General features: G+C 37.0%; 4 protein-coding genes across 10 annotated transcripts; 3 read left to right on the forward strand and 1 right to left on the reverse strand.

The window, feature by feature from the left end:
- Positions 1 to 1,449: 1,449 nt before the first annotated feature.
- Positions 1,450 to 15,719, forward strand: LOC127445471 (endothelin-1 receptor-like). 3 transcript variants are annotated; one of them, XM_051705581.1, is made up of 9 exons: positions 1,450 to 1,679; positions 2,709 to 3,210; positions 6,127 to 6,254; positions 9,269 to 9,467; positions 10,895 to 11,047; positions 11,298 to 11,431; positions 11,609 to 11,717; positions 13,691 to 13,831; positions 14,043 to 15,719. In XM_051705581.1, the coding sequence occupies exons 2-8, from the start codon at positions 2,779 to 2,781 to the stop codon at positions 13,826 to 13,828; spliced, it is 1,293 nt and encodes a 430-aa protein (XP_051561541.1). In that variant the 5' UTR covers positions 1,450 to 1,679; positions 2,709 to 2,778; the 3' UTR covers positions 13,829 to 13,831; positions 14,043 to 15,719. The 3 variants fall into 3 exon arrangements, with proteins under 3 accessions (XP_051561541.1, XP_051561540.1, XP_051561539.1); XM_051705580.1 differs by having other exon boundaries at positions 1,450 to 1,683; positions 13,691 to 15,719; XM_051705579.1 differs by having other exon boundaries at positions 13,691 to 15,719.
- Positions 15,720 to 24,516: 8,797 nt separating this feature from the next.
- LOC127445470 (transmembrane protein 184C-like) lies at positions 24,517 to 37,216 on the forward strand. Of its 2 annotated transcripts, XR_007897992.1 has the most exons (12): positions 24,517 to 25,100; positions 25,223 to 25,353; positions 25,491 to 25,527; positions 25,860 to 26,065; positions 29,462 to 29,536; positions 29,908 to 30,001; positions 30,349 to 30,461; positions 31,953 to 32,016; positions 32,456 to 32,599; positions 35,180 to 35,279; positions 35,674 to 35,845; positions 35,995 to 36,143. XR_007897992.1 is itself a non-coding variant. In XM_051705577.1 (10 exons), the coding sequence occupies exons 1-10, from the start codon at positions 24,984 to 24,986 to the stop codon at positions 36,261 to 36,263; spliced, it is 1,314 nt and encodes a 437-aa protein (XP_051561537.1). In that variant the 5' UTR covers positions 24,517 to 24,983; the 3' UTR covers positions 36,264 to 37,216. The 2 variants fall into 2 exon arrangements, 1 of the variants encoding a protein (XP_051561537.1); XM_051705577.1 differs by lacking the exons at positions 31,953 to 32,016; positions 32,456 to 32,599 and having other exon boundaries at positions 35,995 to 37,216.
- A 1,518-nt stretch (positions 37,217 to 38,734) lies between these two features.
- Positions 38,735 to 60,944, reverse strand: LOC127445463 (protein arginine N-methyltransferase 9-like). 3 transcript variants are annotated; one of them, XM_051705559.1, is made up of 14 exons: positions 60,858 to 60,940; positions 60,527 to 60,599; positions 52,718 to 52,920; positions 52,420 to 52,568; positions 50,198 to 50,434; positions 49,413 to 49,580; positions 48,853 to 48,955; positions 47,428 to 47,537; positions 46,783 to 46,975; positions 45,646 to 45,829; positions 43,779 to 44,457; positions 43,542 to 43,695; positions 40,254 to 40,376; positions 38,735 to 39,597 (listed from the first exon to the last, which is right to left on the reverse strand). In XM_051705559.1, the coding sequence occupies exons 3-14, from the start codon at positions 52,913 to 52,915 to the stop codon at positions 39,358 to 39,360; spliced, it is 2,538 nt and encodes an 845-aa protein (XP_051561519.1). In that variant the 5' UTR covers positions 52,916 to 52,920; positions 60,527 to 60,599; positions 60,858 to 60,940; the 3' UTR covers positions 38,735 to 39,357. The 3 variants fall into 3 exon arrangements, with proteins under 3 accessions (XP_051561519.1, XP_051561520.1, XP_051561518.1); XM_051705560.1 differs by lacking the exon at positions 60,527 to 60,599 and having other exon boundaries at positions 60,858 to 60,944; XM_051705558.1 differs by lacking the exon at positions 60,858 to 60,940 and having other exon boundaries at positions 60,527 to 60,705.
- A 62-nt stretch (positions 60,945 to 61,006) lies between these two features.
- Positions 61,007 to 205,786, forward strand: LOC127445465 (rho GTPase-activating protein 10-like). 2 transcript variants are annotated; one of them, XM_051705569.1, is made up of 23 exons: positions 61,007 to 61,570; positions 129,855 to 129,950; positions 130,129 to 130,190; positions 138,900 to 138,971; positions 139,180 to 139,281; positions 144,504 to 144,614; positions 145,479 to 145,583; positions 152,410 to 152,539; positions 152,677 to 152,783; positions 152,977 to 153,071; positions 154,530 to 154,611; positions 155,538 to 155,577; positions 155,770 to 155,838; positions 156,399 to 156,473; positions 161,310 to 161,394; positions 162,377 to 162,435; positions 165,149 to 165,254; positions 168,225 to 168,384; positions 171,057 to 171,195; positions 177,158 to 177,317; positions 188,439 to 188,543; positions 198,865 to 198,956; positions 204,652 to 205,786. In XM_051705569.1, the coding sequence occupies exons 1-23, from the start codon at positions 61,417 to 61,419 to the stop codon at positions 204,738 to 204,740; spliced, it is 2,295 nt and encodes a 764-aa protein (XP_051561529.1). In that variant the 5' UTR covers positions 61,007 to 61,416; the 3' UTR covers positions 204,741 to 205,786. The 2 variants fall into 2 exon arrangements, with proteins under 2 accessions (XP_051561529.1, XP_051561530.1); XM_051705570.1 differs by lacking the exon at positions 198,865 to 198,956.
- The last annotated feature ends 20,406 nt before the right edge of the window (positions 205,787 to 226,192 follow it).

A 226,192-nucleotide genomic window follows, 5' to 3' on the forward strand; every position in this document is an offset into this window, starting at 1 on the left:
TGTAAGGTGCGTGAGAAGTGCCCGACAAGACAGCCACATCTATGGCAAATGCTACAGGAAGCATGGGGTGAAATGTCACCTGAGTATCTGGACAAACTGACAGCTTGAATGCCAAGGATCTGCAAAGCTCTCATTGCAGCACGTGAAGGATTTTTTGATGAGAACTCTTTGAAGTAGTTTGAAGTACAATTTTTTTTCAAATTGTAATAGTAATTTTTCACGTTATTAATGTCCTGACTATACATTGTGATCAGATATATGCATATATCAGTATATATATATTAAAACAAAGACATCGGATAATATATGTGGGAAGCACCACTATATTTGCATATTTTACACTCCAGTACAGAACTTCTAAGTTATTAAAAAGTTATTCTTCTTTGGTCATTCCTTATCTCGCCTCAGATACAAAGTGAGTTAGAACTGCCCCTGGTGCCCTGTCAAACAAACAAATAGACAGACAAAAAATCTAACAAAAAAACGGGTGTTTGACGTCCCTGTAAAGAGCAATTAAATGTCTCTCTTTTTTCAAGATTGCTATCTTCTTTATGAATACCAAGCAATGAAAGTGAGCTGTGACAACTCAGCTGCTCAGTGTTTTATTTGAAAACAGTACAGATGCTGTATCAGCTCATTGGCAACACTTTTAGGCGCCTGTTGACCAAACTTCCTGCACTTAAACCCCATATTGATAATGGTCCATTTTACTAAGTATAGACGTTTAAGACGGACTGCATAATGGACGGTGATATAGTCATCTAGGCACTTTGCTTTGTATGAGCGTGTTGTTCAAATCGACTTTTTTGAAGTCAGCGTGTCATGATGCCAGGGCGCATTAAAAAAAAAGAGTCTTTCAGCTCGGATCTAAAATACCTCCAATTTATATAAGGCTGTTAAGGCAGACTTGAACCGAAGGCTTATGTGGGCTTTTATGTTCCCACGATGGAGAATGGCAGAGTAATCAAAATTTCCTCTGAGTCTGACCACCCACATTAGGATATGTTTGGGCATAGAAAGTTCAAGGGATATTTTCCTCTCGACCCCCACCTTCATCCACCACCCAACCTCTCCTGCTTATCTGTCAGTACCACATCTAAAGGATAGGACTTCTTGGTGAGTTTGTCATATGCAAATATTGCCGCTGATAATTTGGAATAAGGTTATGACATGGTGGCAGGGGTTCTGTCAAGGTGAGAGAAAGACAATGAGAAGGAGAGAAGGAGAGAAAGAATAACACAGAGAGAGAGAGAGAGAAATCCTCAGAAGAGGATTTGCAATTCCTCATGATGCTCTGAGCTTCAGCTGATTGTCGACGGCCAGGCAGACTGTGCCTCACAGAGCACTGGTGTTTCCTTTGGGGCCCCCCTCCCAGCCGAGGGGGGAGGTGGAGAATTACAATCCCACCCCGTCAAAGTGCTCTCTCTTAATCACTCACGTACACACACACACATACGGCAACTCTCCACAGGAAAAGCTGGAGACAGAATGTGCAGCCCCTTCACAGCAGCTTTGGTGCGTTGTGCAGACCAAATGGGATCCTGCTATACTTTGATAGTTGGTTAATTACTCATATGATACCACACAGATGTCTGGGGGCTCTAGCTGAATTCTCATCTCCCTAACTCACTGAGTGACTGACTGACGGGATCCTGGGGAAGGCAGACATTTAAGGAGCGGTAGGTAAAAAAACAGGAGGAATTTATAATTCATAAGCGTAGCAGTTTACGTGCTGTTAGGATCCTTTTAGTGCAGAGCTGACATTAAACTGAGATGCTTCTTGAAGGGCTGTCTACTAAATAGTTTCTTGTGAACCAGGTGGTGGCAGGGACTTTAAGCAAGAAACGTGTCTTGTCTCAGAAGTGTTCCTTTGCTGTCAAGATAATGAAAGGGGGTTGAAAATTATTCCAAACAAGATAAGAGTTGATTAACTTTTCTTACTTGTGATTCTCATGTAAGGTTTATATTTGTTTTTATTGATAAAATAATGTAACTTACTTGAAAGAGAATTGTAAGGAATAACTTTTAATAAATTAATAGACATACTGAGTATAAATAAAGTATGTTGGGATCAAATAAGTTGAAATCTTCTCTTTTTGCAAGCACAGTAAAATATGGAAAATGAAGCTCAGAGTTTATTGAAGCATTATTTGAATTGTCTTCAGTCCATGCAAGTGCTCTCCCATTCCCATTGTTTAAGCAAGAAGCAGTCCAAAATCCTTTTCATGTTAAAGTGATCATTTGTTTAGGAAACGGTCCGTCTGAATGCTCAATCAAAACCAGAGGGTGAATGCATGTTGCGGAAACCAAAGTGATGAAAGCCATGCAATGCGCACATTGTTAAAATAACAAATGAAAATAAAAGCGTAGTGCTGTGCCACCAGCACCATGCCAACACTGATGGGTACTTGACGGGAAAGGCAACGACTTGCCCCATAGCGTGACTGTAAATCGTACTGGCACTCTCCATCTGTGCTCTTCCACTAAATCCCTTTTGAAGTTGCGTTGAAGTTTTGTAGATCTAGTGTGATACTTTTAAGCAATTCTCTTTGATTTTGTTTTATAGTGAGGCCTGTGTTGTAACATGTAAGTTTATTTATTTGGGTATGTGTATACTGTGAGAATGTGAGACCATTGAAATGTTTGTAAGCTGAACTAAGACTTGCTTTAACTTAACATAATCTGTCCTCTTGTTTCTTGTCCTGCAGCTCTGGTAAAGAGTACTAACCCAACGCTTATCAACACATCTGGAAATCAAAGCGAGAAGTGTGTTCAGCAATGGGCTCTACAACACTACATGTGTTTTTGCTAATGGCCATCATGGTCACTGGAGGAATATGTCAGTTAAACAGCACAGAGGAGCTTCAGGACACTTTCCTTCAAGGCTCCACAACCTCCAAAACCAACATCCATATGGGTCTCCAGCCTTCCCCTCAGCCCACCTCCAGAAAAGCCCTGATGGGTAACAACACCAGACCTAGGGGCCCTCCAGCCTGCAAGGCTCCCACCTCCATCAAGCTCTATTTCAAGTATATTAACACAATAATTTCCTGTGCTGTGTTTGTGGTGGGAATGGTGGGTAACGCCACATTGCTGAGGATTATATACCAAAACAAGTGTATGAGAAATGGGCCCAATGCCCTCATTGCCAGTCTGGCTCTTGGAGATCTTATCTACATCATCGTAGATATCCCTATCAACGTCTACAAGGTAGGAATACACTTCTTCGCTTTGCACAGGATGTGTTATTGCATTCTGTCTATGCTGTTTTTGAATTGTCTATGTACAAATTGGCAATGTCAGACAGATGTATTTGGCTGCTGCCCTACGCCTCCCTGTTTATTCAGTGTCTCACGCCACAAACGCCATGTTTTAAAGGAATAGCTCACCCCAAAATATATATATATTTTTTTTAAAGTTCTCACCCTCATGTCATTCCCAACCCAGTCAAGGCAAGCCATAATAATAGTAACGAAATGGTGAAATCGTTGGAGTTGGCTTGTGAAAAACAACTAAACCTAACCATAATTCTAATAGGAAAATTACTGTTGTGTACCACAGAAGGAAGAAAACTATGGGGTTTGCAAACAAGATGAGGGAAGAGTATTACAGGTTATTGACATACATCAGTTATTTGTATTGCATAAATAACTAAGGAATGACTTACACAACTTGTTCATAGTTGTTACCTTTCTTAAAATAAATATTAGATTGCATGCTAGCTAAAATGTGATGCCTGTATTGTATTGATTTGAAAATTCAGTTTATTAATAGGTTGGTCTCAATGGGAATAATGGTCATACCACTTCGTATTCATACGATATCTTACAATTTCGTCATTTCATATGAGTTGTCATGAGACCATGTTGGTCGTTCCAAACCTGTTTGAGTTTCTTTCTTATGTGGAAAGCCAAAATAGATGTTTTAATGAATATCTTGGACCATCTTTTCAATAAAATGGAAGTGGATAGTGCCTCACTTTAAGAGTAGAAAAAGACCAAAAAGTGCCATAAAAGTAGTCTACACAACTCCTGCGTCATATTCCAAGTCTTCTACAGGCAATCAGTAGGTTTGGTGAAAAATAGCTCGCAATTTAATTCATTTTTAGGGAGAATCTTGACGTCTATTACGCATTCTTGAGCTCATGAGAGAAGCTCATTCATAGTGGCATGTATGTTCACATGACAATCTGTGTTGTGTTTAGAACAATGCAAGATCTCACCTGAACACAAGCCTAAAATTTTTATTTTTGGGGAAACTATTCCTTTAAGTTTTTGTCTCACATTAAAGTAGTTCAGCTTTGAAAAAACACACAATGAGACACCTGTGGTTTGCTCCGTTCCACTGCACTCATTCTAACTGTTTTGAAAGCAAGAATAGCTTTCTAGACGACCTTCTCTGTGAAAAAACCCTTAGATTGCTTTCTTCATTATTCTCTTTTGATAGGAAATATGACATCATATTGTTCTCAAAGGGTGTTTAACAAACCAGGCAGAAAGACCAGCCTATACAATACAAAAAGAATACTTGAGAGCAGGAAGGGAGAGTGAGATGGCAGAGGAAGTTGGGAGGGAAGTTAGAAACACAGGGCAGGGTGCACAGTTATGTGGTCTCCAGAGTTTATCTCCAGGGCCGCACTATTACGGTTACAGAGGCCTTTGTGATGAGAGCAGCAGGGATATGACTGGCCAAAATAAACACAAGGATTGAAGTGCCATCACCAAGATGAGTGGTCCTGTTTTGACTAGTGCTTCATCACCAGCCAAAAACACCTTGTCCTATTCTCTGCTCATCAGTGAATACAGCACTCAACAGTGCACAGAGGCCCCTGCTAACTACAGCAGCTCCAATCTGACATAGGATTACCAAATTTACTCTTCTAAAGTACTCTTTAAAAAAAAAAAAATCCACCTACTAAAATGAAAATTCAGGGGATAGTTCATCCCAAAATGAAAACTCTGTCATCATCATGTTGATCCAAACCTGTAAGAATTTCTTTCTTCCATTGAACACAAAAGGAGATGTTAGGCAGAATGTTGGCCTTAGTTACCATTAACTTTCTTAGCAGCTTTTTTTCCATACAAAATGGAAAAATGTATATGAAAGTGTATGGTGAATGGTTACTAAGGCCAATATTCAAGCTTAATTGCCTTAAACTTTTCAATAAAGGTAAAGTGGTGCCAAAGTTAAAACCTTCAGTTGTAAGTTCAATGCACTTTTTCAACCACTTTGAATTTAATTACTGATTAAGAAAATCAAGTTGAAATTCTGAAAACACATCAAATCAAACAGAAATTGCAGAAATTATTGTGAAAGGTTAATAGAAACAAAGATGTTGTTCAAACATAATGATGATGATGAATATTTTTTTTTTTATGTTGACTCTAGAACATTAATTTCCAATATACATCAGACACACACACACACACACACACACACACACTCTTCTCCGGCTGTGCCACTCCCCTCGCTGATTAAACGTGGACTCCTCATACATCAGGGCCAGGATACACCCGTGAGGAGTTTCCTTTCTAAACTTGAGTATAATCCACATACTTTTCCTGTTTAACAAAAGTGAGGGTCCTTTCACAGAACCTTGTCAAGGCCCCTTGAAGGATTAGATTTTGTAAGGGTCCAAAGCAACAAAAAAGCTTCAGTCCTTTGAGAACTGAAGCAAGAGGTCATTAAAAAAAAAAAAAAAAAAAAAAAAAAAAAACAAAAGGAGACAAAAGAGGTTTTCCAAGGTGTCTTTCAAGGTGAAGACTAGGAAAAGTACACACTGACCAAAGAAGTGTCTGGACTGATATAAAATCAGCCACTGAAACTGCTTTGAATCAGTTTCATGAAGTCAAGATGTGTGCCCTCGAGGCCTAAGACAGGAACTGAGAAGCAAAACAAAAATCTGTTTCTTGTTTAACTTAAACTGATTTACAAACAAGCAATTCCAGAAATCAAGAATGCTGAAATTATTTCTGACAAATAGCGTCATTTTAAATAAATACATTCAATTTGCTCAATTCAACACAAATTAATTAATCTAAATGCAATGTATTCTGCTTCATTATTCTAAGTGGTTTATGCGGAAAAGGAGTCTCATGATCATGAATGATTCTATTTTTTGTGCAGTTACTTCTAACAAAATGGCCATTTGATGACAGCTCCTTTGGACTTTTCCTGTGTAAGTTGGTGCCCTTCCTTCAGAAAACATCTGTGGGAATTACAGTACTCAATTTGTGTGCCTTGAGCGTGGACAGGTAATTTACAACTTAACCATTTTGATATCTAAGAATACACGTGTGATAATGTTGTCATGCGAAACACTCTGCTTCTTGTGCCCTGCTGTTCTAAATCTCATTACAACATACAAAATATGTTTTTAGCTATTAGAAATCAGCCTTTTCTGTTTTAAAACTGCACCAGAGTAAAATATGACACTTTTTAAACTTTTAAACTGATGGACATTTTAAAAAGTGAAACTCTATATAAACCATCTGATAAAATAAAGCTTTTTTTGTTCTAACCCCTCTTGCCCATAAACCTCCACTTCATTTGACCTTTAAACTTCAGGCCACAGTGAAGTTAAGGGTTCGAATTTCACTGCTGAGGTCTTAGGGTCACAGGGATAGACAAAGGTCAGAAGATGGAGTTAAGGTTTTTACCATGGCATACTCTTTCAGTTGGCAACCTACAGGATACAACTGTTGTTACATATGTTACATATATAAGTGAAAAAGTAAAAAAATTAAAAAATAAAACATTATAGTAGGACAGTTGTTTTTAAAGATTTAGTACCATACCAGAAATCCTTAATATTTCAAAAATGTTTTAAAATATTTCTTTCTTGCTAAATTATTTGTTGCGTAATTGAGCTCAAATTATGTAGAGGTCATAAAAAAAAAAATCATTTTCTTTCTTTCCAATGTACTTGGTTTTTTTTTAGCTCAGAAGAGACAGAGCATAGATCTGTTTGTTTATATATATATTGTGTATGAAAAAGGAAAAGCTGTATTTCCTGTATCATCTCGATCAGGGTGGTGCCCATGAACAGCTTCTCTGGCAACATTAATGGATTTGCTCATGTGGTTTAGGGGAAAAGGCGGGACGTGAGTTTGTCAAGTCCTTGTCTGAATCAGGGCATTTCCTCCAGTTTATAAGGTCAGATCTAATGGGCACCTCTAATTAGAAAGTCTTTTTCTCATCAGGAGCCTGAAGCCACCTGCCCATCTCTGTTTAATCACTACCATAAAAAAAGAAGAAAGCAGAGAGCATGAATGCTGTTATTTTGTTGTAAGATTAGGCACTAAAACTTAAATTGCAGTTTTTTTCTTTTTGCCTATTTGTTCAGCTTCAGTCTTGACCATAGACAAGTTTAGTGTTATAAAATAGTGTCAGTTCTAACTATGAAATGATCAAGATTTATTCAATTTTTTACTGGGTTTGATTTTATTTATTTTTTTATTAAATATTTGTATTTTATTTATATTATTTTCCCAGTAAAATAGAGTAAGACTTGTCAGTCTGCTTTTTAACTTTCTTTTTACAGGATGTTTATAACATCAGGCACTATAAACTGTAATAATAATAATAATAATAATAATAATAATAATAATAGCATTTGTTCCATTAAAGAGCTATTTCTGTCTGATCTTACTCATAAAAAATACTTTTGTGGGTGTAAACTAATGTATTCAGGTTGATTCAGCCATATTAAATAATATATCTGGCTAAAATAAAACCTGTTAATTTAGATTTAGTTATGTAAAAGCCACAAATATGTAGCGGTCTGTTGCCATTTTAAAAGAATGAACCACTTGAATCAAAAGACTGGTTTTAATTTCACAACAGCACAGCTGCTTTTAATTAGTTCCTGAATCATGCTGAGGAAATGTTCAGCACATCTCATCCGATTTGTATTCCCCATGTTGCGTGAGCTTTAATATCATGTCTTTCTCTATTTCTGAGTGTCTGCATAGTGGATACATCACTACTATTTAAAATATAAACGCCCCATTGTTGTTAAACAGGAATATTCAAATGGTTCATGAAAAAAATATATAGTTACATATAAAATCTTGATGCACCATTTCATAGAAACATCCGCAAGAGAAAAGATATTAATGAAACAAACAAGCAAATATAAATTTGAGCAAAGGGAAACAATCAGCCACGCAAACCAGTGACTTTATCCAAACAAACACCTGAAGTATATGGCTGTGAGCATTTTGGTAATATAAATATTAAAATGCAAAGCAGTCTTTTCATTAAACTTCAGATCAACCTTTTCTGCTATCGTAGGCTTACTATAGCTCTAAACCAGTAGCTGAGTGTTGCCACAGCTGTACTGCAATACTTTGACAGGAGCATTCCCACAGGATACATATCTGATTCCATTAAGGATTGAACATTCTTCTGTGTGGTCAGTTACAGAGGTGTTACAGTACAACAAGTGGGATTGCTGTTACTGACTTAGCTTCTCCTAGGTGTCTCTGTATATCTCTTGTGCTTGTGTATTTTGAAATGATAAAACCATGACCAACCATCTTAGAACAACATGAAAATCAGGAAAATGGTGTGAACCTATTTTTCCACCAAAATGTATACTTCATGTGCTGAATTCCGAACAAATGCCACCCTGCTGCAAATGTTTGGTTTCAGTGCTGTTAGGGTTAGGTTTAGGGGTTTGGTTAGGATTAGGAGTATGTCAATCCAATAACTACTCAAATGTTTTAGAACAGGGGTTTTCAAAGTCAAAGATAGTGGGCCTTCCTTGTGACACAACGTCCACAGAGAGGCGCCAAAAGTGAGTTTATTTTTAGTTAAACAGGAATGCATATTTTGTTAAAACTTCTTGCTAATCCAAAACCCAACCCTAAACCTAACTGTCAGTGGAGTAAAAAGTGGATGTAATTTTTGTGCAAAACTGCAACTTCCGAATGACGCTCACCATTGTTTATGTGAACGCAATTACTTCCTGGTTTCCACGGGACTCAAACCTGTGTCTCAGAGATAGCTTGCACAACGCATTATCAAAAGTGCCATAGGGAAAGGTGAACACATTTGAATTGATGCAAAAATGTCTGATGAGGGGTGGCGCTCAGTAATTCGCCAGAATGGGGCCAATTTTAGAGTACATGTAAATTCTGAAGCAGCATATTGATTTCCTGTGTGATCAGGTTGTTTTATATGACAAAAAAGATTAATATGCTTAAGGCAATGAATTCTCTTAGAGATTTGTTAATGGTTTGTAATTTGTCCTTCTGTGGTTCAGGTACAGGGCTGTAGCCTCCTGGAGTAGAGTGCAGGGAGTTGGCATTCCCCTTTTTACTGCCTTTGAGATCGTCTCCATTTGGGTCCTGTCCATCATCCTGGCTGTGCCAGAGGCAGTGGTCTTCAACATGGTCACCTTCACTTACAACAACCAAACAATCCACACGTGCATGCTCAAGCCTCAATCCAGTTTCATGATGGTACACTTTAACCAGATGAATATCAACCTTTTCTTTTTCCTCTGTTCCACATAAAGACCTGTTTGCAATAAACAGTGCATCCTGTCCTATAGACCTCAAGCAGGATGCTATAAAGGTTTTTTCTGTGATCTTGTAAAAACTCACCAAACTTTGATCCTTTGAAAAACATTTTCTGTAAATCACTGACAAAATTGAGTTTTCTTTAGTTGCCCCATGCAGACGTTATCTGGAGATTTCTTTCGCTTTGTTCTGCCCAAAGAGGCAAATTGATAGCAGACCATGAGCGCAATTACACACTGATGTATCTCCCTCAAGCAGAGCCATGTGTGGATGAGAAACACAGTTCATTTTCTCACATGAGCTCATCTGCTATTAATCTCAGAAACAAATAAAGAATTCAGACACAAGACAATCCAATACAACACAAAAGTACTTAAATGATCATCAAATTGAATTCTAGTGGTTCTCAACTGGTTTTCCCTCAGGACCCCAATTTTATATTGGACATCAAGTGGCGACCCAATGCCATTGTTTATCGAATGACAAATCAATTATTGTGCAAAAGAAACAAAAATATCCTTAACACCAAACATCAAATTTATTATCATTACCATAAACTGCATAGCCCCAAGAAAGTAATTAAAAAGTGATTAACAAATTAGCAAAATTGACAAAAAAACACTGTGGTTGGCACAGACCATGTTTATTCCAACTGCAAGACAATCTCTTTTTAATGTAGTTTGGGTTGATTTAAATATATATATATATATATATAGCATATGTATTTTCATGGTTTTCATGGTTTTTGGATTTGCCTAATTTGGCTAGCATCTACCAAGAGACAGATGAATTAGTGCCAAAATAACTGAGAATTTTATTGTACGCAGCTTTTGATATCAGCAACAAAAGTTGTAGAAAGGATTTTTCCTCTCTTTTAAAAGCTGACAAGCCTATTTATTTTGATATCCTATGTATGCACTTTTGAATTGTTAGTTGTATTTTATTATTTATAATTAGCATTGTTTTTCCCTGATGTCCCCAACCCTATCAGAACAGACCTGCCACCCATTTTGGGCCCAGACCTACCAGTTGAGAATGACTATTGTATTTAACAACTTGGAGTACTGTTTTATATGTGTAACAGTAAGTTATATGGGAGTAACTGGTGCTCAGATAATGATTAGGGGATCACACTTCAGACCTATCACTGAGCAACCATTCACATCATGATATGTGCTCACCATGAAAATAAAGAAAAAATAAAAACTTTTACAGTAAAACAAGAAAGTTTGCAATTAATTGTTGTAAAGGTTCACCTCTTAAGTTACCTCTTACTGACTGCAAATAGTGTATGGCACAGTAACTCTCCATTTGTATTAAGTGCATATTGTAAACATAATAGGTTAATGTGTTTCATCTGCTCTCAGTCCTATGTAGATTGGAAAGACTGGTGGCTATTTGGCTTTTACTTCTGCGTGCCGCTGGCCTGCACAGCCATTTTCTACACCCTCATGACATGTGAAATGCTCAACCACAGAAATGGAAGCCTTCGGATTGCCCTCAGTGAACACCTCAAACAGGTGTGGGGGGAAGAGTTTAATACATAAAATATGGGCGGGAGTTTAATACATATAAACTAAATACAAATGATTTCAGCTCTTTATCATAAAAAACATAATGATGCTCTGCTTTGCTTTCTTAATGAACAATTACAAGATTCTATAATATTCTTGTTAACCTGTTTTTTATGTTTGTTATGTTGGGTAAAGTCTGTGAAATGTATAAATGATTTTTAATGTCTTGACTGCTGTTTTTGTTTATTTTCTGCAGCGACGTGAGGTGGCTAAGGCAGTCTTCTGTCTAGTGCTGATCTTTGCTCTTTGCTGGTTCCCCCTGCATCTCAGCAGACTCCTGAAGAAAATGGTTTATGTTCCTAATGATGAAAGACGTTGTGACCTACTCAAGTGAGTGAACACAATCTTTTTCTTTGTGGAGAGTTCTGATTTAAGTTATGCCTCGCTTACTTACTGCTTGAGCATCGAGTATGTTAGGAAAAAATAATATTTTGTGATGTAAATGTGTTTGTACTCTAAATGTTTATATACAATCCAAAAAAATGAAATGAATGTCAAACATTTCAGCTTCCTGTTAATCATGGATTATTTCGGCATAAACTTGGCCACTGTCAACTCTTGCATCAATCCCATCATCCTCTACTTTGTCAGCAAGAAGTTCAAGAATTGCTTTAAGGTGAGCTTAAATGTAATTGTTTCCCTCATTATTATAATACAAATAGACAAAAAGTGGCAGATACTATTTGCACTCCTCATTAAATACTAACATGCACTATACGGGCATCACTGCAGCATGTTTATTGTGTTTATTTAGAGTGCAACAGACACCCTACATCAGCCCCTAAACCTAACATTTCCTAACAAATTTAACCATGGTTTTACTACAATAGCCATAGTATCACCATGGTATTTGTAGTAAAATCATCGTAACCACAAAATTAAAACATGGTTACTATATTAACACCATTATTCCATGAAAAAAAAAAAAAAACATGTTTACTACAATATTACTAATAGTAAAAACCATAGTTAATTTTACCCATATCAAACCTCTCTCTCTCAACTCCCGGACTGTCACTGTGACCAAATCACTGCAAGACAATCCACTTTAATATACATTTGTATTAATTATTATAAGTAGGATTAAAGAAAATATTAAGAGTGGAGACAGAAAACAGGATGGGGAAAAGTGGGACAAAATGGGGAATCAAACCTGGGTCTGTCCACTCGAAAACAAAACACATCCACTCCATCTTTACACACAACGCCATGCAGCAACACTTAAGGGTGCAATTTGTATTTAATTTGTTTATTTCTACCATACTATTGGAGTACAAATAGCTGCGCTGTGTGGCAGGTGCTGTTTACATCTAGTGCAACTTTTTTTACTGAGTGAATCCTCACTATGGGTTCTCAAAACCTGACAATGGCTCCCACAAAGCAAAATTGGGACTTGTGCTTGATTTATGAAGACAACATTTAGAGTGCTTTGAGTCATTCTGCCAGCTCAGAGAGAGATAAGCCATGCCTGGCCCTGGTTGTCTTCATTGTGAGTGAGCATAGTTTGCAGACTCTGATGTCAGACCCTAAAGTGGGCCCCTTCCAGTAATAAGTTGAGGATGATCCTAAAGTTATAACGCAGCTGAAGTCTCTGTTAGACAAAGCTAAAAAATACAGCAGGGTCCAACAGTCTAAGTCCACACTAAAAATCTGGTATTTAAAATGTAACTTATATCTGGAAATAAACATAAAGTTTGGGAGTTTTGGGGGAAAAAGGTCAAATGAATTAGATATTTGTAAAATTCTTATTTTTGCCACTTGTAAAATTAGCACATTAGTACACTCTTTGGAACATTCTGGAAAAAAAAAAAAACAATGAAAAAAAAAGAAAAATCAACAACTTTTTACTTAAATTGTCATGCAGATAATAGTTTCTAATGGAAAAAAACTGTATTAAATGAATAAATTATATATATATATATATATATATATATATATAAATATTTTACAATAAGGTTCCATTCATTAAAATTAATCAATGCATTAGGTGTCATGAACTAACAATGAACATGATATTCTTTACAGCATTTATTCATCTCTGTTAATGTTAGTTAATAAAAATGAAATTGTTCATTGTTAGTTTATATTAGTTCATAGTGATTATTAACTAATGTGAACAAATGCAGCTTTACATTTTTAAAATGTATTAGTCTATTTTGAAATTAACATTAAGATGAATAAATGCTGTAAAAGTATCATTGTTAGTTCAAGTTAACTAATGTTGTTAACTAATAGTAACAAATGGAAACTTGTAAACTGTTACCAAAAATATGCAAATAGAAGCATTTTCTATAAGTTCACTCAGACTTTTAAACACCACTGTACAAGCAAAAATGGACTACACCCTGAAATTTCACTGGCCTGAGATGATTTGTGTGTGAGGTTATGTGCGGGTCCAAAAGAAATATTCAAAGTTGATTTACTATGGTCCAAACATGTTGCTGCAGAAACGTAAAAAAAATAGTGCTGCAAAGACGACATTTTGGTTCATTTAAACTCATTCACCTCTAATACAATATACGTAAAACTTAAAAATCAATACATTTTCCTTTGTTCCTTTGTTTTCTCTTTATTGTATTACTGTACCAGTCCTGCCTGTGCTGCTGGTGTTACACCAAGAACCAGGTGTCAAGCTCTGGCCCCATGAATGGCACCAGCATTCAGTGTAAAAACCATGAGCCCTGCAACCTCAATACTGACAGAAGCCTTCGTAAAAACAGCGACTGATAGGTGAGCATGGAGGACTCGCTACAGCCACAGTCTACAATCATGCTTAAAACACATTATCAAAAACAGACAGTGTGCAACTCTGAGGTGTCTAACATTATAACCTTTTGTACGATGGAAACTAGAGGCCATTCGTGCTTGGCACAGTATGAGACTGGTTTTATATATATATAGCTGCAGACAATGAACCTGATATATTTAAAGTCTTCCGTAGACCCGGAGCAGCTGTTCCCATAGACTCTCAGTGTTGTTTTGTTGAATGAGAAGAGGAAGGAGTGAAGAGCAACAGGATGCAGCTGAACCTAACAGCTATAAACTAATCTTCATCAGGAGCTCGACGTGTTTTCCCTACGTAAACACTGCCCCATGAACGTGCTTTGGATCGTCACTGTCCGACGTGAAAGGAAGTTGGAGAAAGGAAGAGTGAAGTGGGGTGTGTCAATATGTTTTTGTGTGTGTGTGTGAGTGTGTGTGTATGAGCTTTGCCAAAGAAATTCCCAGCATGACACTGAGGATGCAGCCTTTATCCTTCAAATTCAGTGTCCAGTTTAATGTCCATTTGTTATTGTTAGTGTGGACACAGTCATAGCTCTACTATTATAAAGAGAAACAGAAACATGCAAGTACAGTTCAGGTCACCACCTGCCTCAAACTTATTTAGATATTGTACGCTGGACGTCACCTCTGTATATTTAGTGAGGTAGGAAGATAATGAAGATATATATATATATATTTTTTTTTTTTTTTTTTTTTTTTTAACCGGCCATTGTGTTTGAAAACGGAATTGCTATGTTTCATACATATATATGCTTGGGAGGTGGCCTTATCTCTATTGCCTAACCTTGTCTAAGGTGTCTAAGATGAATCTGTAATATCAAAATGAAATTAAAAATGCGCTTCACTGTACTGTACTGTATCAATCAACATGCTACTGCAAATCTCACATTTTCCAGCTCTATTCATTAGCCATCAATTCCAGCAATAAGGAGGCAAATTGGATCTTGACCTCTGTGGAATTTAAGAGTAATTTCTAGGAAGGCATCCAATTGCAAGAAATGTTGGGTCATAGTGTGTTATACACACAAAGAGATAAAAAAGGAAGAAAAATAATTTCTGTATTCTGAGCAAAAGGGCACAGGGAAGGGGTCTTTCTGTAATCAAAACCAAAAGAGATATACAGTACAAACATATCCTTGCTTTATTTTGACACTGTGAATTTTAAGAAAACTCATAAATGTTGGTAAGCTTGTATACATTGCTTTAATATTCCTAATATTTAATGGCCTTGGTATTTGTAAACATTTGCATTTGCATCTGTAAGTTGAAATATTTGTTTTCTTAAAGTAATATTCCGGGTTCAATACAAGTTAAGCTCAATCGACAGCATTTGTGGCATAATATCGATTACCACAAAAACTAATTTTGACTCATCCGTCCTATACTTAAAAAGCAAAAATTAAAGTTGCAGTAATGATCTTACAATGGAAGTGAATGGGGCCAATTTTTGAGGGTTTAAAGGCAGAAATGTGAAGCTTATAATTTACACATATTAATTCTTCTGTTAAAACTCATGTATTATTTGAGCTGTAAAGTTGTTTAAATTGTCATTTTTACAGTCGTTTTAGGGTTTTGGGGTTTGTTGACATTACATCGTCATGGCAACAAAGATGTAAAATTGGCTATAACTTTACACAGAAAAGGTTAGTAAGTGTATTCATCACACAGAAATCATTTTAACATGACTATTGTTCATGTCTTGAGGCTATACTTTTTAAAATAGTGAGTATTTAAATGTTTTTGGATTGGCCCCCATTTACTTCCATTGTAAGTGCCTCACTGTAACCCAGATTTTTTTTTTTTTTTTTTTTTTTGATTTTTTTTTTATTAACAATCATACTTTTTGGACAGAGATGTATAGGGGTCCTGTTAAATAAAGTGTTGTGTAGATGAATACGCTTGTGTCTGTGAAAGAAAAAGGTCACATTTGTTGTGCATGTGAATATGATATCACACACAGTAGAATTAATCTTAATTACCACAACTGAGTGAGGAATATTGCACATTTATAAACAAATATTTAGATTTAAACTTATTATAGCACTATAGCAACCAAATAGCTCTGTTTACTCTATGCATTACTGTGATTTACTGTACATTATTTTACATATCATGATTGACAGTGGTTATAATACAACATTTCATAGACTAGACTGTCATAGCATCAGTCCAATTTTCTAGATAAGCTGCTAGTTATTTTTAAGCGCACTGGACCAGACTATAGATCCTACCACTTAAAGCAATGCTGTTTTATCTCAAAATGTAATGAGTTTCCAATGTTGAAATATAAGTGCCTTGTGATAACTGTCTGTTTCTGGCTTGGGAAGACACTCCAGTATAGGAGTGATTTAAGATGCACTTTGACCCATTAGGCAACACGGCCCCTCTGGGTCATCTGTGTCAAGCCAGAGGATGTGAATGGCGTATACATAGGAGATTTGATGTAAACTGTGGCGTTTACGCCAAATCTGTTTGCAATGCCTGTTCAGCAATTGTTTGTTTGGACAAAAGTCTTCCATCAGTCTGATACTGGTTTGGACAAATAAAATGTTTATTTTTTAAATATATATATATATATATATATATATATATATATATATATATATATATATATATATATATATAAAATTAAAGAAGTATATAATGGAAAATATTGCTTACACATTTATTATAATAGACCATAAATGCTTGGTTGTCTGTTTTAATATTTACTGGGAATCTGTGGTGAAAAAAAAAAAAAAAAAAATATATATATATATATATATATATATATATATATATATATATTTGGTTAATATTGTATTATTTGGTTATGCTTTTCAAATTATAAAGTCATTCCAATGCAGCATTCAGAGCTAAATGTAAACCTACCATATCCACCAGCCAAAACAAGCATATACTTAATCATTTACAGTACAAATGTATTTTCTCTTTGTCTGTTTTCAGCCATTATTAATACATTTAGAAATTAAATTTGACAGGACAGGGACAAGTCTGTTTTGACAGTTTTGTCAGACATTTGAAACAATTTGCAATCTAAAATGTTTTCATGAAAATATGTGGATTTTCATCAGTGGTTTCACATGTTCTTTCTTATGCATAAGAAACTTTTTAAAAAGTTTTATGCCTTCAGGGAGAAGGAGAAATGGTTTTAGGTCTGAAGAATTTGGTGGGAACCTCAGAGCTTTCCAGGGAGGAAGCAGATAAAGCAAACAGCAGAGATGCACAAAGTAAAAGAGGCAGCTCTTTATATAAACCATCTGTTTGTGTCTGTCTGTGTCTGTCCATCCATCCATCCGTCCATCCATCCATCTGTTAATGGGAAACATGACAATATTTGTACTAGATTGTCCTTTCGAAAGGCAAATTATGTTGGAGTTTTTATAATAAACTAAGAGCATTTACATAATGAAAATAAGGAAACACTTTGCACTAATGTTCCCTTTGTTGGGTTGTAAAGGGTTTAATTAATGGTGACTAAGATTACAAATGCATTATATTTCATTGGTATGGGGTTATAACAGCATTCATAAAAAAGGTGACTTTCATGCAATGCCTGCCAAATAGTGAGCCATTTTACTTCAATGTTATAAATAATTAATAACACATATTTAATATTAGTAACATATGAAAATGCACCTTAAAGTGGACATCTGTGAAGCATTTATTAAGGAGGTGCCAACATTAGAAACATGTGCATAAAAGTACATTATGGTTGAATGGTTATTAGGCTATATTATCTGGCATATGCTGTGAATGACAAAAACATTTTGCAGAGGACTTTAGGTAACTAGGACTTGAAAAGTTGGGATACCACTCTTAGTAGTAGTACCCTTTTTTCTTTTTTTTTTACATTAATGTGACAAGAAAAGTGACAACACAAGCGAGTCAAGACAGTAATTAATATAAACACAATGTGGACTGTAGCAAAATGACAATATCCCTCCTTTTATTCTCACTATAATAGTCTATTTTTGCTACATTTTGATATAGATGACTTAGGGATTTTATGATTTAGATTTTATTATTTATTAAGCATTTATAACATGTAAGTTAAAATGATCACTGTTTTGCGAGTATTGGATGAAAGTTGCTCTTTTTGTACATGTTCCTATAACTGCATATCAATTATTTATAATACATTTGTAAATGACTTATTAAGGGGACATAAATGTAGTGTTACCGAAAATAAATAACTTGAGGGTTATAACTCAACGCGAAGCTGATCACCCAGTGAGGGTTTATATTGTAATAATGCTTCCTGTAACCTTTCTGCTTAAATACATAAATATATGGACATATTGATTTGGAAATACAGAAATATTCAAATAAAAAAAATATGGCATGGCAATACTGAATTGAGTTCAAATTATTTTATTAGCTTACTTGAAGAAACCGTGCAGAGACAGAACACAACACACAGCTTTGTAGAATGCCCAGATGAGCGGTCAGTTACACAGTGTTGACATGTACATTATTTTGAAATATTTCACTGCTGAATTCCCTGACTGGCCAATCAGAATCAGATATTCCAGAGAGCTGTGTAATAAGAACACATAACATAATACACACAACACAACTCTGTACATAAGGAATTCATTGCTCATCTGCTACAATCACTTTTCTAGCCAGACCATTTCACAAGAATTACTTTCATTCAGGCTTCAGTTCAGGTTTTTAAGCACAGCACATATGTTTTGAAGAAACAGCACATTTGCTGTGCAGACTCCAACGCCAAGCTCTCCCAATAACATTGAACATAGATAAGCTCTAACTGTACGTTTCTCCAGAAGTCTGCATTCTAACATGGATTATATTAATAACATATTTCTGATATTACACACCACCACTGAAATTCTACATAAAAAGACACACAAAAAAAAGAGAAGGAATTGGGATCAAACCTGTGGATAAATTGGTCTTGACCGTGAAATACTGCACATTCAAATCTCTGTCCAGAAGAACACACTATTTTTGAACATGAGGTAACCATATTTGTCATACAATAAAAATAAAATGTAAAAAAATCATACAGACCATGAGCATCCAGAAATATCTGCAATGAGTTCCAAGAACACTGATGCAAACCAGGAAGAAATACGTTATTCTGAGGTGTTTCAGCAAAACACCTTACAATGATTGTATTTTCTTTTTCTTTTCTTTTTTAAAAGAGTGCATATTGTTGCACAATGCACATGTTATTATTGTCTTGGAGTACCACTGATGAGTAGATTAGATAGAATCATTTGTGCACTCAATCATTGTTTTTTTCACAACTCTCTGGCCAGATGTTTGAGATGAATAAATAATCACATTTATTTAGATTTTTTGTCCTGAAGGTATCCATCTGGCATGACACCAGTTCATGAAGATCATAATTCAGACAGGTACAAAGACATAAAGCCATGAACCTTGATACTTTCTTCATTGTGCCCAATGTGTATTGATGTCTAAATTAAATACAAACTCTAATGCTGGGGGTCACATGAGCTGTTAACTTTGGATGTCACTCAGCGTTTAAAGTTTAAATGTGTATCCAATTTTCTCAAACACACCGCCTGTTTGTCTTCCCTGCCCCGACATGACAATTCCCGCATGCCATTTTGCAGAGCTATCTCTCCAAGTCATCCAGCAAGGCACTCGCATGAGTGTGGCAAGAGCGATTTCTAATTTATAAAAGCCAAAAGGATCGATTCAATTTTCATGCACAATCTGTCCCACCACAATGAGACATTTCTGTAACTGGGGGGCAGAATGATGACAGTGCAGCGACATAAAGGAAAAGTTCTGCCTCCTCGCATTCAGGACTGAGATGTTTCAATCTTCAACTTCAGTCCACATCTTCCTCTGTTGTCATATACTGCATCAATCCCCTTTTATGGATATAGGTATTTTCGTGACACAGGACAACAGCAGAGGAACAAAATACTGGCAGGCAATGCCAGTTGTAGTTTGTTTCTTCTCAGATAACATACTTTTTTTTTTTATTGGTCAAACTCCTGCCTCTGCTTTCATCATGGAAAAGTTCAGCTGTAGCTGATTTTCCATGTTAAAGACCATTAAACTCTTCCTCCACATTTGGTGGGTAATTGAAACAGGCTAGTAAAGCTGGACTGTTATGTCTTCTGTGGGCCTGCTGGATCTGACAAGGGGTCTTTTAAAGATAAAATAGTCCTACAATAATATCAACTCAAATTAGAACTGTTCATCACTTACTGTTACAATGTCGATTCTAAACGACTGGTTTTAAAAGATTGCTTTGGTAGAGCTCTTCAACTTCATAATGTAAACAACCATTTTCTAAAAAAAAATAAAAATAAATGTAAACCTAAAAAAATGTGCTTCATGTGGTTATATCGAAATTAGCTGGTAAAAAAAAATAAAAATAAAAATAAAAATATGATCTAACATGTCTGAATCAACTTGTCTACTTTAGGTTACACCAGCAAAACTAATTTTAAGGGTTAGCTCAGGTAAAAATAGATCTTTAAGGTAACAATGGCAGGTTACCACTTTTTACAGTGTAAAATGTGTTTTGGATGCAGGCTATAGATGCTGTGCATAGTACTCCCAGTTCAGGGACAGCTATGGCCCCATTTACACCTTGCATCAACGTGTTTTTTATAGTGACTGGATATAAGAGGTATCTACAACTGTATACTGAAGAAAACACTTAACATTAGAATTACGGATGCACCAATGAACTGGGGCTATTAGGCTACTCTTGTCATTAGAAACTTTGGCGTTGTTTGCCATTCCCTTGGTTTATTTTCCACAATTTTCCAAGCGTACACAAAATCGGGTCAATAAGCTTTTATTTATCCATTTATTTCTACATTTTAGTTGTAGTTCTGATTAATACATTTGCTAATACTAATATATTAGTTATAAGAATGTTTTATGTTATTTTATTTGCTATTTTTAATAGGTCATTTAGTACTAAAACTCGTTGTTGTATCTGACCCTACTCACTTCAGTTCAGTGCAGTTTTACTCTTCAAAACAGGGTTCAAACACAATGTGCGTTCTTGCTGAAACGGCATTAAATGTACTTAGGTTAGCAAATAAACAAATAAACATCCAAGGAATCTTAATTAGAAACAGTAATTTGACGACTGTTCTCTTGTTCAGGAAAATAAACATGAACATATGGCGCAATATGGACCCCTTTAAAAAGTGGCTTGTTTTGATTGGAAACAATCATACTTTATATGGAACTGGCAAAGTAATTAATGGGTTAATCCTACACTGTAATTGTTGCCACACCCTGCCATCTAGTGATGGTAGATTGATATGTTCTTTACCATTGTATGCACAGCCAGTTTTACTTTCTCTGAAGTATTCGGGCTGAAATGTAATTTTGTTTAATATAGATTCCTTTCTAATTAGCTATTTCAAATAAGCTATTTCTTTCTGAACCCAGTTTTGTGTCCCTGTGCGCTTGATTTACAATAGCTTCTCACTATATGACTTCAGATTTGAGTCGTAGAACATCATACACTATTAGATTTCTTCTAAAATGTCAAACCTGTTTAATATTCTTCGACTAAATAGAATAATTTAATTATCTGTCCAATTTGATGACATATTTTTTACTCCTGGGGTATTAAATCATCTGCGTCATAAGGTCCAAAGCAGACAAGTTTGAGTAATTAAAACTTGTCAAATGCACAGATCAGGAACAGATCACCCACAATGAAAATTCTGTCATCATTTATTCACCTCCATGTCATTTCAAACTAGTGTTGACACTAGTCGCTTTCACACATACAGCCTTTTCCTGAAAATGAACTGCAATTTTCAGTTAAGAGTTCATCTGTGAACATGACCTGTTTGAGAATACCGGTAAATCAGCTCTGGCAATATCCCTGAATGAGAAGTTGTAGTATTACTTAAAAGTTCAGTTTTTATGCTGACTAGAGCCATAGATGAAAGGTTCTGTAAGCGATTTTATCCATTCAGGAATTTCCTTGGATTAGTCATGCCCCCTCTTTCCAAAACCACAATAAAGCAGTTGTCAAAAAAACAGCAGCAAAATAGCGCCATTATCTGACATCTGTAATGAACAACATGGCTTAAAAATTTAATTAAAGGAATAGTTCACCCAAAAATGAAACTTCTCTCATTATTTACCCACCCTCATGTCATACACATCCCAGGTGTGTATGACTTTCTTTCTTCACCAGAACATATTTGAAAAAAAAAAAGAAAAATATTTTTCAGTAGGTCCTTAAAATGCAAGTGGATGGCGATTTCTCTATTGAAACTCCAGAAATCACAGACACTCAGCATAAACGTCATCGATACGACACCAGCTGTTAAATGAATGTCTTCTAAAGTAACATGATCGCTTTTGGTGCGAAAAATATATTATTTAAGTACTTTTTTAACTCTAAATCGTGCTTCTGTTCTGCAGCGGTACACGTGTGTGACGTAATCGCGTTGGCATTTGAAACGCGAGAACTGAGGCACGCGAGTCACAGCTGGCAGAGCAGTGCTGTTTACAAGTGAGAAAGAGGAAGCATAGTTGGTTTTGGTTTAGATCTGTATTTATCTGTTTCTTTACTCACAGTGGTGCATTAGTGTGCTTATCGTGGATGTCACAACCGAGTGGAGAATGTGAAATTACGTCTGTATCATGGCAATGCGAATACCTCACACGAGAGACCACATGATCTCCACCCTCTCGTGAAGCTTACCGGAAGTGATGGTTTATAGTTAAAAAGTACTAAATATTGATCTTTTTTTTTGCACCAAAAGCAATCGTATCACTTTAGAAGACATTAATTTAACCGCTGGAATTGTATCAATGACTGTCTGTGATTTTTGGAGCTTCAAAAGAGAAATCACCATTCACTTGTATTTTAAGGACCTACTGAGCTAAGAAGGACCTACTGAGCTATTTTTCTTCAAATGTGTTCTGGTGAAGAAAGAAAGTCTTACACACCTGGATATCATGAGGGTGAGTAAATAATGAGAGAATTTTCATTTTTGGGTGAACTATACCTTTAAGCGTCAATAATTCGCTGCAACTACAATATTATCAGAACGAGCAAATGATTGACAGGCAGAAAGCATCAGAGACCGCGGTCTCCGGACACATTTATGTTTGCTTTTTACAGAGTCTAATGCTGTCACAGAGACCAGTGCAGTGGTGTAACTTGGATCTTACGGGCCAAGTGCAATGAACCTGTCGGAGTCATTTTTATGGTTCCTTTTCATCGACTGTTGCGGGCCCCCTCTCACCCCAGGCCCTAGGTTGGCTGCCCACCCTGTAGTTATGCCCCTGGACTGGTGAGATATCTCACAACACTTATTTTATTAATATCATTCAGATAGAAGCAAGTTTTTTTTTTGCATACCTTTCCATGAAAAAATTGCTTACAGCACCTTTCACAGTTTAAGCATGTATGTCAGGATGCCTAACATAAGAAGTCTGCTTTGGACCTTCTGGCGCAGATGATTCAGTACCCAGGAGTCAAAAATATGTCATCAGATTGGACAGATAGTGAAATTATTCCATTTAGTCAAAGAATATTAAACGTTTGATTTTTTAGAGGAAATCTAATAGTGTATGATGTTCCATGACTCAAATCTGAAGTCATATAGTGAGAAGCTATTGGAAATCAAGCGCACAGGGATACAAAACTGGACCACAAAGAAATGGAGATGGCGAACAAACACTCAAAGTGGAGTTTAACTTTTAACGCCACTCACCTCAAACCTTCGTCACATTCTTTTCCCACCCAAAAACGCACCCAAATGTGATTGCCACATTTCCTCCGCGAGATTCACGTCTTGGAACAGAGTACTAGCATCAACAATGACAGCTGTACATCCATGTTTGTTTACATCTGTCATGCATCTCCTGGAATGGGGCGTTTCTGTGTAAGTTTGTGTCGTTTAGTGTGATGCCCAGTTTTTGTCTGTAGTCCTTTACACACGCTATTAAGTGTGTGATAGCTGGTATTTTTTAATTTTAGAAGTTGTGTGGTGTAATCCAGCCTTAAAAGCTTCCCCTCTTGTCGATTGATAAACTTACTAACTACATCTCAGAGTCTAATAGCATTTTGGTGCTGATAAGTGAACGGAAGCAAAACAGAAACAAAGACAGAAAGACGTTGCATGTGTGAATAGCAGATGTGGTACATTTACCAGTAAAGGCAATCCAACAATTGAACTGCAATTTACCAGGTTTCATACAGTATGTGAAAGTGGCTACTGTTTCACACTCTTTTCCACTCAATTTAAGCATACTGTGACCAGCAATAGCACAACAAAAGTTGTCCATAAAACCTTGGCAAAAAAAGGTACAATGAATAGCAGGTGCATGAAGCTAAATTGATGGTGAAAAGAAACTCAGCATAAATGTGTTTATTTATTTAGTGTATAGTTTTTGAATGTGTTGACCAGTTACCACATTCACATAGAACGAGTTCACTGGATTAAATCTTGTGAAATTAACCAAAGCGTGGTTACTATAACTGTGTTTGTTGTTGCTTTTTTGAGATCCTTTGTCTTCTTCAGTCTAGAGGCGTTTGCCTGCGTTGTACTTCGCGGTGCCGCTGCTGCACCGATTCAAGTGGTGGCGCTGACTACACAGTTTTCGTTTTGGGCGTTTGATGAAAACAGGAGAAGAACCCAAATAGTGACGACAAGATCAAGAGGAAGTTCAATTAGCTTTGTTTATTAACTTAACTTCTAGTACGTCTCACATTTGACTCCGCATAGTTGTGTGCGTTTGACTTTATGACTTAAATGCATGACTGCATCGTGACGTTCGATGCGTTCGCGAGCCGCTCTTGAATGCAGTGAATGTATTTGGCAGCGAAAAGCATGAGGAGGTCACTGTGTGTGTACAGTGAATCAGCTGAGTGTTTACCGCCTCAGCTCCACTCATGATTCATCTACATCTTGATAATGTTTGTACAGATCTTATGTATCTAAATGAAACCACAGGAGTGGAACGAACAAGAACTTAACTTGGCATCGACAAGCTTATCTTTTATCCAGCGAGGAAACTCTGCTTTTTTTTTTTTTTTTTTTTTTTTACGAAATCCTATTTGACTGTAAGGTAAAAGTACAGTATCAACGGTAAAATGCCGTGCACATGTGGGAACTGGAGGAGGTGGATACGGCCTCTGGTGGTGCTTCTTTACATTCTGCTGCTTTTGGCTGTGCTTCCACTTTGTATATGGGAACTTCAAAAATCAGTGGTCAGATGTCTTGTTTTTGTCTACACACACACACACACACACACACAAACCATTTAACTGCTGAACGTCAGATATGTCCTTAAATGCTTTTAATGACTAGTAGTCCTCTTTTTACCCCATAGGTTGGTATACATAATAAGGCTTGGTTCATTGCTGGGATATTTGTATTCATGACTATACCCATCTCACTGTGGGGGATACTGCAGCATCTAGTACACTACACACAACCTGAGCTACAAAAGCCTATTATCAGGTAAACATAGACGTCTAAATAACAATACTTTACAATGAGTTTCATTTTATGCAAGATTGTAAGAACATATTCTCCTTTGGAATTGTTAAAGCCTTTTTATTTTACCTCACACCCCCACCCTAATTTCTTTCCCTTAGAATATTATGGATGGTTCCAATATACAGCCTGGATAGTGTGAGTATCATGCGATCACCTTATTGTTGTTGAAATATTGGCATTTGAATGACAAATGACATCTTTCCTCTTTATAATCCAATTTACCTTCATTGTTTTGAGGCCTTTTTCTATTTGACCGTCAGTTAATGAGAGATCTGATGTTGCAAAAGCACATGACTTGGATTAGCTTCAGAGTTTGGCTTGAGGAAGTCACTCTTTTGAACAAACTCATGCGCCTCTAATCTGATTTGTGACCTCTTTGTACTGTATGTGGATGACTGTGGTTAAATTTAGGATTCACTTACGGCTCATTTAGCCTAGTATCAAAATATGTTCTTCTGTTTTCACAGTGGATTGCATTGAAGTATCCCAGCATTGCTATTTATGTAGACACATGTAGAGAGTGCTATGAAGCCTATGTCGTCTACAACTTCATGATCTTCCTGCTCAACTATCTGGGGAACCAGTATCCTAGTCTGGTGCGGATGCTGGAGGTGCAGGAGCAGCAAAAGCACCTTCCCCCTCTCTGCTGCTGCCCACCGTGGCCCATGGGAGAGTGAGTTCAGCAAATCATTGTTTAGACAAAGTATGAAAGTGAGATGGGCTTGACTATTGTGATGCATTTGTTTCAAACCTGGTGTTTTTGCATAGGCAGGATGTGGTATTTAACGCCTTCTTCATTTTTACAGTAAAAGTATGGCTGTTGCTAACATTACTGAAGTGTAAAGTTAAGGCATTACGTTTGAGGCTTTTTGTCTTGTGTTGTGAGAATGGATCACCTGTTTACCATATTCTCCTTTGGAGCCAACTCCAAAGTGCTGGATGGAAATGGAAAGTTCTCATTTAGAAACCACAGAAGTAGATTTTTTTCAGAAATTGCTTGCTACAATTAAGGCAATGTGTGATGCGTTTGTTGATCTAAACCAGAAGTGGAATAATATATGTATGCTTGAAACAAAACTGCTTTCTGCTTAGAGAACAGTGAAAGTCTATGTGCTCATTCACTTAACCCTCGGATGCCATTTTGAACCTTTCATGGTGTGATGCTACATCTAAATCACCGTGGGTTATTAGTTTAGACCTTTACGCAAACTGTATGTCTCTTTATAATTCTAATTAATGAATAATTAAATGCAACGTAAAATTAACATGGCATCTAAAAGTGGGGATCAACAAATAGATAAGAAATATTTCCCACTATCTTCTGTTGTAATGGATGGATGTGTAACTTTCTCACAACACACCATTTTGATAAAAAAAAAAAAAAAGAAAAGTTAACTGATTTAAAGGAATAGTTCACCCAGAAATGAAAATTTGCTGATAATTTACTCACCCTCAGGCCATCCAAGATGTATCTGAGTTTCTTTCTTCATCAAAACAGAATTTAAAACTTTTAGGATTTCATTTCAGGCCGCCTCCTCTAAACAATGCAAGTTAATGTACTCCATTTTTTGACGGTCCAAAATGCATATTTAGGGTGCATCAAAATAATCCACACGACTCCAGTCGACAAATAAAGTTTTTCTGAACCCAAACTATTGATTATTTTGAGAAACAAAACAACACTTATATACTTTTTAACTACAAATGTTCGCTTCCGTACATCTCTGCGATGTGCGCTAATCAGAGGGATGACGTAAGCTCGTTGGTAAGGTCACGCGTCACGTGGAGGAGTCAGGAAGCGCATCATTGTTTACATTGCTTTTTTTTATTATTATTATTTGGAAATGTTTTTATTTTATATTGTTTTGAAATTATTTTGGACTGTTTTGGTTTGTGAACAGCATAAGTTTCTCTTGTAAACAATGACGCAGTTCCTGACTCCTCCACGTGACACGTGACCTTACCAACAAGCTTACGTCATCCCTCTTATGAGCGCACGTCACAGAGATGAACGGAAGCGAACATTTGTAGTTAAAAAGTATATAAGTATTGTTTTGTTTCTCAAAATAATCAATCGTTTGGGTTCAGAAGAACTTTATTTGTCGACTGGAGTAGTGTGGATTATTGTGATGCACCCTAAATATGCATTTTAGACCGTCAAAAAATGGAGGACATTAACTTGCATTGTTTAGAGGAGGAGGCCTGAAATGAAATCCTAAAAGTCTTAAATTCTGTTTTGATGAAGAAAGAAACTCAGATACTTCTTGGATGGCCTGAGGGTGAGTAAATTATCAGCAAATTTTCATTTTTGGGTGAACTACTCCTTTTATTTATTAGCGGTGACAGTTTGATTTGTGTTAGATATTTTGCCCTTTCGCATATTTCTATGAGGGCTGTCGATTTAAAGGTGCACTCAGGAAATTTTTTTGAAGTATGTCGAAGTGACTTACATTGGCTTACACTGACACCTAGTGGTCTGGAAGCTGTATCATTCAAACACAGTAGTTTTCAGTTACCAGTGCCATTGTAGATATTCACCATGCACAGTAAGCCAGGATTAATTTATTCCATGAATGAAAGTGTCCAATAACAGGGCAGTTACTGAGATTAAGCAAGTAGTAATCAGCTGGTCATGTGATCCTAACATGGCTGCCCCCATGAGGGTGCCCCCGCCCCATGTAGAATAAAAAAGCTTTTATAATTTTACTGATATGACTGAACTCTTCATCTCACATGAATGGTCATGATTTCCTACATTTGTTTCAATATTACTATTCATTTCTTTAGAAGTAAAACTTTTTAAATCAGGAAAAAAAATTAGTGAGTGCACCTTTAATGTGTTAATTTATTGCGATTTATTTGATAAAAAATGAAGCGTTAGAAAAATTAACACAATTAATCATGCCCCCTGACACGTATGCAATTCTGTAATAAAAGTACAGTTTTTCCTACCATACAAGCAATTCAAGATTTAGGTAGCCTACGTCTGTTTTTACGAGCCACATCAGTAAGTGGCAGCGCGCCTCAAGTATCACAAGCAGCGCAGTCACTGAATGAGAACCACTCACTGGGGAAGCACAACAGAGTACAGGAATATTGAGACACGATTTCCACTACTTTTAACTTGACACAGCATCCTAAAATGCAGCGTTTGTGATGCTGAATACAAGTGAGATGCCCCAGACGTGTCTGTTTGAGGCACACATATGTATATAGAACGACAATTAAAAATAGCGCAGTCGGAACACAAGAACGCGTACTGTGAGAACTGGACACATTGACGAACTCAATGCAAAACAGATTGCTGTCAGCTGGAGGCTTGTTCAATGATATGAGAATAAAACAAACAATTAAGTTCTTAAAGGGATAGTTCACCCAAAAATGAAAATATTTTTTTACTCACCATCATGATATAGCAGGTGTGTATGACTTTCTTCACCAGAACATAATATTATTATAAAACCGTAGCATATTTATGTGCTAATTTTATGTACTAATGCACACGTGCATGCGGTGTAGCTATGCGGTCCAGTTAAACCCTTCAGCCTTTATTTTGGCGGAACATTAAAGGAAGACGTTTGTTTGTTGCCGAGTTGACAATGGCCTTTTACTAAAAAATGCTTTCATCCACTCTTCTGTCTACAAAACTGGGTGTTATGGGATTACTTTAGATTTGGATAGTAACTTTTAGCGGCCAAGCATATTTGGAACTACGAAAATATGCTATTAGGGAATCAAGAGCGCTGGAAACATAGTGTGCTCACCGCTCAGCTCATTAGCCTCACGAGTGCTTTGCGTATGTGTAATACACTACAGAGAACAGCGCTGCACACATACAGTAATCTCAGTGAGCAACACCTGCAGACTGTTTATTTATTTAATTAAATTGCAGCCCTTGTGATTTGATAATCGCACTACGTAGTACGTCATATCACGATTTAAATTTTTATTTTGATTATTTGTTCAGCCCTATTGAGAGCGGTTAAAACACACCAAAACACATACTTGTCAGTTGTTAAAATGTATCAAATATCTTGCTGTATTTAATTAATGCATACTCTCCTAACAGAGTGCTGTTGCTCAGATGTAAACTGGGAGTTCTGCAGTACACAGTTGTGAGGCCTGTCACCACAGTCATTGCTTTGTGAGTTTCTTGGAAGTTAATCAATGTCAGCTTTGTCTTTTTTTATGTATTTTAACACCATTAAAATATTAAATCTATAATTGCTGTTTGTAGAGGTGTAGTAAAAGTAGAGGCAGTTGACAACCCTTTGAACAACACTAGCACTTCCAAATGTTTCTCTAAATACTTAAAATCTTTTAAACACAAGAAGACTATATTTAGTTTCAGAGATAATTCCTAATGCTAAAGTTACATCAATAGATTATATTTTTAAATATGATGTTCATTTTAGCATGTATGATATAACCATTCAGATTAAAGCTTTGTGTGTTGGTCAGTAATTTATAAAAAAAACATGTCATTTTGACATTGTTTTTCATTGTATGAAATAGGATTTGTCAGCTTTGTAGGGTCTATGATGAAGGCAACTTCAGCTTTAAGAACGCCTGGACATACCTGGTTATCATCAATAATCTCTCTCAGCTCGTAAGTACCTCTTTTTTTTTCTGAATGTTATGTAAGGCTGTCCTATGACCTTTTATCATGAGAGCTCTGCGAGTCTTCAGTCCTTGCCAGTAATTAAACCGTAAAAGAAAAACAAAATGTATCCGAGAGCTTTTGAAAAATTTTAATAGTATACAGCTGTAACAAACATTTATCTTGCAATCAGACAGCTACCAGAACTTCTTTTGTTTTAATCATAAAACATGAAAGCTTATGGAATATGAAGCAACAACAGTCAAAGGATTAGTTATTGACTATTGACATTCAAGTTAAAAGATAACCAAACTACATGGCTATGGTCTAATAGTGCACATGTTTTCTCTCTTCAGTTTGCCATGTACTGTCTTGTGCTGTTCTACAAAGCACTACGAGAAGAGCTGAGCCCCATCAAACCAGTGGGCAAATTCCTCTGTGTCAAGCTGGTGGTCTTTGTGTCATTTTGGTAAAGTTATGGGGTCTCTACTAAAAGTATAGACTTCTGATCTACTTAAAATTATAAATGTTATAACCATGTTTAATAGCATCAGGGCTGATGCTAATCGCCATGGTTATCACAAACAGATGCTGGCAGAATTATAATAACCATGTATGGGTGAATTTAGCAAAGCCTGTCAAGAGTATGCCCTGTCAAGTCATTTTCATTCCCTTAAAATCATAAGAAAAGCACACACACACACATATATGCTGTAAAATATATATACTGTATGTATATTAAAGGTAGACCGATATATCGGTTTTACTGATTAATCGGTACTGATAGTTGCTTTTTGAAAATATCGGAAAAAATATATGCCGTTAGTTGCCGATATTTTTTTTAATTCCTTATCAGTTAACCTCATCTGGTGAAATATATACATATAAAATTCTTTATCTGGTCAATCCATAGCCTATAAAAAGCTTTATTTGGTACACTTACGTATAGAGCATTGTAAAGGAGCCAAATCTCTGTAATTTCTAAATAAGAGTCCCTGGTGTATTTCGGGTATGTTTAAAGTCCCTCGTTATGCACCAAATCTTAATTTCCCTTGTGATTATTGGGATTTTGGTTGCACAATAAACTGCTTTTGGGATTTTATTCATTCTGCAGTCTGTGCCCTTCATAGTAAGGAAAAATTATGATATTGTTTTTATTATTCTGTAGATTGATTTTTCAAGGCCGTTTCCACACCTTATAGTTATCGACAAAATCCACTAATGGTTGACCTCATATATACTGTGTGTGTAATGTAATTTATATATATATATATATATATATATATATATATATATATATATATACACACACACACACACACACACAGTTGAAGTCAGAATTTTACATACACCATAGCAAAATACATTTAAACTCAGTTTTTCACAATTCGTGACATTTAATCATAGAAAACATTCCCTGTCTTAGGTCAGTTAGGATCACTAATTTATTTTAAGAATGTGAAATGTCAGAATAATAGTAGAGAGAATGATTTATTTCGGCTTTTATTTCTTTCATTACATTCCCAGTGGGTCAGAGGTTTACATACACTTTGTTAGTATTTGGTAGCATTGTCTTTAAATTGTTTAACTTGGGTCAAACATTTTGGGTAGCCTTCAACAAGATTTTCGCAATAAGTTGCTGGAATTTTGGCCCATTCCTCCATACATCACTGGTGTATGGAGGAATGTGTCAGGTTTGTGGGCCTCCTTGCTTGCACACGCACTTTCAGTTGTGCCCACAAATTTGAATTGAGGTCAAGGCTTTGTGATGTCCACTCCAATACCTTGACTTTGTTGTCCTTAAGCCATTTTGCCAAACTTTGTAGGTATGCTTGTGGTCATTGTTTATTTGTAAGACCCATTTGCGACCAAGCTTTAACTTCCTGGCTGATGTCTTGAGATGTTGTTTTAATATATCCACATAATTTTCTTTCCTCATGATGCCATCTATTTTGTGAAGTGCACCAGTCCCTCCTGCAGCAAACCACCCCCACAACATGACGCTACCACCCTCATGCTTCACGGTTGGTATGGTGTTTTTCGGCTCGCAAGCCTCATCCTTTTTCCTTCAAACATAACGATGGTCATTATGACCAAACAGTTCAATTATTGTTTCATCAGACCACAGGACATTTCTCCAAAAAGTAAGATCTTCGTCCTCATGTGCACTTGCAAACTGTAGTCTGGCTTTTTTATGGCAGCTTTGTAGAAGTGGCTTCTTTCTTGCTGAGCAGCCTTTCAGGTTATGTCGATATATGACTCGTTTTACTGTGGATATAGATACTTGTCTACCTGTTTCCTCCAGCATCTTCACAAAGTCCTTTGCTGTTGTTCTGGGATTGATTTGCACTTTTCACACCAAACTATGTGCATCTTTAGGAGACAGAATGTGTCTCCTTCCTGAGCAGTATGATGGCTGTGTGGCCCCATGGTGTTTATACTTGCATACTATTGTTTGTACAGATGAACGTGGTACCTTCAGGCGTTTGGAAATTGCTCCCAAGGATGAACCAGACTTGTGGAGGTCCACACTGTTTTTTTCTGAGGTCTTGGCTGATTTCTTTTGATTTTACCATGATGTCAAGCAAAGAGGCACTGAGTTTGAAGGTAGGCCTTAAAATACACCCAATCAGAAGCTAATTGCCTAAAGGCTTGACATCATTTTTTGGACTTTTCCAAGCTGCTTAAAGGCACAGTTAACTTAGTGTATGTAAACTTCTGACCCACTGGAATTGTGATGTAGTTAATTAAAAGTGAAACAATCTGTCTGTAAACAGTTGTTGGAAAAATTACTCGTGTCATGCACAAAGATGATGTTCTAAATGACTTGCCAAAAATATAGTTTGCTAATATGAAATCTGTGGAGTGGTCAAAAAATGAGTTTTAATGACTTCAACCTAAGTGTATGTAAACTTCTGACTTCAACTTCATTACGCCATTTAAAAAAGACACACACACACACACACACGTGTGTCTTTTTTTAAATGGCATAATTTAAAGGCAGCACAACAAGGGACATACTGTATAAATACTTAACAATTTTAATATACACTGATCAGCCACAACATTAAAACCACTGACAATTGAAGTGAATAACATTGATTATATCATTACAATGGCACCTATCAAGGGGTGGGATATATTAGGCAGCAAGTGAACAGTCAATTCTTGAATTTCATATGTTGGAAGCAGTAAAAATGGGCAAGCGTAAGGATCTGAGCGACTTTGACAAGGGCCAAATTGTGATGGCTAGACCACTGGGTCAGAGTATTTCCAAAACGGCAGGTCTTGTGGGGTGTTGCCGGTATGCAGTGGAGAGTACCTACCAAAAGTGGTCCAAGGAAAGACAACCGTTGACGCGGCAACAGGGTCATGGGCGCCCAAGGCTCACTGATGCGTGTGGGGAGCGAAGGCAAGCCCGTCTGGTCCGATCCCACAGAAGAGCTACTGTAGCACAAATTGCTGAAAAACTTAATGCTGGCCATGATAGAAAGGTGTCAGAACACACAGTGCATCGCAGCTTGCTGCATATGGGGCTGCGTAGCCGCAGACCGGTCAGAGTGCCCATGCTGATCCCTGTCCACTGCTGAAAGCGCCTACAATGGGCACGTGAGCATCAGAACTGGACCATGGAGCAATGGAAGAAGGTGGCCTGGTCTGATGAATCATGTTTTCTTTCAGATCATGTGGTTGGCCGGGTGCGTTTGCATCGTTTACCTGGGGAAGAGATGGCTGCAGGATGCACTATGGAAAGAAGGCAGGCCAGTAGAGGCAGTTTGATGCTCTGGGCAATGTTCTGCTGGGAAACCTTGGGTCCTGGCATTCATGTGGATGTTACTTTGACACATACCACCTACCTAAAGATTGTTACAGACCACGTACACCCTGTCATGGCAGCGGTATTCCCTGATGGCAGTGGCCTCTTTCAGCAGGATAATGCACCCTGCCACACTGCAAAAATTGTTCAGGAATGGTTTGAGGAACATGACAAAGAGTTCAAGGTGTTGACTTGGCTTCCAAATTCCCTAAAATCTATGGGATGTGCTGGACCAACAAGTTCAATCCATGGAGACCCCACCTGGCAACTTACAGGACTTGAAGGATCTGCTGCTAAAGTCTTGGTGCCAGATACCACAGGACACCATCAGAGGTCTTGTGGAGTCCATGCCTCGATGGGTCAGAGCTTTTTTTGGCGGCATGAGGGGGACCTACACGATATTAGGCAGGTGGTTTTAATGTTGTGGCTGATAGGTGTATTTATTTTTTCCAATTTCTAAAACTAATGTTCGAATGAAAAATATTTATAAAAACTCAATTAAAACATCTCAGCGTGCTGTATTAATGTAACATTGTGTAAAAGCTGTCTTTCATCTAAATTTCGAGTTTTCGTTTTGAGCAACATAACGTTTTGTCTGTCACTTGGTTTCTAGCCCCGCCCACAGTGAAATCTCATTGGTCCAAAATTCTGCTCCACATAATTCTATATTAGCATTAAATATATTTAATTGGCTGTTATTGAGCCACGTCGCACAACATTGGGTGCATCTCAATGAGCTCCATATGTCGTCAGTATATCGTGAACACAAAGTTGAGCACTGACAAGGGTGTTCATTCACTAACCATTAGCACACTTATGACTAAATCACCTGCAATATGATTATGAGCTGTGCATTAAAACACAGCTGGAATTAATCAACAACATTGCTGTATGAATGACACTGTTGTACATTTTCGTTTCAATATTCAAACTTAGTGTTATTATGAAAGATAATTTACATAAAGAAACAAATAAAAATTTATTGAAGTATATTATTAAACTTCTAACAACTCTGATATGTAAAAGATTGTTTCCCTTTCATGGTCACCTCTTTTAAATAGAAAATAAGGCTTTGACTTCATAGTTTTACACGGAAGTCCCTGGTTTTTACGGTGCATTCTGCGAATGTTTTTAGTGCACTGGAATGATTTTGCGATTGAGACAGCCCTAGGAATGGCTGACACACTGATCAGTACTCTGACTACTGAACTTGGGGGCTGACTGATACACACCCATTGTCACTTTCCGAGTGGGCAGACAAATTACTTGAATATTGAATATGGAAATGTTTTTTTTTATTATTTATTTTTTTTACTTTTATTCTTATGGTGAGGAATGTTTTCAATATTTCTTTATTTTATTTGTCTTAGGCAAGCTGTGCTCATTGCACTCTTAGTGAAGGTGGGTGTGATCTCAGAATCTCACACCTGGGACTGGAAGAGTGTAGAGGCTGTAGCCACTGGATTACAGGTGCATACTTTATTTTGGTCTGAGCACTACCATATTTAATAGGTTTATTTATCTTTGAAATGTATATGTTTAATGAAAATTAAAGTGCTGACCATCAGAAACATTTTATCCTGTCTTGCATAGGCAGCATAGACCTCTATTTACTTTACATTTTAATTATCTTGGTGGTCAGGAACTGGCAAAATCCAAGCACTGACTTCGGTTGCACACTGTAGCTGTAGGAAAACAGTTGCTGTAAATTTCCTGTACAAGCTGGGTTAAACTAACATTTCAACAATTAATGTTTTTTAAAGTTTAGTGTAAAAAAATAGGCCTTTGTGGCAACTACATTGGTATGTTTGCTTTTAAGGGGTTTGCAGCATTAATGGAAAATGGTCATTTTATGTTCTCACAGGACTTTATCATTTGTGTGGAGATGTTTTTGGCAGCCATTGCCCACCACTTCAGCTTCACTTACAAGCCCTACATCCAGGAAGCAGAGGAAGGTTCATGCTTTGATTCCTTCTTGGCCATGTGGGATATCTCTGATATACGGGCTGACATCTCGGAGCAAGTGCGCAATGTTGGTGAGTCTTACTGAGAGTGGTGTCTTATTGTTGAATGTTTATAGAGTCTTAGATCTCTGTTGCTGTAATCATAGAACATGCTTATTTAAAACATAAAAAGCTATTCATGATTTTGTGTAAAATTTGTTTGTTTACTTTTTACCCTAAAGGGAGAACGGTCATGGGTCGGCCAAGGAAAACATATTTCGGTGAAGAGGTTTGCCAGGATGAGAACACTGGACTTCTGTCAGCTGGTTCGCAGGACCCTGTTGCTGAAGCCTCCTCCACACCTGCATCCCCCAAGGGCCGTTACCAAGGCATGGGCCAAACTGTAACCCCCCACTACATGTCTGCTCCTGCCAACCTCAGCTGTGCACCTTGGGAGGGAGATGTTGATGACATTACTCCTACGGTGCTATCCAGCGATCATAAAGACTAACATGGCTCACATTACGCTGCTATCACTTAGCATGCTATGAGCTGCAGCTACCAAAGCTATTACAGTGTAAGCACATTGGTATCATGTGCATAAGCTACCATGTTGAATATGTAAGAACTGTTAATGGGTACTAATATGGATTAGGTACCTGTGGTTAATATGTGTTCAGAAAGGCTTGGTGAAGGGTAGCAAGAAAATATTTAAAGGACATGGGCAGGTAACACTATTTTGCTGAAAAACATTACCAAATTCAAAACTGACCTTAGAGCCAAGCACACAGTAATTTATCAATATATGAATACCAGTTTTAATTGTTCGCATAACCAGATGACCGTTCCTTAAAGACAGCTTTACTCGAATTAAAGAATGTTTACTCGAAGTGAGAAAAACTATACATTGATGAAGCTACTTCAGAATTTCATCGATGGACTTCATTGATCTACTGGACTTTGTCATTTTAATATTTTTTTCTTACATTGATTTTACTTTTAAACCCATATTAAGTAACATTTGTGGAAAAACACCTTGACCATAGACAATAATATATTTCCAGAATGCCACAGAGATTTGCAACATTTTGTCTCTACTAAAAGCATGTTGTAGAGCAACTACAATAGGCTCTAAATCACATGATGCTTAAGCACCCATAGCTCTGCGCTTCAAAGGATAGCAACTGCTCCTGGACAGCTTGCCTTCGTTACAGCCTCATATACCTGCATCAAAACACGAAGCTGTCATACACAGTTGCTGTTAATTTTCTTCCGTTCCTTTAAAAATTATTTTTTTATAATTTTTGGTTGTTTTATTAACTACAAAAAATTTTGCAATATCAAAATGTCAGCCAAAGATGTCTTTTTTTTTCTGTTAAGATAAAATTGTCTTTACCTTTTTCAATTTGTGAACTTTGTGTTGTCATTATATTTATACAGGTGCATCTCAATAAATTAGAATATCGTGGAAAAGTTCATTTATTTCAGTAATTCAACTCAAATTGTGAAACTCGTGTATTAAATAAATTCAATGCACACAGACTGAAGTAGTTTAAGTCTTTGGTTCTTTTAATTGTGATGATTTTGTCTCACATTTAACAAAAACCCACCAATTCACTATCTCAAAAAATTAGAATACATCATAAGACCAATAAAAAAAACATTTTTGGTGAATTGTTGGCCTTCTGGAAAGTATGTTCATTTACTGTATATGTACTCAATACTTGGTAGGGGCTCCTTTTGTTTTAATTACTGCCTCAAGTCGGCGTGGCATGGAGGTGATCAGTTTGTGGCACTGCTGAGGTGGTATGGAAGCCCAGGTTTCTTTGACAGTGGCCTTCAGCTCATCTGCATTTTTTGGTCTCTTGTTTCTCATTTTCCTCTTGACAATACCCCATAGATTCTCTATGGGGTTCAGGTCTGGTGAGTTTGCTGGCCAGTCAGGCACACCAACACCATGGTCATTTAACCAACTTTTGGTGCTTTTGGCAGTGTGGGCAGGTGCCAAATCCTGCTGGAAAATGAAATCAGCATCTTTAAAAAGCTGGTCAGCAGAAGGAAGCATGAAGTGCTCCAAAATTTTTTGGTAAACGGGTGCAGTGACTTTGGTTTTCAAAAAACACAATGGACCAACACCAGCAGATGACATTGCACCCCAAATCATCACAGACTGTGGAAACTTAACACTGGACTTCAAGCAACTTGGGCTATGAGCTTCTCCACCCTTCCTCCAGACTCTAGGACCTTGGTTTCCAAATGAGAGCAAGTTTTGTATTTCATCTGAAAAGAGGACTTTGGAACACTGGGAAACAGTCCAGTTCTTCTTCTCCTTAGCCCAGGTAAGACGCCTTTGACGTTGTCTGTGGTTCAGGAGTGGCTTAACAAGAGGAATACGACAACTGTAGCCAAATTCCTTGACACGTCTGTGTGTGGTGGCTCTTGATGCCTTGACCCCAGCCTCAGTCCATTCCTTGTGAAGTTCACCCAAATTCTTGAATCGATTTTGTTTGACAATCATAAGGCTGCGGTTCTCTCAGTTGGTTGTGCATCTTTTTCTTCCACACTTTTTCCTTCCACTCAACTTTCTGTTAACATGCTTGGATACAGCACTCTGTGAACAGCCAGCTTCTTTGGCAATGAATGTTTGTGGCTTACCCTCCTTGTGAAGGGTGTCAATGATTGTCTTCTGGACAACTGTCAGATCAGCAGTCTTCCCCATGATTGTGTAGCCTAGTGAACCAAACTGAGAGACCATTTTGAAGGCTCAGGAAACCTTTGCAGGTGTTTTGAGTTGATTAGCTGATTGGCATGTCACCATATTCTAATTTTTTGAGATAGTGAATTGGTGGGTTTTTGTTAAATGTGAGCTAAAATCATCACAATTAAAAGAACCAAAGACTTAAACTACTTCAGTCTGTGTGCATTGAATTTATTTAATACACGAGTTTCACAATTTGAGTTGAATTACTGAAATAAATGAACTTTTCCACGACATTCTAATTTATTGAGATGCACCTGTATATATATATATATATATATATATATATCAGTTGAGCACAAGCTGTAAATGGCATATAATATATATATATTTTAGCATACAGCCAGGGCAGATACTTTTATGTTTGTAGATGTGGACCTGCGGGAAAAAAAAACCCATTTATATTTTGTTTTTATGAACTGTCATGCACATATCTGCTACATTAAGAGATGTAAGAGATCTTCTGCAATGGGTTGTACAGCTGTTGCATTTCCTTATCTAACAATGGTTGTCACAAATCATTAAACATCATTTAGAAATGTATATTCATTGCCTTTAATCCCTGCTTATATTTCAATAAGTGTACCTAATCTATGTATCAAGCCACACAATTTAGTAGTGAAATTTTATTTATTTTTTATGTAAAATGTGTTTTTTAAAAAATATTTACATTGTACAATACATCAATTATACAATTGCCCATTAGCAGCGATTCGTCCATTTTGAAGTGTACTTTACTGTATTTCAAGCTTAACATAATCATAACTCCTCCCCTTCATGAGCTATTGCTTAGAAGCTCCCTTTCTGTAATGGTTTCCATGTCTACAAGCCCCTCCCCCTGATGATGTCATTCATCAGCTCCAAGCCCTTCATCTTTAACAGCTGTTATGGAGATGCTGCTCTTGTGGAGCCGGATGCTGAGCTGGACCCATTCTCCTCTGCTCACTGCAAGGGGCTGCTGGAGGACCACCGCCGCCTGCTTCCAGTGAGAGTCCGCACTGAAGGTGCTGACGCTCAGCTCAGAGTCCAGATGGATCTGATACCAGAAGGGAATGGCAGTCACTTTGCCAGAAGTACTGACTTGAATCTGGCAAAAGTAAATAATGAATGAAATTAAGGTTGTTAGATTACTAATTCAGACCTAAACTGTTTTAATAGGAAGTCATCATTTCAAGTGTATTTTAGTCCAAAGCAATGATTTATTTGGGTACGGAACCTGACACTTTATGCTTTAATTACAACCATGTAATTTACACAGGAAAACCAAAAAATATCAAGGAATTTTAAAATATTGTTTTCCTGGTCTGTAAAAATCATGAACATTTATAAAATCTTAAAAGTCATTGAAATTTCTGTAGTGAATATACTTTTTTTCCCCCTGTTTTAAAATATTTAATGAGCTAGATGTTGCTCTGTGATTAGTCAGTAAATCATTCTTTTGAGTCGGTCTTTTTCAATGTGAAACGGTTCACAAATTGGTCTACTTCATTAGCAAATTGGTCGCAAATTGGTCCGAATCAAAATGATTTTTAAAAATCTATAACCAGTGATCACAAATGCCAGAAAAGATCATGGAAAAGTTATAGAAATTCATTGGTCAAAAAGTTTGGCCTATACAGACTTTGTGCATGTTTTAAAGAATTTGTTCCCAGGTTAAGTTCACAAACAAAACAAACATTACATTTGTATTCATCTTACAGATAGAGGTCAAAAAGATCAGAACCAAAAACTATTTGGACTCACTTTGACATCCTTGTTAGTGTAATTGGCAGTGCTGTTCATGAGGTCCAGTGTGAAGAGTTCTACTGGTTCACTAAGATGTGTACACTCTAGGGTGGATAGGTCCAAAAACATATGAACAGGTACCTGAGAAAGTAATAAATTACAGGAGACACTTTTACACATGGTGTCTAATTTAGAGAAAGTTTAGATTTTACACTTCAGAAGAGCATAGAATCCATTTTAAATTGTTTGCAGATTGTATAAAATTTCCCCAAGTGCAGAATTATTAGAATACCCATATATTGGGACCTGGGTAGCTCAGCGAGTACTGACGCTGACTACCACCCCTGGAGTCGTGAGTTTGAATCCAGGGTGTGCTGAGTAACTCCAGCCAGGTCTCCTAAGCAACCAAATTGGCCTGGTTGCTAGTCACATGGGATAACCTCCTCGTGTTCGCGATTAGTGGTTCTCGCTCTCAATGGAGTGCGTGTTAAGTTGTGCGTGGATCGCGGAGAATAGCATGAGCCTCTACATGCTGGGAGTCTTCGCGGTGTCATGCACAGTGAGCCACGTGACAAGATGCATGGATTGACTGTCTCAGAAGCTGAGGCAGCTGAGACTTGTCCTCCACCACCCAGATTGAGGTGAGTAACCGCACCACCATGAGGACCTAGTAAGCAGTGGGAATTGGGCATGCCAAATTGGGGAGATAAGGGGATAAAAAAAAATTAATGCCCATTTATTTATTATTTGAATAAGCTGGGATATGACACAGGATATTTGATTCTCAGTAAGCACCTGAACTCTGCAAGTTTTGATGTATGTAAGCCCAGAGTGTAAGCAGATTATCCTTTGAATCCCTTTTATTGTGTGGCATATACTTGTATTCTTTGGAAGAATGCAAGTTTTGGTTTGTCAAAAAAAAACTGATGTTGACTGGCGGATGGACGGATGAGTGATGGTAAATAGAAAATAAAGAGTGATGGATAGATACATAGAAAATAAACAGTGATGGATAGATAGAAAATAAACAGTGATAGATAGATAGACAGACAGACAGACAAGTAAGAGTGACAGACAAATAAGAAAGAGTGACAGATAGACAGATAGAAAAGACTGACAGACAGACAGATAGATAAGAAAGAGTGACAGACACAAACAGATGAGTGAAAGACAGGCAGACAGAATGACAGACAGACATATAAGAAAGAGAGACAGACATAAGAGAGATGGACAGATAGACAGATTGATTCACAAACAAACCATATGGTAGTTTTTCAAAGATAATACAGAAACTGTCTTAATACCGTGGCCTTAATGTGTCTGGTATCAAATGTACAGTGCATCCGGAAAGTATTCACAGCGCTTCACTTTTTCCACATTTTGTTATGTTACAGCCTTATTCCAAAATGGATTAAATTCATTATTTTCCTCAAAATTCTACAAACAATACCCCATAATGACAATGTGAAAGAAGTTTGTTTGAAATCTTTGCAAATTTATAAAAAATAAAAAACGAAAAAAAAAAAAAAAAAAAAAAAAATCACATGTACATAAGTATTCACAGCCTTTGCCATGACACTCAAAATTGAGCTCAGGTGCATCTTGTTTCCACTGATCATCCTTGAGATGTTTCTACAACTTGATTGGAGTTCACCTGTGGTAAATTCAGTTGATTGGACATGATTTGGAAAGGCACACACCTGTCTATATAAGGTCCCACAGTTAACAGTGCATGTCAGAGCACAAACCAAGCCATGAAGACCAAGAAATTGTTTGTAGACCTTCGAGACAGGATTGTATCGAGGGACAGATCTGGGGAAGGGTACAGAAAAATTTCTGCAGCATTGAAGGTCCCAATGAGCACAGTGGCCTCCATCATCTGTAAATGGAAGAAGTTTGGAACCACTAGGACTCTTCCTAGAGCTGGCCGCCCGGCCAAACTGAGCGATCGGGGGAGAAGGGCCTTAGTCAGGGAGGTGACCAAGAACCCGATGGTCACTCTGACAGAGCTCCAGCATTTCCCTGTGGAGAGAGGAGAACCTTCCAGAAGAACAACCATCTCTGCAGCACTCCACCAATCAGGCCTGTATGGTAGAGTGGCCAGACGGAAGCCACTCCTTAGTAAAAGGCACATGACAGCCCGCCTGGAGGACTCTCAGACCATGAGAAACAAAATTCTCTGGTCTGATGAAACAAAGATTTAACTCTTTGGCCTGAATGGCAAGCATTATGTCTGGAGGAAACCAGGCACCGCTCATCACCTTGCCAATACCATCCCTACAGTGAAGCATGGTGGTGGTGGCAGCATCATGCTGTGGGGATGTTTTTCAGCGGCAGGAACTAGGAGACTAGTCAGGATCGAGGGAAAGATGAATGCAGCAATGTACAGAGACATCCTTGATGAAAACCTGCTCCAGAGCGCTCTGGACCTCAGACTGGGGTGAAGATTCATCTTCCAACAGGACAATGACCCTAAGCACACAGCCAAGGTAACAAAGGAGAGGCTACGGGACAACTCTGTGAATGTCCTTGAGTGGCCCAGCCAGAGCCCAGACTTGAACCCGATTGAACATCTCTGGAGAGATCTGAAAATGGCTGTGCACCGACGCTCCCCATCCAACCTGGTGGAGCTTGAGAGGTCCTGCAAAGAAGAATGGGAGAAACTGCCAAAAAATAGGTGTGCCAAGCTTGTAGCATCATACTCAAAAAGACTTGAGGCTGTAATTGGTGCCAAAGGTGCTTCAACAAAGTACTGAGCAAAGGCTGTGAATACTTATGTACATGTGATTTATTTATTTATTTTTATAAATTTGCAAAGATTTCAAACAAACTTCTTTCACGTTGTCATTATGGGGTATTGTTTGTAGAATTTTGAGGAAAATAATGAATTTAATCCATTTTGGAATAAGGCTGTAACATAACAAAATGTGGAAAAAGTGAAGCGCTGTGAATACTTTCCGGATGCACTGTATACCAAATGTATGCATGTCGCATTTTGGCATTTGGCAGAGAACGTGCCCTTGATTTTGCAGTTCAAAATCGAGCCTTGTAAAAGCAAACTCATCCCTTGGGTGACTGAATGCAAACATTACACAATAAATACAAAACGAATACACCACTCTTAACAGCAGCAGTGCAGAAAGACATTCCAACTGAAGATAAACTGATAAAGCAAGAACATTCATTACATTCAAATGCTCACTGGTTCTTAGAAATAATGGTAATAAATAAAATAAAAATACAGGGCCTCATCCAGAGAGAAAAGAGGTGAAGTGCAAGTAGTTGCAGAGAGGTTGAAGGACATACTGTGAATTGATTGATGAATGGAGCAATGTTGAACCCAAGAGTCGGTTCTGTTCCCTGAACAGCGCTTTCCTGAAGCAGTGTATCTGACTCTACGAGCATACCGTGGATCACAATACGCTCTGGGAAAATCTGTCCACCGTCCTCCAACAAACACCTAAAATGGCAGTTGAGAAGATAAATGTCTGTCCAGAAAACTAAATAACAAGGTTTTTTAGACACAACCCAAGATGACATTACCTTGCGAACACTGCTTTCTCCAACAGTTTCTGTCTGATAAGGCCGCAGGTTTCTATGCAGTCCATGATGATTGCACTCCAGAGCTTCTCAGTGGCTGGCCGCTGCAGAACAGCAGAATCGTCCTCCATACGTCTCAACCAGAACTCCAGAGTGCTTTCAGGCACACCGTTTCCTTTAGCCAGCAGTCTCAGCATCGCCTGGTGATGTTCCTTCTCCACCGAGCTGTAGGCTTGAACCAACCCTGTGCTGAGTTTTTTGTCTTCATCTGAATCTAAACCTAGCTGGGCTGCCATCAAGGAAAGCACGGAGAAGCCCTCTGAAACATCGAGTACATAGACCGGATCTGAGTCCTGTGAGCTCCTAGTTGACTTTAGAGATGTTAGTAGTTTGCTCATGGCCTTTTGGAAGCTGTTATGATATGTTGTGTTATTGAGGAGGGCGATCTCTGAACACTCTAACAAAAAAGTGTGAGATGGTTTCTCCAGGTTGGTTTGAAGGCCAGCCAGAGCACTACACAGGTCTGCCTCAGGGTTTGTGGTGGGGACCTTGGAAGGTCCTTTATTTAGATCGTCTAGATGGAATGTTTGTCCGTCTCTTACAAAAGCAACACAGCACAGTCTCAGATAAGTGTCCTTAGAAGAAACTTCCACCAGCAGTTCATCACCACATTTCACGGTGTCTGAGGGATGACATGAATGATTGAAGTCAATTAATCATCACTCAGAATGTCAATAAAGCATTAGTTATCTTTACTAAAATAAGACCAAATATCATTATATACTGCGTACATCAGTGTTTCCTACAGACTTTTTTTGCAGTGTCAGATTCCCTGATTCTTTTGACTGCTTCATTACACATTTTGCACTGTATGTGTATTTTTGTGTGCAGCCAGCGAAGACAACACAAAGGAAAGACCAACTGTCTTTTTATTCTCGCTGTATTATTTTTAGAATATTTCTCTCATATCATTGAACATACATTATTGTACCCAGAGTTAAAAATGATTGATTTTGCCATGTCGCTGTAGATTCAGTAGTGTCCCAGAATAGTGGTGCAAGAAATACTGACATAGATTATATGTGAATGGACAGCTACATACAAAAACATTTTCAGCTACACATTTTCCCTAATGTGAAATAAATGACATAATTTACAGTGAAATTTAATGGTGCACTCAGTAAATTATTCCCCAATAAAAAAGTTTTACTCCTAAAGTAATGAATGGTAATTTTAAAACATATGTACAAAATCATGACCACTCTCATGAGATGACGACTCTAGTCATATCAGTAACCTTATAAAAGCCATTTTATTTTACATAGGGCAAGGACGCACTCATGGGGGCTGCCATTTTTGAATCACATGATCATCTGAATTCTACTCGCTTAATCTCAGTAACTGTCTTGTCACTCTTGGATTAAATTAACCATGGCTGATTGTGAAAAGTGAATTTCTACAATGGCATCTGTAACTGAAAACTATTGATTTTGAATGATGCTGCCACACCACTAAGTGCCACTGTAAGTCCAAGATGACATGAACAAAAAAAGTTACTGAGTGCACCTTTAATTGTAATGTAACTGATAAAAGTGGGAGGAGTCATACTTCTCTAGCCACTGCTTCTGACATTAATGCATTTAGACGTTTTTTCACAGTGCAGGTGAAATCTGATTTTATCTTAAGTTCGATTTCTTAGAAGTTAAATGTGGTTAGATCTCTTTTTTTTCCTGTGGAGTCTGCAGTCTCTTTGGCTGCCAAAAGATGGCCTGGTCTTCCTTGTGCCCCCCAGAATCTTCAGAGAACATAGTTCTAGAATAAAGATCATCTTTACTCTCGACTGTACTATGTGTATAAAAGTAGCTCTTACTGAATGAACTCTGTACAGGATAGACAGCCTGCTCCCAGCATGTGTTCTCCTGTGGGCCAGTGGACAGGTGGTTGTCCTGGTCCAGGTGCAGCTGAAACCACACAGCCAGACCATCAAGAACTCCATCCTGAGTCACACGTAGTCGTAGTAGTGTCACCTCTCTGGAGCAAAGACCCTCCAGCTCCTGCAATTTGTTTGCAATTCTTAAGACCCCTTATAACAATTCTTGAGTTTTTCTGCAAAGTTTATGCCACTTTGTTTTAGTCACATTAAAGGGATAGTTCACCCAAAAATGAAAATTCTCTCATCATTTACTCACCCTCATGCCATCCCAGATGTGTATGACTTTCTTTTATCTGCTGAACACAAATGAAAATTTTTAGAAGAAAATCTCAGATCTGTAGGTCCATACAATGCAAGTGAATGGTGGCCAGAATTTTGAATCTCCGAAAAAAAATCACATAAAGCCAGCATAAAATTAATCCATATGGCTCTGGTGGTTAAATCCATATCTTCTGAAGTGATATGACAGGTGTGGGTGAGAAACACATTTTTTTTTTAACTAAAAATGTCCACCTTTGACCAGCCACGACCAGTGGGTGGTGATATGCACAAAGAATGTGAATCGCCACAAAACAAAAGAAGAATGTGGAAGTGAAAGTGGAGATTTATAGTAAAAAAGGACTAAATATTGATCTGTTTCTCACCCACACCTATAATATTGCTTCAGAAGATATGGATTTAACCACCAGAGTCATATGGATTAATTTTATGCTGGCTTTGTGATTTTTGGAGATTCAAGTTCTGGCCACCATTCACTTGCATTGTATAGACCTGTCCTGCAGAGCTGAGATTTTCTTCTAAAATCTTCGTTTGTGCTCTGTAGAACAAAGAAAGTCATTTACATCTGGAATGACATGAGGATTAATAAATAATGAAATAATATACATTTTTGAAAATAATATGAATTTTTCCCAAGTTCCCAGTATGCATGTATTTTGCACTGTTTAGTATAACATCAAAAACACTGTGATCTGTTCGGCTGTCCATGTCAGGTTCTTACAGACCAATCAAGTTCAACTGATAAGTGTAGCTCACTTGCTCGTCAGAACTGATTAAATACAGTGATCTCTATACCTGCACATTATTGAAGTCTATGTCCAGTGCTGTGAAAGGCTGTGTGAGTAGAATGTATCCTCCACGCAGACGGCTCAGTCTCTCAGTAGTATAGGGCTCTGTGCTATCCTCAGAATCAGCTGAACAGCTCACAGGACTGTAGATCTGTCCTACTGCAGATAGGTCTAACCCTCCCACTGTAGACGCACATAGCCTGAAGATGGTAGAAAATGACCGCTGGTTAAGACGGTTAAGAAGTGCATTGTAATTACTAATAGTTTGTGTGCCTTTAGTAGTTCAGTTACTTAAAGTCCTCTGTAATTTTTCTAAGAACTTACTCAAGAGCTTGCTTCTTTGAGAAATAGTTATTTAATACAGTAAAGACTAATAATGTAGTCTCTCTTTCAGTAAAACAGACCAAATATATTGATGACCTTGCAATCAAAACTATTGTCTAATAAAATGCCCTCTCGAATAAGAATGTCCCTCCCCTAATGCCATCCAGGACAACCCCTTCGATCCCAACTTCAAAAAAAAATACATCAACACAGGAAATAAAACTGTGCTTATCATATAAATGTGACAAAATAAAATTATATAATAGAGTAATATAAGTGTTATCCTATAGAACGTGTCAATAATGCATAAGAAGCTATGATCTCTCACCTGTGGTGTCTACGGATCTCGTAGCACTGTACAGCCACTCCAAACACAGTTGCACCAGCAGGTATTACCCGGCCTGTTTGCGATGGACTGGACAGTGGTTCCTGGGTGTTCTATTGACATTTTTTAATGCTCAAATGTGTTGTTTGATATATCATGATAATGATTTTAAAACAGACAACAAGTGTTTGTGCCTCATTTAGCCGCTAGGTGGCCCTGTTAATTAAATTTGAAATGCCACATTTAAAGGGATAGATCACACAAAAATGTAAATTCCATCCCAGATATGTGACTTTCTTTCTTCTGTAGAACAAAAATTAAGATTTTTAGAAAGAATATTTCAGCTCTGTAGGTCCACACAATGCAACTGAATGGTGACCAAAACTTTGAAGCTGCAAAAAAGCACATAAATGCAGCATACATGTAATCCATGAGACTTCAGTCATTTAATATGTGACTTCTGGAGTGATCTAAGCCGTTTTTGGTAAGAAGAGACCAAAATGTAACTCCTTTCTGCAATCTCTAGGCACGATCGTGATTTCAAGCTTGATTACACTTCATAGTGCTGGACGCATGTGCAGATCGCTAGATGTGCTTAAGTGTTCTGAAAATAATGTCACAGTGAAAAAAAACAAAAAACAAACAATCTTTATGGTCCTTAATGTAGGCTTAATTTTCTTTATGCAAAATGTCATATTTTTGTCTATTGATTTGGGTTTAAATATTACCAGGACATTTTCTTGACAGGTTTCATGAGAATCTGAAAATTATGATCGCCAAGGAGACTGCTGATGTAATGATTTATAGTGAAAAAAAGAAAAAGAAAAAGTTACATTTTGGTCTGTTCTCACCCAAAAACGATTGGATCGCTTCATAAGACAGGATTAAACTGCTGAAGTATTATGGATTACTTTTATGCTGCATTAATGTACTTTTTGGAGCTTTAAAGTCCTGGCCACTATTCACTTGCATTGTATGAACCTACAGAGCTTAAATATTCTTCTAAAAATCTTTGTTTGTGTTCTGCTGAAGAAAGAAAGTCACACACCTGGGATGGCATGAGGGTGTGTTAATAATAAGATAATTTTCATTTTTGAGTGACCTATCCCTTTAAAAGCTACTCTCTGATACTGACTTGGGAAGAGGCTTGCCATATTGAATTCAAATCCAGAGTAAGGATTTGGAAGAAAAGATCTGGCCCTAGGGCAGCAAGCATGGAATCTTTTGCCAAGATATTCATTAACATGTTAGTGCAAGGTAGCTTAACTTTTTCAGCGTGGAAATCCCTGGTCATGGCCGGACAAACATCGGATCAGAATAAAGTCATTTGTATAAAAGGATTACACTATATTCACAGTTTTGTTTGTGCCATCTTGTGAACAGGCAATACAGCATATACATACTGAAACTGTTTAGAAAGTGACTTACAGGTGGCGGTAACAGAAGGTGCTTCCATGCATGAATCAGACTGTCAACGATGCCCTCACCAAACAGCCCTGCATCTACAGTTTCTGTTACAACCAGTGACACCCTAAAAAAAGGGATACAATACACAAACAATGCGGGTCAACAAACAACTAATATCTAGCTACTCCTCATAGGGTAAAGCAGTAAATTATTTGCCAGTGTTTTCCAGATAGAAGTTCATATACAAACCGAAAACACAATGCACAATGCTACTGTCCCCTGCATAACTAACACATATTTAGCACAAAGTAAGACTTACAAGAACAAACATTTGCACTTTAAATTCACTATAGAAGTAAAAAAAAAAAAAAAAAAAAAGAAATTTATTAACAATGCACCATTTGTTTGTTTAATACGCTGTTTTTAAAGTTATTACAAATTGTTCATACACGTTTAGACTTTTTTTCAATGTACAAATAATTTACGTTTTATCAGAATATGCTTTACCACAAATGAATTATGCTTTGAAACAGCATACAAACATTTAATTATGGATTTGGTTAATTGTACAGGGCGCTTACCTGTTTGGAATGTCTTTTGGAATTTCCATATCCAGAGACTTCATGTGAACAATCTTGATGCTGTCTGCCATCCCGTTGGCTGAGAGCACCTCGCATGCCAGCTCGTACATTGTCTTTGACAGCTCACAGGCATAGACCTCAGAAGCGCCTGCCATCTTTGCACACATTCTAGCATGCCAACCAAATATTGTCAAAACACACTCACTGTATACATCAGCTGTAGCAGATTTTGTTAAAGGGGTCATGACATGAGGAATTAAATTTTCACATGTAAGAGTTCATTGTACTATAAAAAATATACTGTTAGTTTCTGAAATCAAAACTTCCTCCTCACTGCAAAAGAGCATTTGTTGAAACCAAGCTGCCAAAAGGACTCTCTACTTCCTCCACAATTTAATGTCACACTGTGGTAGACATTTGCACACAACAACACATCAACGGATACTTTATCATATCACTTCCATAGCCTGCCCAGCAGCGGTGAGCAGTGACATGGCAACGAGAGAGCAAATCAGTCAAGAGCCAATCATAACAGTGGGCGGCTACTGTCAAGTCTTAAAAGAGAAGCAGCAACAAATCCGGGCATTTCTGGCAGAGGGTCAGAATGAGGGTGGAAAATCATCATGTTTTACATATTACTGTTTTTTTGTCCAAAAATACTTTACTTATATTATAAGTGAACCTCAAGGAACATAATAAAATAATATGTCATGAAATATAAGGCATGTCATATATGACCCCTTTAAATAACAATGTTATGTAATGCGTTTCAGTAAAACTATCACCCGAGGATGCCGGTGCCAGTTCCGATGTCCAGAACAGTGTTGCATCCTCCCTCAACAGCTTTCTGAATAGCCAGCTGGTACTTGTGGTTCCGGCCATGGTCGTTGAGCATTAAGAAATGCCAGCGTTCCACCAACCAGTTAGCAACACGATAAAAGTTCTCCTTTGCCTCTGGGAAGTCTGGTCGGAGTTTGAGTGCTTTGTAAAAATGTCCGGCAGCCTCGTCCCGAAATCCCATTCTGAAACAAAAGAAACCATTCCAACAATTGACTATGTTTCTAAACAGGGGTGCCGGAACCTGGGGGCACAGCCCCCAACTTTTTAACCTCAACTGAACTTCGGCTGACACAACAATATGTGCTCTTCCGGTGCATGCATTAACAGTAGTATAGCATGGGAATTGACTGAAAAGGAGTGACTACTAGCTGCTTTGAATCATTGCTTTCCTGTTCTTGATAGATAATAATGATCAAACTGATATCTCGCTCAAGCATTCAATAGGTTAGGCTTCAGCAAATTTAATCAAGAGAAGGGTGCTTAAAAAACTAGTTTCATAAAGCTTCAAAATTGTAAAGAATCACTTGTTTTGAAACAATGCTTCTAAGTATGTATCAGACTTACTAAGACATGTGAATTCACCCCAGGTGTCTCCAATGGCATTTCGAGCTCTTCAACATGCCGAATCATTTCCCGAAGCAATTGGTTACTTTGGTTCAAAACACTTTTAGATAATTGTCATTACCTCAAACAGTATCACACCTAACTCAAAGGAACACTAATCTCACCATGGGTAACTAAAAAAATAAACCAATGTCATAACATAAAATGACATAATTAACATTAAACGGAACTTAAAACATAACTATAACCCCCAATAACTTTCAGTAACAGTCCCCATAACCTGCACATATGTACCTCATTAATTATGCAATAACAAAAGCTAATGGCAAGTCCTCAAGCATTAACAACAACAGACATTCAAGTATATTTCCTGGTAAGGACTATAATTCGATGTAGCCTTAGCTTCTGATATTCATTTAAATGTGTAAATGTGCTATTTTGCCATTTGCACCAAGAAAAGTGAAAAAATGCAGATGTCTGATCGATCCATCTAACCACTGATCTACAAAAGTCCTGGAACCTAAATAAAAAAAAAAGACAGAAATTAATGAAAGTGGATGAGGGTGTGCTGGCTAGCTATTACTGCCATTATATGTTGTTTGTAGACGCGTGTTGACCCATAAGGAGATGTTCTGGTATACACAAATCCAGATTTTATGTAAGTAGTAATAACTTGCATTATATGACCTATATGATAGTCGTAGAATGACCATATACTATTTGCCCAATGCTATCGAGCTAAACTGTTTGCACATTGTTATCAAGCTTATCAAGTAAAATAATGGGTTTTTAAAACCTATGTGGGTTTCATGTTATTCTTCTTTCAAGAAGGAAATTCAAGAAGGAAAAAATTCACAGTAAGACAAGATTGATATCGGAGATCAGTCAAAGTCAACAGAATTTGACAAAGTAGGATAATGAACAATATTGCTTTGTCTCCTATTATTGGGTATGCTTAAATAACTTTAACCCTTAACTCTTCAAGTCACACAATGTCGAATGCAATATGCCATTTTAAAAAAGGTATAAAACAGAGGGCATTTTGTGCTTGTGTAACGTTGTTGAATGCAGACACAAACAATAAAACAACTGTCAAACGATTTAACAGACACATAAAAAAGATGGACCCATACACAAGAACACGCAGTTGAACCACTAGTGTTCCAGAAGTATCTAAAACTGAAGAAAGCTGCCTCATCAAATGTATGTGTGAACTATGCAATGACAAGTTTTAAGAGTCTTGCTGTAAAGTCTTGATGGAAACATATTTGAATCTCTTTAGTCTATGTTAGCATTCGAACTGTGCATGTTGATAAATAACTAGTCAGTCACCGTGATTCTGACAATGTTGGAAGCATTTTTTTAATTGTTTTTTTTATTGTCTATATTGACTGCGGAACGTTGTTGTGATGACGTGTTTCTAAATGACAACAAATGCCAGCTGGCTGATTAGCTGCTGATAGTGACTTGTAATTTTTTGACACTCAATGTTCCAATAGTGATTATGTAACACAATCTTCTGTACAGTCAGTTTTACATAGCATATAAGCCGACCTGTAATACTGTTAAAACTTGAATTTGGCATATTTTGTCATTTCCATACCTGAAGAGATGCTCTCCCATGCTGTTCACTATCACCTCATCGACTGGAAACAACTCCATTGCTTGTTCATAGCAATCAAAGAGGTCCTGAATGCGTCCCAGAGAATCCAGCTCATCAGCCCATTTAAACAGAGTGAATCTAAAGGACTCCTGTAGACATCATCACACACATTTACTACAGCTTGACTTTGCTTTTGAAGTCAACTTCAGATACAAAATTCTGCCATGCACTGATGCAATAACCAGCTTAAAAAGTGACAAGTTACAGTGAGGAACAGTTGCTGAAAAACCAAGCTTACATTTGCAAAGTCTTTAAGGGCTGGAGCGATGTTTAGCACCAAGAGATAATGTACGAAAGCAGTGCCATAGTCCTGACTGAACAGACACTGCTGAGCACTCTCAAGTGATCGAGACACCAGCTCATTTCTCGCAGCATCTTCTCTCTGAGCTCGCCTCTGACGTCTCGTCCTTTTAGGTCTTGTAGTGGTGTTAGGCATCTTTTCTGTGAATGAAATAACAGATTAAAACCAGTCACTTGGCTATATTACTGACTACTGCTGAATAAACAAACGACAGACCATGGATACATTGACATAATCCAAGAAAAATCATCTGTTTGAACATTTCTGATAATAAAGATGTGGTGGAAGGATTATCTATGTGGGTGATTCTCATGAAATATGTCAAGAAAATGTCCTGGTCATATTTAACCCCAAATCAATTCACAAAAATATGAAATTATATTTTGCATAAAGAAAATGAAGCCAACATTAAGCATCAATTTTTATTTTATTATTATAATTTTTTTTGCACTGTGACTTTATTTTCAAACCACTTGAGCACATTTTACCCCCCAATTCTCAGCATCATAACGCGAAACGCATATTATCAAATATCGATACATAAATGATACAATAAACTTTTACTTTTCCCATTGTTTTCAGTGATGATTCTCATTACCGTAAGTCATTTTTTACTGTATTAGTTTTACAGTAAAAAAAGATGCTTTTGTACAAACATTTTTTTATTATCAAAATCATCAAAAATAAAAGGCAGTACCATGGGAATGCTACTTTGATGCACAGATACTTTACAATTTAAATAAACTTATTAACATTTTTTTTTTTTTTTTTTTTTTTGCGTTGTAGTAATGAAAATTTGAGGGTAAAATGTGCATAACGGTCATGATGTCACAATGTAAACATCTTAATAAAAATAGGCCTCTCTCTCTCTCTCTCTCTCTCTCTCTCATATATATATATATATATACATACATACATACTGGCAGCCAAAAGTTTGGAATAATGTACAGATTTTGCTGTTTCGGAAGGAAATTGGTACTTTAATTCACCAAAGTGGCATTCAACTGATCACAAAGTTTAGTCAGGACATTACTGATGTAAAAAAACAGCACCATCACTATTTGAAACAAATGCACTTTTGATCAAATCTAGACAGGCCCCATTTCCAGCAGCCATCACTCAAACACCTTATCCTTGAGTAATCATGCTAAATTGCTAATTTGGTACTAGAAAAATCACATGCTATTATATCAAACACAGCTGAAAGCTATTTGGTTCGTTAAATGAAGCTTAACATTGTCTGTGTTTGTTTTTGAGTTGCCACAGTATGCAATAGACTGGCATGTCTTAAGGTCAATATTAGGTAAAAGAAACAGCTTTCTCTAGAAACTCATTAGTCAATCATTGTTTTGAGGAATGAAGGCAATACAATGCTTGAAACTGCCAAAAAACTGAAGAGTTCATACAAAGGTGTATACTACAGTCTTCAAAGACAAAGGTCAACTGGCTCTAACAAGGACAGAAAGAGATGTGGAAGGCCAGATGTACAATTAAACAAGAGGACAAGTACATCAGAGTCTCTAGTTTGAGAAATAGATGCCTCACATGTCCTCAGCTGATAACTTCATTGAATTCTACCCACTCAACACCAGTTTCATATACAACAGCAAAGAGAAGACTCAGGGGTGCAGGCCTTATGGGAAGAATTGCAAAGAAAAAGCCACTTTTGAAACAGAAAAACAAAAACAAAAGGTTAGAGTGGGCAAAGAAACAGACATTGGACAACAGATAATTGGAAAAGAGTGTTATGGATCTTAACTCCATTGAGCTTCTGCAGGATCAGCTAGACTGTAAGATGCGTGAGAAGTGCCCAACAAGACAGCCACATCTATGGCAAGTGCTACAAGAAGCGTGGGGTGAAACGTCACCTGAGTATCTGGACAAACTGACAGCTAGAATGCCAAGGATCTGCAAAGCTGTAATTGCTGCACGTGGAGGATTTTTTGATGAGAACTCTTTGAAGTAGTTTAAGAGGTTCTGAAATTTTTTCAAATTGTAATAGTAATTTTTCACATTATTAATGTCCTGACTATACATTGTGATCAGTTGAATGCCACTTTGTGAACAAAAGTACCAATTTCTTTCCATAAGAGCAAAATCTGTACATTATTTCAAACTTTTGGCCGCCAGTGTATATATAGTTGAAGTCAGAAGTTTACATACACCTTAGCCAAATACATTTAAACTCACTTTTTCACAATTCCTGACATTTAATCGTAGAAAACCTTCCTTGTCTTAGGTCAGTTAGGATCACAACTTTATTTTAAGAATGTGAAATGTCAGAATAATAGTAGAGAGAATTATTTATTTCAGCTTTTATGTCTTTCATCACATTCCCAGTGGGTCAGAAGCTTACATACACTTTGTTAGTATTTGGTAACATAACCTTTAAATTGTTTAACTTGGGTCAAACGCTTCCACAAGCTTCTCACAATAAGTTGCTGGAATTTTGGCCCATTCCTCCAGACAGAACTGGTGTAACGGAGTCAGGTTTGTAGGCCTCCTTGCTCGCACATGCTTTTTCAGTTCTGCCCACAAATTTTTTATCAGATTGAGGTCAGGGCTTTGTGATGGCCTCTCCAGTACCTTGACTTTGTTGTCCTTAAGCCATTTTGCAAAAACTTTGGAGGTATGCTTGGGGTCATTGTCCATTTGGAAAACCCATTTGTGACCAAGCTTTAACTTCCTGGCTGATGTCTTGAGATGTTGCTTCAATATATTCACATAATTTCCTTCCTCATGACGCCATCTATTTTGTGAAGAGCACTAGTACCTCCAGCAGCAAAGCACCCCCTAAACATGATGCTGCCACCCCCATGCTTCACGGTTGGCATGGTGTTCTACGGCCTCCAAGCCTCACCCCTTTTCCTCCAAACATAACGATGGTCATTATGACCAAACAGTTCAATGTTTGTTTCATCAGACCACAGGACATTTCTCCAAAAAGTAAGATCTTTGTCCCCATGTGCACTTGCAAACTGTAGTCTGGCTATTTTATGGTGGTTTTGGAGCAGTGGCATCTTCTTTGCTGAGAAGCCTTTCAGGTTATGTCGATATAGGACTCCTTTACAGTGGATATAGATACTTGTCTACCTGTTTCCTTCAGCATCTTCACAAGGTCCTTTGATGTTGTTCTGGGATTGATTTGCACTTTTCACACCAAGCTACGTTCATCTCTAGGAGACAGAATGCGTTCCTGAGTGGTATGATGGCTGCGTGGTCCCATGCTGTTTTTACTTACGTACTATTGTTTGTACAGATGAATGTGGTACCTTCAGGCCTTTGGAAATTGCTCCCAAGGATGAACCAGACTTGTGGAGGTCCACAATTTTTTTTCTAAGGTCTTGGCTGATTTCTTTTGATGTTCCCATGATGTCAAGCAAAGAGGCACTGAGTTTGAAGGTAGGCCTTAAAATACATCCACAGGTACACCTCCAATTCAGTACACTTCCTATCAGAAGCTAATTGTCTAAAGGCTTGACGTCATTTTCTGGAATTTTCCAAGCTGCTTAAAGGCACAGTTAACTTAGTGTATGTAAACTTCTGACCCACTGGAATTGTGATATAGTCAATTAAATGTGAAACAATCTGTCTGTAAACAATTGTTGGAAAAATTAATTGTGTCATGCACAAAGTAGATGTCCTAAAGACTTGCCAAAACTATAGTTTGTTCATATTAAATTTGTGGAGTGGTTAAAAAATTAGTTTTAATGACTTCAATCTAAGTGTATGTAAATTTCTGATTTCAACTGTATAGTGATGGGCAGTAGCTTCGCTACAAATAGCAAAGCTATTAGCTTAACTATTTGGAATGCCCAATTCCCAATGCACTTTAAGTCCTTGTGGTGTAGTGACTCACCTCAATCCAGGTGCCAGAGGACAAATCTCAGTTGCCTCCGTGTCTGAGACCGTCAACCTGCGCATCTTATCACGTGGCTTGTTGAGTGTGTTACTACGGAGATATAGCAAGTGTGGAGGCTTCACACAATCCACCGCAGCATCCACGCACAACTTACCACATGCCCCACTGAGAGTGAACCACATTATAGCAAACACAAGGAGGTTACCCCATGTGACTCTACCCTCCATAGCAACCAGGCCAATTTGGTTGCTTAGGAGACCTGGCTGGAGTCACTCAGCACACCCTGGTATTCAAACTCGCAAACTCCAGGGGTGGTAGTCAGTGTCTTTACTCACTGAGCTACCCAGGCCCTATCCAATTTTAGAATTGGTGTTATTGTACAAAGGGCTTCAACTAGGTTGTTGAGAAAGTACTTTCCCATAGCGCCAGCGATGCAATGTTGAGAAACCGTAATCGAAAGGGAACAATTGATCATCATCATCATCAGTCCCTTAGTCTTTAGACCATTGGGGCACCACATGAACTTGCAGCTGTTATCTCTCTCCATGCCTCTCTGTCCTCTGCCTTTCTCATTGCGTCGCATATTCGCAAACCCATCCATTCACGGATGTTGACCTCCCATCTCTTCCTTTGGCCACCTCTTCTTCTTCTTCCTGGCACAGTCCCCTGCAGGATTGTCTTTGCAAGACCACTGGAACGTATGACGTGCCCAAAACACTTCAACTTCGCCTTTTCACGATAGACAGAAGATCTTCGTATGGCCCGATGGATTGCCGGATTCTGTTCCTCACTTCTTCGTTTGTGATGTGGTCCTTGTAAGAGATACCAAGGAGAATGCGAAAGCATTTCATTCATAATTCTTTCCAGAAATATATTGAATAGCGTCAGTGAGAGTAGGCATCCTTGTCTGACTCCGACTGTCATCCTGAACCAGTCACCTATGCTGCCATTGAAGTATACTGCACTGGTGACTTTTTCATAGAACTGCTCTATGACACAAGGCTGCATGCCATACCATATCAAATGCCTTCTTGAAATCTATGAAAACATGGTAGAGGTCTTGTTGACGTTGCAGGTACTTCTCACGTATTATCCGGAGATTAACAACTGATACTCATGTGAATATTTAAACATAGGGAAACTTGTTTTCATTGGGTTTTCAATTAATTACAACCTACATTTTGATCAGTTCCTCACTCAAATGTTTATACTGTATGTATTATATTGCTTTAGTGACTTTATAAGGACAACTGGGTATTACTCTTTTGCTTTCTGTTTGGAGCATGACATCCACCAGCATCTGCTTTCATTGTATGGATATGGAAAACATCTGCTTGGATATTCAGCTAAATAACTTGCATGTAAGTAACAAGAACAATATTAAAGGTTTCACATGGGCATACAATGGTATTAATGACAGAAGTTTTAGTTGTGGGTAAACTGTCCTTTGAGTTAGTAATATCAATGGATAGAGCAGGGACTTGGCAACACCAAGGGCATGGGTTCAAATCCCATGACAGGCATCATCCAAACTTCAAGTTATGGTCGCTTATTAAAATTGTTGATTGCTGCATATTAAATAGCAGTGTATATATATATATGGACTAGTGGGTAGTGCATGCGCTTTGCCATGATTCATTAAGGTAGGCATGCTGGTAACATAAGTTGAAGTCTGGCCTGTGCCAAAGGCATATATATATATATATATATACATATATATATATATATATATATATATATATATATATATGTTTTTTTTCTTTTTTTTTTTTTTCAGAAATTGAAATTCATACAAAATACATTTTAAACCAAAATTCAAAATCCAACAAATGTGAAATATGCTATAGGTGTTTGTGAATGTTACAGGTGGTGTGACATCATCAGGACACATGACCAGGAAGTTATATGGATTTGAAAATTTAAAAAATTCATTAAAAAAAATAGACAAAATCATATTTCCAAAATCCAAGTTGTGTAAGATGTGTTATAGGTGTTTGTGAATATTTTACAGGTGGTGTGACATCATCAGGTCACATGACAAAGAAGTTATATGGCTTTTAGTATTTTATAAATTCCAGAAAAAAAATTCACAATCAAAGCTGTGTAAGATATGTAGCAGGCGTGTATAAATACATTGCAAGTGATGTGAGATCTTTAGGTAAAAAAGCCAGAAAGTTAAACAGATTTATTTAATTAAATCATTGTTAACATTAAATAGTTATAACAGGGATATAAATCATAAGAAAATTTAAATGATCTAAATTAAACTTAAGTTGTTTACCAACATAAACATTACACATGTACAAGAACTACTTTTAAATGTAGTCTTGGAATAATGTATAACTGATATTTGTGCGTTTTGCACTATTGAGACACTCCTAACTTGAAATGCTCTAGTTGGGTTCGCTGTTTTGCGTTTTTCACTTTTGATGCTTAAAACAATTACATTTATCGAATAACATCATAATTGCTTTTGCTATTATGATTTACAGTGTTATCTGAACGAGATACAGCATGAACTGCCCCTATTTTGCAATTACATACCAATTAATGTTAAAGGAAGGATCGAATGTCTAACGAATATCCAATATAAAAACAACTTTACCACAGTGCTTTTAGCTTAGCTTAACAAATTTTCTGTTGAGTAGTTTGTAGCTTAGCTTGCCCAACACTAATATATATATATATATATATATATATATATATATATATATATATATATATATATATATAGATATATATATATATATATTTATACACACACATACAGGGTTGGGAGGGTTACTTTTGAAATGTATTCCACTAGAGATTACAGAATACATGCTGTAAAATGTAATTTGTAACGTATTCCGTTAGATTATTCAAGGTCAGTAATGTATTCTAAATACTTTGGATTACTTCTTCAGCACTGGTAGATTTTTTAAACTTGTTTCGACTATAAAAACTCTGCCAGTACAGTAATGTTAAAAATACATTCTCTGAAAAACCTAAATATCTTATGCAGTGTTGTTTTTAAAACAAGATCAATCTAAATGATCTTATTTTAAGGATTTTTAGGTATTTTTACAGGAAAACAATACAAAAATTATCATCACGAATAAAAATTTTGCCCTAATATCAAAGGACTTACTAGAAAAAAAGAAATTATGATCCAAAGTGAATTTTCTTGATAAAAAAATATGATCGTGCCTGGTAACGTACATGTAAAATGGCTAGAAATAGCATTTTAGCTTAGCGTAAAGCTGACAACTTACACAAGGTTTATTTCTATTTCTTCTGCTCCAAACTTACTTCAAACTTACTTCTCTGTCTGCTCGTATGAATGTAACACATCATAAGAAAGTGTTTCACCGCTGTTCAAATGCACTTTGGATCGCATCATTTATATGTATAAATGTTTTCCATCTGAAAGGACTAAATATTAAATGGAAAAAAAAATGACAATAAAATACAAAGTAATCTCTTCAGTAATCAAAATACTTTGAATGTAACTATTCTAATTACCAAAGATTTAAATTGTAACTGTAGTGGAATACAGTTACTTATGTTTTGTATTTTAAATATGTAATCCTGTTACATGTATTCCGTTACTCCCCAACCCTGTGTGTGTGTGTGTGTGTGTGTGTGTGTGTTTGTATATATATATATATATATATATATATATATATATATATATATATATATAATGTATGTATGCGTAAAACACGACCACATTTTCTCGACAGGTTTCGTGAAAATCACAAATGTGCTGCACTATTATCAAATATCCATACATAAATGATCAGTTACCCAAGTCAGGTGCTTTACAACAAAACAAAACGAGATTGAGTTGCAGATTGTAATATGATGAATGCCACATCTATAAATTATTTATGTATATTTACCTGCTTCAGATCTGCGATTCCGCCGACGCAAATTTAGAAAACAATGTCCTCCAACCCGTCGCTGTAATAAAGCCTATATAAACATATTTAACATATATTATATGGCCATATCATATCTTTATATTGATACTGATGATGAGCCACTCAGTGCACTAGTGCAGTTCAATTCCCGTGCAGCAGGTACGTGCAGTACAATCAGACGGACAGAAACAACAGCCATTGTTTTTAAGTTCCACATGAGATACAAACATACTGACTTTGACCAGTCCATTAGTCTTACCATACATCAGTGTTTATAAAACATAATTACAAATAATAATAATAATAATACCTTATTACTTATTTATGTATGAACAGAGTAAAGTTCCAGAAGCGCACTGTCCATTATCCCCCGAAATGTTCCGGTTTTCCAGAAAGACAAGCGTGATGACGTGAACGCATGAAAAACCCCCGTTGAGTCCTGCACGCGGGAGGAGACTCGCGCGCGACTGTCATTCGCAGACCAAAAAAAAATAAAAAAATAAAAAAACAAATAAATTCTGAACAGTGTTACCTTCATTTAAATAGATATCGCTGTCGCGTAGAACTGTTTTATCTTATCTGTCAAGAGTTTAAACTTGGGGCATACTTAGAACACAGGACCAAGTTTACTCGTGCGAGGGGTTTGACTTGGAAAGAGTTTTATTCCCAGAAGTCCCGTCGCGTTTTGTCTTCCCGAAATTTACGAGGACGCGTTAGTAGAGATTTTTATTTGATTATTTCATCTTTCTCTTTGTTTTTCTTCATTTTTAAGTGTTGCTGCTTTATTTTGACCAGTTTTTCATTCACTGGTCCATTTCTACCGGGAATTAGACGCTAGCTAGTCTGTAAACTAGCTGAGTCCAGTGAGAATGGGGTTACACCCGCTGGAGTTCAGTGAGTGTTACCTGGACAGTCCAGCTTTCAGAGAGAAAATCAAAGCGCATGAAGCCGAGTTGGACAAAACCAGCAGATTTATCAAAGAACTGTATAAAGATGGAAAGAATCTCATCAATGCCATAAAACGTAAGTGTCAATCCATTTCAAGTCTCGAGACATTTCACAACACGTTCCATGCAACGTGTCTCATGTAATGCGTAAATATTTGATGTGTAAATAAATGTGAATTAAACGCTAAATGCGAAAGCGTGTCATTTAGCCTGAAATTTCATAAACATGTCATCCAGTCCGTATTGAAATGTGATGCATTAAATCATCAACCCAAATCAATCCAACACTCTTTTTGGTCAAGGTTACAGCGTGCATAGTCAGGGTAGAGTAACATGGATCATTTTGTGTAGTGCTGGTAGAGAAAATGAGCTTGCGTGGCATAACAGTTGCTGACATTATCTGATCTTGGCTTACGTTTTACATGCATACTGAACTTATTAATGTGCAAATCACCAGGTTATAAAAGTCAGATTTTTGGTCGCTTTACATTGGGGTTTGCATCAAATACATTTCAATTAATTTGAAATTGAAAGTCCGCAAGAAAATGTGAATCTTCTCAGTTTGGTCTGCAACAAACGCCTAGTAATCAGTCAGACGTCAGCAGTTATGCATCTTCATTTGTGGCTTATCACCTTAGACATGTGACCCTCCTTTGCACATCCATGTGTATGCTTATTGTATACATGTCATGCGTCTTCCTGTTTAGGCCATGCAATAATTTTTTCTGCCCTCTTCCTTGAAGTTTAAGAAAAGGCAGAACAAATTGGCCAAAAATAATACTTGCATATTACTAAAGCACACATAGAATGTCCAGACCTTTTTTGGTGTTAAGGTTTGAAGCTGTTGTTTTCTGTGGGTGAGGGGGTGTCTATTTTTAATTCAAATAACTGTTTCTTTTAGATATGATTTTGTCATTGGTTCCTCTTTCTTTTCTCTGTTGTGTTAAATTGTCTTCACTCCCAGAATAGATAATGCTGTAAAAGTGGCTAATTTAAAATGTAAGGCTTGGGGTAGGACAGCCTACATAACTTCTGTCTGCATAAAAATAAATAACAGAATATAGCCGAAACATGTGAAAAAAAAAAAAAAAATCATGCACAAAAAATAATGATAAATATTGTTGACCAACTGACATCTGGGGAGATTGAGCTTATAGGTTAATTAGACAATTCATCGAGTTTCCCCCTCAAAAAGATAAGCAAGCAAATAACCTTTTGCCTCCAGGTTTATTTATATATATATATATATACACACACACACACAGTTGAAGTCAGAAGTTTACATACACCTTAGCCAAATACATTTAAACTCAGTTTTTCACAATTTCACAAAGACATTTAATCATGGAAAACATTCCCTGTCTTAGGCCAGTTAGGATCACTATTTTAAGAATGTGAAATGTCAGAATAATAGAAGAGAGAATGGTTTATTTCAGCTTTTATTTCTTTCATCACATTCCCAGTGTATCAGAAGTTTACATACACTTTGATAGTATTTGGTAGCATTGCCTTTAAATAGTTTAACTTGGGTCAGATATTTTGGGGAGCCTTCCACAAGCTTCTCACAATAAGTTGCTGGAATTTTGGCCCATTCCTCCATACAGAACTGGTGTAACTGAGTCAGGTTTGTAGGCCTCCTTGCTCGCACACGCTTTTTCAGTTCTGCCCACAAATTTTCTATCAGATTGAGGTCAGGGCTTTGTGATGGCCACTCCAATACCTTGACTTTGTTGTCCTTAAGCCATTTTGCCACAGGGACGCTTGGGGTCATTGTCCATTTGGAGGACCCATTTGCGACCGAGCTTTAACTTCCTGGCTGATGTCTTGAGATGTTGCTTCAATATATCCACATAATTTTCCTTCCTCATGATGCCATCTATTTTGTGAAGAACACCAGTCCCTTCTGCAGCAAAGCACCCCCACAACATGATGCTGCCACCCCCATGCTTCACAGTTGGTATGGTGATCTTCGGCTTGCAAGTCTCACCCTTTTTCCTCCAAACATAATGATGGTTTTTATGGCCAAACAGTTAAATTTTTGTTTCATCAGTCCAGAGGACATTTTTCCAAAAAGTAAGATCTTTGTCCCCATGTGTACTTGCAAACTGAAATCTGGCTTTTTTATGGTGGTTTTGGAGCAGGGGTTTCTTCCTTGCTGTGCAGCCTTTCAGGTTATGTTGTTTACTGTGGATATAGATACTTGTCTGCCTGTTTCCTCCAGCATCTTCACAAGGTCCTTTGCTGTTGTTCTAGGATTGATTTGCACTTTTCGCACCAAACTATGCTTATCTCTTGGAGACAGAATGCGTCTCCTTCCTGAGCAGTATGTAGTCCTGTCACAATAATTATGTTATTGACTTATCGTACGATATATGGACATGACCTCAATAATTTTTGCTGACCTCGATATTGCCCATTGCGTTTACATGTGTGTTTGTTTACATAAGAATGAATGTCACCAAGATTTAGCCGGTCGCGCTGCTTCTGTCCTCTCGTCTGCTCTCTGTGTCAGAGGCAGGGCTTAGGCAGCTCCACACACACACACACACACACACACACACACAGCGAACAGCGACAGGTGAAGATTACATGTTACTCGAGGCTAATATGTGTTTTAATAGGTGTTTTTCCCGACGAGTGCATAATTCCAGCCAGAAAGTTTGAAAGAATAAGTCCTAATGGACATGGTTTCAAATCTGCATTCCGGAGCTCCGGAGAGACCATTAATGTGAATGAGCCGGTATGTCGACTTTATTTAAGAACAGTGGCAATGAAAAGTGGCAGTACAACTCAGGGCTCGACATTAATGCATTAATTAGAAGTGGATTTTTGCAAGGGCAAGTCAAAGTGAATTTTATTTGCCCGACCGGACAAGTTGCTTGATTGAAACCTTAATAATGATAAAAAATAGTGTTTATTTGTGATTTAGTGTATGCCTTTATCATTTATTTAAAAAAAAAAAAACACACACACATCCTGCTGTTGAAAATAATTGACAGTGTCTGAAATTCTGCACAGGATTCTGATTATTGTCTTTGTATTAATTCCAGAATCTGCGCGAATACAGGAAATCAGCTTTTATGCGTCCTTCTCCTTCTCTCGTGCAGCAGCGATTGTTGAATTTGGTGTGAACGCGCAAAGTGGACGCATTTTTTCCGACATCACAATGTCATTGTACCTTCTGTGTTAAGAAGGCGATGCGATAGGTGCGATTAGTTTTATTTATAAACAACAAAGCTGTCAACATTGCAAGCACATAACGTCAGAGCGATCCAGGTTTGCAGCCTCCGTCGTAAGTCATAATACAACACCTGCAGAAAAACTCCAGAAATAGCAAAAATGTTTTGTGTAATACTACCTGCTGCAGGATGAAGAGAAACGTTTAAACACCGGTTACATCTCTCATCTTCATCTTTCTGGAGCTCTTTCTGACCTATACAGGTATTCTCTGCCTTGTGAATCAGTCAATTTTAATATGTAATAATATACAAACATAAAATGGTAAAATAAACACTATAATATTAACAATATACATGAAATAAATATATGATCTGTCTTTAAAATACATGAGTCAGTCAAAAATAAGGTTCTCCATAATGAAAAGGGAAAGTCTACATAATCTAAAAAAATTTAATAAAAAAATAAATCTTAGAACTGTAATACTATACTTATGTTTATTTCATGTGGTTTGAACATACCAAACATTTTGAACATATCCAATTTTTTTATTTAATCACTAAAATGTCAGGTCATACAACCATCAAGTAAAAAGTAGTAGTAAGTTTTTCCTTGCACCTGATTCAATTTTTTATATATATTTTATTATTTATATATATATATTCAAAATATTGAGGTAAAAGTAATTTTAAAATATTCATAAAATATTTTTTTATAAATAAAATATTATGATTATTTTTTGGTGGGTTGTTCCATCTGATATTGATATCCTGCTGGGACATGCCAGATGTCTCTATGTTTTTTGAGGGATGTAAGACATGTTTTTAGAGAGGACGTGTTAATTTTCATATGTTGATAAATCTTCAATCTAGATAAAAGTTCAGTTATGTTATTTGTCAATGACCCACATACAGTATTAAATAAACAGGGTACTTTCTCAGGATTCGTTAGAATTTTAATGCATTATTTCTGGGACAATATATCATCCAACAAAAGTAGTTATCATGACAGGCCTAGCAGTATGATGGCTGTGTGGTCCCATGGTGTATATACTTGCGTACTGTTGTTTATACAGATGAACGTGGTATCTTCTGGCATTTGGAAATTGCTCCCAAGGATGAACCAGACTTGTGGAGGTCCACAATTTCTTTTGATTTCTTTTGATTTTCCCATGATGTCAAGCAAAGAGGCACTGAGTTTGAAGGTAGGCCTTAAAATACATCCACAGGTACACCTCCAATTCAGTATACCTCCAATCAGAAGCTAATTGTCTAAAGACTTGACATCATTTTCTGGAATTTTCCAAGCTGCTTAAAGGCACAGTTAACTTGTATGTAAACTTCTGACCCACTGGAATTGTGATATAGTAAATTAAAAGTGAAACAATCTGTCTGCAAACAATTGTTGGAGAAATTACTCGTGTCATGCACAAAGTTAATGCCCTAAATGACTTGCCAAAACTATAGTTTGCTAATATTAAATCTGTGGAGTGTTTAAAAAAAATAGTTTTAATGACTACGACCTAAGTGTATGTAAACTTCTGACTTCAACTGTATATATATATATATATATATATATATATATATATATATATATATATATATATATATATATACATACACACACACACACACACACAGGACTATAGCTAGTGGGGTGAAAGGTGGAAATGATTCTACGGGCCCAAAGGTCCAGGGGGCCCACAACAGATTTGAAACTGTATTATTTTAATAGGTAAGGGGCCAGCAATATATATTCATGGGGCCCAGAATTCCTTGCTACGGCCCTGTGTGTGTGTGTGTGTATATATATATATATATATATATATATATATATATATATATATATATATTATATATCGGTATATACACTGTATATACAGTCTTCAGTAAGCTTACAGACCTCCTTCACTGTTAAAGCATGGTCACATGCTGTTTTACACAGTATTTGCAGGTGAGAAGGGTCCATTGAGAGATGATCATTATAGGTGGCATGCAGCGGCATTCTGTTTTGTAATCGAATGCTGTCAGGTGTTGTTGTTTTCCCATGATGTTCCTGACAATAGCAGTATTGTAAATGATTGTGTATAATTTTTACGAATGCAGCAGCCAGTTTGAGGTCGGTTGGTTGGTTTCATTTTAAAATCTCTATTGCAGATGGTTGATCTTTAGTAAATGGAAACAATTGAAACACCTCTAAACAATTAGCTGTGGCAGGACTCTAGTAAATACAATAAAGACCGCACTTCCTCTCAAATGTCTTCTAAATGCGTGTGCGTCGTTTACCTGGAGAAGAGATGGCAGCAGGATGCACTATGGGAAGAAAGCAGGCCGGCAGAGGCAGTGTGACTAAATCCACATGATATAAAAGAAAATGTGGTTTGTCAGACCAGGCCACCTTCTTCCGTAGCTCCATGGTCCAGTTCTGATGCTCACGTGCCCATTGTAGGCATTTTCGGTGGTGGACAGGGGTCAGCGTTGGCACTCTGACCGGTTTGCAGCTACTCAGCCCCACATGCAGAAAGCTGTGATGCACTGTGTGTTCTGACACCTTTCTATCATGTCCAGTATTACGTTTTTCAGCATTTTGTGCTACAGTAGCTCTTCTGTGGGATCGGACCAGACGGGCTAGCCTTCGCTCCCCATGCGCATCAGTGAGCATTGAGCGTCCGCCATGACCCTGTCGCCGGTTCACTGGTTGTCCCTCATACTAAATTTTAGAAAAAATTCTAACAAATTCTAACATAAAAAAAGGAAATCTGAGTAAACACACACACACACACACACACACAAAAAAAGGTTTTTAAATGATTATATTATTTTTTGAAGCAAAAAGTTATCCAGAACCAACTGAGCCTGTGTGAAAAAAGTATTTGCCCTTTAGTTACTAAATCCCTAAATCTATGAAACTGCATTCATAATGGTGTTCAGCTGGACTAGACAAACTCAGGCCTGACAACTGCCAGCTCTGTTCACTCAAATCAACACCTAAATAGAATGTTTTCAGCAGCATGGAGTTTCACACTATGCCAAGGTTGAAAGACATTCCAGAAATTATGAGGGAAAAGGTGATTGAAATACATCAGTCTGGCAAGGGTTACAAAGCTATTTCAAAGGCTCTGGCACTCCAAAGAACCACAGTGAATGCATTATCTCCAAATGGATAAAACTTGGCACTGTAGTGAACCTTCCCAGAAGTGGCCGATCTTCCAAAATTCATCCAAGAGCATAGCGACGACTCATCCAGGAAGTCACAAAAAAGCCAAGGACAACATCCAAGGAACTGCAGGCGTCTCTCGCATCAATAAAGGTCACTGTTCATGACTCCACTTTCAGAAAGACTCTGGCCAAAAATGCCATCCATGGAAAAGTGGCGAAAACCACTGCTCACCCAGAAGAACATTAAGGCTTTTATTTTGCCAAAACACACCTTGATGATCCTCAAACATTTTGGGAGAATGTTCTGTGGACTGATGAGTCGATAGTGGAACTGTTTGGAAGGTGGGGTCCCGTTACATCTGGCTTAAATCAAACACTGAATTCCACAAAAAGAACATCATATCTATGGTCAGGCATGGTGGTGGTAGTGTGATAGTATGGGGATGCTTTGCTGCTTCAGGGCCAGGGTGACTTACAATAACTGAGGGAAACATTAATTAAACATTAAACATTAGTCCGGTCATCAGTCCGTGAGTTGAAGCTTAAGCGCAACTGGATTATGCAGCAAGACAATGATCCAAAACATAGGAGTAAATCCACCTCTGAATGGCTCAAAAGAAGCTAAATTTAATTTTTAGAGTGGCCTAGTCAAAGTCCTGACTTGAACCCGATTGAGATGCTGTCTTAAACAGGCAGTTCATGCTCGAAAACCCTCCAGTGTGGCTGAACTGAAGCAGTTGGAAGCATTTGGTTGCAGTTGTTGCTGCTAAAGGTAGCACAACCAACTAATAGCCTAAGTTTAAGGGGACAGTTAGTTTTTCACAGGGGCGATATAGGTGTTTGATAAATTTTTTGCTCCAATAATAAATATATATATTTGAAAACTGTATTTTGTGTTTACTCACTTGTATTTTATTATATCTCATTTGAAGATCTAAAACAATTTAGTATGAAAAATACACAAAAATAGAAGAAATCAGGGCTGTTTTTGGATTGTTCCTCAGTGCAAAGCTTGTTGTAATGACTGGCTTTGCCCCATGCTCAATAGAACTCAACAGTAAGGTCCTACTAGCCGAGAGGGAGAGAGAGAGACCCTGCAGAGAACCAATTATGGCTCCCATGGGTAGCAAAGAGACCAGTAAGACTTAGCTAATAGCCTACATATGGTGTATTATAATATGGGTCAACATTTTGAGATCGTTTAAATGGTTATTTTAAATAGCTACACTCCCAGAACTTCCCTTTATCTCAAGCTGGTATGTGAACAAGGAGACCCATTGGAGACCCATTCTGACCAGAGATTCTCAGTCACATGACAATGCAGATGTACATCATAAAACATGGGTAGTATTTCGTTTTTTTATAACAGCATCAAACATTAACATCTCACGATCATCAAAATATCTCATAAAAACGTCCAGCAACAAATTGAACTTCTTCTATTTTCTCAGAAATGGGTTTCACAATAGGCAGAAAGAATCCTGGTATCATTTAGCGTGTTTACATGCACAATCTTTCACCGATTACACTTAATAAGCTGCAACAAATGTGTAAGGTCAAAAGCAGAGAATAACTCAATGATTTCAAGTCTCATGTAAACATGTGTTGTCAGATTTTCTGAATAAGCTGATTTTTTGGTAGTTATCTGTGTACTGTGCATGTAAACACTCATTCTTTAAAGTGACATTTGTCTCAGTTCAGTGCTTGCCAGTGCCAGCTTCGTTATATTATACTGAATTGGCTGTATCTCTGAGCCAAATAACCACAAGAGTGTCCGCTTGCACTTATGTCCGTTCTTCTTGGAGTTGTGAAATTGGCCACATTGCTAGTTGTGTTATGTGGAATAAAATTCACAAATATTTTGATAAAGGGATTGATAGTGACCACTAAGTTTTTAATCTTTATAGGCTATCTAGTCAACTGGCCCACCTATCATCTTTGTCTGGCCCTCCAACTGATTTTTGATCAAATTGTCTCGCCATCTGAAATACCAGAGTGCTCAAACAAAACATCCATTAAGCTTCCTGTTGTAGAAGTTTTATTCTCCACATTCCCACCTCTTCTGAAACGATCTATCTTTTAAATTCCTAAACAGGTTAACTATATCATGATTGGCGAGGTAACGTCATGTCTTCTAATAGTTGATTTATGTTCACTTAAGTATTTTTAAAGATCTTGACGTCTTCCCAACATAGATTAATGGACAGAGGCATTTTAACATATAGATCACATGTGATGTAGAACATGTGATCTGTGAGTTACTATCCGTATGTAAGTCTGTGAATTGATTGGTTCTTATTATAGAGGAGCATGCCGCACAGTTTCTGCATGGATAACCTTTATGAATGCATATTTCTTTTCTGTAACTGCATCAGATTTTACTAATTTATTTGCTAAATTATGGGATCGTTTGTGAATGAATAAGGGAGGATGTTTAAAAAGTTCCTGTAACGAAGGGTGTGTGGAAAGCATGTACCAATATTTTTGAATAATATTTTTAATTTCTTGAGATTTATTGTAATTTAGTACATTATTAACAGAAAATGATTTACAATTTTATAATTCTGATTTATTAATTGTTGCCTATCCAACCCTTTTACCTTATTATATGCCGAATGAAGCCAATCGTGTGGATATCCCCTTGATTTAAACTAATTAAACACTATGTGGGACTGTTCTTCAAACTTCTCTGAATCACAGATCCGACGCAACCAGTGGAATTGGCTAAGCCGTAAACCTTTTTTTAATGAGAGAGGGTGATAACAGACAATATTGTGTTTCTGTCTGTAGGCTTCCGAAAAAACTTGTTATTTAATGAGTTATTCTGCTTTAAAACTAATACATCAAGGAAATGAATTGTATTTTGATCCCTTTCCATAGAAAACAAAATAGATTCCAGTCTTGAATTTAAGAAATCTACAAATTCAAATAGTGTCTTCTCTGTCCCTGTCCAAATTGGGAAGCAATCATCAATGTACCTCATCCATAATTTTCTATTTTCTATTAAGGGATTATTGCTGTTAACATAATTTGACTCAAATTTCCCCATAAAAAGATTGGCATAATTTGGAGCTAATGCTGTTCCCATGGCAGTTCCATGTATTTGTAAATAAAAAATAATTTTCAAATAGAAAATAATTTTTCATCAAAACAAACTTGGTTAGTTCTGTAATTAACTCTACTGATCTATCAGAGTTTTCAGATGCTATAAAGAATTCAGTTGATTCTAAAATTTCTTTATGGGGAATGGACGTATGTAATGAGGAGACATCTAATGTTACCAGCCAATCTTTTGCTTCTAAATGTACCGATTATATTTTAATTAAAAATACTTTTTACATAAGGTTGCAAATGATAATCAACAAACTGAGAAACCTTTTCTGTTAAAGAATCAATACTCAAAACTATTGGGCAGTATCAATCAGTCAATCACATTTATTTCTATAGCACATTTAAAAACAACACGTTGACCGAAGTGCTTTACAAAAAGAAAACATAAATACTAAAACCAACACAAATAAATGTAGTTACACACACTAGACACAGTCAACATTTTTTTTTTTTTTTGCATTTGTGGATTTTTGGAAGAGCACTACACTGGTATCACTGGGTGATTGTTTATCAAGAACTTAAATGCCTTCTTGGTTATCCATTTATTTTTGACAGCTTTATTCAATATTGTATCAAGTTCTGATTTATAATTCTATGTTGGAGTGAACAATAATTTAGTGTAACAGCTCTCATCCTTTAACATACCTTTAACCTTCCTTACATATCTGTGTTTATCTTGTATCACTTGAATCATCTTTTTTCACTGATAAATTAAACACTACATTGTCCTTTTCATTGTCCACTTCAACTGTATTAATGAACTCGATCGAATTTACTTGCCGTATCTTTGGCAGGTAATGACATGGATGAATTGGATTCATTCGATTCCGAGTATTGGTGATGTTGGGCCCATCTTGTGTTGTGATATTTTCTATGGGGTGAATTGAACATCCACTTGTAGACTTTATTTTCTTTGTAATCCATGGTGTCTTGTTGAAACTTTTATAGCTTGAATTTGTTTAGATTCTCTTAAAATTAATCCAATTCATGTTGAATTTTCTTTTGTGACTCTTCCAGCTTGCTGAGATCATAAGTTGTTTGAATTTCTTTTTCACATTCGCTCAGAGAATTCTCAATGTGGACAATTTTTTAGTGGAAAATTCAATAATCTAAAGCATCAAGTCCATAGAGCAATGGTTAAGGATCTCACTCCACCTTGGGCAGAAGTTTTTATCATCTCTGCCGATTGTGGGGGCTTTTTCCATACGGAACCCTCTTGGTATTCTTCCACGGTGATGATAATCACTCAACATTTTAGCATGAAGTTCAAAGCAAATGTGTTTGATGCAATTTCTTGAGTTTCTCTTCCAACTGGTCCAATGACTCTTTTTCTGGGGTGATTCGATCAAGTGCATCTCCAGGGGATCAGGATTCTAGACTTATCTCCTGCACTGTAGGTGAACGTTTTTGCTCTTGCATCTGTTGATTCACTGATTGTATCAAAAAACATTTTGGTGGCAGCTAGTGATTAGAGAGTTCAACTACGATCAAAGAAACGTAATCACTGTGCTCTACCAGTACAGGGTGCGTAGATCCACAAAAAATATTTGACAGTCTCAACAGCAAGATGATCCGCACTCCTTTTTCTCAAAAATATTACATTTGATGGTTTCCTTGGTGTGGGCATCAACTTTTAATTACAGGTATTTGGAACACTCAAACATGATTCTCTCCTTAATTACTTAACAAGCTCGGTAATTAGACTGGACATCTTAATGCATGTGTTAAGTGACCCAATATGCTAAAGAGGCCCTATTATGCTTTTTGGGATTTTACCTTTCCTTTAGTGTGTAATATAGCTATTTGTGCATGTAAAAGGTCTGCAAAGTTACAAAGCACAAAGTCCATGCAAAAGGGAGTTATTCTCTCCCACAGACAACACTGCTCAAGAACTACAAGAAATGGCTGGATTGTAGTCCAGCCATTTCTTCCGTAAAATATCTAAGTCACTATGTAAGACATTTGCATAATGCCCGCCTAAGGGCTACTTTGGCCTGCTCAAACAAACATAGTCATAGCCGAGGCCAGGATGAGTTGGGTTAGTGTTGTCACCATGTCGAGAAGATGCTGTTTTCTTCACTGCGAAAGCAAAACCTCTTTGTTTGGACTTCCAAAGGCAGAAGAATTGAGGTATCAGTGGTTAAAATTTATTTTTACCAATATTTCTCAGCAGTACAACCACAACCAATGCAGTTCCCACTTTGTTGGGACAATCTGGTGCTTCAGGATCACAACCTGTAATTATGCTTGATTATTTGTGGATTTATCTGCTACCGAGAGTTCAAAAGCAGAGTTTTGTGTTGTACACCCAGTGCACAGCTGTAGACCTCTGCTAACCTGCTAGCTAATGTTATTGTGTTGAAATAGTTTAGTTGAAATAGAAATCTATAGGGCTGCGGGCCCACTTTTACCTACAGTTGTGTAGAATTATGCAGATTGTTTGTCGTTCTTACTATCATGAATAGTGATCAAGTGTGAAGATGGATTTATTTTTACAAACGGTCATTTTACATCTGCAATCCACGGTAGTGCTCGGCTAACTTGCTATGTAACGTTATTGTTTTGGTTAGAGTTTACTATTCAGCTGTGGGCTGGCTTTTACCTAAAACTGTGTAACAAAATGGTCGATCTCAAGAGTCTTATATAATTATATAATTACAAGCTGTAATGTTATGGTTGCTGACGGTAGTCCACAGCTAAGTTGTTCACTAACTCTCTAATACATCCGGTAATGTCCAACCAGGAATAAGCCTCTGTTCTCCATTCATATCTTGGGCAAAAAAAAAATTGGTTACACCTTGGGTGACCATACGTCCTCTTTTTCCCGGACATGTCCTCTTTTTCGGGATTTCTAAATTTGCGAAAATGTCCGGGATTCGGCTTTAGTTGCATTATGATGTGCATCTGGTCTAATACTTCATTGTGTGTGCGCGCATATTTGCAATGCTTTAACCCCTCTTTGTAAGTCCCGCATTCTCGCACACCAGTTGGTCAATTATAAGAGGCTTGCAGCAACTATTGGCCAAATTCCTGCCTGTCAATCTCTCCGCTAACACGCGAAGCGCTGTTGTGTTCGGCATCAAACAGTTGCTTGACAGTAGCAGCAAATGACCACTGAGTGGAAACAATGCCCAAACGAAAGTGCAAATTTACAGAAGATTTGCACAAAATGCTTTTGCTTTCGTCCGTTGTTGAAGCTTTGTTAGGTTCACAATAATCAACAGTGTACTTTTAAAACTACAAAATTAAAACTTACCACTGTGAAACGTCCTGCTCAAGTTGTGCTTGCGAAGGTGGTTTGGGTCAATCAGCTTGTTCTTCCAAACTTTCGTTATCGGCTCAGGCTAGAGCTGGTACGGCAAAACCCGACGCCACTGTTACCATAATGTTTACAGCTGCTCAGGAAGACTCGGAAGATGAAACACGATGAGGGGCCTTACATTTCTGACACGCTCTACGCGGTTGAACAGTTGACCAATCAGAGCAGACTGGGCTTTTCAGAATGGGGCTTTAAAGAGACGTTTTGGCCAGAGTATGAAGAGCAGGGAAAAGAAGTACAGTATGAAAAAAGTTATGTGCTTTTTGATCATTAAAGCATGTAAACCTATTCTAGTAGACCCCCAAAATAAACTGAGCCTGTAAATTAGCATAATATGGGCTCTTTAAGAAACTAGAGCCTTTCATAGGTCCATATCACCACCTAGAGTTCACCAGATAGGACTGAGTACATATTAATACAATGATTTAAGATGCAAACATACAATTCACCCCATCATGTGCCACTATGACATCCTGAATACATCAATACATATTTGATGAAAATAAATGGTGATCTGACACATCAAGCAACAAATGCCGTTCATAAATCAATATCACCACCTATAGTCAAGTGAAAAAATGAATCCAATTTATCCATGTCTTCTGCAACAACTACCTCCAGCATTGCTTACACCTCAAGTGTAAACCTTTTACAAACCTTTTTTGGAACTGACTCAGAAATCAAAACGTACAAAAACAAGAAAAGGAAACCAACGAGAAGAGGGTTGAGGGGGCGGAAGAAACGGCAGGTAAATTAGAACAAGTTCATTAATACAGTTAAAGTGGACAATGAAAAGGACAACGTAGTGTTTAATTTATCAGAGAAACAGCTATCTCAAGATCATGTAGCTGTATTAAACAAATGTCTTTATTTCATTCCTTTCCCTATTACTAACCCAAAGTAGAACTATTTACATTTATGAGACAGATTAAATTAAAGTCTTTTTTTGGGCCATTGCAAATTGCAGGAACTTACAGTTCCTCTAAGGTGTTTAAGACTAAAAGCACATTCACTCCTCAAATAACTAATCCCTCAGTTAATACCTTCTGCAGATTGGTGGAAAATTACATGGAGAAATTATTAAAAAGTGGAAACACTTAAATTAAAAGGGATAATTTAGGGAGAAATCAAATACATGCATTACAAGAGCTAGCTCAAGATAAATCTATTATTCAAAAAGCAGACGAAGGAAGAGGTATAGTGATATAAGATAAACACAGAAAAGGAAGGTTAAAGATATGTTAAAGGATGAGAGATGTTACAATAAATTATTGTTCAATCCAACATCGAATTATAAATCAGAACTTGATACAATATTGAATAAAGCTGTCAAAAATAAATGGATAACCGAGAAGGCATTTAAGTTCTTGATAAACAATCACCCAGTGATACCAGTGTTGTATGCTCTTCCATAAATCCACAAATGCAGTATTGATCCTCTAAACCACCCAATAGTTTTGAGTATTGATTTCTTAATTTGTTGATTATCAATTGCAACCGTATGTAAAAAGTCTTCCATAATTTATAAAAGACACTATACTGATTTTCTGACTAAAATACAATCAGTACATTTAGAAGCAAAAGATTGGCTTGTAATGTTAGATGTCTCATTATATATGTCCATTCCCCATAAAGAAAAAACTTCTACGGGAAGCTTATTGGATGTATTGTTTGAAGTCCATGTCTCCATTTGGCCTTAATGAGGATTTCGATCTCTCCTGTTACCTATAAGCATCCCTAAATAGTCTCTCTCCAATACTCTGTAGAATAGAAATAATTATTGTACTGTTATTTTATATTTCATTTTGCGATTGATTAATTTTTTCACTTGACTATAGGTGGTGATATTGATTTATGAATGGCATGTGTTGCTTGATGTGTCAGATCACCATTTATTTTCATCAAGTATGTGTTGATGTATTCATGATTTTATAGTGGCTCATATACTGTGATGGGGTGAATTGTGTGTTTGCATCTTATAGGATTGTATTAATATGTATTCAGTCCTAACTGGTGAACTCTTTATGCGATTCTAGTGGTGATATGGACCTATGAAAGGCACTAGTTGCTTAACATATTGGATCACTTCACACATGCACTAAGATGTCCGGTCTAATTACCGAGCTTAAGTAATTAAGGAGAGAATCATGTTTGTTGAGTGTTCCAATTTTCTGTAATTAGAAGTTGATGCTCACACCAGGGAAACCATCAAACTTAAAAAAAATAAATAAAAAAAACTCAGTGCAGTTGTATAACAAAATTACATACTGAAGAAGGTGTGGGGCCAAAATGTATGTGTTCTCCTGTACTGTGAGAAATTAATAAAATATAAGAAACTGAGAAAAAGGAGTGCAGATTATCTTGCTGTTGAGACTGTCAAATATTTTTTGTGGATCTACGCACCCTGTTATGGTAGAGCGCAGTGATTCCATTTCTTTGATCTCTCTTTTTTTTTTTCTTCTTCAAAAAGAAAATCACATTTAAATGAATTCTAAAGTAAACATGACATTTTTATATGACCTTTGTTTTCGTATGTGGGTTGATATTGTGAGAGGGCTTCACCAGGTCTAAATATTTCTCCTCAGTTTTAATAATTTGTAAACAATAGCCCTAAAATGTTAAAATTATTATTATTATTATTATTATTATTATTATTATTTTCCCCCAAAGTAAAGTTGATCAAAATGTATTTGTTAGTTAAGAGTATAAGTCATGTTTGTTCTTCAGCCAGATCTTATGAAGGTATTTATGGCCAGACCTTAAAAAATTATATTTCAATATACAGTATACCCTAAGTAATATGTTACTTGCGATTAAAGTGTTAGCTAAGATATATATGGAAACAATTTTGGCCCCCGCCAAGTTTTCATCTGGATAATCTGGCCCCCGCAAGAAAGTAGTTGAAGAGCCCTAGGCGATCTCATGAATGAAGTAAGACTGATTGGTAGCAATGGAATCAAAGTTTGTTGCCTGCGTCATAGCGAAATGGGAGTGAATATGTTGTTAAAACTATGCTGACTAAATACGTTTAGCCTTTGTGGTTATGTTGTTTTTATTTAATACATTAAGGGAAAAATACAGTTGAAGAGTTACAGATGAAGTCAGAAGTTCACATGCACCTTAGCCAAATACATTTAAACTCAGTTTTTCACAATTCCTGACATTTAATCGTAGAAAACATTCCCTGGCTGAGGTCAGTTAGGATCACTACTTTTATTTTAAGAATGTGAAATGTCAGAATAATAGTAGAGAGAATGATTTATTTCAGCTTTTATTTCTTTCATCACATTCCCAGTTGGTCATACACTTAATTAGTATTTGGTAGCATTGCCTTTAAATTGTTTAACTTGGGTCAAACATTTTGGATAGCCTTCCACAAGCTTCTCACAATTAGTTGCTGGAATTTTGGCCCATTCCTCCAGACAGAATTGGTGTAACGGAGTCAGGTTTGTAGGCCTCCTTGCTCGCACATGCTTTTTCAGTTCTGCCCACAAATTTTCTATCAGATTGAGGTCAGGGCTTTGTGATGGCCACTCCAATACCTTGACTTTGTTGTCCTTAAGCATTTTGCCACAACTTTGGAGGTATGCTTGGGGTCATCGTCCATTTGGAAGACCCATTTGTGACCAATCTTTAACTTCCTGGCTGAAGTTTTGAGATGTTGCTTCAATATATCCACATCATTTTCCTTCCTCATGATGCCATCTATTTTGTGAAGTGCACCAGTCCCTCCTGCAGCAAAGCTCCCTCACAACATGATTCTGCCACCCTCATGCTTCACGGTTGGGATGGTGTTCTTCGGCTTGCAAGCCTCGCACTTTTACCATGGTCATAACATAACAATGGTCATTATAGCCAAACAGTTAAATTTTTGTTTCATTAGACCATAGAACATTTCTCCAAAAAGTAAGATCTTTGTCCCCATGTGCACTTGCAAATGTAGTCTGTCTTTTTTTTATGGCGGTTTTGGAGCAGTGGCTTCTTCCTTGCTGAGCAGCCTTTCAGATTATGTCGATATAGGACTCGTTTTACTGTGGATATAGATACTTGTCTACCTGTTTCCTCCAGCATCTTCACAAGGTCCTTTGCTGTTGTTCTGGGATTGATTTGCACTTTTTTCGCACCAAACTACATTAATCTCTAGGAGACAGAATGCGTCTGCTTCCTGAGCGGTATGATGGCTGCGTGGTCCCATGGTGTTTATACTTGCGTACTATTGTTTGTACAGATGAACATGGTACCTTCAGGTGTTTGGAAATTGCTCCCAAGGATGAACCAGATTTGAGGTTGTCCACAATTTTGTTTTGTGAGGTCTTGGCTGATTTCTTTTGATGTTCCCATGATGTCAAGCAAAGAGGCACCGAGTTTGAAGGTAGGCCTTAAAATACATCCACAGGTACACCTCCAATTGAGTACACCTCCTATCAGAAGCTAATTGTCTAAAGGCTTGACATCATTTTCTGGAATTTTCCAAGCTGCTTATAGGCACAGTTAACTTAGTGTATGTAAACGTCTGACCCACTGGAAATGTGATAGTTAATTAAAAGTGAAACAATCTGTCTGTAAACAATCGTTGGAAAAATTACTAGTGTCATGCACAAAGTAGATGTCCTAAATGAATTGCCACAACTATAGTTTGTTAATATTAAATCTGTGGAGTGGTTAAAAAAATGAGATTTAATGACTTCAACCTAAGTGTATGTAAACTTCTGACTTCAACTGTATGTTTGCATAGAATATCTTGAGAATTTGCTAAGAATCTACACATCAGTAGAAGTCAAGCAGACAGTTGGGGAAGTTTTACTATATTTCAAGCCTTGCTGCCTCAATTTTCCACCTTTTGGAAGTCTGGGAGGATATATCCGGTCATGGAATGCTTGATTCAGAGGGACGTGTGACAACAAGGCTGTCAGTTGGTATGGAACAGGAATCCCTCATTGAATGAGAAGGACTCAGAGGATGCACTCCTGTTTTGTCCATTTCCTCTGTAGATTAGACAGTTTTTGTCACACAACCTCTTGACCTGTCCTTGTATCCTCCCATGTCCCCAGAGGAGATGTGATCCTTGTTTGTCACTGTTCATAGGAAACAAATAGCGGGTTTTGTATTCCATAGCCAACAGATGCCCTTATGGTAATTTGGGGGAAATATGTACATCGGTGCCATGATCATGAAATGATCTCCACAATGGAAGTAGAGCGCTGTATAGCTGACCTGATGTATTAAACAGAGAGTGTGTTAACATGCACACTCTTACACAATTATGCATAGTTATCCATCAACGTGTGTGGTCATATCAACGCATTAAATGGTGTTCCTTTGTCGGTGTAAGGTCATAAATGGCGTAACGATCAACATAGGTAGGTTTTTGTCCATTACCCCCATTTTTTGTGTAGTTTGTAAACACCTTTACCGGCATTCCTACTGGCTTATCCATTGTATGCAAGTGTTGTGGGCATGCTTCTTCATGGTTTGATGTACAAAAGCAGAAAATAACACTTATTTCAAATCTCATGTAAATGCAGTTTTCTTTGTCAGATTTTTTTTAAATAAACTGATTTTTGGTAGTAATCAGCATATTAGTGTGCACGTAAACCGGCTCAGTGTCAGTGTATTGATAATGCTTTTATCAAAGCAAATGAACGGTTTACTTTCTAACTCTCTGCACGTCACTTTTTTAAATGTCTGTGAAATGTTCAGAACTATTTCCAAGTATTCAGTTTGCAAACAATCTTAATACAGTGTCTGTTTGCCAACACACATCATAATATTTAATTAAAACAGAATCAAAGTAGATATGAGATCTTGCAAGTGGAGGGTTTGCTTTTTTAGGAGAAGAAATGCAAGTCAATCAAATGAGCTGCAGGTGTTGTGCACATGATGTCTTATACTGCAGAGAACAATCGAAAATTTTGCTGTTGTTGATGTTTGTGCAACATCACCATAGATATTAAGTGAAGCCAAAGATCATTTATTGAGTAATCCCTCTTCTTTTACATTTGCTTGCAACACTCCAGATTCTTCTGAATTAGGATATGTTCTTCCACTTGCTAGTTCAGCGTGTAGACGTATTGCAACCCTGGATTGACAATGTCTGCAGTGGTATTCCACAGGAATGATGATATCTTCATCGCATTCAGTGTTTTAGTGCTGGAACTGAAACTGTGCCCAGAGGGTTGAGGGTGATGTCATGCCTTGCCTGAGATTAAAAAAACAAAACAAAAAAACATGCTTAATAAACTTAGAGGAATGCTATGCCAAAAGAGGCCTTAGGAGAGGAAAAGAAAGAGAAGGTGAGCAAAAGAGAGAGGGGAAGAAGAAAGGTCTGGAAAAGATCAGTGAGTGGAACTGGAAAGATTGGGAAAGAGATGACAATGTAAACCCAGTCCTGCTCATGATTTAGTTTGAGTATTTTGTGCCCTCGGTTTCACATCAAAGCTCTAATATAAAGATTACACAACTCTAAAACATGGCAAAGCAATCAGTTTTGTAGCATGTGAAAAGTGTTACAAATAAGTTGCTTTAGGTGGCAGAAAATGTGTTTTAACTGTTTTAAACAAAACAAATAAATAAAATAATGTGTCAACAGTGTTGTCTCACATAAATCAGAATTAATCAGTGCTGAGCCTTTGGGAACAGTTTAATAAACATTGAAATTTCATGAATTAGTAATGGATTCTTTCACAGATGGTGATGATGTGTTTTCGCATTATTTTGAGGCATAAATCTAGCAAACTTTTAATATTTTACATTTAAAAAAAAATAAAAAAATATTACATTATACTTTGTGTTTAGCCTATTACTTTCACATCTAACTAGTTACCACAGCTGCAACGGAGTTTCTGATACAGCTTCTGAAGGAGTGACAGTCAACTTGCCATCTTTCTTTCTTCTGACATCTTATCATGTGGCTCGTATGTGCCACATACGGAGATTCCGCATGTGGAGGCTCATGCTACTCACCGCGATCCACACACAAATTACCATGCGCCCCATTGAGAATGACAACCACTGATCACGACCACGAGGAGGTTACCCCATGTGACTCTACCCTCCCTAGCAACCGGGCCAATTTGGTTGCTTAGGAGACCTGGCTGGAATCACTCAGCATGCCCTGGATTCAAACTCATGACTCCAGGGGTGTTAGTCAGCGTCAGTACTCGCTGAGCTACCCAGGCCCCCTGTAATCCACCACTCTTATTTTTTTCCTCTTATGGAAAGTTGAAAAAAACATAATAGTGGATTTTTTCTTTTGCTACTGCATGGAGGAAATGGGAACACAAAATTATATTTGCCTTGGTCTCTCATTCACCACTATAGAAGTTTACCCTACTCTACAGAATACTTCAAATCCGGGTTCCAAACCAGGAAATGTGAAGAGTCCATTTGTGTGCACAGTTTACCAAGCTCCTGGCACTAATTATTAGCTCTTTGAGTTAAACTTCCTTCACAGCTCATTAGTTATGCATAAATTGGTTAATACAATTTAAATTTAACCTGCTCGTCAAATATAAAGTCATTCCATGTAGGCTGCAGGCACACACCATTTCATATTTCCCAACTATTCTCTCTCAATATATATTCTCTGTGTGCTGTTGAAAAGACCTGCATTGTTGGTCACCAGCATATGTTGTGTTCTAGATGCTGGTGCCCAGCATGGGATGTCAGAAAGACATTTGCTGGTGATCAACATGGCTGTGCTGGGCCACCAGCTAGACCAGTGTTTCCCAACCATTATCAAATTCCACAAAATAAATAAATGCAAAGAAAAAATAAATAAAATTTTTTTCAGGGATCCAAACTACTCACCTTTCTGAGAAATTCGCCGTTTTGAAACCATAAAAGACTGTGAAGAGCAATGATTAATGTGCAAAAGTGACTGATACTGATACGTGTTAAGGGTCTCACATCGCGCCAGCGCTGCAGAATACACTGAAGTCTATGAAGTGATGCCACTTTACACCAAAGTGTTTTTCACACACATGTTTTTGCTTCACTAGTAATTTGAGAGTACTAAGCAACAAGAAATATATAAAAACTGTCCAAATTTGTGAAGAGACATGGAATGTCTCATCATTTCTATTAATGAAATATTACCTTATTGTTTACGAATATCAGAGACCTCAGTTATTGAACTAATTTAAATTTACCAAGAAAACGCTTAGACCTAAACATAAACAAGTCCTTTTATTGCTTTGTGCTATCAAAGCAACTGCAAAAAAATTTCTCTCTTCCAAATACATGTTTTCAATGTTTATTGTGCACACCTCCCGCTTTTTTACGTGGCAAACTCATAAAATCACCCCTCTGTGCCGCTTTCTGCAACTCTTGTCATGTGGGGGGCCACAAACACCTGAACGACTCAATGATTCACTGACTCACTCATAGCACATAAGACGCTCATTTGTCGCCACGTAGTGACATTTCCAGAAGGGAACTAATCAGTTAATAAAATTGAACAAATTTGTGAAACAGAAGCAAGCCTCACCAAAACACTCTTTATTTTGCAGCTAATTCTGTAAACTTGAATAAACTTGAATTACTAAAATAGCTGGAATTGGTGCTTTTAGCTTATTCTTTAAAAAACAAAATATCCCCAGAAAAAATTTTCGTGGACCATTGATTGTCTTACCTTTTTTTCCCCTCATGAGTTTGCATTCTTGTAATTTGTTGTGGCATTGCAAGAACAAATCTACAAATTAGAAAAGAAGCAAATTTGTTGTTTTTTCATTACCCATTTAGCGCTTTTGCCACCTGTGACCTCACACAGCGTAGCGTACCTATGTGATTTTTTTTTTGTTTTGTTTTTTTTTGCATAGCTGAATTTTAAACATTACAAGTAAACACACTACTAAGACGGACAGAAAACATGGACAAGTTCTTGAAAAGGAAAAATATTGACGATGGTTAGCCTATTGTGGGATAGTGGTGTGCCGTAGAATTTTTTCGTCGTAAAGTGTGCCGTGGCAGAAAAAAGGTTGGGAAACACTGAGCTAGACCAACACCATACCAACATAAACAAGCTTGGACTAGCATGAAAATTCTAAACTGGTATTTTCAGCAGGGTGTCTCTCTTTCATTTTGTGAGTCTACTTCACAGTATCAGATTCTTATTTTACTGTCAGTCATAGCTTTATTAATAAAGCTGTGTGAAATGTCAGTGCTATCAAACTTGAGATTTAGCTTGTCTTTATATTTTGTTCATGTAAACTCACAATAAATTAATGAAATGTGGATTACAAACCAAAACCATTGTTCAGAATAGTGTTGTCTAAAAGTATTTGGTATCAAGTCGATACTAAAATATAAAAAGATAACCAGTCATGATACCAGTGTTTCTGCAATTCCAGTAGTACCGAGCACCGACTCCATCCTATTGACCTGTTACAGTGAAGTCACTTTTTCCTCACAGCTGTCGTATTTGTGACCATCAGCAGGAGGAAACAGTGGTGGTGAATAAAAAAATAAATAAAAAGAAAATTAAAAAAACACCCATGAAATGATATCAAGAAAGACATAAAAAATTGTTTTTGATTCATGCCAAGTTCGAAGGAAAAGCGGATACAGATCTGAAGACAGGACAAATATTGCCAAATTGGACTTTCGCGGACATTTAAATATGTTTTATCCACGATTCATCTTTGTATACACCTGCGAGTCTGATGTGTGACCGGTGAGTACACGCCTACCATTACATCACCATAAACATCTCTCATTCAGAAGTTGCAAATGTTTTTGTGTTGTTTTCTGGTCTGATTTGGTCACAATATTAAAACATTTCTGTGATGATCCACACTCCAGGGCAAAAAAAAAAAAAAAAAAAAAAAGGCTGAGACCAAAATAGCAAAACATTAATCTTTTAATGGTCTCCACAACAAGTAATTGGTCAGGAAATTTGCAAGAATTAAACAAATGCACTCCTGGTGCACTTCTGTTCCACCATCTGCTCATTAACCTTTTTCTGCAGTTAACTTTTTTTGGGAAAAGCTGGAAACAGGGAAATTCACTTATGTAGTCTTTTTGTATGCAAAGGTAAAATCATGATAAAAAAAATAGTTGAAATAAAATTCAAACTAACACATGCCGGGGTGTACAACATTTTCTAAAAAAATCTTCTGGGATGTTTTTTTCTTATAAGATTAGTCATTAGTTGCTGATCTACCACACCTGATGCAGCCCATCAAAAGCCTGATAACAAGCTCATAAATGGAACCAGGAGTGACAGAATAGGGAGAGATCTACAATATGCAGTGTTGCGAGTCCAAAGATAAAGGAGTGAGAAAATCTGCTCCAAAAAATATCATGCAGCAATTGCTGTTATAAACCACATAGCTGGTCTGCATCAGGCCAACTGTAGCTATTCTGAAGTTTACAAGACCTTAAAGGCAGAGAAAATCCCTATTTCTCTAACAGCTATTAAGAGAATAGGTCAACGCTTTGAAACAACAGGTGAAGTTGGCAGAATTAAAGGCTCAGGAAGGCCCAAAGCCTCTTCATGCAGGGATGACCACCTGCTGAAATTTAGTTCTTGAAGACAGGGAAAAAAAGCCTACAAACGTCAGCAGAATTCAAGACCTCAGAAAACAAGACTCTTTCGAGAAGAATAATAACCAGGTTATCTAATGCTGCTTTTGTGTCTAGAAGATGTTAAAAAGCCATTGCTGTCTTTTTGAATGAAGTGGTTGGCACAATATGGAAAGTTGATTCAGAGTGGTTCAGCAGAGTTGTGTGGAGTGATGAATCATGATTGCATTGTGATGCTCCAACAGGGTCGTGCCGTCCATATAAGCAAGGTAAGCAGTGCTTACCTAACAGAAGGGTGAAAAGAAAAATTACACTATGAAATATTTAAATATAATTGTTAATATAAGCTACGGTTTTCATTCAAATTTGTCATCTTTCATCTCAGTTGAGCAGCACAGACAGTTATTCGTTTTTTCGCTTTGGCGCTACCGTCAGGTATAAGCACTTTATGTAATGCTTTCTCTGACTTAGATTTAAAGCGTCGTTTACCGCTCTTTCATTCAACACTGTATGTTCTTTCAAATTGAATCACGCCTGCTACTACAAATGGCCAAGGTAAGCATGCTTACCACAATGAGTAGGCCAATCAGAAGGTCCTTCCTTAAGTCACGCTGTCTGATAGGCTAGATTTTCAACACATTCAAGGTGTCGTAACTTACGCGTGATTAAGCGCTAAAATTGATATTGAAAGCACCAATGACCTACGTGGATTTCGCAAACTTGATTTCAATGGAATTGAGAGAGAGGCTATCAAAACATTAACAAGCGGGTGACTTTTACAACAAAGTGACGGAAATGTTCATTTGCAAGGAAAGATGCATGGATTTTGTGTTCGAGTAAAGGTAAGTTAATATATTTATTAAATATCTGTATTGATACTAGGTCATTGTTTCTGGTTAGTCTGCAGCTATGAAGTGGTGATCTGGCAATCATGTCTTGTTATTCTCTGTCTGTTTTATAGTTCTAATGTTAAGGCGCAGTGTTAAAAAAAAAAAAAAAAGGTATGTAGACTGCCATGTCTGCATTACATTTGGTTAAGATTGTTGTCTTTGGTGGTCAGGTTAGTTAATTGCTGCTGTCATTCCAATGGTTCTGAACAGTGGGAAGAGTGAGGTGTGAGGCCTATGATGTTGAAACATAGCCTGCTAGTAACTGACAATCTTTTCTTTTTGCTTTGTCAAAAAAGCTCTTTATCATTTTGTTCAATACTTCAATTTCCTGACCAATGATCTGTGGTTAAGACAGTGCTTAAAGTGGAAGAAAAAAAGTGCAGGTACTCTCCTTATTAGTATTAAACTCCTTACTGGTAAATAAATGATACTACAAGACTGTTTTTGTTCACAATGTTAATTTTAAAATAAATATATAAATTTGGGGGTTTTACGGCAGGGCTCTTCAGCTACTTTCTAGCAGGGGCCAGATTATCCAGATGAATACTCAACTGGGGCCAAACTTTTTCTGTATTTATCTTCCGTAACACTTTTGTTGTAACTAACATGTTAACATAAGAAACAAACATGTTAATAATATGCATTTATTCACATTTAAATGTCGGTATTTAAATACTACTTTATGTAAGTTGTATTTTTAAGGTCTGGCTGTAAATCTGTTAAGACCTGGCTGAAGAACAAACATGACCTCACACCCTCAACTAACAATGTTTTTTTGGGGGGGGGGATTTTTCCCCTTTTTCACCCAATTTGGAATGCCCAATTCCAGCACACTGCTTTTAAGTCCTCGTGGTCGTGTAGTGATTCGCCTCAATCCAGGTGGCAGAGGATGAATCCCAGCTGCCTCCGCGTCTGATTCCATCAACCCTCGCATCTTATCACGTGGCTTGTTGAGTGTGTTGCCACGGAGACATAGCGCATGTGGAGGCTTCACACCACCCACCGTGGCATCCGCACCACAGTGGCATCCACAGACAACGAACCACATTATAGCGACCATGAGGAGGTTACCCCATGTGATACTACCCTTCCTAGCAACTGGGCCGATTTGGTTGCTTAGGAGACCTGGTTCCTGTGTGCCCTGGGATTCAAACTAGCGAACTCCAGGGGTGGTAGCTAGCGTCTTTTACCACTGAGCTACCCAGGCCCCCTTAACAAATAGGTTTTGATTAACTTTACTTTGTAAATAAAAGAACATTTAGATCTGCTAAAGTTTGTATCTTTGATAATATTAACCCACATAAGAGAACAATGGCAGTCTAATATAGAACTGTCTTTTTATAGAAAATACATTTAAAACGGAAAAAGAGCATTATGCCTGTTTATCTTTTTATTCTCTCCTTCAATGAGGGGAAAATTAGCCTTTTCTTGTGCTGAACATATTGTGATATTGCACACATGAGCCAGACACTTGTGCAGATAATCATAAATAGAAATGGTAAACAAACTGATTTGATGATGTTCGGGATTGAGAGTGCTGACACACATCTGTATGTAGAACCAAACACTATCAGGGTATATGCATAGGCACATTCAGTGACACCTCCCATAATCTTTTCACAAGCACTACAGAAAAGAATAGAGAATAAAAAGCAAATTTTCCTGTGTATTTTCTCTGAAGGTTCAGTTTTCATCATTGAATTACCTTTTGTGAAAAAAGGTAGTGCATATAAGCTGACATCACTTAAGTTTGTATTTTTGAATGCACCCAGCAGCTAAGCAGTTTGCATAAATATATTTTGCTGAATAAGATGTGATAATGTGCCCAGCTTAAAATTGCTGGTTTCAAAAGTTCATTTTTTGGAGAGAAGTTTAACTGAACTATGCCCAGACAAGCTTAAACACACGTGCTTCTGTCTGGTACTGGATCATGGATCGCTTGACGACCACTGATGTTGTTGCACGTGTCAAGTTTTGTTAGAAACTTACCGCTGAGTTTTGCGCAGAGAGCGCTCTGATATTTACAGCGATTTTTATCAAAATCATTTGCAAGGTCAGATAAAACTGATTGGCGGGGCCTCATCAAACCACTGACTTACATTTAAATAAAACATTACTTCATACTGGGAGACTCTGAGAAGTGGTGGTACTCAAAAAACTGCTGGTTCTCTGTAGACTAAATTAGAGAAGTGCAGGTACTGCGCACCGGTGAGTACCCACCCATTTCAAGCACTGGGTTAAGACCATTAAAAGCTTAATGTTTTGGCATTTTGGGCTTGGTCCACTCGCTGCCTGTCACACCTCTGCTGGTGCCTTCAGTTGTCCGGCTACGGTCATCAGCCAGGAGCCACCTATCAGAGATGTTTTGCCCCATTAATCCCGGAACATCTCCTGGTGGTGGGGCAGCAGTCAGGGACATGTCGCAAGGGCGTCAGTTCTCGTGTGTCTCAAATGCCAATGCTATTATGTCACACACGCTAACCGCTGCTGACTGGAAGCATTGGATTATAGTTAAAAAGTACTTAAATATTGATCTTTTGCGTCAATTTTAGAAGACATTAATTAAACCACTGGAGTCTTATGGATGACGTTTATGCTGACTGTGTTGTTTTTGGAGCTTCAAAAGTTGGACCACCATCCACTTGCATTTTAAGGACCCACTGAGCTGAGAAATTTTCCCATTTTTCTTCAAATGTGTTCTGCTGAAGAAAGTCATACACACCTGGGATATCATGAGGGTGAGTAAATGATGAGAACTTTGGGAAAACTAACCCTTTTGCAATCACACTGTGCCATGCAGCAAACTGTTTATCTGGAGAGGTGAAGCTTCTGTCAAACCACACTTCAAAATAAAAGCTAATGTCAAAATAAAGCACAATTCAAAATAAAGCTTGACACCTAAAATGTAAGAAATTGCAACAGAAATATATTATAAGTGTATAGTAAAATTGATAATTTATTGTAGTATAATAATTATAATAATTAATAAATCATAAAAATAAGCAATATTATCACAACCAAGAATGCTGTTGTACTGAGAATTTTGTTAAAAAATGCAATGGTATGTTGAAAAGAAACTGTTCATTTTGTACTTGTTAAAAATAAAAAGTAATTGTTCTATTTTCAATAGTTAAAAGTTAACAGTTAATTTGATTTTCATCATTAAAATGGTGTCTATTCAATTGAAGTACAGAACATGGAATTCTTGGGAAAATTATTTATAAAATAATAGGGGGAGGGGGGGGGGGGTTGATTTCAGTAGGTCCCTGCCCAAACACTTAATCAATGCATATTTAATGGAGAAACACTTGAAGGAAACATACATTTCATTTATTATTTACTTTAGATTCTTACTTTAAATAGGCTAAAGGAGTGTGTTCAGTAGCACATTACCATATTAGCATATTTTTATTGTGGCATTGAAATTGGTATCGAGAACTGTGAAATTTCACTGGTAGTGGTACCGACTGCTAAAATGTTGGTGTGGTGAAAACATAAATGCTACAATTTATGACTCTGCTCATGTCAGTGTAAACATAAAGAACAAAAACTGTGCTGACATACAATTGGTTAACACTCAACAGAGAGGCTAATGCATAAACCGTAGCCTGTTTCATCTTCAATATGTCAAAATGGACTTTACCCCTTTGAACTCTTTTCCATCCAAGTTCTCTGTTCGTATTTACTGTCATACCCAGAGCCTGGAATTTGCAATTGCAGGTATTGTGCACTGTTGTGCTCATCCCTAAGTTCTGCCTTCATAATGTGGGAAATTCCTGTACAAAATGTTTTCCTTTAACATATACAGTAGGTGACAAATATTTTATTATTCTGCACAGTTAAGGTTCCAGGTTAAAGCATTACAAATTATTATTATTATTGTTATTATTATTTAAATATCTGTTATTGGTATTCATACACTAAGTTAACTGTGCCTTTAAGCAGCTTGGAAAATGCCAGAAAATGATGCCAAGCCTTTAGACAGTTCGCTTCTGATAGCAGGTGTGCTGAATTGGAGGTGTACCTGTGGATGTATTTTAAGGCCTACCTTCGAACTCAGTGCCTCTTTGCTTGACATCATGGGAAAATCAAAAGAAATCAGCCAAGATCTCAGAAAAACAAAAAAAAACAAAAACAATTGTGGACTTCCACAAGTCTGGTTCATCATTGGGAGCAATTTCCAAATGCCTGAAGGTACCACGTTCATCTGTACAAACAATAGTACGCAAGTATAAACACCATGGGACAACGCAGCTATCATACCGCTCAGGAAGGAGATGCATTCTGTCTCCTAGAGATGAATGTAGTTTGGTGCGAAAAGTGCAAATCAATCCCAAAACAACAGCAAAGGACCTTGTGAAGATGCTGGAGGAAACAGGTAGTCAAGTATCTATATCCACAGTTAAACGAGTCCTATATTGACATAACCTGAAAGACTGCTCTGCAAGGAAGAAGCCACTGCTCCAAAACCGGCATAAAAAAGCCAGACTACAGTTTGCAAGTGCACTTTGGGACAAAGGTCTTACTTTTTGGAGAAATGTCCGCTGGTGTAATTAAACAGATATTGAACTGTTTGGCCATAATGACCATCATTATGTTTGAAGGAAAAAGTGTGAGGCTTGCAAGCCAAAGAACACCATCCCAACCGGGAAGCATAGGGGTGGCAGCATCATGTTGTGGGGGTGCTTTGCTGCAGGAGGGACTGGTGCACTTTACAAAACAGATGTGGATTATTATGTGGATATTTGTGGATATATTGAAGCAACATCTCAAGACATCAGCCAGGAAGTTAAACTTGGTCCAAATGGACAATGACCCAAAGTATACCTCCAAAGTTGTGGCAAAATGGCATAAGGGCAACAAAGTCAAGGTATTGGAATGGCCATCACAAAGCCCTGACCTCAATCCGATAGAAAATTTGTGGGCAGAACTGAAAAGCATGTGCGAGCATGATTCGGATACACCAGTTCTGTGTGGAGGAATGGGCCAGAATTCCAGCAACTTATTGTGAGAAGCTTGTGGAAGGCTACCCAAAATGTTTGACCCAAGTTAAACAATTTAAAGGCAATGCTACCAAATACTAACAAAGTGTATGTAAACTTCTGACCCACTGGGAATGTGATGAAAGAAATAAAAGCTGAAATAAATCATACTCTCTCTACTGTTATTCTGATGTTTCACATTCTTAAAATAAAGTAGTGATCCAAACTGACTTAAGACAGGGAATGTTTTCTTCGATTAAATGTCAGGAATTGTGAAAAACTGAGTATAAATGTGGCTAATTTGGCTAAGGCGTATGTAAACTGCTGACTTCAACTGTATGTTAACGTTCCCGTGGCATGCCTTTGTAAGGCGGTCAAATTGAATTTCAGAATTCGCTTTGGGACGCATTTTTAAAGGGTGAAGTTCTTTTTAACTTGATATGGCATCTAAAGAACAGCGCTCCTGCACGAGATGCAGAATAAACTAGGAAACGCAAAGGCCAAAGACGTTTGTCTAGCGCAGTGGTTCCCAAACTGCAGAGTGCTGCAACAACTGGCTAAGGGTGCCACAAAATCTCTGCTCTGTTCAGTATTTTAATAGTAACTGATGCTAAAAAATACTGGCAGTATCAAGATCCAGCTCAATTCGGTACCCATGCGCTGTTTAATTTCAGTTGGCTACTTTCAAAAAACTCACATGATGTATGTCTGCCTGTGCACTTTGTGTCCTGTGATGAATGCAGCTGTGTGCGGGAAAAAAATAGTATATTTCAAAATACTGGATCTGTGCGGTGTGTTAAAACAGCCTAATATACCAGCTGCTCTCTGTTATAGGCATTCATACATTCTGACTGCATCAAAGTAGTATTAATTTATATCTAATAATCACACAGTAAAGATTGCCAATAATTTAAGTAGAATTATTTTGCATTAGATTACTTTTTTAATGTTTTTATTATATATATATATATATGTGTGTGTGTGTGTGTGTGTGTGTGTGTTTAATTGCTATTGTTACAGATCTCAAAGCACTGTTTACTCTGTTCTCAATTTAATTGCTGGGTCTTGAATAATTACTTTAAAAGCTTGAAGCAAAGTTTACAGAAAGAAACACTGAAGGCTCCATTGTTTTAATTTGAGTTTCAAGCATATCAGTGCAACACCAATGTTAAAATAGAACTGTTAATGAAGCTTTTTTCCCCTCTCATTTTGCTTTTTACTTCACTTTAGCAAGTTAGAATACGAACAGGCTAAATCCACTTTTTGCACTTTTTTTTTTTAACAGGATTGTTTTTTTTTGTTGTTGTTATTGTTTTTGCAATAATGACAATGCTGTTTGGTTTAGAATATTTTTGTTGCACCGTCTTGTGGATTTAGGATTTGTTTTATATTTATTTTTGATTTAAAACTTACACTTCCTAGTTTTTGTTTATTGCATATTTCAAATAGACTGAAGCAAAGAATTTTTTCAGAACCTTTTTTTTTTAAATTATTATTATTATTATTATTATTATTACATGTTACTTTTAGTAGCCCAATGCTCAGGTTTTGTAAATCACTGAAATAAACATGTTTTTCTTCAAAATCATAAAAGAATCGTGATCTTTATTCTAGGCAAAAAAAAAATAAAATAAAATAAATAATAGATTGTCAATTCATCCAGAATCATGCAGCTCTAATACATGATGTCATTAGGCCCTGAAATCCCTCTTCCCATTTTGTTCCATTGCTCACTACACATCCCACAACCTTTGAGACTCTGGGCCTCTTACAAAGGTCGTTTTAGGTGGGTTCAGTTGCTTTCTGTCCTTTTGTGGTTTGTTTTGCCATGAGGGGAAACTCAGATTTTATAGTAATAGATGGTTGGGTCTATATGGATTCTGAGGTGGGCCTCTTGCTTTCATTAGGGAGATCTTGACCATTTCCAGCATCTCTCCCAGCATGCCTTTAAAAGGAAAACTTTGCTGAGAGCAATAGGGAATGTCTGTGCTGAATTAATGAAATGTTATTTTCTCAATGTGCAGATTGCAATGCCTTATGTAATGATTGAGTTGGCTGAATTGCTCTCCATTGCTTTGCCTCAAGGATGAAGAGAAAAATTTAGCAAGAGTATGTGACCTTTTGATCTGCAAATGACAGCAACTTTATTGCTGGAGGGTCACCAGGTCGATGTACTGTTACTAGCAAGTGTTTCTACTGCTTGATGACTTAACGTTATTGGTGGGCTTTGCAACTGGCTGTAGCTCTCGAGAATATAATAACAAATAAGGTGTATTGCTGATGTACAAATCTGATGTCACACTATTTTTACAAGGATTACATTTTCAGTGTCACTATCATGAAATAGATAACCATTATCAATTAAGTAGGTATCAATGCAAACTGACACAGAGTTTACAGTCAATTTCTGACAGTTTTGAACATTTTTGTAAAATAAAATCCCTATATGTTTTCAGGGACAAATCATGTAAAACTGGGAAATCACGCACAATACTGTAACATCTTTCTGACACTTGAATAGTATCTTAGGAGACGAGTCATGTGAGCAACTCTGTCTTCACTTTCAATGGTAGTTGCCTCACTGCATCACTGCTCATATGTATAGTTCAACTTCTCAACTTTGTAGTGATGCTTAACATGCCCACATCCCATTGCCAATGGTCACTGTTACTCATGTCACAGGAGATGTCCAACTCTCATTGAAAATGAATGGCTTTTAGTTAGGGATCACATTATATACATTTTATGTGTATATATATATATATATATATATATATATATATATATATATATATATATATATATATATATATATGATGTGTGTGTGTATATATATATACACACACTAATTGTGCTTAAAAGTTTGCATACCCTGGCAGAAATTGTGAAATTTTGGCATTGATTTTGAAAATATGACTGATCATGCAAAAAAGCTGTCTTTTATTTAAGGATAGTGATCATATGAAGCCATTTATTGTCACATAGTTGTTTGGCTCCTTTTTAAATCATAATGGTAACAGAAATCACCCAAATGGCCCTGATCAAAAGTTTACATACTCTTGAATGTTTGGCCTTGTTACAGACACACAAGGTGACACACACAGGTTTAAATGGCAATTAAATTTCCCACACCTGTGGTTTTTTAAATTGCAGTTAGTGTCTGTGTATAAATAGTCAATGAGTTTGTTAGCTCTCACGTGGATGCACTGAGCAGGCTAGATACTGAGCCATGGGGAGCAGAAAAGAACTGTCAAAAGACCTGCGTAACAAGGTAATGGAACTTCATAAAGATGGAAAAGGATATAAAAAGATATCCAAAGCCTTGAAAATGCCAGTCAGTACTGTTCAATCACTTATTAAGAAGTGGAAAATTCGGGGGTCTCTTGATACCAAGCCAAGGTCAGGTAGACCAAGAAAGATTTCAGCCACAACTGCCAGAAGAATTGTTCGGGATACAAAGAAAAACCCACAGCTAACCTCAGGAGAAGTACAGGCTGCTCTGGAAAAAGACGGTGTGGTTGTTTCAAGGAGCACAATACGACGATACTTGAACAAAAATGAGCTGCATGGTCGAGTTGCCAGAAAGAAGCCAATGCCACAAAATAGCCCGGTTACAATATGTCCGACAACACCTTGACACGCCTCACAGCTTCTGGCACACTGTAATTTGGAGTGACGAGACCAAAATAGAGCTTTATGGTCACAACAATAAGCGCTATGTTTGGAGAGGGGTCAACAAGTATTGTGCTCCTTGAAACAACCACACCGTCGTAGATTTAAATTCATTAGCTTCACAGGCACATAGTAACTTAAACACATCAGCTTCACAAACATAACAGATTAAACGTAACAGCTTCAGGAGCACCGTGGCCTTCCTTGTGCCAGTCTCTCTCTCTCTCTCTCTCTTTCTCTGCTGGTGGCGTGGCTGCTTATATACCGCTCTCACCATGCTCACTGGAATTAGAGACAGGTGTTATACATAATCTAGCTCAGGTGCAAGCGCCGTTACTGCTTTCTCTCTCTTCGGACGGATGCTTGACCATGCCCCTGCTGCCATATATATATATATATATATATATATATATATATATCATGAAGAGTTAAAACTGCCCCATTGAGCAATAATTAATGTGCAATACACAGCTTAGTCTTTTTATGTTATCCAACACATCCTACCTCTTCTGCCATTACATTCCCTTGCACTGTATATAACCGATTTGTATTTAGATTTGCACTACGTATGTGTGTGTGTGTGTGGTATGTATGTATGTATATATATGTATGTATATATATTCATATATGTGTATGTGTGTATGTATATATGTGTGTGTATATATTGTCTATTGTGTATTCTATATATACTTTTTTCTTTTCAATATTTATCTATTTTTTATTTTTTATTCAATTTTAATTATTTTTTAAAAGTCTTGTTGCTGTTTTTGTATTGTTGTGTGCTGGAAGCTCCTGTTACCAAGACAAATTCCTTTTATGTGTAAGCATACTTGGCAATAAAGCTCATTCTGATTCTGATATATAATCTCACAGGAGTGTTGTTTTAGTTTAAGCACACATAACGACAGTGTACAGCTTCTTAGCGCATCCGTGCCATGTGTGATTAGAATTAAATGCCAACAACTGACTAATATTTAAAACCGAAAGTATATTAAAAGTGACATTATTTATTGACAAATTGATTCTGTGCAGGGTTTTTCCTGGGTCAATAATGGTCTTCGGTGGTGGCTGACGTACACGTTCATCACGATGCAGTTTTTTATTATTATTATTTTTTTATATATATATATATATTCATATTTAAGATGTTGTTGCATTTCATGTTTGTAATGAGTGTTATTTATTTTTGATCATCTGAGCCTCTAGAAACTTCTGATTTCAACTGTTTTTGTACTTCAAGGTGATGTGGGAAATCAAATTAACTTAACACCTTATTTCTATAGGGCTAGTTATAATATTCATGAGTAAACCACTTTACTGATTTGCTTCTTTACTGCTTCTATAGTAAATATGTTTGTTTCCTACTTTTTTTTTTATTTCTATCAGACTTCAATTTAGGAATCATTGTCACAAACCAGGCCAGTTTGTTTCCTAATATCAAATATCATTAGAACAGGAAACATATTACACATGACTTTCTTCATAATTTATAAAGGTCCAGACTTTTATTCTACATTGTAGTCTACTTGCCCTTGTGTTTACCATAGTTAAGACTATGGATTTCTCCTCAGTTGTTAGTTAGGTAATCTTTCTTAAAAAAATAAACTTAATTTGTTATGAAAAAATAATAGCCAAAACACATTTAAAAACTCTTAAGAAAAAACTCTCAATATATTTGTTTTTCATTACAACTGTGGTAGTTGTATTAAAGTTTACTGTGATAAATGTTAGTAAGGGTGTTGTAAAAAGTCTTGTTATAGTGCTGGTGAAGGGCAGGTGTTTTCTCTTTCCCTAGTCAGCGCTGTTCAGAATGTCAGTTCTTTCTTGCCTGTTGAAATGACTGAATTGCTCCATAGCGCTTTTAAAAAAGAAAATTCTCATGTAGAATTCAAATGGGTTGCATGAGGTTTGTTATGCACTTTGATATCGAGGGAAACCCAGTTTAATCGCCCAGGTGATATGCTATGCGCTATCCTGTTACCGGAGCTCGCATATCGAGGGAAGCCTGTTTTACGGGTGTGCACCTGTGTGCTCTAGTATACAGTAGTGAGATTCTCGGCGGATCACGTGACACACAAGCGATACCAGTCTTCATTTACCCCGCGCACATCCGCATACCACATGAGAAGCATATTTAGCTCTTATTAATTTTGCTTTCTGCGCATTATATCATAAAATTAGCTTCTGCAGCCCGCAATTTTGCTTTGGTGGCTGCAGAATAATTTTCAATGCAGGAAAAGCCCTGGTGTGGATCTCATCTTTGGACACATATTACACAGAATGAGTTCCACTTTTACAACAACAATCTCAATTTACTACTCAATCGTTGAGGGTTGCTGAATGCCAGCCTCCTTTAGAAAATGCAGGTGCTGTTGGACCTTCTTTACTAAGGAGGAGGTGTTCAGTGACCATGTGAGGTTGTTGGAGATGTACAGGCCCAGGAATTACTGTGCTTGTTAAACTGCATTAGGCTTAGATTTAATTATATAAATATGTAGTCTGCATGTGCTGCACACTTTACGGTGAATAAGTGCTCTGCTCTTTGTAATCTACACACACACAGAACTAGACTGTTTAGCCACTTGAAAGGGACTTTGACAGAACGTGCATGCATGTTTATGATGCGGTGTTATCAGTGTATGAGCGGCCGGCTTCACACATTCACTTTGAAGTGTGCAGCACATTCAGACTGTATAGTACATTTATTCAGTTAACTCTCATCCATTTGTGGTTTAATCATACTAGGGCAAAACATGAGTTTACTTAATCAGCTGATTAATTTTAATCTAAAATTACACTCAATTGATCCCAAATTTGTTACAATCTGTGACATTCCGTGCTTTATTATTAATTCTGTTTTTATGACGGATTCTGCGATTTCATCCATAGGGCCTTATAAGAGGTTTTCATATACGTAAGAAAAGAATACAGTTAAAAAAAAAAACCTTTAAGAATAGTTGGTTATATTCAGGCTGAACAGGTGCAGGACAAGCAAGACGACTTAACTGAACATCCCTGAAAAATATGACTGGTTATCAATCAAAACAGGCCTAATCATCCCTGTAGTCTCAAGGGCCGCACTCTTAATATTTATAGTAATTCTTCTTATTTATTTATTTTTTGTAATTCCAGTGTACAGTAAATGTATATATATATTTTTTAAATATTAATCTTTATAGTAAACAATTTTATACTAAGAATTATTAATTTTATAGTAATTATTTTATAAATTTAAGACAAACTGCTAAACTCCTATTGAATTTATTAGGAAAACAAGTTGCACATCAAAAAAAGTAATGTGACTGAATAACTCATTCATAACTGGACTAACCAGTGGACCAATCATTGCATCTGAAATGTTGCTCTGGTCATCCCGAAATAACTAAAAAATCCAAAGCCTACATAGAGTTTGCAGAGCAAATAAGTAGAATACAAACTTGAACTGTGCCAGAGAGCAGGTTTATTCACACTTAAAAAAAAAAAAAAAAAGTCCTAAGGAAGGAGGAATGCACACACACAGTGCTCCCAGAACTGTGTGACGCGCAGTTGCTTTACAGCGTTTGGTCTGCATGTTTTAAACTGCAAGTATTTTATTAATAAAAGAGTCACAGTGGCTACAATTTCTCCAGAAGTGAAGATTTTGTTCTTTTGAACACATGGGATGGAAAAGCAGCTTTATTCGCACTTTCGCGATATTATGGTTTTTCGCATAAATTAAATTTGCAACTTTGATGGAAACATGGCTACTGTAATAAACACCATGAGTGTTTCACAATTTGACACTCACCTGAAATACACAGATTGATGTATCCGATATTAATCCCAAACTGCTCCAGTGAGAAGTAATAAAGATTTATTCACTCAGTTTTAGCATTTTGCGGTAAAGCAACGCTGATCACTAATAAGCATTTGTGTGAAGGCGTCTCAACACCGTTATTACAGGCTAAACTATAATTTTTTCCTGTTATGGCTGTTATCATGAGAATATATCTCTGAGGTATTCAAACAGGTTTAACACAGATTCACGGTGACAAGTGATCAAGTGAGATTGAGAGCGCGCATGTTTGAGTGACAGGCCGCGTGTTTGCGCACATACTCTTTCAATGAACATGCGCCCTGACTGATCACCACTCTCTTGTAACAATTTATGCTCAGATATTTTTTTTTTTATTGTTTATTTGATTTGTTACATCCTTTTGCAGTTTATTTCCCTCTCTAACTTTGCTGTGATTCAGCAATACAGAGAACTTCCATAAATCCTCTTGAAATGGGAGACCTCACAATTAATACACTTTTGAAAATATGATGTATATATTGATATTTTTGATGATAAAATTATAACGCAGGCTGCAAATGGTGGCTCGAGGGCCGTATGCCGTGGTCTGTGTTTTGAGTACCGCTGCTCTATAACATTCAAGGGACAGCTGTGTACAGTTTTATGATTTACATAACTTACAGATAGTCTGCATCTTGCCAATTACCCTTGTGTTGTTTAAGTACTGTTGTGTAAGATGCTGTTGAAAGACCTTATTCACTGCAGTGCCATCTTTGATTTTTGACGGGAATGGCTACAAGGCTGTGAGGGATAGACGTACTATCTCTTCAATGGGCTGTATTGCAGTTTAAACTGTTTTTGGATTGTTCTGGAGACAAAACATTAAAGAAATATCTTTCCTAGAACATTCAGTAGACACAAAACATGAGTTGTGGAAAATCAGATGGGATCTAGCATGCATGCCATTGCAGAGATGGTAAGTCTATCCCTCACAGCCTCGTTTTTATTCCTGTTGAAAATCTAAGATGATGCTATGTGAATAAGGTCTACTTAAGCATAGACGAAGCATTCTTAATTTGTGTATTTTCCATCCTGCTACTGCCCGCTCCTGCTCGCACCCTTAAGTTTCTGTCCTGCACCTGAACACTTCTGCTGAAACTCCATATTCACTTGCTCTCTGCCCCACATTTGTTTTCCACATTGGGCAAAAGCCATACAAATAGACAAGATGGCTTGTGACATGATACCCATCTGACTTGCCTGAGGTAAATTTCTTACCACTTAAATTGACAATTTTCCAGTCAGAGTTTCACATCCTTTGATGTCACAGTGTGTCCACGCTTTGCTCCGCCTTTCTTCTAAATCCCCGTTGATTACCTGCATAGCCTGGTCTAAATATTGGATAATTTGATGCACATGCTGTGTGCACATTAAGTTGCATAATTGTAAAATAAATAATAATTGAATTAATAACTTAAAATAAATTAATAACTTAAAAATAAATATCCATAGCTGTGTCTCGTTTCGAAGGCTGCGTGCTAGTTAGGACGCGTCCTTTGAAGGCTGCAGTATACAGAGCGTCCTCCTTTAAACAAGCCTTGTTTAAATGAGACGGCCTTCGTAGGTCAAACGTAATGTATCATGGTTGCTATGACAGCACGCCACTCTTTAACAAGCATGAGTGCTTTGAGTGAGAAGGGAACAAAGTCCCTGTGGAAGGGAATGTATGAGGTACATTTTAGGAGAGTTATGATGTAAAGAGAAAAGAAAATAGATTTTACAGGTGTACTTTTAGTCTAATACTTTATTTTAATTATATATTAATATAAATATTACATATGATATACTCTTCACCCATCTACTGAGGTACTTCAACTTGGGAATTAACATTCCTTGCGTTTGAACATCATATTTACGGGCAAATTGGCATCATTTATTTTAGTCATTTTTTTGAAGCAAAGAATTGTGGGTTGTGAGTGCTCACGAAGGATACACCTCATGCATCCTCCGAATTCCTGAGAAAAAATGTCACATTCGAAGTCTGCATTTGAAGTGTCCTACTCGCTTTTCTGAAACGAGACAGCCTCGATGACGTATGCGGCCGACAAATGCGACCTCCGGATGATGCAGCCTTCTAAACGAGAGACAGCCCATATCGGATTTTTCAGGCTCTTCTCTCACCACCTGCTTTTGCACGCAACTCCTTGGAAGTACCGTCCACTACCGCCTTCATCTCGGATCATTTATGATCATATGGACAGATAACAGTGTCGCAAATTCCAAAATATTAAAATTTTGCCTCAGTATGGTTAGTCATATTTTTGGTTCACAATATTTCAAATTTTTATATATCATCCCATCCCTACTTTTGGTTACTTTGTTGCAACAAGCCGTCAATGTGAACAGTTTCATTGTAAGTCATCATTCATTGCCATTGGTTATACTACAGCAACACAAACTTTCCAAGTTGGGATACATGCTACAAGTTAATCTCCAAAACAAAACCAGTATTTATTGACAATTAGGTTGCGTGCCCGGCTAACATATAAAGTATTTGATGGCGTCATTAGACTGGCATCTTGTGTTTAACAGTTTTTCCTGGTGGTCAGACATGCCTCTCCTCTCTAAATAGGCAGTTCTTGGCCAGAATAAGCTGTAAACTGAACAAGTATTTATGCTGTTTGTCAGAAGCCTGACTACGCATGAGTGACTTGCATACTGCTAGAAGCACCCTTGAGCCTTGTTTCCCTTTTACCCCCTGAGCTGAATCACACATATGAACGTCATTGTGGGTGACATCGCTCTCCTGAAATAGTTTGTTTTATGCTCACTTACAGGGCTCCAGACTGCGACTAATATGGTCACAGACGTGACCAAAAATAATTGATTGCGACAATAATTTAAAATCTAGTCGCCACTGGCGACAGTCGGGTTGTGTGCGTTCATATGCAGTTTTGTCAGATATCATCTTGTGAGTTATTGAATACATGTTTAGAGCACGCACCAGTGTGTCTTGCACCACTTTCACCCGTTCTGTTTCTGACAAGCTCGCTACATCTCTTGCAACAACAAATCCAACATGAGAGAGTCATGAACAAATGACTCTTTTGAACTAGATCTTTTTCATGAATCACCCAAAAAGAACTGAGGGTTTGAACTCAGGAGCTCAGGTTAGCAGTTTGAATAATATTCACTTTCTCAGCAAATCAGCCATCAGTTTGCTCACAACTGGGAGTGCAGACATTTCAAAATAAGTGTCCCATGTGTATTTCAGGCTTCTTTATAATTAAAAGTCCCATATTGTGTACCACTTTTTTTTTTCTTCTGGTAATTATTGATTGGGATTGGAGTAGCAAAATAAACTGCATCTGGGATTTCATTCATTTTGCACTCTTGTAGTCTCTACTGTTACTGGATGGCCCCAGACACAAAGAAAGACTAAGGCAATATTTTAAAACAATTAAAATGTTATATATGAGATATATATATATATATATATATATATATAAAATCAAGCTTTTGATACTTAGGACAATTTAGGGACTTGTACACAACTATTACACAAGGTGCAATCATTCATTGATGCTCAAGAAGACAACATATTACTATATACATACTATACTTTATGTAAATATCTGTAATGCAGATTCTGAAGAGCAGTACTAAATAAAAAATAAAATATTTTATCTCTTATATTTGTATAAATTATAAAAGGGGTTTGAACATTTGAGACAAAAGGGAATGCAAACTTATCTTCTACTATATATACTGTTTATTAAACCTGCAATGAATGGGTTATCAGCTGACTTCCTTTTCTTCGGCTTTCTATCTTGTTTCTGAACAGCAATCTAAATCGAGAAAATCTGTGATTTGGCTACTAAAAACAGCCAATGGCTCCTAAATGGTTCAGAGGTTGCATAAGTTCACTAAACTACTAAAGCTACATTTGCTGTTTTAAGTATTACTTAAGTTGTAAATGTATTCATTTATTTATTTTTCTCCACAAACCTATAATCTTTCATTAGATTTACTTTTTCACAAGGGTTGTTGGCCAGATCCCAGTTTGGGGCTGTCCATGAACTGATGAATCAATGAGATTCTCATGCCCAAGCAATATAAAGACTCAACCACAAGTTGTACCAGAATGACTGTTAATGCCATTATTGTAAATTGCTTCAGATAATAAGCAGCTGCTTCATGACAAGTTACTGAGTAGCTGAGTTTTCTAAGTAAGCATTACTCATTGGTTCACATAAATTATTGCAGTGGTTTAGAATGGGTTTGTGTCTTCAGTCCATATGCCATTTGATTGCCGGAGTGCATGCATCTTAATTTCTAGGGAAAGAATACTTGTTGAGTTTTGGTTGTCCTTTAAGTCAAGTCAAATAATTTTTATTTGTGTGGCGCTTTTCACAGTACACATTGTTTGAAAGCAGCTTTACAGAAAATTATGCTGTAATGTCTGTCATATCTTAAAGACATGACTGAGCAGCAGGGGCGGACTGGGAAGAGAAAGCGGCCCGGGATTTTACATAGAAACTGGCCCAAAAGTTGTTGGGGGTGTCGCTGCCCCCCTTCTGCATAACGAGGCGGCCCATTTCAGCCCGTTTCATGGCCGGCCCACCGGGAAAAGTCCATTGGAAAAGAAAGTTCATTGAAAATTTTATTGAAAATCATAAATGATTTGTCTTTAGGCCCCCAGAGAGCAAGCCAAAGGTGACTGTGCAGAACCCAAAACTCCATAAGATGTTATTTAATGGAGAAAAAATAAAAAAAATAAAATGGGAGACACCAGTCTCAGCTGAGGGAGCCAGTTCCACTCTGGCTTTAAACTTGAATGAAATGCTTTTAGTGGAGTTGCACCTCACTGTCATGTCTTGTCATATCCTCTGATTTCACAGAGCTCTGTAGATAACTCATGTCTACACACACATTGACTGAACCCAGGCCTTCAGGACAGTATTGTGTGCATGTGCTAAAGTACAGATGTTTTATAACGTGGTTTCCTGTGATGAGCAGTGGGAGGAGCATTTTCCTGCTTTTTCCATTCTGGCTTCCAGGGTTCAGTGACATAAACTTCATGAGCCAAGATAAATCACACATCTTCACCAAAACGAATTTAATGTGGATTTGTCATTGTGGGATTAGCTAATAGTCCTTTGTGCAGCTATTGCATAAAATACATAAAAGTTTTAGGCACTTGTGAAAAATGTTGCATAGTGAGGATGTCTTCAAAAATAATGACATAAATAGTTTTAATTTATCACTTAAAAACAAGGTCCAGTAAACATAAAGCTAAATAAATATTCGGTGTGACCACCTTTGCCTTTAAAGCAGCACCAATTCTCCTAGGTACACCTGGACACAGTTTTTCTTGGATGTTGGCAGATAGGATGTTCCAAGCTTCTTAGAGAATTCGCCACTGTTCTTCAATCTATTTAGTCTGTCTCAATTGCTTCTGTCTCTTTATGTAATACCAGACTGACTCGATGTTCAGTGAGGGGCTTTGTGGCGGCCATGACATCTGTTGCAGGGCTCCCTGTTCTTCTGTTCTAATCTTTTCTATTTGCAAAAGTAATGTTTAGAGTCTAACATATATATTTCCTATTGACACACTAAAGCTGAGGATATAAATAACCATCTTAAGACAAATGCTTTTGTGAAACATCTTATGTGCCTAAGACTTTTGCACAGTACTGTACCTCAGACAGTTGTGTGAAATATGTCAACACCAGACTGTGACATAATTGCTCAGTAGAGAAGCAATGAAACCTAAAAAAACAACAACAAAATAAAACAACACTGATATGAGATACTTAGCCAAGTGTCCCTGCCAGTCATCTGTGCTCAACAGGGCAAGACAGAGTTTTTCTCAAACAGAGAAAAAATTAAAAAGGAGCATGAGAGGTGTGTCTCGTGTAGACATTTATTAGTAACTGGATACAGTAACAGTGTTGTTACACAACTTAGGCTGAGACAGTATTTCTTATGTTAGTGTGCTTATGTTGGTTCTGCTCTGCTGTTTGTGAAGCTGAATGTCAGAGCAGTAAGTCGTTCAGGCTTTCTTAATTTACCCCAACATTAAGAATAAAGAAACCTTTGTTTACTTGAGGGCATCACTCTTTCACCAGAACCTATAAGAAACACTGATGTTATCACTCTATAATAAGCTGAAAAATGAGCCCATGTGACATGGCCAATTTTCACCATTATTCACCTTAGTCAGGGAAGACACCATATTTAATTGGACACAAATCATAAAAACAAGACATACAGTCCGTTTAATAGATTGCACTGTTGTGAATCTTTGTTATGAACGTTCAGCCACCAAATCATTGAAATGGCATCTTTCCAAAACATTTCCTGTGGACAAAAAAACATAGGTTTGGAAAATTTGAAATGATCAAAGACAATAAAATTAAGGGTCTTCAATTAGGATCGCCCAATATAGTTGAATATTCATAATAATTAATGATGAGATGTTTTATGTTTTATATAAATGATGGAAGTGAATGGGGCCAATTTGTGGAGGGTTTAAAGGCAGAAATGTGGTACTTAAAATTTTATAAAAGCACTTAATAACTCTTCTGTTAAAATTTGTTTAGTATTTTGAGCTGTAAAGTTGTTTAAATTGTTATTTTTACAGTCATTTTAGGGTTTTGGAGTTTACAGCGTTATGTCGTCATGGCAACAAAGTTGTAAAATTGAATATAACTTTACACAGAAAAGGATAGTAAGCGATTTATCACATTAAAATCATGTTAACACTCATATTGTTTATGTCTTGTGGCTATACTTTTAAAACAGTGAGTATTTTAACATTTACGGATTGTCCCCATTCAAAGAAAAAGATATGTTAAAATGTATTTTTGTGGTAATCAACATTATTCCACAAATGCTGTTGATTGAGTTTAGCTTGTATTGAATGCAGAATATTTCTATTAAGCATCATTATAAATATTGTGATGATTTTCATGCATTTTTTAGCCTTTAAGGCCACGTTCATACAGCTGCAGAATACATTTGTCAGTTCTGTTTTTGAGTGCTTAATACGGTTACGTCCACACACAGATACGTTGTTAAAGAGAGACAACTGCATTCAATAACCAAACTGACACCCGCAAATTTTCAGGACTAACAACTGCATTTTCAGCAAACCCGTGCTGGACAACTAGTTGTCTGTCACGTCATATAATGTGAAAGCCACTGTGCACTGTATGCACATTTGTCTCATTTTAATCATGAGGTGTTTTGTTAACTCGGAGAAATTAGCTGTGTGTCATCTGAAGATCCATCCGCAGTCTTCTACATGAGCTGCTCACGGGTACGAGATATACAACACAAAGGCTGAACTCTACACTCAGTTAAAAAGCATTCAGCGCCGCTGTCAGTTAATTATGATCTAATGGATGAACTTGCGCATCCATTGGACTTGTTTATTTAATAAAGTGGCGTCAATTTGATAAGACATGCGGGTGCTATGGACATCGCCATCTTTGATATTTTACTTAAGTCATTGTCACTATGGTCATAGCTGTTAGAATATTGGCTTGACTTTGGTTGTTCGTTCATACAGAAAGTATTTAAGTCGCTATTTAGATGTTATATGAACAGGTCATTTCAAGACTCACACCTGTAAGTAAATGCGGTTGTCAGTCCCAAACACAGACTGTGTGAACGTAGCCTAAGTTTCCTAAAGTGTGTTACTATTCATTTGCGATTCATTTTTTCCTTGAGACTGTTATGAGAGCATTAAGCATTAAGCGTATCTGATTTACACTTCTGTTGCAAAGAGTGTTTGATTTATTGCAGTGAATCAATTTTGTCTGTTTCACTGAATCATTTAAAAACGTATTCATGACTCAGAAATGTTCACTCTCCCCTGTGGAATATTGTAAATATTGTTGTTTTACAGTGAATTCTTATAATGGTGCATTCTAAATGTTTTTATCTAATTCGTAGGGATGTCAATTTTCAGATAATTTCAAAATCGATTGTCGTGGAAATTAATGATCAGTTAATTAATGAATCATTAACGTTAATGCTAAACGCACATGGAGGACTCAAAATAATATGTACATGTAGCCTACTGTTTAAATATAATTTAAATACTTATGCTGCATTCCATTCAACTCAAAGTCTGATTTTCCAACTTCCTAGTGGGAAAAGTGCAATGGAGCGGCACTTGAAGTCGTAATTCCAACTTGGAAAGTCATGCGGAAATTTTTAACTCCGATTTCGCCGAGATGCAGGTGCGTGACGTCACACAATCATGTCGGAACCCAGGAAGATATACAAAATAAGTGATAAACATTCACTTGTACTAAATAATATCGATAAATGAGTCAAAGTCCCTACATTTACGTGATATTAAAGCATGTTTAACAAACGTTAGCAGCGTAGCAGGTGTTCAAAACATGGTAAATTATACTTTCTTTTGATAATCATACACCTGTAGCACAAATGCTAGCGTTGCAAATTGTTTATGAATTGGGTTGCTAGGAGACCTCTCTGGTGACAGTCAAACACCTGCTAAGCTAACGGAAGTGTTGCCATTTTGTTTCCTTAAATGTCATTTTATGAGCTTCTGGCAATGGAATGCATTTATGGTTGGAGGTTGGAGATATCAAGTAGGAATATCCCACAACCGATTTGAATGGAACGCAACTTTAGGCCTAATAAATGCAAGTATTGCTATTTTCCTCTTAATATATTCTTAGTTTAGTGTATTTCAAAAACGGTATGTCTATCCCTCACACCCTTGTTTAATACGCTATCTACCCTGACTAATATCCATTGGTGCTGATGTTAAAATCAGAACCCTTGTAGTTCAGTTCATGTATGCATAAAGTGTGCCTGTCCTCTCTTTTCAGAACCGTCACTTTAAATATAGGTTGCTGTGTTTGAAACTAAAATATGCACCTCTGCCAGTGCCTCTGTTTTGACAATAAGTCACCAAACCTGTATTTAACATCTCCATAATATATAGGTTGACATGACATGAGTCGTCAGTTTCCTCAAACAAGTGTCTTTTTGGTAAAGTTCTGCATCAGATAATTGTAGAAAGAAAAATGTAATTGTCACTTAGTCGCTACCCTAAGTTTGACAAAATATTATGCTTGGGTCAGTACCAGGGTTTGGTTGTCCTCAGAATGTGACCTTAGAATCACTGTTTCCAGGGTGTGTTATTTTTGGTTTGTGTTTTCTTATGCTTTTCTGTTGAAGGAATTCCCTTGGATTGACCAGGGAGTTTTTTGGAGATCGTCTGTGGGCCCAACCTCCATGATTGTGTGCTGTCCAAACACCTTCTTGATTTTCCCATAACACTAACAGATGCCTTTTCTGAATACACATCCTGAGACCCCCCTCAGTCACATTTCCTACAAAGCGAATCAATGCTTCAGGCATTCTCAATGAGTGAGCGGCATGACTCAGTGGCATAAGTCAGGTTCAGGTCTCTGTGTGTGCCCACATTACAAGGAATGCGTAACATGCTGCTGGGTCAGCGTTGTTGTTTATACACCAGAGCATGCTGGGTAGACCACTTCTCAGGTTTCGGAACTGCTGGTCTGTGGAACATGTTTGCCATGCGGATATTGCCTCAGTGTTTTATAGATTAAAAGTAAAGTTTGTGGTCGACCGATATGATGGTTTTTAATGGTCAATTCCAATACTGATATCTAGAGAGCAGTCTGGCCTATATACTACTGATTTACATAATACAATTTAGTTATAGCAAAACAGATTTAAAATATTTATGTAAAAATGTCTAATATTTAAAGTTTAAATGAACCTTTAATTCTCAAAGCCTAATAATTTGTCAATCACACAAAAAAAAAAAAAAAAAAACTTGCTAAAAGTGCGCAATCCATTGACAAGACTGTGGTAATATTTAAAACTGATGAAATAACTTTTTGTTCTTCAGCCAAGCAGAAAGGTTTATAGGCCAGTGCCCATAACTTTTTACTAACAAAGCATCAGCAGATGTATAAGCCTGGCCGATCTATCGGTTTATCACTAACAAAATTGCTGAAATTGTGTAGAAAGATTTTTCTCTGCTTTCTTGTAACTTGTCTCTTTAGGACCCTATGATGTCCCCCGATTTCTCTCATCTACTACATACACAAAGCGTGTGATGCTCAAGATGCAATGTTTTCAGCACAAGAACAGCTGCCGGCTGTGTCAATGAATGATCCCGCAAACTCCATCTCCAGTCTTGCTTTTCATTTAGAATAGGGAGCTTATTAAGAACATTGTCAAAAACATACAGGAACTCAAAGGGATTCACTTAGTGAAACTTAAGACATCACAACAGAAATAAATAACTCCTGTATAGAAAAATGTAATATTCAATGTTATGGCTGCATGATGATAATAATGCAGTAGCGGATTTAGGCATGGGCGAGGCACCCCCCCACCCCCCGTCAACAACTTTGGGGGCGTGTTGAAGCGGGTTTCGCCCAGGGTGCCATACAAGCTAGAACCGCCACTGTAATAATGAAAATAAAAATCATGATTATTTAGCAAAACATTTTAATCATGATTAATAATCACAATTATTCTGTCATTTAAAAAAAAAAAAAAAAAATTACAGGGCTGCACAATTAAAAAAAATAATAATAATTAAATATATTGCAACTGCTTAGATCCATCCACCTTCATAATCGCTTGCTGGAGCCTATCCCAGCTGTCTCGAGCTGAAGGCAGGGAAACACCCTGGACAGGTGGCCAGCCCATCACAGGGCAACACACACAAACACATTCACCCCATGGGCAATTTAGGGTCTCCAAAGACCTGCATGTTTTTTGGACTGTGGGGGAGACTGGAGCACCCGGAGGAAACCCACATGAACACGGGGAGAACATGTAAAATCCACACAGAAAGGACCTGTTGAGCCAGGACTCAACCCCAGGACCTTCTTGCTATGAGGAGACAGTGCTACCCACTGAGCCCAACTGCTTAGATAACGATCCTAAAAGATCCCCCCCCCCCCTAAAAAAACCAAACAAACATAAAATTACATTAAACAATAGCGCTCATGTTAAACAAGTTGTTAAAACTACAGACTAGTAAATTATACATTTTGACCAAAATTAAGTCATGTTTAGCTTATTCTTTACTGCTAATAGAAACAGTTACTCTAAGGTGTTTATCACTGCATTCTCTTTTAAGATCCAATCTTTAAAATATTATTATTATTTTTATTATTATTAACATTATTATATTCCCAAACTGTACAGTAATATATAATAGTTACGTATTTCTGTAATAATTGAGCAAGCAGAACTGCTATACAGTCTCAAGCCGTTATTTTGAAGGAAGGTCGTGTGTTGTTTCTGTGTTACCAGCAGAGGTGATGGTGACAACAGTTTTGTGCTCCGTCCGTACATGGTGAAATGGTCTTATAACCTCCTCGCTCCACACAGCCCCGGTGCCATGTGGTTACTGGATTTGATTACACACTTGTAATGGCCAAACATATTTGGAATTATGCAAATGTGTAACTGAAGTAAATCTGGAGCGCATTATACATAACTCTGTCAGTGCACGTTAGCGACATGCATGAACCGAACTCAGAGCACAGCTGTTCTGTGCATTACATTCATTATCAAAGCATGAGATGGAACCTTGTGCATTATCCTCACTATCATTATCCTCGTGTGTTCCGAGCATGTGAAATATTACAGATCAATATGGCTCACATCAGAATCAGAATCAGAATGAGCTTTATTGCCAAGTATGCTTACACAAGGAATTTGTCTTGGTGACAGGAGCTTCCTGTACACAACAATACAAAACAACAAGACTTTTAAAAAATAATTAAAAATTGAATAATAAATAAATAAACATTGAAAAGAAAAAAGTATATATAGAGTACACAGTAGACTATATACAGGTGCATCTCAATAAATTAGAATGTCGTGGAAAAGTTCATTTATTTCAGTAATTCAACTCAAATTGTGAAACTCGTGTATTAAATAAATTCAGTGCACACAGACTGAAGTAGTTTAAGTCTTTGGTTCTTTTAATTGTGATGATTTTGGCTCAAATTTAACAAAAACCCACCAATTCACTATCTCAAAAAATTAGAATATGGTGACATGCCAATCAGCTAATCAACTCAAAACACCTGCAAAGGTTTCCTGAGCCTTCAAAATGGTCTCTCAGTTTGGTTCACTAGGCTACACAATCATGGGGAAGACTGCTGATCTGACAGTTGTCCAGAAGACAATCATTGACACCCTTCACAAGGAGGGTAAGCCACAAACATTCATTGCCAAAGAAGCTGGCTGTTCACAGAGTGCTGTATCCAAGCATGTTAACAGAATGTTGAGTGGAAGGAAAAAGTGTGGAAGAAAAAGATGCACAACCAACCGAGAGAACCGCAGCCTTATGAGGATTGTCAAGCAAAATCGATTCAAGAATTTGGGTGAACTTCACAAGGAATGGACTGAGGCTGGGGTCAAGGCATCAAGAGCCACCACACACAGACGTGTCAAGGAATTTGGCTACAGTTGTTGTATTCCTCTTGTTAAGCCACTCCTGCACCACAGACAACGTCAGAGGCGTCTTACCTGGGCTAAGGAGAAGAAGAACTGGACTGTTGCCCAGTGGTCCAAAGTCCTCTTTTCAGATAAGAGCAAGTTTTGTATTTCATTTGGAAACCAAGGTCCTAGAGTCTGGAGGAAGGTTGGAGAAGCTCATAGCCCAAGTTGCTTGAAGTTCAGTGTTAAGTTTCCACAGTCTGTGATGATTTGGGGTGCAATGTCATCTGCTGGTGTTGGTCCATTGTGTTTTTTGAAAACCAAAGTCACTGCACCCGTTTACCAAGAAATTTTGGAGCACTTCATGCTTCCTTCTGCTGACCAGCTTTTTAAATATGCCAATTTCATTTTCCAGCAGGATTTGGCACCTGCCCACACTGCCAAAAGCACCAAAAGTTGGTTAAATGACCATGGTGTTGGTGTGCCTGACTGGCCAGCAAACTCACCAGACCTGAATCCCATAGAGAATCTATGGGGTATTGTCAAGAGGAAAATGAGAAACAAGAGACCAAAAAATGCAGATGAGCTGAAGGCCACTGTCAAAGAAACCTGGGCTTCCATACCACCTCAGCAGTGCCACAAACTGATCACCTCCATGCCACACCGAATTGAGGCAGTAATTAAAGCAAAAAGGAGCCCCTACTAAGTATTGAGTACATATACAGTAAATGAACATACTTTCCAGAAGGCCAACAATTCACTAAAAATGTTTTTTTTATTGGTCTTATGATGTATTCTAATTTTTTGAGATAGTGAATTGGTGGGTTTTTGTTAAATGTGAGCCAAAATCATCACAATTAAAAGAACCAAAGACTTAAACTACTTCAGTCTGTGTGCATTGAATTTATTTAATACACGAGTTTCACAATTTGAGTTGAATTACTGAAATAAATGAACTTTTCCACGACATTCTAATTTATTGAGATGCACCTGTATATATATATATATATATATATATATATATATATATATATATATATATATATATATATATATATACACATATATAATATATATACACATATACACACATATATACATATATACACACATATATACATACACACATACATACATACTTACACATACGTAGTGCAAATCTAAATACAAATCAGTTATATACAGTGCAAGGGAATGTAATGGCAGAAGAGGTTGGATAATATAAAAAGACTAAGCTGTGTATTGCACATTAATTATTGCTCAATGGGGCAGTTTTAGCTGTTCATGAGATGGATAGCCTGGGGGAAAATACTGTTCCTGTGCCTGACAGTTCTGGTGCTCAGAGATCTGAAGCGTCGACCAGAAGGCAACAGTTCAAAAAGGTAGTGGGCAGGGTGAGTGGGGTCCAGAGTGATTTTTTTTTTTTTCAGCCTTTTTCCTCACTCTGGAAGTGTATAGTTCCTGAAGGGAGGGCAGGGGACAACCAATAATCCTCTCAGCAGTCCGAACTGTCCTTTGTAGTCTTCTGATATCTGATTTCGTAGCTGAACCAAACCAGACAGTTATTGAAGTACGACAGACTCAATGACTGCTGAGTAGAACTGTATCAGCAGCGCCTGTGGCAGGTTGAACTTCCTTAACTGGCAAAGGAAGTACAACCTCTGCTGGGCCTTTTTCACAATGGAGTCAATGTGGGTCTCCCACTTCAGGTCCTGTGAGATGGTAGTGCCCAGGAAACCTGAATGACTCCACTTCTGCCACAGTGCTGTTTAGAATGGTGAGGAGGGACAGTGTTGAGGTGTCCACAGTCATCTCTACCATTTTGAGTGTGTTCAGCTCAAAGTTGTTTTGACTGCACCAGACAGCCAGCTGTTTAACCTCCCTTCTGTATGCAGACTCATCATCATCTCGGATAAGGCCGATGACAGTGGTGTCGTCTGCAAACTTCAGGAGCTTGAGCGAGGGGTCATTGGTGTAGAGGGAGAAGAGTAGTGGGGAGAGCACACATCCCTTGGGGGCACCAATGCTGATTGTACAGGTGCTGGAAGTGAATTTCCCCTGTCTCACAAGCTGCTGCCTATCCGTCAGAAAGCTGGTAATCCACTGACAGATAGACATGGGAACAGAGAGTTGGTGTAATTTAGTCCGGAGAATAGCTGGGATGATGGTGTTGAAAGCTGAACTGAAGTCCACAAAAAGGATCTTTGCATATGTCCCTGGTCTGTCCAGATGTTGCAGGATATGATGCAATCCCATGTTGACTGCATCATCCACAGACCTGTTTGGTCGATAAGAAAATTGAAGGGGATCTAGAAAGGGTCCAGTGATGTCCTTCAGGTGGGCCAACACCAGTCTCTCAAATGACTTCATGACCACAGACGTCAGGGCAACAGGTCTGTAGTCATTAAGTCCTGTGATTTTTGGTTTCTTTGGGACAGGAATGATGATTGAGCATTTTAAGCAGCAGGGAACTTCACACTGCTCCAGTGATCTATTGAAAATCAGTGTGAGGATGGGAGCCAGCTGGTTAGCACAGGATCTAAGACATGCAGGTGAAACGCCATCTGGGCCCTGTGCTTTCCTTATCTTTTGTTTTCAAAAGATACGGCACACATCATCTTCAGAGATCTTAAGTGCAGGTTGAGTAGCAGGAGGGGGGTTGCAGGAGGTGTTGGTGTTTGTGTGAAGTGAAGGTCAGAGCAGGTGTGGGGTGTGAGATTTGGGCCTCTGCTTCAGTGGTCCATCTGTTTACAGTCCTTACTACAGGCTTAGCAGATTTTAGTTTCTGTCTGTAGTTTAGAAGAAGATGAACCAGACAGTGATCAGAGAGTCCCAAAGCTGCTTTAGGGACAGAGCGATATGCATCCTTTATTGTTGCGTAGCAGTGATCCAGTATATTTCTGTCTCTGGTGGGGCATGTAATGTGTTGTCTGTATTTGGGCAGTTCACGTGTGAGGTTTCCTTTGTTAAAATCCCCAAGAATAGTAATAACTGAGTCCGGGTATTATTGTTCCGTGTCTGTGATTTGATCAGCCAGCTGTTGCAGCGCGGCACTTGCCAGAAAAAACTAGGGAAATCTTCCGCGGCGAGTAGAAAGGCTTACATTTAATAAAGAGCACTTCCAAATTAGGACAGCACATATTCTTTAACATTGTTACAGCTGTACACCAACTTTCATTGATGTAAAAGCATGTTCTACCGCCTCTCGTTTTCCCCGTTAACTCTGCGATGCGATCTGCTCTGAACAGCTGAAAGCCCGGCAGATGTAACGCGCTGTCCGGAATGGCTTCACTCAGCCAGGTTTCTGTGAAGCACAAGGCAGCAGAGGTTGAAAAGTCCTTGTTTGTGTGGGTGAGGAGATGTAGTTTGTCCGTTTTGTTAGGATGAGAGCGGAGATTCGCAAGATGAATACTCGGCAGCGCTGTTCGAAAGCCGCACCGACGGAGCTTGACCAGTGCGCCTGCTCGTCTCCCTCGCCTACGATACTCGGAAACTTCTGCGGTTCTGTATTTCAGCGCATACTCAAGCGAAACAGTGATTATTCAGTGGCGAACTTCTTACAGGAGCGTGATTGGTCAGATGAGGTGAAAATGGACTACGAAAGTGCTGGTGATTTGGTCTATCATCCGTGGACACAGCCTATAATGAAAATGAACAACAATTTTCAACTTTACCAATCTGATAATTTCTGTTTTCTAGCTGCTCAGTATTATTGCAGGTGTCGAAATCATGATCGCGAATAAAATACGATTATGCAGCCCTATTCAGTGTTGTGAAAAACATGATTTCATTTTATTAGTTACCCTTTTGATGATAAAATTTGAAGTATAAAACATGAAATCCAGAAAACAATAAACTGGGACATGGGAAACTGCATTTGGGGAAAAAATAAATAAAACAGAACTTAGGAAAATTTACATAGGGCCCTGTATATTACTAATAATTTAGTCTAATTTCTGTTGAACCAAAGTATGATCTATCTGCCACTTGGTTAGTGGTATTTAATTTTGTAACACTCTTCTGATTGCATGTTGAAACATGTTGCAACTTCCACAGCCACATCCGTCATGTGTTCACAGAGTGATACCTACCTTACACACATGCAGAAGGAAAGAGCAAACTGTTCCCTGTCGCTTCTATTTTGAGTCAGACTTTAAGAGTTTTAAAGCTAAACAAACAATGAGTTGACTTAGTCCAGAGTGTCACATGGTGCTAGCACTCCTCATAGACTGTGCCCAGTGACTGCCATTTGCCAACCTCAACCCCCACCACGACTTGATGGCTAACCTGCTTTGCACACTGGGACTAAAATGTATGTAGATGAAGATAGGGGAAGTGTTGGTGGACAGATGTTGTGTTTAAAGATGGATTGATGCTGTGCAGAATGTTGCTGTCAAAGATCTAGGCATGAAAGCACCATTCACACATGCAGCGACACATCTGGCCATATCTTTTGAAAATCTGATCGTAGATATCTTTGTAATTTGACAAATGTGTGGGGGGAGGGGTCGCAAAAAATTTACATTCTACTGGAGGGTGTATTTATATTAACTGCTGCAGTGCTCACTGCATCATATCATTAACAAGATGAACAATTTCTTGTCCACTCATAATTTTTTATTATATCCATGTTAAGGTTGTGCAGTGTGGTATACCGACACTAATGATATATTGTGATACCAAAAAAAATATGTTGTTGCTAATTTCGGTACAGTTATACAGTGTTGTGCTATAAGAAAACAAAATTATGCGATGTGACATTTTTGAGATTAAATTGACAATTTGACAATTCAAATGTCTATACAGCCACATGTGATCATTAAACAGTAGAAGGATGTAATTTTAATCAAATAAGATATAGTATGCCCACATCAGAATGAACGAGAGGTGCTGCTCTGCTGTCTGTCATACTTCATACACACATACACAAACAGATTGCATGTCATGCACATAATGCAGTTAGTTTAGTGTTTGAGAGGCTGTGAACACTCCTCCGGTGCTGATCTGAGATCTCAGCTTGCAAGTATTTCAGCATTTCATTTAGAATGCGTACATTATTTAAAATTACCACAAAGGAGAAATTCAAATGTCCATCAAAATAAAAGTTCAGCCAAAATAAAAGCTCTGTTTAACTAGATGCGTGAAATTGAAGACATTACGAAAGAAAAATATTACTATTATATAGAAAAATTTTATATTCAAAATAATAAAAAACCAATAATACTACTAATAACAACAATAATAAATGGTTTATTATTATTATTATTATTATTATTATTATAATAATAATCATTATTATTACATGTATGCATTGTCACAAAAACAAATGTAGGCCTACTGAATATCAACACTCTGTGATTCAGCCATTGCTGCCTTGTGCCAGAGGTAATCAGAAAGTCACTCATCATTTGCATAATGTTAAACCTCTCAACTTTATGAAGTTGCTGGACACTCCCCCGTCTAATCGCAAATGGTTACTGTCACTCATGTTGCTGGAAGTCACCAGCTCTTATTGAAAATGAATGAGATCATAATGCTTTTTCATGTGTGAATATGGCTTAATACACCACTGAGTAGAATTTTCATACTCTTAATTTATTTCCTTAGAGCAGAGGTTACCAGTTAGCAAACTGCAGTCCAGTTCTGTAACCAAGATTGATTTCACCCAGGGGGTCAAGAATTGGCTGGTTAGCAGGTCCTTGTTAGCCCCTGCTGATGGCAAAAGCTTTGACAGCCTTTCAAAAGTAGCCGTGTTTTCTGACAAAACAGTCCCCCCCCCCCACCCCCCCCCCAACCCCAGAAAGATTTCAATCGCAACTATTTTATTACATTAGAGTATAGTACCATTCCGGTACCATACTAGTGGTCGACAGATATGTTTTTTTTAATGGCCAATGCCGATATCCAGAGAGCAGGGTGGCCAATAGGCCGATTTAATGCTGATATATCACAGAATTTAATATAGTAAATAACATAAAAATAAAATTGCTAAACAAAAAAGAATAAACTCTTATTTCACTATATTTACTCTGTTTCACACAAAACTTTGTAAAAAAATTATCTAAAAATATATATATATATATTGTATTTAAATGGTAGATAGCAGTTTCTTCTGATTTCTGTTTAGTCATCAAATTTTAGTAATTTATTTTCACATGAAGAATTTGTTAATATATTAGGAAGAAGGAAATAACAGTACACACAGTAGTCCAGCAACCATGGATGGAATGTCCACGTTTATGTTAGCAATCGTATTTTCTCAAAAAATAATAAAATCAAACAAATTGTACATACAGGTGCATAATGAATAAGACATTTACTTATAGCACACATGAAGCGCATTTACTTTGAAATTGTACTCACAAGCTTGTGTGGATCCAGCGCGAGCAGCAATCTCCTGGCAGTTTAAACGGTGACCGGCATGATTTATGAATCAGAGGAGCTTTTGATTCTGATCCTGAAGTTTTGATTCTGGCTTATAGAATATGCTCTTCAGAGGAAGATATTAGATAAGGGCTTGACGGGAAGAAAACGCTTGATTTTCGTGAGGTTCATGAATTACATCTGTTTAAATTAGATATCTGCATATTTGCTAATGTTATATAATAGAAGTTTTATTGATATTTGCCTTTTATCATAAGAAAAGAAGCTTAAAAGTGACAGGGAACTGCTGAGGAGAGGCTGATAGAATACGTGCTTTAGAGGTAAATAATTTATGGATGCTGGAAGTTGTGTGAGGTTTGTTTATTACATCTGTTTAAATGAGATATGCGCATATTTGCAGATGGGTCTATTATTGTAATAACACAATGGCACATAACAACAAAATGAACCATGACTGGTCCTTTACATGTCTCAATCACTTCATATGCAAGTAGGCAATTTTCGGCACCCTCAAGAAACAAATCGGCCATACGGGAAAATGTATCGGCCAGTGCGATAATTTAAAAAAAAAGTCAGAATATCGGCTGATTTATCGGTCTCGGCAATATATCGTCGACAACTATCCAGTACATCTTTCTTCAGGGACAGAGTTTTTGGGCGGGCTCTTAAAAGCATGAAATGGACTCATATTTTCTGCTGTTCTGTTGCCATTGACTAGTGATTGGTCACATTACAGCTGATCTCGGAACTAAGCGCCCACGAGCAAAGAGACTAGCCTCTATTTTGCATACTAAACCCTGCGCTTGCCCAGATGGCATTGAAAGGAATACAAATGCTAACGGGTAGTTGTCACTAGGTAATATAGAGCTTCTTGGTTCCTCTTGGACATTTAGGCCTAGTCTTGTATCATAGATTATTACACTCTCTCGATTTCACGGTATTCACTCTATTCTGAATGGTCAATGGCACCATCTAGCGGACTGATATTTCTCAGTAACAACCGCACATCACACGTATTAGACGTGAAATATGCTTATACAATTATTTTAGCTCAAATCAATGTTTCATGTGCATTTATTTGTTTATTTTCATAATTTGCACAAAAATAAACACCAACAGAACTTCGACGCAAAACGAAGGTCGATTTCAGATGTTCAGCGATTTCTTTGCAAATCAATATTTTATGTCCATGTATTTATTTATTTGGATAGTAGCTGTGTAACAAGCAGGGTTGGGAAGTAATGGAATACATGTAATGGGATTATGTATTTAAAATACAAAACATAAGTAACTGTATTCCACTACAGTTACAATTTAAATAATTGGTAATTAGAATACAGTTCCATTCAAAAAGTATTTTGATTACTTAAGAGATTATTTTGCATTTTATTGTCATTTGTTCCATTTAATATTTAGTCCTTTCAGATGGAAAACATTTACAGTTGTGCTCAAAAGTTTGCATACCCTTGGATAATTGGTAATATATGTACCATTTTTAAAGAAAACATGAGTGAGCAGGCAAAACACATTTCTTTTTATTTCTTATGGGATTCATAATCAACTGTAGGTTATAACAGAATGGCACAATCATAAAACAAAACATGGCAACACAAAAAAAAAAATGAAATGACCCCTGTTCAAAAGTCTGCATACCCTTAGTTCTTAATACTGTGTATTGCACCCTTTAGCATCAATGACAGCATGCAGTCTTTTGTAATGGTTGTCTTTGAGGCCCCAAATTCTTGCAGGTGGTATAGCTGCCCATTCGTCTTGGCAAAATGCCTCCAGGTCATGCAAAGTCTTTGGTCGTCTTGCATGAACCGCACGTTTGAGATCTCCCCAGAGTGGCTCGATGATATTAAGGTCAGGAGACTGTGATGGCCACTCCAGAACCTTCACCTTTTTCTGCTGTAACCACTGGAGGGTCATCTTGGCCTTGTGCTTAGGGTCATTGTTGTGCTGGAAAGTCCAAGAGCATCCCATGCGCAGCTTTCGTGCAGAAGAATGCAAATTGTCTGCCAGTATTTTCTGATAACATGCTGCATTCATCTTGCCATCAATTTTCACAAGATTCCCCATGCCTTTAGAGCTCACACCCCCAAAACATCAGTGAGCCACCACTATGCTTCACAGTGGGGACGGTATTCTTTTCACTATAGGCCTTGTTGACCCCTCTCCAAACATAGTGCTTATGGTTGTGACCATAAAGCTCTATTTTGGTCTTGTCACTCCAAATTACAGTGTGCCAGAAGCTGTGAGGTGTGTCAAGGTGTTGTCGGGCATATTGTAACCGGGCTTTTTTGTGGCATTGGGGCAGTAAAGGCTTCTTTCTGGCAACTCGACCATGCAGCTCATTTTTGTTCAAGTATCATCGTATTGTGCTCCTTGAAACAACCACACTGTCTTTTTCCAGAGCAGCCTGTATTTCTCTTGAGGTTACCTGTGGGTTTTTCTTTGTATCCCGAACAATTCTTCTGGCAGTTGTCGCTGAAATCTTTCTTGGTCTAACTGACCTTGGCTTGGTATCAAGAGATCCCAGAATTTTCCACTTCTTAATAAGTGATTGAACAGTACTGACTGGCATTTTCAAGGCTTTGGGTATCTTTTTATATCCTTTTCCATCTTTATAAAGTTCCATTAGCTTATTACGCAGGTCTTTTGACAGTTCTTTTCTGCTCCCCATGGCTCAGTATCTAGCCTGCTCAGTGCATCCACGTGAGAGCTAACAAACTCATTGACTATTTATACAAAGGCACTAATTGAAATTTAAAAAGCCACAGGTATTGGAAATTAACCTTTAATTGCCATTTAAACCTGTGTGTGTCACCTTGTGTGTCTGTAACCAGGCGAAACATTCAAGGGTATGTAAACTTTTGATCAGGGCCATTTGGGTGATTTCTGTAATCATTATGATTTAATAAGGAGCCAAACAACTATGTGATAAAAAATGGCTTCATATGATCACTATCCTTAAATAAAAAAACAGGGTTTTTTGCATGATCAGTCATATTTTCAAAATCAATGCCAAAATGTCACAATTTTTGCCAGGGTGTTCAAACTTTTGAGCACAACTGTATACAAATAAATGATGCGATCCAAAGTGCATTTGAACAGCGGTGAAACACTTTCTTATATGTTGCATTCATACGAGCAGACAGAGAAGTAAGTTTGAAGGAAGTTTGGAGCAGAAGAAATAGAAATAAACCTTGTGCCATTGCACGTTACGAGGCATGATCATATTTTTTTTATCAAGAAAATTCACGTTGGACCATAATTTTTTTTTCTAGTAAGACCTTTGATATTAGGGCAAAAATCTTATTCTTGATAATTTAATTCCTGTAAAAATATCTAAAAATCCTTAAAACAAGATCAATTTGTTTTATCTTGTTTTAGAAACAACACTGCATAAGATATTTAGGTTTTTCAGAGAATGTATTTTTAACGTGTATTTTGTCTTACTGGCAGAGTTTTTATAGTCAAAACAAGTGAAAAAAAATCTACTGAAGAAGTAATCCAAAGTATTTAGAATATGTTACTGACCTTGAGTAATCTAACGGAATATGTTACAAATTACATTTTACAGCATGTATTCTGTAATATGTAGTGGAATACATTTCAAAAATAACCCTCCCGACCCTGGTAACAAGAGGCTACTAATTATTTTATATAATAATTTTATTATATTGATAATTATATTGATTATTATATTCATATATTAATATTCATATAGCTATTACAGTATAAAAAAACTGAATTTAACCACACTGAACTTTTTTTTTTTTTTTTACTGAGCAAAAGAGTACAATGAAAAAATGTGTTTACATAACCTTAACTTAAATGTATTTACACAGAAATATGATTTTTCGTGTGCACAGTCGACAAACAAAGTGCATGCCGAATTGCTATTTACAGTTCTGTTCTGGACAAATTTAGCAGTTTTGGACTATTTAATATTTATTATTTCTTACTATTAAGACATTATGGTTGCCAATTTGAAATGTATATGATTTACAATGAATATTCCTGAAATGCACAGTATTTTTTTTATAGCTATACAACATGATGACTGCTGAAACTGTCATGAATGTTCAGACGTTTGATAGGAAGGAAATTGAAATTAACTTTAAATGAATACCTCTGCCCTAAAACATTTATCTCTTGACATCTCAGTCCACTCTGTCAAGGGATCAGGTTTGCATGTAGTCTGCAAGCCCTCTCTTCTAGACTCACATGATGGAGCTTTGTTGTATTGAAATCCACATTCACCCCGCCCCACCCAGAGGAGTTGACCAGGCGTTTTTGGCCTGGACTTAATTCCATTCTGCTTCCATTCTCTATTGTGAATGATAATAACTTGAAGGGAAGAATATAGCCCTTCAAGCATTACAGGTTATTTTATTCAGGTCAGTCTAGTCTGAGACTATTAAAAGAATGAATGGTTGAATTAAATATATTTGAATGTCAACGTGGATTAGAAGCATAAAAACAGTTGTGAATCTCTGACAAATATGGCAACTAAATTTAGAAGGCACCATAATAAGCAAAAGAAAATGTGATAGGTGTACTCTGCCAGCTCATTTCTCACAGACAAGACCAGCTGTTGATGTCGACAACAACACAATGCTGGATACCGCTCATAGTGTTCGTCCTAAAATACCCCACCGCTCTGTCCCACGGACCCCAATGAGAGTTCACTTATATCGTGATCATGCTTTGGGAATCCACAAATGTGCTTCCTCTGATTTACAAATACTCCCATCCTCATGTTCTCATCCAAATCTTAAGAGAAATACAAATGCCTTTTTGATTGATTGTATTGATTTCCTTATATATCTTTAAACAATGTCCAAGTGGGGGCTTCAATTTGGTAATTAGCTTTCTAGTCACCAGGCAACCAGTTTATAAAGGTGTCATTCTGTACAAATCCAGGTTTGTTGACACTATAACGGTTTCTTTTTCGTAGTGCTGGGAAATTAGGATTAAAATTGACTGACTGAGCAAGGGAGCGACTGGAGTCGCCATGCCACTAAAGCCATTACACTGGCATTGCTCTCTGTCCCGAGTATAGGTAGCTAAATGAAGTCCGGGCTGGGAACAGTTTGTAATATTACTGTATCAAACCATTTTCAAGTGGAAATGCTACTGGAACGTTACCGTTCGGCCCCATGGTGGAAAAGCTGTTGACCTGTATATTGCAGGAAGTTACTTGTTCTACTCATTTGTAATGCTTTTTATGTTGTTCATGGAACTCACAGCTCCATTTTTGTTTATTTATTTTTTACTTTCTTTTTTCTCCACATTTTCTGAAGAAAAAAAAAATATCTGAAGAGTGGTGCTGCCATTAATTGTTTTGAGTGTCATGGGTGGCTGCTAGGGCATTGCTATGCAGTTACTAAGGTGTTCCAGAGAATGTTTAGCAGAGACGGGTCGCTTTTTGGAAATTGGAAAGCCCAAAGGTCAACGATTGTAGAAAGGAAGTCCCGCCTTACAGGTAAAAGAACCAGTCACCTTTTAGATACAGACATCACCTGTCAATCAACCTGAGAATGCACATGCGTAATCTGAGGTAAGGAAGCACAGTTTATGATACCAGCATAGTCAGATTTTACTGCTGATTTGAAATATGTTCGATTGTAATCTTGTCCAACTGTTTTGGAGATTTCGGTCTTCCCCAGTTAAAGTAGATAAGAGCTTCACTGGCATGCTGCTTGTTTAACTAGAAAAAATAGCTCCTGACTTTGGGTGTTCTCAGTGGTTTTTAGTGCATCGCTATGTGGTTGCTATGGTGCTTTGGGTGGTTTCTACTCTAGGTGGTTGCTAGGGTGTTTTGAGTATATGAAAAATTATAATAGTGATGCTTGACTGGGAAGAACCACAAACAAAAATTAAAAAAATTAAATAAATGCAAATAATACAACAAACAAGGCACAAAACATTATGACATACATTTCAACTAAGCTGAGCGGACATCAACATAATAATAATGATGACAGGGGAAACAAATAAAAGTAAAATAATTAAATAAAATACATACTTCCAAGACTTTCTACTTAATTAATGTAATGGCATTCTTCTTTTTCATACATCTCAATGAACTGAAAAAGCAATTGAAAAAACATTGAAAACAGGTTGGGTCTTCATAAATTTAGCTTTGTGTATAAAAAGTTAAGCTAGTATAATTATGCAATTTATAATATACTCCTTATCTTTATTATCTATGATAATCCCAGACAGTATATGTTTATATTCTAGTACAGGCATCTCTGTATAATTCTTGATCCACTCCAAAACATTCTTCATAAAAGCCTGAACATTTGGACATGAAAAAAGATATGTTCTGTTGTTTCAATGTCATTAGTACAGAATATATATATATATATATTTTTTTTTTTTTTTTTTTTTTTTTTGCTCAAATCAGCAGGTGGGTCATTTATAATCTTAAAATGAATTTCTTTTGCTTTTGGTGTAATTTAATATTTTAGATACTCTGTTCTCAATTTGTTGACTTCACTTTTCTTATAATATTTATATATGTCTCTTCTATGAATATGCAGGGGATAAAGTTCTAGAGTTAAGGTGTTTCTTATATATTGGTTGTTACAGTTTTTTTGTTCTAGAAATCTTTTCTCATTCACAATTAACATGGGGATAGAAGGGTTTACTGGTGAGTACCTAGCCATATTTTTTGCTAGTTGAAGAAACTGAACCGGAATAGTTTTAATTAGAGAACTGTATTCCTTTCTATTAAAATGAAGATACAATTTTGAACAAAAATAATTAAATAAAAGAACATTACCACTGGCATCCATAAGAACAAAGACAGACCATAAAGTGGCATGTAAAAGTTTGGGCACCCCTGGTCAAAATTTCTGTTGCTGTGAATATCTAAGCGAGCAAAAGATGGCCTGATTTCTAAAAGGCTTAAAGTTAAAGATGACACATTTCTTTAATATTTTAAGCAATTTTACTTTTTTTATATTCATTTTTTACAGTTTCAAAATAACAAAAAAGGAAAAGGGCCTGAAGCAAAAGTTTGGGCACCCTGCATGGTCAGTACTTAGTAACACCCCCTGGCAAGTATCACAGCTTGTAAAAGCTGTGTTGTAGCCAGCTAAGTGTCTTTCAATTTTTGTTTGGGGGATTTTCGCCCATTCTTCCTTGCAAAAGGCTTCTAGTTCTGTGAGATTCTTGGGCCGTCTTGCATGCACTGCTCTTTTGAGGTCTATCCACAGATTTTCGATGATGTTTAGGTCGGGGGACTGTGAGGGCCATGGCAAAACCTTCAGCTTGCGCCTCTTGAGGTAGTGCATTGTGGATTTTTAGGTGTGTTTAGGATCATTATCCTGTTGTAGAAGCAATCTTCTTTTCATCTTCATGTTTGCTTCCAGAATTTGCTGGTATTTAATTTAATCCATTCTTTCCTCTACCAGTGAAATGTTCCCCTGTGCCACTGGCATCAACACAAGCCCAAAGTATGATCGATCCACCCCCGTGCTTAACAGCTGGAGAGGTGTTCTTTTCATGAAATTCTGCACCCTTTTTTCTCCAAACATACCTTTGCTCATTGCGGCCAAAAAGTTATATTTTAACTTCATCAGTCCACAGGACTTGTTTCCAAAATGCATCAGGCTTGTTTAGATGTTCATTTGCAAACTTCTGATGCTGAAATTTGTGGTGAGGATGCAGGAAAGGTTTTCTTCTCATGACTCTTCCATGAAGGTCATATTTGTGCAGGTGTCGCTGCACAGTAGAACAGTGCACCATGACTCCACAGTCTGCTAAAACTTCCTTAAGGTCTTTTGCAGTCAAACAGCGGTTTTGATTCGCCTTTCTAGCAATCCTATGAGGAGTTCTCTCTGAAAGTTTTCTTGGTCTTCCAGACCTCAACTTGAACTCCACCGTTCCTGTTAACTGCTATTTCTTAATTACATTACGAACTGAGGAAACAGCTGCATGAAAACGCTTTGCCAACTTCTTATAGTCTTCTCCTGCTTTGTGGGCATCAATTATTTTAATTGCAGAGTGCTAGGCAGCTGCTTAGAGGAGCCCATGGCTGCTGATTGTTGGGACAAGATTTGAGGAGTCAGAGTATGTATAAAGCTTTGAAATTTGCATCACCTGGCCTTTCCAAACGATGATTGTGAACAAGCCATAGCCCTAACAAGCTAATTAAGGTCTGAGAGCTCAAATCTCTTGGGGTGCCCAAACTTTTGCATGGTGCTCCTTTCCCTTTTTTCACTCTAAAATTGTACAAAATAAAAATAATACACTAATATTGCTTAAAATGTTGATAAGAATGTTTCATCTGTAACTTTATGCCTTTTGGAGATCAGTTCATCTTCTACTCACTTAACTATTCACATCAACAGAAATTTTGACCAGGGGTACCCAAATTTTGCATGACACTGTATGTCTTTATCAAACCACTCCTTGTAGGAAAAAAGATCTGTTACTGTGCAGTATATACGGTATCTGTTATTCCATAGAGGGGAATTGTGGGGAGTAAAATTATGCTTGTAAATCAATTTCCAATAGAAAAGTACCTGTTTGTGAGAACTGGAAAGCTTAATAGGCAGTTTATTATATTGTAATCACATTTTAAGACAGATTCAATGCCACTAATTTTACTGAACATTAAGCAGGGGAATATAAGCCAAATTGTATTTTTATTTAGAATAAAGGATTTTAAACATTTTAGTTTAAGAGTCCAATTCATACAATCTAAGTCAATTATTTTAAAACCACTATCAGCATAATCCTTAACAGTACTTGCACTTGCAATATAATATGTTTTATTTTTCCAAATTAAATTAACATTTATTTGATTTATTGTTTTTATATTATGGGGAGAAACTGGAATGGAATAGGCAGGATATATACATCGTAATAAGGATTCAATTTTAGTTAAAAGATTTAGACAAAAATTAGACAGATCTCTTTGTAACCACATATTTAATTTTATTCTACAAACTACTATGCTAATTGAAAAGTTCAAAATTTCTCCTTTCCAATTTTTTGTAATATGTTGACCAAGATATTTGACTGTAGCCTTAACTGGGATGTCACAAATACTCTGCAGCTGTGAATCGTGAATTGGTAAAGGTTCACACTTATTTAAATTTAGATGCAACCCTGATGCTTTTGAAAAGACTTTGATGGGATTGATAGCTATTGGAACTTGTTCTTCATTGCTTAAAAAGAGTGTCATATCATCAGAAAACTTTCTAATGATGATCTGCTCTTCTATTATATCCAGTCCACCCAAACTGTCACAATTTTTAATCAAGATGGCTAACATCACTGCCGCCATAATAAAAAGCGATGGACTGAGAGGACAGCCTTGTCTTATTTGTCTTTTGATGTCAAATCTACTTGATGTGCCGAAAGGTAATGAAACTGAACTATTGGTACCATCATATATCATCTTTACCACATTCCTGAAGTTTTCTCCAAATCCAAAATTTCGCAAAGTCTCAAAAATAAAAGGGATTTCAAGTGTATCAAATGCTTTTTTGAAATCCAAAAATAAAATAAAATCTTCATTTTCAATTAATTCATTATAATCCAAAATATCCAATACTAATCTAATGTTATTATGAACAACACTTCCTTTCATAAATCCTGATTGCGTTTCACTAATGATTTGGGTTAATCCTTTTTCAAACAGTTCACAAAGACATGAGCAATTAGTTTATAATCACTGTTTAATAATGTAACAGGTCTAAGATTATCAATATATTTAGAATCTTAACCAGCTTTAGAAATTAGGACAATAACACCTTGCTTTATACTTCCCGGGAGTTTATAATTACCTAAGGCTTTTTCAAAAACGTTATGTAATATTTTTCGTATATCTCCCCAGAAATATTTGTAAATTAGCTGTGAGACCGTCTGGGCCTTATCTAGGCTTTATCTAATGTTAATTTATCAATGGCATCATCAAGCTCATTTATACTCAAGTCCATGTCACATACCAATTTGAAGCTGTCCTCTGTCTTGGGTATGTGTTTTTTAATCGACTCAAAAAAGCAAAGACAATCTGTTGGCGAATAATATGAAGAGTATATGTTCCTATAAAACGAGTAAATCTCCTTCGAAATAGCAGATGGATCCATACACTCTTTCCCATTGATAAGCAAACATTTAATTGCATTATGGATCTGGTGCTTTTTTTCTAATTTATAAGAGTAAGCCATATTTTGTTCGCCGCCTTCTGTCCATCTTGCATCTTGCACGTGATCGATAAAAGCCCCCTTAGCTTTTTACAAAACAAATCATCCAATTTCCACTGTAATTCAAATTTTTTTTGTCCATCGTCTTCCGACGAATCATTCATATTACAGTATAAATTTAGCTGTTGTACCAAATTCCTTTCTAATTGTTTCTGAGGTCTTGCAGTGTTTTTGCTAAAGGATATTGAATAACTGCAGACTTCATATTGAACAAATACCCATTTTGAAATATACAAATGTATAGTACTGTCTAACAGAATGTTTTTAATAATTAGTCTAACATTATCACAAAAAATTCCATCATTAAGCAATGAAGAATTCAATTTCCAATACCCTTTTGTAAACCTTATTTTTTTCATGAGGCTTAAGAGTGAAAGAAATAACAGAATAATCCATTAAAGGAGCTGCACTAATGAACTGATTATCGACAATCATTGAAACGTAATCAGAGGTCAACCTGAAGTCTATTCTAGACTAAGAAGCACCCTCTGGTTTAAACCATGAATGGTGTCTAGTGTTTTCTGGATTATTTCTTCTCCAAATATCTTCTAGGCCTACAGTATCACAAAACTCAATCAAGACAGAATTATAATGGTAGTTTGTGAACTTTATAGGGAAAGGGTCCTTCCAGTCATCAAAAACCATAATAAAGTCTCCCCCACTACAATATTATCCGTTGAGTACAATCTTTTTGTATCATTTATCAGATATGTCAATTTAGAGTAATTCTTTGTCCTGATTTATATTGTTATAACCATATACATTTATAAGAATAATTAAACGTCCCTTCAGATTCATTACGCAAATCAACCAATGTCCAAAGTCATCCGCTTTTGAAATATTACTTTCCCTTAAGCATTATTTAACAAAACAGTGACCCCTGCAGATACCGTGAGGTACCATGACTAAAAATTATTTTATCACCCCATTGAGTGGACCAAAACTGAACATCAAACTCAGTGGAATGTGTTTCCTGCAGAAAAAGACATTTGTTTTCTGACCCTTACAAAACAAAAAGGTTGCCTTGCGTTTGGCCTTATCTTTTAAACCTCTCGCATTTAACCAAATAAAACATAACTTATTTAAGAGAACATGAACTTAAAATTTCTTAATCAGATCAATAGATTAACACAGGAACAACCTCTTTTGAAAAACTAGTTACTGTAAGACGTCCTGATATAATCTCCTATGTCTGTCCTCATAGACACTCACTTAAGATTCTCTTTCTTCTTCAACTTCATCTACCTTTCAAATTGTTGATATGCCCTGTCTATTGAAGTACAGTAATCGGCCTCGGAAATACTCCTTTTGCCCTGCCTTTCTTGCCTTATTGATTTGAGGCCAAAGAGCATCTCGAGCTGTCTTCCTTCATTAGATCTACTGCAAACCGTATGCCAAGTTCTTGACAGACCTGTGAGTTTTTTTTGTAGCTTTACAAATGAAATCTCTGTGGAGGCGCATGGTAAACTGCAGAATAACCTGTCATGGTTTCTTTCCATCTCTTCTCAGCAAATGATGCACAGAATCCACCACGTCCTCTAGCTTAAGTGCCATCTTGGGAGCAATCCTTCTCAGAAGATTTATGATGTCTTGCCTGATATCTTCTTTTTCTTTCAGAAAATTGATGCAAAGATTCCATCGCCTTTTGTATCTGGCTAGATCATGGATGGATGCATTCAGATCATTGTTCTTAGTAGCCAGCGAGATTTGTTTCTCCAGCACTGAAACCCTTTCTTTGCACTCCTTCACCTCTGCAGCATTAAACTCTACCGCTTTTGAAATCGAAGCTGTCATGGCAGCATTCTGTTTCATCTGGGAAGCGAAGTCTTCTAGTTTCTGATCTTGACTTTCAAATCTTCTTGTAAGAGCCTGAATCACCTGCTGTAATGTAGTGTTGGAGACTTCTTCACCCGGGTTATCAACTTGCAACTTTTTGGAAAGGCTACTTTTGCCAGGCGCAACCAGTGATGCCAGTAGCCGCTTATCAACACTGCTATCTTTCGATGTATTTGGCATTTTAACATCCAAATGGTAGATGACTTTCAATCAAATTGTCCATATAAAAACTACATACAAATTAAGATTTTACAGCCTATAAAAACTTATCTATTGGGGAATCGCATGAAGAGCAAACAAAAAGGGTTCTGCTCAGTCCGCCATCTTGCCAGAAACCATGCCAGTAATATTCAAACACTCATACCAGGCATAGTCCTTCCCTCTTTTTTCTGTGGGGTTTCCACAGTAAAAGCACCATGTTTCCCAGAGGGAAGGGATTTCTTGGTATCTACATGCAACATCTGAAACTTCAGGATGCTTTTCCCAGTACAAGAATCCAGCAGGATGTTTGCAGAGCTTGTCTTTTATTATCACCAGTTCATATCTGTGAACGGGTAGCATTGTTTAGCTATTCTTCTGGAAAACTTTGCGATGTGCTTAAACAGAGGGCTGGGTGATGTTAAAATATTTCCAAAGCAATCAAAAGAAGGATTAGCCTATGTGTGCCTTCAGTGTTTAAGGTCATGTCATGTGTTGGTTTGCAGAGTTTGACAAATGCCCCATTTTGTTTGAGTGAATGAAGCTAAAAAATGAAGCTATTCTTTGTTTCAACTTGGATTTAAAGCTGTTAACTCTCATCTCTCTGCCTTTTCAGAGCTTTCCTCGGCCCAGAGGAAGTTTGCTCAGTGCCTGGGTGAGTTTAAGTTTGAGTACATCGGTGATGCCAAAACTGACGATGAGAAGTGCATTGGTAAGTGTGTTTCCTGTTTGCATATATTTACATTCATGCACATATTTGCATATATATTTGCATACATCTATTGGTTGTGTGGTGTGGGTGAGATTAGTGTATGTGAAGAATGTTTTTGTGCATGAACTGTTATGTTCAGTCAGTGTACCTTACTGCATGTTTTCTTGTGTCATTTTAGATGAATCTCTACAAGAGTTTTCCTCCTTTCTCAGAAACTTGGAAGACCAAAGGGAGCTGATGGTGAGCACACCCTGCTGAGACTTGCACCAAACCCACTGTCTGAAATCCATCTCTCTCTGTTTGCTCTCTGATATCATCTCACTTAAACCCTTGCATGCTAAAATATATTTTTGGAATGTGCCATCATGACAATTTGCATGTGCTGATGTTCATAATCAGAGGAAGAACTGCTACTCTGTACAAAGACACAAACACATGCTCATACATACACATAAGCTACATCAGCCCCTGTTAGTTCCTGTATGCAGTAATACAGTTTGACCACAGGAAGTGAGTTACTTTGCCATCAGTTACTTATGTCCTCTCTCTGTGACTGTCAGTGTTGACCCTGAGATTACGCAATACCGCTGCTTTTGTTGAGTCATGTCACTTTAACCATGTTGAGCAGGAACAGTACTTTCATACAGTATGGTGAAAGTCCAATGGCACTCCTTTTTAACTCGTTTTCTTTTCAGATTTTGAGATGAAAGCCTCTGAAATAGTATCTGTAAGGACATCGGCAAATTAATAACTTTTACAATGTCGAATATGTACAAACTGTTTGCTTTTTGTTTTAGGAAACTTTAAAAAAAAAATACTTCAGCCTATTGGAGTGATGAATCCCATTGATAAATCATCAGAATCTATAATTTTATATTTCAAATATTATCATATTACCATATTACAAAATAAATACAATATAAAATACAGTGACTGTTTGCACTAGGTGTAAATAGCACCTGCCACACAGCATGGCTTCTTGCACTCCCAATAGTCTGGTGGAAACAGAGATGTTGAAGACAAATTACAACCCTAGTGTCACTGCAGTGGTGTGGGGAGTAACAACGATGTGGATGTGCTTTTTTTCATGTTTTCCCACTTTTTCCCATCCTGTTTCCTTTAACACTACTTATAATAATAAATAAAAGTGATTTGGTCACTGTAGAGGTCAAGGAGTTAAGAGAAAAGTTTGATCTGGGTTAAATTAACCATTGCTTTACTCTAGTAATATTGTAAAAACCATGTGTTTTGGTGGAAGCCATAGTTTTATGTAAATAACCATGGTGTTACAACAGTGATATGTTGCTAACAGGGATTTTGGTTCGTTCTGAGCAAAAACTGTAATTTTTCATTCTGGTTCAGAAGTTGAGTGAAGGTCTTCATTCACAGAATGCAACATCCACAATGGGAAATTAGGAAAAGAAATGTGTGATGCAGCAGTTTCCTTCAGGATCAAAGCACGTTTCATTCTTTGGCCTTTGGTTTTATGAAAAAAATATCGGAACGAAATAACCGGCTACCACCTGCATTTATAAATGATGTTTTCACTCCGGAACAATTGAAAATCACTTTGTTCCCATTTTTGGTTACGTTCTGCAAAAAAAAATAAAAATAAATAAATATATATATATATATATATATATATATATATATATATATATATATATATATATATATATATATATATATTTGGTTTTTGTTCCTTGAACTGTTTTTATTCCTTGAACTGGTGCTAATATATTAACCATGTTGAATTTTGTGGTTACTGTGATTTTACTACATAATACTATGGTGATTCTATGGTTACTGCAGTAAACCATGGTTATTTTCTGTGGAGAGGTTAGGTTTAGGGGTATTTTAAGGGAAGGTTAGGGTTAGGTTTAGGGTTATGGGCATACCTGCCAACACTCCCGATTTTACCGGGTTTCTCCTGTTTTTCCACTCCTGCTCCCGCTGTACTCCCGATTTACAGTTTCTCCCGATAAACTTATGATTTTCCACATCCACACTTTGCATATGGGATTGTCCTGTATTTAAGTATGAAATGATGCATCCCACATCGAATCAATACGGGATGCTATTTGTCCCGTAAGCTGGTCAGATGGCTTCACAGCAAAATCGTTTCAGTTAATTTAACATTGATATAAGTTGGAAATTTTTCTTGCGGTGGGAAAGGGGTCATCTAAAAAGTCCACACATTGTGCTGAAACTTGCTAATACTGTGGCGGGTGAGGTATGGGACCATCTGAAAAGTCCACACATTGTGCTAAAACTGTGGATTTTTTTATTGAAAAACAGAAGTTCAATATAAATGTTAAATAAGATGTACAAAATTACACAGATCCAGCAATGAATGAATACTATCACTGAGTCATAAAGACAAGAAGTACAGATGAAGGAAAATAAATAATTAAAATAAAATAACAAAACATCTTAAAAATATACATAAACCAACACAGATCACAGATGTATACATAAAGATAAATAATCAAAGAAAAGAAAGTCATGTGTCAGGAAAGTTCTCGGCATATAACAAAGGATATACACTTTATTATTAATAAATTAAGCATTTTTCGCTAAAACTGTGAAGTATGTGGTAAGGGACCATCTGCTTACATGGTCAATTTATTGGTATAATTCATCTTCAATGTAGTATTACTGACCGGTACTGCTGCTCCCTATATGCATATTATGCAGTCTACGTAGTGCGTCTACTCCCGACAGAGCCACCAATTATATTCTTAGGGGGGCACCAGAATCTACACTGGCTGCCGTTCCTCGGATATACGAACCACGCTTTTATTTAAGCTGAAGTGAGTAGTTTCTGCATCATTAGTGCCACCAAACGGAAATGCAAAAATAAATGGTTTACTTTAGTTTTCTCTGCAATATAATGGGATCGGAGAAAGTATTTTAACAAGTTACACACTTCAGCTTCAAATTACAGGGTTTGTTCTTTTTAGAATATATATATATACAGGTGCATCTCAATAAATTAGAATGTCGTGGAAAAGTTCATTTATTTCAGTAATTCAACTCAAATTGTGAAACTCGTGTATTAAATAAATTCAATGCACACAGACTGAAGTAGTTTAAGTCTTTGGTTCTTTTAATTGTGATGATTTTGGCTCACATTTAACAAAAACCCACCAATTCACTATCTCAAAAAATTAGAATATGGTGACATGCCAATCAGCTAATCAACTCAAAACACCTGCAAAGTTTTCCTGAGCCTTCAAAATGGTCTCTCAGTTTGGTTCACTAGGCTACACAATCATGGGGAAGACTGCTGATCTGACAGTTGTCCAGAAGACAATCATTGACACCCTTCACAAGGAGGGTAAGCCACAAACATTCATTGCCAAAGAAGCTGGCTGTGCACAGAGTGCTGTATCCAAGCATGTAAACAAAAAGTTGAGTGGAAGGAAAAAGTGTGGAAGAAAAAGATGCACAACCAACTGAGAGAACCGCAGCCTTATGAGGATTGTCAAACAAAATCGATTCAAGAATTTGGGTGAACTTCACAAGGAATGGACTGAGGCTGGGGTCAAGGCATCAAGAGCCACCACACACAGACATGTCAAGGAATTTGGCTACAGTTGTCGTATTCCTCTTGTTAAGCCACTCCTGAACCACAGACAACATCAGAGGCGTCTTACCTGGGCTAAGGAGAAGAAAAACTGGACTGTTGCCCAGTGGTCCAAAGTCCTCTTTTCAGATGAGAGCAAGTTTTGTATTTCATTTGGAAACCAAGGTCCTAGAGTCTGGAGGAAGGGTGGAGAAGCTCATAGCCCAAGTTGCTTGAAGTCCAGTGTTAAGTTTCCACAGTCTATGATGATTTGGGGTGCAATGTCATCTGCTGGTGTTGGTCCATTGTGTTTTTTGAAAACCAAAGTCACTGCACCCGTTTACCAAGAAATTTTGGAGCACATCATGCTTCCTTCTGCTGACCAGCTTTTTAAAGATGCTGATTTCATTTTCCAGCAGGATTTGGCACCTGCCCACACTGGCAAATGCACCAAAAGTTGGTTAAATGACCATGGTGTTGGTGTGCTTGACTGGCCAGCAAACTCACCAGACCTGAACCCCATAGAGAATCTATGGGGTATTGTCAAGAGGAAAATGAGAAACAAGAGACCAAAAAATGCAGATGAGCTGAAGGCCACTGTCAAAGAAACCTGGGCTTCCATACCACCTCAGCAGTGCCACAAACTGATCACCTCCATGCCACGCCGAATTGAGGCAGTAATTAAAGCAAAAGGAGCCCCTACCAAGTATTGAGTACATATACAGTAAATGAACATACTTTCCAGAAGGCCAACAATTCACTAAAAATGTTTTTTTTATTGGTCTTATGATGTATTCTAATTTTTTGAGATAGTGAATTGGTGGGTTTTTGTTAAATGTGAGCAAAATCATCACAATTAAAAGAACCAAAGACTTAAACTACTTCAGTCTGTGTGCATTGAATTTATTTAATACACGAGTTTCACAATTTGAGTTGAATTACTGAAATATATGAACTTTTCCACGACATTCTAATTTATTGAGATGCACCTGTATATAGTTTTTTGCTGAAATTTGCTTATGACTTCTCATAGAATGTCCTTAAAGGAAAATTCTAACTTTAATACAAGTGCATAACTGTCAATAATTGCTTTTTTTATTGTTTTTTCCAAACTGAGGGACAAGTCTGCTTTGTTTTGTTTTGTTTTGGGGGGGGGGGGGGGATACCTGTATTTAACAACCTGGTCTCATAGAATTAACTTTACTCCATATGCATTTTTGCAAACTGACTTTTACGTGCCACTTTATAAGTTTTGCTGCAGTTTCCTGGTGAAATTAACACTAGAGACGCTATAGCAACTGTGCATTTTATTCATTGTCACACAAATCATGACTACAATTGCTGATTATGAATTCATCAAAACATACTTTTCACTCTATTATTCACCCCATCAGTGATCAGAATGAGCTTTATTGCCAAGTATGCTTACACATACAAGGAATTTGTCTTGGTGACAGGAGCTTCCAGTGTACAACCATACAAAAACAGCAGCAAGACATAGATAATAATAAAAAATAAAAAAGTTATTATACACATGCGTACAGACACACATACATACATACACATGGGTAGTGCAAATCTAATACAATCTGTTATGTACAGTGTAAATACAAATCTGTTATGTACAGTGCAAATGGTTTATTTTATTTTATTTTTTTTTTTCCAGAGGAATGAATGGCAGAAGAGGTTGGATGTGTTGGATAAACATAAGAAAGACTAAACTGTGTATTGCACATTAGTTATTGCTCAATGGGGCAATTTAACTGTTCATGAGATGGATAGCCTGAGGGAAAAAACTGTTCCTGTGCCTGACGGTTCTGGTGCTCAGAGCATTGAAGCATCGGCCAGAAGGCAACAGTTCAAAAAGGTAGTGGGCAGGGTGAGTGGGGTCCAGAGTGATTTTTCCAGCCTTTTTCCTCACTCTGGAAGTGTATAGTTCTTGAAGGGGGAGCAGGGGGCAACCAATAATCCTCTCAGCAGACCGAACTCTCCTTTGAAGTCTTCTGATGTCTGATTTCGTAGCTGAACCAAACCAGACAGTTATTGAAGTGCAGAGGACAGACTCAATGACTGCTGAGTAGAACTATATCAGCAGCTCCTGTGGCAGGTTGAATTTCCTCAACTGGCGATGTTGTGACTGGTTTGATGTTATGACATCAAAACACTTTTACTTCAATGCATGATTTCAAAACTATACATTTTAACACTTGTATTACAGCCCCACCTACATATGCACAGTTATTCCTAAATCATTAGCTTGTTTGGTAGCTCATTTGAAAGAGTGTTTGACTTTGGATTTGATGGCTGCGGTTCAAGTCCAGCCAAAGATGCATGAAAGAGAAAGTGGCATAGAAATGACACAAAATGATGTGGTTGCTTCAGTAAATATATATATATATATATATATATATATATATATATATATATATATATAATTTGCATATTAAAACACTATCGGTGAGGGTTAGGTGTTGGTTAAGGTTAAGGATGTCTGTTTTGTTACTCACATTTTTCTTTTTGGACACTATTGGTTAGGTTTAGGGTGAAGTTGTATGTTAGAGAGGTACGTTTTACTTATTAAAACCTCTATCTAAAATTCATCTTGATAACTGTCTGATCACAACCTTATTTTGCTCGGATTTGGCAACCCCCGATGGACAATTTACTTGGAAGCTGCAGCCAAACTTTTAATGAAGCACGTGATTTCAGTTTTGCAAAAACGTTGCAATGTTCACGTAATTTCATGAGACCAGGCTGGTATTTAATCTGGTGTATACCTCTTACTTTGAGTGAGATAAAAGCATTATTAAAGAGTTAGTTCACCCCAAAATGAAAATTCAGTCATTGTTTACTCACCGCTGTGTTGTTATAAGCCTATATGACTTTCTTTTTTTTCTTTTTTTCTTTTTTTTTAACAAAAAGGGAGAAATTGTGAAAAAAAAAAAAAAATATATATATAAATATATTTTGCTCATTGATGTCATACAATGGCAGTTTATGGAGACCACCTATTTAAGCTTCATAAGGACGCAAAGGAATAATTCAAAAGCCTAATAAATTATTCCACGCTCTCGAAATGGGGCATTCAAGCGGCAACTTGTTTTGTTTATCTAAAAACCGGTCCACCACAGTGATAGAAACAACAGAACACAACACAGATGCACACAAATCAAAGAACTGAACTTACTAAATACAGGGATGGATTAACCACCTGGCAATTGGGCCGTTGCCCAGGGGCCTCTAAACGCAAGGGGCCTCGAGCTCCAAATCAATGTATTTATTTATTTATTTATTTATTTATTTATTTTGAGATCTATATTGTAAATCCACGTAAATGTCAGCCTTATGTGAAATACCATTTGTTCGGGCGAATGCTTGATGGATGACAGCAGCGCAAGCACAGGCACTGAGTGCGCGCTCAGAGAATCTGCATTTATACAGCGTGTTTATTTGAAGTACATCAGAGAACAGCCTTTGATTCACAAAACACTTTCAAACACAAAGATAAGGTGCAGTTTACCCTGGCAGTGTACAAAGCTGATGGTTTAAATTCATATAAGCAACAGAATTCGTGCAACAGTATGGACTTTAAAATGTCCTGCATGCATTTAATGCTTAATGATAAAGCGAAAGATGCTTTAAATACCCTATATATGTGCACAGTAACCATTTGTACTAGTTGGTTAACCGCAAAAGTTTACGAACGGTTATTCTGTCATTTGTCAGGAGCTGGTACTAAAGTCGGGAATCAAAAAGGTTTATTGCCATGAGTGTGTCAAGCACAAACTCCGATTAGCAGGGAATAAAGTGCACAGTGAGCTTTGAGCCTAAATAGCACAATATAGATCTTCAAATGATAAAATCACTTTAAAGTTGAACAAAAATAATCTCTGTCACTGCCTGCAACATAGGCCCATTTTTAATCAATGGAAAATGCGTAATTCTGTCAAGGCAGTTTCACTTTCCATGAGGCAGCGAACGCTACGGTTTATAAACCTCTTCAGGATGCTTTGATTTTTAAATTATTCAGTATTTAATTTGTGTAATTACTGTCTGCACACCAGAGCAAAAGGGGGAAAAAAACATTGGCTCACCGTTTATCAAGCACTGAAACTTTGCCAGGTGCAAAACAATCTGGACGCATGTGTAACAGTCACATTATGTCCTCTTTGCAACCTGAACTTCATCAGAATGTCGATTTGTGACACCAGCGCTGAAAAAGCTAGATGCGGCACAACAAATGGTGAAACAGAACACAGGTGTCTCAAGATGCATTTATAAGTATTGAAGTCCTTTTTAACTTAACACAGTGTCTAAAAAATGCGACGGTCCTGTGCGGTACGCTGAAAAAGTGGGATGTGGCGCAATGATGAAAGATGTCCATCCAGTGTGCGTTTACATAGAAAAACAATTGAAAAACAGCTCAGACACATGTGTGAACAGCCTGTAACTCACCCTATAGCCTACTTGAAAAACTGACCCGAACCTGGCCCAAAACCTGTAGGTTTGTCGGGTACCGTCGGACTCAGATTGGGTTGAAGACTCTAAACACGTGCAGAATTAACTAATAGTGATTTTGGTATTTGAATACAGGCACCATGCACATCCCTATTAATAACACATGATTTTGGATCAGTTCTTAATTAAAAAGTACATATAACTGTTGTGTTCTGTTATTTCTATTGCTGTGGGTGGGGGGCTGCAGCTCTCGTGAATGCACGGGGGAGAGCAACGGTCGATGAACAGTTTTACGAAATAATACATTAGATTTCGGTTTGTTTCTCACCAAACCTCATGGTAAGCTTTCATAACAATCATGAGTCTCATGGAATAATTTATTAGACTTCTGAATTATACTTTTGCATCCTTTTGAAGCTTGAAGAGGTGGTCACCATAAACTGCCATTGTGTGACATCACTGAGCACAATTTTTTTTCACAATTTCTCCCTTTGTGTTAAGAAAAAGAAAGAAAAACAAATGGGGTTATAACAACACAGGGGTGAGTAAACAATGACTGAATTTTGATTTGGGGGTGAACTATCCCTTTAAAATTGTAAAAAAAAAAAATTAAAAAATTAAAAAAAAAAAAAAATTAATAAACATGCGAGGGGTGGGGGATGTGCAGAACTTGATGATGGGTTTTCAAATTCTCTGGAAATGTGGGGAGTATTCTGGAATTATGCTGGTGCAGTTTCCATAGAATATTGCGTTGATTTTCCTCAAGTGAAGAAATCGCCTATAAACATTAATAAAGATGTTATAATGTGTTTGTGTAAGTTGAGAGTCATGAGAAGCATCCAATTTCTCCTAATGTTTTCTACTATGAAATGGGCTCGCATTCTGAAATGCCCTTCATCATATTATCAAATTGTCTTTCACAGATGAGAAACATCACAGAGACGCTGATGAAGCCTTTAGAACAGTTTCGGAAAGAACAGCTTGGCTCAGCAAAGGTAGAAACATAATTCTCCCTTATCGTTATATTTGAGCTGAATTGATTTTTTTTAATTGTTGTTATTATTATTATTTAAAAGAAAAGAATAGCTGGACAAATATTGAAACCAGTTAAGTATTTAATGCTTGCTTCCTTTTCTGTGGATTAAGAGTAGTACGTTTCTTCATCGTACTGTTTTTAATTTTTTTTAATTTTTTTTTCTCCAGGCAGAGAGAAAGAGGTACGAGAAGGAAACTGAGAAATACTATAGCTCACTAGAGAAAGTTTTGAACATATCAGCAAAGAAGAAGGAGCCACAATTACAGGAGGTACTTGATATTTTCCTCTTCCAGCACACAAGATGGATGTATCAATCAATTGTTTTCCAGAAATGGTAGTTTTCATCTGTAGAGCATCAGAAAAAAAGAATTATAATTATTATTATGTATATAAATATTAATGTTGTGGCTGATCGGTGTTTGTATATACAGTATGTATATATACACTACCGGTCAAAGTTTTGAAACACTCATTCTTTATTATAATTTTTTCCCCACATTTTAGAATAATAGTAAAGTCATCAAAACTATGGAATAACATAAATGGAACAATGGGAATTATGTTGTGACTAAACAAAATCCAAAATCAAAACTGTGTTATATTTTAGCATCTTCAAAGTAGTCACCCTTTGCCTAGAATTTGCAGACATGTACTCTTGACATTTTCTCAACCAACTTCTTGAGGTATCACCCTGGGATGCTTTTCAAACAGTATTGAAGGAGTTCCCATCTATGTTGGACACTTATCGGCTGCTTTTCTTTATTATTTGGTACAATTTCAAAAACCTTTTTTTAAATTTTTTATAAAATTTTAGTTTTGTGATGAAATAAATTAATATGTTGGCACAATTATATTTTTGTCTACAAAACTCATTTCAAACATTTAAGCATACGCCTTCAGATCAAAAGATTTTTAAGATCATGAGAAACATTTCAGTCAAGTGTTTCAAAACTTTTGACCGGTTGTGTGTGTGTGTGTGTGTGTATATATATATATACACTACCGTTCAAAAATGTTATTTAAAAAAAAGTTTTTGAAATGGATGACTTGGACCGAATAATTAAGAAAAGCAGCCACTAAGTGCCCAGCATATAGATGGGAACTCCTTCAATACTGTTTAAAAATCATCCCAGGGTGATACCTCAAGAAGTTGGTTGAGAAAATGCCAAGAGTACATTTCTGCAAAATCTAGGCAAAGGGTGACTACTTTGAAGATGCTAAAATATAACACAGTTTTGATTTATTTTGGATTTTTTAGTCACAACGTAATTCCCATATTTCCATTTCTATTATTCCATAGTTGTGATGAATTTACCATTATTCTAAAATGTGAAAATAAATAAAAAATAAAGAATGAGTAAGTGACCCTAAACTTTTGAACGGTAGTGTGTGTGTGTGTGTGTGTGTGTGTGTGTGTATATGTATATATATATATATATATATATATATATATATATATATATATATATATATATATATATATATATATATATATATATATATATATATACACACACACACAGTTGCAATCGAAATTTTCTGTCATACATCTATAAAACATTCTTCCAGGACTCCACAGGTCTTTCCTACTTCTTTCCTATTACTCCTTGAATATTCAAGTCAACATTTCCCTTGGTGAAGTTTTGCTTTCTTCCACACCCCAAGAAGGTTGATGTTGTACCATATTTAAAAAAATGAATGATTGGTGCTGCCAACTTTGTCTATTGGAAATTGAAGTGCCTTGGAAATGTACTTTTAGCCATGACCTTTCTTGTGTAATGAAATAATCTCCTCTATTAGCTTTTGAGACAGCTTATTTTTAATTGCATTTTTTGCATAGAAATACATTTTTGCTTACACCGCTAAACTTAAATTTTAAAACTTAAATAAGTGCCATTGCAGATAGATGACTTAATTTTGTTTTAAAACAATTACTTGTGTAGCCTTACATATTTAAGAAACAGCTACATGCAATAGGGGTTGAATAATTATGACATGGCTGTATTTTAAAAAAATCCTACTATTTAGAAATATTAGGTTATATATTCACACTATGACTTTGAATGTGTCACTCAACTGATATAGATGTAAACTTTAAAAATTCTGGGTCATCAGAAAAGCTTACCTTTGTAAATCCTTACTGTCTTGGGGGATTGAATAATTTCGATTGCAACTATATGTATGTATGTATGTATGTATGTATGTATGTATTTACACCGATCAGCCACAAAATATTACCTAATATTGTGTAGGTCCCCCTCATGCCACCAAAACAGCGCCAAACCGCATCTCAGAATAGCATTCTGATATGATATTCTTCTCACCACAATTCTAAAGAGCGGTTATCTGAGTTACCCTAGACTTGGTCAGTTTGAACCAGTCTGGCCATTCTCTGTTGACCTCTCTCATCAACAAGGCATTTGCATCTGCAGAACTTCCACTCACTTGATGTTTTTTGTTTTTGGCACCATTCCGAGTAAATTCTATAGACTGTTGTGTATGAAAATCCCAGGAGATCAGCTGTTACAGAAATACTCAAACCAGTCCGTCTGGCACCAACAATCATCCATGCGATTATCTAATCAGCCAATCGTGTGGCAGCAGTGCAGTTCATCAAAATCCAGGGCTCCAGACTGCGACTAAAATGGTCGCAAATGTGACTAAAAATAATTGATTGAGACAATAATTTAAAATCTAGTCGCCATTGGTGACAGTCAGGATGTGTGCGTTCATATGCGGTTTTGTCAGATATCATCTTCAGAATCAGAATCAGCTTTATTGCCAAGTATGCTTACACATACAAGGAATTTGTCTTGGTGAAAGGAGCTTCCAGTGTACAACAATACAAAAACAATACAAAAACAGCAGCAAGACATAGATAATAATAAAAAATAAAAAATAAAACTAATTATACACATACGTACAGACACACACATACATACATACACACACATACACATGGATAGTGCAAATCTAATACAATCTGTTATGTAAAATTTCAAAGAGTTATTGAATACATCTTTAGAGCGCGCACCACCCGTTCTGTTTCTGACGAGCTTGCTGCACCGCACGCAACAACAAACCCAGTGCGAGAGAGTCGTGACCAAATTACTCTTTTGAATCGGGTCTTTTTTTATTATTTTTTATCCCCAATTTGGAATGCCCAATTCCCAATGCGCTCTAAGTCCTCGTGGTGGTGTAGTGACTCGCCTCAATCCGGGTGGTGGAGGACGAATCTCAGTTGCCTCCGCACATGAGACCGTCAACCCGCGCATCTTATCACGTGGCTTGTTGAGTGTGTTACCACGGAGACATAGTGCGTGTGGAGGCTTCACGCCATCCACCACGGCATCCACGCACAACTCACCATGCGCCCCACTGAGAGCGAGCCACATTGTTGCGACCACGAGGAGGTTACTCCATGTGACTCTACCCTCCCTAGCAACCTGGCCAGTTTGGTTGCTTAGGAGAATCGGGTCTTTTTCATGAATCACCCAAAAAGAACTTTGAACTCTGGTTTACCATTAGCACTTTGAATCAGATTCACTTTCTCAGCGAATCAGCCGTCAGTTTGCTCACAACTGGGAGTGCAGACATTTCAAATAAAGAGTCCCATGTGTATTTCAGGCTTCTTTACAATGAAAAGTCCCATATTGTGTAACCCTTATTTTTCTTCTGGTAATTATTGATTGGGATTAGAGTAGCACAATAAAGTGCATCTGGGATTTCATTCATTTTGCACTCTTGTAGTCTCTGTGTCTGGGCCATCCGGTAACAGTATTTACAACAATTTATTATATATATATATATATATATATATATATATATATATATATATATATATATATTACTGTATATATAAAATCAAGCTTTTGACACTTAGGACAATAGACCTTTTCACAGACTGTGATGACATGTTTCTGCCTTATTTAGCAGTGTAAAACTGGCAAACTTCATTATATGATATTTTTATTTTTATTTTATTTTTTTGTATATTGTGTAAGTTTATAACATTGTGCCTTGTGTTATATTACCTTGGAATTAGTTTAAAAAAAATAATTACCACTGCTGCGAGGGAGTTTCTATTACAGCTGCTGAGAGAGTGACAGTAAATTTGGCATCTTCTCCCATCTGACTGTCTTAATCCACTGCTCTCTATGTATTCTTCTTCTGGAAAGTCATTCAAATGTAATAGAGGATTTTTTCTTTTGCTCTTGGAGCAAATGGGTAAGTGAAAATAAGATTTGCTGTGGTCTCCCATTCACTCCCATTCACCGCTGTGGAAGTTTACCCTGCAAACGTTTACTTCCACGTTCCAAAACCCGGAGTGTGAAAATGTCTGTTGAGGGACATGTACACAACTATTACACAAGGTGCAAACATTTATTGATGCTCAAGAAAACAACACACTACTATATGCATACTATATGTAAATATCTGTAATGCAGATTCTGAAGAGCAGTACTAAATAAAAATATTATCTCTTTTATTTATATAAATTATTAAAGGGGTTTGAACATTTATGAGACAAAAGGGAATGCAAACTTATTTTCTCAACTATATATACGGTTTATTAAACCTTCGATTAATGGGTTATCAGCTGTCATACTTTTCTTTGGCTTTCTAACTTGTTTCTGAACAGAAATCTAAATCGAGCAATTCTGTGATTTGGCCATTGGGCTCCTTAACGTTTCAGTTTATGAGCCAATGGCTCCCAAGTAATTTTTTTTTTAGTCTGGAGCCCTGAAATCATGCAGATATGGGTCAGGAGCTTCAGTTAATGTTCACATCAACCATCAGAATGGGGAATAAATGTGATCTCAGTGATTTGAAGCGTGGCATGATTGTTAGTGCCAGATAGGCTGGTTTGAGTATTTCTGTAACTGCTGATCTTTTGGGATTTTCACGCACGACAGTCTCTAGAATTTACTCCGAATGGTGCCAAAAACAAAAATCATCCCCAAAAAATAAAAGCGGCAGTTCTGTGGACGGAAATGCCTTGTTGATGAGAGAGGTCAACAGAGAATGGACAGGCTGGTTTGAACTGACAAAGTCTATGGTAACTCAGATAACTGCTCTGTACAATTGTGGTGAGAAGAATATCATCTCACAATGCTATTCTGAGATGCGGGTTGGCGCTGTTTTGGTGGCACGAGGGGGACCTGCACAATATTAGGCAGGTGTTTTTAATGTTGTGGCTGATCTGTGTGTGTGTGTGTGTGTGTGTGTGTGTGTATGTGTGTATATATATATATATATATATATATATTAGAAATAAAATGGAGCAAAAAGTGTGAGAGCCTTTTCTTAAACTGTATTTGAAAAACCTTATTGGTTTACCTTAGTTTTATTCAGTCATATTTCTTTTGTTAGTCTCTGCATGACACTTAATACAGGTGCCTTCAGCTGACTGTAAAATTACAGTTAGCAGGCAGAAGCAGGCAGTCTGCTTTTTTGGTATTTTTTCATTCTGTTTCTATCTGTCTCTCAGGCAGACGTTTCAGTGGAGGTGATGAGACATCATTTTCAGGAATCGTCTCTGGAGTATGTGTGCAAGCTGCAGGAGATACAAGAGAGGAAAAAGTTTGAGTGTGTTGAGCCTGTGAGTGCTTCATCAGTCAATCAACTTTATTTGTTTCAGAGTTCGTTTTCTGTTGCGTTTTAGAGTGTATTCCAAATAAATACACCTTACACTCTATCAACTCAATCAGCATCTCTAACATGCCCCCACCACCACACACACACACATAAAAAGAAACCTTTTGTGGAAACCTGTTTACAGTGATGCACTTGCAGTGGAAGTCTGTAAGTCAATTATACAGCAATAGAATTGTAACAAAAAATATAAAATAAATGTTTACAGATCAAATAATAAACATTATTTGACTGAGTATGTCAGTGCTTCAAAAAATGAGTATGACATTTTTTATTTTAAACAAATGTTGGCAGGCAGAGAACATTTCTTTTTACCACTTAGAAAAAAAAAAAAATGCGGGCTGATCCCCTGACATTTTTTGTTGTTTACAGAGCCTAGGGCTGTCACAGAGAAAGGTGTGGTTTCTAAGGACACATTTTATTCATGGTATTCAAACAACAGATTGCTTACAGCTGCTTTAAGTTGTATTCAAGTCAAAAATATGTAAATTTTGGGTCTTTATTTGTCTTCATTAAAGAGAGTCTTAGTCTTATATTCTATACATTGCAGTTAACCTCATGAATCTTACCACTGGAGGTACACTAGTTCTAGTCAGCTAGACAGAGCACAGTGGGATGGAACAAAATGCAGAGATCTCAAGACATTATATATATATATATATATATATATATATGATAAATAATCTCAAGATGCTTGTCCCGCCCCCAGCTGCTTCTTATTGGTTAATTTTTAAACTGCCATTGATGCACTACACTGAATATCAAACATTTTAACTTACTCCCATTCCCTTTTTTTCTCTTTCTGTTCCAGATGCTGGCATTCTTTCAGACTGTTTTTACTTTCTATCATCAAGGATACGAGTTGGCCGAAGATTTTGACCATTACAAAAAGGCACTTCAAATCAATATCCAAAATGTAAGTATTAATGTTTTCATTATAAATACACACTCTTAGGCCTGTTATTTTTAAAGACATACTCATAAAGGTTTGCAGAAGATACATTTATCCACTCACTTTCCACATGAATACTTTTCATCCTGTTTATCCAAGATATTTGTGTGCCAAGTACATTTAAATTTGCAAATAAGCATTTAATCAAAACATAAATGGAGTGATTTGGCACAATTGTCATTCTTCACTCATCTTTCTCTGGCTACCATCATGTTGCCCTGCTGGGTGATGTGGAAAGAGCTACTGAGATAGGATACAGCAGCATTTCGAAAGGGCCAAGGTTTCCAAGGGAAATTAAAGGCCTTTGTTTGTATTGACATTCCGTTGTGTTTCACTTTTAAGCCAGAAGTTTGAGAGCTGACTTCCTCCCCCTGTCTGTTTGATAGGACCATGTCACACTCCTCACTGCTTTATTTGAATCAGCTACAGTGGTCAAGGTGAAAATGTATACAGTTGAAGTCAGAAGTTTACATACACCTTAGACAAACTCAGATTAAAACTCAGTTTTTCACAATTACTGACATTTAATCATAGAAAACATTCCCTGTCTTAGGTCAGTTAGGATCACTATTTTAAGAATGTGAAATGTCGGGGGGCCTGGGTAGCTCAACGAGTATTGACACTGACTGCCAACCCTGGAGTCACGAGTTCAGATTCAGGGTGTGCTGAAGGACTACAGCCAGGTCTCCTAAGCAAACAAATTGGCCCGGTTGCTAGGGAGGGTAGAGTCACATGGGGTAACCTCCTTGTGGTCACGATTAGTGGTTCTCGCTCTCAGTGGGGCACGTGGTAAGTTGTGTGTGGACCGCGGAGAGTAACATGAGCCTCCACATGCTGGGACTCCACGGTGTCATGCACAATGAGCCACGTGATAAGATGCATGGATTGACGTTCTCAGAAGCGGAGGCAACTGAGACTTGTCCTCTGCCACCAGGATTGAGGTGAGTAACTGCGCCACCAGGAGGACCTACTAAGTAGTGGGAACTGGCCATTCCAAATTGGGAGAAAAGGGGATTAAAAAAAAAAAAAAAAAAAGAATGTGAAATGTCAGAATAATTGTTGAGAGAATTATTTATTTAAGCTTTTATTTCTTTCATAACATTCCCAGTGGGTCAGAAGTTTACATACGCTTTGTTAATATTTGGTAGCATTGCCTTTAAATTGTTTAACTTGGGTCAAACATTTTGGGTAGCCTTCCACAAGCTTCTTACAATAAGTTGCTGGAATTTTGGCCCATTGCTCCATACAGAACTGGTGTAACTGAGTCAGGTTTGAAGGCCTCCTTGCTTGCACATGCTTTTTCAGTTCTGCCCACAAATTTTCTATTGGACTGAGGTCAGGGCTTTGTGATGGCCACTCCAATACCTTGACTGTGTTGTCCTTAAGCCATTTTGCCACAACTTTGTAGGTATGCTTGTGGTCATTGTCCATTTGGAAGAGCCATTTGCAACCAAGCTTTAACTTCCTGGCTGATGTCTTGAGATGTTGCTTCAAAATATCCACATAATTTTAATTCCTCATGATGCCATCTATTTTTTGAAGTGTACCAGTCCCTCCTGCAGCAAAGCATCCCCACGACATGATGCTGCCACCCCCATGCTTCACGGTTGGGATGGTGTTCTTCGGCTTGCAAGTCTAACCCTTTTTCCTCCAAACATAACGCTGGTCATTATGGCCAAAAAGTTCAATTTTTGTTTCATCAGACCAGAGGACATTTCTCCAAAAAGTAAGTTCTTCGTCCCCATGTGCACTTGCAAACTGTAGTCTGGCTTTTTGATGGCAGTTTTCGAGAAGTGGCTTTTACCTTGCTGAGCAGCCTTTCAGGTTATGATATAGGTCTCGTTTTCCTGTGGATATAGATTCATGTCTACTGGTTTCCTCCGGCATCTTCACAAAGTCCTTTGCTGTTGTTTTGGGATTGATGTGCACTTTTCGCACCAAACTACATTCATCTCTAGGAGACAGAATGAGTCCCCTTCCTGAGCAGTATGATGGCTGTGTGGTCCCATGGTGTTTATACTTGCGTACTGTTGTTTGTACAGATGAACGTTGTACCTTCAGGTGTTTGGAAATTGCTCCCAAGGATGAACCAGACTTGTGGAGGTCCACAATGTTTTTTCTGAGGTCTTGGCTGATTTCTTTTGATTTTTCCCATGATGTCAAGCAAGAGTTTGAAGGTAGGCCTTAAGATACATCCACAGGTACACCACCAATTGACTCCTATTAGCCAATTAGCCTATCATAAGTTAATTGTCTAAAGTCTTGACATCATTTTTTGGACTTTTCCAAAATGCTTAAAGGCACAGTTAACTTAGTGTATGTAAACTTCTGACCTACTGGAATTGTGATATAGTCATTTAAAAGTGAAACAATCTGTCTGTAAACAATTGTTGGAAAAATTACTTGTGTCATGCACATAGTAGATGAACTATAGTTTGCTCATATGAAATCTGTGGAGTGGAGTTTTAATGACTTCAACCTAAGTGTATGTAAACTTCTGACTTCAACTGTAGCTTGAGAAAGTGGATTAGCAATTGCTGAGATATTCCAAACAGCTTTCGAATATAATTTCTGTGTAATGATCCACTTTGTTAAACTTTGTTGAACTATCCCTGTAAGTAGTGATAGTGGAAAACTAGGGGTTTCACTGACTGCCCAATTAGTTGATTAGTTCTGCCACTAGTTGGTATGTAATTCACATGACTTCAGTTGCTCTTGTTCTATTCTCTTGTCCACAAACTGTGTCCCAATGCAGCTGCATGCCATTAACTTTGTATAACAAGCTGTAACAGTCAAAACAATTTGAAATTATGCAAAGGTGAAAATAAACCCGGGGTGCTTTGCTTACACAAAGTGCATTATAACCAAACCATCCAGAATGTGTTGCAGACATTTATGGTCTGAGTTCATTGGAATCTTGACTTACAAGCCAAAATTTGTGTGAACCACCCTGAAACGTATCATGTTTCGCCCAGAGGCTGACAAAAACTCCAAGCAAGTGAAACATTCATTTTTGCAACATTTAGGACAATGAATCTGGCAATGATGATTTTTAAATTTTTTATTTCATATCTCACCTGCATTCATTCTTTCCACTCACACACTTAAACACAGTTATTTTTTGTTGTTGGGAAAAATCTTTTATAATGTAAAAGAAACTCAGTCCATCATAGTAATGGATTAAGATTTTTCTATCGCAACCTCAGGTGACAAAATCTTGTCAAACCTGCTCTTCTGTAAAAACAACACATTTTAGGATCACATTTTAGTAGATATTAATGTAGACTGAACTTTTGTTGCAATTGTGAACTGTTGTAAAAACGCCAGCAAGCATTTTGTGTGTATAGATATATATATATTGATATATGTATACTTCAACCATCTTCAGATATTAAGGGAATGTTATGAGTTTCTCACAAGTTAAGCTCAATTGACAGCATTTGTGAAGTAATATTGATCACCACAAAAAAACATGTATTTTTGTTTTGTCTCATCTTTTCACAAATCTGGGTTACAGTTACACCATAAATCCTGCAAAAACAACTTTACAGACCAAATAATACACAAGTTTTAACTGAAGAATAAATGTAAGTTCTTTTATACATTTTTATGCTTCATTTTTCTGCCTTCAAACCTTCCAAAAATTGGCCACATTCACTTCCATTGTAAGTGCCTCATTGAAACCTCGAATTTTCCTTTTCTTTCTTTTTTTTTTTTAAGGAGGTATGAGTCTAAATACATTTTTGTGGTAATCAACATTATGCCACAACTGCTGCCAATTGGGCTTTACTTGTTTTGTTTGGTCAGAAAGCTGAGGCTGCACTGGGCTTACCATCTGTGTACCTCAGCAGAAATCCAGATTTGTCAGACCAGGCTATGTTTTTCCAGTCTTTAATTTTCCAGTTTTGGTGAGCCTTTTCCCACTACAGCCACAGATTTCTATTTTTGGCTGACAGAAGTGGAACCCGTCGTGGTCTTCTGCTGTTGTAGCCCATCTGCCTCAAGATTTGATATGTTGTGCATTCTGAGATACTATTCTGCTTACTATAATTGTACAGATGGGATATCTTTGTTACCGTAACCATTCTGTTGTGCATTCTGAGATGCTATTCTGCTCACTATAATTGTACAGAGGGGTTACCTTGGTTACCGTAACCTTTCCGTCGGTGCTATTCTGAGATGCTATTCTGCTCACTATAATTGTACAGAGGGGTTATCTTTGTTACCGTAACCAGTCTGGCCATTCTCTGTTGACCTCTCTCATCAACAAGGCTTTTCTGACTGCAGAACTGCCGCTCGCTGGATGTTTTTTATTTTTATTTTTTTGGCACCATTCTGAGTAATCTCTAGAGACTGTTGTGCTTGAAAATCCCAGGAGATCAGCAGTTACAGAAATACTCAAACCAGCCCATCTGGCACCAACAATCATGCCATGGTTGAAATCACTGAGCTCACATTTTTACCCCATTCTGATGGTTGATGTGAACATTAACTGAAAATGATTTCATGCATTTCTCTGCTGCCACATGATTGGCTGATTAGATAATCGCATGAATAACTGAATAATTATAATTAATAATTTTATTTATTTATCACACATTATACATTTGCACATATACAGTGAAATTCTTTTTTTTTCACATATCCCAGCTAAGCTGGGGTCAGTGTGTACAGGTTTGTGTGTGTGTGTGTGTGTGTGTGTGTGTGTATATATATATATATATATATATATATATATATATATATATATGTGTATATATTCATAATTCTTGGGGGGAAAATAAACAAGAAATATAAAATTTCTTGTTGATTGTGTTTTGTACTGTGACTTGACATGATATGACTCTCATGACTTGCTTGAGGTGAACCACTGACTTGTCTTGCATGACAGCTGACTTGAGACTTTACACTAAACTTGCACTTGTGGCTTGCTCCCACCTCTGCAATAATGGAAATGACTGCTAATGTTTTATGGTGTATGATGAGTCATTTACAGTGCATCCGGAAAGTATTCACAGCGCTTCACTTTTTCCACATTTTGTTATGTTACAGCCTTATTCCAAAATAGATTAAATTCATTATTTTCCTCAAAATTCTACAAACAATACCCCATAATGACAACGTGAAAGAAGTTTGTTTGAAATCTTTGTAAATTTATTAAAAATAAAAAAATGAAAAAAAATCACATGTACGTAAGTATTCACAGCCTTTGCCATGACACTCAAAATTTAGCTCAGGTGCATCCTGTTTCCACTGATCATCCTTGAGATGTTTCTACAACTTGATTGGAGTCCACCTTTGGTAAATTCAGTTGATTGGACATGATTTGGAAAGGCACACACCTGTCTATATAAGGTCCCACAGTTAACAGTGCATGTCAGAGCACAAACCAAGCCATGAAGTCCAAGGAATTGTCTGTAGACCTACGAGACAGGATTGTATCGAGGCACAGATCTGGGGAAGGGTACAGAAAAATTTCTGCAGCATTGAAGGTCCCAATGAGCACAGTGGCCTCCATCATCCGTAAATGGAAGAAGTTTGGAACCACTAGGACTCTTCCTAGAGCTGGCCGCCCGGCCAAACTGAGCGATCGGGGGAGAAGGGCCTTAGTCAGGGAGGTGACCAAGAACCCGATGGTCACTCTGACAGAGCTCCAGCGTTTCTCTGTGGAGAGAGGAGAACCTTCCAGAAGAACAACCATCTCTGCAGCACTCCACCAATCAGGCCTGTATGGTAGAGTGGCCAGACAGAAGCCACTCCTCAGTAAAAGGCACATGACAGCCCGCCTGGAGTTTGCCAAACGGCACCTGAAGGACTCTCAGACCATGAGAAACAAAATTCTCTGGTCTGATCAAACAAAGATTGAACTCTTTGGCCTGAATGGCAAACGTCATGTCTGGAGGAAACCAGGCACCGCTCATCACCTGGCCAATACCATCCCTACAGTGAAGCATGGTGGTGGCAGCATCATGCTGTGGGGATGTTTTTCAGCGGCAGGAACTGGGAGACTAGTCAGGATTGAGGGAAAGATGAATGCAGCAATGTACAGAGACATCCTTGATGTAAACCTGCTCCAGAGCGCTCTGGACCTCAGACTGGGGTGAAGGTTCATCTTCCAACAGGACAGCGACCCTAAGCACACAGCCAAGATAACAAAGGAGTGGCTACGGGACAACTCTGTGAATGTCCTTGAGTGGCCCAGCCAGAGCCCAGACTTGAACCCGATTGAGCATCTCTGGAGAGATCTGAAAATGGCTGAACCTGATGGGGCTTGAGAGGTCCTGCAAAGAAGAATGTGATAAACTGCCCAAAAATAGGTGTGTCAAGCTTGTAGCATCATACTCAAAAAGACTTGAGGCTGTAATTGGTGCCAAAGGTGCTTCAACAAAGTATTGCGCAAAGGCTGTGAATACTTATGTACATGTGATTTTTTTTTTTTCTTTTTTTTTTCTTTTTTTTTTTTTAATACATTTGCAAAGATTTCAAACAAACTTCTTTCACATTGTCATTATGGGGTATTGTTTGTAGAATTTTGAGGAAAATAATGAATTTAATCCATTTTGGAATAAGGCTGTAACATAACAATATGTGGAAAAAGTGAAGCGCTGTGAATACTTTCCGGATTGGTTAAATGTTGACACACTGACCAGTCATCTAATTTTCTGGGTAACTAGTCTGCTAGTAAAAAGAATAATCGTGCAAGCCTTATGGGAAACTAAGTTGACTGATTGCCAAGGATTCTGCAAGTCTTTATCCATGACGTTTTGTTTTCGTGTACGTTTCCTTTCAGACACGGAGTCGTTTTGAGGCCACCCGCTCTGAGGTGTACGAGTTAATGAAGAGAATCAAGGAGTCACCACAGGAGTACCGACAGACCAGCCCCATCAGTAGTGAGGGCTATCTTTACATACAGGAGAAACGTACGCAAAAGAAATTTCATGATGTAACTCACTGCAGAATGCCTCTGACCATGTGATTTTGTTGACTTGCATGTCATGTGTCTTCTGCTCCTCTGGTATTGCAAAAAAAAAAAAAAATGGTTTTGTGATTTCTACAGGACCTCCGCTTTTCGGATCCAGCTGGGTGAAACGGTATTGCACTTTTGTCAAAGAACAGAAAATTCTGCATATGATCACGTTTGACCAGAGATCAGTGGGCAAGCTTGTAAGTGTAGATAACGTGACGCATTAGTCTTGGTAATGGCACGTTTCATATAATATAAATGTTTCAGGTTTCACCTTTTGTTGTAGTTTAAATGCATCACAGAGAGTTTATTTTGATTTTGACATGTCCAAGGACTATGATTGATTGCAGTCTAGCTAATCTGCTGTTTATGAAATGCTCTGTGTCCTTTCAGGGTGAGACGGACTCTGTCACACTAAAGTCTTGTGTCTGCAAAACCACAGACATGCTTGACAGAAGGTTCTGCCTAGACATAGAGATCACAGATCGGTATGTTGTCCATAGTCACAATACAAGCCTGTTTTACTTCATCTGCATCTTTATTTCTCTCATACAATAGGGTTTAATTGGTCCTCATTTAAATTCAAATAAATGTAATGTTTTGAGTTTTCCACTATGATGGAAAATGAATAAGAAGTGTTTAAAATTCTGCTTAAAAGGTTACTAATCAAATAATTTGAGACATTTACCATGTTAACTCATTTGTACATAAGGTCAGGTTTCCTTTCTTATAAAAGCACACAATATGCTCTTAGTGCTCTTTCCAATGTTCTCAAATCCTTCTGGGATAACATGGATGATCAGGTTTTGCACAAACTTGTGGAGTCTATGACAGCTCGAGTGCAGTAAAGCAAAAGGGGTACAACACAGAATAGGAATTCTTGTTAATATAACATTTCACTCAAGCTGTTATGCTGTTGATGTAATTTTGAATGTTAAAAAAAAATAAAATAAAAATAATATGTAGTTGTAGTAGTAGCATTTTCACATGTAGGCTCACACTTCGAACCCCACTGTATGTTTGTGCTCTCTGAGCCAGAATGATATTAGGGTTTTTTTCTCTCTTTTTTCCTAATTTCATTCAAATATTTGATGAATATATACAAAGAGAAAGTTGTGGGGAATAAATAAATATATATATATATATTAAAAAAAAATCCTATAATGTTTGCTATATCCTCGCTTCTCATGTTACTGTCTCTTTAGGATGAATTGCTTGCGTTGTGGCATTCCACAGTTACATGAATAAATACAGTGTAAATGTAACTATGAATTTCTGGTTCACAACAAGTGGGAGTGGGTATTGGAAATAAGAGTACTTGTATACTACCTTAAAACAAAAGAAGTCACACTTTAGGGCAACTCGCACAATGTTTGGAAAATATTTGACTCATCTGCAACCCTGTATTCCTTCACAAGAAGAATTTGCTGGCAATTAACAGTTAAACAGATCACATAAAATTAGTAATTTATGATTGGCCAATACTTGAATGGTTTTCAATTATTTTCAGTTTCTTTAACAACTTTAACTCTTGTGTTTCCCAAGTGTTTCCTTTTTACCGTATAATAATAATAAAAATAAATATACTAGAAATATAATAAAAAATACAAAATTTAAATAATAATAATAAATATTTAGTAAGATAGGACTGTAGACCCTTCTTTTGGAAGCTAGAGATGTTAATAAGAGAGTGTGAGACAAGTGAGATTTATTGACGCTGCCTCTGGTACGTCAGAGGATTAAGAAATCAAAATATTTTGAACATCCAAGATACACCCAGGGACATTATTAATCAAAGCCTACAGCCAACACCAGCCTGGGCACAATTTCATGTGTAAACTCAAGCAGTGGTTTGTGGAGCGTGTAAGATCACAGCATGCCTCCAAATCTTGCAGTTGATTTAAATATATGTAGCAACAGGCTGAGTTTGTGTTTGGTTTTTCTAGACCAGGCACAGTGCTGACTGTCCAGGCTCTCTCAGAAGATGACTACAGATTCTGGATTCAAGCGATGGGAGGAAAGGAGCCAGTGCGTCAATCAGTCACTTTAACTCCCTGAAATAATCCCAACAGCTTTATTCAATGAAAGCATTTTTCTGACTAAACCCACTTTAGATTCTTTTTAATAAATCTTTGCATCAGAACTTTGCTTCAAGCAGTTACTATTAGAAGTATTAGTCTCTTGTTTGGACATATTAAAGGAATAGTTCACACCAAAACAATAATTCTCTCATCATTTATTTACCCTTGTGCCATCTCAAACATGTATGTCCTGCTTTCTTCCGTGGAACACAAACAGAGATATTTTTATGGAGATAAGATGCCTGTTTGTCCATAAAATGCAAGTGAATTGTGACCAAATATTCCTGCTCCTAAAAGGACATAAATACAGCCTAAAGGTAATCCATAACACTCTGGTGGCTTAATCCATGACTTCTGAAGTGATCCAATCGATTTTGGGTGAGGATAGACTAAAATGAAATGCTGTACGTTTTGCCATTGCAATCTCTTGGAACAATCATGATTTCAAGCTCGATTAAACTTCCTAGGGCTTGATGCATGCACAGAGCTATGTAGATTGCGCTAGGACGTGTAACTGAGCTTGAAATCATGATCGTCAAGAAGACTGCTGATTTCAAGATTTATAGTGAAAAAGACTCCACTGGATTCTTATGGATTAACTTGATGCTGCCTTTGTCTTTTTTGGATCTTGAAAAATTGGTCACCATTCACTTGCATAGTATGCACAAGCAGACATCATCTTTCAATTGAAATATCTTTGTCTGTGTTCCACGGAAAAAAGAACATCATAAGAGTTTGAGATGGCATAAGGACGAGTAAATGATGAGAGAATTGTCATTTTTGGGTGAACTATTCCTTCTATGTTTTTTGATGATTTGTTCTTCATGCTGGTCTAGTTTGTGTCTCTGCCTGATGTTTATCTCTGACACACAGATGCAGTATCTCAGCAGGACACAATCAAGAGAAAGAGGAAGTGAGTACACTAAAATATTATGTGTAATTGACACTGGAAATAAAGATTCTTGTTATAACAGAGCTACACGTTTACCATTAAATGGAATATTAATGCGGATGGTTTTTTTAATGTTTTGTGTTTGTTTGATTTTAATACTGGTTCAAGTATTGTGACAGTTCGATCATTAATGATATTTGTGTGTTTCTGTAGTTGATGCCCAGCTGGATGACGTGGGAATAAACTTTGTAAAAAACTCAATAAATGCCATTGAGTCTAGAGGTATCTACCCATAATATGTTTGAATATATGGACATCATATTCAAAATACATAAAGTAACAAACAAACAGCAGGGGTATAGGTGTGTGTAACTTATACTGTATGTATTCTGGTGCAAGTCCATTACTTCTGCTCTAGTGGTTTTCAGTTTATTTGTAAAATTAGGTCTGTGCGTAACATCACTTCTATAAACTTAACCGTTTTGTTCCTTATGATTATGTTTAACAAATTATGCACAGTCATACCTCAATGCGGAAATTTTAAACCGTTGTGTGCTCAAGAAGCATTTTCTTTTTTTTAGGACTACAAACTGAACCGCTCTGTAGTTTACATACTGCAGTAACACTTTCTGAACACTAGAGGGCAGGCTAATCCAGCAGTTTCTCAATTCATACCATACCAGCAACCTGTTGTTCTTACCGGGATGAACAGGAGATGCTTAGTTTGCTAGTATTTAGTTTCAGATGGGAAGAGTATATAGTCCAAAGACAATACTGCTATGTGACTTGACTCTGAACAAGGTGTCTGAAAACTTTTTCTCTTGATTGTTGTTTTATTACAGGTATTAATGATCAGGGCCTATACAGAGTGGTCGGGGTCAGTTCAAAGGTCCAGAAGCTTCTCAGTTTAATGATTGGTAAGTTGATGCTTTTGTTTTTATTTTTTATTGTATTGATGCTTTGTTTATTCTGTAATTGGTGCTGACAATTTTAGGTGGTATAAAAACAGTCCTAAGTCCTAAGATTATTAAATTGAAGCCATAGTGAAGCTACAATTGTAGTTTAAGCCAGTGTCCTGCTGAGTCTCATTGCCATTCAGACCATTCAGTTGCCCAGTCTGGTGTCTTTCTGTATGTCCTTCTGTCCTGTCCTGTCCTGTCCTTGTAGGTGACACTTGGCTCCATTACTGGAGGCAATCAGATTTCCGTCTGCTTTCTCTCTGTCGCTTTTCCTTGATCCTATTTCGTCTCTCCCCAAAACCCAACACACACACCGATCACGATCTCTCTTCTGTACAACCACTGCTGTCCTGTTATCGGCCCTTCTTTGTAGCTGTATGACAATTAACGAAACTAAAATGGAAACTAAATTGAAATGAAAATAGTTCAAACTAAACTAAAATGAATTTGTATGACTCCAAAACAATCTAAAATAATATGCAAATGACCACAAATACATTTTTGTCTTTATTTTAATTTTATTTTTATATAGAAATTCTTCCTTTTTTTGTCTGTCTGCAGTCATAGCATGAACTGCTATCTCTCTGGTCTGAATTCTAAGCGACGTGTCGAGTCGGCAGGCTGCCTGAGCCCCTGCTGCTACAAGAACTCAGCCACTCCAGAGTCTAATAGCCATTAACACAATATAGATCCGCTGTCCCCATCTGAGAACAGCCTGAGCCCTTTGTAGTTGACTCATTCACTAAAAAGCTGTGAAATATCCAGAACACAACAAAACCACACCTCTCATTTTTAAATTCAGAGCGCTGTCATTTGCCGGTTCTGCAAGGGTCTTGCATGTGGTTTTACATATCAGGGAGCCCAGTCGCTGGATTATATCCAGACTCTCTCCTTATTTAAAGTTGATGTGTGTGTTTTTATATACTGTGTGATATATATATATATATATATATATATATATATATATATATATATATATATATATAATATACAGTTGAAGTCAGAAGTTTACATACACTTTAAGTTGAAGTCATTAAACCTCATTTTTTAACCACTCCACAGATTTAATATTAGCAAACTATAGTTTTGGCAAGTCGTTTAGGACATCTACTTTGTGCATGACACGAGTAATTTATCCAACAGTTGTTTACAGACAGATTGTTTCAATGACTATATCACAATTCCAGTGGGTCAGAAGTTTACATACACTAAGTTAACTGTGCCTTTAAGCAGCTTGGAAAATTCCAGAAAATGATGTCAAGCCTTTAGACAATTAGCTTCTGATAGGAGGTGTACTGAATTGGAGGTGTACCTGTGGATGTATTTTTAGGCCTACCTTCAAACTCAGTGCCTCTTTGCTTGATATCATGGGAAAATCAAAAGAAATCAGCCAAGTCCTCAGAAAAATAAATTGTGGACCTCCACATGCCTGGTTCATCCTTGGGAGCAATTTCCAGATGCCCAAAGGTACCACGTTCATCTGTACAAACAATAGTACACAAGTATAAACACCATGGGACCACACAGCCATCATACCACTCGGGAAGGAGATGCATTACGTCTCCTAGAGATGAACGTAATTTGGTACGAAAAGTACAAATCAATCCCAGAACAACAGCAAAGGACCTTGTGAAAAACTGGAGGAAACAGGTAGACAAGTATCTATATCCACAGTAAAACGAGTCCTATATCGACATAACCTGAAAGGCTGCTCAGCAAGGAAGAAGCCACTGATCCAAAACCGCCATAAAAAAGCCAGACTACAGTTTGCAAGTGCACATGGGGACAAATATCTTACTTTTTGGATAAATTTCCTCTGGTCTGTGAAACAGAAATGGAACTTTTTGGCCATAATGACCATCGTTATGTTTGGAGGAAAAAAGGTGAGGCTTGCAAGCTGAAGAACACCATCCCTCCTATGAAGCATGGGGATGGCAGCATCATGTTGTGGGTGTGTTTTGCTGCAGGAGAGACTAGTGCACTTCACAAAATAGATAGCATCATGAGGAAGGAAAATTATGTGGATATATTGAAGCAACATCTCAAGACATCAGCCAAGAAGAAAGCTTGGTCGCAAATTGTCAAATGGACAGTGACCCTAAGCATACCTCCAGAGTTGTGGCAAAATGGCTTAAGGACAACAAAGTCAAGGTATTGGAGTGGCCATCACAAAGCCCTGACCTCAATCTGTGTGGGCAGAACTGAAAAAGCATGTGCGAGCAAGGAGGCCTACAAACCTGACTCAGTTACACCAGTTCTGTCTGGAGGAATGGGCCAAAATTCCAGCAACTTATTGTGAGAAGCTTGTGGAAGGCTACTCAAAAAGTTTGACCCAAATTAAACAATTTAAAGGCAATGCTACCAAATAACAAATTGTATGTAAACTTCTGACCCACTGGGAATGTGATAAAAGAAATAAAAGCTGAAATATATAATTCTCTCTACTATTATTCTGACATTTCACAGTCTTAAAATAAAGGAACTGTCAGGAATTGTGAAAAACTGAGTTTAAATGCATTTGGCTAAGGTGTATGTAAACTTCTGACTTCAACCGTTCATATATATATATATATAAACAGTACTGTGCAAAAGTCTTAGGCACATAAGATGTTTCACAAAAGCATTTGTCTTAAGATGGTTAATTATATCTTCAGCTTTAGTGTGTCAATAGGAAATATAAATGTTAGACTCTCAAATGTTACTTTTTCAAATAGAAAAGATTAGAATAGAAGAACAGGGAGCCCTGCAACAGATGTCATGGCCCCCATAAAGCCCCCCACTGAACATTGTGTCAGTCTGAGATTACATAAAGAGACAGAAGAAATTGACGATATAACTAGATATTGTGTTTATTATTATTATTATTATTATTATTATTATTTATCATGAACATATTTCTTCCATATCGCCTAGCCCTAGAAGGGAAAAAAATGAATTTATTCACACACATTCAAAGTCATTACCCTTCCGAAGCAGCTAAACTGGGTCCTGGGATGAAGGGTAATAAAACAGCAACATTAAACCCGCAACAACCCACAATAAGTGATGCATTTGCCCGGACAAAGAAATACCCAACTGGTAGCCCATGATGGAGAGAATGCACGGATGAAGTAGGTTCATTGCCAAAGAGATGTTGTCTTTAACAACTGTTGAAAAGCCATCTTTTAAAAAAATTTAACAACACACATTTTAATTACACTTAAATTTTTATTTGAAATAAATACAAAAATAAAGTTAAAAGTTTGAAATCAAGCTGCTTTGCGTTATTGTGTAGGCTATTGCTTAACGAAAATTACCCCATAGTACCACTTAGTGTCCAACCAGCGGTAATACCGGTGTTACTCGGTTTGAACGTGAACACCGTACCAGTGTGAAAATTATGATATCATGACAAGTCTAGTGCATTCATTATGTTGTGATGAGATGTCTGCAGACTGCGAATACAAATAGAGTGTTAAGAGGAAACCATGAGTGCTAATAAGAAATCTGTATCAGAGCTGTAGTTAGATGTGCTCGCAACAAATGCAGTTTACAAATGTATTTTTATTGAATAATGTGTGTCTATATAGTGCGTATTGTATACTGTACAGTGTATGTTATTATATGTATATTGTTGAGTGTAATTATGTGTATATCAGATGTTTAAATTGTGTTGTGTTAATTTGATGTTATTGTAAATTGGTATATGTCTCATCACTGTCACGACTGCTATGTTGATCAGAACTGCACCCAAAAATTTCACACACCATTGCACTTGTGTATATGGCTGTGTGACAATAAAGTGATTTGATTTGATTTGATAAAGGAGGATACAGGTGTACAGGTTAAAATTTTGGGTTGTTGACATAACATGCCAGGGAGTTACGGCAGTGTTCTGCATTGTGACATGTTATTTATCTAAACTTTTTTTAACCATTTTTTGCAGTTTTATGACATTTTAAATGGAACAGTAGATATGTGTATATAACTTTACCCTCATGCCATCCCAGACTTTCTTTTTTCTGCAGAACATAAATTAAGATTTTTAGAAGAATATTTCAGCTCTGTAGGTTCTTAAAATGCAAGTGAATGGTGACCAGAACTTTGAAGGTTAAAAAAAAAAAAAAGGACTTAAGTATTTTTTCTTTTTCTCACCAAAACCTATCACATCGCTTCAGAACATATGGATTTAACCACTGGAATTGTATGGGTTACTTTCATGCTGCCTTTATGTCCTTATTAGGCCTTCTGAGTTCTGGCACCCATTCACTTGCATTGTATGGACCTACAGAGTTGAGATGTTGTTCTAAAAATATTCATTTATGTTCTGCTGAAGAAACAAAGTCATACACATCTGGGATGAAATGAGGGTGAGTAAATTATGAGAGAATTTTCATTTTGTTGGTCAACTATCCCTTTAAGACATTTTTGATTGTCAGCTTTTATATAGCAATCATTAAGACATTACCATGGTAACAGTTAGCCAGACAGAGAGGTAATTGTCAGTGAATACTTTGGCTGAATTCTTTACAAGCATTAAAGCCCTAGAGTTACAGACTCAGTAAGGATCATTTCACAAATACATATACATACACTTTGGCCATCTTCCTGGGGAAAAAAATAAATGACCCCTAGGCAGGCTGTGGTACTACATTTAGGTCCAGATGTCTGCCCCCCACATAGTCCATACCTTAACTTCCAATCAGCCCTCTCTCCCTCTTTCGCTCTCATTGTAACTGTACTGTGCATCCTAATCAGGATTTATTCAACACATAGGAATTCCAAATGTTTTTAATTTAAAATTTTCATCTTTAGATGAGAAGAGCAGTGAAGTAGATTTAGCAACCAGTGAGGAATGGGATGTAAAAACAATCACCAGTGCTTTAAAACTTTACCTGAGGTGAGTTACTACTTCAACATTTTGTTTCTGTTTGCAGATATAAAATGGCATAATTTATAAGTGTTTACAAATATGCTATTTTCGCTAAATGTGCTGGTTATCATTTAACAGAATTCATCAAACCCTTTAATTTGTAATTGGGAAGCCACTCGCGGTTGTTAAAGAATATTCAGTTTAGATTTGAATTAGATTAGATTTGCCAGCTTTTTGACTGCTAGGACACAACAATAATTACACCACTTCAAGTTTGATAACTCCGAAAGAAACTCTTACTCATTCTTTCATTATTAGTATGTTGCATATTTTAAACTAACCCAGTAGTAAAGTTAAACAAACTAAACTCTGCACACACTGCATCCTCTCAACCAACTTCATTTATCAACAAAGATGCTTTAGATTTATTTATTTTTTTAAGTAATTTTCACAAAAAGTAAATATTTTCTTTTGTAAGTAATTTTTAGCCATAATTTGTCTACAAAACAAAAGAAATCAGGAATTTAAGCATAACCATTTAGGTCAAAAGGTTTTTAAGATCATGAGAAATGAATTAATTCAAGTCTTTACAAACTTTTCTCCAATAAGAATCTCAAACAAAAGTAATGATGGTAAATGTGTAGATCCATTTAATGAGTTACTGTGGAGCATTCCTGGAAGTCACACGCTCATTTAACGCTGTTTTAATCAACATTTTAATTAACAGTTCTTTTTATTCACTTCTGTAATTGATGTGTCACAATAGATCAGCACAAGGTGGCTTTTGGACTGCCTGATGGTATTGGCGTGCTAGGCTCATTTTGTGGTATCATTGCTGGGATGTCTGCCAGAGTCTGAGTGAAAGTACCTTCAGATGAACTTGGTTATCACAGTGTGCGTGTGTGTGTGTGCGCGCTCTCTTATTTCTTGCAGTGATCAGCCACATTAATCATAGTGTTGTGTCCAATAATGCCCAATAAAGCCAATAAATCTCTCCCTCTCTCTCAAGGAGCCTTCCAGAGCCTCTAATGACATACGAGCTGTATAAGGAGTTCATCGTCCCTGCAAGTAAGCTCTTTGTCCTTGCTTAGACAATAATCAAGCTAATCCCCTATCAATTACTTCACTAATTCCATAAACTAAGAATATTGGTATGTCATTGTGAGCTTGTTTGTTAAACACGGAAGGGGATGTAAGGCTCAGCGAAAACATTCCTGAATTCATTTCCAGTTATGAAAAACAACAGTTTAAGGACTTTCAAAATCTGAAAATTATATCAAAATAAAGATCTGAGTCAGTGGGTTGTTGTGGGTTTGAAGGGGCTGTAAATTCATAAAAAATGGAAAGCCTATTAACACTCTGTGTACAAAGCTCAGGGTAATTAATTAATTACTAATTCAGGAATATCTCAGAAGGGAAACATCACTCTTTTTAATCTTGCACCACATAAGCGTTACTCTCGTCACATTCTTACCTCAGTTTTGAGGATTCCGTCAAAGGTTCGGTAAATTACGGATACTATCATCAGCGTGTATAACAGCAATATATCAGGGTTCCCACATGTCCTGGAAAACCTGGAATTTTCCAGTCATGAAAGAGTCATGGAAAATGAGAAAAAATCCTAAATGTCCTGGAAAAAAATTATTTGTCCTGGAAAATATTTTAGTATAATAAAACTGTTTGTGTCGCTGATAAGGTTTTTGTAACATGTACAAGTATGGATATTGTGCACATTTATTTAGTTCCAACACTGCTGTAGTGTTAACTACAAAAACATTTTGAGTTTAGACAATGACTATGGTCAGACCGCAGATAAAAAAATAAATAAAAAAAAATTCACAAATTGAGGTGGTAGCGTGGTGATGCGGCCTTTACACCTCGGTATGTAAATTAATTTTCGATAATTCAACGATCGGAGTCTGCTTACACCACAGTTACCTCATGTGAGGCCCTATGATTTCTGCGATGCAGAAAACATGGATGGAATCACTGAATCCAGTCATAAAAATTGCATTAGCTATAAGATGTGGAATGTCACAGAATTTGACATATTTGGGACAAAAATGAACGTTTGAATGCACAAATATTAAATAAAAATCTTAATATGTCCAAGTGTGATTATTAAACTGCAAAAGGCTGCGATTTAAATAAATATATATTCTGCATGTGCTGCGTGCTTCAAAATAAATGTGTGAAGCCGGCTGCTTGTACACTGAAAACACCTTTCATGAGCATCACATGCGCTCTGGGTGTGTGTATTTGTGTAGTAGATGACAGTGAGCAGAGCGTCTGAAGCGTGCAGCACATACAGACTATATATGTATTTTAATGAAATTATAGCTTTTTTGTGATTTAATTGTCACACTGGGACATGTAGCAAACTGCTTATCCAGAGGTGAGAAACTACAGTCAAATTATTTTGAAAAAATTATCCTTCAATAACCACAATTTTAACGACCTCTCGTGTGTTTTTGCTTAAATATTACAACTGTGTGGCACATAAAATGTCCTGGAAATGTTCTGGAAAATTGTGCCTTGAAAAGAGTGGGAACCCTGTTTTTATTGTATTTATATTATAAATAAATTAGTTACATTATTATATAGAGATTTAGAGGCCCTAACCCCACCCCTACACTTCTCTAATATAAAAAAAAAAAAAAAAAAAGTAACGAGTTAATTACTACTTTAGGGTGACGTTGCTATAGTGAAATTTACCTATGAGAGTGTGTTGACTAGTTATTTCGATTTTATAGTACACTTTTTTTATTAGAACATTTATTTCAAGGGTATATGGAGCAGCGTGTTTTTTTTTTGTTTGTTTTTTTTGTGAACATCCTCCTTTGAAGCTAGAAGAGAAAAAAAAATATCGGATAAGTTTAACATTTTTAATTGGGGAAAAAAAAAATGCTTTTAAACATTAACTGCATTTTCTTTCAGCTTCATGTCACTCTCTAATGAATAACAAAAAGTGTAAAAAATTATTTCTCAATAATGCAATGAAACTTGCAACAAATATAAAAAACAATCATCAAAATTAACTTTTTGGCAACAGGCCTACATTGTTCTGCTATTTTCTGTATACTTTCTGTGAATATAAAGCATTTTAATTGATGATTTTTTTTTATTATTATTATATATTTTTGCTAAATATCCAAAAATGTAATAAATAAAAAGCTTTGCTGGAGCAAAATTAACAGAATTTAACCCAAAATGTGAAATCTCACCCAGAAGCTCACCTAAAGATACAAATTATGTCATCATTTACCATACTCACCCTCAATTCGTATAAAAGCACCATAACAGTTGTCCGTATCACCCGTGCACTATATTTCAAGTGTTCTGAAGTGCCATACAAAAGTGGCTTGTGAGGAACCGACTGAAATTTAAGTGTTAATTCGTTGAAAATTCGTCACTCATTCGAACCTGGTGCGCACGAGGCTACGTCTTTATTTACATTAGCGCAGCGCAGTGAGCGAGCCTGACACCATGTAAAGAGTAGGCGTTGGAGAAACTTGGTTCTTGCATATTTTATTACTGCGGCAAATCTGAATGAGTCAAAGTCAACAAGATAAGCCCACATGACCATACAACAACCACTGTCCTGGAGCAATGCATTGTTTAATATCTTGCTTAATTGAACAACTGTTGATAGTTCATGGGCTTTATCCAATAGAAATAATATTAAAAAAATAAACACCACTCTTGTCTCTCACTGTGAAAGACTGAATTTTTATAAGTGTATATTTTGAGGTGTCTTCTTTTTTCTTTTCTGTCTACACAGAGAGCGGTAGTCCAGAATCTAGAGTTCAGGCCATTCACTGTCTGGTTCATGAACTGCCAGAGAAGAACAGATTAGTGCTCAGTCTGGTTACCAAGCATCTCGCCAAGTGAGTGGAAACTGCTTTCTCTTTTTCTCTCTCTGTTGAAACTAGTCTGACACCATTCAGATTTTCTCTCATTTTTCATCTGTGTAAATTCTTTTTGTTTCTCCTCTTTGTTGCCCATCTTTTTCTTTCTCTTGGCTTTCAGCCACCTTTTTCAATCATCATATCCAACTTTTCCCCTCTCTGCCGTGCTTGCCGTCACTACACACACAAACACACACCCATCATACGGGCAGCACTCCTAGAAACGTTCCCGGCTTTCTGTAGGCTGCCTCTGTTGCTGGGCAACAAAGCAAACAGACAGACAGCACTCTGGAGAGAAGAGAGACTGAGCACAGCGACAACTTCACATGGAGACCTCCACACTCTGGACGAAGAAAGGAAGACAAAAAAATAACAAAATTAAAAAATGCTGTTGTCTAGATCAAACCTTTTTTTCTAGAGAGATCAACCCCTTCCTCTCCCATTTCCACCCAACAACTGCCCACTTTGAGAAGACAGTTACGCAACAGATTAGATCGGGTAAGAGATTTACAAATAACGTTAGCTATCATTACAAGGCTTTACCTCGGGCCGCACATTTTTATATTATGTGAATGTGAGCAAATTGAAGAAAAGCGCATAATCTCCCTAACTTTTGGCAATCAGTGACTGGGCATCTGCAAATCCTCAAAATATAGAGTGGGATTTGCTGGCAGCCAAGGATGTGCGTTTGGAAATTAAATTAAGGTTATCCGCCACCAAATTTCACTTGCATCAACTCCAACAGGAATTGGCTCGGTTAGGCACCCTTCAGAGATGGAGAGGAAAAAAACAAATTTTTGCCCTGCTATTTGAAATGGGACTAGAGAGGTGATAAATCGGTGTTGTCTTTGGCATATTTAGCTTTCAGAGTGCGTCCTTTAAAAGTGGTGAACTCTGAGACTGTGTTAGCTAAGGTGCCTCAGGAAAGAATACCTGAATGAACTTTAGACAAGTTTGAGATGTGTCTTCTTGACTCGTCCCAGGGAAGGAATTACTTTTTGACCTCACCACAGAGGTCAAACGGTATTGTTATTGTTTTGTTTTACATATTGACCTGCATGGAAAGTATGATTAGAAAACAACATTGGATAAAGATTCTCTAGCTGTTAGACTTATGGCAAAAAGTTGCAATAACGGTACTTTAGTCCATATTTTGCATTCAGGTTTTTTTGTATATAGGCTTTTTGCCTTCATTTGATGGGTAAGTAGGGGAGAGGGAAAGACGGGTGGGGGTTGGGGTGTAATCGGGACATGATAGCCACAATAATGGCAACGCTAAAATAGTGTTTGCAATGATGCCATTCCCCTCCTGCATAATGATTTTTTGCTTGTTTGTTTGTTTTGTTTTTTTGTATGTAATAGCTTTTGGCCACTTCTCTTACTACTACTAATTTCTGTATAATTAACCCAATAAGAGTAAATTCAGCAATAGAGTGCAACAGTCTGGTTCCAGAAGTACAAATCCCATTATTTATTTATTTTTTCTATAGGAGAACTGATTATTAACTTTAACTTAAAACCTTTTTAAGACAGACCTACCATGAGCTTTTAGGTTGTTAATTGATGGTATATGCATCTGTAGAAGCCTTCAGTCTGCTTATTTCAACTTCATTTCTAAAACAATTCGGGTGAAGAACTACACCACCCATGAATCAGAGCTCTGCAGCGACCTTCCACTCCAATGACACCCTGTGAATGACGTAATCAGCTACTTATATATTTGTATATATCTAAATATTTTATTATTTTATTGATTTATACTTACAATTAACAACTTTAAATCAATAGTTTTATGTTTTTCCATATATATATATATATATATATATATATATATATATATATATATATATATATATAATTTTTTTTTTTTTTTTTTTTTTTAATCCAATAATGTCATTCCTAATGCTTTATGGGATTGTAGTTCATTCCTAAAGACATTAAAGGAATATTCCAAGTTAAGGTCAATCGACAGCAACTGCGGCATAATAAAAAATTTCTTTTGATTTGTCCCTCCTTTTCTCTCTCTAAAAAAAAAAAGAAGCACAAATCGAGGTTACAGTGAGGCACTTAGAATGGAAGTGAATGAGTGAGTGTTTAAAGGCAGAAATGTGAAGCATATAATTTTGTAAAAGCACATATTAATTCGTCTGTTAAAAATGATATATTATTTGAGCTGTAAAGTTGTTTTTAGGGTTTGTTGACAACATCGTCATGGCAACAATGTTGCAAAATTGGCTGTAACTTTATACAGAAAAGGTTAGTAAGTGTATTCATCACACTAAAATCATGTTAACAGGCATATTGTTTGTCTTGTGGCTGTACTTTAAAAAACGTTTAAAAATCGGTCCCCATTCACTTCCATTGTAAGTGCTTCGCTGTAACCCAGATTTTGTTTTTTATAAAAGGAGGGGCAAGTCCAAATGTATTTTTGTGGGAATCAACATTATGCCACAAATGCTGTCGATTGAGCTTAACTTGTTTTGAATCCGGAATATTCCTTTACACAATCTTGTACCTTTATCTTTTTGTCCGATTTTCAAATCCTTTTTTGCTTAAAAAAAAAAAAAAAAAAAAAAAAAGTTTAGTGTTTAAAGTTTGTTTTGATTCACCTCAAAGCTAATTGGTTTGGTTCATGGCTTAGGACACTTTAATAAAGAACTTTAGGAAATTCTTGAAAAAATGAATGTGAAAAATACCTCCAGAACCAAGATGACTGAAAAAGTGGGCGGGCACTGTGCACTCAGAAGAGACTTTAGACGGCCTCTCGGTGGAAACTTTGCAATGGGAGGACAACTGTTCTAATATCGCTTTCAAGCGACATTTAAAACTTGAATGCAAATACACACATTCATCATTTAATATCCACCTTTTATCATCTTTCTAGAGATTAAAACATAACACGATTAAAAGTTCTTAAAGTTTCCCTATTTTTTCTGTTTATGTGTTTAGCGTTGCTGCCAACAGTAAACAGAACCTTATGACAGTGGCAAACCTGGGCGTGGTTTTTGGCCCCACACTCATGAGGCCACAGGAAGAAACTGTGGCAGCCATCATGGACCTCAAGTTCCAGAACATTGTGGTGGAAATTCTTATAGAACAACATGAAAAGGTGAGAGTTCTTGCAGAGTCAGACAGAAAAAGAAATCCACCAGAACACACAGCCCATTTTGTTCTTTTAAGAGCCCTCCAAAAATGTGTCACTGGTACAACATCTACTGTAATACAATGAAATATTGTTTGCAAAAACATTTTATTTTTCGTCAGAATACACAACTGCTTTTGAATGCCTGGTGTAGTTTCAGGAAGCTGGTCATAGGTGCACAAAAAAATAAATTCTGGGTAGGCAGGATTTCAGACACTGCTAGTATCTCAGTTAGGATCACATTATGGAAAGGAATTTGACTTGAGGCATGTAATTGTAGCTTTACAAGGTGAACGGTGTTAGATTTCAAAATTTCTGTAAAATCTTGCCATGCTGAGTTTGAAGTAATTCTGTCTTTAGCCAGCAGGGGGAACCATGTGTGTTTTGTGCCCATAAGACCGCTGCTCAGTTAGCTCCTTTTTCTGACGGCTTAAATACAGTTGGACCATGATGCTCATTTGACTAAAATGCAGGTTAAAACACTGATTTAATCAGCTTTAAATGTCAGTAATCTGGTTAATCCTCAAATGGGTTTCATTCCGAGGGGCAAAATGAGAATGAGGGTGAGATTATTTGATAATCTCTTTTGAAATCGGGTGATAGAATTGCTTGCATACTTTGCATAACGTTGACACAGATGATCATATTTCAGTTCAAGTATTTAAAGTAAACACTTGGATCTAATAATCACTTGTGCTGATTTGTTTTTCACTTAAAGCCTTAACATTTATTTGAATAATGCAATGTTGACAGAACAATACAGCAATTTGCTGCTGTATTTTTCATATCTAGTATTATTAAACATACTTTACATGCAGCCAAGGGAAATTGTGTTGTCAAACATATTAGAACTTTGCAACATTTCTTCTGAGCATAATTTATAGTGGAAAATTAAGCTGCACTTTGGAGCTGAAACGTGCTGTATTATTTTATTGTATTATTATTATTATTATTATTATTTTGCCATCTGAAAAGCAGTTCTGAAGCAGCACACAAAATTCCACTAAAGGGCAAATTAACATTTAATATATTCCTGCATATGACCTTGATGTTGTTTTGAGGTAAGTTGAAATAAGTGAGCGATGTGTTGAGATTCAGGTGAAGAAATGACTCTGCAGAGCGGCAGACTGATTGGCTCCTCTCCAGCCTGCTGATACCCCAGATGTACTCAACAGACAGTGTTTTGAATTCAGGTCCATCAGTAGAGAGAAAGAGAGATAGAGAGAGAAGTTGGAAAAGTTGTGAGACAAAGAAGAGACGTGGGGGGAAAAGTGTGTAGACGGAGGGCAAAGAGAGTTAGAGAGGGGTGAGAGAGTAACAAGAGAGAAAGGAGCAGAGCATGGATGGAGAAAGACGAGGAAGAAAGTCTGAGAGAGTGAGAGGAATAGGCAAAGACACATAGAAGGAAAAAGAGCATGAGAAGTCTTTGCTGTCGTCTGCAGAATTTCACAGTGGTATCAGATTTCCAGCTCTTCTACCAGCTCTCTCATTCCTTTGTTCATCCCTGTTGAGACTTCCACGCTTCTGTTAACCTCAGTCACTCACACCGCCTGTCTGAGGTTCAAATGTAAACATTGTGTGACTCAAATTAAAGGAATAGTTCACCCAAAAATGAAAACAACAAAACAAAAAAAACATGAAAATTCTCATATAATTTACTCACCCTTATGCCATCCCAGATGTGTGTGACTTTCTTTCATCTGCAGAACACCAACAAAGGTTTTTAAAAGAATATCTCAGCTCTGTAGGTCCATACAATGCACGTGAAAAGTGACCTAAACTTTGAAGGTAATCCATAAGACTCCAGTGGTTAAATCCATGCATTTTAAGCAATCCAATCGTTTTGGGTTGGAACAGACCAAAATATAACTTTTTTTCACTGTACACCTTGCCAGTGCATTCTCTAGGCACGTCATGATTTCAAGCTTGATTACACGTACTTGTGCTTGATGCATGTGCAGAGCGTTAGATGGCGCTAGAAAGTCTCTTGGAATCATGATCGTCAAGGAGACTGTGGACGTCAAGCTTTTTAATGAAAAAGAAGTTATATTTTGGTCTGTTCTCACCAAAAACTTATTATATTGTTTCTGAAGACATGGATTTAACCAATGGAGTCTCATGGATTACTTTTATGCTGCTTTTATGAGCTTTTTGGTAACCATTCACTTGCATTGTATGGACAAAAAGAGCTGAGATATTCTTCTAAAAAATCTTTGTTTGAGTTCTGCAGAAGAAAGAAAGTCACACACATCTGGGATGGCGTGAGGGTGAGCAAATGATGAATTTAATTTTATTTGGATAAAACATTCCATTTTTATCAAACATGCTTTCCATGGTGTCGCAGAACTGTGACATGTCTGCCACTCGTTCACATGCACGACAGTTTGAGCTAATCAGCATTAAATGGGTTTCTTATTTAGACTTAAAGGGATATTTCTTTTTCCACACAAAAAATAACATTTTTTAATTATTTACTCGTCCTCATGTTGTTCCAAACTCATGATTTTCTTTCTTCTAAAAGGCAGTATGTTAGCCTTAGTCACCATTCACTTTCATCACTTTTACTTTCAACACACACACTCACATACACAGCGCATTCAGTTTAGCCAGCAATTTTCAATTACTTATTCTTCTTTTAGATATTTGGGGATGCTCCAAGCATCTCTCCATCCTTGGCAACTACGCCCCTCTCAGCTCCAACCACGCAATCAAAGATGCACGGCCGACAGAATCGGCCGCTTGCGGTGTACAACCCACAGGTGCTGGATATTCAAACAGGTATGACTGACTAACAACAAGGAATTATTGCTGTCCCCTACTTCTAGTTCTAGTTCACTCAAAAATAAAAATCATCACTGATCCTCCACCTGGTCGTCTAATGGTTAGACGGAGACCTGGAGAGGCCTTCAAGCCACAGTGTCTCGCACCCACTGAGAAATTTGGTGGAGGATCGGTGATGATCTGGGGGTGCTTCAGCAATGCTGGAATCGGGCAGATTTGTCTTTGTGAAGGACGCACGAGCAAGCCACGTACAAGGTTATCCTGGTGCTTCCTTCTGCTGACAATGTTCCCCAACTCTGAGGATTGGTTTTTTCCAGCAGGACAATGCTCCATGCCACACAGCCAGATCAGTCAAGGTGTGGATGGAGGACCACCGGACCAAGACCCTGTCATGGCCAGCCTAATCTCAAGACCTGCACCCCATTTAAAACCTCTGGAATGTGATCAAGAGGAAAATGGATGGCCACAAGCCATCAAACAAAGCCGAGCTGCTTGAATTTTTGCGTCCAGGAGTGGCATAAAGTCACCCAACAGCAATGCGATAGATGGAAAGGGTCACTGTTTATTCCCATGTGGAGTTTGACCGTTTGCCTCAGCAAGGTTGCATGTCTGTGTAAGACTACTGCACACTGAGCAATCAGATGCATATTACAACAGACATGGCTACATTGATAGACAGCATATTCACAAATAAAATTGAAGGCAGATTAGTATGTGGATTACTTATAAATGACATAAGTGACCACTTTCCTGTTTTTGCAATCTTTCAGAATTTCTTCAAGATAAAAAATGAAAATAAGTGAACACCAGAAGTTATCACTGCCCTGAAGGTGGACCTAATGAAACAAAACTGGAAAGAGGTTTATGCTAATGATCCTAACAGAGCCTATGGGGCTTTTTTGTCCACATTAACTGTGCAATATATATATATATATATAAAAAAAAAAACCTGTCCGTTAAAAAAAAAAAACGTATATGGAAGCACAGTTATGTGGACAAGCTATGGATTACCAAGGGGATAGAGAATGCATGTAAAAAGAAAAAAATATAATATAGGAGATTTTTAAAACAGAGAACAAAAAAAGCCAAAATTAAATATAAGATATATAAAAATTAATAAGTATGATGAGATCTAATAAGGAGGAGTATTATCACAAACTATTGGAGCAGTATAGGAGTAATACTCAAGGAACCTGGAAAGTGCATAACAGCATACTTAAAAAGGGTGCAGGAAAAGCAGACAATCCAAATGACTTGTAAAATTTAACAATACAATTATAAATGAAACAAAATACATTGCCAATAAATTTAATGAGTACTTTGTAAATGTTGGATATAATCTTGTGGAGCCAAGAAATAATGAGGGTGTAGAAGAAGATACTGTTTATAGAAACTTTATTAAGGGAGTTGATGAAAAGGAAATACTTGACATTGTTAATAATTTTATGAATAAAAATTCCACTGATTGGACTGATATTGACATGTCATTATTAAAATATATTATAGAATGTTTAGTAAAACCATTAACACATATTTGCAATCAATACTTCAGAACAGGTATATTTCCCATCAAAATTAAAATAGCAAAAGTCATTCCTATTTATAAAAGTGGAGATAGACATCTATTCTCCAACTATAGACCAATTTCTCTACTTCCCAGTTCTCAAAAATTTTAGAAAAACTATTTGTGCAAAGGCTTGATAATTTCATAGAAAAACACGATTTATTGAGTGAACATCAGTATGGCTTCAGAGCAAATAGGTCCACTTCAATGGCAGTGATGGAACTGGTAGAAGAGATTTCTACTGCAGTGGACAACAAGGAATATACTGTGGGGATGTTTATAGACTTAAAAAAAAAAAAAGCATTTGATACTTATTAATGAAGAAACTGGAGAGATATGATATTAGAGGGATTGCTTATTCATGGCTAAAAATTTACCTTGATGACAGATATCAATATGTATGAATAAATAATGTTGAATCTGAATTATCAAAAGTTACTTGTGGGGTTCCACAAGGTTCAGTGAGAGGGCCCAAACTGTGTATACTATATATAAATGATATATGTAAAGTAACAAAATTCCTAAAATGTGTTCTATTTGCTGATGACACTAACTTATATTGCTCCAGGAAAAGTTTGGAACAGATTCTGAATGCAATAGAAAGGGAATTGGAAGTCTTAAAGAAATGGTTTGATATTAACAAGTTATCATTGAATCTAAGTAAAACAAAGTTTAATATTTGGTAATTGACAAATCAGTAATCAAGTTAAAATTATGATCAATAATGTTGAAATGAAAAGAGTGTATGAAAATAGATTTCTGGGCGTGATAATTGAACATAACCCATTGCAGTATTATATAAAACTAAAGATATCTTGAATCAGAAGTCACTATATATACTGTATTGCTCTCTCATAGTTCTATTCATTTCTTACTGTGTGGAGGTATGGGGAAATGCATACAAAACTAACACTACAGGCTACAGAAGGGAGCTATAAGAATTGTAAATCGATCTGATTATTATGAACCAACCAACACACTATTTATTAAATTACATGCTTTGCAGTTTTAAGATCAACTAGAGCTCAAAATTTTACTTCCTATGTGTATTCAGAGGTTGTTTGAAATAAGAGAGAGCCAATATGAATTTAGGGGAGTTTGTATGTTTAAAAATCAAGGGTAAGAACAAATATAAAACATAAATGTATAACTGTCAAAGGGGAAAACTTGTGGAATAGTTGCGACATAGAATTAAGAATGTGTAGTTTGCTTTACAAATTAAATTTTTTTTTATTTTATTTTTTTTTTTTTTTTTAAATAAGGTGGTAAACAAATATGTAAGGTGTGGTATGATAATAATAGTGTATGAAATATTTGGAACTTTTGTTTTGCTGTTGTTTTGTTTTGTCTTTGTATAGTCTAAATATATTGGTGAAAGGGATGCCTATTAGGATACGTTATGTAAAAAGGGTAGGCATAATAAGCTAAAGCTTCAGCCTACACCTTTTCGTCAATATTCTTTGGTTTCCTTTTAAATGTAATGCTTCATTGTTAATTATTTATTTCTATTTGCATTCATTTTGGAAAATTGTTAATAAGGACCAAAATAAACAAATAAACTAGATGTGATGCTTTGCTGAAACATGCTGATTACCCCCAGTGTTGCTCTGGGCCACAGGATGTAGTTTGCCATTCCATATTTAGATGGATAACAGATGTTTGGTGACCCTAGTCTGCTTAGAATTCATTGTTAGATTCTCTATTTGGGATTGTTACATCACCCAACAGGAATTATTTCAGACTGGAATCAATACAGGATTAGACTGGCAAGGTTTCTGTGCTAAAACTTATTTTTAGTAAAGAACAAAGCAGACAATATCTCAAATTCTTTTCCAGTGTAGAAATTATGTGGTTTTTCGGTCTTTGCTTGCTCTTCCACACTACAGCTGTGTAGGTGTTCTTGGATTAGTATAGGCTTTTTTATCATAGAGAATTACCACATTGTTGGCTGGCTTTCCGAGCAGTGTTGGGTTTTGAGAACGCTGCAGTTTTCAGGGCCAGAGAAACATCACACTTTCCATACTAAAGATAGTAAACACTGGGTATTTGTTAAGTAGAGATCTGTGTTTGTTTTGGGATGTTACTGTTAGAGAGGAAATGTTGGCCACAGTCAAAATAAACGCACTAGAGTGGAAAACTGTAATTTTTAGTATTAATGCAGCCGAGTTAGATTCATGGAGAAAATAAAAAATAAAAACATCATCCTTAAGCTCTTTTCCTCAGCATTAGAACTTGGGCGTTAGATGTGTACAACTTACAGAAAAAAGTATTTAGAACATACAAGACTATATATTTACTGTGTAACTACACAGTGGGAAAAATTCCCACATTTGCTGCTACTGAGGTTGAGCTAGGGTAGGTTTAGGAGTAAGGGTTGTGTTAGGGTTAGGATGAGGGGTAAGAGTTGGGTTAAAGGTAAAGTTAACAGTGTAACTACAAATGTAATTAAATGCAAGTACTTTAAATGTAATTACAATGCAACAACATGGATGTACATAATAAGTACATAGTAGTTAAGGCCACCTAATATAAAGAGGGTCCATATATATATATATATTTTTTTTTTTTTTTTTTTTTTTTTTTATAAAGGTTTCGTGTTGAAGTAATAAGGAAGAGAGATAGGTAGGACAGATCTTTTTTAAAATAGAGATGTTATTCCTATTACCAGCAATTAGGGTAAGATATGGGGGAGTTTCACCAAATGTTGGACTGTTTGTGATTGTGGAGTAGCACTTATGGCTCTGCACAGGCTTTTAGAAGGATGCGCCTTTAGTATATTTTTTTAACAAGGTCCTTGGACATATCAGTCCCATCTTCACAGTTGAAGCATATTTCAGTACAGATTGTGAAGCTGTCCAACTGGACCTGATAACAGACCTGCAACTATTTAGTAATTTCACATGTGAATAGGTCATTTACAAAGTAGCCTTAAATAAATATTAATAAATAAATAAATTAAAAACAGCCCATTTAATTCTAAGGGTCAGAGAGTGCAAAATAGTCATGCAAAAATAAATTGTCACTTTCTGATGCAAAAGAAGAAGAAGAAAAAAAAAACTTTTCTACCATTATAATTAGACCTTATTGAAGGGGGTAAAATTTCATGTTTAAACAACACAAAAAGAAAATAATACAAAACATTTATGATATGACTCTTTGGGAATGGCAGCTCATTTTTTCTATTAGGACACAATCAGGGCTGTTTCTATTTGCTCTGCCAACAAAAAATTAAAGTTTGCCTAGATGCATATGGGCAGAGTCGCATTGGATTTTTTTGCCTAATATGCTCCAAATACAACAGACAACAGATTAAAGACATCAAATAAAACTTCAGTTTCATCATTCACTTGTTTCCTAAGTGTTGGACCAAGAAACACTTACTTTTTATGAGATGACATTGTCTCCTGGTCATCAGCTACCATAATAATATTAATTATCTTTAAAGGATGAGGGAACCATAAAAGTATCACCTTAAGATGTATCATGAATACTGAGACATAGTGTTTTCTTAAAAAAAAAAAAAAATATTTCACCGTTCTTAAATGAGTGGGTTTGAAATAGAAAACCAGCTAGGGGATAGTTGCCAAAAACGTTTTCTCACATGTAATGTTGGACTACTTGGTTTAAATAAAATACATTTCTTAGGAAATGTTGTCCTACTTTCTAAATATTTAGAACGTTTGGACTAAAATGGTTGCACCTCAGAAATCTCTAACACATTTTTAAAGCAACTTCAGTGTCTTCAGTTTGCCCCAAACACACACACACACACACACACACACACACACACATCAAAGTTACCAGTCATTTCTTTGGGTTTACATATCTCATATTGTATTCATTTACTCAGTGTGTGTGAACGGATATATCTCTCTCGCTCTCTCAAGTCGATGTTTTTCATCTTTAGGTGAAGAATTTTATTTTCAGCAGTTCAATAGAAAAATGTTTTGGTTTAACATATTTTTGATCTTGTAGTACAAGTGCTACTGTAAGTTGGGTGGAAAAAACCTGGAATAATAATAATAAAAAAATATTTCACTATAGTGTGCACAATCATCTAGGTTTTCAGGGCTGGTGGCTTTGCGTTAGAGAGTGGAAAATGCATAAGCTGCTGCAGTGTCAACCACATTTGTGGGGGAAATAAAGTATTATGCCCATTTTATTGAAATCGTGATTTTGTTGCTTTTTAATTTTCTTGGATGAATTAAGTTGATTTTGTAAACTGGTTTTGTTTATTTTGATTTTATTCTGGCTATTATTATAACAAAGGTGGACTTAAACATTTTCTTTCTCTTTCCCTTTCTCTCTATCTGTCCAAACTTTCTTTTCATTTTTTTATACTTTCTTTTTTCCCCCTTTCTGTTTCTTGCTGCTTTCTTGCATTTGCTCCGGCAGTGTATCCGTCCTCTGAGAGTCCAGTCCTGGCTAACGATGAGACATCAGTGGGCAGTAATGAGTCGGTCTCCTCCCAGTCCTCTAACGCCTCTGGAACGCCCCCCGAGAAATCCAAGAATCCTCACAGCACCATTAACATGTCCCTGCCAGAGAGTACTGGGTACGTTGCAAAGACTTGACTCTTTCCAAACTAAGACATAATATTCATTTCATATGTGTTGAATGTAAAAAAAAGATAAGAGAGTTTTGTTTTACATTTTATAGGTAAGTTTGACTTGATTTAACAGACATACAGTGAAGTACACTTCCCACACTGAAGTGGCTGGTTTGAGTATTTCTGTAATTGCTGAACTTTTGGGATTTTCACGCACAACAACAGTCTCTAGAATTTACTTTGTATGGTGCCAAAAACTAAAAACATCCAGTGAGCGGCAGTTCTGTGGATAGAAATGCCTTGTTGATGAGTGAGGTCAACAGAGAATGGCCAGACTGGTTCAAACTGACAAAAGCTGTGTCTCGTTTCGAAGGCTGCGTGCTAGCTAGGACTCGTCCTTTGAAGGCTGCAGTATACCGAGCATCCTCCTTTTAAACAAGCCTTGTTAAATTAGATGGCCTTCGTAGGACAAACGGAAACAGAACGTAACATGGTTGCTATGACAGCAAGCCACTCTTTAACAAACGCGAGCACTTTGAGTGACAAGGGACAAGTCCCTTTGAAAAGGAGAGTTATAATGATGTAAAGAGAAAAGAAAATATATTTTACAGGTGTACTTTTAGTCTATAATACTTCATTTTAATAATATATTATATACTGAGTTACTTCAACTTGGGAATTAACATTACTTGCGTTTGAACATCATATTTATGGGCAAATTGGCGTAATTTTGTTTTTTACATTTCCGTTGAAGCAAAGAACTGTGGGTTGTGAGTGCCCACGAAGAATACAACTCACGCATCCTCCGAATTCCTGTGAAAGAAGGTCACATTCGAAGGCTGCATTCGAAGTGTACTACTTGCTTTTCTGAAACGAGACAGCCTCGATGACATATGCAGCTTACAAATGCGACCTCCGGAGGATGCAGCCTTCCAAACGAGACACAGCCGTAGTCTACGGTAACTCAGATAACCGCTCTGTACAATTGTGGTGAAAAGAATATCATCTCTCAGAATGTTATTCTGAGATGCAGGTTGGCGCTGTTTTGGCGGCACGAGGGGGACCTACACAATATAATGTTATGGCTGATCGGTGTATATATTGACTTGCCCCTCTTTTTCTTAAAGAGGCCATATAATGCTTTTGGGGATTTTACCTTTCCTTTAGTGTGTAATAAAGCTGTTTGTGCATGTAAAAGGTCTGCAAAGTTACAAAGCACAAAGTCCACGCCAAAGGTAGTTAATCTCTTCCACAGAAAACACTGCTCCTGAACTGCCTGAAATGCCTGGTTTGCAGTCCAGCCATTAGCTACGTCACAATGTAACACATTTGCATACTGCCCGCCTCAGGAATGCACTGCTCAGGAAGCCTCGGGAGCTGAAACTCGGTTATGGCAAGGGGCGTTACATTTCCGACACACACTCTAAGCGGTTGACCAATCACAACAGAATGGGCCTGCTGACCAATCAGAGCAGATGAGGCTTTTTGGAAAGGGGGGCTTTAAAGAGACAGGAGCTACAACAGAGTGTTTCAGACAGAGGGTGAAAAGAGGTGCTGCAGCAATGTGCACTATGAGAAAATTTTTGTTTTTTGAACATTAAAGCATCTAAACCTATTCTAGTAGACCCCCAAAATAAAATTATGAACCTGTAAATGAGCATAATATGGGCTCTTTAAAAAAAAAAAAGCTCAAATCTGGGTTACAATGAGGCACTTACAATGGAAGTGAATTGAGGAAATGTTTTATGTTAAAATATGTTTCAAAAGTATAGCCTCAAGACATAAACAATATGTGTGTAAACATTATTTTACTGCAATAAAATCACTTACTAACCTTTTCTGTGTAAAGTTATTGCCAATTTTACAACTTCATTGCTATGACGATGTAATGTCAACAAACCCTAAAATCCTAAAATGACTGTACAAATTGCAATTTGAACAACATTACAGCTCAAATAAAACATGATTTTTACAGAAGAATTAATGTAAGTGCTTATATAAAATTATAAGCCTCAGATTTCTGCCTTTTTAAACCCTCCAAAAATTGGCCACGTTCACTTCTGTTGTAGGTGCCTCACTGTAACCTCGAATTTTGCTTTTTTTTTAAAGAAAAGGAGGGACGAGCAAAAATGTATTTGTGTGGTCATCAACATTATGCCACAAATGCTGTCGATTGTGCTTAACATGTTTTGAACCTGGAATATTCATTTAATAACTGTTTTAATAGTGTATTGCATGCCAGAACAAGTCAGAGGCAACAACAGACAACACCTGATTACAATTTTATGTGTTGAATGTACTTTACATATTCTGCCTTGAACTCATGACAACAGCAGGAAACCAACAGCATAACCAGCATCCAACAATAATTTGAATTTGATAGCAGACACAGTATCTACCACACATCCATATCAATCAGAACCGATCTATATTGAAGCCATAACCTTGCCCTCCCTTCAGCTCCTCCTTATTTTCTTTCTTTCTCATGTCTCTGAGCTTAAGCTTGTGCTTGTCATCTTGAGTTAGTTCATGGGCTGAGACCAATGCAAGTTTTTTCATCTGTTTTTTCCAGCTCTTTCACAGTCCTTTAGATGCTGTCTGTTTGTCAAATCACTTGTGTTGAATGCATATATTGGATCAAGTAAAATTCCAACTTGCTGGCAGATGTCACCTGCACATTCTGCAAAGTCACCTGGAAATAATTCGACCACACATCTGTTCACTGTTTCTCTCACTCCACTCTTTTTCTATCTCCCAAATTTGGATAGTTTGTTCTCATTCATTTTGTGAATGATATAGCATTTGATCTCCTTGGTGACATGCTAATTTCTCAAACCTTGACCTCAATCCATTCCTGCACCTCCTTCAATCATTCAATCACCCGTTCATGTCCTCACATTCCCCTTTTCCCATGTACAGTAGAGCTGCACTCTGAGCACATTCGCTCTCTCTTTTTGGCCTGCGGTCCTGAGTGCAGACATCACTTATGTAACCCTCTGCTTCTCCCCCTGCCATTTCCCACTCTCTGCCATCAGAGGAAGTGGCTCCATGCATGCCTGTAAATCCAGCCTGCTGTTTGTCCGAGGGACAGGTGGCCGTGGCCCTACCCTGTAAACACTATTGACAGAGAGATGTTCGCCTTGTTTACCCTTATAACGGACTCTGTCACTTATGGATCTTCTCCTGTCCATATTTCATGCAGTTGTCACCTGCTTATCCATAAATCTCTCAGCCGGTGCCCTTGAAAGAGAACAGCAGTGATCATTAAGGTAGTAGTTGTCTAGTGATGCTTAATGCTGAATTGTATTTGATGACATTTAATAAATATTCAGAGTGTTGACGACATTGGTTGAATTGCACGTATATTTTAGTGACTTGTGCTGAGAGCAATATTTAGAGAGCAGGCAGATATATGCATTACATTATTTGTTTTACACAGTACTTAGTCAATATTAACTGAAGAGTAAAATAAAGGTTTATTGTCCATTGACAAGGCTGTTGGCATGTTTTGGAACTGACACTAGGGGTAGCTAACACTTCTGTCAGTCAGAAAGTGGACATAGTTATCGGTAAAATGCAGATAATCCCAAAATATCCAAATGTCATCTGATTAATCTGGCTGGCCAATTTATCAGTCTATCACTACATGACGAGTGATGACCAATGTGTAATTTATGAGACATTAATTATATTATATCCTTAATGGATCTCATGGGTCTCGTGCACTAATAAATGCTAAAAAAAATGTTTTGCATTTATGCGCACACACAACATTTCCGCCGGATTCACAACAGGTGCCTATGCACATACATTTTGTATAGCCTTCATTTTAATGTTTAAAAATAAGAATAGGCCTACGCATTCTCGTAGTTTTAACTTTGCACAAAACGCTTCAGAGCAATCTCCATATAACTGCAGTAAGGGCTTTCACTCTCTTAAAAATGCGCTCTCACCGTACAGCACATGCGGCAAGATGGAGTTTGCAATGCAAAATCACACAGATCAAGCAATTATGCATTCCTTTTTTTTTTTTTTGGATTTTCTCCTCTTTTTCTCCCAATTTGGAATGTCCAATTCCCAATTTTGCTCTTAAGTCCTCGTGGTGGCGTAGTGACTCGCCTCAATCTGGGTGGTGGAGGATGAATCTCAGCTGCCTCCGCATCTGAGACCGTCTTCCCATGCATCTTATCACGTGGCTCGTTGAGCACATTACCACAGATACATAGCGTGTGTGGAGGCCCACCGCGGCAATCTATGCACAACTCACCATGCACCCCACTGAGTGCGAACCACATTATAGCGATCACAAGGAGGTTACCCCGTGTGACTCTACCCTCCCTAGCAACAGGGCCAATTTGGTTTAGGAGACCTGGCTGGAGTCACTCAGCACGCCCTGGGATTCGAACTCACAAACTCCAGGGGTGGTAGCCAGCGTCTTTACCATTGAGCTACCCAGGTGTTTTTGCCACATTCCGGGTCAAATTCCCTAAACAGTTTTGCCACTTTTTGTGCGTGGTAGGCCTTATATCTGCGCAGAAAACATTGCACTTGTCATTCCTTTTCACACAAACGCTCCTCCTTTCTATGTAAATTTTAATTTTTTGTAGATTGCACTTCATTCACAAAAATTGCCCAGCGCAATTTGCATTATTAGATGAACATGCTATTACCGCCAGATGAAAGCAGACGGTAAAATTAATTATGCATGGGATGATGCTGTAGGCTACAGTCAGATGCTGTACAGCAAGATCAGAACTGTGCGTGCAAATTGCTTTCAGCAGCAATTTTGTGGGTGTGTTTGTGCCGCTGCCTGTTCCATATTATTCCTTTAGAATATTTATAATAATTCCTGGGTCCTCAATATGGATATTGAAGAATAAAAACTCAGAGTCAGGTTTTGCAATAATCAAATGAGAGAGAGTTTACTGATTGTTCTCTGTACGTTCAATAGGCATCACAAGTCGATGAGATACAAAATAATTAAAATGAAAGACAAAAGCAAAATGATTCAGTGAAATCAATAAGTGCAGCACAATGCTCAGTCAGAAAATGCACAGCTAAACAGAAATGTTTTCACTCTGGAATTAAATCTGGCTACTGTTGGGGCACATCTAACCTCTTCTGGAAGCTGGTTCCAGCTACGGGTGGCATAATAGCTAAACGCTGTCTCACCTTGTTTTGAGTGAACACTCTGTATGTCTAACTGACTTGATCCTGATGATCTGAGAGGTCTGTTAGGTTTATATTCAACAAGCAACTATAAGTACAACAAGCAACTATAATTAAGTACTATAAACGAGTAATAGTACTTTAAAATCAGTTCTAAATGTAACTGGAAGCCAGTGTAAAGACCTGAGGACTGGAGTAATATGCTCAGATAACATTTTTAATTGCGATTAATCTCAGGATTTTTCATAGTTAATCGTGATAATTTCAAAAGTGCTGAAATTTGACTAGCCTATATACTTATTTCCTGTCAAAATGCATTTATTTCCGTCTTTGGAAATATGTAACAATAATGCTTTATTAACATTTTCCAAACTCCACGGTACAAAGACATAAATTCACTAAAATAGCACCAGTTAAACATTTACCAAAAGTCTAAGTGGGATTTTGACTGATTGATAGAACTACTATTCATTGCAATGCGTATTAAATCTCTTAAACCCTCATCCTCCACAATATGTGTCGTCATCAGGCTGTCTTTTCACTTTGGAAATGGAATGCACATCATTTGTTTCAGGGCAGCACGCGCCTTGTTGAAGTCCATATGAAAAGCGCTTCTTGTTCTGCTTTTAGCACTGGCACTACCGATGGAAATATAATTCATCCAAATTGTCTGGTAATCATTAGCTTATGCTTCAGAAGCTCGGCGGCAACAGGTACAAAGTTGAAATTGTTAAATTTGAGCAAAGCATCAATAGACCCTCCATCGGGGTACAAGCTGTGCAGAATGTAAGAATTGACATGCTTATGTGGTAAAATGCTGACTTACAAAAAACGCGAAGAACTTTTGTCACAAGTCGCATCAGCATTTGTTTTATAAGAGGTCCGTTCTCCAGCACAGACTCACTGTTGTGTGTGTTTGTTTGTAGTGTGTATACGAGTGTAATGTTCTGCCCTCTGACCAGTATATTCTTTGTATATTAACAGATATTGTTTTATCAATAAACAAAAGAGAAAGGAGCTACATTGTTCTGTTAAAAACTTTTGATCAGTGTTTCTTTTCCAGGCCTTTTTTAATCTTGATTCTTTTTGTGATCCTTTTTTTCTTTTTTCTTTTTTCTTTTATTATTATTATTATTATTTTTTTTTTTTTTTTAAGTAGGATGCTTGTTTCAGCAGAAGAAAATAAGATGCAACACCCAATTTCAACATTGGTGCTATTTTTAATAGCTCGAAATGGGAGCGATTTTCTTGGTTTGGCTCCAGTGGTACTGCTAGTTGCCAGGGAAACCATATTGGATTTTATTAGTTTTTTTTTTCTTTTTTTTTTTTTTGCCCCTCTTCATTTTGCTTTTCTGAAGAGTTTGAAAATTCAGACTTTTTTTTTCTTCTGGAGTAATTCTTGTTACCCAAGTAACATTTTGATCTTTTCATCTTAACACTTACCTTGTAAGTAGGGTTGCGCGGTTTACCGGTACCAACGAAGTATTGCAAAAAAAATTAAACGGTACGATATCATCTTGTTGCTAATTTCGGTACCATATTACAGTATGCTGTCATTAGCAAAATTATATGAGATGTGACAGTTTTGAGATGAAATCAGTGACACTTCCAAAATAAAATAAAAAAACCTCTGGATATGGCCAAGTGTGACCATTAAACAGCAAAAGGATGTATTTTAATTAAATATTATACAGTCACATGCACTGCACACTACAGAATGAACAAGAGGAGCCACTCTGCTCTGTCATATCATTCCCACACTCACACGCACGCACAACCAACACACACTACTGGTGCTTAATTTTCATGCAGTGTGTTTAGAGTATAAATGGCCGTTATCACTTAAATGAACTCCTCCGGTGCAGCTCGGAGATTTCAGCTGGAGAGTCGCGATGGGATTATCCCAGCATTAATGGGAAGCTTGATATAAATAACCCATCAAAAACAGGTTGGGTTCTATCACAATAAAAGTCCTACTTAAAAGAACACTCTATTCAACTGGATGTGTGAAATTGAAGACAGAAAAATATAACTACTGTATAAAAATGTAATATTCAGATAGAAGCAATAATACTCGTAATAAAAATTATATAATATAAAATTCACAAATGCAAGTGTTTTATCAGCATGTTGTGATTCAGCCATAGCAGCCTTGTGCCACAGGTAATAAAAAAATAAAAAATGCATTAATTTTTTCATGAAAACTGTGAAGCTCTGTTGTGCAGCATTTTATTTTACCAAAAATAAAATTGCAATTTTTTTTGTGAATATACAGGTGCATCTCAATAAATTAGAATGTCGTGGAAAAGTTCATTTATTTCAGTAATTCAACTCAAATTGTGAAACTCGTGTATTAAATAAATTCAATGCACACAGACTGAAGTAGTTTAAGTCTTTGGTTCTTTTAATTGTGATGATTTTGGCTCACATTTAACAAAAACCCACCAATTCACTATCTCAAAAAATTAGAATACATCATAAGACCAATAAAAAAAACATTTTTAGTGAATTGTTGGCCTTCTGGAAAGTATGTTCATTTACTGTATATGTACTCAATACTTGGTAGGGGCTCCTTTTGCTTTAATTACTGCCTCAATTCGGCGTGGCATGGAGGTGATCAGTTTGTGGCACTGCTGAGGTGGTATGGAAGCCCAGGTTTCTTTGACAGTGGCCTTCAGCTCATCTGCATTTTTTGGTCTCTTGTTTCTCATTTTCCTCTTGACAATACCCCATAGATTCTCTATGGGGTTCAGGTCTGGTGAGTTTGCTGGCCAGTCAAGCACACCAACACCATGGTCATTTAACCAATTTTTGGTGCTTTTGGCAGTGTGGGCAGGTGCCAAATCCTGCTGGAAAATGAAATCAGCATCTTTAAAAAGCTGGTCAGCAGAAGGAAGCATGAAGTGCTCCAAAATTTCTTGGTAAACGGGTGCAGTGACTTTGGTTTTCAAAAAACACAATGGACCAACACCAGCAGATGACATTGCACCTCAAATCATCACAGACTGTGGAAACTTAACACTGGACTTCAAGCAACTTGGGCTATGAGCTTCTCCACCCTTCCTCCAGACTCTAGGATCTTGGTTTCCAAATGAAATACAAAACTTGCTCTCATCTGAAAAGAGGACTTTGGAACACTGGGCAACAGTCCAGTTCTTCTTCTCATTAGCCCAGGTAAGACGCCTCTGATGTTGTCTGTGGTTCAGGAGTGGCTTAACAAGAGGAATACGACAACTGTAGCCAAATTCTTTGACATGTCTGTGTGTGGTGGCTCTTGATGCCTTGACCCCAGCCTCAGTCCATTCCTTGTGAAGTTCACCCAAATTCTTGAATCGATTTTGCTGGACAATCATAAGGCTGCGGTTCTCTCGGTTGGTTGTGCATCTTTTTCTTCAACACTTTTTCCTTCCACTCAACTTTCTGTTAACATGCTTGGATATAGCACTCTGTGAACAGCCAGCTTATTTGGCAATGAATGTTTGTGGCTTACCCTCCTTGTGAAGGGTGTCAATGATTGTCTTCTGGACAACTGTCAGATCAGCAGTCTTCCCATGATTGTGTAGCCTAGTGAACCAAACTGAGAGACCATTTTGAAGGCTCAGGAAACCTTTGCAGGTGTTTTGAGTTGATTAGCTGATTGGCATGTCAAAATATTCAAATTTTTTGAGATAGTGAATTGGTGGGTTTTTGTTAAATGTGAGCCAAAATCGTCACAATTAAAAGAACCAAAGACTTAAACTACTTCAGTCTGTGTGCATTGAATTTATTTAATACACGAGTTTCACAATTTGAGTTGAATTACTGAAATAAATGAACTTTTCCACGACATTCTAATTTATTGAGATGCACCTGTATATATATATATATATATATATATATATATATATATATATATATATATATATATATATATATATTTGATTAAAGCTGTATGAATCAATTTTATTAAACACCATTTGATCATAAAATTTTATTAAAACATTTAACATGGAATCCAGAAAAATTTTAATGGAAAATGCATAATTTGAATCTTTGAGACTTTATGCAGTTTCTTTTAATCAAGTAATTTTCTGTGTAATTTCATCAAAAATCTGAGGCTTTTTATTTGTTGATTATAGTACCGATATAATATCGATACTGAGGTTCCAGGGCTGGTATCGTACCAAAGCCAAAATTTTGGTATCAGAGCCACCCTACTTGTAAACATGAACAGTGTCCATTGAACAGTGTGTGAGTGTATGGTGCATTCGCTGGGACTCGTGTGGCCAGTGTGTGTGTGTGTGTGTGTGTGTGTGTGTGTGTGTGTGTGTGTGGCTGGTCTGAGGTTAATGAGTGTATTTGCTGCACTGCAGCGCTGTTGGAGTCTCATGCTGATGTGCAGCAGCTAAGCACTCACACGCCCACTGCAGAGTCATAAATCACTGCATCTCTCTTTCTGTACATACTATATATATATATATATATATATATATATATATATATATATATATATATATATATATATATATATATATATATATATATCTCTCTGTCCCTGTCTCCCCTGCTGGACTGTGCTTCTCCTCATTTGCTCTTAGCTGCCTCTGAGCTGGATCTGAGCTCCGAGTCCTTCACTCCCCTCACCTTCAGCACACACACACACACACACACACACATACACCATTGTCTTGACAGAGTTTCCCAGACTAATTTTGCCAACTATAATCAAGAGAATTACTTTGTCATAACTGTCGTCCAAACTTTGTACGACTTAAAATCAACATTAGTGCTCGTCAATGCTAGTTAGTCAAGGCTAGTTAGTCAACGCTAGTGTTTCTAGCCTATTTTACTTCCATAATGTGACGCCTTTCCGAGTGAAACAGGATTTTCAATAAGAAGAAACAAAGTAGGGCATGACGTATTTCTATCCAACGGGATTGGATTGTGAAAATTGGGCTTTCCGAACCAGATTCAGTCAGGTTGTTCGAGGTGAGGGGTTGAAAAATAAATAACTATAAATGTAGTTTAAAAAAAAAAGAGTCTTGCAAAATAAGAAACTTTAAAACTGCAATGTTTTTCAGTGCATCCTCCTTCAAAGCTTTGCTGTCGGCTATTGGCAATCTAAAGTGCTCATTTGCATTGTTTGCATTTTCCACATACATCCAATTCTTACACACTGTCTATACCGTATGCCAGCGATTTCGTGTCACACCACAGCGGCTTAAGGCTGTCTACATTGGATGCATCAAAAAGGACATTCTAAACTGTTTATTTGTTTTGTTGGCAGAAGTGGTACCAGCGCGTGCAGCGACTTACACATCCAGTGTAGACAGCATCATTGATTAAATTGAAAGTGATTTGCTTTTGTCACGTTGCCCAGCTCGCTTCTGGTATAGACAGGGTCTTAGAGACGTTGGGCGATTTTCCCCCTAACCTTCACCTCTCTCTCTCTCTCTCTCTCTCTCTCTCTCTCTACATATCTATCTATCTATCTATCTATCTATCTTTCTGTCACTCTGCGAGATTGTGAGATGTGCTGCTCAGCCTCTGTAAGACTCTGAGTACTTAATTGATTAAGTGTCTGTCATCTGTGTATTTTGATGTGCTACAAAACATTATTCAGCCTCTTTTAACAGCTCTTGTACTTTTTGTTTTTCATGTGCAATGCAGAACATTTCCTGTGTAATTTGACTGGAATACACTTTTAAAAAAAGTCCTCTGCTGCTGAACAATCCAATAGCGCAGTGAATGTTCCCAGATTTCTTTTGTTCCTGCCCAATATTACCAATATATCAACAACTTAGAAATTTAAAATATGTGGTCTAAACTGTTGTAGCGATAAAATCCTGGGTTGTGGTCCACTTGGGACAGAGCTGCTGTGGCTGCATTCCTTTTTTTCCTCTTTCTGATAGCATTTTTTGAAGGGACATATTTTACTGTGGGAAGATGGTTTCAAGTTTTGTGACTCTCTTTTCACAGAGTAAGTACTGCCACAGCATCATGGATGATTTCTGCTTCCCTTGCCTCATCTACACAGATGAAACCTGGAACGGTGGGAATGGAGAAGAATAAACCTGGGGAAAGGTACGGAGATATATATATATATATATATATATATATATATATATAAGAAAACAAGTATGCTGTACACTCACACACATCTGCATCTAATTTCTCATAGCTTGTAATTAATTTTTAAGTAATTTTACAAAAGTAATTTGTAAAACCCATGACATACAATAACCGCTTCATGACTTTTGCCACACAAATAAACACTAGAAGAAGAACAAAATGACAGCACATTGTTGATATTTCAAAATTAACATCTGACATAAATGTATTGCCATACATAAGTAAAAACAAACAAAATATGAAGAAAAAATAAAATATTTCCAATATGTTATGCCTCAGTACAGCTGCAGAGTGCATTGAGCTCATGTAGAGCACAGAGAAGCAAGTCTACCCAGCAACCTTTTGTAGAAGTCTTGGGAAGTTTGACTAATTGCAGTGAATTGGTTCTTGGTTCAGATGTTTAAAATAATAATAATAATATTCACGCATTTTCCAGTTCTACTATAATTGAGAGAGTGAGGACAACCAAATGAAAAAGCTATAAACTTTCTCTTATATAATGGTATTGTGCAGCCCTATTAATTTGATCCAATCTATGTCGATTTAGGTGTCTGCTTGGCTAGTTTTCGCTCAACCTCTCTCTCTCACACACACTCATACTTTGTCATTAATTCTTTCACTCACACTCCAAGTCTCACTTAAGCTCGCAGCCTCGGGCTATTAACTCAATCACACATGCATTCACTCACTTATAAATTCATCTGTCATTGTTTAGCCTCCGACTCGCATATTCGGCAACTTTCCCTTTCCTCCTACACACTGAGATTTCTCTCTCTCTCTCTCTCTCTCTCTCTAACACATTATTTTAAGGGTCCACAATAATGCACTAGTTAAGCATAAATAAGGCAGAAATTAATAATGAACTGAATGTTTAGTAAGGCTAGCTAAGCCATAATTTACAACTTATTAAATGTAGTAAGACGGCAAAATAATGTACTAGTTAAGCATGAATAAGGCAGTAAGTAATAATTAACTAAATGCTTACTAAGCCATAATTTAACAAATTAGATGCCCTATTTCTGTATAGACAGTATTGTAGTTAATGCTCTATTTCTGAGATCCATTATATATCAAGTTTACTAAACAATATTAAGCCAGTAATTCATACTAATTAGTACTGGCTTTACGAAGCTGTTACTTATTAATTGCTAATATCTTGTAATAAAAACAATTTGACCCCTTGTTCTAAAGTGAAAAAAAAAAACCTACTCTAATTATTGCTTTGTATTGCATTGATTAGGTTATAGTAAATTGTTTTACTAAGTTGTTATTAATGAATTGTATATTATTGTACTAAAACTTTAAAATGAAGACAATATGGCTGACAAGACAAAAGTCGAACTTTTACTTACACAAGTTATTGATTTGATTGACACTTAAGTGATTATTTTCAGTATCAAAATCAAGAGTTCATAGATTTTTATTGCAGTGTAATTAATAGTTTATGTTTTCTGATCAAACATGTTATTTCTTGTGTTGAGTCAATGTGATCTCATGAGAATTTGTATTCTTACGTAAAGTTTGGTTTTAGCATTCTCTTATGTATGCATAGACACTGAAACATACAATTGATGTACTAAAAGAATCTAAAACATAATTTTGCTTTTTAACACTAAGAAATATACAAATCTTTACGTATTGATGAATATTGAATTAATGGAATTAATCTGTTCATTTTATTGCATTTATAGACTATGAGAATATTAAAATGTTAAATGCCATCACATTTATTCAGCATAGTTAATACATTTACCTAACATGACTTTATAATGGTTTCATTATTTACTGTGTCATTTCTGCTGCGTAGTCATCTCGTTTCAAAGGATCGCTTTAACCAACAATAAACTTGTTAAAATGAATAAAACATTTGCAATTGTTAAATTATTCATTAAGCATTTAATTTTTATTTTGTTTACTATGGGACACAAACCAAGTTTTCAGAATATACAATAAATAAATAAGTTGCAAGATATATATATATATATTTTTTTATATATATACAGGTGCTGGTCATATAATAAGAATATCATCAAAAAGTTGATTTATTTCACTAATTCCATTCAAAAAGTGAAACTTGTATATTATATTCATTCATTACACACAGACTGATATATTTCAAATGTTTATTTCTTTTAATTTTGATGATTATAACTGACAACTAAGGAAAATCCCAAATTCAGTATCTCAAAAAATTAGAATATTGTGAAAAGGTTCAATATTGAAGACACCTGGTGCCACACTCTAATCAGCTAATTAACTCAAAACACCTGCAAAGGCCTTTAAATGGTCTCTCAGTCTAGTTCTGTACGCTACACAATCATGGGGAAGACTGCTGACTTGACAGTTGTCCAAAAGACGACCATTGACACGTTGCACAAGGAGGGCAAGACACAAAAGGTCATTGCAAAAGAGGCTGGCTGTTCACAGAGCTCTGTGTCCAAGCACATTAATAGAGAGGCGAAGGGAAGGAAAAGATGTGGTAGAAAAAAGTGTACAAGCAATAGGGATAACCGCACCCTGGAGAGGATTGTGAAACAAAACCCATTCAAAAATGTGGGGGAGAACCACTACGCACAGACGTATGCAAGACATGGGTTTCAGCTGTCGCATTCCTTGTGTCAAGCCACTCTTGAACAACAGACAGCGTCTGAAGCGTCTCGCCTGGGCTAAAGACAAAAAGGACTGGACTGCTGCTGAGTGGTCCAAAGTTATGTTCTCTGATGAAAGTAAATTTTGCATTTCCTTTGGAAATCAGGGTCCCAGAGTCTGGAGGAAGAGAGGAGAGGCACACAATCCACGTTGCTTGAGGTCCAGTGTAAAGTTTCCACAGTCAGTGATGGTTTGGGGTGCCATGTCATCTGCTGGTGTTGGTCCACTGTGTTTTCTGAGGTCCAAGGTCAACGCAGCCGTATACCAGGAAGTTTTAGAGCACTTCATGCTTCCTGCTGCTGACCAAATTTATGGAGATGCAGATTTCATTTTCCAACAGGACTTGGCACCTGCACACAGTGCCAAAGCAACCAGTATCTGGTTTAAGGACCATGGTATCCCTGTTCTTAATTGGCCAGCAAACTCGCCTGACCTTAACCCCATAGAAAATCTGTGGGGTATTGTGAAGAGGAAGATGCAATATGCCAGACCCAACAATGCAGAAGAGCTGAAGGCCACTATCAGAGCAACCTGGGCTCTCATAACACCTGAGCAGTGCCACAGACTGATCGACTCCATGCCACGCCGCATTGCTGCAGTAATTCAGGCAAAAGGAGCCCCAACTAAGTATCGAGTGCTGTACATGCTCATACTTTTCGTGTTCATACTTTTCAGTTGGCCAAGATTTCTAAAAATCCTTTCTTTGTATTGGTCTTAAGTAATATTCTAATTTTCTGAGATACTGAATTTGGGATTTTCCTTAGTTGTCAGTTATAATCATCAAAATTAAAAGAAATAAACATTTGAAATATATCAGTCTGTGTGTAATGAATGAATATAATATACAAGTTTCACTTTTTGAATGGAATTAGTGAAATAAATCAACTTTTTGATGATATTCTAATTATATGACCAGCACCTGTATATATATTTTAGTTATGTGCTAAAGTCCATGTCCTTGGGTAGCTCTGTTTGAGGAATAGACCCAGATTCAAACATTTTAATCAACGATCTCCATCTTCATCATTCATAGCACCCAAAACAGTTGTCATCCCGCATTGATTTCATATTCAAAAAATGGCGCCTCAAGAAGTGTTATGACACAGCTTTTACGGAAGTGATGTTGAATGCTCATTGGCTCTCACGTGTCTTGTGACCGATTGCGACCTGCCGTGTTCCATGATGTTTTGGTTTGAATGAACTATGACAGCACCTTCACGAAGTGCTTCAGAAGAAGATTTCCAGCTATTAATAACTTAGATTTCTCTCTCTCTTTGTACCTCAAAATCCTCGAGCACTGGAGACATTAAAAGACACTTACGTGCTTAAGCTGATACCCCCGAAAGGGCCGCGAGCCAGGGGGTCGATTTGGTCAGAGAAATGTGGGAAATGCTGACGAAGGTCGTTGCTGAATTGGAGGATCTGGCTGTGATATGTCGATCGATCACTGCCATGGAGGCGAAGTTCTCTGAGATGGTTACAAGAGTGGGGGATGTCGAGAAACGGATAGATTATCTGGAGTCATCGGAGAGGGAATTATCTGCTAAGCTGCTAGCAACCAAGGTGGATTTGGAGCGTGTCTGGGAGAAGTTGGAGGACATGGAGAACTGTAGCCGGCAGAATAACGTCCATATTGTCAGAATTCCTGAGGCTGAAGAGGGTCGGGATATGGTGAAATTCCTGGGTGGGCTCCTTCCGAATCTGCTCAACATAACAGGCCATAAGCTGGAAATCGAGCGAGCTTGCAGGGTTCCGGTGTGGAGATCCGTGGAGGGAGACAGGCCCCGATCAATTCTGGCCACATTTCTGAGATAATCCGATAAAGATCTTGTGTTACGCGAGGCGAGGTGTAAAGAAAGGCTTTCTTGGGAAAACCACAGCATTTTCTTGTTCCCAGACTTTGCGAATTCGACGAGAGGAACGTGATCGATTCAAGGAATGCAAGAAACGTTTCCATCAACGGAAGGTCACTTTTGCACTGATATTCCCGGCCAAATTGAGAATAGATGCTAAGGAGGGCCGTAAAACATTCACATGTATGTACACATAATGTATCCCTTTTGCAAAATCCTGAATTCCAACAAATGCTAAAGACTGAAATCAATGGACAACAACTGGTCATCAGTATCCTCTGTGGGCATGGCTTGGGAGGCACTTAAGGCAGTTTTTAGGGGCCGGATCATACAGTATGCCTCATTCACCAAAAAATCCAAAGCACAAGAACTCGTGAAATTGGAAGGGAATATTAAAAGTGCCGAGGGACAGCTGAAGCGCCGAATGTTGTCTAATGGTCTCAGAGAATTGACCCGATTGAAATACAGATATAATACTTTTTTTTCGTGGAAGGTGGAGTTTTAGCTATTCAGGGCAAGACAGTCATACTTTGAGTCAGGGGGCAAGGCAGGGAAACTTCTGGCTAGATATATAAAACAGAGAGAGTCTTTTCCAACCATTCCCTCAGTGAAATCTGCTGGTGGTGAAATATTTACCTCGGCCATGGATATTAATAATGCTTTTAAAGAATTCTATCTTAATTTCTATAGTTCCACATCTTTGTCTACAGATGAAGATATTAGAAACTTTGTGAAACCATTAGAACGTCCTAAACTGACGTCTGAGCAAAAAAATTCTCTTGATTCTGAGATAACCTTGGAGGAGCTTGGTGAGGTAATTAAGGCCTTGCCTACAGGCAAGGCTCCGGGGGCATTTAATTTTTTAGATTTTATGCTACAGATTTGGCTCCATTTTTGCTAGAAGTTTATACGGAATCATTAAAGAATGTAAAGCTTCCGCCAACCATAACACAAGCCCAGATCAGTCTGATTCTTAAAAAGGACAAAGATCCAAGCGAGTGTAAGAGTTACCATCCAATTTCCCTGATCCAGCTAGATGTTAAAATATTGTCAAAAATTTTGGCTAACCAATTAAATAAAGTTATGACATCTCTTATACATATAGATCAGGTGGGGTTGATTCGGGGCCGTAGCTCTTCTGTTAACATTAGACGCTTCATCAATATCATGTGGTCAGTGGCGAATGATCAGACTCCGGTCGCTGCCATCTCACTTGACGCTGAAAATGCATTTGATATGGTAGAGTGGGATTATCTTTTTAAGATTTTGGAAATGTACGGGTTCGGGAATACTTTTATTGGATGGATTAAGTTACTTTATAGACACCTGGTAGCGGCGGTACAAACAAATGGATTGATTTCAGATTATTTCATTCTGGCAGGGTTGCCCTCTTTCCCAATTATTGTTCTGTCTTTCCCTGGAACCATTAGCAGCTGGGATAAGAAAGGATGATGATTTTCCAGGGGTGATGGCGGGAGGTGTGGCGCATAAGCTTTTGCTTTACGCAGATGATATTTTATTATTTGTCTCCGACCTCACTAGATCTATCCCTTGCCTCCACAGAATTATTAATTCCTTTTCTAAATTCTCAGGATACAGATTTAATTGGTCTAAACCCAAAGCTTTGGCTCTTACAGCGTACTGCCCGGTAATGGCTTTTCAGCTGGGTGCCTTCCAGTGGCCCAAACAGGGCATTAAGTATTTGGGTATTTTATTCCCAGCAAATTTGTGTGATTTATTTAGTTAATTTTGACCCTTTAATAAAAAGGTTTTCGAGTGATGTGGGCAGGTGGGCTTCATTACATTTATATATGATTGGGAAGGTTAATGTTATTAAAATGAATTGTATTCCAAAATTCAACAACCTACTGCAATCTCTCCCTATAGATGTCCCCCTCTCTTATTTCAAGCAATTTGATAGCATAGTGAAGTCCTTCATTTGGAATGGTAAATGTCCCAGATTACATTTACACCGATTGACAAAGGTGGTCTAGGCCTACCCAATATTTTGTTCTATTATTATGCATTCGGTCTCAGACATTTGGCCCATTGGTCGCTTCCACCTGAGAGAGCCCCTCCCTGGTTTTGTATTGAACAGGAAGTTCTTGCTCCTATTTCGCCATTGCAAAACCTCTCTATCAAAATAATCTGAGAAGTTAAGTTACACCCCGTAATTTTGCATTTGCACTCAGTATGGACAAAAGTGTGCAAAGTGTTTAATTCGGACATTTATTTAAATATATCCGTAAGCATATGTCTGAACCCAAAACTATGTATTAATAAATCTCCTTTCTGCTGGACAGAATGGATTGAGAGGGAGGTTAATACGCTCTGTGACATATGTGAAAGTGGAGTGTTGAGATCCATTGAAAATATGGTTCAACATTTTGGGATTCCCAGATCTCAGTTCTTTAGATATTTACATCTGTGCCACCTGCTCTGTGCTATTTTTGGGAGTAGCATACACCCCCCTAAGGTGGCTCTCTGGGAGTGGTGATTACTGCTTTTGGAAAAGGTCATGAGGCATCAGTGTATTACTCCCTGCTAGTGGAGTCTGGGGGACAGCGCATCAACTTCTCTCATGAGATTATGGGAGAAAGATTTAAACTTTGTATTGGAAGAGGGAGTGTGGGCTAGGATTCTAAAACATTTCAAGTCTACAACTAGAGATGTAAGGGTGCGTCTTATGCAATTTAAGATTTGATATCGATTCTATTGGAACCCCTCTAGATTGTATAGGCTTGGTCTTGGAGGGCTCTTGGGGAGGGGCAGTGGAGAGAGAAGTATAGTTTTAAATGTGTGTTATTATTATTTTATATTTTATAGTGGGAGGGGTTATAGTGGGGGTTAAATGTTGATTCTGTGAATATATGTTTTGCTTTTCTTTGTAAATTTTGTGAATCAATAAAAAGTGTTAATCAGAGAAGCAATTAATAAGTAACAGCTTTGTAAAGCCAGTACTTTTTAGCATGAATTACTGGCTTAATATTAGTTAATAAACTTGATATATGATGGATCTCAGAAATAGAGCATTAACTACAAGACTGTCTATACAGAAATAGGGTATCTATAAGTTAAATTATGGCTTAGATCGTCTTCCAAAGGATTCGATTAATTATTAATTACTGCCTTATTCATGCTTAACAAGTGCATTACTGTGAAACCTTAAAATAATGTGTTACCCAATTAATTAATAATAATAGTAATTTGTAACTTAACACTTGCCTCTCAGACAGCGACTAGACTCACTAAACCCATAACTAGAAGATATAATAAACTAATTTAAATTACATCAAATTTTACAGACACATGGAGTGAAAAACAGAGGATTTGGACAGACATTTTTCCCTGTACTTTTAAATATCAGATGTTTTAAATATCTGATTTTACAGACACCAATAACTGAATAATCGGACGCTAGTTTGTTTTTTAATTTATTTATAGAATGTTTAAAAAAAATATCTTAGTCTTTCTTTACTGTGATGGGCACAGACATGAAGGTTACAAGATTACAAAATTAATAAAGTACGAAATGCAGTTTATTGTGCAACCAAAATCCCAATAATGACAAATAATAGTAATAATTATTATTTGGTGCATAATGCAGGACTAGTCCAAGTTCTAAGTCCAAAATGTGCCGGCAGACTCTTATTTTGAAATGATGGAGACTTGGCTCTGTTATGATGCTCTATATGTAAATATTTACCTAATTAAGCTTTTTATAGCCTATATATTCACCAGATGAAGGGTTTTGTGTATGTGTATTTAACCAGATGAGATTTTATGAGAAATATGTTTGTTTTTTTATTCAAAATATATGAAGTTGGAGTCACAATGTATGTGCTGACGGGGCATGTTTCCATATAGTCGTATTTTTCTTTGCAATCTCTCACTTCAAATTAAAACTATAATAAAAAATAACCAATAGCCGATAGTTCCAAAATGCAACTATCAGCACTGATTGTAGAACTGATACTGTATATTGGCCTACCTCTAATTTTTGTCACTCTGTGACATTTTTGCTTCAAACCCTTTTGCATCAACTTTCCACCCAATACAATAACAGACGCCCAATGCCAGTTGATTTATTCAGTTTAAAGTACCGTAATGCTATTCTGTTTAAAAGCTGTTCTCAAAAAAGGAGGTGACTTTCAAGAAACATATCTTTCTTTCATTCCAATTCAGAGAGTGCATTTTCATCATAACTCCTGCATTGTAAACTTTCTGGAGTCTGGGTGTCCGTCTGGGACGTGTACGGACTTCTAGATGTGTTGTTGTCCTGAGGCAATATATAAAACATTAGGCTGACAGGTGTTGAATGGCATTAAAGGGTTAGTTCACCCCAAAATTAAATTCTGTCATCATTTACTTACCCTCATGTTATTCCAAAACCATATGACTTTCTTCCATGGAACACAAGCGGAGACATTTTGAAGAATGTTCACAATTTTATTCACACAATGAAACTGAACAGGGACGGAGGATGGCGATCAATAACAGTTTGCCTAACATCTACTTTTGTGTTCCACCTCATACAAAAAAGTCATACATTTTTTAAACAACATGAGGGTGAGTATATGAGGACAGAATTTTCATTTTTGCTTGAACTAGACCTTTAAGTACTGGTGAAGAGATGTCTAGAGTACTGATTTATGGCATTATTGCTGTATCCTCAGTTCTGGGCTCTGGTATTTGGAGGACATATGTGGAATGAGATATGTGCCATTGGGACTTGAACTTGAATTTTAGGACTTGAATTTAAACATGTTTACTTGAACTTGAATTTGCAGTTTTGAACTTGTGCCATTGGGACTTGAACTTGAATTTAGATTTAGATTTGATAGATTCGGCTATTTTAACAAAGAAAAAACGTGACGAAAAGCTGTTGTATAGTTTTTTACACGGTCAAAGCCAATCATTTCAAAATATCATTAATGTGTGAACTCTATGCTGTGCAGATCAACAGATTGCAGCCACAGTGGTCTTCTTTTGGCCTCTATATTTGTCAGTTGGAAGGCGATAAAAAATCAGTTACGGGTTTTTTGGCTTCGTCTGAAGTGCATAAAACTACACAACAGCTTTTCGTCATGTTTTTCGTTGTTAACATAGCCAAATCGAGCAGATATTTCTCCCCGTTTTTCTTATTGTAATGAATGAGTAACTATGGTAATGGAGAATAGATTTCTCCAATGCTAAACCACGCCCCCAGAGTATGACGAGTTGCCGACTGTAGCTATGCAAACTGTAAGCTACGTTGTGATTAGTCAAGGAGGAGTTTGATTACATATAGGCTCAATTGCTCTTTCTGAGTACCCCAGATGTCTTCGTCAGTGTATTAAAAAATTTAATTTGAATTTAACGATCTGAATTCGTGCCACATACATTTGAATTTCAAGTTTGATGTAATTTAAGTTCAAGTAAACATGTTCAAATTCAAGTCCTAAAATTCAAGTTCAAGTCCCAATGGCACATATTTCATTCCATAGACATGCATGCTTCAGATCCATTCCTGGGAAATTCCATTGAGGAATACACAAAAGCCTGTTTGAGAGTTCCTTGCTTTATTGAATTGTGTCTGCTCTTTGATTATCTTCCTGCTCTACTCCTTCAAAGCTCAGCTTGTGGTTTTATGCGGACAGGCGTTAATCGTGCAGACCGCTTTCATTGATAACTTCAGCGAATCCACTTTACAGCTAGATGGAAAGTTGTGTCCTAATCCCCACCCTTCTGAACAGCGAAAGGCCCACTAACTGATTGCCTCCATTTTTCAGTGTCACCCTCATGAAAGCAAAGGCTGTGTACCCCTGTGAGGCTGAACACGATTCCGAACTCTCTTTTCAAGTTGGGGCAATCTTCCACGACGGTAAGTGTTAACGTTATCACTGCCAAGGGCACTCACTCGAATCTGCAGACATATTGGATTTGGATGGTACGACAGAAGAAAAAAAAAGGAAAAAAACAAAATTTGATCTCATATCAGCAATCATGGAAGCAAAGAAGAGGGGAAGTGGGGCAAGGGGTGTAACATCCTTTAAATCAATCCACAGAGGGCAATACAGAGTTATAATCACACATGAAGTAAATGAGAGCCTAAACGACTATCAGCACTATTGTTTTCTGAAGCCAATATGTGATGGCTTCAGCTGAAGACTTTACGATTTTCACTTAGATTTTTAACTTTGAGCCAAATCATTACAACCTAGAATGAAAATAATATTTTAGTTTATTGGCAGATTTTGTCAATAACATTTTATTATTTTATGTGTGTAAATGTCTAAAACTTGCAACATGATTGTCAAAAGGGCCAGCAGAAATAACAAATGACATAATGAAAACCTGTATAATCTATAGAACTCTATTCAATTATCTGAACTAATGAAAACACACAAATCCTGCTAGCTAACACAGAAACCATGAAAAAACCTCTGTGATAGTGTGTCATTCACATTCACATCATTCAAGTTTGTAGTAAGGTGCCAATCAATTTCATAGTATGCAAACCACTCCTTAGAAATGAATTATAAATAAAAAAATAAAATAAAATAAAAATTATAATAATTAATGTCTCTGGACATGTTATATCAAATCAAAGCAACAGTAGGGTGAAAAAAATACTTTCATTAAAATTTTCATAAAAATGTTGCTTTTTACAAAACTGCCTAACATAAAGTTGGTGGCTGAGAGTTTAACAATATAAGAAAGAAAATCTGATGGACTTTTAGATTCTGTGCTCTTTAAAAGTTGTTTAGCTGCTATTCAGTGATTCAGCTTCCGCTAGCATTCCATCACATTTGTATAATAATTTCTTATTATTGTATATGCAGCATTAATCTCATCAACGAAATCAAACAAATTCACTGACGAAAACGTTGGTTGAGGAATGTTTTTTTTTCATCAATGATAAAGAATACAAGATGAAAAAGATGCATCATGATGATATATATTTTACATATATTTAGTATTATATACTAAAGTATATTGTTGACGAAAATATGACGAGTTAAAAAAAAATTCTGCAAGATATTAAAAGTGCTGGAAATAAACAGAAGAAGACACATCTAGAGAAACATCTGTTTATAGAAGAAGATATCAAATATAGATTCATCTAATCCAATTATAACTTGCATCTGCACAGACAATGAAGCCAATTAACAGGTGAACTTGAACAGACTATGCATAACTTGCATTTTGAATATGCTGTATCCGTTCAAAACATGCTACAAGCAATACAATATCCTAAACTGGTTAAATACAGAAACTTGATAAGTCTCTAAATCATGAAGAATTCAGAATACAGTAGGCAAATTTCTAAACAGTAGCTAATACTTGGGTATTGTCATTATATGCTATTATTTCTGGAGCTCAGTTTTTCACAACAAGGAGAGTTGTACAGTATTTTGTAGGTAGTCTATCTTTATATGCTTGATACATGTTTAAATTGAGAACATTTATATTATTATTTTTCTGTTTTGGTCTGTTACAGTTTGACACATTTTTTTTATTTTTATTTTTTTTATTTTTTTGTCATTCTGCACTTTATCATCAACTAAAAGTTATTATTTTCATAAAGTAAACTGACTAAAATGTATAAATATAACATGAAGAAATATTTACAAATTTTAAATGACATTCTCGTCAAAAACAATCTGACTGAAAAGAAAAAAAAAATGTACACTGTATATTTGTTTTTATATTTGCAATTTTTTTAAATAATTTTCCTTTGTTCCTTGTGCTTGTGCATTTACTATATTTTTCTTTGTTTCACCTGGAATTTATTCACTTTTCATCATTCACCAGGGCTTTCTAATGCATTGCATTTATTAAAATGATAAAATGTGCTCTGTCCCTCTGCAAAATATACAGTTGAAATCAGAAGTTTACATACACCTTAGCCAAATACATTAAACTCAGTTTTTCACAATTCCTGACATTAATCGTAGAAAACATTACTTGTCTTAGGTCAGTTAGGATCACTACTTTATTTTAAGAATGTGAAATGTCAGAATAATGGTAAAGAATGATTTATTTCAGCTTTTATTTCTTTCATCAACATTCCCTGTGGGTCAGAAGTTTACATACACTTTGTTAGTATTTGATAGCATTGCCTTTATATTGTTTGTACTTGGGTCAAAAGTTTTGGGTAGCCTTCCACAAGCTTCTCACAATAAGTTGCTGGAATTTTGGCTCATTCCTCCAGACCAAACTGGTGTAACTGTGTCAGGTTTGTTGGCCTCCTTGCTCGCACACGCTTTTTCAGTTCTGCCCACAAAGTTTCTATCAGATTGAGGTCAGGGCTTTGTGATGGCCACTCCAATACCTTGACTTTGTTGTCCTTAAGCCATTTTGCCACAACTTTGGAGGTATGCTTGGGGTCATTGTCCATTTGGAAGACCCATTTGCGACCAAGCTTTAACTTCAAGGCTGATGTCTTGAGATGTTGCTTCAATATATACAAATAATTTTCCTTCCTCGTGTTGCCATCTATTTTGTGAAGTGCACCAGTCCCTCTTGCAACAAAGCACCCCCACAACATGATTCTTCCACCCCCATGCTTCACGGTTGAGATGGTGTTCTTCGGCTTGCAAGCCTAACCCTTTTTCCTCCAAACATAATGATTGTAATTATGGCCAAAAAGTTCAGTTTTTGTTTCATCAGACCAGAGGAAATTTCTCCAAAAAGTAAGATCTTTGTCCCCATGTGCACTTGCAAACTGTAGTCTGGCTTTTTTATGGTGGTTTTGGAGCATTGGCTTCTTCCTTGCTGAGCAGCCTTTCATGTTATGTTGATATAGGATTCGTTTTACTGTGGATATAGATACTTGTCTACCTGTTTCCTACAGCATCTTCACAAGGTCCTTTGCTGTTGTTCTGGGATTGATTTGCACTTTTCGCACCAAGCTACGTTCATTTTTAGGAGACAGAATGTGTCTCCTTCCTGAGCGGCATGATGGCTGTGTGGTCCCATGGTGTTTATACTTACGTAATATTGTTTGTACAGATGAACGTGGAAATTACTCCCAAGGATGAACCAGACTTGGGGAGGTCCAAATATAATTTTCTGAGGTCTTGGCTGATTTCTTTTGATTTTCCCATGATGTCAAGCAAAGAGGCACTGAGTTTAAGGTAGGCCTTAAAATACATCCAGAGGTACACCTCCAATTCAATACACCTCCTATCAGAAGCTAATTGTCTAAAGGCATGACATCATTTTCTGGAGTTTTCCCAGCTGCTTCAAGGCACAGTTAACTTAGTGTATGTAAACTTCTGACCCACTGGAATTGTGATATAGTCAATTAAAAGTGAAACAATCTGTCTGTAAATATTTGTTGGAAAAATTACTTGTGTCACACACAAAGTAGATGTCCTAAACAACTTGCTAAAACTATAGTTTGCTAATATGAAATCTGTGGAGTGGTTAAAAAATGAGTTTTAATGACTTTAATGACCTAAGTGTATGTAAACTTCTGACTTCAACTGTGTGTGTATATATATATATATATATATATATATATATGTATATATATATATACATGCATGCATGCAATCAAAATTATTCAACCCCCCTGACCAGCAATACATTCTGGTGATGTGAATTAAAACACATCAACTAAAACCTCAGAAAACAGTCAAAGTAAGTTTTTAATACACATTTGAGTGATTTTGAGAACAAAGAGTTCAGTTTACCCAAATGTTAAAATAAAAAATAACTAATTCTCTCCACAAATGTCATGTCAAAAATATTCAACCCCCAAAGTCAATCATTTGTGGAAGTCATCCTTTATCCTTAATAACAGCAAATAAATGTTTCAGGTAAGTGTTCTATTAGAATTTTTACACATTTCTCATGAGCAAACGCTTCCAGATCATTGACATTCTTTGGTTTCTGTGCTGCCACTGCTTCCTTGAAATCCCAACAAAGGTTTGCAATGGGATTTTAGTGATGTACTGAAAGGGGCCATTTAAGGACATTCCACGCCCTATCCCTGAACCACATTTTGGACAACTTGGATGTATCCTTTGGTGTTATTGTCTTGCTGGAAAGTCCAGTGATCACCGAGCTTCAATTTACACACTGAAGGCATCACATTTTTCATGCCAAAATGGCCTGATACCTGAAAGAATCCATGGTGTCAGTCACATAGTCAGGATAGCCATTTCCTGCAGCCGCAAAACACCCCCATAACAGGACTGACCCACCTCCATGCTTGACTGTGGGTATGGTGTCATTCTTGTCATCACCTTGTCATCTTACTCCAGATGTACTGCTGACCCATGGGTCTAAAACCCATTTTCAGTTTAGTGTCATACATCTATAAAACATTCTACTTCTTTCCTATTACTTCTTGAATATTCAAGTCAACATTTCCCTTGGTGAAGTTTTGCTTTCTTCCACACCCCAAGAAGGTTGATGTTGTACCATATTTAAAAAAATGAATGAATGGTGCTGCCAACTTTGTCTATTGGAAATTAAGTGCCTTGGAAATGTACTTTTAGCCATGACCTTTCTTGTGTAATGAAATAATCTCTATTAGCTTTTGAGACAGCTTATTTTTAATTGCATTTTTTGCATAGAAATAAATTTTTGCTTACAACGCTAAACTTAAATTAAAAAACTTAAATAAGTGCCATTGTAGATTGATGACTTAATTTTGTTTTAAAACAATTACTTGTGTAGCCTTACATATTTAAGAAACAGCAACATGCAAAAGGGGTTGAATAATTATGACATGGCTGTATTTTTTTTAAATCCTGCTATTTACAAATATTAGGTTATATATTCACACTATGACTTTGAATGTGTCACTCAACTGATATAGATGTAAAGTTTAAAAATTCTGGGTCATCAGAAAAGCTTACCTTTGTAAGTCGTTACTGTCTTTGGGGGTTGAATAATTTTGATTGCAACTGTGTATATATATATATATATATATATATATTCATTTTATTTATTTTTTTCATGCAAGCCTGTGCATGTTGCCGATTGTTGGTTCAGTACTTTTCTGGCACTCCTGGCTTCTGTCTAAAACATCATGCACCTCAGTTTGAGCATCTTCAATATGCAGTGATAATTAACATTCACACATTTTAGTATCCTAAGTATAGATATAGATCCTTAACATGATTCCCGGGTGCTTCAGTTACCTTGCTTCAGATCCTTTCTGCTCTTGCCAAAAAAATAAAACAAACATAAAACACCTTACATCATTTCTTTCTGCTATGGCTCAGAATCGTCTTAACATTAGTTTAAACAAAAATGTTCTCATTCCTGTCTCCTGCCTACTTTGGTGTAAGTTACAATTCATCAGCTATGCTAACAATACTGCCCTGCAAAGGGAAGCAGTAACTACACATTTTGGGCAATCAAAACACTTTAAAGCCATTTATCTCCATTTTTAGTGTTGGCATAGTTACTGTGTTTTAGCTTTGCAGGGCAGAATACTGGTATAAGAACCATTTTTTTTTTTCATCCGATGAAGTGCTTGTCTGACATGCAGTGTGACAGAAGAGCTGCAGTAAGAGTTTTATGTTCGTGTTTGTGTTCGTGGTTGTGCTCTGCAGTGACTCTCTCCAGGGAGCCCGGATGGCTGGAGGGGGTGCTGGAGGGAAAGCGAGGACTCATCCCTGAAAACTATGTGGAGATGTTGTAACTCAGAAAATCCCTACACTGCTCTTTATATACATGGTATCCATGGTCTTGGCTCTTTTACTATCATAAAGCTCATCACTCCTTTAGCCCTCTCCATGCTAAAGACATTGAGAGTATATACACTGTATCTAAAACACAGATGTTGCTAGCACAGGTGTTAAGTTAAAATGTAAGCTAGGATTTGTTATATACATATAAAAAGACTGCACTTTTAGTCCCACAAAAGGTTACTTAGAATTTGGTAATGCAAATATGGTTTCGCATGGGGGGTTTAAATGTCATTGTGACTGTGGTGACCTCTTTTAAATGGCATGTGTCATGATTTTAGAAGAATAATTTGGATTTTTCAGTGCACACAATATTGTTTTATTAAATATTATCAAGCTGATATTAAAATGCATTTAATTGGGCATGTAATGATGTATAATTGTAAGTATGAGGATAATATTGAGCACAATATTATTTCAGTGCAGTTACCATCATCACTTTGAGATAATCAGTTTTCATGGTTGGTTGGAACACCGGAGCACTTTCTAGACATGACCTTAGTGCTTATCTCTTATTGAAATTGATTATTGAAATTGATATGTGATCAGTTAACATGGCATTTGTGACGCTGTTCAAGAACTTGAACAGAGCAATTTTTGTTTTCGTATTCTGTACAAAAGTGTTCATGTTTTTATGTTGAAGAAAACATGTAATAATAAGTAAACTTAAAAAAAAAAAATACCCTTGCAATGACTTCAAATTAAATACTGACAAGTCTTACATCTGTGTTGTGTATACATAATTATTTCCTTCCCAAGACACTTGAATGCCAAGCACTTGTGTCCTCTTAGTGGTTAAAAGTTTTAAAGTTTGCCTCGTGCTTTTTGCCAAGGCTTAAGCTATGTTAAATGTGAACAAAAGCTTTTGTTCCAAAAGTCTGTGTTTTTGACAGTGTGTAACTGCCATAATTTAAGAATTGAAAACCTTTGCAAAGATCTTGCCATCATTGTCATTTTTGTAATGTTGGACCTCCTATTGATCGATGTTAAATAAATAAAGCTGTTCATTCTAACATCTTGCTTTGTTTCTATTTATATGTCAAAATGAGTGTCTATAAATAAGGGAAGCCAGACGCTGCAGGGCTCTGTGCAGGGCTTGACATTGAGGATTGTCATGTAAATTGGTCATTCACTTGTCCGAGTAAAAATGTTACTTGTCCGAACTGTGGTGTAAATATAATTATTGATAATTAGATTTATAATTATTATTATATTAATACTAGTATAATATTCTCATCAGTATTCTTATTCAGTCACTTGTTTCCCAGCAAGGCGTGATACAGTAATGTACCAACTTACATTTACATTGTTGTTCTTGGAAAAATCATACTTAAATAGGTCATTAAAATGGATAGTTCACCCATAAATTAACATTCTGTCGTGATAATTCAACCTCATGTTGTTCCAAGCCCACAGAAGAGAAAAATTTAAATGAAATACAAAAGGCAGAATGTCACCATTCACTTTCATTCATCTTTTTTCCATATAATGAAAGTGAATGGTCACTGAGACTAACATTCTGCCTAACATCTCCTTTTGTGGTCCATGGATGAAAGAGTGAATGTCATATGGGTTTTCGATACATTAGGTGAGTAAGTTATGACAGTATTTCAACTATCCCTTTAAGAGTTCAAGTCAATGCTCACCAGAATAAAGTTGACAAAATGCACTGAAAGTTAACAGAAGAAATCCTGAAAGAGGGGACCTTGCTGCTAAATCAGTAAATCAGAAAATATATATACATACAGCTCTAGAAAAAATTAAGAGCCCACTGCAAAACTATACGTTTCTCTGGATTTACTATTTATAGGTATCACAATTTTTTTCAAAATAATCGCAATTACATTTTTTGTCCAAATCGTTCAACCCTACTTTATACCTATATAAAAAGAGAGATCTCTGCAAACAAGTTTAAACTTTTGCTCCTGTTTATGAACAATGAAGCAGACTTTCAGACTATAGTGCTACACGTGACTTTGGAGTGATCTCATTTTTGCCTCATCACATCGTGCGGCTCATATTACAGCACCTTTCAGAAGAAAGGCAGAAATAGCAAAAAATGATTAGTGAACCACTGAACTACTCAGCTGTTGGGTGAAGTGAATCACTTAAAACAGACAACTTTATCCTTAAACACCTGTTACATCTCATCTCCATCTCTCTCTAGAGCTCCATCTGACATATACAGGTATTTGTTTCTGCCTTTTTAAATAATATAAGTAGGCCTATGTACTGATTTATGTAATATGAATAATTTACATACATTCAAAGCACTATCCTATTATCTATCTTTAATATATATATATATATATATATATATATATATATATATATATATGTGTGTGTGTGTGTGTGTGTGTGTGTGTGTGTGTATGTATATACAGCTCTGGAAAAAATTAAGAGACCATTGCAATATTATCAGTTTCTCTGGATTTACTATGTATAGGTATATGTTGGAGTAAAATTAAAATTTTTGTTTCATTCTATAAAGTACTGACAACATTTCTTCCAAAGTCCAAATAAAAATATTGTAATTTAGAGCATTTATTTGCAGAAAATGACAACTGGTGAAAAAATAAATAAATGCAGGGTTCAGCCCTTGAATAATGCAAAGAAAACAAGTTTATATTCATTTTTAAACAACACAATATAAATTTTTTAACTTAAGAGTTCAGAAATCAATATTTGGTGGAATAACCCTGATTTTCAATCACAGCTTTCATGCGTCTTGGTATGCTCTCTACCAGTCTTTCACACTGCTGTTGGGTGACTTTATGCTACTCCTGGCACAAAAATTCAAGCAGCTCGGCTTTGATTGATGGCATGTGGCCATCCATCTTCCTCTTGATCACATTCCAGAGCTTTTCAATGGGTTCAGGTCTGGAGATTGGGCTGGCCAGGTGGTCCTCCATCCACACCTTGATTGACCTGGCTGTGTGGCATGGAGCATTATGCTGCTGGAAAAACCAATCCTCAAAGTTGGGGAGCATTGTCAGAGCAGATGTTTTCTTCCAGGATGACCTTGTAGGTGGCTCGATTTATGCGCCCTTCAAAAGACGAATCTGCCTGATTCCAGCCTTGCTGAAGCACCCCCAGATCATCACCGATCCTCCACCAAATTTCACAGTGGGTGCGAGACACTGTGGCTTGAAGGCCTCTCCAGGTCTCCGTCTAACCATTAGACGATCAGGTGGAGGATCGGTGATGATCTGGGGGTGCTTCAGTAAGACTGTAATATGAGCCGCACATTGTAATGAGGCAAAATCAGATCACTCCAAAGTCACACGTAGCACTATAGTCTGAAAGTTTAATTTAAGGTTTAATTGCATTGCTTGTTTGCAGAGAATGCTCTTTTTTATATAGGTATAAAATAGGGTGGAACGATTTGGACAAAAAAAAAAATCTAATTTTGATTATTTTGAAAAAAATTGCGATTGCAATTTGAACTGCAATATGATAAACGTAAAACAAAAAACTTTTGTGATTCCTTTTAACCAAAATTAAACCATGTTTTGCCCATGCTTTATTGCCAACTGGAAATACGGTTTTAGAAAAGGTGTTCACACTTTAGTCCTCTAAAAAAAGTAATAATAAATAAATAAATAAATAAATACATGGCGGTGACATCACAATCACTTTTCATAATTATTTTTTTGAAATTTTGAGTTGACAACAACCTTTTAATGCCGTGAAATGCTCTCATCTGCGTTGCTGTCAACAAAAACCCACTCTCATGGGGTTATTTGAAATGTGTATAGTAAATTGTAGTGGCTAAACATAGAGGTATGTGAAATTACGCAAATGTGCAATTAAAGTAAATATGGGTCACTTTAATTAATGCACTCAGTGCACGTTAGCACACCTAACTAAACTCAGAGCACATCTGTCACCCAGGGCACCAGATAGATAGTGTGTACTACAATGATCCCATTTACATGTATTTAAGAAAGCACTACACACTACAGACAGACAAAATAGCTGTGCACATATTTCATATCGCGATTTCTATTTTTCGGTTAATCGTTCAGCCCTAGTGTAAAGACTTTTGCATGTCAAATTAACAGGTTGAGGTTCAGCAAAAATGTGACAGCGCGCTGCTCACTGCACGCTCTTTCTAAACTCAACTCGACACGTGTCCAATGAGCCGCGGAATGCTGTGAGAAGCAGTAGTTCTGATCAGTCATGCTGATTCTAATATTACGATAGAAAGCAGGAAAAATTGTGCGCAATCACCCGCCGAATTTCATGCCCAGTTTGTAATAAGTGACACAGGCTTAGGCTATATCACAAATATAGCCAGCTATTTTTTTCATTATTGATGTTTTAATCAGGCTGCTTGTCCGGTCGGACAAGTAAAATTCTCTTTCACTTGCCCCTTTAAAAACCCACTTGTCCTGGACAAGCGGACAAGCATTAATATCGAGCCCTGCTGTGGACTCCCTAATGTACTCGCTGGGAAATAAGCTAAAAGTGTTTGTGATGTGACTGTTGTTTGATGATAAAATTAAAGGAAAATTGTGCATCATGTCTTAATGACGTAATTCTGAGGATGTGTTCCAAAACAGGTCAGAAAGATACGGTCCTCTTCAAAGATTCTGATGGAAAAACTTAAATGTGATTAAATGTTTGCATTATAGCCATATGACTGAAAAATAATCTGTCATGCAGTCTTTTACACCTCAACTTAGTAAGACAATTTGTTGCTGTCACTGAAGTGCAGATTTGCCTCACCATTGTTGTCAGTCTATCAGCAAGAATTTTGACATACGTTCACAACTACTTTGTGTTGTATGCAAATGAACTGAAATCACGGTCGCATTGCAACTCAGAGGACATTGGTTCATTCTCTCTCCCACACACACTGCTTGCCCTGAAGCAGCTCTGCAGCATTTACATTTGAACATCTTCCCCTTAAGTGGATTAAATACTCATTTCCTAGCAGATGTGAACTGCCTCCTCATATATTGGATTTGAACTGGAGAACACTGCAGTCTATGTCCTTGCCATACACTAATATAAGCTGCATGCAGTGCTTCAAAACAAACCACTTGTTCAATAAAAATAGGCTGAATCTATTGGAGCCACACTGTAGTAGTGGTTAACTCTTGAGCTGTTGTGCTTGTGCAGGCAATGGAGTCTGGTTTGCATTATTTCCTATTCTTATTTCCTTTCTTTACCACAGTCGTCATATGCACACTTTTTTTGGCGGCATAACTAGTATGTGGAAGTAGCAGTGCTCAAGTGCTCTTGTCTTGATCTTTGTGATTTCTGACTATTACAGCGTCTTAGAGTCAGGTTAAAGTCAACATGAAATAGTTTAGGAGGAACACCCCAACACTGACCCCCCCACCCACCATTCTAAACAGCACTGTGGCAGAAGTGGAGTCATTCAGGTTCCTGGGCACTACCATCTCACAAGACCTGAAGTGGGAGACACACATTGACTCCACTGTGAAAAAGGCCCAGCAGAGGTTGTACTTCCTTCGCCAGTTGAGGAAGTTCAACCTGCCACAGGAGCTGCTGATACAGTTCTACTCAGCAGTCATTGAGTCTGTCCTCTGCACTTCAATAACTGTCTGGTTTGGTTCAGCTACGAAATCAGACATCAGAAGAATACAAAGGAAAATGCAGACTGCTGAGAGGATTATTGGTTGCCCCCTGCCCTCCCTTCAAGAACTATACACTTCCAGAGTGAGGAAAAAGGCTGGAAAAATCACTCTGGATCCCACTCACCCTGCCTGTTGCCTTCTGGCCGACGCTTCAGAGCACTGAGCACCAGAACCGTCAGGCACAGGAACAGTTTTTTCCCTCAGGCTATCCATCTCATGAACAGTTAAATTGCCCCATTGAGCAATAATTAATGTGCAATACACAGATTAGTCTTTCTTATATTTATCCAACACATCCAACCTCTTCTGCCATTTCATTCCTCTGGAAAAAAAAAAAATAAAAATAATAATTTGCACTGCAAATAACAAATTTGTATTTGCACTGTACATAACAGATTTGTATTAGATTGCACTACGTATGTGTGTATGTATGTATGTGTATAACTGTTTTTTATTTTTTATTATTATCTATGTCTTGCTGCTGTTTTTGTATTGTTTTTGTATTGTTGTGTACTGGAAGCTCCTGTCACCAAGACAAATTCCTTGTATGTGTAAGCATACTTGGCAATAAAGCTGATTCTGATTCTGAAATAGTATTTGTGATTTTACTTCCTTAATGTAACATATTTCTATGTAAAACCAAGGTACTCTTTATGAACTTTTTATATATATATTTAAGGCCATAAAGAGTCTTAAATGTATTAAATAAAATACAAGAAGTATTAAATATAGTTTGTGGAGGTCTTAAATTTTGGGGCGTGAATAGAGGAGTTCAGTCATTCGCTTAAATCAGCAAATGAGCCATTATGGCATGCACTGAGGTGGATTATGAAGTGAAGTCATCAAATACCAAACAATGGAGAAATGTACATTTAACAATAAGTGTCTCGAAGATAATGAGTTCTAAACATTAGTATAAAGGAAACATTAGGTAATCAGGGCCTGAAATTCAGCACAGGATTGCTGGTATTGCGCAGAATTATAATCATTCCCGCATGTTCCACATTTATAATGCAGGGAATTCCCACACACTTTTATTCACTTAAACATGTAGCTGAGAATTAGTAAACCAGTACAAACAGATGAACAAATCAAATCAATAGTCGATATTTTTTCAAACAGAATCTGAGTGAGTAAATCAATAAACCTTCATAAACCTGTTAATCCGACATGCAGTGATGCGATAAAACTATTGCTCCTGTTTATAATAAACAAAGCTGTCAATGTTGCAACTTGAAAGCGCACAAGATTGGAGCGGTGAAGTTTTGTCACTATTCACATTGTGGTGCTCCCATATAAAACAGCACATTTGACAAGAAAGGCAGAAAAAGGAAAAATGCTTTGTGTAAAGCTAATATAATTATTTAGCTGCAGGTTGAAGAGAAAAGCATACTGGGGTAGTTCACCCAAAAAAAATTATTCTCTCATCATTTACTCACCCTCATGCCAACCCAGATGTGTATGACTTTCTTCTTTCTGTAGAACACAAATTAAGATTTTTGAAAGAATATTTCAGCTCTGTTGGTCTTCACAATGCAGGTAAATGATGGCCAGAATTCTGAAGATCCAAATATCACATAAAGGCATAATAAAAGTAATACATATGACTCCAGTGGTTTAATCAATGTCTTCTGAAGTGATCCAATTGGTTTTTGGTGAGAACAGACCAAAATGTAATTCCTTTTTCACCTTAAGTCTTGACAGCAGTTTCTTTGGCAATCATGATTTTAGGCTAGATCACACTTTCTTGAGCCATGTAGCGCTCTGCTCATGCGTCAAGCACTAGGAAGTGTAATCAAGCTTGAAATCATGCTCGTGCCTCGAAACTGCAATGGCAAGATGCACAGTGAAAAAGGTGTTATATTTTGGTTTGTTCTCACCCAAAACCGATTGGATCGCTTTCAGAAGACATTGATTAAACCACTGGAGTATTGTGGATTACTTTTATGCTGCCTTTATGTGATGTGGCCACCATTCACTTGCATTGTGGAGACCAACAGAGCTGAGATATCCTACTATTTGTGTTCTGCAGAAGAAAAAAAAAAAAAAATCATACACATCTGGGATGGCATGAGGGTGAGTAAATGTTAAGATAATTTACATTTTTGGGTGAACTATTCCTTTAAACACCTGGTACATCTCTCATCTCTCTGGAGCTCCATCTATGCGGGCATTTTCTCTGTTATGAGAATCAGTCCATTTTAATTTGTAATATACATAATAAATAATAATAATATAGTAATATCAATAATATAATATTAAGAATATACTGTACATAATATGAAAATATATTATTATCTATATTTAATATATTATCTGTTTTCAATATACACCATAACTGATTATGCATCAAGGGTCTCTTTCGTGATTTCATCTGTTAACGTTTTATTACATTCTGTCAAGGTTAAACGGCCATTTTTAATCTAACTGGTGAGTATTGACTTGAACTAGTTGTTCTGTCATCACTTATTCACCTTCATGCTGTTGCAAACCTGTATGAATTCCTTTTTTCAGTGGAACTCAATAGAAGATGTTAGGGAGAATGTTAGTTTCAGGCCCAATTCACTTTTGTGAATGAAAAAAAAAGATGCAGTGTCAGTGAATGATGACTGAGACATTCTGCTTAACATCAAAATATTTTTTTTTTTTTTTTTTTTTTTTTTTATGGAAAAGAGAAATTCAGACATGGCTTGAGTTTGAGTAATGAAGACAGAAATTTCATTTTTGAATGAACTGCCCTTTAACTACTAAGTATTCGTTAAAGGTATCTGCCAAGAACAGACTTTCAAGGAGCCTCGTTGGGTTTGTTTTGACCTGCTAATTAATTATTTAATGTGTTTTTAAACCATTTGTTTCACTGCGAAAGTGGTCTTATATTTTTCTTTTATTTGGCCTTAAATAATCTTAACAAATCATAAATATAATTTCTTCAAACCTGCAGATACCCGAAAACAGGATATTCAGCATTTAAAAAAAAAAAAAACAGAACAGAATTTGATTTCACCCATTTGGAATTTTTTGGGTCCTGAAAAGTGGTCTCTATATGACAGGTGGTTCAAGAGGAAGGGCAGAAAACAGTGGTGGCTGGTGCTTTTCAAAAGTGGGGAAGCACAGGCTATTGTTTTGGTGGCTGTAGTGTTGCTCACAAAAGCTGCTCAACTATATCTCAAACAGTGAAATTTCTTGATGAAAATAATTAACCAAGCTCAAAACTGGTTTTGCAACAAAATAAATGGGTAACGGCAGATTGCAAATAACTGCACATTGTTGTGGAAAATTATTAAGACTTTGTATTCTATTGTTTCTCTTCTGGGTACTTTGTGTCCTCTCTGTCTGTTCTCTCTCCTGTCTTGCCATATAATGTGTGGACGCACTGTACTTGGTGATAAACCGTGTGTGTGTCGTTTAGTTGATCTCTCCCTCCTTATTCTGCCCAGCAACAGCTTTAGTAGAGTAAGACATGAGATGCATGGATGAAGCATGGACACTGAGTGGTCAGTGCAAAAAGGAGCAAGTCTGCTCCTGGTACAGGGTATCACAGAAGCCACACCCAGCATAGTATATGGCAAGAGGACACAAAGAACTCGGAACTCTTCACCTGTGGAAACCTTTGATTTCTGTATGGTGACTGCAACATACATGCAAGTATTCTTAAACATCCAGAAAGACATTGTCTCTTATTTTACAGAATTTCCACAACAACATATATCTCAGAGCCGGGGAAGCTGTACTTTTCATATGCTGTCAATAAAGTACATTGCTTAAATTATTGACTGTCTGTTGTGAAGTCCAGCCCATCTGAGAGCTCAATCAATCACCACATAGAGAAGCTGGGCTTCCAGACAGGACACATACATTGATTGAAAGCCCAATGTCGAATAGGCAATCAGATGCAGATCCAGTGCAAATATCAGTGCATATCAAGCTCCTATAGACTCCCAGAATTATGTATTTAAAGCCTTTTGTCCAAAGAACATCGATCTTCCTGAAATCTAATGTTACTGGTATTTGTCATAGACTGCTTCAATGGGGGTCTAAGCTATGCTTCCACTGACTTCTAGGGGTATATTCATGTAGACCAGGGGTTTTCAAAGTCTTAAACAGTAGATTCTGGCCACTTATTTGAAGTTTTATCAGGTATTGTCCTCTATAGTGTTCTATTATCAAAATTCATCATATTTTTATTGTTTATTAATCTTTGATTTTACTTGGTGAATTTATCATTATTCTCCACGCCTCCTCTGACATGCTCTGGTGCTTTGAAAAAAAAAAAAAGAATGTAGACAAAAAATTGGATTGCATTACTTGGAAGAACAGTGGTAGTGATATGTGTGATTTTACACTTTTATTTGCTAAAATATTGAAATGCTAAAGAATGGTAAGTCATTTATATAGATTGTTTGTACACATATTAAACTCATTGCTGCATTTCTCACAAATTGTATTGGAAGCTATGATTCCCTTGGCTGAAAATTAAGAGAGTTTGATGATATCAGCTGAAAAGGAAAGTCCTTATTTTTATGTATTACAATTACGTAGGAATTATAATGAGACCACAATAATGCACAATACGAAAGAACAGGAATGTGTATTAAAGAGGAAATATAGGGTACATTTTGATTTCATGTTGTCTTTAAGTACAGAGTCAGACACAGCCTCTGTCTAATTAGCTTGCAAAGCACCTCTGGACTTTGATGTGTGTGCATACTGTATGTGTTATCACACTTCATTGCACTGTACACATCATTAGCGCAAAAATGTCTTCCAGATTGCTGTGAAATGTGTGTCTCTGAGTATATGTGTATGAGTGGCATGTATTGCATAATTATAATGACATGGTGAAGTCACAGACATCCAATAACTAGAGCAGATGACATGACAAAACATGGCTAAAAATAGCAAATGTGTCGACAAGTCTGTGCTTACATAATCAAATGAGCCTGAGCTAATGAGATGGGCAAACTCACCCTCCTGCCAGCCCATTCTCTTGCCCACTTCATCTCGCTCAATCTTTCCCTTTGTCTGTCTTGCCTCTCCTTTGTCTCCCCCCTCACTTTTCTTTCCTTTGATTTTATTTAACTTCAATCTGTCTTTGTGTTTTTTTTTGTTTTTTTTTTGCATAGTCATTTGTTATAGTTCACCCCCCCCCCCCCCCCACAAGATATAGCGCTATGAATAGAGCACAATGCAGGTGTCTCGAGACACGTTCTTAGCAGACACGGCATCTAAAAAGGGTCTCTCTTGTGGGAGATTCTTAAAAATGGTGAGGTGCTGTACAGTGGTCAAAGATGCTCATCTAGTGCATGTTTACATGGAGAAACAATTGAAAACTTTGGCTGACAGATGCACATTCATTGTGAATGACACCTTAGACAGTGACTGTCTCAGTCCCCATTTACTGTCATTATATTGATAGAAAGAACAGTGTCAACATTCTTTGAAATTTCTCCTCAAGTTTCACAGAAGAAAAAAATCTATAAGAGTTTGGAACAATATGATGGTGAGTAAATGATGCAAGAATTTTCACTTTTGAATGAACTAACCCTTTAAGACCAAATCAGGATACTCCCCTGTCTCCTGTTCCTCTATCTGTCTCTGCCTGCAACCCCTTCTGCTTGTGCATGTGTGTATGAGAGAAAGAGAAAAAAGGGGGGCAGCGCAATGCAGTACTGCATCCAATCTCCCATGTAGATGTTGTTGTGTACTTTGGTATTATCCACCAAACTAGTAAATTTTCCATTCCATTTTGTTTTGCACACTTCGCTTGCAACCAGCATCTCTTCTCCCTCCTCTCTTATGAGTGCAGTCTGCTGCCCTTCTGCTCGGAGGAAAAGAGTACCACTGTAAAACCTGAACTCTGCTCTTTGTGTGTACTATGGAACAGCCTGATTATAATGTCTGTGCTTAAGGACATTTGTATTCTACCCATTGTAGATTCTACTCATTCCCCCTTATGTATAAGTGGAACAATTTTCTTTGTGCTCTTCAAGAACACTCACTTCATGCCAGGTTTCCTTCTCTGCCCTGGATACAACTATTTATAAAATAGAGGGAAAGTTTTATTTTTTGTATCTCAGATGAATGGAACGTGAGAAGTTGGGACATAGAAAAAAAAAATGAAAAAAGAGCAAAAGCGTCTGCTGGGAGAGAATCTGGGGCACCAAAGCTGCCATGTGTGAAGCCACAGCCTTGAAATCTGCCTGATCCAACAGATTCTGTTTATCTGGCAGGACTACACAACTTGCGCTATTGGCAATCTGGGAGAGATTTGGAGTGGGCTGTGGATTTGCGCAAAAGAGCAAAAGGTATACTGTCTACACTCACAATCTGGCAAACAAGCGCATTTTTGAGATTGGGCTTCTAACAAGGTTAATGGCGAATTTTCTCTCTGGCGGCGTGGAGGTGTTACATTGTTAATGCTTATGCTCTCTGTCTGAAGAGCTTGCTCTCTCTTGCCATTCTCTAAGCAGTTTTCCATCACTGCTACACTAGTAAATGCAGACAAGAAGCGAAGCTTGCTCTTTTCTTACTTTCTCTCTCATTGCCATAATCACTCCCTCATTCATGCTCACTCCCCTGGCAAATCTAATTTGCTCAAACTGAAATCTGCCACAGTGGTTTCAATTATAACTTTCTTTCTATCAAATTTACACTGCTCTCTTCTAGTCTTGTCCATGCACGTTTTACTTCTCTCTTTCTTTCTGTTTTCCATTGGGCTTTTCCACACACTGTATCCAGGCCCATTTCATTTCACCTGTTTCCCTTCTCTTCCCACTGCTGCTGTTTCTCTCTCTCTCACACTCACTCACCACCCACTCTGCAGCTTCCCGTGACCCAATACACAGTTGCCTAGTATTTTTCACTACATTTAACCCCTAAATCTATATAAAAACACTTGGGATATTCCATTTAAAATCAACCAAATTTCAACAACTTCCCAACTGAAAATGTTCTAAATATAACTAAAGTTCTATCAGGAAGATTTGCAGACTTGAGTGAAATTCAAGATGACATTTATTTGATGAATATAAAACAGAAAATGTAATGTCTCTCTTTGGCGTAAGCCCCGTCTGGCGGTCCGAAGAAGTTGTACTCGGAACCACCATATCCTGCCGGAGATAGGAGGCAGGGGTGAGGAGCCTACCCCCGTGCAGGACGGGACTCAACTGGTGGTGGTGGGGTGGTGGAGGTTGCCGTGTTAGCACCCTGAAACAGCAAAGTGATAGATTGTGAGCAGACTTATAAAGCAATGGCTTACATGTGTTGGCTAGGAGTTACCTAGCTAATTGTGCGATGATGTACAGCTGCTAGTCTTCCCGCTAGAACTATGCTGCATTTACATTTACTGCACTACCTGAAAAGCCACATGCGTTGCTTATTCCTACTTCAGGCGATCGTACACCGGACGAGAAGCACCATGCCGCATCGTGTCTAGGACACGGCACAGGTATCAAACACGGCACGTCGATGCAGTTTAGGTGGCAGACAGTGCACACAAAAGTTACCAAGGTTTTTCCCTTCTTCAAGAACGAACAACACTAGAGTAAATAATCTATGTCCTTTGATAATAATTTGGGTCGAATTTAATGGAAAATATGCAAGTTGTGCTCCGTGGCATGGCAGACATTTGAGCAGCCTCCAGAGTCATAACTTTGCGCCACCGACAGATGCCGAGAGGGGGCGGCACTGTGTGTACCTTCATTGAAAACAGTTGTTTCTAACTTTAGAACACGCCATGTCATCCGCCAGACACGTCCGGTGTGCAACCCCCTTAATACTTCATTTTTGGACTCCCAAAATCTTGATTTTTACATTATTATTATTTTATTTTAATTTGTTTAATGTGAATAAACAAATGTGTATTTATTGTTTTAATGAAATTTGTATTTCGGACCTTTGTTTTGTCAACATGATCATATGGGAAGTAGGCATGTTGTTTCTGAGAGTTCCAGTACCCTAGGATCAGCCACATTATACAGACTCACTAACAACCGCGCCTATCTCCTATCAGACATTGTTGCATTGTCTCCAGTGTGTTTACCTTCCCATGTGGCACAACCAGAAGCATTACATCAGCACCTTGGGACACCTGGGTTCAAGTCCTGCGCTGAAACCAGGAAGTAATCGTGTTCGGATAATCAGTCACATGTGCGATTTGTAGGTTGCATTTTTTGTTGGGCAGTGCAGTTTTTACACTTTATAAAATATGCAGTCCTCCATAATTCATTACAGCCTGTAGAGCTGTAAACAACTCACTTCACAACATTTGCCACCCCTTCGTGGACATTACACTTGGAAAATGGTGATCACACGTGATCCCATACACCCAGCAAAACTTTCCACTTTTGCCAATGGGGGACAGTGTTTTGAATTTTGGAAAGCACAAGCCGATTTTATGGTGCTAGATTTATGACTATAAGATTTGAATTTAAATGTGACATTTAAAAAAAAATAAAAAAATTTCCATGGCATATTTTATGGTTTTGCATTTGAATTTCATAAATTTGAATTGTAGACATGTGGCATTATTTTTTTTATTTTTATTTTTTTGCCGTATTTTATAGAGTTGTATTTTAAACAGCAGATTTTGTTCTGATTTTTTTTTAGAGGTGAAATTAGCTGTAAATATTCAGATTATAAAATTACAGCTGAAGAAGAAATTCAGTATTCAAAATTCAATATAGAACTCAATATTCAAAAATCCAAAATGCAGAAATTCAGATCTTACAAAAAGTAAGCCACAGGTCAAGCTTCTGTGTTCCACAAGGAAAAGTAGAGGGTTTCAGAAAAATCGATTGGCCAATCACAGAGCTACTATGGCAGTGGTTGCCAAACTGGGTGTGGCCAGGACTGGCTAGGGGTGCCGTGAAATTTCTGCTCAGTTTAAAATTTTAATAGCCACCAGTTAAATGTATCGGCAGTACCAGGTACTGACTCAATTCCATACCCGCTCGCTGTGTCTACAGCCGATAGCTTTTAAAACGCTCACATGCAAATGTGCGTGTGTTCTCTGTAGAGTGCTGGATTCTTGTGGTGAATGCAGCTGCGCACATGAACATTTTAAAGGAATAGTTCACCCAAAAATAAAAATTCTCTCATTCACTTACCCTGATGCCATCCCAGATGTGTATGACTGTCTTTCTTCAGCAGAACACAAATAAAGATTTTTAGAAGAAGATAGAGCTCTGTCAGGTCCTTATAATGCAAGTACACGGGTGCCAGCACTTTGACACATTTAGGTCACATGTAGGCAGCATAAAAGTAATCCATGTGACTCCAGTTGATCAGTGAATGTCTTCTGAAGTGAATCGATAGGTTTATGTAATAAAAAAGTCAATAATTAAAATGTTTTTAAATTTAAATGGCCGCTTCCATCCAGGGCTCAGATGCTGTTTGAAATGGCCGAACTCTTGAGTGCTATTATCTAGTCTATTCCCTGTCAAGCATCAGCGATATAAACAAAGACAGCACATTCATAAGAAGTTGTTACAGTAAATGGACTTTATCCAATGAATTAGAAGAACAGAAACTTTTGTAAATAAGTGCCGCTTCCGAATTCTCGCGTGAACTCGCTGACGCGCTTTTGTCACAACAGGGTAAGTGAATAATGAGAGAATGTTTTTGGGTGAACTGTTCCTATAATGCACTTCTTGACACGGTATGAATGTAAACACAGATGTTAATGTGTTACGGGAATATTACAAGACGGGACAAAAATCTGCTCTGTCTTGACGCAATATTAATGGAAGCCATTAATGTATTACGTGATGTAGACAGGACAAAATTTTTATCAAAATTTCCAAATGTGCGATGTGTAAATGCAGCCTAATAGATGTGCTGCAGCTGTTGTAAGCCTATCGTTAATATTAATCAAACAACAATACTGACAAGAAAAAGAGTAAAGTCCTCACCGTCGTTGGCTGGATAACTTCAGAAGTTTTAAGCACAATAAATTTCAATAACAGGTCTGCTTTTCAGTCATACTCTGACTGACTGTATTGAATCTTTATTAATGTAGGATATATCTAATAATCACACAGTAAATTTAAGGTGTTCTATTTTTCATTGAATTATTTATTTATTTTTATGCTTTTGTATAAAATTTTTGTAAAAATGTTAAGGGGTGCCTGTAATCTCAGAACCTCTTCTTAATATTATTAAGTCCTCGCTGTCCTTAGGGCATGTCCCAAGAAATTTTAAAATGGCAGTTATCAAACTGCTTATTAAGAAGCAACAGCCTGATCTTGGCGAATTGGCTAATTATAGACCGATTTCAAATCTCCCATTTATGTCGAAATACTAGAAAAGGTAGTGCCCTCCCAACTATGTTCATTTCTACAGAGAAATGGTATATATGAACAATTTCAGTCAGGATTTAGGCCCCATCACAGTACAGAGACTGCACTTATCAGTTATTAATGACGAACTCTTATCATCTGATCGTGGCTGCATTTCTCTTCTAGTGCTTTTAGATCTTAGTGCTGCCTTCGACACCATAGATCACAACATTCTCTTGAATAGGCTGGAGAATTATGTTGGCTTTAGAGGACTTGCATTAGCATAGTTCAGGTCCTATTTACAACCCCAATTCCAAAAAAGTTGGGACTGTATGAAAAATGCTAATGAAAACAAAAAGTGGTGATTTCTAAATTATATTAACCCTTTGCTAAATTGAAAACACTACAACTACACATTATTTGATGTTTTACCTTATGAATATTATTCTTATTATTATTTTAATGTACAGTAATTTAAAATCAGATGATTGCAACACGCTCCAAAAAAGTTGAGACAGGGGCAATTTAAGACTATTAACAGTTTGACGAGTTAAAATAACAAGGCAATGTGAATCACTGTCTTAAAAACCATCATTCATCTGTAATAGATATCATGAACATGGTGTTGGGATTACTTTAGTAAACCTTTGTTAGTCAACACCACTCGCTGCTGCATCCACAGATGCAAGTTAAGACTTTACTATGCAAAGCAGAAGCCCTGCATCAACACTGTCCAGAAGCGCTGCTGACTTCTCTGGGCTCGGTCTCATCTTAGATGGAAAGTAGAACAGTGGAACCGTGTTTTTTGGTCCAATTAGTCCACATTTCAAATAGTTTTGAAAAACATAGCCGTCGTGTTCTCCGGGCCAAAGAGGAAAAGGACCGTCCAAGCTGTTATCAGCGTCATACCAAAAGCCAGTGTATGGGCCAGGGGTGTGTCAGTGCCCATGGCATGGGTAATTCGCACATCTGTGAGGGCACCATTAATGCATACAGATATGTATAAATTTTGGAGCAGCATATATTGCCATCCAGCACCGTCTTTTCCAGGGACATCCTGGCATTTTCAGCAGGACAACTTCAAACCACATATTGGCCGAACAAGCAGAGAGTGCGGGTGCTAGATTGGCCTGCCTGCAGACCTTACCATCTCCAATTGAGAATGTGTGGTGCATTATGAAGCGCTCTATATGGCAATGAAGACCCTGTACAATTGTGCAGCTGAAGACCGGCATAATGGATGAATGGGGGACAATTCCACTTTTTAAACTTAAACTTGTGTCTTCAGTGTCTAAATACATGTGTTATTAGAAGAAATGGTGATGTTTCACAGTGGTAAACACTGGACTGTCCCAACTTTTTTGGAGTGTGTTGCAATTATCTGATTTTAAATTACTGTACATAAAAAAACAATAAAAAAAACCAATGATATTCACAAGATAAAACATCATAAAATGTTTAGGTGTAGTGCTTTTAATATAGCAAAGGGTGAATATAATTTACAAATCACTCCTTTTTGTTTTTATTGTCATTTTGCATACTGTCCCAACTTTTTTGGAATTGGGGTTGTATCAGACAGCTACCACTTTGTATGTGTAAATGAGGAATTGAATCAAACAAAAGTTAAATATGGAGTGCCACAGGAATCAGATTTAGGGCCTCTAGGGGAACTGGCCCCCACAGTGAGCCTGGTTTCTCCCAAGGTTATTTTTCTCCATTAACCAACATCTTATGGAGTTTTGTGTTCCTTGCCACAGTCACCTTCGGCTTGCTCACTGGGGTTATAAATAAAATTATTATTTAACTATTTAATTATTTATTTTTATACAAAATTTACAATTACATAATGATGACTCTAAGACTTTATAGATATTACAGTTTCATTTTATGTTTAAGCATGATTTTCTGTAAAGCTGCTTTGAAATGTGTGTTGTGAAAAATGCTATACAAATAAAAATTTCTTTAACATAAAATGTAACATCACATATCAAGTACCCATGACCAGTATATCAAACCACTTCAGTGAATAATTATAGGCACCTGCAGTTCAGACATCGGAAAATGTTCAGTCTAAACAAGTTTTCTTTCACTTTAGATCGGGAAATGACCTTGCGATACAGATGTGACTGAAGTGGACATGAGTTTTTGGAAAACCACACACTTTGTATAAACTCTGAATTTAAATGCACAATACAGAAATAATACTTGCCACATAATGTAGAAGGGTTGACACTCCTAAGAACATGTAGTAGCCTAATTATATTTATTAATTGTTGTTTTCACATAAATGAGGGAAACCCGTTGTTACGGACATGACAGTTGTGAAAGCAGCACTTATTTTACTTGATGAGGGGGAAATCATCCAAAACACAAACTTGTAGACTTTGATCTCTGAGACATCTGTATGAAATTAACCATCATGGCTGCATGATGGATTTAATTAAGATTGAAATCGCAATATGGCCTTGCACAAATACTAAGCTGCTAAAGGCTGCATTTTTAAATATATAGTCTGCACTGACTGCTTCAGACAGCGCTACATGAGCGAGTGGCACCCTGGCGGGATTAAGCAGAAGACGCAGAGTAGCACAGCAGTTTTGTTGATCATATTACAGCTTAAATCGCAAAGTTTGTCAAAATGGTCCCTTCTCAAGTGCTGGTTATACAGTAAATGCAGTAGCTTGAAACAAGTCACAGATCAAAGCAATAGTCAGGCTTCTATGACCTCTAGACCTCTGGCCTGCTTTTTGTAAGATCTTAGTTTCTGCATTTTGAATTTTAGAATATTGAATTTTATATTGAATTTTGAATATTGAATTTCTTCAGCTGTAATTTTATAATCTGAATAGTTACAGCTAATTTCACCTCTAAAAAATTTCAGAACTATAAAATACTTTACTAAAACAATTTAATTTTGTTAAATGCCACATATCTAGAATTCAAATGTACAAAATTCAAATTCAAAACAATAAAATATGCCATAGAAAATAAAATTGTGTTAAATGCCATGTCTAAAATTCAAATTTATGAAATTTAAAGTATAGTCAGCCTACTATTTCCAATTTCACTGTAAAATCAGTCTGGTTTTGTTGGACAAGAAAAACTAGGTTCATGCTATGTGACTCACATTTGGTTTTCGGCCATTGGAAATGTGTAACATTTAGCAGTTTAAGCATATAACATTGAGAACTCCTCTGGGATTTAACCATATATGACTTTAAATATATAATAATAATAATAATAATAATAATAATAATAATAATAAAGATATCTTTAATACTTCTGGAAATTAATGAACTCCAACTTTGGAAAAACAACGCAAAAAAATTTTTCCTTCAATTTTTGGACTTACACCATTGGCACAGAATGCAACAAGGGTTGCTGAAGTCAACTGATTTATATATATATATATATACACCTACCTATCATATACCTACCCATCTCTGTGTAAAAATAAAACAATAATGCTTCCATCTTTCTAATGTTATTTTTTTTTTTACCTGTAGTTTTTCTCCAAATCCTTGTCAAAAATTGCCATTTTGACCCTCCTCTAGAAAACAGTGAATTACTTAATAATTATTGATTTATGTAATTTATGTTTTTCTTATGTCAGTAGGATTAAAAAAAAAGTTGTATCATTTTACTGCATTTATTAATCTTGGTTAATGTTAATTTATGCATAAACTAATTTTTAAAAATACAGTTATATACATTAGCATTAGTTAAACTTTTATGAACTAACAATGAACTTGGTGATTGGAAATTGGTGTTCATTGTTAGTTCATGATACCTATGATTCTTCTTGATGCAACTTCTAATACTTATGTGCACTTGAAAGTATACTCAACTCACTGAATGAACATTACCAGGTGTTCACTGGTCTACAACCAAGTACATGTAGGGTAAAATTGCGTAGTTTACATGCACATAAGTTTACATTAACTAATAAAGTTCTTATAAATTTTCTTTATAATAATAATGTCAAAAAAGTGGCACAATAATTAACTGTTAACAGGTTTATTGGAATCCCTTGATGTTTCTGCAAACACAGTAATGGCAAGATCTGTATCAAGATGTACAGTTAAGAGGAATAAGTTGCATCTGTCTTTTGCTCATGTTGAATATTTCTGTACTGAGGAGATTTGCAAACAAGTACTGTACAAAGCACTGAATTAAAAAATGAAAAACAAATCAAAATGTGAACAGGAAAAGATATGGATTTGTCACATTAATTAATGTACACACAAATTTTTGCCCAAAAAAATAATAAAATAAAATACAGGGGAACATATATGGTTATTCATAGAGGTTGATTGCCTTCCACTGACTAAGTATGAGCTGTGAGTTTTCACTAGTAAGCTGCATTTTATTCTGTTTAAAGATATTGTATACCTTGACTATGTTTTGCCCTTATTTTGCACAAAGGTGCTGCTTGGTGGTAATGTGATTTGTACAAATGCATAGTTCACGTCATTAAACTTGTAAAAAAAAAAAAAAAATGCTGTGCCTATGCAAAGCTCAAGCCGAAGTAACACGCAATTCAGAAGTGTCCTGTGAAATTAACCCAACTATTGCAATATGCATCATTTGGTGGTTGAGTAACACAAATTGCAAACATGCTGTTAAGAGCAATCTATAATTCTTGGTGATAAGTTGTGATTGCTTTCCTAGTTCTTTAGTGTTTTTCTTACAGAAGATTGATTGAATTTTTTTTTTTTTTTTTTTTTTTTTTTTCTTCCTTCAGCAGGCATATCACTCTGCAGCTCTTGCCTGGTTGCCCACTAAAGCTAAGCAGGGTTGAGACTGGCAGTACCTGGATGGGAGACCTCCTGGGGAAAACTAAGGTTGCTGCTGGAAGTGGTATTAGGGAGGCCAGCAGGGGGTGCTCACCCTGCAGTCTGTGTGGGCCCTAATGCCCCAGTATAGTGACAGGGACACTACACTCTAAAAAAGCACCATCTTACGGATGAGACGTTAAACCGAGGTCCTGACTCTCTGTGGTCATTTAAAATCCCAGGGCACTTCTTGTAAAGAGTAGGGGTATAACCCCAGTGTCCTGAACAAATTCCCCCCATTGGCCCTTATCTATTATGACCCCATTATAATCTCCATCCCTGAACTGGCTACATCACTCTACTCTCCTCTCCACCAATAGCTAGTGTGTGGTGGGTGTTCTGGCGCACTATGGCTGCCATCGCATCATCCAGGTGCATGCTGCACACTGGTGGTGGTTAAGGAGATTCCCACTATATTACGTAAAGCGCTTTGAGTGCTTAGAGAAGCGCTATGTAAATGTAAGGAATTATTATTGTTATTATTATTATTATTTGTACTACTGTCATTACAAATTCTGTATATTATCCCATGTATATAAATAATAATATATAGAGCTTCAATGTAGTCCAAGTTGAAAAGAATAATAAAAAAAAAACACAGTGCAACTCTGACGTAATTGTTTTTTTTTTTTACATTGTATGATTTGTGTGTACACATACTGTTGACATTCCAACAGAGGAAACT

Source organism: Myxocyprinus asiaticus, chromosome 8 (genome assembly GCF_019703515.2).
Source record: "Myxocyprinus asiaticus isolate MX2 ecotype Aquarium Trade chromosome 8, UBuf_Myxa_2, whole genome shotgun sequence".
NCBI lineage: Eukaryota > Metazoa > Chordata > Actinopteri > Cypriniformes > Catostomidae > Myxocyprinus > Myxocyprinus asiaticus.

What these genes read in the sequence shown, in the direction of transcription:
- LOC127445471 (XM_051705580.1), top strand. Translation starts at nt 2,779, where the DNA reads ATGGGCTCTACAACACTACATGTGTTTTTGCTAATGGCCATCATGGTC. An exon ending in TCCCTATCAACGTCTACAAG is followed by an intron (nt 3,211 to 6,126) that starts GTAGGAATACAC and finishes TTTTTTGTGCAG; the next exon opens with TTACTTCTAACAAAATGGCC. An exon ending in AGTTCAAGAATTGCTTTAAG is followed by an intron (nt 11,718 to 13,690) that starts GTGAGCTTAAAT and finishes TTACTGTACCAG; the next exon opens with TCCTGCCTGTGCTGCTGGTG.
- LOC127445470 (XM_051705577.1), top strand. Translation starts at nt 24,984, where the DNA reads ATGCCGTGCACATGTGGGAACTGGAGGAGGTGGATACGGCCTCTGGTG. An exon ending in TCAATAATCTCTCTCAGCTC is followed by an intron (nt 30,002 to 30,348) that starts GTAAGTACCTCT and finishes TTCTCTCTTCAG; the next exon opens with TTTGCCATGTACTGTCTTGT. An exon ending in CTGTAGCCACTGGATTACAG is followed by an intron (nt 35,280 to 35,673) that starts GTGCATACTTTA and finishes ATGTTCTCACAG; the next exon opens with GACTTTATCATTTGTGTGGA.
- LOC127445463 (XM_051705560.1), bottom strand. Translation starts at nt 52,915, where the DNA reads ATGCCTAACACCACTACAAGACCTAAAAGGACGAGACGTCAGAGGCGA. An exon ending in ACTGGCACCGGCATCCTCGG is followed by an intron (nt 49,581 to 50,197) that starts GTGATAGTTTTA and finishes TTGGCATGCTAG; the next exon opens with AATGTGTGCAAAGATGGCAG. An exon ending in GAGATCCGTAGACACCACAG is followed by an intron (nt 46,976 to 47,427) that starts GTGAGAGATCAT and finishes TACCATCTTCAG; the next exon opens with GCTATGTGCGTCTACAGTGG.
- LOC127445465 (XM_051705569.1), top strand. Translation starts at nt 61,417, where the DNA reads ATGGGGTTACACCCGCTGGAGTTCAGTGAGTGTTACCTGGACAGTCCA. An exon ending in AGAGATCAGTGGGCAAGCTT is followed by an intron (nt 152,784 to 152,976) that starts GTAAGTGTAGAT and finishes GTGTCCTTTCAG; the next exon opens with GGTGAGACGGACTCTGTCAC. An exon ending in AAATGCCATTGAGTCTAGAG is followed by an intron (nt 155,839 to 156,398) that starts GTATCTACCCAT and finishes GTTTTATTACAG; the next exon opens with GTATTAATGATCAGGGCCTA.